General features: G+C 38.7%; 5 protein-coding genes across 8 annotated transcripts; 1 reads left to right on the top strand and 4 right to left on the bottom strand.

The window, feature by feature from the left end:
* Positions 1-1149: 1149 nt before the first annotated feature.
* Positions 1150-22572, bottom strand: TMF1 (TATA element modulatory factor 1). The gene is made up of 17 exons (XM_032210197.1): positions 22250-22572; positions 17884-19103; positions 16711-16814; positions 15808-15934; positions 14650-14755; positions 14329-14471; positions 11890-12056; positions 10981-11137; positions 9902-9994; positions 8107-8263; positions 6730-6922; positions 6261-6330; positions 6084-6176; positions 4949-5068; positions 4166-4312; positions 3429-3554; positions 1150-3184 (listed from the first exon to the last, which is right to left on the bottom strand). Exons 1-17 carry the CDS (start codon positions 22407-22409, stop codon positions 3041-3043), a joined length of 3327 nt encoding a protein of 1108 aa, XP_032066088.1. The 5' UTR covers positions 22410-22572; the 3' UTR covers positions 1150-3040.
* A 597-nt stretch (positions 22573-23169) lies between these two features.
* Positions 23170-44449, bottom strand: UBA3 (ubiquitin like modifier activating enzyme 3). 3 transcript variants are annotated; one of them, XM_032210485.1, is made up of 18 exons: positions 44337-44449; positions 44078-44146; positions 40287-40407; positions 39011-39091; positions 36131-36213; positions 35189-35269; positions 33291-33334; positions 33067-33131; positions 32014-32169; positions 31826-31928; positions 30683-30796; positions 29630-29683; positions 27924-27960; positions 27754-27835; positions 25809-25909; positions 25617-25680; positions 25450-25504; positions 23170-23876 (listed from the first exon to the last, which is right to left on the bottom strand). In XM_032210485.1, exons 1-18 carry the CDS (start codon positions 44354-44356, stop codon positions 23788-23790), a joined length of 1419 nt encoding a protein of 472 aa, XP_032066376.1. In that variant the 5' UTR covers positions 44357-44449; the 3' UTR covers positions 23170-23787. The 3 variants fall into 3 exon arrangements, with proteins under 3 accessions (XP_032066376.1, XP_032066377.1, XP_032066378.1); XM_032210486.1 differs by lacking the exon at positions 44078-44146; XM_032210487.1 differs by lacking the exon at positions 44078-44146 and having other exon boundaries at positions 40287-40430; positions 44337-44366.
* Positions 44405-64282, top strand: ARL6IP5 (ADP ribosylation factor like GTPase 6 interacting protein 5). Of its 2 annotated transcripts, none has more exons than XM_032210489.1 (4): positions 44405-44471; positions 48166-48395; positions 60639-60856; positions 62859-64282. In XM_032210489.1, the coding sequence occupies exons 2-4, from the start codon at positions 48220-48222 to the stop codon at positions 63029-63031; spliced, it is 567 nt and encodes a 188-aa protein (XP_032066380.1). In that variant the 5' UTR covers positions 44405-44471; positions 48166-48219; the 3' UTR covers positions 63032-64282. The 2 variants fall into 2 exon arrangements, with proteins under 2 accessions (XP_032066380.1, XP_032066379.1); XM_032210488.1 differs by having other exon boundaries at positions 44423-44508.
* A 2791-nt stretch (positions 64283-67073) lies between these two features.
* Positions 67074-75009, bottom strand: LMOD3 (leiomodin 3). The gene is made up of 5 exons (XM_032212297.1): positions 74716-75009; positions 73854-73890; positions 71660-71687; positions 69892-71209; positions 67074-67100 (listed from the first exon to the last, which is right to left on the bottom strand). Exons 1-5 carry the CDS (start codon positions 75007-75009, stop codon positions 67074-67076), a joined length of 1704 nt encoding a protein of 567 aa, XP_032068188.1.
* Positions 75010-99326: 24317 nt separating this feature from the next.
* FRMD4B (FERM domain containing 4B) lies at positions 99327-260373 on the bottom strand. Its single transcript, XM_032212079.1, has 23 exons — positions 260212-260373; positions 228344-228409; positions 225678-225772; positions 221925-222017; positions 218771-218855; positions 195033-195089; positions 194216-194238; positions 169176-169259; positions 163654-163719; positions 162132-162189; positions 158969-159055; positions 131044-131120; positions 129418-129556; positions 127923-128064; positions 124776-124909; positions 124566-124685; positions 120631-120859; positions 115910-115966; positions 112164-112302; positions 110589-110708; positions 108184-108965; positions 104818-104950; positions 99327-101482 (listed from the first exon to the last, which is right to left on the bottom strand). Exons 1-23 carry the CDS (start codon positions 260371-260373, stop codon positions 101362-101364), a joined length of 3069 nt encoding a protein of 1022 aa, XP_032067970.1. The 3' UTR covers positions 99327-101361.
* Positions 260374-283234: the final 22861 nt, after the last annotated feature.

Below are 283234 nucleotides of genomic sequence, written 5' to 3'. Positions count from 1 at the left end.
TATTAACAGCCACCAGAATCTTTTTTTTAATTTAAGAAAACATAAAACATTTCAAATATTTTACTCAGACCAACCAAAACTTAAACATACTATTTACACAATGTTAACAGTGTTTTATAGTACTGTACCATATTAATGTATACACATTATTTAAAACTAATTTACTTTATAAAATGTTAATTTTCCTTGACAATTAAAAAGATAAAACATGTTAATACAGACACAATGAAGATTTAAACAACTAAAATATTCTGCTGCAATTAATTATATATGTTTTATTAAAAGCCAAACTAATATTCCCACTGGATATTAAGAAGGGCCTGGCCTGATTATTTGCCCAAAGTACCTATTGGCAGAAGTATTTTACTATATATTCTAAGCTATATATTTCTTAGTAATTTGTTTCTCAAATCTTATTCTCTGTCCCTCGCAATCAAATGTGTAACTTTATTTCTATAGTAGAAAAATAATAAAAGTAACAGTATGAACGCTTGCTTTTTGCACTCACTTTTTATGTCAACATTATGAAGATAACCATTTTTCAGAATATAAAACGAATATATTCATGTCCTTGTACATAACAAAACAAACCTATCTACAGATATGCAAAAACTGGAACAGATTTATAGGGGAAGAACACATTAAAAGTGATCAAACTATTTTCAGAATAAAGGATAAACAGTCTGAAACATATTTTTTGATTTTTAATTATTTTAAAATGTAAAAGTAGATTAAATTTCATAGACATGACATTTGATGAGTGAAATTAGTAAATTGAAGAAATGTAAAGGAAATAGGATGTCGAACTGCTAAAATTACATTGCAATGCGCCTGTATTTTAGATCTAAGTTTAACCAATGGTTATAAATAGGCCACATGTGATAATAATTATCTAAAAGGACAAATTATTGTCAAGGATTGGGTTAAAAACCTTTTAAGGATTTTGTTCTTAAGGCAAACAGAGATTTCCCAATAACAGATTGTATTCTTCTCAAAAGTGAAGAATATTTATTCTAAATTAATGTAATTCAAATAAAATATAGAAGTAATTTAAAATTAAATAATATGCATATCTTTTTTATAAAAAGTCATAAATTGAATTTTAGATCCAATAATGTTATTTTGTATTTATTAATGTACTATTTTGAGGATTAGTCACATATAAAGGGAAACCATCAGCAACCATTGCTCATTTTTATTTCAGAATTACTGAATTGCTAACAAAAGTTATTTTTGAGTCAATAGATTTTCTCATTAGAGTGTACTGCAGTTCAATATCAGAATCAGGAAAATGTATGCATACTATAAAATATAAATTTAATTTACTTCCTGAAAATGAAATATTTCAAAATATAGATGGGCAATTCCTTAACTAAATTATTCCTAAATTTAAAAACCTTAAATAGAGCAACTAAAAAATGGGGAATCCTCAATATCTGTGCTACAACTTTTTGCATATAGTATAAAAAATTATTTTTCTCAGTGTAGCAGGAGTCCATAATACAACACTTTCTACAACTATTCAGAAACAATTCAGTTGCAGGAGATTATTATTATATGTTTCTTCCAAGTATGATTCATATAAGTTAGTTACCAAGTTTCTACTTTAAGCTAAGTAAAACCTTTGTGGAGAATTATTAACCCAGGGAAAGTAAATCTTACTAACATAAGATAATTCTCTGTTAACCAGCTAAGAAGTATGGCAAGTTACTTCTCCATATTTTCAGAGAGTGGTCTTTATCTGTTTGTCAACAGGTAAATTTTTGGTAAATATATCAAATAATTTTTCATTTTTTTAGGAATATATTTTAAAAACCTTAAAAGATGAATCAAGTCAAATATCTCAGTAGAATAAAATTAATTTTCTAAAAATGTTTCTTATAACCATGTAAAAATAATGACCCACAATAAGGTGACAACAGTAATATTCCAAAAACCGTATGAATATTAAGAGTCTGATATTGTTGATTCTTCTGCTTCACTTAAAGAACTAGAAAACAATTTCAAGTACAATACCATTACTCATTTATATTCTGACAAATATTTTCTTAAAGAGTAGTTTTCAAACCATTGCATGTCATTTGAAACATTTGGAATAGGTTTACTGGCTTTTGAAATATTAGAGCATTGACACACATTGAATTAGGAACTATTTGAGTGTGAACTTTCTTACAAACATATGCCTGCATTGCCTTTTAGAATTCTTTAAACTAATAAATGTTGTTATCTTTCTCTATATTATGCTGAAAGACAGAAAAACATTTTAAAATATAGCACATTGTATCAAGTAGAGGGTATCTGGTTGCTTTTAAAATGTAAGTTGCTCTGTGTTGCTTGTTTTAAAGAGGCAGTATAGTAAATTACATGAGCAGGATACCAAGGGTATAAAGACATCCCACCTTTTTTATTGCCTATAGCAAATCAAGTCATTGCTATTAATATAGTTAAAAGTACCCACAATATCTCCTTTAAATATCCATTTAGATAGGAATAGATAAGTATGAAGAAGTAAATTTGTATCAGTGCAAATTTTCATATATATATATTTGAATAGCAATGCCATATTAATATATTTTGCACAATAGAACTTTTCCTTGCTTTCTTCTTTTCAAATTTTTGTATTTTTTCCCCAGAGATTCCCAACCTCTCAGGAGCAGACCTGGAATCAATGCAAGCACTGCAGAGCTAAGAGAATCCCAATTGCCAGCAGTATCCCTTTTACTGGCATAAGGACACAGTACAACACCATCAATGTGAGAGTTTCAATCATATGTTTTCACAATTAAAGTTATTACTGTACAAGTAAATATGCATACTATGATAGACAAGAGAGTAAGCTGGAGATAAAAGATTTTAAATATTAACAAATAATTTAATGGCTGATAGCCAGTCATCATAAAAGCACAATGATTCCTGCCATCACATCAACTCAACATTATAATCACTTTATAGTACATTTTTTTTACAAATTAACTACATTTACAGAAACAGCTCTACAATTTAATGCAACATTGTTTTTAGATCAAAACCTGAACAATAATTAGCTATGCCTTTGCTTCAGAAGTTCATCAATCTGAGTCTTGTACATATTTTTTACATCCTCAAGGTCCAATCTCAATTCTTCTGCTGCTTCTGCTTTCTCTCCATACATCTGCAGAATGGTATTGTATCTTTGATCCAAATCCTGGAACAATATTGTCCAGTAATTATAAAATTGTTCCCACAAAGATTCTTACTTTTTTTGTCATTAATTTTTTGTTTAATATAAGATCTAAACCTTTTTATGCAGTCAAAACAGCCCTTGTTACTATCACTTATTATTTTATTGTAAAAATAATAGTAGTTGCCCAAAAGTCTGTTGCTATTGTTCACAACATGGTTTATAGTCTCCTTTAAGTTTATTCTGAAATAAATTGACAGAAACCTACCCTTAATTGTGCACGTAACTTGGGGATCTCCTTAATTTTTTCTTCTAAGTCATCATTTTGATTTGTTAATTTCACCAGTTCTTCAGCCATAACTGATCGAGTTCTTTCAAGATTTCCAATTTCCAACTAAAATAATATTTGACAATGAGTTCAAAACCCATTCATTAAATATTTAATTTAATTTGCTTTTCATTAGTTAAGTGTTTCTAGTGCAAACGTAAGTTTTATATTAATAGTAGTATATGCAAAATAAAAGCCTAATATAAATAAAGTACACATCTTAAAACCAATTCATCCATTTATAATATAAGTTTGAATAGTCATTGTGAACTTGGGAAAGACTTTAGACTTCTATATTTTCTAATTTGACGTACACAGGATAAAGTAAAATGAATAGATGAAAATACATTACTAGCACCACAAAACCTTAGATTTGATTTAAGGAGATGCAAGCTCATGAGATCAACATTTAGAAAAGTCTTCTAAGCAATCATTCTTTCTCCCTAAAGGTCTCTCTCAGCTATATTACTTTGCAAAATAATTATTAGGAGTAATTATTATTTGAATTACTTTTTTTCTTATTTTTGGCTTGTAACAACAGAAACAATCTAAGATATGGTCGTCCTACTATATTAATCCAACTTCAGTTGAACCTACATTAGCTAAATTACTCTGACTGGCATGTTATTAATCTTGATCACACACTATCTAACGAATTGATCCATGATTCTATTTACCTGGAGATGAGAAATCTCTCCATCCCGTAACTTTAATTGTGACTGAAGATTTTCTATAATACTTGAACCTGCTCCCATTCTCATTACGTCATACAGATTGGTCCCACTTGCAGACACTGAACCAAAGGAATGGTCATACTGGTCATCCTGCAATGTGATATAACCATGAAATTAAATACAAGTTAGACTGGAGCCGAATTATTTATGATTTGTACCATAATAATGTTTTTTTTAAAAACTCTGAAAAGAAAGCTAATAAAATGTCACAGCATGGCAACGTGGATAGACCAAGCAGACAGAAATTCCTGAATAGTCATGATAAGCATTAAATGACCTCCAGCTAGTCACTATTTTTACAGCCTAATGTATTTTTCATTTCTCGTAAAGGTGCAATTGTTTACAAAGGGATTACATATGACAGATGAATGTAACTTTTAAGAGATTAAAAGATGCCTTGGAAATAATAGCAACAAAATGATTACTGTTATTAATTAATGTTCTAGAAAGTTTACTGCAAAACAGTTTTATTATCTGATCTTATACATGATATATAAACTTTAATCTGAATTCACCAAAAGTAGATTAAGATAAAGATCTAATTTTATTTATGCCCCATATTCTGTTCTGCGGCCTTTACCATTCCTATTTCATATTTAGTGATAAAACTATTTGAAGCTTTTAGTGGATTCAACGAAAATGCTAATAAAATGTTTAAATATAATGTTGCGAAAAGAGGCATAAACAGCAAAAAAAAAATGGGTTGAAAAGTAAAAAGAGCAATACCTGACATATGAAGGAGGTTTGGAGTCCTGCCATATCAACTCCACTTATGGAGCTTGATCGTGAGAGAGTTGGGGTGCTGGACAAAGTTTCCATTGTTGATGAAATGTATAATTTACGCTCCTGGAAGGAAAAAGAAACAAGAAAACCATGAAAAATAGCATTTCGGAGAGATAATAAATTCCAATAGCACAGACATAGAAAATGCAATCTTCTCTTATAGGTAGAATTGTCCTATTTTCAAACAGTTTAATAGCAATAGCACTTAGCCTTGAATACTGCTTCATAATCTTTTAAAACACTGGTTCCCAATGCCCCACAGGGGGGCAATTTGATTTTTAATCAGGGCAATTTGAACCTTGTTTAAACCAAGTTAACGGCCTTTTAGGCTTCGTCTCTATGAATAGATTTCACTTTTTGAGCAAAGCAAGAATTATATGTCATAAGGGGGGAATCAGGATTTTAGAGATGCTTAGGTGGGGCATGGCTTAAAAAAGATTGGGAACCACTGCTTTAGACCATTGTCTGGGCAGTTTACAGTGTCAGCATATTGCCCACAAGAATCTTGGTCCTTATTTTACTGATGCTGGAAGGATGGAAGGCTGAGTCAAGGATTGAACTCCAGGCTATACGCAGAGTTTAGCCTGCAATAGTGCATTCTAACCAATTTGCAACCAGGGCTCTATATTTATTTCATTTTAAGTTATATGTAGAACCTGCTATTCACTGGAAAATGCTCAGGCAATAGAATGAGTATTCAATTTTATATTAGCACTTGATTCTTCACTGAAATCATTACTGTTGTGTCAGCTGTAATTTATTTAATACAATGAAATAAACATCTCAAATTATGTCTGAGTTAATATTCCAACAGAATAAGAGACGATTTCTTAATACAACCAAGAGGAAAAACAAAATCAGTAGGGGAAACCCAATGAAACAGGAAATAGTAGGTCATGCATTAGAAAGATCTAATACCGGGTTACCCAAAGCATATAATATATAATGCAAAACCTAAATTGATGCTGACTAGAAAAGATGATACTTTCTAAAGTACTAAAATTCAAAATATCTCCCATCTTCCAACATTTGTTTAAGATTTTCACATCCGAATTATTGGACAAACAAGATCAAGTACCTTTTCTCTTGCAGATTCTTGGACAAATATTGTTTTCTTTTTTTCTTGTTCAACTTTCATTTTTTCCATTTCTAGCTGAGTAGATAACAACATCTGAGGAAAGCAAAATAATATTTATTAACTGATTCTTTTTCCTGGTGAAGCAACATTATACAAAAAATTGTTAGTTAAACAAACCTTTTCTTTCTTTGCCCCTTCAACAACTTTTACATATTCTTCTTTAAGATTTTCTAGCTCAACTTCATACCTTTGTGAAAAGGAAATTATAGAAAAAAGGCATTACATATATTCTGAACTGGTATTAAATGTGCCACTGTTTACTAAATTATTACACTTATAATTTACACAAATATAAAATGACTACAAAATCTACACTCGGTCAGTTTGGCTATGTGATATGATCACTATCTGTGTTTATGAAAACTACAGATGGATTTGCTTGCCACGGAGTGGTCCAGGTTGTGATAATAGCACCTATTCCCAAATGTATCAATGGGTAAGATCCCAATTCATCATATGCATTAGCATTACAGCAGTTGCTTTCAAAAAAAAATTTTTTTTTAATTACACTTCCATCACATCCCAACTTCATTCACTGAACCATGTGCATGCAGTTTTTGCAGAAATTGAGAGTATAAAATTTTACCTATTGTTTTCATTTTCTAGTTTCTTTAGCCTGGATTTTTCTGCTTCGAGTTGAGCTTGAAGGCGACTGTTTTCTTGCCTCAGGAGACTATTTTGTGATTCAGTGGAAGAAAGTTGGATCTTGTTGGAAAGAAGTTCTTCTGTAGCAGCACGTTCTCTTTCAGTCTGTGCTGCTAAGGCAGCTTGAGATTCCCCTAATGGCAAGAATAAAGATTATGGTACACTATGAATTCTTACAATCTTAATTCTTACAATTCTTACAAAAGCACGACTATGGATGAAAAATGTTGTCAGGGAAGCCCAAGTAGTCATCAGTCAAACTAGCCAATCCATTACATTAAATCTGATATAGTTATTTGAAAATCATTGCCAGGCATGGGCTTACCCTGCACTTTGAGAAGAGCTTAATTCTTCTCTATGTGTCATTTCTAATGACCCCCTTTTCCCCAATCCTCAAAGCTCTACATTTGTGGGAGAAAATCTGTCATTAGGATAATGGCAGGTATGCAGAGAAATTTCTTCAGGATGTAAGCATAAGATGACAAAGATGAGCTTTTCCTTCATTTGCCTTCTACACTCAATAACTACATCACCATACATTTATTATTTTTAAGAGAAAAAACAAGATACATTAAATTTCTACGCTCATCTAGTTTATCTTTCGGATGTGCTATGCAGGCAAGAAAAGGGAAATGACATTTTGAGTGTGGTCTCCATATGGCTGCTTTCCCACTGTAAAGAGTGGGAATGGGGAATGAAACAACCTGGTGTACAAAAGATAAGAAAATTTGCCTCCCATAACTCCCCATTCCATCTCCATTCTCTCTCACAACAACTCTTTTCTAATTTTACTGACTTGTTTTTAAACACAGGACAAATAAGAGCCTTTCTGCTACTAAAAACTAATGTGGATTGAAAGGAATAAAAATATATATCTGATGAGATGAAAAACGGAATAAAAGACTATAGCTGCCTGGAGGGCAGCCTACCAGGTAGGGTGGGGAATGGAAGAAGTGTTTCCACACTAGACCGACAACAGATACAAATTCAGCACTGGCTTGCAAACAAAGCCAAGCATTTTTTAATCTTGGAAAAACAGATCGAGATTTAAGGCCAAAATGAAACATGAGGTTCATTAATTCTACTAACCTGACTACAGTCAAAGAGCTAATTTTAGGTAGATCTAGAACATTCATTTTCTGGACATGAATTAGTTCATGATATCACAGCCAGTCTAATGCTCCTAACAGAAATTCCAGAGTCAGATACATATTTAATTCTTCCAGGAATATGTGCATATCCACAATCAACTAAAGTGCTCTGCATAAAAGATTTCTGACACATTCAGTCTAAGAGAGTGACAATTCTTTTTCCTTACCAAGTCTCTCAGAAAGATTTTTCTCTAGTTTTTCCCATGACAAGGTCTGTGCTCCCAGAGTAGCTTGCAGGTTTTCTATCTGCCGGAGCAAAGGCCTAGTTGCAGATGTAACACTTTGACTGAGTTCTTGATTGCGAGTCTCAGCTTCTTGAAGTCTCTGAAATTTTAAGCGGGATAAGTATCACTTGTGTTCAAGAAATCCATGAGTAACATGAAATTTTGCCAGAGCCATTATATACGGTTAAATTCCTTACAGGAAACACAACCCAAAGAATGTTAATTAGTGTTTACATGCAGTGCACTGTTCTAACAGAGTTAACGAGAATAAATTCTGTACCTAACAGAAACGTGCATAGCGTTTTGAATTGGAACCACCTGCTCTGAGCTTGGAGTAACTGTTTTAATTGGGAAACTGGTAATGCTGATCTTGTCTGGATTGTTCTGATCTTATTAAAAGTGGTTTGAGCTCCAAATAAGGGCACTCCAGGTTAAGAACACATCCAATAAAATTGAGGCAGTTATTTCGTGTTTGAAATATTTTTTAAAAAAAGTTTTAAAATGTTTGGAATACACAGTGTTGTTTTCATCATTTTAGCCATTGTTTATCCACTGCAGGATGAAGGCCTCTTCCATATGTTTCTGACCGATATGGTCCTGAGCTTTCTTTTGCCAATTAGGCTTGCAATACTTGCTGATGTCGTTGATCCATCTTGTTTTAGGTCTCTTTTGTGGACGCTTTTGATCCAGTGGGACCCAGTCTATGAGTGCCTTGGTCCACCTGCCATCAATGCTTCTTGCTATGCAACTAGCCCATTCCCATTTCAATTCTTTTACTGTTGTGATGATATCGTATACTTGCTGTTCCGGCAGGCCTGGGACTGTTGACCTTATTATGTAGGGTCCAGCCCCAATTTGAATGTATGCGTGTTGGAGAATTTTAATCTTTATTTTTATTTATTTTGTTTGTTTTTTTCTTTTCTTGTTCTGTGTCAGACGCCCAGAGTCCTCCGGGATTGGGCGGCCTATAAATCTAATAAATTAAATTAAAATTAAATTAAATTTTGTTTGTTCTCTAATCCATGTGCAGGTCTATCTTGTCTTGTAATGCTGAGCATGTATCTTTAATGGCTCTTTACACCATCCCTAGCTTTTGTATCAATTGTGAGGTTAGTATCCATTTTTCACAGGCATATATATGTTAGAGCAGGTAGCACACACTGATCAAAAACATCTCTTCAGACATAGAGGAAGGCTGTTCTTGAAAATTATGCTTAGCTTGCCGAATGCCTGCCAATCATATTTAACACGCCTTTCAATTTCCTTTATTGAATCACCTGCCATTGAAATCCATTGGACAAGGTATGTATAGTGGTGTATGTCTAGTTCTTCTCCAGATATTAAAAAAATGTTCATTCTTTGGTCAATTTATTAAATGTATAATAAATGGCTCTTTTTCAGATTTATTTTTAAAACAAACGGTTCTCCTCCTTTGTGCAGCTCTTGTATGTGCCTTTATACCTCTTCTCGGTCTTATGAGAAGAGAACAATATCCGCAAATCTTAAGTGATTTAAATAGGCGTCATATTCCATCTTTTGTCCAGTTTAGCTGTTGTATGTAGAACAAAATAACAAGTACATTATTCTAGTACTATCAAAGAATCTATTATTTTCTCCCTTTCTGTCTTCTATTTCTACTTCTGCTCACTGAAAGAAAATCAGCAACATCAATGAAGCTTTATAACATTACGGAAGAAGTAAAGACACAACTTCAATTCAAAAGAAACTGCTATGGTACCTGCTGAAGGTCACTAATTTCCTGGCGTAAATAATCCTCCTTTCTAGCTGCTTGTTGTTCTGCACGTTGCAATGCAATTCTCAAGTCTGTTACCTATACAACAGATATAAAGATACAATAGACCACACATTAACCGCAAATCCAGCACATTTTAGTCTATTCGTATCATACAATATATTCAGGTTGCTAGATTTAGGAAATTCATGTTTGGAACAATTCTGTTTAACAAATCAACTTTTTTAGCCATAAAATGGATCTCCAGCAAACAATTTGAGGTTCAAGAACAATGCTTTAATTGAATGGCACAACAGACAAATGTTGCTACAGAATTGATGCAATAGTGAGATGGGCAGCATGGAAATGTAATAAACAAACAAACAAATCCTTCAACATTCAAAGGTAGTAATCCATTAGAAATATATAAACTTTCCCGTATATTTTATTTAAAATGTTTCATCAGCTTAGTGGTTTCTGACATAACAGTCTTAATAATTCATCTATTCATAATTATAAATACGTTTAGAAAAACTTAAAAACAAGACCATTAAAGATAACACCAATTTAAGAACAACGAATATCAGAGTAGTAAAAGCAATAATACTGTAGTATGATTGCAAAAGCCAGATTCAGAGAAAGAGCAAGTAAAATATTTGAAGTATTAATTTGGAAATAGCAATCAAAATACAATGGATGGTAAGACGGATCATCTAATCACTTCTGAATTAAAACAAAGATTACTGCTTCCTTGAGGAAGTGATCAGAAAGCAGAAATTTACAAACTTTGGACATATAATGAGTAGAAACAATATTATGCCTGGCAAAGTTGAGAGAAGTAATACTGAAGAAAACAATGGATAAAGAAATGTATTAAATTTAATACTGTTTTGGGAACACAGGTTATTGATGGTGAGCATTTGTATGTGTATACCCAAGACTTAAAAATGGCCTGATGACATCTAACTAGCTATCTGACACACAATATTTCAAGATGCATTCTTCGATGTTAAAGTTAAGAACTGCAAAATACAGTATTATAATACTACATGGAAGACTTATTCAATGTTTAATTGAACACTTACCTGAATTGCTAAAGCTTCTTGTTGTTGATAAGCCTCCTCCTGGGCCTTTTCCAGAATTAAACCTAGTTCCTCCTTAACTTTAATTTCATGACTTAATGCTGCTTCTTGTGCTTCACAGTCTTTTGCAGCATTAGTTTTATGCAGATCTGCAAGTTCTCTGGAAAAAAAAATGTTCCCATGGATAGTTATCTGAATATGTGTATCTTGGTATCCTCCAAATGTGGTCAGGGATTAGAAGTAATATCTGAGACAGGTTCATTTTAGTTTAGACAGATTTATAAAGTTACCCAACTCAGTGGCTTCGTGGCTTTGGGCACCGTAATATACAAAAACATAACAATAAAGCAGAAAAAGAAATCCAAAAAAACCAAACAGATTATATAAACACAAAATATAAAACAGCAACCAAGACAAATAATCAAACAATCAAAATGGGTTTGGGGGATACAGGAAGAAGAAACGAGGAAAATTGTGCCAATCATGTAAAAGCTCATAACAATTGATAAAATCCGGTATTTCCTTAATGTATTATTTATTATTTCAATTTATATGGCTATCCCCATGCCATTATAATTAATAGAGTAGTAAAACATCGGAATACCACAAAATTTGAGTATATTGGCTGCAGACAGAAACTACAGCCAAAAATGGGCACATATATCATCCTGACCCAGTGACAGGGGAGAGATAGGGGGAGGAGACAGCTTTCTGAGGTCCTATTTGGAGGCTGGCAGGTCAGAATCAATACATCATGTTGGATATATCCTCTATGACAGCAACTTTCTCTGATTCCTACCATATTGATTTTTGATTTTAAAATGAAACAGCACACATATTGCACAACACATTTAAGTGCTATAAAGAGAAAGCATTACTGGTCCTGATTCATTATTCTGATAACAGACTTACTTGTATGCATTATCAAGAGCTGCCTGTGCACTTCTGTTTTTTTCTTCAAGATCTTCAAGATCTACTTGAAGTCGTCTAAGATCCTTCACTTGGCATTCAACAATGCTATTTAGCTGCTTGATGTTCTCTCTATGTTGCTTTTCAATTTCTTCTTTGCCATCCAATATCTGCAATAAAGAAAAGCTAAAACCATCTAATTTATAGTTTTTAATCTATGAAACATTTTAAATTATGCATGACATGACTTTCAGAATATCTTTTTTGTCAGAATGCAAAAAACATAGTTAGAAAAGTAAGCAGTGAAAACAAAACAGTCAGGTATTTAATTGTTGTATAAAATATTGTAAGTATGACAAAAGCAGAAGATAGTTTTGCTACAAGTGGTGGGCTTCCATCCCTTCATGTTTAATTTTTTTAAAGCTGATTAAAAAGTGCATATATTTTCAAAAAGTGAATGTATTTATTTTATATGTCAGAAAAAAAGGAAAACCAAATCAGACTGTTTCTAATCAGATAAGCATGTATTGATTTATTAATTTATTTAGTCCCATTTTAGTTTAGACATTTTCATGGAAAAGAAAAATTGTTTTGTTTTGATTTTAGAAAATAAACTTTCATTGTGACTTCCTGAGTACCGTGCATTCAGACAGAGCAGAAGCACTCAAATTATTTCAAATGTTCTGTAAAAGAGAACAACAGAAGCCTGAAATAAACCTACTATTGGAATTTTTTTGTTCTAGAGTCATAGTAAGAGACACCATAGCTCATGCTGAATGTGTCTGCACCCAACCTATTGCCTTCAAAATTATTTAAAATAAAACATTGAAAAGGTAAAAAATAAATCTGCCATTGAAAAATATGGAAGACAGAAAAAATTACTTTTTGCAGGGAACTGTCACACAAAACCCAACAAGAAGCAAACAATGTTAGCTGGATTTATGTCAACAGCCCAAGAACAACAGCAATAAAATATATAGTTCTCTTTCCCTGTACATTTAAGAGAAGTGTCTATATAATGCATATAAGTGCACACATTTAGTATTATGAACCTGGCGTTTTTTGCAACAGCTATAAAAATACAACAGTTTGGCAATGTCCCCAAAGTAAATCTCTGAATAGCAGTATCATTTTTGTATTTCCAATGCTATTCCACCAAAGCTCAGTAAATATAATAATACCTGCAATCTCAGTCAACAGTATTAACAGGTCTTGCTAAAGAGCATACTGTATGCTTCTACATTTCTCTCTCCAAAAAACAGAAATTACCTCAATAGAGAACAAGTGGGACAAAATATTACATTTTCCTCATAGCCTGAACAAGTTGTTTTATAATTCTGTTTCTCAATTCCCTATTTCCTGACTTATCCTATCATATGTAGTCAATAATATCAGGGTAGGCAGATGACTGATGTTTCTTGGACAGCTGAAAATTAAAATAATGTGCTAATCATAATTTGGGAAGTCACAAGTTGGTGATATAAGTCAAAAGAATAAATGTTTCCCATTGCAAAATCTAAAGATCTGGAACAATATGGATTTGCGTATATCCCCATTCTCTGCTCAATCTGAAGGCCTTTTCAAATGTATGAAAGTGTATGTGAAGGCATTACTTCAATGTCTAATTCAAAATACCTCATATGGTTAGCTCTTCTCATGACTAGAATCCATATGCCTCAAAATCTACTTTCTCCTGATGAACAAACTGGGTAATTTCAAACTAGGAGGATTGTGAACAATTTTATGAGTAGGGTAGAATAGAATAGAATAGTTCTTTATTGGCCAAGTGTGATTGGACACACAAGTAATTTGTCTCCGGTACAGAAGCTCTTAGTGTTGTAGAAAAGATAAGAAGAATAAATAGTAATACAGCCATACTACATGTGTAAATATCCTGATATAAGGCAGTCCTATGTTAATTAGGTGTCAGCAGAGCGATGGGAAATGGAAATATATCTATTCCTTTGACAATGGAAAAGGTCTTGTTGGATAGTAATAAAAACAATCCACTGGCAATAATGTTACTAAAAATAATTAAATCAAGAAAGTAAGATGAAAGTTAGTCTTTTATTAATTTTGTCTATAAATTTCCTGGCAAAACTTAACTTCAATAAAATCACAAGTATTATTCAAGAGGAGAGTTGCACAAATTCAATTATCATTTTACACAACCACAGTATCAGAGAGTCTGGAAACTGTTATATTAAACTATTATCTTCTGTAGAAAAATCCCTGATTTGTCTGCCCACACTGCTTGAGATATAAACATTTGTATAAAGAAGGTGAAGCTGTACCATAATAGCTATGAAATGAATAACATTGCATTTCAGTATATTTACTTCCTCGGAAGCAGTCTTCAGCCTTAGGAGATAGATTTACAAAAATAAAATAATCAGCCCAAGAAGAATGGGTGCAGTCTAAAAGTCTAAAAATTAATCCAACCTGTTTCAGATGTTGCAACTCGTCTTCTAATTCCTTAATTTTCTTATTCTGCTTTGTATTGGTATTTTCTCTTTCTTTCTCCTTGGCTCTTAATTTCTTAATAATGTTAGAATTTTGTAACTGCTGCTTTGAAAGTTTTTCTCCTGAAAAGAAATATTGGATCTAATTAATTAATGCTATTCATATCTAATAGAAGAGTATAACTATTTACATTCTGGGGCACCACTCAAATTATCCAAGCAGTTGAAACATTTATTACAAGTAATAATATTACAATTTGTTTTAACTAAGTTCCATTTTAAAATAATACTTCATACTCACCTTCTTCTAGTAATCCTTTAATTTGTTCATCTTTCTCCTTTAGTAATTCTGCTGTTTCATTGCTGTTCAATCTAGTTGCTAGATCTTCTTTGAGAACCTTTATTTCCTACAATAAATATAGTTCATTCATATTATTTGTATATATTGCACATGACTTGAAAAAAGAAAGTGTCATCTGAGGGCTCATGAAGTAGGGCCTCCCCAGTAGATGTCCTCCCTTACTGGAACAGTCATTCCTGAGCTTTCAAAAATCTATTAAGAGCTGGGTTTTCTGGTGTGTCTTTGGAATCTCAGATGTTGCCTTTGATCCCATCTGCAGGGAGCAGGATTGTTGTATGAGTTGTTAATGCTATCTGGTATAGTTTGACATATTTCTTATATTGTTCATAATACAACTGTATAGTTTTTATATCCAATTATTGTATTATATTGAGTGGCGTGGTAGCCTAGTGGTGAAGACCTTGCCTGCGGCATCAATTAGGGCATCTGGCCAATAAACATTCAGCTCCATCCAGTATCCTGAATTAAAGGATTACAGGATCATAAAAAAATGAGTTTTATTGTACTGGGTATGTATAAGCTCAGAACAAAGTTATGATTGGAGCAGCATATAACCCAAGTAAAAATATAAAGTAAAAAATAAAAATTCAGACAAACTAGAACAAATTCATAGAAGAGAACCAAAAATGAAATTCTAGGAAGAGAGATGGGAGGAACTAAATATACTGAGCCTTGAGTAGAAAAGAGAATAGATATAATACCACTCTTTAAGTACCTGAAAGAATAAAAAAAATTAAGCCCTATTCTGCATCACCATAGAAGGCAGGACAGGAAGTATTTATAGGAAGAAATTCTGACTATGTCTATTTCTGAACTTAGCTAAATGTTAGATTTGATGACTTAAATGACCTCTTCCAGATCTATGATTTTCTCTTGAGGTGAATAAAATATTTAAAATTGTACTGAAAATACAATTGAAGTATTTCCATAATTATATCAGAATACTTCCAGTGAGGTCTGATCAACCAATACATCTTTTTTTCCACCCAACATCACATTTCTCCAGCCTTATAATTATTTCATATCGTGTATGGTGGCTTCCAAAATAACTTTTACGATATTGGTCAGACATCTCACTCATAAACAAAGGGCAATTACCTTTTTAGCTGTATCTCTTTCTTTGCATGCTAGCTGAACTTTTTTTTCTGCGTCTGCTATTCGTTGAGCAAATTCCTCCTTAAGAGATGAAATGCTACTATTTTCTTCTTTCATTTTGACGATTTCACTAAACATAAAATAATTAAATAATTATGTGTGTACTGATATACATTTGAAATCTTTCTAAAAATACATATATAAAACAATAGCTACAAAATGTACTTTTAGTTCTCAAGTTGAAGGTACTAAAACAAGTAACAAAATCAATTGAGTATCATCCACTGAACAGAACAAACTCAATGGCTCACACATTCATTTCTTCTTTAATGATTGAGCCAAGCTCTTATTAAATTCCTTGACACAGTTCATATAAATTTGTGATGGCGAACCTATGGCATGCGGGGCTAAAGTGCCATATCGCCTGGCACGCGCAGCCTTGTTTGTTTGTCTTCTGGGTTTCTGGCGTGCAGTGTCGAAAACCGGCCTGCACATGTATGCCAGCCAGCTGATCATCAGGTGTGCATACATGCTAGAACCTGGAAGTTCGGCTTTTCCAGAGCGCGGCCCTGACAAGCATGCGTGCACACACACTATGTTTCCACGTTACCTTTGCGGCACATGGTGCCAAAAAGCTTTCCCATCACTGATATAGATAGTATCAGAGACCAACTGTGGCTATGTTGGTGTTGCATTATATATCTATTTATCCTTATTAAGACAGATTCCAATCAATTCTGTATTACTCATTTATGTTAATTCATTTAAACTGTGATCAAGGTATTAAATGAGCAGTTATAATAAATTAAATTTCAATCACAAAGTCATTCATGCAAAATGCATCAAAATCCATTTACCAAACCAAGGGATCACAATGTTTTAACATGCTCTGAATAGGCAACTTACTCTTTAAGGTTATCACAGCTTTCTTCTAAGTGTGCCTTTTCTTTACTAACGCTTAGTAGACGTGTTTCCCTCACCTCTAGTTTTTCTGTCAGTGAATCAATAATCTGTAGATTGTAGACAAAAGTAGTATAGTTGTTAAAAATAAAGTCTTTTGGGGCTTTAATGTAAAAGCAAAACCTAGAAATCTTCTCAAAAGCTTCCTTTAATGCCACAAAGAAATTTAAGAGTTAACCTATGACAATTTGGGAACTTTCCAAATGATATTATTTTTTTATTCAGGACAAACAACTGATCAATATACATAGAACTCTACAATTATCTACTTTTGCTAAAGTACTCAAATTCAAGCCTCACTCAGCTCTAAAGTCCTCTGGAAACTTGAAGCCTATCACTTTTTTTTTGATACAAAAACTTATTCCATAGTTATTCAATATAAAATGCAGGTTCTTGAATAAAAAATGTGACATAAAATACTTTATTGAAGAAGATATTCTCTCCACTGTAAAGTTATAACTATTTTAATGGAACAATTTTCTAGGATATAAAATTTGGCTTGGATTTTATCAAATATATCTCAACAAATCCAAAGCAAATATACATTTTACACCTATGATTTCGTGCACAGAATTGAATGCATGTATGAACAGGAGACACAGAAGTCAATATTCATTCTGCACATAATCCTCATCAACCATTCACTCAGCAGCCATTTGTACTTACAATGGTGCTGAACAAGTGGTACTTACAACTAAGCACAATACTTACAACAATCACAGTGTCACATGATTGTAATCAGGGCACTTAGTGATTGAATTCCAAATAAAATGTTGCAGAGTTCTGGGGTGACATGTTTGCCACCTTCACTCCTGGCTTCCAACAAGCAAAGTTAATGAGAAAAGTAACAGGATATCATGAATGGTTAACATCATGCTTAACAATGGTACAAGCTTCACAGCTTGCTTCCGACAAGCAATCAAGAGGGAACCTGGTAGGAAGCTGCAAATCATGTGATATCACTTAATAAGGATAGAGGATCCGATTAACAATGGCAACCAGTTGTGATAAAAAAGCAAATAAAACAGAAATCACAGGTATGAGCAGAAGAATGCCACACCACTTTCCATTAGGATGACATGATGTAACCCATCTTAAGAGGACAAAAATAAGTATTACCTTGCAAAGCTCTTGCTTTTCACCTTGCACAGTAGACAATTTTTCATTTGAGAGCTGAAGTACCACTTTCCCTTCTATCTGACTTTGCTCTTCATCAGGCTGCACTGAAATAACCAAGTCATCAGGCTGTTCAGAATTAACAGGGGTTGCACTTCGCCCACTCTCTTCCATTTCCATTTCTTCCATAGGAACAACAAGATTTTCAGTTAGGATTTCATCAGACATATTTTTCATAGGTTCAGGCTCATCACTCTTTGGAGTCGGAGAGTTGACAGCGATGGAAGTTGAAACACCCCGACCTGATAATTCATCATCCGAGTTTATTTCACTTATGCTTCGACTGTCTAAAGACTGTACACTAAAGGAGTCTATTCTTTCAAAAGCATCAGAGGAACAGCAACTCTCTGTCAATTTATTAAAGTCTTCTAGGCGATTGTATTCTGTGCAAGCAGATGCCGTCAAAAGCTGAAAGGAGGTTTGCATCAGATGGAGACTGGCTTTTGAATCAGCTCCTTCTTGCCTTGAACTAGCCGAGCTCTCACTTATAACACTTTCATGGTCCAAAACCTCAATATCACTAGTTGTAGATGTCCCTGAGGAGAAAGTGCTAATTGGAGGTGAAGGGGTATTGCTTTGCCTGTCTTCGCTTTTTCGCTCTTTAGTGTCCAAACTTGAATTTTTTGTGTCTGCTGACAGAACTTGTGGAGAGAGATCAGTCTCATGCCCAGAACTATCACTCCTTGAATCTGACTTCACAACACAAATGGATTCTGCTACTGTGACAATCTTAGAAGATGCTTCTTGACCAGTGCTTATACTATTGTTTCCATCATGGCTGATGGTGAGATTGAATTGTTCTGAATTGTTTTCCTGTAAGTTTTCCTGATCATCGTTAAAGCTCTTCAATTCTACAGAAAAGTCTTTTGTTTCTGTTCCTGGAAGGTCAATATGCAGGGGTTCCTGCAGTGTGCTTTTAATTTCTTCTTTGGGATGCTGCAATTTGGCAGGTGGCTTAGATACCACTGGGCTTTGCTGTATGCTCTGGACACCGGTTGGTGGGAGAAAGGCACTAAAGAAAGATTCTGATTCATCTACCACAGTTCTCTGAACTGGTTTGGTAATGGCTGCAGGAGATGATATTGGCTGACTTTGGGTTTCTACATTTGTATTGGTCCCCCAAGTAGAAGTATCCCATCTTCCACTTGTTAGAGAACCTTTTCCTATTACAAATGAAAAAAAAGAAAAGAAATCAAAGGTAAGCAGTTAATATTAATAATTACATAATAAAATGGATGTTATATTTCATATATAGTATATACTATTACAGAAATGATCACATGCCCACAAGGTTTCTACCTTTCTGTACTTCTAAAGGGCACTAGTCATGATTCCTCAAAAATATTTTTATTTATCATAGATCAATACAAAGGTGGGGGGAAATCTGGTTGCAGGTATTAGCTACAGTAGGTCTAGGAATAATAATAAATTATGTTTTCTTTTCTAAAGTTCTCTTCATTTAAAAATTAGAATCTTCTACTTCTATTTTTAACTTACTGCATTTCAAGGATTATGTTAGAATCTAAATAATGTAGAATTAAATACAGTTCACTGAAATTAAAAGTTCTAGATGAAAAATAATCTTTTAAATCAAAACAAATTAAAATCAGCCGAAGTTTGTATCTTAGACACAGTAAACATAATCGAATAAAAACTGAAGTTGAAAATGGCAATCTCCTTCTCTTAATCATAGTAGAAACTGTATTCAAAGTTTGTTTCCTTAATAGTAAACCCTAATTCTTAGGTCCATATAATATAAAATGTAGTTAACATATATTCATTGCTATTCTCAGACTTTTTGAACTCCCGGACAAATCAGACAGTGTTCATGCTCGCTCTCATATTTCTGCTTAATCATTTATATAAGCATTGTTTTAGTGTACAAGTTTTCAATACCAAGAGTTATACTATTTATATTTTATGTATATTATTCCAATATGACTCTGCATTTTCTGTAGTGCTTTTAATATTTATTTATATCTTTAATTAATTAACATAAAAACAAATTAAACACTTCTGAATATTATTTTTTCTTGCAATGTGGTAATATAAATGCTGTACAAAAATGTTATCTCAGTAAGTCTATTGTCCACTGAACCATTGCTACAGAAACAGTTATCCTCACTATCATAATGCTATTCTAGCAATGCTAAGGAAGTTTTTGCACTGATCATATAAGGGCTTCAAAAAAACTATGTCTCAGGAAGCATAGCCAGAGAATAGAAGTCTCACATATATATTCGGCAGTTATTGATAATTTTAAGAATTACAAGAACTATGTATCTAAAAGACTGATACAGTCTATTTATAAAGAAAATTGCAGAAAATTTATATTGGACAAAGTTATATTTTGAGAGGCTCAAAATGTTCATTTAACCAAAGAATCAGATGCAACATATTTATGCAAGAAACAAAATTCATGTTAGATAAGGAATTTTTAATGATGCATCAGTTGAAGAAATACATTATTTGGGATATTGTTTAATAAATTCTTACAATTTCTTACACTGTTTATAAATTATATTTGTATACTTTGCATACTTTTCAAACTCTTCACAAATACAGTCAAGTAGTAAAAGATCATTGGGCAACTACATTATAGTTTACCTTCTTCCTAAATATATTACTTATTTTAAATTAATTTTTAGGTAGAATATATATCTGATAATTCAAAGCTCCAAAATCATTATATCATACAAAATCTGGATCAAAGGCTTTTCCTCAGGAGGATGTTATATTATATTCCTTACATCGTCTAGAAATGGGAATGGGAATATTATAAGTCTACACAATTATTTGTTATGCAATTTAATAAAGCAGAATATATCAATTTGGGAGAAATCAAAGTATTTATATGTAAAATTACTATGACAGCATAATTCAAATAAACTAATGTTCTTAGAAACGTTATCAAAAATAATTCATGTTTTGGTTTTCTTTTGTGAAAAACTGATCTTTCACCTATTTAATGTGTCTACTCATATAGTCAATTACATTATAGTTGAACAAATAAAGGAGGAAAAATTATAACAACAAACTATTTTTCTGGGTAGTTCATTGTGCTATAAATAGAATAGTTGCCACATTGGTTTACTTTTTCCTCCCATTTCAATACAACAATATTCTGCAACTTATTAACTTTGCCATGGCAAACTACAGTTGAGAAAAACAAATTCAAAGTTCCTCTGGGATAGTGTAATTATACTATTACAGATAGTATAGTTACAAGACCATAGCGTAATTTTTATACAGAAGCTGCTCAGAACATCCATGTGATCTTCTATAGACCAGGAAAGCCATAAATAGAACTGAATAACAATGCTCATATTATGTAACTAAAGGAAACAGAGAAAATATGGAATCACCAATAGAACAGGAAATATGAAACACACAATTGTTGTCAGTTAACAAGCACAAAATGTAATATTTTTTAAGGGTCTGAACTGTTATCCCCTCTATCCCTCTAATTCCAGCATGGCAGGATTTCTTTCTGTAAATAAAGATTAAGTGTCTAAATGGTACAGAAGTGGCCGACTTAGAAATATGAGGACACATTTAAGGAAAATTGGAATGTAACTTTATTCCCAACTTCCTGGAAATGAAAGCCATTCATTTTAATGGGTACATTTTGGTACATATTTACAGGATTGTGGTATCAATGAAGACACCAGCAGGTGTGTCTGTGTGTGTGTGCGTGCGCACTGTATTTTCCCCAATCCCTATCTAACATCTATTCTAGTCCAAGAAAACACATAGAAATGTGCAGTTGTATGTTTGTGCAGAATCCGATCACAGAACCGATGTTATTGTAACCGGTTACTTTCTGCACAAACTGGTATTTGTGATGCAGTTTTGAATGTTCAGTTGACTGAGTTTCATGTTTAATGAATAAAGTATGATGATGATGATAATACTTTTTATATTTTAAGAAGATACTTGATTGATACCTAGGACGCTGGCAGCAACCCGTATCAACCATTAGCATCAGTCAATGGGATTTGTGATGCATTTTTGAATGCTCAATTGACTGAGTTTCATGTTTATTGTTGTTGTTGTCATTATTATTATTCAAATACCTTTTTCAAGAAGCAGGCCTGGGCGAGAGGGATGACCTCATCATGTTGACACCACTGAAGAAACAAACCAAATACAGGGTTGCCACCAAAGGAGAAGCGTGCAAAGAGGTATATGGGAGGCGCATGAAGCGAAGATTTTGCCGATGTTTACGTGGTGTGCGCTCCCTCGAGGTAGGGACGGGAGGGGTAAAACCTATCCTTCTCCTCCTCCCCCTCCCCCGCGGTCACCTTACCTGCCTCTCCTACACGGGACGGGGCAGCTCCACCAGGACCTCCCTCGCCCTCTTCTTCCTCCTCGCCTTGGATATCCAGCACTCGGTCGATGGACTTCTGCGCCTGCGACAGAGCCTGCTTGGCGAAGGTCGAGAGCTGCGAAGCGTTGAACCAACTCATTTTTTCCTCTGCTGGAAGCCCCACCGGGCCCCTCCGCCTCGACCTTCCACGCTTCTCTCTTTCTCTCAGCGGTATCCAGAGCTGTGATGCTCGACCCACCGCCCGTCGTCGGCCATGACAGAACTACCAACCCGGATATGGCACGCGCCAGGCGGACCGTCGCGTTTACTTGCGCAGGCGCGGCCGTCCAGTTTCCACGTAGCAAAACAAGCCAGCGGCCTCGCGTAGCATACGCCCACGTGACGCCGATTCTCGTTGCCATGGTCACGCAAAGCCCGGTCACCCCGGCGTAGGGATTTCATCGTGGGAAGTTTTCCCTGCCCCCCCCACCTCGCTTTCGTGACGTCACTAGGGAGAAATTTTTCATTGCCGCAACAGGGTATAGTTTTCGACTTTTGCTCATTATACCGGGTTCTCCCATCTCTTATTTAAATCGATATAATTTACTTTTAAATAAGCGGTATTTTTTTAACTGCCAACAGTCCAACGAGGTTCAGAGGAGCCGTTTGGAACACGCAAAGGCTCTTTTTGCAAAGAACTTCAATTGACCTCTTTGGTAGAAGACAGGAAGAAAACTACAATATCCCACATTGTCAGCAGAATTTAATGGGTATCAGATCCAGCTCAATGTAAATATCCACTACTAGTTGCTTCTTGACTGGTATCTGTTTAGAGATGGCTTTTGTTTTTAAACAATTAAAATGTACATTCATTCTGCAGTTCTCAACCTCATAATACCCACATAAATTAACAAAAAAGGTTAATTTTAGATAGTGTTTATTAATAAACAGTTTAATAGTGAAACACCAATCCTGAATATCAGTGGGCAACACCATGCATAATAGTCATTAATATTTGCCAATATACAAATTTAATTATCCATTGATGGTATCACTCAGTTTGTGGGGGGGGATCTAGATTTGGCAGTACACATAGCTGACAATGCAATAAAAGCATTAACTAAAGTGAGAAATAGGCTGTTTTATTAAACTGGTTGTCTGAACTAAATTATGTATGCATATTAAAATGCAACTTAAAATCTGTGTCCACTGTACTCTGTGTGTATCCAGAGTTCATAGGTGCTTTAAGAATGAATCCATTGGCCTTCAGGAGTTTCATGTAGCAGAGTGTTGGCATCATGAGATTACAAATTGAATAAAATTACTATACAACAGCTTTCTGTACATTATGAGCTTTTACACAAGTAACATCAACCAAATATTGGTTTGCAAGAACAGTTCTAAAATAAGAGCAATTTATTTAAACTTTCATCAATGCTTATATAAATAGAGATTATGTCAGGATAACTCAAGTTTTTTCCCCTGTAAAGTAGTTTGGAGATGTTCTTCGGTGTCTGTTTATATCACCTGCATTCATTTCAAGTAGTAAAATGAAGTCTGAAAAGTACAGTTTGCGGTGTTGTGACATCTGCAACTGCAAGCTCCTGACCATCAATGAGGCCCAGCTCTGCAATGTAAAAAGCATAATATTTAAAAGTCATTTCTATATAGAGATATATTTCCAGAACTGAAACAAAAGAAATCTGGATTTTTTTATGGAACAAAAACACACTTGGAGATAACTGAAATAGAGGAGACATAAAGCTTCTCTGTAATATATGTATAATTAGGTTCATTCAAAATTATTATTGGTCTACATGTAACCCTCGAATTACAACCACAATTGAGCCCAAAATTTCCATTGTCAAGTAAGGTAATTATTAAGTGAGTTTTGCCACATTTTATGAGCCTTTTGCTACAGTTAAGTGAATCAGTGCAGTTGTTAAATGAATCATGCAGTCATTTAGCAGATTGGCTACCCCCATTGTCTTTGCATGTTGGAAGCCAGCTGGGAAGATTACAGATGGTGATAACATGAGCCTGGGACAGTGCAACTGTCATAAATAACATGCCGTTTTCCAAGCACTCAATTTCAATCACATGGCCATGGGGATGGTACAACCATCATAAGTGTGAAAACTGGTCCTAAGTCACTTTTTTTCAGTGCTGTAGTAACATTGAAAGATCACTAAACAAAAGAAAATATACCATCAGAGCTAGATATAATCAGAAAAGTGTTGGCCTGTGCGGAAGCAGATAGGCTCACTCTTGAACTTAAAAATAAAGGGGAATCAGAATATTTTGAAGTCTGGAACAGATTTTATGATTGGTATAAGACAAAGTGACAAGACTGGAACAAACTGTATATATTGTGATTGGACAGAAGGATAGACAATGTATTAAGTAGGCTAATAGTTAATGGTTAAGATTAGCTGTATATAATGTGAATGTATGGTCACTTCAACTTCACAGTACTGCATTGTTTTAAATGTAAAAATAATAAAAATATATTCAAAAAAAGGTCACTAAACAAATGGTGGTAAGTCAAGGACTGCCTGTATAACATATATCAAAACATCATTATAAAATTATCAGTTTTATTTTAAAATTCTTTTCATTTTTGTTAGTTAGCACAAACTGTTGATTCTAAATAGACCAACTTGTTTCTGCTTTTTTAATAAGTGGTAGGTAGACTCGTCACTGAAAATAAGAAAGACTTAAGAGTTGCATAAGCAACTCAAAAGCCGTTAATTTTATATTTATTTTAATGTTCATGTCTTTACTCCATGACTTCACTTTTCTTTCCAATATGCAGTTATATAATGGGAATCTCACTAAGAGGCCCACAGAACTTCTACAGGTCTAGAAAAAAAGTCTGAAAACTAAATCAAACCCCTTTGACAGGTTTTATCACTTTGTGTATATACACTCTAATAGTGTGATATATCTCCCTTATATTGCTGTTTCAACACCTACAAGCTTCGAAGAAAATTATTTTAATGTGTAAGAAGATGCCACTGTATTTTATTATATGGCAATGCCATATCCCATATTTGCCTAAAGCAAATTTTAAAAGCATTTTAACACTTATTGCATACCAGATAAATACAAACAGGCATCATGAGTACACATACATTTTTAAAAAAATTTAGCGGCATGCCCCAACATGCTTTAATTGTTAACTATTAAAGATTGATTACCTTTTAAAGTCTTTGAAAGGTTTGGCCTTGTTCGTTCTTCAATTGAAGCTACTGACTGCAAGAGGAGAGAAAATATACAACATGGATTCTACTGTTTTACCTGGATCCGAACATGCATTTTGGATGTTTGTGAGTGCTAAATTGTATCACAAATATATATTAGTTACCTGTAAATAAAGTGTTTTATTTCTTCCATATATTGTAGCAGTTATTGCAGGAGATTTCATTTGTCTGTGCAAAGAAAAAAAATCAAAACAACTAGTTAAAATTTTAAAACAGGTATCCATGATCTACCGAACCTACATTTTTAGACTCTAATATTATTTACAAATCTATAAATAATTGTATCCAATACTTACAGTGAAGCACTATTTGTTAAATAATCCAAGACTTCCTGTAGTTTAGCTGATGGAGAAAATTCTAAATTTTGAGGAAGTTGACTACAAGCCAGACAATTTTCCTAGAAAGCAACAAATGAAACATCTAATATCATTAAAAAAAAGTAGTAATGAAATCAAAAAGGCTATAATTCTATGGTGAGGATCCTTTCCTGAGGTGAGTGAAATAAAGTCTCCAAAGGCAAGAAATGGATCAGGAGCACTTTTAAATCTGAATGATCCAGTACTAACTCTCCCCTCTGCAAATAACAGAAGTCTCTGATCAATTAGTGCCTTCTATTGAAGCAAAGCCTTGTATCTGTCAGAACTCCTTGATTTTGATATAGGATTGCTCTGTCAAATTGACCCAAATCCTGTCCAAAACATACAAGGAATTTTCTTCAAGTGAAAAAAAAATCAGTCTAGTTTTTTTCTGGACTCAATACACAGTGGTATCTTTGTTGTTATTCTTTCTTTCTAAACTCGCATATAAAGTCTCATTGTGTTCAGGTTCACACAACAGCTTACTAACTAATCCTAAATTCTCTGTCATCAGTGATGTTTAATATATGTGATTATGAAATTCTTAAACTAGCATTTCAGGAAGTGAGTGGAATTCAGGGATAGACAGCTGATTTTCATCAACATTCCAAATTTCAGCTCCCACAAGTAAATATCCAGAATTACAAAAGCTGTGTACTTGCAAACCTATTTTTAGTCATAGCTTAGCCTCCTTCTGTGCTATTGTGATTATACTTGCATAGAGCTGTATCAGGTTTTTTTTAACAGAAAAGGAATCACAATCAATGCTATACACTTCAACATATAAAAGTACATAAGAACTGCTAATTTCTGTAATAGGTATTGCCGAGTATTTTTGCTCTTTCCAAAGGTTTGTTATTGCTCCGTAGCCTATAACTGAAATATTGCTATTGAACAGATGTATGTTAACTTTAGCAATGCTAACTGTGAGTCAAAAAGAAAGGTGGCAGAGATCTTTTTCTTTATTCTAAATGCATGTATGTATTCAAATCTAAAGAGGACCGATCTGTTCTACAAGAAATCTGTGTATGCCTGGTCACGCACCCAAGCTATGGTTGGACAACAGACAATGAAGAACTACAATATTTGGTCAAGAATCCAGAAAAAGTACAAGGATATCAATCAGAAGAGATTTGAAGCACATGTAGGGGATAATTTCCTTCCTTTTACTAATGGAAACCACTTTTAGTCACTTGTCAAAGGATTTTTTATTCCAATATAATTGCTTTGCTTAATAACGCAGGGAGCATAAAAGTTATATAACCAACTTCTTGTATAGATGTAAAATGAACATTTTACAAAGTATGCTGATTCTGTGATTATAATGGCTTACAGTACTTGCAGCTTCAATTGAAGTATCTATTAAAATATGCTCATTTTCTCCAGCGTTGGAATCAGTATGATATATGCATTACCAATGACAACTCTAGGTCAGGAACGCATCATATTTTCTTTAGTAACCTTAGCAGATGAATTAGCAATAGCAATAGCAGTTAGACTTATATACCGCTTCATAGGACTTTCAGCCCTCTCTAAGCGGTTTACAGAGTCAGCATATCGCCCCCAACAATCCGGGTCCTCATTTTACCCCCCTCGGAAGGATGGAAGGCTGAGTCAACCTTGAGCCGGTGAGATTTGAACAGCCGAACTGCAGATAGCAGTCAGCTGAAGTGGCCTGCAGTGCTGCATTTAACCACTGCGCCACCTGGGCTCTCAAATAGGATGCTTCAGATTCTTACCAACAGCCAACAAGACAGATCAATACAGAAGTTTGAATTAGGATAGTTAAATAAACTTTTGAGTTTTTAGGTACAGCACTTGAGAATAAAGTAAGTGAAGATCAAAACCAAACAAAGGTAAGAAAACTGTATGCAGCAATACTAACCTTCTTTTCAGCTTCAAACGTGTATGTATAAAGACCATCTACATCATTGAACACCAAATAGTTATTCAGAGGCATGTATGCACTGCAAGGAAACAATTATTAATATATAAGCAGGAAGCTTACTAAGTATTTATAAGCAGCTAGTTCACAAAAAATATTAAGTAAGTTACCTTGTGGCTATTTTAAAGACTTCAGTGGCGCATATAGCTAGAAGTAGAAAAATAACCAAATTATTTAATATTTAAAAGGGGAAAGTATAGATAAAACATACTGTTTATAACAACTTAGAAATATAAGAATTTTAGTTGCGTTTAAACATTCCTGAAAGTTTTGATATGTTTACATTTAACAAAGTCAGATTTTATTTAAATAAAGTTACATACTAAGCATGGGCAGGGAAAGTTTCTGGAACGTGACTCACAAGGAAGCCAAGTAAAAAAGCTAATCTTATAGCCCTTCTCTCCCCACCCCACTCCAATGCTCACCCCAGCATTGGCATAATTAGCAAGAAGGAAACTAATGCTTCTATTTATACACTTTAGTGAGGAAGGGATTACTAGTGAGTAAGCAATTGCACGATGGAGAATATACAGCAAGGGCAAAAGCAATGAGTTTATAACCCTGACTGTCTAGTGCATGGTTCGGACCGGTTTGGCCAAGTAGGTAGTAACTCAGCCGACCACAGCCCAAACTGGTTCTATTGGTGCCTCCAAACTGGTTCTACCTACTCTGCATACGCACATAGCGCACATCAAGTGCGTCCCTGAGTGAACCGGCAGTAAACGAAGCTGGAACCCACCCCTGGTTTAGTGTACTTTCAGCAAGCCCGCAGCCACTTAGGAGGCAAACAAAAGCCTTTAGTGTGAAGTGTACTGATTATAGTCTTGTCAGTGGCAGGCAGCAGGAGCAGCAAGTGGGAAGATTCTAATTAACCAATTAAAGTCACAGAGCTGTGCTTATTAACTTGCATTTAGCACTTTTTAGGGAAAAACTCTGCTGCAAAGAAAGCAGCTCAGGAAGAGATGTTGAAGCAAGCTCTCCATCCTGCAAAGGGGGTGAGGAGAGAAAGAGCCAGGCATAGGACAATGCATACTGACTGCAATGGGGAACATGTGAAACAGAAAGATGCTGCCAACGTTGTAAAAGTGCACATCAGTCACAAAGTTACTTTTTCATCATTGTCATAACTGTGAACCATCACTGTTCAAGCCAGTTGCTAAACTACATGCCAATAACAGTTAACCCTCAATGGGTCAATTTTAACTACTTCAAAGATTTCTGGAAGAGTACCGTTTTCACAAATATCTAGAAAGTGAGTAATGACAGGGAAAGCCAAACCTACTGGGTTAAATTTTTCTATAAAACAAGCCTCCCCAAAAGCAACCCTTCCTAGCTTCCCCTCTCCCATTCTTTTAGTAGTGATGGATTAGCAGAATTTTTTCCCATACAGTTCATGATTTTATTTGAAAAAGTAGTTGTTGGCATTGTTATATATTAAACTAAACATAGCCAGAACCTTTAACCCTATGCTCCCCAAATCTAGTTTGTCCATAGAATTGCTGAAATATAACATTCTAAAGATTTAACCTTCTACTTAACTGTTTTCAGCCAACTGTAACCAAATGTATTTATTTTGAAATAAATTAATTTCACTATAGTTTATTGGCAATAAGCCCCTTTCAACTCAGGATGAACTTCCTTTTTTGGATACATTTACATTATTCTGTTAAGTGTGTGCCATAAAATTATTTTTTCTGATCTATTTAGGCTAGTCTTGTATAGAAAGAAAACCATCAGGTACTACCCTGTTTTTATCTGGAATCACCAGCATTATTGTTAAACACAAACTAATAGTTGATTTCTGATAGTACTATACCTGCAATGACAGCATTTGTTGATGCTACTGCTGGAATGATCCGCTTTACAACTCCTACATTTGGAGAAGCATCGTACAGCATGTTATTTGTTTTATAGAAAACAGCAATAAAACATGTTGCATACCTGCATGACTTGCATGACTTGGCAACTAACAAAAATTCCAAGCAGAGTATCTTTAGCATTAACAGCAGTAGTTTAACTTGGAATGGGAAACCATTTTGCCTTGGTACGAGACATTCTGACTCTGCCCTACCTGGGATCATAATGTGGATAGGTGGGGATGTTCACCAAGGGCAGCGAACTAACTTACTAAGTAAATAACTAACTAAGTAACTAACTACTGTATTTTTTGGAGTATAAGATGCACCTTTTTCCTTCAAAAAAGAGGCTGAAAATCTGGGTGCATCTTATAGACTGAATACAGCATTTTTTGCCTCCTGAAACCCCGCCCCTTGACCAAAATGGCCGTGCATAGCTTGTAGGAGGCTTTCAGAGAGCTCCTGGGGAGGGCAGAAATTTTGCCCCCCTCCAGCCCCCAGGAGCACTCTATAAGCTTCCTAATATCCTTTGACAAAAAAGGGCTCATTTTTGCAAAAAACGGACAGTTTTTTTGCTTCCCCCCCCCTCCGCAGGAACACTCTACAAGCCTCCTAAGGGCTATTCATTCCCTTTTTTTGGGGGGGGGGAAATGGGCCATTTGGTGGGGGGGTGTTGCAGAGTGCAAAAACCTTTTTAAAAAAATTGCCTCTTCAAAACCTTGGTGAGTCTTATACTCCGAAAAATATGATAATTAACTAAATAAATAAATAAACAAACAAACAAACTGACCAGACTTTACACTTTCAGACTTTTTTCAACTTTGGAAAAGGGCATATTTTACTGTGAAAACATGGGTTCTAAAATGTCAGCCCTGTCCATTCTGTGGGTCACAATAGAGTACTCGAGCAACATGTGGGTATACCCAACCAATTCTAAGTCATCACTGAATATAAAACGTTAATCATCAGAACAAAAGTACAAAGTTGACCAAAGAGTTCTTGCGGAATCTTACCCTGTGTAAGCCTATAGGTTAGACCTTTAATATTAAATTGTGATGCCCTCTCTATAGATTTTTCAAAAATCCATTGTATGTGTTCTGGGTCATCTCCATCTAGGGAAACACCTTCTGCAACAGAAAAGATAAAGCACTTTATTTAAACATGCAAACTTCATTACTTGTATTTTATCTTATATCAAAACTATATACTTCGAACAATGTGCAATCTTTCAAAGTTATAACAAACGTGGCCCCAAATGCCCTTCCTGAAGTAACATGACATTTCAGGTGCTCAGCAACCAATCTGCATTTAGAAATGTTTGTATAGTGTCCTGCATTCATCTTTCGTATTTTTCAGAGTATAAGACACACTTTTTTCCCTCAAAAAAGAGAGTGAAAATCTGGGTGCATCTTATATACTGAATACAGCATTTTTCGCCTCCCAAAACCCCGCTCCCTTTGCACAAATGGCCATGCATAACCTTTAGGAGGCTTCCAGAGTGCTCCTGGGGAGGGTAAAAATGAGCAAAAAACAGGCTGTTTTTTGTTCGTTTACGGGGGGCCCAGCCCCCAGGAGCACTCTATAAGCCTCCTAAAAGCTATGCATGCCCTTTTTTTTTTTTGACAAAAAACAGGCCCGTGTTTGTGAAAAATAGGCTGTTTTTGGGAGGTCTGCAGAGTGCAAAAACATTTTTTAAAAATTTGCCTCTTCAAAATCTTGGTGTGTCTTATACTCCAAAAAATACAGTAATTACAACATTTACATTTCTGCCAACCCCCTCCCTCGTCCTTTATTTCTACTTTTCAGTAAAAAAAATATATCTCTAAAGTGAACAATAGGTTTGCTTAATGATCTTGGCATTCACTTAACAACCATTACAAAAAATAAAAGGTCATAAAATCAGGTCAGTCATGTGGGTGACCTGTTTTACAACTATCAAGATTTACAACCTTAATGGGCAGGCTACATTACAGCCTACCAATAATTAGCATACATTTTACAAGTATTGATTTTTTTCAAAAGAATCAGAAAAATCACAATAGAATAAAACAGGTTTCCCATGATCTTAACTGTATCATACAAGGAGAGAGACATTCTGTACATTATTCTTTCATTTCTTACACTAATTCAGCTTTAAAAAGAGTTTACTGATTTACCTCCAAAAGGTTGTTCTTTGGGCCATTGCAATATTCTAACATACTCAATACAGTGTTCTGGTAGACGAGGCATTGAAGCAATTGTACACATGGGAAAATTTACCTGGAGAAAAATAAATGAATAACGTGATTTTTTCAAGAGGCTTAAAAGGATGACTATTTTTAAAAGATAATTATTTTTCAGCTACCTGTGGTGGATAAAGTTCAAGTGTACATTCAATACAAGCTGTCATGCCTGGAATAATCACACGTGCGTTTCCTTTAAAACCTTCTGTTCCTCCATCAATCAAAGGTATAATAGAACTTGGATCTATCACCCCATCTTCATAGTTTAAAAGGGAAATCTAGGTAACAAAATAGAATGTGTTATATTAGGTTCTTTCCTTCCTTCTCTCAGCAATATATATATATAATTCAGCAAGATAAGCAGAAGTGGTAGTATCTGCAATAATTGTAGCATTAACAGCAATGGCCATTTCTGGTCCAGAGTGCGACAGAATTATAACAATCCATCTTTCAAAACTAAGGAAATTATTATGTCTCATTTATGTAAGTACATTTACTGTATACTGTGCTCTTCAAGTAATTTCAACCCTATAGTGGCTCAAATTATTGGTGCAAATTAAGTATATATTGACAGTTTATATATGCAATATAATCCTTGACTGCAAGAGAATGCTCTTCTAATTTTAATATTGCAAATGGAAAGCATGGGTTGTCAGCAGCAGCAACCCTCTAAAAAGACCCAGCTCATTAGAACTTATCAACTGTCATAATAGATTGGTGCTGGTGGAAAATATAACTCAGGCAATTATGTGTTAAAGCCATTCTTCAAAATTTAATTTGATATATGTTTTCTTAATTAGAAAAAAATGTTCTTGAAATTATACTGCAATCATATTAAATTATATACATTTTATAAAATACATAAAAGTTTATGAATGGGGAAAACATTCAGAATAATGGAAAACAAAGTAATTTATTAAAGTTCTATCAAAATCAATGTGAAATTCATTGTGGTAATTCTAAGACATAATTTTGTGAAGCACCAATGTGGATTTTGAACATTAACCCAAGACTAAAAGCAACTTATAAAAACAATGTGCATGACCATGTACCTAAAAGAATGTTGTCATATATTTTATATCAAAATTAAAAATGAAACTTTTTTGAATTACTAAATTGTAGTGTCAGTAATTTGTAAAAAAAAAAAGCCCACAAATTTTAATAAAAATACTTACCAACATGCCATTTATCCATCTTCTTGCAATAATTGAATCCAAACCACATACAATTATATGAAATTCTAAAAGAAAACAAATATAATCACTCCTTTGTTCTAAATAATTAGCTATAATAATTATAGTGTATTAGTTGAGGATTCTCCTCTTTCTTAAAGAAAGGATTATCATCTTACTTGGAAAAACAGGAATTGCTATTTTCATAATAGGGCATGACAACTTACGTCTATAGAAACTTTCATCCAGGTCCTGAATCTTTTTATAATGTCTAAAAGCACACAGTAAAGGAAATATTTTAAGCAATTATCGGGTCACTGTAGAATGGTTATTAATAATATCACAGTCTACAAAGAGAACAAATATTTAACACCAGCACTAATGGCTTTAAAAGACTCTGCAGTTGATTTAACAGTTATATGAAGCATTTGAAACGTTGTTTAAAATTAAATTGATGATGTTCAGCAGCTTTTATGGAATAAACCAACCATTTTCAGCAACTGGAGAAAAACAGATAGCCGTGAATGTTTCATCTACGGGTTTCTGAAAGTATGTAATCCAATACTGTGGCAAACTGTTTCTGGAATATTCTCTCGGTTTTGCCTTCAAGTCAGAACTGATTCCTGGCAACCACAATGGACAAGCACATGCACATTTTAGGGCCACATTTTTGGAAGGATTTTGCCATTGTTTCTTCTTATTGAGAAACAGTCTCTGGCCTAAAGGCTTCTATACATAAAGTAGAATTAGAACTTGGGTTTACTCCAGTCCTATTCCAGTGGCTTGTCCAATAGACCATTCAAGCTCACATACAGCAGTAGTACAAATTCTACTGTTCTGGAGAACATTGCAATGTTCTATTTTTCTTCTACACTACACCAATCTGGCCATTTCCAAAGAATTCTGGTAGTCCTTGCTTAATGACTGTTTGAAGTTATGATGGACTTTTAAAAAACTACTTACAGCCTGTCATCAAAGTTACAACTGATACAAACGCACACACACACCCGCCATGACATAATTGCATTTTGGGTTCTTAGCAACCGGTTTGCATTTATGACCTGTTATAGTGTCCCATGGTCATGTGATCACAATTTGCAACATTTTTACCATTTTCCAACAGAAAATGGCCAAGACACCCATTGTATAGTCTAGATTTGCTGAACGACTGTGGTAACTCAACAACCATAAAAAAAACAGTTGTAAAATTGAGTCAGGACATATGTGGACCCAATTATTGATTGCAACAACTTACGACCAAAATTCTGGGATGAATGGTGATTATAAGTCAAAAGCTACCTGTAGTTTTCTAAGAGAGTGACTTGAATATCTCTACTGAAATAGGTATGTTTGGGTTTATACAGTGTGGTTTTTTCTTATATTTTTCAATGCCTGAAAGGCTCTGAACTACTTAAAAAAATGCTAATGAGAGTACACAAGCCTATTCAGGCAAAAATTAATATTAGCTATTGTATATTTCATCAACAATGTATAATATTGCCTTAGAAAAATCAATCCATTTTCATGCTGCATTATTCTAATAAATGTAATGATTGAGAGTTAAAATACACAGAATAAGTGTTTAATTAAGAAGATTCCAAGGTGCAATTATCTACAGGTAGTCCTCGAATTACAACAGTTCATTTAGTGACTGTTCAAAGCTACAACAGGGTTGAAAAAAGTGACTTGTGGCTGTTTTTTCACACTTATGACTGTTGCAGTGTCCTCAGGTCATCAAATGATCATCTTCTGTGATCTTTTGACAAGCAAAGTCAATGGGGAAGCCAGAGTCACTTAACAACCATATTGCTAACTTAGCAATTTCAGTGATTCACTTAACAACCCTTGCAAGAAAATTCATTTAACAGAATGTCTCAACAATGGAAATGTTGAACTCAATTGGGTTTTTTAAGTGGAGAATTACCTGTATTATAGTATTACAAATAAGTAGAACGAGTATTCCTTGTAGGTTTAAAAAACAACCACTGCTTTTAATGCCACAGAATGAATCTAACAATAAAGAAAAGATGGGACTGCAGCTATCCATCTCTGAAAGTATTATGTGCTTTTTAATTTTTTTAAAAAGAAACCAAGCAACATACAGTATTTCTTCAAGGAAGGATACGGTACAACAGCACAATTGGGAATGCGACTATTGAGAAACTCAGCAGCGACTTCTGCCTTAGGACGCCCAACATCTTTAGGTCTGCAAAGTACAGTATATGTTAGAGCATTACATTTTCACACTCATACAATGTATTCTGTTTCGACATGATGACGTCAGCTCTTCAAAGCAGGCAAAATTAAAGATGAGGCAGAAAGTTCACACTTTCTCAGCAATCAATTTTTAAATGAATTATTTCAATTTCCCCTTGAATTACAATTATTGGGCCAAATCAGTTTTGGAGAATATGGTGCTGGTTTACAAACTCTGTTTATTTCCTTTCTTTACAATACTGGTATAATCAATACAGGTATTGTAACATTGTAATATAACTGTGTTACAATAATAATACTGTAATCAATACAATACTGGTACAATCAAGAAAAGAAGGATTATGATTTGAATAAAACCAACAAAGTAAGAATTGAGAATAGTTTAATTGCAACAAACTATATGGTAGAGAAATCTGTTTTTCCAAAGCCAGTAGTCAGGAATCTGGAAAGTCTAAGCAAAAAAAAACAACTAAGGAGCTAGAGACATTTCCCCAAAATAAAAAAGGATTGGTCCTAGGGACATTATGGTTAAATGATCACAGGTTTAAATAATAAACTACTAATTATATAACTATTAATTTAAGTCTCTACAAGGAGACTGTCTGGAGGGTTGATGCTGCCTCTGAAAAGCAGCACCATCTTCTTCAGCAGCATTTATTTGCTAAAGGTGGAGGCACTAGGCATACTTTTCCCCTAGATGATCTAAAAATCCCAATAGATTTAGGTTGGAGTGGTACTGATCTTTGTACAAAAAGTGTAATTCACTGAATTCTGCATTTCATACAGAAATTAACAGATTGTCTGAGTGCATAGTTCATGCTCAAAGAGAAGCATCAAGGTTAAAGCTTACCGAAACAAGAACTGCCTGTTTAAGTTAGATACATCAATAGTGTCCATATCGATTACATGAATCTGTCTAAAACCAGTTAGTGCCTGCAAAGACAAAGAAAAAAAGGTTATAAAAATAATATATATTTTATGAACTTGTTGCTTCTGAAAATTATCAATATTTGACAGTATTGTAGTTAATAATAAAGGAACTTAGTCAAAGTGCCCAACTTTTATTTGAGGCCATACAGCTTACAAAGTCTGCCCAACTAAAAATTTGATTAAAATCTATGGAACATATTTCTGCTTTATGGGATGGGAACACAACTTCAAGGAGAGATTGTGCAGCAGAAAACCATGGCCCCATGCCATGTGGACTTCAAAGGTGATAACCAGCACCTTGAAATTGTACCTGGAATTAACTGGGATGTTACAGTAGCTCAAGCAACAACAGTGTAATATACCATATTTTTCGGAGTATAAGATGCACCGGAATATAAGACACACCAAGGTTTTGAAGAGGCAATTTTTAAAAAAAAATTAGGTAGGTAGGTGGAGGGATAGAGAGAGAGAAAGAGAGAAAAATACAGTAGTTAGGTAGGAGAGAGAGTAGTTAGGTAGGTAGATAAAGGGATATATATATAGAGAAATACAGAAGATAGGTAGGGAGAGAGAGTGTGTGTGCGTAGGTAGGTAGGTTGGTAGGTAGGTAGGTAGGTAGGTAGGTAGAAGGATACAGAGAGAAATAGAAAGAGAGAGAGAGAGAGAGAGAGAAATACAGTAGAGAGAGTGAGAGAGAGTAGGTAGATACATAGATAGAGGGGGGAGAGATACAGTAGATAATGTAGGGAGAGGGAGAGTGTAGGTAGGTAAATAGGTAGAGGGAGAGAGAAATACAGTAGGTAGGTAGGGGGAGAGAGTAGGTAGGTAGGCAGATGTTTCCAGGTGTATTTATCCATGTGCTAGAGAAGGAAATCGCTGACAATCTGCAGCACCTAAGACTTTGTTTCTGCTGGCACAGTACTTAATCAATGTAATTCTAATCAATGTAATTCTCATCAATCAGTTAAAGAGCTTTCCAAAAGGAAAAAAAAGTTTCTGCACTCTGCAAACCTCGCAAAACCGGCCAGTTTTTCACAAAAACGCACCCTTTTTCTTAAAGGCATGAATAGCCTTGGGGAAGTCTTACAGAGTGCTCCTGGGGGAGGGGGAAAAAAAGAGCAAAAAACAGCCCATCTTTCACAAAAACAGCCCCTTTTTTGTCAAAAGAAATTGCATGCATAGTTTTAGGGAGGCTTATAGAATGCTGCTGGGGGCTGGGGGGGAGCAAAAACAGCTCGTTTTTTGCTCATTTCTGCCCTCCCCAGCCGCCAGGAGCTCTCTGAAAGCCTCCATAAGGGTATGCATGGCCATTTTGTTGAAGAAGGTGAGGCTTCGGGAGGCAAAAAATGCTGTATTCAGTGTATGTCACACCCAGATTTTCAGCCTCTTTTTTTTTTAGGAAAAAAGGTTTGTCTTAAACTCTGAACAATACTGTAGTTGAACATAGGGTGCTCAACATCATATACTCCTGTGTTCTGGATCTGCATAGGTAGTCTTTGGTTAATGATCACTCATTCAGCAACAATTTGAAATTATGGCTCAACTGCAATCCTGCAGACATGTAATAGCAATTTGGATGTTTGGCAACCAGCTCACACCCTCAGCCTGCACTCTCTAGCATAGCATATAGCAGCCTCCAGCTCATCCTCCCACACCTGAGAGAAATCACCTCTGTCTGCTGAGCTATGCTTGCACCACAGCAGCTACGTATCTACTTATTAGCCTGTTTGTGAGACACCCAGAACTTGCAACTTCCTGCTAGCTCCCCCATTGACCCTGCTTGTGATGGGAATGGGAATGGTTGGGATTGATGTTGCCCTTTATGGCCACATCAGTTGGGGATGGAAATTCTGATTTCAATTACCATCATTAAGTGACAACTAATAACCTCCGGGTGGTTTTTAAGGACTGCCCCACAGAGAGTACACTGCAGTAATCCAGACAAGAGTGACTATGAGCAACGATTCCCATCAAGGAAATGAAGAAATTAGCATAGAAGATGGATTTGTGCAAAGGCCCCCTAACCATTCTTGTCACTTGGTCATCAAACAGAAGCTGTGAATCTAGAAGAGGTGCCATCCCATTCAAAATCAAAGATGACAAATCACCAGGCCTTTTGTGGGAGGGGAGTGGCAAAAACCCAAAGCTAATCCATCTTGCCAGGGTTGACTCAAACTAAATTCCTTCCCATTCTGATACTGGCACCTTCCAACACTTGGTCAGCACGACAATAGCATCACCTGTCCAGCCAGGATGGAGATATATAACTGGGTAACTTTCATGACAACTTATTTTTCAGTTGTGTCCTCTTACCTGAATTAACTAATATGAAAGTCTGTCAGTTAATAACACAAACAAATGTCCTTCTTTTGTCCATACAAAATTGCATTTCATTTTATTCCCAACCAATATGACCAACTTGACCTGTAAGTCTACAGGTAGTTTTTAAATTTTTCATCTAGCCTTCATCGCAGCTAAGGTAATCTAGTTCTTCCTTGTAAGTTCTTTCTTACAAATGAATGCTTGTTACTATTTTGTAAAAGTTGCCAATATTTTAAATATACTGGGTGAACCTCTGAAAAAAAACATGCTTATATTTTTGTTTTATAGGGTTACATAAATTTCTGCACGCTATTCGCAGTAACCTTATTGCCTGAACACTCTTATATTTTATGTATATACACATCAAACCACATGGTGTGATCCACTCAGCGTTAAGTCAAGGGGAAACCAGGCAAAATGAATTATCATAATAAATAAGTGAATAGGGTAAAAAGTAAAAAGATTTTTTAAAAATTACCAGATTTTTCAGGAGTTCACATCCTAATCCTCCAGCTCCAATTACTAGAACTTTACATGTATTTAAGAGAAAATCAAGAGGCTGTAAAGAACCAAAACAAGCAATTTATTAAAAGTAAAACATAATACTTTCACCAAAATGATTGCATTAAACAATACCAAAAAAGCCAAAACTTGTACAATACAATCAGAATTTGCATTCTGGAAGTATAGAATTACTACAGAAAATCATGCACTGATGCTTCTATATGCAATAAATATTTAAGCAGAATGCAAAGAATCTAATGACAATACAACTGTCAATGGATTTAACATCAAACTGCATATCTCTGAATTAATTGGTATAATGTATACAATGACACTCTCATTATGATTTCTTTAAATGCAGCCCTTGGTGGGCAAAGCAGCATCTTTTAATGTATGTGCACAAATGCATGTGTCAAATTTTTCAACTTTCAAATATTAGGGGTGCTCAAAAATTGTGATATGCCTTGGGTATGGTAAAGATATTTTAGTTACTTTAATATAATTTAGATATGCTTGATAACTACATAAATATCACAACTTTTTAATATTTTGTTTGTTTCATAGGCACAGACATGCTTTTATATATTCAGCAGTGAATCCCACTGACATAAGCATGAATTCTTCTCAGACTATATTCTTTAAATTGTATGTGCATTCATTAATCAGGGTTTGGAACAGCATTAACAAATATTCTCAGATTTATTTTAATCAATATCAAAATGATCAGATACAGAGAAAAGTCTCAAGGACCAGAAACATTCAAAAAGTGAGCATACACGGCATGAGGTGGTTGGGAGAACGAAACACACAATCCCACAGCAATCTATTTTTCCTTAAACCAGAAGGGCAAAGGCTCAAGGTTAAATCCATTCAATTTATCCATCTTCCTATAGTTAAATATGTGCTTAAATATCTTGAGTGTATAAAAATTCAAGATTTTTAAGAACTACACTTATAAACTGGTAATATATATGACAAAACTGAAATAAGCAATTCAATTACTCTTTTCAACACAACTTCTGTATTCATAGTTTTTTCTTCCCCACCCAGTGTCCCAAGAATTTATTCTTAAAGATTTTCGGTACTAAACATGATTTTTTACATATTACATTTTGCAAAACTATTAGAAAAGTAATAGGTTCATTTTTAGAAGTTAGCAGATTTGCTTATCTTTCATTAATGAGTAACAAACAGAAGCATTCACAATAGTTTGCAACACAATACTTGTATTTAAAAGAACCGTTTCTCACTTGAGTGCCTGGCTCGAAATCAGGGTGTGTGAATGGTCCAGATCGCTCGAGGAACTTCTTGACATGGTTCCAGCGACCTTCCCAGTCTCCATTGTCCCCACACCCACCATCAACAGCCATTCTGCACAGAACATAGAAATTCAGCTGCAAAAAAAGGTATGAAAACAAGCACAAATAGACAAAAAACACAATCCCTCCAAGCTTAGTGTTTCCCTTTGCCCTGCTGAAATATGTTTATCACTGTACAAGTCATAATGACCTAGGTATTATCAGTTTCATTGGATAATATTAAGAAAATAAAGTACATAGCTATAGAAAAAATGATTGTGTTGATTATGGCCAATTAACATATACCTGTTTATTGTAGATTTACTAAAAAAAATCCTGTTAAAATTAAATTAAGTATTAAGTTATGTACTCTTAAAAACTGAATTTCTGGTTGGCTTTCTAGAGTACATATGAAAAAGAATTTTAAAAAGCAAAAATCTACTTACTCAGATTTTGTTTACAAAAAAAATCAATTAAGCTTGGGGCATTTGACATAGATGCATATAGGCCATCTAATCCAAAAGATTGATTGTTTGAATAATTCATTTTCAAATCTGATAAATAATCCAAATACTTTTTAAATACCTAATTTAAATAAATTAAAATTTAGACATGTATTCTAAAAAAAATCAATTACATTGCTATTATGTGTTTACTTTTTAATTATGCTTCACTGCAGAGTAATTTGTGAAAGTTTTCATTTGGATCAATTAAAAGGTGGGATATAAATCAAACAAATAGTGGTCTTTGATAATGTTAAAAATTAACTTGAAAGTGTAGTTGCTGGGAACTAATGTTCTTAATACAGGTTGGCAGAAGGTATGGAAACATTCCAAATTTAACATGTTCTAAGTTCATAAAAATCTATTTCCAACTTACTATCAATCAAAAAAATATAGATTCTATGATGAGTTATTCTGATTATTCTGAAACATTCCAAGCTCAAAAGGGTTCCATATAAGCATTCCAAAATAATTTTGCTTTAAGTTCCATATTAGAGATATTGGTTGGAAATGTTTCTCCTTCACTTAAATTTAATAGCTTTGAAATCATGTTGTTCTTCCCAATTTGAACTTGGGTAATCAAGAGATAGAGTTACATGAGAAACTATTTTCCTGCTTTTTGATTTTCCACATTTTTGACATTTAATGTTAACAGAATTTCATATTTCTTAATAAACAAATTAAAGTAAAATTAGATGCTTGCTTCATTTATTTCTTAATATTATCCAGTATGGATATGTGCTGATGTAAAAAAAGGAATAACCTCTTAGATTCAATAATCTGCTGTACAATTAAGAAATGGAAACCAAATGGTTCCTGTAATTCAGTATTTCTCAACCATGGCGACTTTAAGTCCTGTGGACTTCAACTCCCAGAATTCTGGGAGTTGAAGTCCAGAATTCTGGGAGTTGAAGACTTAAAGTTGCCAAGGTTGAGAAACACTGCTGTAATTGGTTACCAGTGTCTTACATTGTCAACTTAGGAATTTTATGAGGATTGTCATTTCAGGTCCTGCTACATAACTTTAGTACAAATAGCCCTCATTTAGGAATCACAATTGGGACAGGCAGTGTTGTCATTACGCAAAATGGTCACTAAATGGGAAATCACCTGATCCTGACTGTGGTTTCCTTCTACCCACTCCCCCGCCCTTTGGAATCATCATCCTGATTATCCTGCAGTGATTGTCATTAAAAAAGGGAAATAACATTAGTATTTACATGGTGATAGTGGTAGATTACAACACAGTAAGCAGTTACAGAATGAGATACACACATCAAAAAGAATGTGCTAGTTCCAGCTGTTTGCCTAGTACAGGTGCAGCTGCCAGCCCCCCCCCCCCGCCCCCCCCGCAAATAAAGACCTTTAGTATGAAACAGATTAGGATCTTGTCCATGTCAATCAGCAGAGAGGAGGGTTCTAATCGGTTAAGATCACAGAGCTAAGCTTGTTAACTTGCAGTTAGCACTTATTAAGGAAGTGCTGCAAGAAAAGCAGCTCAGGCAGATTGTTTTTTAGAAAACCTTTCTAGGGGAAAGCAAAGAATAGGACAGGCACAGTACAACATATACTGCCTAATGGTGAACAGTCATCAAAAGACACTACAAAAGTCATGAATACAGGCATTGGTAGCCAAGTTATTATTTCATCACTCTTGTAACTGCAAACAGTCACTCTCCAGGGTAGTCACTAAATAAGGTATACCTGTAGATGACATTTTTGGTAACAGTCACTGACTAAGAAATAAAACATTTCAGAAAATCCAAAAGGGGGTAAACACTTTCTCACAGAACTGTAATCTCCTAAAGAAGAACCAAAGGGGATCCACATTTGTGATTAACAGATACCAGTTCTTTTCATGATAAATATAGTTTAATTCAGCCCTTGCCACAATCTTATTACAATTTTAATTTCTTCAATTTGACAGTAATGTGTCTTGGACGTGACATTACTCCTGCATTGAAACAATTGCACTTGTTTACAAAGCCTAATGCAGCAATAACCCAAATTTTCTACTCCTTATGAGAATAGGCAGAAATACATCAGGCATCATTTCCAAGTTCTTATGCAGAAATATTTGACAATAATTCTACAAAGTGGCCTATACTGATGGAACAAACCTCTGCCCACATTAAAGATGAATGAATTCTGCCCTTTTTCACAAACATTCATTGGAGATGTATTTGTCTTCAGTTGCTGATTTGTTTTAATAACAATTGTTATTCTATTTTTTACCTGTGTAACTTCTCCCTAATTGTTGGGATTGGATAACACACACGTTTCTTTTTTTTTTTAGAAAACCTAATTATATTAGTGAATACAGGTAGTCCTTGACTTAATATAGTTCACTTAGAGACCGTTCAAAGTTACAACGGCACTGAAGTGACATGACCATTTTTTCACACATATGACAGTTGCAGCATCCCCATGTCATGTGATTTACATTTGGATGCTTGACAATTAACTCACACATATGAAGGCTGCAATGTCCCGGGGTCAGATGATCCACCTTTTGCAACCCTTCCAACAAGCAAAGTTCATGGGGAAACCAGATTCACTTAACCACCGTATTACAGGGATTCGCTTTAACAAACATGGCAAGAAAAGTTGCAAAATGGGGTGGGGGCAGGGGCAAAATCTCATTTAACAAAGGTCTCGCTCAGAAACATCAATTCTTGGCTTCAATTGTAATTGTAAGCCGAGGACTACCTTTCTAAGATCACCCCATAATTCTCTCCCTCTCCTTTTCTACTCTGCTTACCTTGAAACACAAAAACTAGCTGCACACAAACATTCAGAGAGAGACATTAGAGAGAGACATCGAGAGAGATTAGATAGGATAGAGAGAGAGAGAGAGCTAGATATAGATGAGAGAGGGAGAGAGGGAGGGAGGGAGAGACAGACAGACAGACAGTCAGAGAGAGAGAGAGAGAGAGACAGACAGACAGACAGACAGAGACAGTATTTCTATAGGTTTAGGATCCTCCACCACCAAACCCCCCACCTTCTCATTCCTCCTGCCATGAACAGCATTGCTGTTGCTATTGCCCCGGCCTTTTCAGTGCAGTAGGCGCTAGTCCCACGTGCTCTGCGAAACAGCCCGGGCGGTGGTGATGGTGGTAAGGCAAACCGGGCTCCTGCATCCCTTCCGAATAATCCCCCCACCCCGCGTCCCCACCCCCGCCCTCCTCCTCGCCTCTTCCTTCCTCCTCCTCCTCCTCAGCCCTCCCCCGCACTGACCCCATCTCTCTCTGCCTCTCTCCCGCTAGCCGCCGCTGCCGCTCCTCTAGCCTCCTTCTTTTCTTCTCCCTATAACGAGAGAGAATAAAAGAAGGGTCAGTCACCGACCGGGTCAGGCTCATAGTCTCGCTCCCCCCCGCGGGGTGGGGGGCAGAGGCGAAAAGGGGGGGCTCCCCGCCACCATCCCGGAGCCTGTTCCAGGCAGCGACGGCGGGGAGGGATTAAGGAAGGGAAAACAAGCAGGCGCGGTGGTACTTACGGCTCTTCACCATCCGCCATAGCAGCCCCCCACCTTTTTTTTCTTTTCTCTCTTCCCACAATGCACCACGACAGGAAGTGCCTTGCCGGACACGTGCTGAAGCCATAGAGTACTTGTTTTGCCGGCGGGGTCTTGGTAAGAGCTTTGTTGTTGCTGGGGTCTCCGAGCGGACGTAAGTAAAAGAGTTAAAAGGGGAAGGTTACTGACGCCACCTCCGGTTGTCAGGTGGCAGGTCTTGAGAAGCAAGCAATTACATCAATCGTGCTGTACTGCGGGCCTGGCTTCTGAATGAGAATTTATATTAAAGAAGTGTATCAAGAAATGCTAGGCGTTGTCTTTCTGTGCGATTAAGGCTGGGTTCTCCTCGCCTGCAAATCGGAACCGGACGTGTTGAGTTGGTGTCTTAAAGACCAGAATGACAATTGTTAAGTGTTAAGTTCCTAAAGGGACGAAATACCAATTCAGGGCGCCGGCAGAGCGCGCCACCTAAGGGATATCTCTGGGAGTGACAGCCAGGAAAAAAAATGACCTAATACTGCAACAAAACCAGTAGGGATGGAATTACGATTCTCAAGTAAGGCATTACACATCAAAAGACGAAGTTGCTCTTTTTTGTTTTTAAAGACAACAAGCTGAAGATGAGCGTCTTTGAAAAGGGCTTCTAGATCGAAGCTTAAGTTTTGTCTGTTCAGTAAAAGTGATTCCTACCCTTTAACCTTACTAGCAGTGGTGTATAATGGGTTGGCTGACAATCAGCCAACAGATTACATCCAGTCTAGGCAGGGATGCTTTATATATATATAAAAGTGAAATGCCACTCATGCATCATCACAAAATCTCCAGAACCATAAAGCCTACAAAATTGAAATTTGGCATGTAAGTTCCTCTTGGCTTCAAGGTGCTCGCTAAGAAAGGATTCAACCATGATATCATTAGTATTTCTTATATTATTATTAACACGCTCTGATGCTAAGGAGTTAGACATTCTGCTTCCCCACTCCACCTGAAAGGGAGAGGCGGTAACACAGGAGAGGCTTCTGTGGGGCAAGCCTGAGGGAGAGGAGAGGCAACTACTCATTAATGTTCAAGCTTTAACTGTCAATTTATCAAGCCCATTCACATAGTTCTGTAGTGAAGCACAGGTAACTAACCGACTAGTTACTGAATAAAAAGTTTTATTCCTAGTTCAGTCTGTTTCAGAAGGGTTATTTTCTGCGGATTCAAAACACAGGACCCAAAGCAAATAAGGCTCACTGCAGTATTTATTAATGGTGCACACTGGAGGAATTCCTTCCAGAGAATAGTGGAAGGCCTGCAAATGAAAGAATGCACTTGTATTTATACATTTCAGAAAAGAGCGGAAAGTGATAGTCATACATATTTATAATAAAAGGTCATGACAGCATAAATATTCAAACCTCAAGTTACTTCCCCACCCTTCTACTGTCATTATCTTCAAGAAAGAACTGTCTAAATGAGAAAGAAACAAATTATGTTGCTACAGAAATTTTGATAAGATTTACTGAGAATCCAGGCACTTCAAGGTTGCCTTTTTAGATGCCAATTAGTACACATTACTTGTATGTTTTTAGTTTACTAACGTGCTCCAAGCTCCTCTAAGAATTTGTTTTCTGACAATTCACCCTGAAATATCAATTCCATAGATTGGTCCCTGGATTTTCACAGATTATTAGTAACAAGAGGTGTTTTTATATATTTACATTCAGTGCATTAGTTGGAATTGCTGCTGAGTCATTCTTTACTAGCAATTATATTGGGATTAGCCATTGTGTCCTGAGGCAAGCTACCCTTGAAGAGGGTTTGTTGGGGCAAAATGTTGCAATATTAATTGGCGTATGCTACTGGAGTAAAACTAATCAGTTTGTAATTGAAAAGATTCTTCGTCAACAAGGCCCCTCCTGTACTGAAAAGTCTTCACATGTGGTCAATTGATTTTTAGACCCCAAACTCACCCTTCTCCTACAAACCGACTCAGATCTGCAGGAGAAACTATTCCATTTTTCTCACTTATTAGTGAGAAATTACTATTATGGATTATAGATTCTGCCCCTTTGGAACAGTTGATTGATATGTAATTTCTGTAATTGCATCTTTAAAACTGACATAACCATTTCAAAGGAATAGTTGTTTCTCCGACGTTGCACTTTTCCAAAACTTCTAGTAAAACGTTTACTAGATTGTTAAAGGCTTGAGAGGAACTGTGAAATCAGTATTCAGAGCAAGAAAATTATGCTATATGCCTCTGCAATCTTATTTGAGAGAAAGATATATTGAATACCACAGTCTACAGGTAGTCCTCAACTTAAGACCACAATTGAGCACCAAATTTCTATTGCTAAGCAAGACAGTTATTAAATGAGTTTTGCTCCATTTTCCTTTCTTACCACATTGTTAAGTAAATCACTGCAGTTGTTACTAACTTTAGTAGTATGGTTAAGTGAATCTGGCTTCCTCATTGACTATTATCAGAAGATTGCAAAAGAGCATGACGCTGCAGCCATCATAAATACATGCCAGTTGCCAAGTGTGCAAATTTTGATCATGTGACAATGCTGCTAAAAGAAGTCATTAAATGAATTGTTGTAAATCAAGGACAAGATAAGCTAGTCAAGATACAACATGATCAAAGAAGGTATTAGATACTGTTATAATCAGGTCAAGAACAATGTCGAAATAGTTTCCAGGTGGATTTCAGCCTAACTTTTTAAAAAGAATTATAAGGCTAACATTGACTTTATCCACTCCATTATCATCCAGCTGGTGGGTGGTTATGTCATTAATAGGGCAAACATTTCATTGGCTCAGAGGTGGACAAATGAGAGTTTATTCCAGTTGAGCTGGGGGCCAAGGGAAAAATTGTACAACAGATCCAAGCATTCATTACATATAAATTACACCTGCTGCGTATAAATCTTTGCCTTGAAAAGGAAGGACAATATGCAAGGATGAAAGAGTAAATGAGAGCTCTAGGGTGCACTGTTGGTATAAACTAGATATTTTTTATTGTGCCTTTATTATTTATAAATAACTCAAGGGAGCAAAGATACCTAATACTCCTCCCTCCTATTTTCCCTCAACAGGGACATTAGGCTGAGAGAGATTGATCCAAAGTCACCCAGCTGGTTTTTTTTATGCCTGAAGTAGAATTAGAACTCATCTCCTCATTCTGAGGTTTAACCTTAACCACTAATTTAAATTTTCTTCTAAACCTTACTTCAGTCACTTTTGCTAATTATCACTTTTTTTGACACGTTATAACTTTTGTTTATCCTAAAAGAAAATAGCACGGTGGATATGTATGAAATACACTTCCTGTATATTATAATTATGTTTAACTCACAAGTATAATGCACCTTGGACTTTTTTTAAAAAAAGTATGTTTAAATTCATTTCAGACCTTACATACATTTCATCTAGATGTTCCTCCATGCTTGCAAGGTCTTCTTGAGCTGAATTCTGACCCTACTCTTCTTCACTCAAGTGCTTATGGGATCACATCTTGAAACACTAAAGCCAAGTCAATTATTCTGCCTTACGGTAAAATGTTTTCAAGGAGAGGGGAAAAAATATTGGGAGTCGCTTTAGGAAAAGAAACAGAACGTTCCTAGGTATCTTCGAAAAGCACATCAGGAAGGAAGAGGAGGAGTTTTATTTTAAAAAAAAACCCTTCCACCAATTGTGTGTGTGTGTGTGAGAGAGAGAGATATAATTTTGCAGGCAAGGCAACCATAAATGCAAGGCTGGTGAATTTGGCCAGCCCATCGCTCTTAACCCAGTATTGCTGACGTCTCGCTGCCGCCTCTTGTAGCGCTGCTGCTGCCGCCGCCGCTCCTGCCGCAGAAAGCCGAATGGGAGAGTCACTATGGACGTGCAAGTCGCGCCGCTGAGATCGTGGGACGATTTCATCCCGGGCCACGACCGCTTCGCCGTGCCGGATTTCAAAGACATCTCCAAATGGAACAACCGGGTGGTCAGCAACCTCCTCTATTACCAGACCAATTACCTCGTGGTGGCTGCCGCGGTGTTTTCCATCGTGGGGTAAGCGCGTCTCGGAGGATGAGTGGCGTGGACCCCCCCGGGAATTGCTTTGTCCCCCTAAGGCTAAGCAGGGCGACAGCGAAGTTTAAGCTCCAGAAATCTCTCTCTCGCCCCCCCCCTTGCAGAAAGATCGCCGTGGGGATGGGGAAAAACGAGGGTATCTCTTGCAATGGGATTGCGTTTAGGCTGCCATTCTGATGTGGGAAGCAGCCCTATGGAATAATAAGGCTTCCTGTTAAGGAGAGCCTCGAACCATCTTCCCCACCTGGAGCTCCGCGGCCCCGTTGCAGTGACAAGGCCTACCTTCCCCGTTTTAAGATGGAGGGAATGTAATGTATACGCAGCTGTTTGTCCTCAACGTGCGTTTCCTCAAGTTAACGAGGCTTGATGGTAAAGCAGCGAGTGGGATGCCTTTAACAACAGACAGTTGGGCATATTTGAGAATCTTGGATGTAAATCTCAGGATAAATATTTAGATATACAGTAAAGGCAGTCCGGTTTGCTTTCATTTTATGTAAAAAAGAAGCTATTTCTGCTTTATGTAATAAACTGCAAGAGATGCAGCTCCAGGGGAAAAATAGATTTAAAATTCCATTTTAAGGGTTGCCACATAAGGTTTTTGGATTGCAGGCTTTCTAAGGTGTGGTTTGAGGTGGAGCAAGTAAACATTGTTTCTCTTTGGAGGCCATTGATGACGTATGTTGTGACTAATAGTATATATTTTGGGCATCAATGGCTTTTAAAGGGATTATCAAAAATCCTTTTGTTTAAAATGGGTGTCTCTCTTTTTAAATGCAGCTGTATCTTTAAAACAGTGTTTTGTCTCTGCAGTGCTCATGGGAGCAATAAAAATAAAATCACTACCGTTCTACTTTGTGTCTAGAGTATGTTTAGTCTTTCAAGTAGCCTTATTGATCAGTGCTACTTGAAAAAGTAAATGATGTGTCACTGTTTAAATAATTCAGCATTTCAAAAGCATTTCTCAGTTAATAACTATGGCGGCCTGACCTTTTGAAAAGATACAACTCTCCTTTATACATGAACACAATTTCTTCTGGATATGAAAAAAATATGAAACATGAAAATGCATTTAGTGCTACCATTCCATAAATAAAATGCAGCTAGATAATACGTATTTGGTATACCCAATGAAGTTTGTCGGGTAATATTTTTGTCTTCATGGAACATGCATTTGCAGGTAATCCTTGACTTACGACCAATTGAGCCCAAAAGCAAGAGAGTTAAGTGAATTTTTTGCCCTTTATGATTTTTCTTGTTATAGTTAAGTGATTCACTGCAATTGTTAAGTGAATCTGGCTTCCCCATTGACTTTGTCAGAAGGTTACAAAAGTTGAGCACATGACCCCCTGGACACCGCAACCATCATAAATTCAAGCCACTTGCCAAGAATCCAAATTATGACCATAGTCATAGTTGTAAGTGTGAAAAATATATTTATAAAATTTATTGGCTGCCCATCTTACCATTTGGTAACTCTGGGAAGTTTACAGTTACATGTAAACTAACACATAAAAAGTAAAAAAAAAAATTAAAAATGGTTGCAAGTCACTTTTTTTAGTGTCGCTGTGATTCCGAACTGTTGCTAAACAAATAGTTGTAAGTCAAGCACTATCTGTACTTCAAAGTATTGCTTAAAACTATTGTATGCTAATATATAAAATATATTCTATGTGACATAATATTTTATATATCAACATACAATAGTCTATAATTAACATGTTATATAATGGAAGGTGCACCTGTGGGAGTGGGGGGAGGGGTTAGCAACACAGGGCTTTCCCAGAGAGATGCCCACGTTGAGAGACTCCACTGTCCCAAGCTGGATGAGGGAGGGGAAAGAGGCTTAAGATAGCAGCACCCTAGAATCTCTTGGTATATTTAGTAGGTTAGAAGATTATAGCTTTAGTTTGGCAAGATTCTGTCCATTAGGTGTAATTAAAGGATTGGATTCAATTGGATTTCCCTGTCTTGTCTCAGGCTTGGGCCTGGCAAGTTAACAGTAAAATATTGTATAGATATTGTAATAGATCATGATTTTGATTTCAAACTCTTTTTTTTCAACCTTAAATAATATAAAAGTAGCATATTCATAAGATCGCCAATATTTTCTTCATGCTCTGTGCTGTTTTGGGGGCAATTAGATATATTCTAAGTCCCTTCATTCATTTGGATAGGGTACAATGGGTGTATACCAGAAAATGAGAATCCATTACTTTTAATATGAGGCAAACTAATGGTTATATTGCTGTTCATTTAAAGTGACTGGAGTCTAATGTTGCGACTTGTGTGTGTTCTTTTTAATCTCCTATGTCACTTTATATCTTCTTTTCTAAAATTGAATTGATGTTCTCTACAGCATATATGATCCACAGTGCTGCTTTATAATGCCCCCATCTCAGACAATGTTGGTTTGTTTTTTTTAAGCAATTATATCACAACTATCTGCTCTCACGTTTTTAACAATTCACAGAAACAAAGAGTGCCTTTGAATATTTCAGTTGATGGGCAAGAGGCTATATGAGAATTTTTCATGCATCATGTTTCTAACCACCCATAATTTTACAAGTCACCACCTTCAGGATCGTCTTCTCCAAATAGAATTTGATTTGAAGAGGGTGCTAGGAGTTCCTACCCGTTGAGAAATTAGAGGGGTTGGGTACCCAGAAAATGACATTCACAATGGCAGCCCCCTCTAGGGTTAGTCTCCCCCCCCCCCATTTATCCTTTCATTTGAAGACTTTCTTTTCTGCAGGGCTTCCTCAGAGTGGTTTTGGATTCTTAAGATATTGCAGATATCCATATTTGAAAGAACCCTTCCGGCAGTTGTTGATAACTTATATTATTATGAGGGTTTCTACAGCCAAAATACTGTGTTTATCATTTTTTATTTTCTAAATATAAATATGGGGTCTAGCAGGAACCTAGAGGCATTCTGATCCACAAAAGCGATACTAGATTTAAGTTTGTAGCTTGACACTTTCGCTGTGGGTGAGCAGGAAGCCAGTGGGCTCCAGAGGAAGGTGCCTGCATTGCATTTTTGTGGTTCACATAACCACATTCTGCTTGCTGCTTGCTATATGTAGGTTGGAGTGTCAAAATGCATTGAAGAATGTTTTCTATTTCCTGTACAACAGATGTTAGAAAATAATCTGGTATCAGCTGGTTCATTTGCTTGTTAATTCAGATATTCGTTGCATATTTGTTGCTGATTTCGTGGTGCCATCAGCTTACTTTTGATGCAACATTTTCCACCTAGGAAAAATATTATTTCTGAGCAGGAGCACAGAGCATCCGTTCAGTTGACTATTTATACTGGATGCTTTCCTCTCCTGGCTACTCCTGCCATCACTATATATAACAAAGGCAGGGAATAAATAAACAAACAAACCTGTTCCTTAGTAGAGAGAACTAACGTTCTTCTCAACTCTCTGGTTGGAACATCGTCTGAATAACATCAACCTCAGATTACCAGAGTACTACTAAGTTACTCCATATCCGCAAAGAAATTTGTACTGGCTGATAACTTTCAATAAATATCTCTTAACAAGAACTATATTTAGGAGGGGATCATATGACTAACCTTGCTTCTGATAACATCTATGTATGTAATGACTATAGCTTGGAGGACTTCAGATGATATCAAGCCTGATGGATTACTTATCTTCAGTAAGATGGTATCAATACTGAATGCCTGCTGTTAGAGAAGAAACTATTCTGTAGTGGCTTAACAATCTTTAAAAATAACAATGCATACAGACTCACTGATTCAACTGTTGCTCTTGCAAGACCAGATAATTGTAGGAAGCATACAGGGGGAGGTCTGATAAGTGCTACACTGCTTCTTTTCTCAGTTTCAGAATGTACTAGCAATTTAAGTTTGAGGCAGAAAGTTTCCAGCCAGTCCCACGGTTTACAATATTTATTCATTTATTTGGTTATTTATTCTATGAGATTTATCGTCATCCATTTAGTTGCGTCCAACCCTCGGCCACTCCATGGATCAGCACTCTCCATGCCCCTCTGTCTTGCTTCAGATCTGCCATGGTCATCTCAGTGTCATCTGTCCTAGCAGGGGTGTCAAATTCGATTTCATTGAGGGCCACATAAGGGTTGTGTTTGACCTCGGGGCGGCTGGGGTGGGCATGGCCAGCTCGAAGTTGTGGCCTTCCCTAGCTCCGTTTTCACTGGCAGAGGGCTGCAGGAGGACGTCGCAGCTGAAAATGGAGTTCAGGAGGGCCTCCTACAACCCTCTTCCAAGCTCCATTTTCACTGGCAGAGGCACTGCAGGCCATTCCTTTGTTGTTTCCAGTGCAGCCCCATGGGCCAGATCTAAGCACCCCGCTGGCTGAATCTGGCCATGGGCCTTGAGTTTGACACCCATGTTTTATAGTGTCCATCCAGCTGGTACTAGGATGGCTCCCTTCTCTTTTTTTCTGCTGATCATTCCCAGCATGATTGACTCTGCAAATGAGTCTATGTTTAGCGATCTTGGCTTCAAGTGATATTTTTGTTGAGGTTCGGTCTAGGACTTCTTTGTTTTTGTGGTTTTTGCAGTCCATGCATAATAGTCACCTCCAAAGCACCACAGTTCAAAGGCATCTACCCTTCTCCTATCTACCTTTTTCAGGCCTTGGTTTCGCAACACAAGTAGCAATTGGAAAAATTATTGTGTTAACTAATCTGAGTTTGGTTCTGAGATTGATGTCTTCACTCTTCCAGACGTTATTCACGAAAGATATTGCAGTTCTTCCAAGTGTTTTACATCTTCTGATCTCAGGGCTGCCGTCATCACTTTGGTCAATTTTAGAGCCCAGCAAAATGATTGCAGTTTACTTTGTTTCCTAGTTATTCAGTAAATGTTGAAAGTAATATGCCATTCAAATATTCATCCATTTTTGCTAAGTGCAATATAATTTTAATTTATGACTTGTTTGTAATGTTTTCACATCATTTGGTAAGGTACCTTTATGCTTTTAAACAACTTTCCATTTGAGGCAAGAAAGATGAACAACCTTCTCATAAATGCTTTATTAGCGCCCCCCCCCCCCAATATTGTGATTTAGAAGTTTCAAAAATTAAATTCCTGATGACATTTCAATTTCTGTTGACACATATCTTTAATGCTGTCTCGGAAACTTAATAAATGGTTTTTATTCCATTTATTAAATCTGGAGATTTCCATGTTCAGTTTTACAATATTGGATTATGATCTGCATATATAGATGGTGCCACTTCTACATCAATATTAGTCAACCATGAATCTGAATTCCAACTCATATACCGTATTTATCGGCGTATAACACGCACCGGCGTATAACACGCACCCCCCATTTTAACACAAAAATTTGAGTAAAAATTTTTTTCATTAAAAATAAATGACTTGGAAGCTCGGAACTTAATGTTGGATTAAAATTTATAACATTAGAACATGAATTATAACATTAACTCCTCTTAAAAGGCAAATATGAAATGAAAAAACACCTCTTTGAGCAAAAAAACTTAATCAGAATCACTGCTTTTTGGAAAACCAAAAACCTCTTCCTCATCTTCACTCTCTCCCTCTTTTTTCCCTTCCTTCCCCCTTCCTCTTGCCTATCAACTTCATCCTCTTTGTCTTTCTGCTCTTTCCCTCTCTTCCCCTTTTCTTCCTACCTCCTTCCTTCTCCCTCCCTTCTTCTTTTTCTTCCTTTCTTCTTCCATCTTCCTCCTTCTCCTTCCATTCTTTCTCCTTCCATCCATCTTTTCTCCTTCCATCTTCTCCCCCCCTCCCTTCTTCTTTTCCTCCCCCCTCCCTCCTTCCTTCCTCTCCTTCCCTTTCTCACACACAGGAAGGGGAGGGGGGCTATCTAGTCGCTTTCACAGCATAATTTCTTTATCTAACTTTTAATATATTGGATTCAGGAATAAAATTTGTGAGTAGTAAATATACTCTTTGTTTATTATTATTTTTTGGATATGTGGAGATATAATGTCATATAGCTTGGGACAATGCGAAGAAAGTTTTAAATAATTCTATTTGGTAAAACTGATTTACTCAGAAGACTGTGTAGGAAAAAATATCCACCTGGTTCAGTTCCAAGCTGAGAGAAAGGCACTGGAGACAAATGCAGGGTGGAGGCTGATTGGAAAGAGTGTCCATTTATGGTGCAGCTGACAAAATGAAGTTGAGAGTGAGAGTTTTTATACCTCCTTTGGGCTGTGCACTTGAACATCCTGTTCCTGTGCAAAAACATGTATATTCTATTGACTGTTGTCAGACTCCCATGGAGCCATGTAAGGGTTATGTAGGGGTCATAGCTGGCTCTATAGGCAAAGTACAAATCCTAAATGTTTGTCTGAACTAAGTTTGGTTGATGTTTCTGAGGGTGATGCTGTGGAGGCAATTCCTATTGTGGCTAATCCTACCTATGTTCAGACCTTGCTGCAGGGTATTTCAAAATGTCCTGTCTTGAATGGATTTCTGCCTGCAGTATTTGCTTTGCCTATGAATAGAGCTACCTAGATACTTGGCGTCTTTCAATAAGCTCTTTATCTCTTAAGTGCTGACATCTGCTGACGGCTAAAGAAAGGTGGGGGCTACTTTCTATCTCCAAGAGCATGTATCTCCATTTCTCCCTTTAGGGAAATTTAATATTCCACCTTTTTAATATTCCTCAAAATATTTCTGGGGTGTGTGTGTGGCTTCCCATAACAGAATAAAATACATTTGCATCCCAATTTTTAAAATATCATATTTAGGAGTTGGAAATGGTTTATAACCCTTATTGGCCTTCTTAATCACTTCTTAATAAAAATTAGAATTTCTAAATTACGATTCAAATCTGTGATTACAATGAAATTGTACATCCACATTGTAATACGTGCTGCCAACTCAGCTATTGAGCACCAGAAGCTGACCGCGCAAAGGAAAAGTCTACTCTGTTAGTGAAATGACTAATAGCAATTTTGAATCATTGAGTCATATTGTGATGATTTGAAATTACAGGAATTAAAACCTACACATCTCTCCTCTGTAGTTGTGCTGGTTTGGGATAGTGAGAATTGGGAGTTATTGTCTGGCACATCTAGAGGGATCTGATTGCGGAAAAACTGATTTAATCACTATTTTTAAAGATTTTAAACTAGCTCTATAGCAGTGGTCTCCAACCTTGGCAACTTTAAGACTTAAGTCCACAGGTCTTAAAGTTGCCAAGGTTGGAGACCACTGCTCTATAGGATCCTTGAAAATCTGAGTTGTTTGTATGACCTTGGTGCTCCTCCTTAATTGGTTCTGGGAAGCTCAGTGCCAAAATGTATGAGAACCAAACAATTTTTCTCATAGGGAATAATGTAGTGAGTCACAAGGCAGCTGATACTAACAAATTGTAGCTTGTGTGTTGAGTACCAAACGGACTATGAGTAACAGGACAATGCATCAAAATGTGTTACGTACTAAATCCAATGAGCTTCAAAGCAGTTGAGTACCAAGGTACCACTATATACCATTTAAAGTACATCTATTAACAATTTGGATTGTACTCAGAAAGTTCTATGACTTTTCTCCGAAACAGAGAAGAGAGGGCAGTCATGCAGTCTTGAAACAAGTTGCAGTTGTTTTAAAAACAAATTCACACACATACATGCTCCAAACCACCTTCTCAGAAAGGAATTCAAAAGGCTGCATAGCCATAATAGATGGGGAAATAAAATGATGAAATAAATTTCTGTGGCGATAGTTCTGAGAACAACTCCTGGAATTGTTTACTTCGAACCATTTCAAAAACAAGATTCCATATGGTCACACACTAGATCAGTCTACAAACATAGATGCAGTTAAATATTCTGAATGGCTAATCTTGGGACATGCCAATCAGTTATCATTAAGAGGGTATTTGTTGTTACAATTTTTTTTTTAAAAAAATCTAATCTTGGTTATGTTGTTTTATTCAGATGACATCACTAACTCTAATGTTGGAATCGATAACAGATCCCATATAAGAGACCTAAATAGCACTTTGAATTGCCCGTGTGTACAATTCTATCTTATTGTGGTTTCTATTTCCATTCACTGTCTCTGAAAAACTAGAACGTTGAATGTTAACTCACTGCAGGGAAACATATGGCAACCTAGTAAACCTTTCCTGATCTCTTTCTGCCAAATCTTCTAAGGTTGCCAGCTGTCTGCGGTTGTTATGATTACTGCTTTAAATGTGCTTGTTAGATAAGCTCCCTGTTGGGAGAGCAAGTACATTCAGAGAAGTGTTGTTAGAGTTGTGTTGGAGAACACACAAACCAGCATACAGAGACACTGCAGTTTAAATAGGCTTTTACTTTCGTGGAAATAGAGGTATCAGAGTCCATCAAACAGTCCAAGTCATACACAGATAAGACAGTCAGTCATCAATGTCTTTCAGTTAAGGGATAATCCAAATAACATAATCCATAAACATACAAACAGTCCGTCACTCAAAGTTTGCTAGCAGTTGCAAAACTTACAATAGGTCACAGCATTTTCTAACAGCCAGCTTCCAAAATACTCAGATCAGATCAGCCCAGCATCTAACAAACAGAGAGCTAACAGTCATTCTGGCTCCCTCTTATGGCCGATTGAGGAAAACAGCAACCAATCACATTTTATAGTATGATTTAAAATAGCATTGTTACATGATTTATATATTGCCAACCCAACCGTTAGATTATATTCCTAACAGTGCTGAATCTTTCTAGGCAGGAAGTAATCCTTGCCTAAGAGAATGCATTATTTTAAATGAAGCAGCCGGAGAGAAGAAATCATGGTGCTTTTATTTTATTTATTCAATTCACATACTAATCACACTATCAAGCATCTCTAGGCAGTTTACAATGTCACGAAATAATGAGAATATTTTTTTTTTTAAAGCATTAAAAGTGAAAGCTTTTCCTGCCTTATAGTTGTTTACTCGCGCTCCGATCAGGGATCGGTCAGAGTCACACCTGGTCTTCCTCTTCTGGTACTCCAGGCATTGTTTCTGCTGCTTCCTCTTCCGAGGATTTGCAGTAGAGTAATGTATACCCTGAGACTGTCACATTGAAAGACAATCCGCAACCTGTCAGAATATTGAAAAACATCCTAAGCAACATTTGGAGGTGTTTCGGATCCATCAGGTGCCTCATGGGGGCTGCTCTATGTGGTGTCCTAAGTAGCAGTTAATTTTGCTTAGGCCAGAAGTGACCTAACCATGCGTGACAATATGATGCTCTCTGTGACAAATGTGAGTTTTAATATACAACCACCTTCATGTGTCAGACCAGAGTTTCTAGCAGCTGTAAAATGATTGGTCAGTGCTCGGTCAATGCTTCCATGAAATAATCCTCTAAAGTTGATTCATCTGAGAGATGGTGACTCCTCTGGCATAGCAAGGTCAAAATTTACTGTTTCCAAAATGTTGTAGCTCAGGTGTAATGTGGAAGCGAAATACCACAATGTAATTTAATATTAATTGAGTTAAATTCCTTGCTCTGCATCCTGCTAGAAATGTGATGCTTGTACTGCATTAGTTTGTGACTCAACAAACTAACAGCAGCTCATCAATCAAGGCTTCTAGGTGGAGGTATTTATTTAGCATATGCCGTGCAGTGTCAGGGAAATCTACACATGCTAGACACTGTGCAACTGGAAAGCCTAAATTGCTAATTCATTCTGTTCTGCGCTTCCGTGCCTATCCTTGGTGCACAATAGGGGCGAGTTCGCTTACACCAGCGAACTAGCAGCATTCGCGTTGCTGGCTCTTCTAGGTTCCTCCACCTGTCTCTCCTTGCTTCAGCTTGTGTCACGATGGCTCATGTCCAGCCAGCTCAAGTGCTGGATTCTGCTCTCTACTCACACAAACGCAGCTGGGTTTTTCACACTGAAGTAGTACCCATTTATCTACTTGCAATATTGCATGCTTTTGAATTGCTGGGTGGGTAGGAGCCATGGAAAGTGCAGTGGGAGCTTGGCGCACCTCGAAGAGCTGGTCTCGAATGGCTGGAGTGCAGACCATTTCTGGCGGGCAGTTTCAGCATCATTAAGCTGCTGTGCCACCACATCCCCTAGGTCAGGAGTGTCAAACTCGATTTCATGGAGGGCCGCATCAGGGTTGTGTTTGATCTTGGGGGCCTGGGGTGGGTATGACCATGGTGGGAGTGGCCAGCTCGATGTCACTCGTGTCGGTGGTGCCCTTGGGGGGCTCAGTGCTCTGCCAGCGAAAACAGGCTCCCAAGCTCCATTTTCAGCTGCGACTGCCTCCCGCAACCCTCTGCCAGCCAAAATGGAGTTCAGGAGGGCCGCGTGCAGCCCTCGCAAACTCTGTTTTCACTGGCAGAGATACCACGGGCCAGGACTTCACGTTCCCAGGGCTGCCCTGCGGGCCAGATCGAAGCACCCCGCAGGCCAAATCTGTCTCCTAGGCCTTGAGTTTGACACCCCTGCTTGAACACGTGGATTAGGCTCTGGACAGCATCAGAAAGATAGCTTTGCATTGTGTTCAACTAATCCTCGACTGAGTCTTGGCCTAATATTTCTGAGCTAACTTTTAAACTAAGTTGTTGCAGTATTTTTGGGGGTACTATATGCAGCATACAAGGCTTACTTTTTCAGAGTGACATTCCTTATGAAATAAATACACAGCAGTGATTTCTGCCTGGAGTTAACTGTTCAGTTTTTCCAGGCAGAATGTCCAAAAGCGTTTTTCCCTTCTTCTCTAAATATAGCTGTGGCTGACCAGAAGTGACTCAGAGATTGACGAGAGACTGCTAATAGTACAACCCTCTGGATTTCAAATGAGCGACAACAACAGGTGGTCAACAACTGTTGTGAAGGAAAGGTGCCTGACACTTGCTAACTCCAGCCGTATCTTTGGCAATCCAATATTTTGACAATGAATCTTAAACGAACTGAATCCTATTGGATGTTTATGAGAGTGGACGCTAGTGGACGTGTCATAGGCAGGCAGTGTTTCAGAATTAGCTTTGGACAGGACAGCAATAATGGTTCATTCACAAGCTAGGCAGTTTAGGACAGGACTTGTTTCTTTGCCCAGAACATAGCTGGAAACCCAAATATACTTCATAGTACAACATTATTATGGATGCTTCGTCATGACCCTAGTCAAAAGTCCAGTGGTCTGTTCTTCCATGTCGTCTTGTAAGAGTTACCTTTGGTTTATTATCTTCTTTGACTAAACAAATATAGATCATGATGTTATTTTCCAAAACGTTTCCAATAGTTTAGCTGCAACCAGTGGTCCAACTGTAGTTTCCTTTGATGCAGATAAGGAAGGTGAAATTTGTGGATCTAACGCAGTCTTTAAATGTCTGCCATACTGGCTAGAGATGATGGGATGTCATCTGGCATTTCTGGAGCATGTTTTAGAGAAAATTGAATAAATACTTGAATTAGATACACGCGCGCACACACACACAGTGTCATATAAATGAAGACAACAGTTCAAGAGAATTGGTGTATATATATTTCATTGTTAATCATTCACTAACTGTACTTCTCTGCCATTTGGAGTTTAAATACCAGTAGTTACTTCCTGAGCTATTTTAGTTGTTTGGGATGGAAATAACTTTAAAACCATCTTACTTATTTGAATCCTATTGCGGTGTTTGTATTCTGCGGTTCAACTTAATTTTAATTATTTTTCAAACTTGTATTCCATCTGACTCCCAGTGACTGAGCAGCTTTCAACAATCTGCATTAACAGAGGGATTAGGTTGCATTAAGAGAGCGATAGAATCAAAATCACGTGAAGTTTTAATACCACTTTATAAAGCCTTGGTAAGACCATACTTGGAATACTGCATCCAGTTTTGGTCACCATGATGTAAAAAAGATGTGGAGACTCTAGAAAGGGTGCAGAGAAGAACAACAAAGATGATTAGAGGGTTTGAGGATAAAACATATAAAGAACAGTTGCAGGAACTGGGTATGTCTGGTTTAATGAAAAGAAAGACTAGGGGTGACATGATACCAGTGTTCCAATATCTCAGGGGCTGCCACAAAGAAGAAGGAGTCAAGCTATTCTCCAGAGCACTTGAGGGCAAAACAAGAAGCAATGGATGGAAACTAATCAACTTGCAGGCGGTTATACAGCTCAGAGACAGAGAGCTTGAAGCCAAGAGGCTCAGTGGCTCTGATTGGGTGCAAAGAAACTGGCTTGTCCTGTTGTGCCATTCTCACCTCCTCGTCCCTGTTCACCATTGTCCGTATCTTTGCAGATTCCTGAATCCCCTGAAAATGCTGCTTGGCATCCTCGTGGTGATCCTGGTCTTCACAGCATTCGTCTTTGCATCCCACAAAAAAGACTTCATTTGCAAGTTTAAGAAGCACTACCCTGCGGCCTTTGTCATAGCAATTATGTTACTGAGCTACATCCTGATATCCTTTTTCGGAGGCGTCATGGTGTTTCTGTTTGGAATCACGTTTCCTTTGTTCTGTGAGTTTTTCTTACATTGTCCATAGCCAATCATAAAGCTGAATGTCAGTTCCTTCTGCAACTGCTTTCATTTCTCTCCGTAAAACATTAGGTGTCAAGAAACATTTCTCATTAACTGCAAATAGACAGAGACATCAATAGATGCTTTTACTGGTGATATCCAGGTGCAGGGATTTTTAATTACAGTCCAGATGGCAGGGTATCAGTTTTAACTGTGAAGCCTGCTGCCACATTTAGCAATATTTCCTTTTGTTAGCCACCAAGAGTTTGGGGGCTAGATTGGTGGCTGTATGAATTGGATTAATAAAGCCATAAATATCTGACTGGCTGTTCATTTAGATTCAAGATCACGTGAAGTGTTAATACCATGCTTTGGAATACTGCATCTAGTTTTGGTCACTGTGATGTAACAAAGGAGTGAGACTCTCGAAAGAGCACAGACAAGATCAACAAAGATGATTAGGGGACTAGAAGCTAAAACATATGAAGAACGGTTGTCTAGTTTAATGAAAAGAAGGACTAGTGGTGACATGATAGCTGTGTTCCAATATCTCAGGAGTTGCCATAAAGAAGAGGGAGTTAGGCTATTCTCCAAAGAACTGAGGGTAGAAGCAATGGGTGGAAACTAATCAAGGAGAGAAGCAACTTAGAACAAAGGAGAAATTTCCTGACAGAACAATTAATCAGAGGAACAACTTGCCTCCAGAGGTTGTGAATGCTCCAACACTGGATGTTTTAAAGAAGATGTTGGATAACCATTTGTCTGAAGTAGTATAGGGTTTCCTGCCTAAGCAAGGGGTTGGACTAGAAGACCTCCAAAGTCCCTTCCAACTGTTATTCTATTCTATTCTAACTAATATTACATTAATTGGACTAGGCAAATTTGCAGAACTCCATCAACAGCAGAACAAAAAATTAATACTCTCTTCAATTCAGAATCAAGGATCTGAAAAATATAAACGTTACGTTGAGTGTATGCATGATCAGATTTTGCTCCCAAATGGATTTTGTTTTTCTCAGTGGCTAGCCAAAAATGTTGCTAATGGGAAAAGATTTACTTATAATTCATAATTTTCAACTTGAACAAGAGGCTTTTGATTCTGTTACTGTTGACCCAGGATGAGGGTTCTCTCACAAGCATATAATTATTCCTTATGAATTCATTGAATGATGTGGTTTACATATCCTGTTAAGCTATGATATTGAAACCATTAATATGCAATAAATCACAGTTTGGTTCAGTCAATGCACTAAGCCAGTGTTTCTCAACCTTGGCGGCTTGAAGATATGCGGACTTCAACTCCAAGTTCAGAAATTAAAGTCCAGTGTCTTCAAGCCATCAAGGCTGAGAAACACTGCAGCAAAACATAAACTTTAGTTCACAAGTTTCAGTGGCTGGGTTCATACCGTGTTTCCCCGAAAATAAGACCGGGTCTTATTTTCTTTTGACCCCCGAAATAAGCACTTAGCCTTATTTTCAGGGAGGTCTTATTATTTTTGAGGTGCAGGAGGCAGCGAGGGTAGTCTCCTCATAGCTGCTGCTGTATTGCAATATTTTCAGGGAGGGCTTATTTTGGGGGGAGGGCTTATTTTAGCACATGCGCTCAAAAGCCCGATTGGGTTTATTATCTGGGGCGGTCTTATTTTCAGGGAAACAGGGTGCAATCTGTTAAGAATGCCAAACCAAATCAAGCATTTTAGGACAATTCTGAAATTCAATTTTAAAAAAGTTACTAGTTTCACAGATCATACACCAAATGCAGCTAATGGTATTTATTTTTTTGACTTGAATGCATCTTTATGGCTTATAAATCAGGGTTTATAGCTTAGACTATTGCGGTTTAGTTGACCAATTATGTTTTTTTTTTTAAATGACAACAGCTTTAACACAGAATGCCAATAGAACAGTTTGGTTGGTTGCCACTGTAGCAGTCTCAACTCTTTTTTGCCAGTTATCTAAGTGAAGAATACCCGTGGCTTACTGTTGCTTTTCTTTCCCTAGTGATGTTTCTTCATGCATCCTTCAGGCTTCGAAATTTAAAGAACAAGATGGAGAACAAGATAGAAAGCATTGGCCTGAAGAAGACTCCCATGGGCATTATCCTGGATCTCCTTGAACAACAGGAGGAGACCATTTCCAAACTAGCCGATTACCTGGCTAAGGCAAAGGATTAATTAAACATGCAGCGTGCATTGGGGAGTTTGTTCATTTTGTCCAAGATCATTTCGCAGTCTGTAAGCCGAAGTCGATACAGACTGCAAGAGTAAAGTATGGCAAAATAAAACACCCCAACCCGTCCGGGTTTCCTCTGCACAGGGTGGTAGTATCCCATTTATAACCTGTCAAAGTGTCTGAGATACAAATACATTAGGTAATTTACGACAGGGGTCTCCAACCTTGGCAACTTTAAGCCTGGTGGACTTCAACTCCCAGAATTCCCCAGCCAGCTTCTGGGAGTTGAAGTCCGCCAGGCTTAAAGTTGCCAAAGCTGGAGACCCCTGATTTACGGCACTCACTAGTGTTGAATGGTAGACTTAACTTCTTTCAGATTCTTTTATCTCTTATGTTAAGTATTTTGCAAACTGCATATTTGGTGCCCATTCTAAATGCACAGTATTCTTTGTTACCTTCAAGCAACATAGCCGTGTGCTACTGCACATATCTGAACGACTGTTTTTGAGTGCAAAAATAAATCTTAATTTATGTACATCCTTATGCACCTTTTGAGTGGGATGTGGTTTCCCTATGGAGAAATAGAGACCTGCAAATAGAAGTATGACATGCCCATTTTGTTGTGGGATATTTGAATCTGTCTCCCATCTAGCAGCTGAATCCTTTTCCTCCCCTGCATGAGTTGCAAGCTTGCACAGATAACATCTAGTCAATAACATTCCTTCTTTGTATTTTCTGTATGCATATGAAGAACTTGTTAGGGGCAGATTTTGTAACAGGGGGAACATGATTTTCTGTGCATGCCCACAAACAGGTATTATACATGCTTTAGTTACAATATTTAGTAATCAGATCAGGCTTGAGATCTGCCATTACATAGAATTATGAATCTTATTGAGTGTATGACTGGAAAACCAATTCTTAGTGTTTGTTAATATCTCACAATGACACTTTTGTGCAAGAACAATAAATATGTAAAATACCACAAATGTCTTCCTTTTCTTTTTCTGTTCCACTTACATGCAGAATTATTTATGCTACAAATAGCAAGTTAGAAGAGAAACTCATCCAATTACCTGTTTGTGAGACTGATATTAGCTAATGTTAGCTCTGTAACTCCCTATCCCTAGCTCTTCCTTCTGGAACTGGAACTAAAATTGTAACATTTTATTTATTACATGCGGACTGTAAAGTTACTTGTAAAATACAGCAAATTATTTGGTGGAGAATATGTACGTGTGTTCCAGCATTAAAAGACTAGCAACCTAAATTTGATTGGCTTGTTGACTTTCAATGCATTGGTTCTTCCAGTGTTTGGTTTAGTTTACAACTTTGTTATTTTAATTAAATTACTAAAGAATAAAATTGTATTTAGTACGTAGAAATGTCACTATAATTTTGAACAATGTTCTCTTAATGTCCTTATTTAAATAGACGGTGACACTGAAATACATCGTTCCAATAAATAATTAACAAGCACCACATTTATTTGACATTTGCCATTGGTACAATTACTTTACCAGTGTTAGCCTCTGCTTCGCCACTTGCTTTCGACTGTCATTGAAACGGAGAGGGGGAGGCATGATATTTGGGAAGGGGAGTTTTAAGTACAGGAGAGATTGTAAAAGGGAGTTTTGTTCTCACCACCTACTGCGCATGCTGGAGATAATGGATGGGCCCGCCAAGGCCAACTGTCCTGCATACCAACCTGATGATGCTTTTTGAAGATGGAACTCACATGACACCTAAGGGATTTGCAGATTGGACTAGGGATGGGGTTACCAGGGGGAGGGGGTTGGGTTACATATTGGTATCTATGATTACGCGCGCTTTTGCCTCAGATCTTGCTTTGCTTAGCTGCTATCTTCTCATAACCAGTAAAAGTACTCTTAATTCTGCAAAATGGAGTTAAGTGATTTCTTTCTTGGTTGCTGAGGGAGGCTGGCCTGACAACCAGTTTAAGATAGAGGAGGTCCTTTCAGGCTTTTGTATTACTATTCTATATAAAGTTAACGCTACCAAACCATTATTATGTAATTGTTATCATAGCAAAATTCCAAAGAAGAGAACCTCCATATTTGGTCTTGGAATAAATTGTCCATGTGCTAAAACCAAGTGAAAAGGAGAAGAATACCTAATAAGTTATGTTAAACCTGTTGGAAGAGTTGTTATTGTAGACTTCACTTTTGGATTCTTTGCTAGCATTTCTTAGAGTCTGAATAAAGTTCATAATCTCAGATTGTTTTTGTAGAAAATTAAATGGTTCTTTCACCACAGCTTTATCTGCCTTTGGAGAGAAGCTAATATTGTGTTGGGCTACCAGAACTAGACAACGAAAATTTGGACAATCAGTTGATGGCATCAAGAATGTCAGAAAACACTGCCATCTAGTGATCACATGTATTTTCACAGCATAGATCTGGTAGCCCAATTATTGTACATAAAATACATATTTAAAAACAAAAAATAATAAAATAGTGCATGGCAACAAGGACTATAACAATACATAGTAACTGTGATTGCTTGATAGTGCTGGCAATCAGAAACAGAAGGTGATGGCTAACATCTTTTGATTAGTCAAAATCTGAATCATGCAAACCAGGGTATTCCCTCTGACACGCTATGGAAATGAAAGTTGAACAGGAAGATACTTTGGAGGTCTTCTAGTCCAACCACCTAGACCTAAGACATGAGACTTTATTCCATCCCAGACAAATGGCTGTCCAATCTTTTTAAAATCTCCATGGATGGAGCACCCACAACTCTGGGCTGCAAGCTGTTCCATTGGTTAATTGTTCTCAATTTAGGAATTTTTTTCTTAGATATCCAGGTTGGGTGTCTAATAAGTTTCCTCTCATTGCTGTTTGTCCTGCCCTCAGATGCTTTGGAGAATAGGTTAACCTCATCTCTAGGGCCGCCCTCAAGTATTGGAGGACAGCTATCATATCACCCCAATCCTTCTCTTTGTTAGGCTAAATCAGTGGTTCCTAATGTGGGGCCCACGCCCCACAGTGGGGACAATTTGATTTTTAATGGGGGCAATTTGAAGCTTTTTTAACCAAGTTAATGGCCTTTTAGCTTTCTCCACGTGAATAGAGTTCACTTTTTGAGTAAAGTAAGAATTATATATTGAGGGGGGTGGGAATCAGGATTTTAGACATGCTTAGGTGAGGCATGGCCAAAAAAAGGTTGGAAACCACTGGGCTAGATATATCTTATTCCCTTAACTATTTATCATATGGTTTAGCTTCCAGACTTCTTACCATCTTGCTCTTCTTTGCATTCTTTCTAGGGTCTCAAGTAGTGCAAGTAGAAAAAATAGGAACCACCTTTGGTGGGAAGGTAACAGCATTCTGGGTGCCTTCGGTGTTTAGTCATGCCGGCCACATGACCATGAAGATGTCTTCAGACAGCACTAGCTCTTCAGCTTTGAAACGGAGATGAGCACCGCCCCCTAGAGTCAGGAACGACTAGCACATATGTGCGAGGGGAGCCTTTACCTTTATGCACTATTTATACAATCTCCATAGTTACTTCAAGCTAAAGACATTTATATTCATCTGAAAGTTGCTATTTATTTCTCTTGTAACATCCTTCATCTAATAAAAATAAAATTAGTTGTGATTAACAAAAAGATAAGGTTTTAAAACTGGCAGGTATGCCCCACAACTACAGGTGAGTGGAAGAATAAAACAATAATACCCCAACTGGATGCCCAATGTGCTTCTGTAAAATGCAGGAGAGAAGGTCATATGGAGACAGTACATTTTCCTGAAGAACTGATGACAGGGGTGGCACAGTGATTAAAAGAGACAGGTGAAGTAGCCCTTTCCACTTCTGCCTGTCCCAAAAATAAAAATACATCTGGTTGCTTGAGATCGTAAGTCAGCAATCATCACTTCAACAGACCACATGATTTAAACATTGTTCTAGTGTCTTCATGACACCCAGCTGAAGGAATCAATTCCTGAAACCCTCTGAAGCAACACTTGGATAATCTGGTCGTTTTTTTTCTAGCTGTTTCCTTCAGCAGAACAGGGTGCTTTATTCCAGCTCTTTGGGAACAGGTACCTGTGTGGGAATTGTAATAAAATGTATGAATTGGAGAAGGGAATAGCCAGAGAGAAGGCTTTTAATTTATATAAACAGCATATATGTTGTAAAAGACACAGTAAAATTGAAAACAATTTCTTGACATACTTTCTGGCAAAACATCAAAGCAGCTCTTATGCAACAAAACATACACTGAAGATAAAATATTTTTCTTCAAAGTAACTTGGTTGCAGAGAAATACTGTTCAGCAACCCAGGATTTTGCTGTTCCAAAAGTAAAACATTTACTGTAGTATCCCACACCAAACGGTATTTCCACCGTACTACAAAGTGCCTACTGAATGCAAGTAATATAATAAATCAGGGACACAAGAGTTTGGGAACAGTTTTATCACATTTTATGTATCAGGTAAAAATCCTTAACCTCCTAATAATTGTCATCATTTTTTGTGTGTGTCAGATTGAGTTCAATGCAATTTTAGGTAATGATTAAGGTTTTCCCCCCCAAAAAAATCTGACAAACAAAAAATTGTGAATCCTGTCTTAAGTTTTTCCCACTTGAAAGTAGAAATGTATTGTTTCTATGTGTATTTAAATAAATTGTAAATTTTGAGATTTTTTTTTTAAATTATCCCCAGATAATGAACTGATCCCTCCATTTAACACAAAATTCAGAACTTAAACTCAGTTATACCCAAATCTGTGTTGAGCTTTTATCTTAATGCATTTTTTATCTTATAATCATTACTAATAACTTGTATTTTCTATGGTTGATTTGCAATTCCTGTTCTGGTTTTCCCCCTCACTATTTCTAGCCTCAAGAAGGACTGGTGAAGAACTGTTAGTTCCACTTTAGGCATGAAAGCTGACTGAGTGACCTTGGGCCAGTCATTCTCTCCCCCACCACACCCACCACACACAGGGTTATTGATGTGTGGAAAGTAGGAGGGGGAAAGAATATTAGGTATGCTCATTTAATGTTCATTAAGTTATTTATACAAATAATAAAGAAAGGAGATAAATCAACTGATCGATCAATCATATTTGAAACTGACTAGCATTTTCTCTTTTGGAAAGACAATTTACCCATGATGCCAAGTGCAAGGAACCACCACTGGCTGTAGTATATAGTGCTTGACTTTGACCTTGGAAACTTATATCTGCATCTCTGAGGGTGGCATAATTTACTACTGGGGAATGACTTCAATCATTAACAGGTGCAAACTACTGGCCTTGCCCCATGTGAGAGCTTCTGAGGCATCCCAATCAATCTAAAGAGAGACATTGAATCCAGAGCTGGTTCGGTATGAAACCCAGCCTGCTGTGTAACTGAGAAGGGGGATTGTGGCAGAAAATGCAGTTCATCTCCTACAGTGCTTTCAGTACTGATGTTATCTGAGAAGCCTCGTCCCAACTTCGAAGGATTTGTAAACATTATCAAAGTGCAGTGGCTAGAGAAGGAAAGATCAAACTAGTGAAGCAGCAAATTGTTAGCTTTCTTTTATCTACTTCCTTGAGGGTATGCAGGTGCATGCTTGAAACACAGGGGCATGTGCTTTAAGTTGAAGCCCATATAACGCTTAGAAAGTGTTGCAGTTTCATTTTTTGGTTATCAGATTACGCAGCAAAAGAATACTTTACAGTAGGAGTCAACATTGATGGGCATGTTCCAAGCATCTGCAACTTAGAAATGTACTAATTTGCCTCCTTGTTTCTATTGATCATTCACCCCTTGACAAGAATGCTCCTAAATTCACAGCCCAACATATAGAAAACCATTTAAGCATCATAGAATGCTTGTCTACATAGACTCACTCTGATTTTAGTCAAAAAAAGTCTTATTCTACGAAAAAATATTATGAGCAGGAGGATATGAATTTTTTTTGTTTTCTAAAGGTACTGTAAAATGGCTTGTATGGCTGAGCAAAACACAGATCTGGAGCTGATAATACATTTCTAAATCATCTACAGGAGATCAGAAGGATTTCTGTTTTCATTTACTAATAATAATTTAGTAATAATGGCAGAAAAAGCTTTCCCCCTCTTTACTTAGACTTCTAAACATTTACTCATGATTACAGTTAGAATATAATCTAGGAGTAGACATTTTGCTGGTGTCTCCCAGATTTTTTGAATTATGGTATCCATAATTTGTTGCCTGTAGCCATATTGGTGGGAACCAAAGTCCAAAATATCCAAAGAGCATGAAACTACCTATCTACCTGCTGAAGAAAAGAAATCATGTGATAACTAAAATTGAATTGTTGTATGAAAGAGAACAGCTTTTAGAGGTAGTCCTTGATTTACGAATGGTCATGTAACGTCTGTTCAAGTTACCACAGACACCTACCCCAAAAGGTACTTACAATCCAGTTCTGAAGTTCTGATGGCCAGTCCCACTCCTGTGATCACATGGCTACATTCCTGGTGCTTGGCAAATTGGCATTTACAAACATTTACACATGATCATATGACTGTGATTTATGGTGTTTTTACCAAAACCTGACTTTTACTTCCAGTTTTTGGTGGGAAAAAACCCACAATGAGTTTGCTTAATGACCACAACATTCACTTAACAATCACTGCAAAAAAGGTAGTAAAATCGATGACCTCCTTTACAAGTATTATGACTTATGACCATAATGAGCTCACTCCATTATGGTGGTAAGCTGAGGACTACTTATAATGCTAATCATATTTTATCAATCATTAGTTCTGCCTTTTCTAAGAGCAGCAATCACATCAACAGCTAAGAGGAACTTACTCATATTGCAACACATTGGTTCTTCCTTGACTCACCCAATACTTACCGGTTTCAAATAAGCTACATTACTCTGGCGAATATCCTTAAGTAGCTTTTCTCTTGGAGTGGTCTCAACCAAAGGAGGAGGACGCCTTCTCGGAATAGGTTTTAGGGTCTTAATCACATCTTTGAGGTTGGTTTTTTCAGCTGGCTCAACATATTCCTGGATAGAAGGTTTGCGCTTTGTCCTCTTGAGCTTCACTATCTTGAAAGCGGGAAGGTCACTGCTGCTATCCTTTTCAGGTTCTTCTCTTATAGCAGGTTCATGTCTTCGGCCAACAGGTGGGGTTTTGGGAACTGGTGCCATTGGAGGTTGCATTGAAAGAGGCATCATTGAAGCCGGTATCGGTCCTCCTAACAATTCCCACATCCCAGGAGGCAACCCAAGTCCATTCTCCAACATGGCAATGAATTCTTTCTGCTGCTTTAACTGTTGCAATTTTTGCTCCTCCATCCTTTTCTGCCTCTGCTTATCGAGGTTTCTGCTGAGGAGGTTAGTGACCACCATTCTGGGTCCTGGAAGTTCAAAATGGTAGCCTATCTTAAGAAGCGTAGGATTGGCTTTCAGAAGTCTAGCAATCTCCATTTCCGACTGATGACCCAACATACCTCTCTGATTGTGGAAACGTAGCTCCGTAAGCTTCTCGTTGTACTGTAGGCATCTCATGATGGCCACAATCCCTTTACCTGAGATGAAATTGGAATCGATATTCAGGGTGGTGATGCACCTATTTTCACGCAACATGTTGGCCAAAGCAAAAGCTACATTGTCATCTGCCCCAACATTGGCTAAACTGAATGTTTTGATGTGCTTGTTCTTCTTCATGGCATTGACAAAGTCCACTAGCATCTCCTTGGGGATGTTCTCAATGTTGTTTAAGTTGAGTTCTGCCATTTCTGGGTCATTTCTTCGGACTCTTTCTAGACTCCCTTCTAAATTAGTTTGATTTCCCGAAGGCCGTGCACTTAATTTAATAAAGCTAGTGTCTAGAGCTAATTTTTTGGGAATATTTAATTTTGAAACTTTCTTTTCATTTTCTCCTTTTTCACCCGATTCTGTGTATGATCCTTTAGTTTCCTGGGTGCTCTTGCCATTCTCCTGAAGTTTTTTTGTTTCCAGATCTTTCTTCTCTGGTTCTTCTATTTTTTCTTCTTCTTCTTCATCTTGTTCCTCCTCTTCCTCCTCCTCTTCCTCCTCCTCCTCTTCTTCCTCCTCTTCTTCCTCTTCCTCCTCTTCCTCTTCCTCTTCCTCATCTATTTGCTTGTTCTTTTTGTAATCATTTATATCTTCATTTGCAGTATCGTTGGCCATTGGCTTTTCACTGCTACTATTGGGAACATTTTCCTCAGGATATTTTCTGATAGGTCTCTATAAAAACAAAATGCTAAGAGCTGAAATAATTTTAAATCATTTCCCCGCATCATTTGAACAAGACTAAGGAGGTTGATGTATTTGTTTTTGTGTTATGAAGATTTACAAGTTTAAAAGGAAAGGCATCATAATATACTTATATAATCAGCATTATTTATTTATTTTTCAGATTTTTGGGCTGCCCATCACAGAATAGCAGAATAACACAGTTGTAAAGGACCCTGGAGATCTGCTAGCCCAGGGGTGTCAAACTCGCCTGACCTGAAACAGTAAAGGAATGGCCCATGGTGTCTCTACCAGTGAAAACAGACCTCAGAAGGGCCATGCATAGCCAGCCCTCAGGGCTTACAATACTTTATGGTAAGCTATTGGACCAAATAACACTTAGCAATAGCATTTAGACATATACTGCTTCATAGTCCTTTGAAGCCCTCTCTAAGAGTTTACAGAGTTAGCATATTGCCCTCAACAATCTGGGCCTCATTTTATGGACCTCGGAATGCTAGAAGGCTGAGTGAACCTTGAGCCACTCAGAATCGAACTCCTGGAATGAGCAGTGAGTTGGCCAGCAGTACTGCATTCTAACCACTGCACCACCATGACTCAAATATGTATAGTTGGAAGGGATACATGTTTATACTATGTGGAATAAAAACCTGAGCCTGGTTATAATCCTGCTTATGTGCCTTTTTCGGACTTCCCCCTTTTGAAATATGCATATCACTTGGAAACATCCCTGATGTAATTTTTTAGTCTTGTTCCCAGCTCTTCCACCAATCTCTTTTCCTTCTCCATCTGCTGGATCGAGGGATCATCACTGAGAACTTCTGCACCCGCTAGCATCATTTGCTAAGTCTGGTTTAGAAGAGAAAAATAATGTAAAACATGACTCCCTTATTATAGAATTCGTACAGTTCATTATGCTTTAATTTGAAAATTACCTCATAAGAAAAGGGAGCATGAAGTGAACTTATTCCCATCACAAAGTCAAGTCTGGTCCAATATGAGAGAATGGTACAATTTATTCTTAATTCAAGTGTTTTTCTCAGTGGTTCCATAAATTCAATTTTATTTTTTAGACACTGTACATAGACAGTAAAGTTACAGACAAATTGCCATATGCAATACTATGGGGCTATATATTATTGCAGGACACACTTACTGAATACCTCTGGAATGTTTTTCTGTACACCATCATATCGGTTAATGTCTTCCAGAGAATGGCATGAGGTTGGCCTCTTTGCAGTCTAGTTATTGAGTACCTCAAGAGCCTCACAGAGATTATTTTATCTTCTGATGCTGTTCAAGAGAGGTATGAAACTGCTTGGTATAGTTTCTAGGAGTTATGAAGTGGGTTATAAACTAACAACAATAGGTGACAACACCCAGCTTTATTCTTCTCTAACATCAGCATCATTACACAAATTGCCTAATCTTTGTTCTGGATTGTATGAGGACCAATAAACTGACGTTGCCTTATGAGAATTTGGATTAGTGCATTCAGAAATTGAGTGGGTTCAGGAATTTCAGGAATGGCCTGCTTTATATTACATGAGGATATTTTTCCTACAAAGAAAAGAATTTTCAGTTTGGGGTGTTGGCTTATGATGATCTTTGTGCTAACAGCACCTACAACCACTCTATCAGCCAGACTCCTTATCAGTCTGGGATTACCTGTAAATTCAAGATTGGATAATGGTATTGAATTCTATGTGGGATTATCCTGAAGTACAAAAATTGTAACTATGTCAGAATTTATTATGTGCATATTACATGTTGATAATAATTGTATTAAAATTTGCCAATCTCAAGGAAAAAACAAAATCCAATTGCCTTTTGAAAAAAACACATTTGAGACAATACTTATCAAAGTAGATTTCATCAGGACCAGATGGAAGATTCTAATTCTATGTATCTGTTTGGTAATTCTAGTATCAGCCTTTGCCTGGCAATCTGTGTAATCTTTCCATATTGTACATACTATGGGTAAGCATCATTTTTCTGGCTGTGAGTCACTTACTAACCCTTTGCTATCTGCACCGATTGCCTACCTCCCCAAATTGATCAAGTCAAAATCAAGTTAAATTAAAATAATTACATACTCTCAATAAAATTTCTGTTAAATCTGCTAAACTAATTATAATGAAAGTATGATGATCCTATTAACAGGATTATCCAATTTTAATATGATTGAATTACATGAATTATCAGACTTCACTTTAGCACCCAACTGCTTCTGTACTGATATCTGGTGTTCCATTGATACTAAATCATAAGACAATAGTTGAAACACATCTAACAAATTCAAAACAACCTAGGAAGTGCAAAACCTTGTATATAATTTTCTCTAAGGACTTAAGTCAATGTTTCCAAACCATGGCAACTTGTAGATACGTGGGCTTCAATTCCTAGCATTCCTAATTCAGTTTGATCATTGCTAAGAATTCTGGGAGTTGTAGCCCTTAGAAAAGTCATGGGAGATGAAGTCAGACATATCAGAAGACACCTAAAGACAGTCCAGATAGTATGACTTAGGAAGGTTCACTTGGCTCTTTGTGGAGGATGGGCTTTATTAGGTGAAGATGGTCCTTATGGACTTTTTTCCAGTTCTATGTGATTTTGTCTGATAAAAATCTTGTAAAATATTCTTCCCCATATGGGAAACATTTTAGTTTGCATAATTTAATTAGTCTAATAACTATTCATTATGGTGGTGCGATGATTAGAATGCAGTATTGCAAGCAAACTCTGCCCATAGCCTAAAGCTCGATCCTGATTGGCTCAAGGTTGACTCAGCATTTTCATCCTTCCAATGTTTGTTAAAGGAGGACCCAGATTGTTGGGGGCAATATGCTGACTCTGTAAACTGCCCAGAGAGTATTACTAAAGCACTATAAAGCGGTATATAAATCTAAGTGCTATTGCTATTGTTATTCCTCTTTTTTATTAAACAAATCTATTCAGCTGCCCAGAAGGAACCCTGGCAGGTAAATAGGAAAATAAACACAATAAAATCAGTAAAAAAAAAGCATATTGGAATGTTCATTATTAATATAATAAATTGGATTGGAATTTCAAGATCATTTGATAGAAATAGCTTTTTATATTTGGAATATCATGTATTTTAGACTATTTTTACTCAACCAGAGTGGAGGTGTGAATTTTATCCTAGGGATCCATAAAGTTATTTAAACCATAAAATCACAAAACCTGGAAAAGCTTGCAGGTTCAACCCGCTGTTTACTGCTGAAAAAAATAAGTTATATTATTGGTATTATTGATTTACTACATGCAAAAAATATTCTAAAGCCTATTTTAAAGTGCATACAACTGCTTAAATTCAAGACCTATTTATTGGAGATGGGCATAAGAGCAGCATGTTAGCAGATGCTCATCAAACCCCGCGATAAAATATGAATAGCACCTGCATGCAGAATATTTACATTTCCTGCTCCTTACCTCCGAGGGTAATAGCGTCACTGGTACCCTTTCATCTTCATGCATTCGTCTGGAGGCCTTCTCCCAATACAGGTAATCAACAAGAGATCTGTGATCAAAGTTTCCTGTCGGGGGTTTCTCCGTCTGATCCTTCTGTATCATTCCGACTGGCACTCTGGGATCTGGAGCCATGACTTCCATTTCACACTGTAGTTCCCTCAGTTCTTCAGGAGATAGGTTGGCTAAGATTTCATCTTCATCGATCTCTCCCGAACAGACGTCCTCTTGGTCAGAGTTTTGACTGAGCTCAGACATGTTCTTTATTGATTAAAAAAAAAATAACCACAGGGCAGGTACTTGGATAAAAAAACCAAACGTCCAAAATAGAAGAAAGAAGGGTAATTCCTTTGGCAGCCTTATGAAAAATCTTCAGTGTTCCTAGTGTTTGTCTGTGTGTGTATTTCCCCCCCACCCTCCGTCAGAGAGAACACACCGCTCTGTCTTAGATGATGCTTCAGGAAGAGTGAGGGAGGGTTGAAACATATGGTACATCTAAATTAAGCAGGGCTTAGCCGGAGCAAGAAAATTTATGGAGGTGCTGCCATATTCTGTTTTGAGTAGCTTATGTCAGCTGTGTAAGCCCTTGTGACATTTTGGTACAGCTGCTTGGGGCATTGCCACAATCATATTCTAGAGGATTCCTGTAGTTATATCATTTTAAATGTCTCACGATATACACTCAGTTTTAGAGTATGAGGAAATGAAGGCTTGTGCATAAATTGTATTTAAATCTGTAGGAAACTGTAAGACTTGCCCAGGTGACATTATGAACCAATTATTTACAAACTTGATCCACAGCTTTACAACTGTTTCAAAACGATTGATTAAATGACATTGACAAATATCTTCTTGTTATTGACACCAAAACTAAGGGATGCCCTTGGAAATATGCAGAGTCACTAACAAATCAAATGGCCAAGGCGGCAGCAGCTATTAATTACAAAAGAAAATGAAAATAGTATTAGAATGTTAGAGTGTACATTGTTCAATGTTTTTGAACAATTGGTTGGATCTCATAAAAAATTATAAAGGTATCAGATCTGGTGTGAAAGGATCTGTACAATCATTAGTTGGCAGCAAAGAGATACAGACAATTATTTCTGCTATCATTTGGTGATGACCTGGATTGCCATATCCGGTGACTTTACAAATTATCTGTGAAGTTCCCAAGAGATGACCTAATTAATTTACGAGCCTCGAGACAAAGTTCAAACAAAAACCATTCATTTATTAGGATCAACATCTTGACATTTCTCCTGTGGAGCCAAAACTGGCTCCTGCTTAATGGCGTTTGAACTCTACCCCTCTATCTCTTCCCTTCTCTCATACATCATAATTCATGTTCACCAACTAAGTTGTAGAAATATGAGATCCGATTCTGGCTGAAGGTATGCATGGAATCCTCCCTCCCATGCCAACCTGATAATAGTCATGGCAACGCTTTACAAGTTGACATCCGGGTCCCCTCACTTCACGAAAGCTACCTGGTGACACAAAGACAATTTGAGTACAGGTATATAATTTAAGGATGCATTCCTCCCCCAGACTCGCCTGGATTTTCTGCATGGAATTTTGCTATAAGGCGATCAGCCTGGATATTCCTACTTTTTACCCAAGATGCCTCTGATAAGGGGTAGCCCTTCCACTTGATTAAGTATTGGAGTTGTCTCCTGTACCACCTCGAATCAAGGACTCATTGAACTTCATAATGGGTTTGGCCCCCTATGACCATAGGGCCCAGGGGCTCCCGGGGTAGTGATCTCAGAGTGGATCCAACCATGGGTTTTAATAGGCTACTATGAAACTCCGGGTGTATATTCCCCAGCAATCGAGGCAGTTTCAATTGCACTGTGACTGGGTTGATGATCTTTACTATGGGGAATGGTCCCATAAATGTTGGCCCCATTTTCTTGCTAGGTAGTTTTAATTTCAAATATTTTGTGGCGAGGTAAACCTTCTCTCCCACCCGGAATGGCTGTTGCAGAGCCCGGTGTTTTTCCGCATATCTCTTATAGGTCTGTGCCGCTTTAGCCAGTACTTTTTTGACATTTTCCCAGCTGACTGAGGAGTGGGTATCATAGTTGTTAAGTGAATCACTGGAGTTGTTAAGTTAGTAACAGTTTCCCCATTGACTTTGCTTGTTAGAAGATCGCAAAAGGTGATCACATGACCCCAGGACACTGTGGCCGTCATAAATATGAGTTGGTTGCTAAGCATCTGAATTTTGATCACATGACCATGGGAATGCTACTATGGCTGTGTGAAAAATGGTTAGGTCACTTTTGTCAGTGCCGTCATAACTTTGAACAGTCACTAAATGAACTGCTGTAAGTCGAGGGCTACCTGTAATAATAACATATCAAGGCAGGTTCTCAATGTTCCTGGTTTCTCTTCATCACACTACTTTAAACAATTCATAAAGAACCCTACGGTTTATTATCTAGCAGAGAATAGTTATAAAGCAAGTACTTATTCTTGTTTAGACTGAAAGCACGGAGTAACGTGAATTTAATGACTCTGTCACCGACATGGGCGACCTAAGAAATAACATGGATTGAACGTCTACATTTAGTGATGGACAATCTCTTCATCTAGGACAGGGCTGTCAAACTCCTGGCCCATGGGCCGATTGTGTCACATGCTGGCCACGCCCACACCTGGTTTAGCAAAGGGGGGGGAGTCATGATACCTCACATGACGCCGGCAAGATGATGTGAATTTGACACCCCTGATCTAGGAGGTAGACATCAACTCTCAACAACCCCAGCTTGAATAATAGTAATAATAAAGAATATTATTCCACAGGGCAAAATGGGGCGGGCAACAGGCTTCCTTGCTGCAAACCTTGTGAGGTAATCCAGAGAAGGATAGAAGCTGAACTACTTTATTACAAGGTTACATTAAGAGAATCTTCCAAGACTCTGTATTTCACCCTTCCCCTCCTTAGAAGGGACCTCCCTCTAGTTTTCCAGTAATCTCTGTGGATGCTCTAACACTGGAGGTTTTTAAGAAGATGTCGGACAATTTGTCTGAAATGGTATAGGGTTGCCTGCCTGAGCAGAGGGTTGGACTAGAAGACCTCCAAGGTTCTTTCCAGCTCTCTGTTAGTCTATATTTCTTCTGAAATATTTCTCATGCTTTCCCCTCATCTGCAGACTGAGTTGTCTCTTATCAGACTATTGCCTTGCCCATAGGGCTTCCTCCTGTCATTCTGTTGTGGTCCGCCGGTGGCCTACATCCCGTCCCATATGCCAAGCTGATCAGTAAGTTAAGCCTTTAGGAATCCACAGAAGCTATTGATGGAGCCAATTGCAATGGTCATTCAGGAAAAATCAAACCACAGTAATCTACTTATATAAAAATGTCTGTGTTTGTGTATGTCCCAGCATAACTGTGGAACACCTTGAGCAATTTCAACCAAACTTGGTATACAAATGACTTACCCTCTGGAAATAAATACTGTGGGGGGTAAGACACCCCTAGCATCCCTCAGGGTGTGTGTTCTGCTAAGATACAGCTTGTTTGCCTTACAGTGCTTCTACTGTACTGCCATAAAATGGCTTCTACTGTGCAGCACAGTGGAGTCACCATGGTAATGGCTTCACAGTACTCCACAAGGAGTCGCCTTCTGGTAAGGGGGAAAATCCAACATTAGAAATTAAGGTGGTATCACTTTTCTTGACTCTTCCTGGGGCACAGGGAAAACATTTGTAACTAATTTAATTGTCACCAAAATCAGGGCTTTTCCTGTCTAATACAGGATCAGGATAAATAATTACCCAGGCAATGCCGGGTTATCATCTAGTTGTTAATAAACTCAGTGAGCAACGTTGTTCCCATCCTAACTTATCTACACATTTAACAGGCATCGACAGAGCTCCTACCAGTCAATGTGTTACATCTGATCTCATGGCCACATACCAGTTCAACATACTTCTCTTCACAACAAATAAGAGCTACCTTAGCAACCAATTGGACTTGCTTGGTCACTTGATTCTCTCTAGAAAGAAAACCGAGCCATTTGTTCTACTTTGTATTGTATTTCACTGAAATAGTTCTTGATTCAACTGAAAAACTAAGCTGAAAGAAAGCAAATAGGCGATTTATATCAATTGCACAGTACCCACAGTTATAAATTATACTCACATATTTTATTTTCTTCAACATAAAAAAAATAGTCTGGGGGTGAGAACTTGCAGAAACAGATTTGATACTTAACAGGGACAACCTTCAACATAGATACAGTGCTCAGTTATGTAGCAACTAATATTTTTCCATTAAAATCGTACCGTACAGAACAGTTGTTTTTTAGCCCTGCATACATACACACACAAACACACACATAAATGCACATGAATATGATTAAGGTTCAGTTATATGAATGTCCTAAGGAATGTCCTAGGGACGCGGTGGCCCAGTGGTAAGACGCTGAGCTTGTCGAATAGAAAGGTCGGCAGTTTGGTGGTTAGAATCCCTAGCGCCGCATAACAGAGGGAGCTCCCGTTACTTGTTCCAGCTTCTGCCAACCTAGCAGTTCGAAAGCATGTAAAAATGCAAGTAGGAAAAATAGGGACCAAATAGGGATGGTAACAGCCTTCCATGTACCTTCGGTGTTTAGTCATGCTGCCCACATGACTAATGAGACGTCGTCGGACAGTGCTAGCTCTTTGGCTTTAAAACGGAGATGAGCATCGCCCCCTAAAGTTGGGAATGATTAGTACATATGTCAAGGGGAACCTTTTCCTTTACCTTATATGAATGTCCAGATGATGTGTAATTTGGTTGTTTTATAATGCTTTCCAAACAGAAATGAAGAATTGGACGTATGAGACCATCTTCAATTACACTGGAATTGTTTAAAGACCAGCAGAATATATTGTGATGGGGAGAGAATGTAGATAGTCCTTGACTTACAACAGTTCATTTAGTGACTGTTCAAAGTTACAACACTGAAAAAAGTGACTTATGATCATTTTTCACACTTATGACCATTGCAGTACCCCCATTGTCATGTGATCAAAATGCGGAAGCTTGGAAACTGGTTCATACTTATGACTGTTGCAGTGTCCCAAAGTCTTTTGTAACCTTCTGACAGGCAGAGTCAATGGAGAAGCCAGCTTCACTTAACAACCATGTGACTAACATAACTGCAGTGATTCACTTAACAACTGGCATGAAATGTCATAAAATGGGGCAAAAGTCATTTGACAACTGTCTATGGCTTAGAAATAGAAAGTTTTGGGCTCAATTTGTCTGAAATGGTATAACCTAAGCAGGGGGTCGGACTAGTAGACCTCTAAGGTCCCTTCCAACTCTGGTTATTCTATTCCATTCCTTCCGTTCCATTTTGTTTTGTTCCATTCCATTCCATTCCATTCTATTCTATTCTATTCTATTCTATTCATAGTTATAAGTTGTGGACTACTTCTAATGAAAACTTGCCTTAGATGTCAAAATGGGCTTAGTTACTGTTTGAACAGGGATCTTTCCTGCCAGTCCTGGGAAAGCTAACAGTGGCACGTAGGAATCATTTGAGCTATGGATTTTTTTTTCTGATTTGCACAGTTTGGTTCTTATCAGAAAATCCAGGTGTTTAACTGCAGTCATCGTTCAAGCTCTACTCCTTTCAGATATGATTTCATAAAAATAGCTGCTTTCATCTTTGCTTTTCCTTGCCAAGTTCTAATAGCCACTAAGCTTTTAAAGCCATGTTTCTCAACTTGGCAACTTTAAGACATAATCACTTCAACTCCCAGAATTCCCTAGCCAGCATGCTTTGAGAAACCCCAGCTTTAAAAGTTAACATGCAGGGGTCCTTGATACTCTCTGACCTTGGTTATTTTTCTTGCGGGCATTTCATTATGCAAACTAGTTAACGTCATCAGCGCTAGTCACTGCAAGTTAACATGCATATCTTAAATTAAGCCAAAAAAGCAGCTGTAAGCAGTTTAGATCTTTTCTTATAATGCTGCCCTATTTTTTTTAAAGAAAAAAAATCTATGTTCTACTACGCATTACACAAGCTTCTAAACTCTCTTTATGGGCAGCCCTACATAAAAATTGCAACAATTTAAATGAAATATAAGAAGGGAACAGATACTAGATGCCAAATTGAAAACCTATGCACAACTGTTCAAACACATTTCTGCCCATTAGCTTTACTTGAAAATTCAGGGGCCCAAGTAAGATCAACTTTTTGAAGTTGGAAACCTGATCTTTAGGAAAAAATAGCTCCCTTTCAAAACAAGCTGAATCTGAGTGGCCAAGTTGGACTGTCAACTGATCAGTTTTTAATCTTCATTTAATCCAGAGTTATTATCTAATTTAGATACCATCCAGTGGTGTGGGCTTCTTCTTTAACATTAAATGAGACTCCATTGCTGGTGGGTTTATTTGTTTTTTTAAATTCCCCTTATTTTATATTATGTATTTTATGGTTTTTATAAGATTTACTACTATTTCATATCTGTATTTTCTGTTTTTTTGTAGTTTTTGTGGTTCTATTTATTCTCATGCACTGCCCAGAGTCGCCTCTGGTAAGACGGGCAGCTATATAAACTTAATAAATAAATAAAATAAATACAGAAAAGAGCAACAATGCTGGGTATTATCTGCACAATGATGCCTCTTAAACTCCAAAGCTGTGCACAATCTCTTCCAGCAGTTTCATATTGGTTTCAAATCATACAGAAGACAAAATAGAACCCGAAGGGACACACATAAGCACAATCCACACACACCCATTATACCTTATCCCCCCCCCCCTCTATTTACTTTTGGAGGAGGGAGAATTAAACTTGCATTTAAAAATGAAATTTGGATCTGTGGTGTGTAAAGCAAATAATCAAGGCTTCCTGCAGTGTTTATTAAACATTGCTTACTGGTGCCCGTCCTCCAAAGAATATTGAGAGAGGCCCTCACTCACCTCAGCATTCATATTTATACTCTGAAAATACACCTGAGAAAAGGCAGGAGAGACAATGCAAAAGCCACAGATGATGTAAGCATACATGGTCATAGGTAAAGTTCTCAATTTATTATAGATAATGAAGCTCAGGTTACTTCCTGTACTCTTTTTTTCCTTCAGAAACCAAAAGGGAGGAATAAGGCAATAAAACAATAAAATAGGGAGGAAAAACATATCCCATTAATCAAGAGGAGGGCCGAAGTTCAGGAGTGCCAGACGCTAAAAGAAAAACATTTTTCATAGCAAATCTATGGGATTGTTCTAATGAGATAACAGGCTGTGACCTTATATGTCAGGCCTGCAATTATATTCCTTATAGAATTTTGGCCTGCCACACTTTCTCTTGTTTCATTAGTATAGTTGATGGGAGGGGGGAATAGGCAGGAGTAGGATTGTGGAATGTGTTATTGTCATTCTTTTCTAGAAGACCAAGATCATCTTTTGTCTCCACACTTTTACACCTGACCAGAAGCAGCTGGTGTGGATGCCAGTGTGGAAGAAGAAGATTGGACCATGGGATGGATTGTGGTGTGGGGACAAGATCATGAACTTTTAACTGGGTGGGATTCTGATGTAATTTCCAGAATTGGGATTTACACAGAAGTGCTAAGATGTCTGCTATATTAAATTGGAACTCTAAGGATCGTTTTGCCTTGGAGTCTGATTTAATTCTACATGATACTTGGAACGTTGACATTATATCTCTATATATCAACTTGATTTAACTGATTCCACACATCTAAGACCAATTCTCCCCCCCCCCACACACACACACATACAGTGGCCATTCACTATATTAGTTACTGTCATGCCCCAGCATATAAACTTTTATATGCTGCTGTTGCTCTCTAGCCCCACCAAGTGGCTGGAGGGACAAATGTGCCCCAACATACGATCTTTATGTAGAGTTATTGCTCTTTAGCACCATCTAGTGACCAGATGATCAAACACCAAGTATTTTGTTTGAAGATGACCCCACCCCATAACCCATCAGCCCGCATTCTCAAAACAAGTGCACTTTGGGAAGCCAGACTCCATTTCCTCTAGATTTGGAGAAGGCAGAAGCACAAAGAAAAAACTTAATCTGTGGCACATGGTCATCCAAGGACACATCCCACACACTGAGCATCTCTGGTGAGATTTAAATTGCTTGCATTTATTAATTGTTATGTTCAGCAGTAACTCAATATTATCTATCTTGTATTTGGTTCCCATTGTATGTATCCCTATTTTCCCCAGTTTCACCATATCCTGTTCTTTCAACAAAGCATTCAGATCTATGCACATGGTCTGCTTTATTGGAGGATGTGGCTTTAGATGCACATCGAGCTGCACACAGACTAACATGTAGTAAGGATAGAACAGTTACTAAAAGAAAATAGCCCTGAACCATTGTCACAAAAACTAGCATTGTGATTTTGTAGCATATCATTTTGCCAGTTTTGGGGGGGGAAATATTATTTTTTTAAAACAAACGAACAAGGAGAGCAAGAAAACTGGCAGATGCCAAAAAAGTGTCTGCACCCACGTTAATCCTTGTAGTATTCACGCATAAATCACTTGCAGGATTGGACAGCAGCACTTCCAAGCTGGCGGGCATGAACATGCTGTAGCTGCCAGTTGATCCTAAAGCCCAGCATCTCTTTATTTAGCTACTAACCTTGGTGGATTTAAAAAGATTGAGCCAAGAGAGGTTTTAGTACATCTTTTAAGGCAGTTTGGTTAAGAGGAATATTGCACGCAAGGTTCTTGTTTGGAGGATCAAGGAACAACTAAAATAACAGCACCACCAGTGAAAGATGGGGTTATGTTAGACTTCTTTTTAAAATGAGAGCTCTGTTTATTGTCAACCACACATTGGTGGTTAATCTTTGTTCCTGAGTTCTTAAAGCTGGGCAGCAGTTTGCAAATTCCACTCTAGAACATCTCATTCAGGGGTGAAATCCAGCAGGTTCTGACAGGTTCTGGAGAACCGGTAGCGGAAATTTTGAGTAGTTTGGAGAACTGGCAAGTGCCACCTCTGGCTGACCCCAGAGTGGGATGGGAATGGAGATTTTGCAGTATCCTTCCCCTGCCACGCCCACCAAGCCACACCCACGTAACTGCTAGTAAAAAAAAATGAATTTCACCACTAATCTCATTCAATCAATGGGATAAATGTCTTAGCAAATTTTGTTCTAGTAGAAGAGAATATATTAATAAGCCCACTTTTTTACTGCTACATGTGCATGTGAGTGAGTGGGACAGCACACTACATCTACAATAGGTGAGTAGCCCTGTTGTAGAATTTCCACACTATCACCATATTCCTTTCCATCCCTTTCCATCCCTTAGATCCAGTTCCCAGTGATCCACGGCCATTGCAAGCAGTCACTAGTTGTGGCTGATGATCTCTCCCACTGGCCAATGATAAAGTGCCAAAACTGACATCTTGGCCCTGCTTCCTCATCCCCATGACGTGCTGTGCTTGTTTTTACAACATGGCCCAAAATAGCAAACCCTGTCCCTGGGCCCAGCCTGAGGGCACCCAGAGGTAACATGGGATCAGGGAGACCAAAGGAGTTCATTTCAGTCTCTTTGAAACTGGAGCATCTCCAACCCTAAAGAACCCGGCTCTCAAATTTTGAAATGTGGGGCAATTAAGTTGGAAACAAAGAATCTGAATGCAAGGGTAGCTATGATGCCACTTTGGAAGTGACACCAAAGGTTATGTGGAAGGTGCCTGACATTTCCTGGTGCTTTTGTTATTGTAGACATTTTGGGGCAAAAATGGTAGGGACGTAATCAAAATCTGAGTCACATATATGGGATTGACTAAAGGTGAACTTTCTCAATCCTCAACTGTCTCCCTCCTGCACCCAATATTTACTGCTGTGGAAGTAAATTCTCTTTTGATAGCTGCTCCTGTCTTCAATCTCGAAATCAAAAGGATGGAAGGGGACATTACTAAGAGGTTTTCATATCAGCCTAAGATCATCCAAAGTGACAAACCATGGATGAAAATTATAGAAAGGGCTTTTGTATCTTAAATCACAATTTATCCATGGTTTAGTTTGTACATTACACTTAGAATGTCATTTAAACCAACTACTCATACGATGGTGTCTTATAATCTAAATTCATATATGGAGTCCTAGTTAATATTTGCTAATTCATAATTCTGTTATTGATACATGATTGTAATATCCAGTTCAAATCCTCCAGTAGGTAATGGTAATAACAATACTAATCCACCTTCTCCTCCCTTACTACTGTCCTCCAAAAGCCAGTTTATAGCCAGGCATTTTATGTTATTTATATACATAACAAGTACACACAACCTTACATTTCCAGGAGAATTTTGCAACTGAGGAACACACAACGGGTCTAGAGGTGGGTTCCTACCGATTAAGACCAACCGGTAGTGGTTTGGGGACCTGGGTGGCTGGAACTGGCAGTGACCCAGACCTGCCATGCCTCTGAACCAGTTCTCCTGATGGTGCCATAAGCACCGTCATCTTGTTTTTTGCTTCTGAGCATGCATAGAGCAATTTTTATTGTACAGTGCATGCACGCACAGGGTGCATCAAGCGTGTGTGGCGTGGCCATGAGCAAACCAGCAGTAGTAACTGCCGGAACCCACACCTGAACGGGTCCTGTCAGACCAATTATTCCAGCTGGTAGGGTCCAGAAGGAGAGCCTTCTCAGCTGTTTCTCCTACCCTTTGGAACACCTTGTCCCCCAATGTGAGATTGGGCTCCAACCTTCCTATCTTTTTGTAAGGTCCTAAAAACATGGCTATGCCAGTCAGCTTGGGCCCCAGTGGGGGGAAACAGCACAATGGAAGTGATTGGTTGAGCAATAACAGATCCCACCACCACCCATTCCACTCTCACCTTCTTCATGTATCCTTGGTTTTAATGTCATTTTATATTTGAATTGTATATATAACTGTATGATGGGCAGCCAATAAATTTTATAAATAAACAAGCAAGTTAAACTCAGCCTATAAATTGGAATAGACAACTAATAATGCTTTTTAAATGGTACAATTAAGAACCTATTTAGGAATCTTAATTTCTGCTTCAACGTCCCAGAACACTCTTTTTTTTTTAATTGTGCAGTCATAAGTACACCACCAGTCTACCTTATCTTTTAAACCTCAGTATAGTCATCTTTGATGTCATCCGTAAATGGATTCCTGATCTTATAAAATAAATCAACTGCGGTCTCTAGTTGGCATCTTATTTCTCAAACCACACCGTTGAAAACCTTCTGCTGATTTCTTTCCTGTAAATAACGCACTTAGCTGTCTTCTTATATTTTCCTGATCTGCAAACATACCATCTTTAGGGCATGAGCTTTTTCTGATCGGTTGTATTAAGGTCATTATTGTGTACTCGAGTTACGACCGCCTGGTGTCAATCAAGCCAGGAGATCGTTACCATTGATCCAGGCGGGAGGGCGTCCCGGTGGCAGAATGGCAGGATTCTAATTGGTTGACGGGTTGACAGCTACTATATAAATAGCTGTCAACCCAGTATTGCTTGTTCTGTTACTTGATGTTCTGGTTGAAAAACGTTGTAAACACAGAATCGTCCCAGTAGTTTCTAGCCTCCGTTGAGTACATAATAGTCATGGCCTTTGTTGTAATCAAGAAATAGGCAATAGCATACAGCACTGTTCTGACCTAGGCTTCCTGAGACAGTAAAACTCACATGCTTAGTCCCAAAAACCCTCTTTTTATTTCAATGGCTGGGAATTATGTTCATTCACAGCCAGTAATGAGTCACAAATAGCTTGTAAAGAGTCTGACAGAAGTCTGTCACAGTCCTTCGGGATCAGGCTGATAAGAACCCACCTTTATCTCCCTTGAAATGCTGCCAAAGATCTAATTGGCAATTAGCTTTGCAAGGCCACATGGAGCTCAGAGTCAAAATGGAGCTTCAGAATGTAAACCAACCAGAACGAACAAAGTTGCTTCCTGCAAAGGCTCACATGCCTTTGCTCCTCCTTTATGTCTTATGGGAGGGGCCACTCATCTCCAAGCCTTACTTGTGAGTTGTCCCTTTTGTCTTAACTGTTCTTGCCTTCTGGCAGCTCTGCACATGCATGCACTGGGAACAGGCTTCTCCTGTTCCTCTGCCTTGCTGATGTCCGATTCTGCTGCCAGCTCCGCAGGCTGTCGGCAAACCACAACAAGCACCATCTTTAAGGGGCAGCCCTTTAATTTGGCATTTTCACTTTTTTTACTGGTGGTTGAGCTATATTCAGTGAAGATCTTTGTGTAAGATGAGACTTAACACTGACACTGATGTCAGAAACTTTTTTTGTTTAAAATAGCAGGTGATACAAACTAGAATCTGAACAGTTATATTGCCTTGTGTAACTGAAAATCCTGTGAATTATCAAAATAGTTTAGTGTGGTTTGTACCTTTACTAAAAGGTGTCATGAAACTGAAATGAGTTAAATGACACCTTTTTGTGTAGTCTGCCTAAACCTGCTATGTAACTCTTTTGATTTTTCCCAGGGCTCTCTGCAACACCTATATCTATATACCCACCCATTACATTATTTCCTTTTAGTATAAAATTATGAAAGTATAGGAGATAATTAAGAAATAGTAAGGCAAATAAATAGGAAACAAGAGATAACACACACCCTCCCAAAAGAAATAAAGCTAAACCTAATTTTCTATTCTTCTTCTTGTGCCATATCCATCATCAGATGCTGGTGATCATGTTGGCGATCCTATTTTTATCAACAGCCACATAAAACAGTGCTGCTGAGTTTTGTCCAAACCAGTCTGTTGGATTTTGAAGCCATAATGTTCTTCTTCTGCCTGGACCTCATTTGCCTTCAGTCTTTCCCTGGAGGATTAAATGAAGTATGGCATATTTTTCCAAGTGTCTTTTTAATTTTCTATATGTAGTTGTTTTCACAACAATTGTTCTCTTTTATGCATCTTTTCTCATCCATAGTCCCTTTCATTTCATCACCAAGGAGCTTGTTTTTAAGTGTATTTAGCTTAATCTGTGTTAAAGATTCTGTAACTTATTTTTATCTACTCTGTTCCAAGTAACTTTTGCATCCTCTTTCATTATATTCATTGCATTAATTGTGTTGGGAGAGTAAGCTGTTTTTTCATCTGGGACTCATATTTTCTCTTCCTGCAGTCAACATTCTGCTTTCTCTTTTTTCTTTCTTTTCCACATTCATTTTTCCAAACTTGGAAAAATTAGTCTCTCATACACTCAGAATTTCTAATCAGTCTCTTATACTACATTAATTCTCTCAATCTTTCATCACAATGAAATCATATTTTTAATTCATTCATGCATTAATTATAGTTAAACCACATATTCAAAAGAAATTAACCTTTTTCTAAGCACATTTACCAGTTTTCTGCTTTATACTTTGAATGGCCCAATCACTTTTTTCTCTAATTTAGCTTATTGACTGCAGTTCAGGGGAAAATATATACAGTATATATAATCTAAATATTTTATATCACATGCTTTTAATAGTTTAGATGGAGCAGAAAGCAGATAAAGGGGGATTAATTTTATCCAAGAAAACAGAATGCCTATCCTTTAATTGTTGGCTCTTTAATGAGGAAACTATGTTTTGTTTTGTTTTTGTTTTTATATTTTTAATTGTGGCTCATTGAAATTTCACCTGATTTTTTAAACTTTCATTTTGTTATACTCTTCTAACTGAAGAAGCAAAGCAAGAAAATATTTATTTTAACTGGATCTTTATTGCACCATTTTCAGTTTCTTGGACCAGGACTATCAATTATAAACATATATGCTTATAATTTACATAAACCTTATTATATACGAAGCAAAGATATCTGCAGAGTTTCTCCAAAAGTTTGATGACTTACAATCTTTCTTTTTTTAAAAAAAGCATTAATTTTAATGGGATGGAGAAAAGATACCCAGTTTAGAATTCTAAGATACAACTAGAATCTTAACAGTGCAACCAAACCAACCAAACAACCAGAAAATGTGAAAAGACTTTCAAACCATACAAATAATTCCAGGGCTGTCATGCCTTCTGAAGCAGTTATACTCTTATCAGTTTGAGTGTCAGACCTGGAAGCCATCTTTTACATTTGGGCCTTCATGCCTGCCACATTTTCTGCTGTGGGAAAATGGGAGGGGGGGTTATATGGAGTATGGGAGATATATAATCTAAATAATATTCCTTTCTCAGAGAGTCCAGGTGGCGTAACTGGGAGGCATCTCCAGTTGGGACGGTGCCTGATTGGGCCACGTGATGGACATGTGGATGATGGGCAGGGACTTTTGCGTGGGGAAAACCTGGAAGCTTTCAGATTCAGGTTTTCCCAGATGTGCCAATACGACATCTCTAATAAATTGGAACTTTGAAGAACTTCAAGCCTCGGAATCTTCTTTCGTTGGGGGTGTTACTTGGAATCCTGACGTTGAGTAGGATTGGCACATTTTCAAGTTTACAAAAGTATAGATTTGAATATATCACAGATCAAGGACATGAAAGCCACACACTTTCCAAAAAGATCTGATGTAAGAAGCAAGGAGGAAGTTAACATACACCCGTTTCTGATGCAAATGCTTATCTGGGCAGAGAATACAAAACCCAGGAGGTGGCTCAGAAGACATTGTCTTCCAAAGTTCTAGTCTTTCATTCCATATCTGAAGTAAAATCAGATAAAAGGGAAGAAGCAACTCTCATTGCCACTGGGGGCCTCCTCTTGGGTCACCACTTAGATCCTAAATAGCAGGGTCATCAAACATGCCTCAAGTGCCTTAAATGAGGAGCGGATTCTATTTTTAAGATAACTGATGGGACAAGTGCTGACTTCAAATACTTATCAGAGCAAACTGCCCCACCGGTCTCACATTTTATCTGATAACCCCTTTGGAAGAATTCATCTCCTTCCCTGCTCTTTTTACATGGGCCCTGTAGTAATGCCAGGGACATTTTGAACCAAATGAACCCATGAAATGTAAACCTTTCCATATTCTTTATAGAGAGGCCTGATGGAATCTAGTGCTGAAGAACAGGCAAAGTATTATAGTATTTATTGTGTAGGGGGGTTTCAGTAGGCAAGGAATAAACCCGCATAGCTACAACAGCGTTTATTGAATGAAAAGTTTTAACTGAGGAACAGCAAGCAAATGCCTGCAATTTATAACCCAGGCCCACAAGGCCTTAACCAATCATAATACATGAAAAACCCTGCCCAAATATGAATGTTCCACATTTCCCTCCAAAACAGTTGGAGTTAACAGTTAAGGTCATCTAAAGGTTAGTTTCACTTTAGCAGGGCTTAACACAACTACATATATTCATAACAGTAGTATATCCCCTTGTTACCCTGTAACAGGTATTATAGTATTATATTACCTTGTTTCCAGCAGTGGGATTCACTTCCCTTCCCTACTGGTTCGCAAATATCAGCGCATTTGCCGCATCTGCATATGCGCACCACCTTCTGTGCATGTGCAGTGCTCATGCATTATGTCAGGGTGGGCGGGCAGAGCCTCCCACAGCTGCCGCTACGGGTTCACCTGAACTGGAGACAACCGTCTGAATACCACCTCTGCTTGTTATCCTATAATGTAATATCAGGATTATTAAATAGTTCTATGTTAACAGCACAAGCTTGACTTGAGTCTTAAGATGCTTTGAGAGGATCATAGAGACAGCCCCCAAGATAACATAAACTTCTCCAACAAAGGGCAATAGCAACTTCCAAAATAAAATTCCAGGCCAACATCTGGGATATTTATTTATTTTGATACAAGAAGTCATACAACTCAACACTGGTTCTCAGTGACATAGAGATTAAAAACAATTATAATACCAGGGGTGAGATTCTACCGGTTCAGACCAGTTCGGGTGAACCGGTAGCTCTAACGATCAGTTGTGAGCAAATTGGTTCATCTCAATGATCAGATGGGCCAACCCACCCGCCCGCACTATTTTTCTACCTTTATCTTCTCAGACGATTCATGCGGCAGAGCAGATTGCCGCGCGAATCAGCTGTGTTACTCCTCTGAAGAAACCCGGAAGTGAAGATTTCTTCAAACTGTGCACATGTGTGCAGTGCGTGTCAGGTGCGGGCACGTGCGAAGCGCAAGCGCAAATTATGCAATCACCAAACCGGTTGTTAAATCGGGAGGATCCCACCATTGTATAATTCTAAATGAAGGTAAAAAGGAATAAACACAATGGGAGGGTATAGATATACGCCATAACCAAATCAGATAATATATAGTAGAGAGACACATCCTGAGGTAACCCAGATGTTGGGGTGGGGAACAAGCTTTCAAAGCTCATTTAAAAGATATCAGAGTTGAGCTAATTTGAACCTCAAGGGACGGGGGGCAGATGCTATGACAGAGAAGGTGCGTTTCCTGGCTGCCACCCAATGACACATGGGGTGTGAAACATTGCAAATTATGATAAGATACGCAGAAATAATGGGAGAGGTGGTCCATCAGATTTCCAGGTCTAACACTATAAAGCTCTTTAGAAATAATTGCTAGTACCTTGAATTGCACCTAAGAATCTCACTAGCCTGTAGTCTTGTTCATATAGCAGAAGTACTACATGGGCTTCCTGATGTATGACCCTTGACTGCTTGTTCTGTGAAATTCTGGAGTAAATCAGCTTCTGAGTAGTCTCATGAAGAATGTCATGCTGCACTCTGCATGAAAAGTGGCAACACATAAGTGACCATGAGAAAGGACTCCCTGTCCAAGAAAGGGCACAATTAGTTTACAGATGAATTTGTACAAAAGACTTCCTGACCACAACTGCCACTTAATGTTCCAGCTGTGAGTCCAAGAAGGTTTCCTAAATTAAGTACCAGGTCTGTTTGGGGAGATGCAACTCTATTGAGGACAGGAAATGCATCTTCACTCAAAGATGGAGAATTTCTAGCAACTGGAAAATTCACGAATTTATAGCTGTTTGGTTTAAGCTTAAACCTGTTCCTCTATATATAGATCAGTGGTGGTGTTCTGTGGGCGTGGCTTGGTGGGCGTGGCAAAATCCCTATTCCCTCCCAATCAGCTGGGACTCGGGAGGAGAGAATAGAGGGCCAGTCAGAGGTGGTATTTACTGATTCTCCGAACTACTCAAAATTTCTGCTACTGGCTCTCCAGAAACTGCTGAATACCACCTCTGATATAGACCCCCCCAACAGCCTCCAAGAATAAGACCAGAACTGCATCACTTCATTGGCCAAGTAATGGAGATGCAGCTGATCCTCTTTTGGCCAATAAACCTCATCTAGAGCCCTTATGTAGATGTTAAACCTACATAAGAGTGTTGACCATCATCTGTATATTTTTATTTAATTTCACCTGTGCAGTGTAAGCGTCTTTGGTCTCATCTAGCACTCATGTTATCTACAGAATGTTACGTTAGATGTCCTTAGAAGAATCACAAACAGAACAGGATGGTCAACACTAGTTATTTGCCCTCAACAGCATCTAATTAACAGAGGCACATTGTTTCTTCACAGTGTTTCTGTTCTTTGCAATTATAGCTCATTGCTGATGCCCGTGAATTTGCTAACCTTTTAAAAAAGCTGATGTCTAGCGCGTATCTAGAGGCAAAAAAAAAAAAAAAAACCCTGTTCTTTCCCTCCTGCCTTTATCTGGCTTGACTGTTCATTTTTATTTATTTATGACATATTTATTCATCTCACACAAGTGAGGGTGGCCTGAAAGATTAAACACCCCCCACCCCAATATAATCGAAGGCCCTGTATTTTTGGCCACAGGCTAATAATAATAATAATAATAATAATTGTGAGTCACTTCTCCTATTTACACAAATTCCTATGTCTTTGTGCAAAGGAACAGTGTGAAGAAAATTTCATTGACACATCAGTTGAAATTTGTGTTTTGTTAATATGAAGACTGAAACAGGATAGTCTTCTGTTAGAGAACCTGGGAAGAAGTGAAACTGGGTTTATACTTTGCACTAAGCCATAATCTGATCTGTTTGAGTCTGGTCTAACATGGTCTTATGAAACATGTGCAAAAATCCAACCAAGTTCAGAGAGCACTAAAGACCCCGCAGGTGTTCTCTTTGTCTGATCTTAGAACAAATTTAAGTTTCAACTTCGAAGAGTCGCTCCCGCTATGACAATAGCAACCAGTGGCACAAAAGCCAGAGGTTTAACAATGGTCTTGCTTAAGAAACTTTGCAGACCCTACACCAAGATACTTCTATTCTTCAGCATTGTTCAATAGTTAGGCAGTGCAGAGGCTTTAGATGAAGAAAAAGTAGAGAGCAGTTTAGATCAAAAATGAAGAATGACCCTCAAGTGAATGAAACCCCAATTAATTTGTGCATTTAACAGAAATTAATAAATAGCAACCCAGAGGACATGGAGAAAATACACTGAGTACCAGTACATGCAATTAGGATCTAGGTCTCATAATGATTTAGAAGCTGAACATCAGCCAACAATGTGTTGCAGCTGCAAAAGTTGTACACGTAATAGCAATAGCACTTAGACTTATACTCCACTTCACAGTGCTTTTACAGCCCTCTCTAAGAGGTTTACAGAATCAGCATATTGCCCCCAACAATCTGGGTCCTCATTTTACCCACCTCGGAAGGATGAAAGGCTGAGTCAACCTTGAGCCGGCGAGATTTGAACTGCCAAATTGCAGGCAGCTGGCAGTCAGCAGAAGTAGCGTGCAGTATTGGTCTAACCACTGTGCCACTGCGACTCATAATCCTTAATTTATGACCCACAAGTTGGAATCAGAATTCCCACTGCTAAGCAAAATGGTTGTTAAGTGAATCACCTTTTTGCCACAGTTATTTAATCAACCACACCAGTTGTTAAGTGAATCCGTCTCCCCCCCCCCCCTTTGATTTTGCTTGTCAGAAGCCACTTGGGAAGGGCACAGATTGTGACTGCAGAACCCTGGGACAGTGCAACCATCATACATACAGGCCAGTTGCCAAGCACCCAAATTTTGATCATTTAGGCATGGGGATGCTGTGGCTAGTTGCAACTCACTTTTTTCAGTGCCTTTATAACGTTGAGCATTTGCTAAATGAATGGCTGTAAGTCAAGGATTATCTGTAAACGCAGCCCTAGCCTGTAGCAATAGACGCATGCAGTGGTGTCAGTATGAGGAGAACTCATTGTTCCTCTCTGTTTTGTGCAGTCCAAATTACATCTAAATTATTGTGCCCTGTTTGAGAAAGAATACTGAGAAATTGGACAGCAGCCAACATGAAAGGCAAGTCCAAGGTTGAAAAGCAAAGAGGAAGAGTGTCTGGAGGCATTGGATAATACAATAATATAATACAATAGCAGAGTTGGCAGGGACCTTGGAGGTCTTCCAGTCCAACCCCCTGCCTAGGCAGGAAACCCTACACCACTTCAGACAAATGGTTATCCAACATCTTCTTAAAAACTTCCAGTATGGGAACATTCACAACTTCTGGAAGCAAGTTGTTCCGTTGATTAATTGTTCTAACTGTCAGGAAGTTCCTCCTTAGTTCTAGGTTGTTTCTCTCCTTGATTAGTTTCCACCCATTGCTTCTTGTTCTGCCCTCAGGTGCCTTGGAGAATAGTTTGACTCCCTCTTCTTTGTGGCAAAGAAGATAGTGGAACACTGCTTTCATGTCTCCCCTAGTCCTTCTTTTCATTAAACTAGACATACCCAGTTCCTGCAACTGATCCTCATATGTTTTAGCTTCCAGTTCCCTAATCATCTTTGTTGCTCTTCTCTGCACTCTTTCTAGAGTCTCCACATGTTTTTTACATTGGGGAGACCAAAACTCAATGCAGTATTCCAAGTGTGGCCTTACCAAGGCATTATAAAGTGGTATTAACACTTCATGTGATCTTGATTCTATCCTTCTGTTTATGCAGCCTAGAACTGTGTTGGCTTTTTTGGCAGCTGCTGCACACTGCTGGCTCATATTTAAATGGCTGTCCACTAGGACCCCAAGATCCCTCTTACAGTTACTACTATTGAGCCAGGTACCACATATCTGCACCTGTGCATTTTGTTTTTCTTGCGTAAATATAGAACCTGTTTAGCCTGGAGAAGAGAAAAGGATAGGGATCTATTATGTTTCTGAAACTTTCACATATGAATTCTTCCTGAAGATGGGACAAAAATAAATCAATTTAAAATAGGGGTCCCCATCCCCTGTTTGCAGCATGCCAGCAAATGGGCCATGCAAACAAGCAAACCATCTGTGAGATGCAGGCAGTACACGAAACCACACCCCCTTTGGTGCATGGAACCGGTCCCTGGTGACCAAAGGTTGGGGGTTTGCTGATTTTAAAGTAGAGAGGTAGATTGGAGGACAAAAATGCCTAAAAATAAAAGTTGTCCAGTAAATACATCAGACTGTCTTTAAAGATAGTGGACATTTTTTTTGCTGGAGGTGTTGAAACAGAGGTTAGATAGCAGTGGATTACAAGGGGTTGGGCTAGGTGATCTCCAAACTGTGTTTCAGCCTTTAAACTGTACGATTTGAACATTGTAAGAAGTCAATTTTTAAGCCTCTGCAGAACCTTTCCTTGATTTTCACGGAAAGACCATTTAGCTTGTAGTGAAGCTAATTGGACACCAGAGGTCCTCATAGCCCCAGGTGAAAAAAAGTGCTAAACAGATTCTTTGGTTTAGGGCAGATATTATTATCTAGTTTTTCTACAGCTGATCAAGATTCCACTTGTCATAGATTCCACTTTTGAACAAGGAATCTCATTGTAGTGGCCCTTGATTACGTTGACTGTTTTGTCCATGGGTAGTTTTGACAATAGTAAAAAAGAAAGAATCTTTGGCTCAGCTGGGGGGATTCAATTATATTCTTCTTCCCCAAGGCCTGGGTGAGCAGGTAAGTATTCAGTGACATTCTGAATGGTGAGATCCATATAAATCAGATGCTACAGCAGAGACATTTTGCTTTCTAGGTCCTGAGATGACACCTAAAAGAGACACCTAAAGGCAGGCATTCTACCTGATCTCAACTGATGGGCTGAAGCCATCAGAGACAGGTCTTCCTTCAAATAGCTAGGTCCTACCTTTGTATGATACTGTTGGCATAGTAGAAATGAAGACATTAAACATTATACCTTAGAGGCATTTATGACCCTAATTCAACTTTGTGGCAAGCACTAAACCTTAGCTTATTGCAAAAAGTGGGTTTTGATCTTCTTAGACCTTGGAAACAGAAAAGATCAGAAAATATCAAGGCTACATGCAAAAAACATCCTGGAAAAAGGCATTTCTTACCGTCATCAAGGTCAAGAATAGAGTTCATAGAGGCATAAAAACATGCTGGATTGGATTTCTGACCCATCTAGTCCATCGGTCTGTTCTTACAATGGCCAAGCAACTGCAAAAAGAATCTCATTGGCCTCCCAGCAGAGGCAGTCCCACTGCCATTAAGACTAATAGCCATTGATCCTCAAGACATCTATGACTTGGTCCAACCTTTGTTTTTTTTGAAGCCAGCCAAATGTTTAGCCAGCATTACATTTCATGGTCAAAGGCCCATGGCACTTCCTAAAGTTGAAGTCAACTTGAAGAGCCCATGACCTTTTAGCAATAGCAGTTAGACTTATATACTGCTTCATAGGGCTTTTAGCCCTCTCTAAGCGGTTTACAGAGTCAGCATATTGCCCCCACAGTCTCGGTCCTCATTTCACCCACCTCGGAAGGATGGAAGGCTGAGTCAACCTTGAGCCGGTGAGATTAGAACCGCTGAACTGCTGAACTAGCAGTCAGCTGAAGTGGCCTGCAGTACTGCACTCTACCCACTATATGTGACTGTATGAAAATGAAAAATGGAAAATAAAAACACATTTTACAGAGAGAGAAAAAAAGAACCGCTGAACTGCAGATAACAGTCAGCTGAAGTGGCCTGCAGTACTGCACCCTAACCACTCATGGGCTCAAGGTTGACTCAGACTTCCATTCTTCCAAGGTGGGTAAAATGAGGACCCAGATTGTTGGGGGCAATATGCTGATTCTGTAAACCACTTAAGAGAGGGCTGCAAAGATATAAGTGTTATATAAGTCTAAGTGCTATTGCTTAGGTGGCTCAGTGACTAAGACACTTAGCTTGTTGACCAGGTCGGCAGTTCAGCGGTTTCGAATCCCTAGCATCACGTAATGGAGTGAGCTCCCATTACTTGTCCCAGCTTCTGCCAACTTAGCAGTTCAAAAGCATGTAAAAGTTCAAGTAGAAAAAAATAGGGACCATCCTTGGAGGGACGGTAATAGCGTTCTGTGTGTCTTTGGCGTTCAGTCATGCTAGCCACATGACAGTGGAGACATTTTCAGGCAGCACTGGCTCTTCAGCTTTGAAACAGAGATGAGCACTGCCCCCTAGAGTCATGAATGACTAGCACATACTGTGCGAGGGGAATCTTTACCTTTATATCCATTGTGTAAATGTAGAACGAGCCTTGTTGAATCAAGGCAATACCTTACTAAGACCAAGACCCTGCATTATACATCCAACCAGATGTAGCCTTTCATTTCTTTCATGTCTCCACTATAGCAGATATTTAACTTATTCTAGCCATGACTCAGAAAGTGGTATCCAGCCATCAACACTGATGGCTATTGTATGACTCGTCCTCTCTCTCAATCTGTATTCTAGCCCGCTTTTAAAACCATCTAAATTGTCAGTTATCATCACATCTGATAGCAGCAAATGTCATGTCTTTGTATACAGACCTTGAATTTCCCAATTCTTGCTCAGCTCATTTCATACTCCCTGTCACTTTGGGGAAAAAAAATCTCCCATCTGTCAACATGTACATTGTGTCTCTTGCTTTTGATCTCCCCTCTCAATATCCATCTTTTCTGCAATCTTGTTCTCGAATCTTTGCAACGTTACTCAAATTTAATGGTGTATGTTTAGCTTTTTGTTCACTTGCTTTTTCTCTCCTGGGTTTCAAATACGGCAAAGCTGGGGGGGTGGGGGGAGGAAAGTTCACACTCCCACTTTGCTTTGAAAAAGTTCTGGTAGGAATTGCCACAAAGCAAGATTCACACCTAAGAAGCCTTCTTGCACAGCATGTGGCCACGTCAGGTGGAGATACTATTTTGGGGAACATTTTCTCAAATGCACCTGCTTGGATCTAGCCTGCTTGGCCTGAACTATAGGCAGCTGCTAATAAGGGGGCAGCCCTGCCATATATAGAAGTGTACAGAAGGTGGGGTTCCCCCCTATCTTTCTTCTCCTAAAAACAGGAATCAAGCAGCTTATCCGGGCTTCCTCACTTCACTCTTTGCAATGGAAGGTGTTTGCAATGGAAGGTTATTTAGGTCAGCCACTGACAGGTTTAGCTTTGCTTCTTAGGTCAAAGTGAGGTGAGGAAACCTAAGACTCTATTGTATGCTTAGGTAGGTTCCATTCCTACTAGCAGAGGAAAAATGGATACAGAGACTGGACTATTCTTCAAATTCAAGCAGTTTTTAATGGAATTAAACGTTCTTCTAGGCCTGATCTAGAACCATTCTGGAAAGTAATTTTACTCCTTGCCTTTCTAGGAACTTGATGTTTTATTTATGGCTCTGCTATTATGGCAGAAATCTGTGAGTGCCCACAATTTCAAAAGTGTGTATTCACTGGTATCCCCAAAACTGAGAGTTATGGTATGTGCAATGTTGTGTGTTCAGGCCAGGGGTGGGTTCCTGCCAGTTCTAACAAATCTACAGTGCCGTTTAGAACCGGTTTCAACTCCCTCCCCCCCGCCCGTCCACACATCATCAAGATGAACAGCGAAAGGAGGAATTCTGGGAGTTGAAGTCCACAAGTCTTAAAGCTGTCATGTTTGCACACCCCTGGGTTTCCCCCCCCCCCAAAGGGTTAGGGGTGCAAGGGTCTTGTAACTTGACAGCTTTAAGATTTGCATGCTTCAAATGCCAGAGTTTCTGAGCCAACATTTTGGTTGCTAACAAGAGCATTGTTAAGTGAGTTTTACCACATTTTACAAGTTGGCCATGTCCACCCGGTCACATGGCTGGCAAGCCACTCCCACCCGGTCACATGGCTGGCAAGCCACTCCCACAAAGCAGGCCACGCCCACAGAAGAGGTTCTAAATAATTTTGAAACCCACCACTGGTTCAGACAGTTTATATGGGGCCTGTGCAATTGTTTCTATGTTCCTGCATGTGGCTTGTTTTCCTCTCCATGGCAAACTTTGATGCAGCTGTTCCACCCATTGGTTCAAAAGAATATATGAGACAGAGCAAAGAAGAGATTATAGAGAGTAAGACTTTTCCTGTGGAGTTTTTGAAAGCTTACCTTGTTAAGACAATTTTTTATACTAGCTGCTTTGTTTAGACAATGGTAGCTACATCAAAAATGACATTACAGAAACGATAGCCCAAATTCCACAACTTTTGCTGCAATTTTTCCTCTGAGAATTTTCTATGGCAAGAGTATTAAACATTTGTAAGAAGCAGTAATCTTGCAAGTTTGCCTCAGTTTTGTTATTTATGTTTATTTATGCTAATGCCCTTAGTGAGAAGGAAAGCCTTAAACAAACAAAAAGAAAGTAAGAAAATATTTAGTAGCATAAAGTTTATTTACCTATACAAAATCATAGGTCTCTGAAAAGTCTGTAACAGTAAAAGAATAAGCAAAAAAGATTTTCTTGTTTTTAAAAGGCTATATAAATATGCACAAAGAAATAAATTATTTGTGTTTTACATTTTCAATGTTTATTCCAAACTTAAAACTTTAATAATACAAATGACTAAGGACCAGCTTAACAAATTCAGCTTCTCTCTGCAAGTGTATGCCTGTGTTTGTACATAAATACACACAGACTCACATATATAGTCATGTGAGCATATATAGAATTCTTTGTACATGCTTTGGAGTATCGGTAAAAAGATTATTCTTATTATTTTTGCGAGAAACTATTGTATTCACAATATGAATAAGGAGTGATGCACCCTATTTTTAAAAATCCTAAACAGCACCATTTTAGAGAATCCTGAAGCACAGTGTAACAGAGAAAGAAATATAATTGTTTATAGGCTGCAAAAGTCTGATAGACGATGCTTAGTTTAGTCCGACAGATAGACATGAGGTAGGCGGATCCTTCCTGGCAAAAACCTGTAACTGATTTTCTTCTCTCTCTTTTGCACCAAAACCAAAAATTATTGATTTTATTGCAAATTGTCACTTATCACTTCTGTGGTCCCAATGATAGAAGTCAACGTATAATGTATGCACACATTTGTACTCATACATCAGATTAAGTTGATTTCACAGAAGGGTGGAAACAAAACATTTATCCAGCTCCTAATTTACCAAACGGGAATTTTAGATTGTCTGCTCTTAATTCAACTCAATTTCCAACCTGAACTACTTCCTGGTTCGCCCTGTTCCCAGTCACTGCCAATCCACGCCAATGGATTCTCCTCATCGATCAGACTCCTTTGTGCGTTTGTTCTGCGCCTCTTGTACTTTTCCATTTGAATGCCTATCGATTTCAAGGCACCTACATGGTGTATTTAATATATTTGCATCCGCTATTAAACAAAGAGTAATACTGGCCCAGATAGCCCTAACTGGTCAACTGCAAAGTTTCTGTTTCCAAAGTTATTGAATATTACAAGATCTGGACAGAGGAGCCCTTGGTGCTTGTGTTCAAAGATTATTGTGCTGCTCTTCTGCCTTTTTGTTTTTAATGTAAGGATTTTGTTTGTTTGTTTCTCTGGAAAGAAGAAACATAGAAGAGAAGGGAGTGGGTGGGGGAAATCTGGGAGTGTTGCAAATGGAAGACAGTGTAGTTCTTGTAAACAATTCTGCGAAAGCACCTCAAATGTATCCCAGTGCATTCCATCTTAAACCTTGACAATTACAAAGGAATATTGGAAAGGAGAACATATGAAGAGAACATACAAAATTGCATTTTAAAAAAAGTCAGGAAAACAACAATGCTTTATGTGCAACTGCTTCTCTGCCCCACCCACACCCCATGTTTAAACTTACGGAAATATATCAAAGATGGCATACCTTTAAGAGACTTTTATCCTTATTCGGAATACTGTGTTTTTGTTTTTTTTTAAAAAAACCCACACACATACACACACACACAACCAAGCATCCTTCAAGTAGCATTGCATTACATAGCCCGTCCTCCACTCGGTTCATTATGCTCTTGGCATCCTTCAACAGAATCTTCTTGATCGGCAGACGTGACCCTCTTGCGTTGCCTGCTTCTCTCCAAACATTGTGCTGCTAAAAAACCAAACAAACATTTATCCCAACAAAGAATCTTCTTTTCACATTTTGGGATGTTCTGCAACGTCCACGACAACTCCCAATTTTCATTTTTTTCCCCCTTTTTTTAAAAAGTGCTTTCAAAAATACTTTCACCCAAAGTAGCCTCTGGAGGTTAGGAGCTTTTAAAAGCAGACAACTGGAGTCCTCTCCTTTTTTATGTGGAGGATATTCGGAGTCATACTGTTGTGCTAGCGCAGGTGAGATTCTTCCGGTTTCTCACACCTGAAAATGCTTCTTGTCCTCCCAGCACAAATCTCCTCTTACGGAGCTGCTGCACCAGGAGCCTTGTTTTCGTAGGGAAAATACGTCTAAGGTGCAAGGCACGTGGGGCGTTTGAAGGAGGAGAGGGCGGGTTCATACTAAAGTCCCAGGCTTTGAATCCTCGTGCCAGAAGAGTCTCTGCTCGCTTTCTTGCAGGTCGTCTTGCAAAGGGTTCCTACTGCTGTTGCCCAACTGGTTAGTTTCAGGATAAATCCTGGAAAAGAAGCACAACCATCAGTGGTTAGCCAGGTGCTCCTCTAGAGTTCACCTAGAAGGCCTGGTTTTTCTAAGCAGACCTCCCAATCCTTTCAAGGGATGTTTCTGAAGCCAATTTTAAGACAAAGCAGCCTGCATTATGTTATTTCCTGACATAGATTTATGGGCACTTCAAAACCCCAGGAAGTCAAGTGTCTATGGAGATTCTCAAGCATCCAGGTTGTGGCTGTCCCAAAGGTGCTTTTCCAAAAGGTAATTGGGCTCCCTTGGTTCTTTTCTTTTTCTTTGAAAACGTTTCGCTTCTCATCCAAGAAGTTTCTTCAGTTCCGGAACCGAAGAAGCTTCTTGGATGAGAAGTGAAATGTTTTCAAAGGAAAAAACAGTTGACTTTTGCAAAAGCATCTTTGGGCCAGGAAGGTAAGTTCATTCCAGAATTATGAAGGCAGGGTGTTGGAAAGACATAGATGGATACAGTCCAACAGCCACCCAGTCAACAGCAGTTTAGATAACAATCAATCTGTTATACAGGCAGATCTCGATTTATGACCATTCGGTTGGCTGACCCTTTGAAGTTGCAATGAAAAAATAATGACTTATTAACCGATAAACCTCACACTTACAACCATTGCAGCATCCCACACAGCCACAAGATTGTGACCCAGGCACTTGGAAACTGTGGTCACATTACCGTCAAATGTTTGTGAATTTGCCAGCTGGTTTCTGACAAAACGAAGTCAGTGGGAAGCCGGTAGGAAAAGTCACAAACTGCAATCACGCGATGACAACCACAGCAAAAATAATAAGTAATGAAATTGGATGCCTCATTTAACAACTGCACCCCTTAACAATGAATTATCCAGTCCCTATTGGGATCATAAGTTGAGGACTACTTGGTTATATATTTGTTTTGTTTTAAGTCACTGCCATGAACATGTAGCAATTGTAAACAATATCCTTTTAACTAAACACCCATTAAAAATAAACAGAAATGTATTTCTATCTCATCCCACCCTGAACATTTAGGAGTGGTTTATACACAGAATATGTGCATATGTGTGTATTATCTATTCCTTCTGGCAGGAGGAAACATTCATTATGAAGCACGCCTGAGTTTACAAAATGGTCTTGTTGCAATGAAATAGAGAAGATTGTCCTCATTTAGCAACCATAACCAGGACTGTCAACTCAGCAGAGAAGTATTGAACTGTGTTTATGATCTTATTTTGCCTTTCCTTTTCTTTACAGACCTGTGAAGGCTGTAAATGCAAGGACTGGTTGCAAGGTACTTCTTTTTTACTATCATAACTGCGGAAAGGTTGCTAGATGAGGCAGTCGCTAAATGAGAACCCCCTGTAACAATACTTTAGAGCAAGGGTTGGTTATTCATGGTATCTCACTTCCTACTTTGCAGCTCCCCCCACCCCCCAAAAAAATTTGGCAGCAAAGTCATCTCTTGTTTTATATTTGTTCTGTGGCAAAAATATGCTAAACAGCTGTGGCAATTCTCCTAAATGATAACATTGAATTAAATAATGAAAAGAATTCCCAATTTTTGTTTGGTTATGTATTTTTTTCACCTTTAAGGTTTTTTTTTTAAGAAAATCACCCTGGAACAGGTCAGTTTTAAAAGCCTTTAAAAACCTTTAAAATGAAGCAAATGCCACTAGATCATAAGTTCACTTCACGTTAAGTCTGCTCAGCTATAAGCAAGGGTATCATCAGCAATCCTCTAGTTCAAACCACCCACCCACTGGTCACAAGTGCTTGGATCCTCTTACTTCAAGGTATTTAAGCATCAAGTCATTGCTACAGATGTTAAGACAGAGAAAGGCTTTGTTCTAAGAGAGGGAAGAATTTAAGACAACAGAAACAGAAAAGAGAAGGGAAGAGGGAGCAGGAACAGATACAAAACGGGGATTAGGGAAACAAACAGTAACCTCAGGATTGGGAGGGAAAAAGCAATTGGCAGCATTGGAGGGAAACTTTAAGCTACTTGCTGTTGGCAGAAGTGCCATGAAAGCCAAGGAGAAAACACAAGGGGAAAAAACAGTAATTAGAAACAAGGCATGAGGGTTATGGGTGGCTCAAAGTGGTGTCTTCGGAGAAGTCAGCTGGAGAACACAAAATGCATTTTGTTTCAGGTGCATAAACTTGCATTTTGCAGCTTGGTGTCCCTCCAGCTATTGAGCCACAACTCTCATCCTCACCAAACTCAAGTAAACAGGCTGAAGGAGGCTCCCCTACCTAACCTTTATGTGTATTTTCAGAAACCAGATTGGAAAAGGAGCAGACAAACAGAATACACAAGGGAGGCCCGAATGTGACGGTGCCTTTGTCTTTATTTGTTTATTTGTCGAATTTGAATAGCTAGCTGCCCATCTCACAAAAAGCGACTCTGTGTACAACAATCAAATATTTTTATACTTTCATTTATTTATTTGACAGGACTTAGAACTCTCCCCAATCCCACAGGATTATGCCATATAACACAGGATTATGGCATGTAACATCAAACAAAAGGAAAACAAAAGAACATAGGGTAAACAGTGAAATCCAGAGCAGTACAACATCCTCCCCCCTCAACCCTGAAGAAAGGTAAAACCCCAAATAGGAGATCCAAAGCAGTCACCTGGCACCAAAAGGGTAATGAAATAAAGCCGTTTCAATCTGTGTATGGAACGGTAGAAAGGTGTGGGCTGCACACATTTCTAGGAGGAAGTTATTCCATACTTCGGGAATTATGACAGGGAAAGTCTGATGTTTTACCCATCTCCTGCAAACTTCAGGAAGAGAGAGAACTTTCAGCAGGTCCTCTCTTCGCGACTGGACTAGATGGGCATATTTTGTCCTGGCAAGGAGTTGTCAGATGCATCCTGGTATTATGACAAGTTGAGCTTTAAAAGTAATTACCAGCTCTTTGAATTGGGCCTGGATTGTACTACCATCAAGCATACATGACACATAGGTATCTATGTACTCTCTATTAGTACATTTTACTAACATAAAGTAAAGGGCAGTCTTCATGAAATCAGTTCCTGGAATGGGACAATTACATTATATACAGTCTTATGTTTATGCTACTTTATCTCCATGCTGGGTCACTGTTGGCTTCATCTGGTGTGAGATGCAGCACCCAATTATTCCTATACAGATGTGGTCTTTGATCCTCTCTCACCCAAAGTCCCCCATTCCCATCTATGGTTTTGGAACCATAGTTTGCCACAATTTATAAAGCAAACTTTTCAGCAACACGGAGCATACTGTAGGTGTCGCTGTCCAACACGTAGGTCTTTCTACGTTCCCGAAAGCTGCAGAGATAAATCCACGGCTCACCTGCTCTGCAGTGGGTGTTTCCCATACACATTCCCGTAACAGCTGGCAAAAGAGGACTGAGATAGCGTATCATAATCAGGAAGTCCCAACAAAACCTGATTCCGCCAGTTCACAGAGGAATTTGTTGAGGATGCTAAAATTGAAGAGATAAGAAGAAAAGAATGTCAGCAAAGAATCTTTCCTTGATTTGGGTAAGAACTGCTTAGATAAAAAAAATTGGCTGGGTTCAAAGAAACACTGTATGAAACATCCCAGATGAAAGGAAAATGCCAATTTGATTAGGAGAACACTCCTTTTAATCCAGACACTTCCACCCTAATCTAACACATGGGACTTGGATACCGATACATTTACAGGAACTTCGTTAGGAAAGATTAAAGTATTTATACATTTTATTCCAGCTTTGCTGATATAAGATGAACTTTTAGTAAATTAATGCTGAGCTCACTGGCTTTCTGCAAAAGAAAGATCTAAGATGAAAAGTTGAAATTAAAAATGATCATGTCCCTAGTGTTGTCCTGATTAGGATGTTGGATTTGGACTGAAAAGACTGCTTTAAATCCTCATTTAGCATTAAATGCGCTAAATGTGCTCTGGGGCCATCGCTCTTTATCTAACATTTGGAACTTAATCACTAGCAATGGTGCAGACACATTTGCTAGACTTACAACCTGTCCTTCCTATAGGAGCTCATTATATTCCCATTCTCAATGTTATCCTCTTCTACCATGCGGGTTGGTTTGGGAGATAGAATGAATGTGAATTTTTACCGGACTTTTCTTAATTCTAATGCAACACATTATATACCAGTGATGGCTAGCCTTTTTGTCGTTGCATGCCGAAAGCATTCACACGTGCACCCATAATGCAATGCGCGTGACCCCCTTATGTTCCCCACCCTTCGAGCATGTATGTGTGACCCCACTGCGTGCACCTCACCCCCTGTAACCCCCCTTGCTCCCCCCCAAGCATGCACGCATGCCCCTCTGCACTCCTCCCCCACCCTCTACATACCCTCCCCCACCCTACGTGCATGTGTGGCGTAGCAGAGACCCGAAAACCTGCTGGCCAACAGGAGGCGCGCATGCATTTGTGGTGGAGCTGAGCTGGGATAACAGCTCGCGTGCCCGCAGAGAGGGCTCTGCATGCCACCTGTGGCATGTATGCTATAGGTTTGCCATCATTGTTATATACCATCTAGCCTCTACCACATTTTAAGATTTTCTGAAGTTTGTGCTGTATTATTATTATTATTATTTACTTTCAAAAGTCCAGAATGGTGTGATAAACACCTGTACAGACCCCATTATTTGGGATAATGTTTTAACAATGAGATGCTACCAATATTTCACCTCTTTTTCAATAGCAATCAATTACATTGAAAAAGTTGCGGAATAAGAAGAAGTTGCAGAATAATAAGTTCCACAACTATTATAAACTATCTTATGGACTTTTCCACTCCATAAACATTGGATGCCATTTCAAGGTATCCCCTGTGATTAAAGCATTTGGTTCCTTCCAGGCCCTCATCACTATGGGAGACAGGATGTGGGACTGGATGAGCCATTTGTATGAACCATAAGGCTTGTCTCAAATTTCTCAACCTCCTACAGACGCTGTTGACACCCAGTCATATTACAAACCAGTATGACCATTCTTTTAAAACCTGTATAACAGGACTCTCATCGATTACTTGGCTAAAATCCACAACCCTTGGTTGAGAGTTTTCCCGATTTCTTTTGTAAAGGATACAGTGCCATGACGAAGCTGACTTAATGAAGAGGTACACTTAAATAGTAAGTGGCACATTAAAAGTTGCGTGTAAATAATGAATAAAATAATGGGTAAGTGCTGACATCTAAATTTACACATAATTCTCCCACTCAAGCTATAATCTATAACAGATACAGCCAAGATCTACATTCTCTGACATTGGACTATTGCTATGAGCACTGGTCATGCAATGGTAGCTGTTTCTGAAAATTTCAGTCTAAGACATCTGAAGGATATTAGGTTGCCTGTCCTGGATAGGCATTTACTATTTAATACTATTCAGTGCATCTAACCAGATGCTTTTGGGATGTTTTAGGACTGCAGTCCCCAAATTATCAGCCAGACAATGGCTATCATTGCTGGGAATCCAAAGTGTTGTATTCCCAATGCAGGAGGAGACGACTAGGATGATAAAACCGGCCTTTCTTTTTTACTCTATTTACCATTTATTTTAAAATACGAATATCCCTTTTTAAAACATCGGTAAAACAACATAAAAAGCAGTTGAAAACTTGTTCAGCTTCTAGACAAGTTTTAGAACTGCGCAACCTAGACTCCCTTGTGCAAATTCAGCTGTGACACTGCATACAATATACAAGTGAATACACTATTCTACGTCACTGGGTAAAATAACTTTTTAAATGTTTACCTGACTATTCCGTAATTAACAGTTAAGCTTTTTGTATGGCATTCAGCCCATTCTATAGCTACTCATATTCTAAATTCCCAAATCACTCACATTTTTAAACTCCAACAATTGGAGAATTCTCTTTCCTATATCCCACTTGCTCTTTGCAATGATTAACCAGATAAGAGCACTAACACCCCTCCAGTGATTGTTAGAGACACTTGCAATCTAATGAAAACATTTCCCTCTATCAGTTGATAATGAGCCTCTACGGGAGGAGGATTTTCCACTTATGAAAAGAAGAGCTTTGCTCTTAATGGATGACATTTCATAGTGAGTAGAAAAACCTCCTGCAGGCAGAGTATTGCTGTCTGTTGGCCGCTGGCCCCTCCAGTGTGGGCGGCATGGGAGTCAGGGCCAGCATCAAGTCAACCTGAGACCTGGGGGGGGGGGGAGTGGGAGTGGAGCTGTCAGAGAGAGAGAGAGAGACAGAGGCAGAGTCTGGGCCATCCCTCAGATGGAGAGTCAACAGGCCCCAGGTGGATGAAAAGGAAGAGGACGAACAGCTGGGTCCAGTGCCTGATGCCCGGATGTGCAGAAGGCAGAGGAGAGCAGTGCACTCCGTGGGCTGATCCTTGGGAAGGAAGAGCTATCGCTGCTAGCGAAGCTCCACCCTAGCTCTGGGGATAAAAGTCAGGGGGCATAGATGAATAGATGTAGCAGACAACTATTCATCTCCCTGCCGGACAGACTTGTTAGCGTGCAGTGAGAAACTTTTTTCCAGGACTGCTGATGCTCCTAATAAAGGAATCATTGAGTTAACCTCATAGGGTTTGTTGTGTTTGGGGAGCTGGGTCAGAACACAGAGGCCATTGTTCATGCATTGGACTGAAGCATGGAAGATCTCTGAGGAACATCAACACAAAACAGAGCAGTTACAAAAAAACAACAAGCGGTATAGTTACCTATAGAGAAAGAAGATGAATGACTGCTTTGAGAGCTTAGCATCTGTAGTCCTAGGCCTCTCTGGGACTCTCGATCAGCATCAAGGCCCGCCTGCAAGCCAAGAACCTGCTCTTTTTGTCCAGAGGCACGCTGGTACCAGCCACGGAGATGCTCCGCAACCAAGGCCTTGTGAATGTTTTTGGTGATATGCTCTGTTTTCATTGACGGCTTCCGTGGCAAGCGCAGCGTGGCGTATGGATTGTGGGGCACTCTTTCCATTTCATCTTCATGGAAAGATCTGAATTCCCGATACCGGCGTTCGTACCCATAGGGCGCTGAGGAACGATAGGAAGGGTTCACCGTGTATTGGCCCTCCGTGCCGTTCTCATAGACATAGCCACCATTGTAATATACGTCGCCCTCTTTAGAAGGGGCATAGCCAGAAATGTAGCAACTGGTTGGCATCTGTCCTTGCTTTTTTGCGTAAACCCCATTGCAGTTGTCCTTCTGGGCTAGGTTAGGCATACTTCCTGAGCTGGAAGCAGAAATGTTCTGTTTCTTGGACCGCCTCCTGTTTCTAGTGCGGTTGTCAAGGGTTTGGGTGCTATAACAGGGCTTTGAATTTGGGGTCATGCAGTAATACTCTGCACTAGATTGGCTGGTGTAGGAGGATCCGTCATCAAGGATTTCTGTGCTGCTACTTCTTTGGGATTTTGAAAGGGTGAACATTGGCTTTTCACTGGCGGTTTCCGATAAGAAGGTAGTTTGGGTCTCCAAACAGTGCTGAGGGGATGTATCGGGTCTGAAAAAAACAACAGGTTTTTGTTACAAGGAAAGCGGACTGTCAGTTCCAATAACATCATAGAGCAGGGGTGTCAAACTCAAGGCCCGGGGGCCAGATCCGGCCCACGGGGTGCTTACATCTCGCTTGCCGGGCCACCCTGGAAACAGCGAGGGATCAGCCTGCAGTGCCTCTGCCAGCAAAAACGGAGCTCCATTTTCGCTGGCAGAGGGTTGCAAGAGCCCATTGCAGCTGGAAACGGAACTCGGGAGCTTGTTTTTGCTGGCAGAGCATTCGGCCCACCACAGGTTCCCCCAACATGAGTGACATTGAGCTGACCATGCCCACCCCGGACCCCCGAGGTCAAACACAACCCTGAGGTGGCCCTCAATGAAATTGAGTTTTACACCCCTGTCTTAGAGCAATAGATTCAAAGAAAGTATGGTAAATTTCAAACAAAGTAGGCAAAATAAAAGTTAAGTAAATACATGAGCAATTCAACAACCTACAGGTAGTGGCATCACCTTTTTGAGATTTTTCTCAAGGCAAATCCTAACAGGGCAGATTTTAACGGGGAGGATTTTAGATATGTGAAATTGAAAAGGGGAACAAATTTACTTCAAGCAGAACCTTATGCTATAGTTCAATAAACTCCATTTTTAACGTTCCTGTAATTCAGGGTGGGGTTAGAATGACTGCATGGAGCTGAGTGTTTGCTGGCTGGTGTCCTTCTTGACCCAATGAGGAGTTCGCAGCAAATATTTTCTTTGCACACTAGGAGAGAAACAACTGTTGCTACATAGGATTAAACTCTGAACCTTCCAAGTGGGAGGCGAGTGTCCACGTCATTCCTTAGTCTATATTTTAATAAAATTGTAGAATTACAAGCAAGTTGGTATTTCATTGCTGATGAATAAATCCTACCTACCTGAAATAATTTGTAAGTGAACAGTTAATCATCTGTACAATCAGCACAATAACATTCAACTAAATAGGTAAAATATTAACTTGCATGAATATTAAAAATGAATGCATTTAGGGTGGCAATAGTAAACCTTTCAAATTTAGGTAATAGTATGACACTATTACTTCTCCTAAAGCAACATAATTCAAAAGTGGGCATTCTCTGTTAAACCTTAAATGCCCATTCTATAGTCCTTAAAACATGAGACAAACTTATTTGTGTATGTGTGATTTCCAAAGTAAAATGACATTACTCAAGAGTAAACCAAAATGATGCTGAAGTTCATATATAAAATACTAAATCCCTCAACTCATTAAAACCCAAAAGTTCTTCCTCCCAAACCTGCCACATCCATTTGTGTAAAACCATAATAGCCTTGTCCTTTGTACTTCCTGGCCCACCCCTTTTTTTTGGGCTGACTCAATTTCTAGGTTTGAAGACTATAAGCCCATTTAGTTCTACTGTACCTAAAAATAATTAGAAATAAAACTTCCTGTTCGAGAATTCTGATTCAAAGATATTTATGCATCAAATTCACCTCAACTGTAGCAATTCAACTGAGAACTATAGTGGACACACCTAGAGGTTTTGGCCATGATATACCTTTTGCACATAAATGGGGTGTGTGCAATACTTTAACTCAAGTGGAGGAGGAAAAAAATAGCATGGGAATGACTTACTGCAAGTGACTGCTACTGTAGGCGTTGCGTGTGAGGACTGGTGTTGTGGGCATACTTCTTCCTCCATGGTGTTGCCTCTCGGCTGCCCGGTATGGACTGCTGTGAGTTGACAGAGAATCTCTATGATTAGAAACAAAGGGACCTAGTGAACACCATCATCCCAGTATCTTCAAACCAATGCAAAGAGTGCCAGCATGGATACTGTTTTGCTACAGGCTGACAATGCAAGAACAGCGCATAGAATAGCGAGTGCTAGCAGATTTCATGCAGAAGAGCATCATACTGAAAACTGCTTTGCAAAAGAGATGTTACTATATAGGGAGAGGCTTAAAAAGGTAGCATAGGCAAAGGGAGAACAGGGCAAAGGGAGAAATGATCAAAATTAATATAGTGTTCATGGCACACATTCATTATGAGCTATTAATATATTATTCTTATATGTTATAGTTGAAAACAAGGAAAAATAGAAAGCGTCACCTAATGAGACTCCATAGCAGTGAGAGCAATCGCAGTTAGACTTATATACCGCTTCATAGGGCTTTCAGCCCTCTCTAAGCGGTTTACAGAGTCAGCATATCGCCCCCAACAACAATCTGAGAGGGGAGGCATATAAATTTATTTAAATTGTGTGTGTGTGTGTATGTGTGTATGCATGGATGGATGGATGGATGGATGGATGGATGGATGGATGGTTGGATGGATGGATGGATGGATGGATGGATGGATGGATAGATAGATAGATAGATAGATAGATAGATAGATAGATAGATAGATAGATTTATATATAGATATAGATATATGAAGATTCAGATAAGGCCCTGGCTCTATTCATATGGCATCATGCATGTATAAGGAGTTCCGAATTTTCTAGTTTTGGCACTTTAGCAAGGAAGTTGGGAAGAGAAGTCTCTTTGAGTCTGAGTGGTTTAGGTTTAGTCCATTTTTTTCTGTAAAGCTAGCTCTGGTGCCAAGCAGGCCACTGTAAAATCTGATTAATTATGAGATATCAAATCACTGTTAATTCTCAAATCGATACTTCTTCTTTGGGACAATCTGTTCCAGAAGTATCTACACATTTACATTCAGTTTGTAGGTGAGAGCTCAGACCATAGAAGAGCTGAGGTGGTGCAGTGTTAGAGTGCAATACTGCAGGCTACTTCAGCTGATTGCTAGCTGCAGTTCAGCAGTTCAAATCTCACCAGCTCAAGTTTGACTCAATCTTCCATGGTGGGTAAAATGAGGGCCCATATTGTTGGGGGCAACATGCTGACTCTGTAAACCGCTTAGAGAGGGCTGTAAAAGCACTACAAAGAGGTATATAATTCCAAGTGCTATTGCCAAGTGCTGTATAAGTCTAAGTGCTATTGCTACAGAAATCACAATGAAAACAGAATGCAAGCTCTTTTGTTACAAGGCAAGCTCTTTTTCAGTAGAAAAGGTGACCAGTCAATGAATCATAACAATAGTTTCAAAAAAGCCCTCGTCACTTTAAAGTAGCAGGCAATGCATGATTTTTTTTTTAAAGAACAAAGCAATAAAGTTGTTTTAGTTTCAATATCATCAATGGTCCCATACCTGGAGTGCCTCTGTTCTAAGAGTTGTTCATTCATGGAAGACTTCCGGAGATGGATCCTCTCCACTCCAAGAGTTTTGGGTGGTGGAGAGGCTGGCAGAGAGATTATTCTTTGAACTGCCACAGTAAGGGAAGTATTGCCTGTTTAAAAAGAATTGATTGGAAGAAACAACATGATTTTATGTTACCTAATCCTTACATAACCCTTTATATTTCTACTGAAAATAAATATTCCATATCTTCCTTTATGAAACTGAGTTACTTTCACAAAACCATGGAATCGGGGATGAAGAAGCAAATTAGACTATTGAGACCTTACTACTGTTCAGTGATGAATCCAAATTTGATCATTTCACACAGGTGGATGCATGCTGTCTGGATTAAATTACATCCAACCAAGAAAAGCCAACTCAGGACTCAGTCATCTTTTAATTAAACACCCTTATTCCATGCAGAAAACTGTGGGATGACAACTGGTTTTTGCCTAGTCCTAAAGAACTTTGAGGTTGCATCATGCTAAGGCTGTGTTTTGATTGGACAATTTTGAAAGGAATTTGATACAAATAAAACTGGAATGATTTTGACCTGAAAGTTCTATCTTTAATTCAGCTAGGATTTCAAAGAAGTCCAAATGGATAGATTCCATTCAAAATCTGGAGCAGGATTAAACTTTTAAGCCACCATAGTTTTTTTATTAGCCGTTTCTTACTTGCTTTACTGTTAACTATTGTTTGAAACTTTTAATTGATCACATCACTCATTTTTTTTCTTTTCCCAGTTAGGCATTTCAGAGTGCACTATTTACCTGATTAAAAATAGTAAAATACCTTTAAATGCTAATAAACTGGCTAATAAACCGGTCAGTGGTTGACCACTTGTGGAAAGCTCAAGCCATTTTTATCATTTCCAAGTAAAAAATTATGCACAGAAATTGAGAATTCAATTTTTTTCTCTGCTTCAAAACATGACCATATATGATTCCATCCAATGCTGGTAGGCTCACAGCTTTGTTCTGGAGACTGACCAATTGGAAAATGCTGCCTCATCAAAAGGCAAGAATTTGTTACACATTTTTTACGTGGTCTTAAGTAGGACAATGGGGTTGGGTTTTTTTAGGACTAATGACTAGTCAAGGGAGTGTAGCTAACCCAGCCCAATATTAGCTGGCAGGAAGTAAGAAACCCAGGTATCATTATGGCACCACTGAAAGATTAAAAAGGATTGCTTGTTTATATGAATTAAATGTTTGTGAAGATTAGGGGATTATATCACCGTACTGTCTTTCTTCTTTAACCCATTAGCACTTGAGTTTCTTTTTTAATATAAAAACCAATGGCTCAGGACTATAATCTTCTTTAACTATCTGGGATCAGTTTGGCTGAGAATTCACTGGTGTGGGGAATAATCACATTGAAGGTGTTTGATAGACCAACAACAGATCCCCCCCCCCCGGTACCTTCTGTTCCCTATCTCCCCCCATCTTTTAGTTATAACCTGTATTTTCATTTTGTTTTTTTTAGTATGTATGTATGTATGTATGTATGTGTGTGTGTGTGTGTGTGTATATATATATATGTGTGTGTGTGTGGTTTTTTTTTTTTTTTATTTGTGCTGATAAATAAATAAAGGGAGACTAGTATAGATCTATTTCAAGCTATTTAGCTCTCATCAGCTAGCCATACCCTTACTGGGATTTGAACCTGGTAGTAAGTAACCTCCCAGTAAGGGTATGGCTAGCTGATGAGAGCTAAATAGCTTGAAATAGATCTATACTAGTCTCCCTTTATTTATTTATCAGCACAAATAAAAAAACACAAATATAACAAAGGCAACAGCAAAAATATTGGGTTTCTGCCGTGATGGACTCTTGTGACGAGCCGAAGGACAGATGATGGAAGCAGTTAGCTTCCTCCCATAATTGGGGCTTACCAGGGGTTGTAAAAAATCATATATATATATATATATATATATATATATATATATGTATGTATGTATGTATGTATGTATGTATGTATGTTTGTGTGTGTGTGTGTGTGTATATATATATATATATATATATATATATATATATATATATATATATATATATATACACACACATGTACACACACACACACACACACATACACAATATATAGCTTTATTTTAATGTTATTAACCGCCCAAAGTCGCCTTGCAGTGAGATTAGTGGCAAACAAACAGAATAAAAATAAATAAAGCAGGTGGTAAAGAAACAAATTCTTTGTTGTATGTATTGTAAGGATTCTATTGGACTCTATATTTATAAAAGAGACAAACGTACTCGCAATAAAGGTTGCTTGTACTTTGTCGTTACACAAGTTCTACTTCCTCATGAAATATCACAGTTAGCCATTAACACCTCCCCCTCATGTGCTCGTAAAAACAGGACTTTTCAAAAACAAAACCAGATCAATTTTTATTTCTAAATAATGTTCAACTGGGTGTCCTATCACCTAAGCTAACTTCACCACTAGAAATCCAAGAAAACCCAGAGACCACAACTCCAAACACTCTTTATTTGATAATAATCCTGAAATCCTGCAAGAAGGAAGACAGAGTCATAGTAGTTTCCTTATCATGCCTTGAATCAAGTTTATTCATTTATTTGTTCAATTTCTAAGGCGCCTATTTCAGTCACTGACACATTATTAATGGAAATCTGAATATCTATATTCTTCTCATTGCTTCTGGGGTTCTTAGGGATTCTTTAAGTGATGTGCTCTAGAATCCCTAATCTCCCCCACCCACACAGACAGGCAAGACACCAGACTATAAACATGACAGCAAACATCACTGTTTACTAGCCCTGATGAGGTTACCTGGTTAGGGTAATGAAACCTCTGCAAGAAAACAAACAAGCTCAGAGAGCACCAAGGACCCCTCATTTCAACCCTGAGCTACAAATAGTCTCCTTTATTGCCCTTTCAATCTGTTTCCTACAGTTAAACAATAAACCTTAAAGTTTCTTTATTCACCGGGCATGTTCATTTTTCCTGATTCCAAAAGAAATGATCACCTAGGAAACTGATCACTGATCCCTTAAAGGAAAAGGTTCCCCTCGCACATATGTGGTAGTCATTCCTGACTCTAGGGGACAGTGTTCATCTCCGTTTCAAAGCTGAAGAGCCAGCGCTGACCAAAGACGTCTCCGTGGTCATGTGGCCGGCATGACTAAATGCCAAAGGCGCACGGAATGCTGTTACCTTCCCATCAAAGGTGGTCTCTATTTTTCTACTTGCATTTTTACTTGCTTTTGAACTGCTAGGTTGGCAGAAGCTGGGACAAGTAACGGGAGCTCACTCAATTATGCGACGCTAGGGATTCAAACCTTCAAACCGCCGACCTTTCTGATCGACAAACTCAATGTCTTAGCCACTGAGCCACTGCACCACTTAGATTTTGGTAAAGCACCTTCCCTCACTGTTGAAAATATGCTTCCACGTGTCTGCTCTTCCAAACACATGGACACAGATATGACTGCAAAACACCCAGACATGGAAAGCATTCCTTCTGGGGACATCCTTAAAGCCCAACTGCTTGACAGGCTCATTTGCTGATAGGAATGTGTATTAAGTAGCCTGGCCTTTTTAAAGATGCCAGCTGTTACAGAAACCAGGTTTTCTCTCTTTACCTCCACCCACCCAGAGAAGACAAGCAATACAGAATATAAACATTTCCCAGGTGAATTTTGTTTTCAAATGTTAAACAGTATTATGGGAATACGCACCGTCTTCAAAAGATGTTGTGTCAGACAAAGAGCTGCTCTCCGATGGGATAATTTCCTCTGTGGAGAAGCAAGAAAAGGATACTCATGAGTGACAAAAGCTGCAGTTTGGAATGGTAGATACATTATACAGTAAAGCACACAATCATTAAGACTGCATGTAATCACTCAGGAATCACATACTTCCAGGATAGGTTGCTATGACCGAGTAAAACGAATAATTGAGAATAAATATCAGTAAAGAGGGGTCTGCTTTTTATTAGCTGGAATGTTCGCTCCAAGCAAATCATCGCTAAGATGCTCAGAGAACAGGCTAAGCGAAACAAGTCAGCTGCTATTAATTTTTAAAATTCTTTTTATGGATTACAATAGTGGCTATTGAAGAGAGAAGAAGGGCTACACAGCCCCACAACATTTGCTGCACTCTGCACAAATGTTAAAACAGTGAATCCCTAACATCATAAGCACTTATTGAGGGCAACTGACACTGACAAAAGGGATATATTTAATTTATTCCCAGAATATACTGAAATCAAACCTGCAAAACTCTCTCTGCAATTGTGTTTTTAATGAACTGATTTTTTAAAAAAATCCTCAGATTTTTCAGTTCAGAGCTGAAAAGAGATAACCACAACAAGAGAAAAGGAAGAGAGGAGAGGAGAGGGGAGAGGAGAGGAGGAAGAAAGAGGAAAGGAAAGGAAGGAGGGAAGGAATAGAAAGAGAAGGAGAGAGGGTAGGAGGGGAAAGACGAAGAGAGGAGTAGGGGAGAGGTAAGGGAAGTGGGAAAAGGAAAGGAGAAGAGGAAGGAAAAAAGTATGGAAGGGAGGGAGGGTGAAAAGAAAGAAAAAATAGGGTGGTGACAATACAAAGTAGGTGCATGGGATGGTTAAGAAAAACAACCCGGGATGTAATTTTAACTTTTTAAATGGAAAAACAAACATGTAAAAGTGATAATGATAAATAAGAACAATAACTATGTGAATGTATACTTGTAACAATACATAAGAGAACAAAAACAACAAACTTTTAAAAAAATCCTCCTGACCAAAAGAAGGGAATCATACTGGATCATTGGAGAGCATCTGGCTGCCTCTCACTGATCTTCACAGTTTTGTTTTTGTTGTTCAGTCACTTAAATTGTGTCCAAGTCTTGCAATCCCATGGACCATAACACGCCAGGCTCTCCTGTCCTCCCGTCTCCTGGAATTTGCTAAAATTCATATTCATTTTCTCAATGACACTATTTCACCTTCTCATCCTCTCCCGTCCCCTTCTCTCTTTTCCCTATAACCTTTCCAAGCTAAGTGTTTACAGTTTTGCTTTTATGATTCTCTTTGACTGGAAAAAGGCCAGGGAAGATTATTTCCTTTTGTCCTTGTGTGTCAATGTATGTCAAGAAAGAGAAATGCTAGAACTACGGAGCGTAGTTAATCAATGCATGACTTTTTTCTAAGGTCATAAATTGGTAAGGTGGTGCCAACTCTACTCTAAACTGAAGCTCTTAATGCTAGAACAAAAGGTGAGGTATAAACTGCAGTTTGAAAATTAAAGTAAATGCCAGGCCGTTATCAGAAATAATGCTGATGACAAGAGAACAAATGCATCAAGAGTTGTCCAATTCCCGGGTTCACTTGCACATCACTCCCGGAAATGTCCAGTAAGCTTTCTACCCAAGGAATGGACTCCTTGTGGAATACGTTTGTTGAATTATTAATTGTTGCTGCCAGTTGTCAAAGCTCTAATCAGTTTCTCAGCTTTCATTGTAAGCCACTGGCAACATTCATAGTTTTTTCCAGCTTCTTCAAAGAATCCATTTTTGGTATTCAAATCGTTTCCCCCTATGAAAATGCTTATGTATAATTCTAATCTGCCTAGCTTTCTGTTTGATAAGGTAAGTGAAACAGAACTTCAGTTGCTTATCCCTGTATCAGTTGGTTTCCCAACAATCAAGGCATTTAGGGAGCTCTCCTACACACATTTCATTTTTTTTTCAAAATGCAGGCATCAGCACTGGGCCAAATCATTCATACCTATCTTATACCTTCCCTCCTACTTGTCTGCCCAGCAGGGAGCTGTTTACAACTAGATGAAGTGAATGCCTTATCTGAACTCCCCAAAGTAAAACACCTGAATGCCTGGGGCTTTCAAAATTAAATCACTGCAAACACACTGGCTTCTCAAACAATAATAATTTCCACATAACACCACTATTGTTGGTAAGAAAGAAAATGTCTGGATAGACCATTGTTTTTTCTACCCTGGTAATAAAAATATATAAAATCTAATAAAGTGTAAGAAAGATTGTCTATGGTGATTCTCAGTCATCCAGGTTATAGTTGTCCCAAAGGTGCTTTTTCAAGAGACAACTGGACTTTCTAGTTTTTCCTTAAAGACATTTTGCTTGTCATTCAAGAAGGTTCTTCAGCTCTGACTGTATGGTGGGAAATGGAAGGGTTTAAAGCAGGGGTGTCAAACTGGCAGCCTGCGGGCGTTACACCAAGCCATGCCCACCCCAGCTCTGCAAATGGGAAAAACGTGACATGGTGAGTTTGACACCTGTGAGTTAAAGGATTTAAATCTTTCCATTCCCCACCATCCAGTCAGAGCTGAAGAAGCTTCTTGGGTGAGAAGCGAAACGTCTTCAAAGAAAAACAAGAAAGTCCAGTTGCCTCTTAAAAATGTAAGTAAGATTGTTTAGGATTTGACTGGTGAATTAATCTTTTGCTTATTAAAAGCTCTCTTCAGCTGAAGGTATGCGGATAGCTTACCAAAGCTAACTATGTAAAAAATAAGGGGCAAGTTGCTACCCACTGACAGAGAGTCCTCTATGCAGCGGTGAAGGCTCATGTATGTAAAAAAATCAAGAAAGTGATGAAAAGTGAAAAGGAGTAGTTATAAGAACAAGTGGGTAAAAAGATACAAGTTTTGGACTTTAACAATATGTCAAAGTTTCCCCAAAGGCCAAGTTTGGGACATAAACAAAGACCAAAGGCAGCTGATCCAAAGTTTGCAATTCTTGGATTGCAAAATATAGGGCCAGTTCATTAAATTCCTTGTGCAATCTGTTCAAGCCCATCTTCCCTTACGCTATCTGTTCACTGATTATAACTGGACCCACACAAGGTGGAGTCTCCTTCAAGTGACTTGCCCTCTGCTGTGATGTACTCTCACCACAGTCATTCTATGGAACAGGTGAAAAGGAAGAATGTGGTTTAATACTTGTGAGGCTCTGATCCTTTCTCATTTTAAAGACTTTTGCAAGTGCCTGCTTTGTGGAATGTTGAAATTCTGAAAGCCAAGACTTTTGGCTGCTTTTTTTGGGGACTGCCTTGTGAATCAGCAAAAGTGATATAACTGGCTGGGTGTGAACTTACTCTCTCCTCATATAATCTTAGTTTGGAGAATGAATTCTAAGCTTCTGGATCTGTTTATTCCTCTTCCTCCCTGGTTGAAAATTCCAAGAGAATTCCAAACACCTGGAGAATTCCAGTTTGGAGCACATTGCTCTGATATAGGTAGCCCTCTCATTTACCGACTGCCCCTTTGAGCAACCTAAATGCTAATAGCTAGGGATGGTATCCACTTACTTCCCCTACCGGTTCGCAAATGTGAGCACACACGTCCACGCCTGTACTCAGCCTTCTGCGGATGTGCTTTGATTGCACGGGGGGCTTGCACACATTCACCCGGCTTGAAAACGTGCATAAATAGGACAACATAAAGCCGGGGCAGGAGGGCGGGCCCACTGGCAATTTCCACTACCGGTTTGGGAGAACCAGTCCGAATCATCTGAATACCATCTCTGATAATAGCACTGAAAAGATAGGTTCTGACCATTCCTTGAATTTCTGGCCATCACAGTATTCTGTACTCATGTGATTGCCATTTGTGACCCTTTGCCAAGCAAAGTCAATGGGAGAGCCAGCAGGAAGTCACAAGTCCCAATCATGTGACAGCTTGCTTAACGACCACAGTGATTCACATAATGACTGCCGCAGAACTGACACTGTAAGTCCATTAGGACACATGATGCTCCACTTCATGACTGCATCACTTAGCAATAAATTTGCCAGTCCCAATTGCTGTTGATAAATTGAGGCATCATGATCTGTTGTTTCATTTTTATGCTATGCAAGCTTGTCTTGCTGAGCACAAAATCTGACTTACCAACTCAGCTGCCTTTTTATCTCCTTCCCTCTTGTCCCCAGCCAACACTTGTTAGGGGGAGGACAGGTGGAGGAAGACCCTGTTCTAATGATCGGCTTGATTTGTTATGGATTGCACGAAGCCAACAAAAACGCCAGCCACATTCTGCTCAAATCAGCATCTGATTCTTGACAGAACACAGTACCACACTAGTTTTGCCTGGAAGAATGCCACCAGCCCTTCCAGCCAAATTAAAATGCTTTAATTTGCTTTTCCCCTCCAACATGTCGGCACTTGTCAGAATAAAATGCTTCATCTGTGTTCTGTCTCAACCACATCTTACATGAAAACATGACAATCAGATTACAGGTAAGCTCCTACGTTTGCTGAAGTCAGGCTTATAGTCCAACTGTTTTCCCCCCCTGAGGAGCCTAGATCTTTCATTTGTTACATAAATATGCTAGAAAAAAATAACATTGAAAAAACACAGAGGTGAATACCGACAGAAAAAGAGCCCTGGCAGCACAAATTAAAGATGGGGTTGTTGTTGTTGGGTTTTTTTTTTTTTTTTTTGATACCTGCTAAAATCAGGCTTGACTTCTGCGCAGGTTTCTTCCCACATTTAATTCTATATTCATTGATGGAATTTTCAATCTCCTGGAGCCTTTTTACAGCCTCGGCATACTCTTGTTTTCTTTTCTTTTTCACGTTTTTGCACAGGTCCGGCTCACCAGCAAGCTTCTTTGCCGCTTCCACCAACTTTTGTTGGATGAGAAAGTTGCTTTCCAGATTTTGCAGAGCTGGGTCCTACAGAGATTTAAATCAATCCATCAATCAGGATTTGCCACAGAAGAAATGACATCATTTTAAGCTCTACCTTTAAGAACCAAACAACAACAACAAAAAATCATAGATTTCGCTCTCTCTCCCCTCTGTAACAAAGAATACCCAGTCTTTTCATCGGCTTTAAAGTCTTCTTAATTTTACCATAGCCCATCATTAAGAAGCCAATCTTTTTATACCACATTTATTCTCAATATCTTTCCAGGAGCAGCTATGGATTTGCACAACTGCCATTCTGTGAACAAAACGCTGCGCAGCTTTCCTGCAGTATACTGCATTTAGTAAAGTGATAGCACTGAGATAATGCCCATACATCTTATTTATCCATGTTGCTAAAAAATCAGACTTCTGCCAATCATATTGCCAGTGTTTTGACAAATGCTTTACCAAATTTCAGTGGCGCAACCAAGAATATCTGCAGAATATCAAGATGGTATATATAACTTCCATAATCTAAGCTCTGCCTCTTTTTAAAATCTGTGATGCATATTCACAATGTGTAAAACAAGTGAGGGAGATTCAATTGCACACACAGGGTCATCATTTTAAATTTTTGGAAACTCCTCTTCCCTAAATTAGAGGCGGCTTTGGGGAGGGAAAAAAGGAAGGGGTTATGTGGCTTAAAAAAAAGCAGGAAAAGAAAAGTTAGAAAGTGTTTTTAGGCCACAGCTGCAGAATAGCATTGGCAGTACTAGCACTTAGAATTATATACCGCTTCATAGTACTTTACAGCCCTCTCTAAGCGGTTTACAGAGTCAGTCTATTGCCACCCAGCAATCTGGATTCTCATTTTACCAACATTGGAAGAATGGAAGGCTGAGTCAACCTTGAGCTGGTGAGATTTGAACTGCCAAACTGCAGGCAGCTGGCAGTTAGTAGATATAGTCTGCAGTACTGCACTCTAACCACTGCACCACTACGACTCTGGAGAAGAATGTCATCTAAGGCAACATAACTTACAAAAACTAAAAGACGTTTAGAGAACACATGAAGAAATACACTACAGGTAGTCCTCGACTTAACAACAGTTCATTTAGTGACTGTCTGAAGTTACAATAGCACTGAGAAAGATGACTTATGACAATTTTTCACACTTACGATGCCTCCAGATGCTTGGCAACTGACTCATATTTATGAAGTTTGTAGTGTTGAGATCATGTGATCACCTTTTGCTACCTTCTGATATGCAAAATCAATAAGGAAACCAGATTCACTGTGCTACTAACTTAACAACTGCAAGTGATTCATTTAACAACTGTGGCAAGAAAGGTTGTAAAATGGCGGCCCAACTCATTTAACAATTGTCTTGCTTAGCAACAGAAAGTTTGGGCTCAATTGTGGTTGTGTAAGTCGAGGATTAAGACCACAATTAAGTAAGCATATGCATAACATCTTTCTCCATTTAATTCTGGCTTTCTATTGATCCCTTCCCAGTAGAGATACATATCTTTAGATATAGTAAATCTGTATTTAAAAGATTAGCACCATTAATCTGAAGTGAGAGTAAGAAAGTATGCCAAATGCCCTTTCAGCTGAAAAGCATGGACTTTATTTCCATTCCTATACTGGGCAGAAAAACATGTGAACAAAACAAGCTCATTTGGTGGGGCGAAACTCATGCTTCCTTCCTGGGAGCCTGCTTTTCAAGTGACAAAGAACCACATAACCTGCTCTACTTCCACCCTTACTTTGCCCTGCCTAGGTTTTGAACCCATTTTTCTTCCTGTTCAACTGACAGTTTAATGCAATCTTTCTTAAGTCTCCAATCAATAGGGCAAAGGCTCTGAAGCTCTGAGAATCTTAAACATTGCATTGATGATTAGTGGCTTTATCCCAGTGCTTTATCCCTCTACAGTTACCAAGAGGTGAATAAAGCTTCAGGTTATAACCATTTTATACTCTCCGAATACCTATGTGCTTGAAGCACTGTTATAGCAATAACAACAGCACTTAAGACTTATATACCGCCTCATAGTGCTTTCACAGCCTTCTCTAAGCGGTTTTCAGAGTCAGCATATGCCCCCCAACAGTCTGGGTCCTCATTTTACCCACCTTGGAAGGATGGAAGGCTGACTCCTATGCTTGAAACTAGAGCTCTATTTTACAGCATATTTTCCATTCTTATTTATTTATTTATTTATTTTACATCTAAAGAACCTTTAAAAAATGGGAAGGGGGCAACCTGCATTATGTTGGCAGACACCCCGTGGCTTCCAGATACCAGGTTGAGGGTCCAGAAAATAGAAGAACTAAGATATCTATCTCTCTGCATTTTCCTCATCTCTAAATTTTGCAATACAGGTAGTCCTCAACATATGACCACAAATGAGCCCAAAATTTCAATTGCTAGGCAAGACAGTTGTTAAGTGAGTTTTGACCCATTATACAACCTTTCCTGCCACAGTTGTTAAGTGAATCATGGCAATTGTTAAGTGTCCAACTTCTGATCACATGACCATGGGGATGCTGCAATGGTTGAAACTGTGAAGAACGATCATAAATCACTTTGTTCAGTTCTGCTGAAACTTTGAATGGTCACTAAATGAACAGTTTTAAGTCGAGGACTATCCATACATTCTGTGACACAAAATATAAAATAGGTTTTTATTGTATCAAAAAAGTGCTTCCTGAAACAGAGTTGCATGTCAGATTTTATAAAAAAAAAATTGCACATAGATTTGAAGTTTAGAACATGAAAAATTCCAAATATCAAGTTACAAGAATTGTTGCATAATAGCATTTTGCTGTATTTTGCTTCCTACGTCAACTTTTATTTGATACCAGGAAAAACCTGGCTTCCAACAGAACAGCCTGCATAAATTCAGAAGAAAACAAGAAGAATCAAAATCTCCTAAAACATGTTCAGCTCTAAGTCGGAAGCAAATAGTCCACCTCCTATGTGGAATCTATGTCCACTTTATGGAGTAACATCCCCTTCAAAGAGATAAAAGGAAGATATCCTTTCCAATAATATGCAATTCAGAAAATCTCCTAAAAGGGACTTCTCTGCATTCTATGTTTCACTGAATCCCAACAATCCATATTCCAGGCAACCCAAATTAATAGAGTTAAATTTTTGATTAAGACCAGCTTTTAAAACAATTGTTCAAAGAATCACCTATTGACAATTAATCTCTATTTCAAGCAGTCCTTACAAAGCGAATTCGGGGCCATTATCCAATAGAAAAAAATTGAGTTATAACAAGCAAGGTATTTAAAAGAGTTTCCACTTAAAAAGTTTTTGGGTGACCTGATTTTTCCAGTGAATCCTCCAAAGTCAAGTCTTTACTCAGGAGCTGGATAGAATGAGGCATTCATCCAAGATGGCGGACGCACCGGATTTTTGTTTTACATTTTCATTGTTTTCTGGTTTTTACTGTTGTTTTCCAGGTTCATACAACTGCTTTGGAAACTGCTGCTTCCTGGCAGTGCATTCCCACGTTACAGAGCACCCTTTTGTTAGAATTTGCACAATCCTAACACTTAATTCGATCCATGATAGTCAATATGGGTGAATTATCAATAGCAATAGCACTTAGACTTAACGCTTCACAGTGCTTTGCCGCCCTTTGCTTTCTGGTTTTTACTGCCACCCAGATTTATGTTAAGATGGGTGGCCACATAAGTCTTATAAAATCATAAACAAACAAACAAACAAAGATATGCCTACCTCCTCATTGGGTAGCAGATTGTCATCCAATCTGAATGTCGTACCTACACGCCTTCTGACTTGAGGTGGCTTCTCTCCAGTGTTCAGAGGATATTCCTTTGGCATTTTTCCAGTGAGCTCCTACAGAATATGAGAAGAGCACCCTTAGCAACCCGAGAAAGAGTAAATGAATATTCTATGCTTGACTGGAGCGAAAACAAGAAGTTTTACCGCTTCCCGCAGACAGATCTTCTTCAACTCTTCAACTTTCTGCAAGAGTTTCTCCTGCAAGAGCTTTTCTTTCTTTTTCAGTTCTAAGATTTTCTCTTTCTTCTGCTCTTCGCTGACTTCTGAATCTTGAGATCCTATAAAAGCAATATGGACATGTAGACTCAAAAAAGTTTGAGGCGAGATTCAATATTTGTGGATGTAAGAAAAATGAACAAAACAAAACAAAAATTAAGGGGAGGAAAAGTACAAATGAATCCCCGTGAGGAGTAGACACGCTCAATAGCCATAGAATGCTAACTGACTGTTTGCAGACTGGTGGGAAAACAGTGTTTGGGAGAATATAAATGCTTAGAATACAACTTGTATTGCAACTCAACTTGTAAATTTGTTAGCTTAGCTTTAAACAGAATGTGTCTTCACATCTTTCCTTAAATTAACTATGACTTTTCAGCAGCACTACATTGAAATTCAGTAAATGTCCCCTACTTTCAACTCAGACAAACATGCATTCATGGGCTTTCTTTAAATGTATGCAAATTGATTAAACTTATTAGATTATGGGGTAAATTCAAGAATGCTGTAAGAAGTAAACATCAGTTACTGCTTGACTTTTATCTGCAGTACTTTATAATTATATTAAGACTTCCTTTTCAAACATCTTTTTTACATATGCTGAGCAGATCCAGAAAAACTAGGTGGTTGTAGGTTCCTCAATGGATTAAAGGTTGGGAACGGGTGTATTTACCTGAAGATTAAAGTTGTCCTTCTTATAAAGGTACAGAACCCAAAAAGGCTTACTAGGAGGAAGTATGATTAAAGTGCTAAGGTGGAGATCTTGGAAAAGCTCATTCAAATTCTCACTTGACCAGGGAGTTCAGTGGGAGACTAAATCAACAGTTTTCTCTTACTTTGTCACAAACCATAAGGCTAAAATAAGGAGCAAGTCTAAAGTACATTATCTTAAGCAATCTAGAGGGAAGTTGGGTTATAAAGGTAAAAAAAAATCAGCTAGTTTTGCTTTCTTAAATTAGCCTTTCCGAAGACGATGACTCCAGATATGTTAATAATTGCCTCTGGCCATAATAGCTAGGTATTCTGGGAAATGTAGTTTCAATGAATTCAATATATTAAAATACAATATAAGATAGGGGATCTTTATACTACTGTCCTGGAAGGCTAGATTTTCAGTTCAATACACTAAACCACAGATCTCTGAATGTGGGAAAGGTACATTGGCTGCTATATCAACATACAGAGCAAAACTATAGGAGACTTCCGATTCCAGAGAGTTTAAGGCTATCTGGGTGGAGCAGACAAAATATATGACATATGAATGTCGTAATGCCACCTCGAAAGTTGTCCTGAATAAACCTGCATAGCAAGAGTAGGGTTGAATGTAAACCAGATCAAACACACTGTAAAACTATTTTTCTTCCTTGAAACTAGTAACTTCTTGCATGAGTACACAAGAATGGGGTGGCTAGAACTAGCTATTCATATATTATAATTGATCCTGTCCGCCTTTCTGAAACCATCACATTTGCACAAAACATGTCCTGTGACTGCTACTTCAAAAGTAAAAAATGCAGGATAAGCAGGAGAGATTGACAACCCCGAAGAGACTATCCATCTTCACTTTATTTCCTAGCAGTTTTATTTGCTCAGGAGTCCCTCTCCAGATCTATGCACTTATCTCTGTCTCTCCATCCAACTACTACAAAGGAATAACGTATGGAAGAAAAAAACCCCACAATAGCTAGTAAAATCCCACATAAGAAGCCTGTCATTCACATTAGCCTAAGGCCTGGGGAGGAAAACCCAGAGGACAGAAAAAAGTTTACTTCTGTCAATGTATTTCCATTCATGTTTCTTAAGAGTGCCAATCTTTGATTAGTGAGTTATTTTTTTCCCTATTATAGGTAGCAATAGCAATAGCAATAGCAGTTAGACTTATATACCGCTTCATAGGGCTTTCAGCCCTCTCTAAGCGGTTTACAGAGTCAGCATATCGCCCCCAACAACAATCCGGGTCCTCATTTTACCCACCTCGGAAGGATGGAAGGCTGAGTCAACCTTGAGCCGGTGAGATTAGAACCGCTGAACTGCAGATAACAGTCAGCTGAAGTAGCCTGCAGTGCTGCACTCTAACCACTGCGCCACCTCGGTCCTTGACTTACAAGCATTTATTTAATGCCTGTTCAAAATTACAGTGGCGCTGAAAAAAGTGACATGACTTATTTTTCACGCAACCACAGCAGCATCCCCTCATCAAAATTTGAGTGCTTGGAAAGTGGCATGTATTTACGACTGTTGTGCTTTCATGTGATGACCACTGACAATCTTCCCAATAGGCTTCTGACAAGCAAAGTTAATTTGCTTAATAACTATATGTTTCGCTTAACAACTGTGGCAAAAAGATTGTAAGATGGAGCGAAACTCACTTAACAACTAACTTGCCTAGCAACAGAAATTTGGGGGCTCAGTGTGATCGTAAATCGAGGACGTGTATGTGTTGGATAATTATCTACCTTTCTGTGCTGGAAGAGAATGAAGGTAATTTTGCCTGAAAGTGTCTCCCTGATATTTTTGAAATCTGAACTACCACCAACCACCACTAGAGCAAGCAGGATATATGGTAAGTTGAGGGAAAGATTTTGTTTTCACTTTACCATCATATCCTTTATGAAAACCCATTACAATACTCAAAACTGATTTGGAGCTTAAAGCTTGTCAAGGACTAGCAAGGGTTTTTGTTGAATTTGTCATGTTCAATAATACATTTATCTGGGGTATCTTATTAATAGGTTTTCTTTTATGTGGGGAACTATGGCCCTTTTATGACTTGTGGACTTCAACTCCCAGAATTCCTGAGCCAGCAAAGCTCAGAATGGAGTTGAAATCCACATAGCAAGAAGGATTGACCCATCTGTCCACGATGAGACTGAGTCGAAAGCTGGGTAGCCCTGCCAACAAGACTCAGTCCAATCACCGTGCAGATGAGGTCAACCCATTCCTGGATGCTATCTCCACTAAGATGGAGAAGGGCCATAGTTCCCCACCTCTGATTTAGAGTGTATCCACGAGCACACTCTACGGTGCAAGCAAGACTCAAGGATGCAGACGTTTCAAAGGGGCAAGACTTCCTACCTGAAGAGATTAAACTACCATTGCTGGCCATAATAAGTTGATTCTTTACTTCCAAAGCTGTTAGCTTTGAAACTTTTGGCACTCCCGTATCTGTCAGGTCCATTGCAATATCATCCAAACTTCTGGCTGAGGGAATTTTTGCCTGAAATAATTTCAAAACAAACAAACTAAAACAATGCACTACCATGTATAACCATGTTAACTGTAATAAAACAAAAGGTACTAGAACATATTTCATACTGTCCCCAAAGCTAAATTTATATTGCTTTGAGACTTAACTTGTTTTCTGGGTATTAATGATTAAAAACACAAGCTAGTACTTAATTAGCCATTAGAAATGTTCAAAATGAATATAGGAAAAAGAAAAGAAAACTTAAATTCATAAATTAAACATTGAATGTTTTTGGAACATTTCTCTAGCTGTGGCTGGAAGTAGCATGAAATATATTAAATAATCACACTACTGCTCATATATAATACTAAAAATTGGACTGCATTAACTCTAGCCTTTCAACTCAGGCTTCCATACTCCCAATGAATTTTAAAATATTTACAAATGATAAAAGAGTCAATTCTGCTCGTTGTTCAAAATCATTAAAAGGGATATTTTTACAAGGTAGGCTACAAAATACTGTGAGATAATTTGCAAGAATAGAAACCTTCAGCTAATAACCACTCATTTAGCAACCATTTAAAGTTGTGATAGTGCTGAATAAGTGGCATTTATAGCAATAGCACTTGGACTTATATACAGCTTCATAGTGCTTTTACAGCCCTTTCTAAGCAGTTTACAGTGTCAGCATATTGCCCCCAACAATCTGAGTCCTCCTTTTACCCACCTTGGAAGGATGGAAGACTAAGTCAACTTTGAGCCGGTGAGATTTGAACTGCCGAACTGCAGCTAGCAGTCAGCTGAAGTAGCCTGCAGTAATGCACTCTAACCACTGCGCCACCTCGGCTCTTGTATAGTGATTTGTCACCAATACTCAATATTATGGCTATTGCAGCATCCCCATGGTCACATGATCGCAATTTAAGAGCTTGGTAATCAACTTGCACTTATGTGTGCCTTTGTAAAATAAGAAAGATGGGATACAACATACAGACAAGTAACACTTGTAGAGTCCCATGGTCACATGAGTGACATTTGCAACTTTTCAGCTTCCCACAAGCAAAGTCAATGGGGAAGCCATTGCAAATTGCTCCTGCTGCTTCTTCTCTTGAGGAGCCCACTAAGAAGTATGAGATCCCTACAATCTTATACGTCCATCTGCAACACCCTCTGGCCACACTCTATAGTCCCTGCCCACTTCCAGTCATACCTCCCTGGAATCAGAGGTGGGTTGCTAGTGATTCGCACTGATTCAGGTGAACCGGCAATGTTATTTTGGCCACTGCACACGCAGTGCAAAGTGAACCAGCAGCAACGCCGGCAGCAACCCACCCCCGACTGGAATACATCCTCCCCCCCTAAACAGCACTCAAGTTCACTTACTTTACTTTGTTTCCTATCCAAGTAAAACTGATGTTGACTGATTGCCATCATCCAGATGGATTTGATTAGAGAAGTGTTCGCATACCAGGTTTGTACTACGAGGCCGCTCTGTCCAAAGGTCCTTCTTGATACTGAAATTCTAAGCATTTTTTATAAAGTGAATATTACTTTTTGAGAGAGAGAGAGAGAGAAAGAGAAACAGCTATTCGTCATATGAAGTTAACCCTCAGATTAATCTTTGCAGTCTGTCCAGTAGAGGTTAAATAAACAAAAGAGCAATTAACCAACCAACTAGACGCCCAAATAGTTAACACTTCAATTTTTAAATGTTTATGTTGTACCTAGCTTAGTTCTCCCTAAGATAGCAAACCCGTGCCTGCCTGTACCACTTAGATTATATAAGAGGCAGCAGCAACTGCTAGAAAGACTGAACATTCATTCCCAAGAAGGAGGGGGGGACTATAAGGGAAAAACCTTTTCTCAGAAAAGATTTTAGAGAAAGTAGAATTTACTCAGGACCATCCCCAAAGCCCCACCTTTCTCACAGAAAAGAGGTTCCATTAGACCCAGACTTTTCTTTCACTAGAAAACTGAGTCACAAACCCAAAGTCATTTCTTTTGGAATTATACAAATTGGTTTACTAAAAAGTTTTGTTGCAGATGTTAGTGGAAAACAATAGATGGAAATATACATGTTTCTGAAGGAAGAGCTGAGGTGGAGCACAATTTCCATGGCTGTTTTCAGAAGCCGGCATTGGAAAAAGTCTCAGCCAATATTGATATGAGGAACTAACTTGCTGGGGCTCTTCTTGAGGGCTTTTCAGCTCTCCTCCCCATCTTAGTTCAGTGCACAGAGGATAGATGCAATATAAACCAGTCCTCTTTTGGGTGAAGTGTGTAGTGATTATGTTGTATTCTAGCTTATTGTTATATCAACAGAATTAGTTTCTTACAGTTTATTCAGCGACTTCTGAATATAGGCTAACTTGAAGCAATCTTGTGCTTTCAAAAGGTTTACAAAATATGTACTACACTTGGTCTGGGATTCATTTTAAATGTTTCCTGAATATTTGATCTGCTTGAACTGCTTCTGCCCACTAAGAATTATGCATTTGCTTATATAAGCCTTCTGCAAAGCGATAGATCAGGATCACAACTCCCCAACATCTCCAAGCAGAATGAATGCTCTAGGAATTCTAGAAGCTGAATGTTATAGTCCTAAACATTTTAGAGGGCATTATAATTTATTTATGTGGATAATTTGTACCACTTTTTCCCAACACTTCAATCTATACCATTCTCTCAATGGTTTTTTAAAAAAATAGTTTCCAACAACTGATTGGACTATGAAAAAGGGCTACAATGCTAATCCTCTGGTTATATTAGAAATAAATGCTGCATGGAGCTATTTCATGTAACTTAGATACACATGGGAAGCAATGATGTTGAGTTCATTTCTTTCAGGTTAGCATAATATTATAAAACATTTTCCTCCCTTGGGATGGATGAGCTAAAAATGAACCACATTACAGTTTAGCATCATGTGTGAGTATGAAATACGCATAGACTTCACAGAAGTAGCAACTCGTCCAGCAGGACAGTGTTAATAAGTGCCTGGTTGCTTACCTGTGGGGATCATGAACTTCTACTGCAAACTTCTTTTCACGAAAATAGAGATTCTCCAGCTGCTTCCACTGAAATAACTAGAAGAAATAAAAAAATAAAAAAATATATAAATATCTCAGAACTCACAATTTATTTTCTCTCTACATTGCTAATAATTCCATAGAATGGTAAACTAACAGAATTCCAAGCTACAGCTTAGAATGATGCAAAAACAAATCCTCTTTGAAGTATTTCTAAAATTAAAATGCCTACAGTCACATACTTTCTCTAGTTCTACTTTTACACAGCACCACAATCATAAGGATATTATAGAGCATTTTGCTTTTGCAAATAAAATTAACATGCATAATGAAACATGAGATGTTCTTCTTGCTGTGATGTTTGAAATGACCTAATTGAGGCCATCACTGATGGAGACTTTGGGTCATTTTTGTCTTGGAAAAGGAATAGTCATTAGGCAGGACAACTAAACTGAACCTTGATATAACTTCTCTATATAGTGTATGAAAACATACAATTCCATACAAAATAAATGTAACTAATAGATTGCCTAAAGCTGCAGTTTTAATAATTTCAAAGCATTTCCAGGCTTGTGGACTGCTTCTGGAGCACATGGATCAATCATCTGTTTATACACAAACACACCAGGGGTGAAATTCACTAGGTTCTGACAGGTTCTGGAGAACCGGTAGTGGAAATTTTGAGTAGTTCAGAGAACTGGCAAATACCACCTCCGGCTGGTCCCAGAGTGGGATGGGAATGCAGATTTTGCAATATCCTTCCCCAGGAATGAGGAGGGAATGGAGATTTTACAGTATCCTTCCCCTGCCATGTTCACCAAGCCACACCCACAGAACCGTTGTAAAAAAAATTGAATTTCACCACTGACACAAACATTCATCATTGTGTTTTTAGGACTGGGAGTATACAACAAGTTGCAGGAAAACAGACCAACAGAATAGAGGGAGAAGTGGTCAGATCCTGTAGGAAGTCTGAAGACCGATATTATGCAGTGAACTTTGTAGCTGTTAGGTGGAAGATTGTCTACATTTGTAATAAATGCTTAACTGGATATAATTCCCACTAAACTGGGAACTAAACTAGTGTTTAGTTTGGAGTAGACAATTACAGGATTGCCCTGTACTTTTTAAAAAATTTTTGTTATGGCCTCCTGGGTAAACGGTGATTCAGCTCCAACTCTGACACATTCCCTGGTATAAAAAGCAAAGATTTGTGGAGAAGGAGGGCATCTCAACAATCATGAAAAGAACGACAAATCCTGCCCCCCTGTTCCTGCAAACCATGTCTCACATATGCATGTAACAACAATTCTCTTTCCATGAACCCTCATAACTTTCTTTGTCTTGAATGGCAACAAGGAGTCATCATTTAACAACTGTTCTTCTTTACACTGGATGACAAGTGTTATTTCTCTGTCTGAGATGATGATAATGAATGCAATGAAAACTCTACACAAGTTTGCTAAAGTGAAAGATCAAAGTGTGATGGGGGCATGGAGGACAAAGAAAAATTATTATGCATTTCCTGTGTTAATAAATAACAAAATGATAGTGTTTCCGATAATAGTTTAATATCACTCATGCACCATTGATTGATGAAAGAGGGGGGCGGGAAGGAAGCCCAAAGCCAACCAATCACCTTCCATGGTTGAGGTTGGACTTCAACCTAGGTCTCCTAGTTCCAATCCAACTGATTCACAACTATACACACTGGCTGTCATTGGGAAGATTAAATATCTCCTCTTGGGAAGGGTGGCTTGACACAGCCTATTGGGATGCCTGCTCAATTTTTTGATAGTCTTAGAGCCCTGAGATTTTATGATGGCTTCTCATCCAAGTCCTCGTCAAGCCAGGTTCTGTTTAGCATCAGAGCTTAGTCAAGATTACTTTAAAAACTCTTCGATTAGTGTTTAATGTGTGATATGGAAGAACATATGAGTACACGAAAAAATATACTATCTAGATTAGTGTTTCTCAACCATAACAAACAGAAGATGGACTTCAGAAGATGGACTTTAGCTGTTGGAATTCTCCAGACAGCCCTTCACCCAGCAATATCATTGTTTCTCAACCTTAGGAACTTGAAGATGTACAGCCTTCAACTCCCAGAATTTCCCAGCCAATCATTCACCAGTCCACACATCTTCAAGCTGCTAAGGAAGAGAAACACTGATCTAGAACCTGAGAAGAGACAGGCCACCACGTGGAATACATACTTCAGTTCCTTATACAGCTTTTTAAGGGATATATTCTCTACATAAACGTCCATTTGATTCAGAAACCCTGGGAGACACATATTATTATGTGTAAATGCTAAAACATTATTTTCTTCCTGAATAGTCCATTGCTATACCCAAGAATGGAATATATTTTGTTTGGAGGTGGATATTTCTCAGTACATAGGGAATAATAAGAGGGAGTGGTGGCTCAGTGTCTAAGATGCTGAGCTTGTTGATCAGAAAGGTTGGCAGTTTGGCAGTTTGAATCCCTAGCGCTGCATAACGGAGTGAGCTTCTGTTACTTGTCCCAGCTTCTGCCAACCTAGCAGTTCAAAAACACGTAAAAAATGCAAGTAGAAAAATAGGAACCAGTTTGGTGGGAAGGTAACAGCGCTCCATGCACCTTCAGCATTTAGGCATGCTGGCCACATGATCACAGAGACGTCTTTGGACAGAGCTGACTCTTTGGGTTTGAAACAGAGATGAGCACCGCCCCCTAGAATTGGGAATGACTAGTATATATGTACAAGGCGAACCTTTATCTTTATCTTTAGGGAGTAATTGTGAATGCATTATGAAGAAAACACTTCCAACCTGCTTTTCTATATGAACATTTCACAGAAAGGCACAAGAAGAATCAATAAAGTTGGGAAAAAATACACAAGTAGAACCTTATCCATTTTACTCTTGACTACAAAGCTAATAATGCTGCCCTTTTACAATGGTTGGCACTTGGTACTGGCAGCAGCAATGATGCCTCAAGGGTTACCCCGAAGTGTTGAAAGTAGCTGGGAACAGGAAGTAAGAACTATGCAACAAGGAAAGGACATAGTTTAGAAGGGATGGTGCAAGAGTGTAGAAGGAAATTAAATTAGCATAGAAGAGGGGAAATGGGATGAGAAATGTCTATGGAGTAATCCATGTCATGGCTGTCCCAAAGGTGCTTGATAAAAGCATCTTTGGGACAATGGGATGAGAAGGTTGCACATGCAACCTTCATATCCATAAAACTAGTGGACGTTATACAACTAGTGAAACATTAAGAAAACCTAGGTGACTATCTTAAACTGAGTAAGAACATCTGGATCAATGTCACTGGCAGTCCTCTACATGCGCAGAGTGTCCGTGATTATATCTGGGCGGGTGGGCGAAGCCTCCTGCCGCCACCACTACCGGTTCACCCAAACCACAGCAAACCAATAGAATACCACCTATGGACTACCTGTATCTAGGACAATGTTGGTGAATCTACAAACCCTGCTGAACTGCAACTCCCAACAATCTCATTGCTAACTATGCCGTTTACAGCTTGTGGGACAGGAAGTTTAGCATCTTCCTTAATCTAGACTTTGTGACAATATCCAGGGTTGATGCCAGACATCTTGCCTGGAGCATTTTGCAAGCCAAATTTATACTCTACCAGTGAAATATGCTCTTTCATTATTTTTGAAATCTTCCTAGAAAGGTGCCTTTTGTTGTTATGTCACCAAGTCAGAACTCTAATATACAATCTATCTACAGCTGTCCCCTTACTGTATTTCTTGGAACTTGCAACAGGAAAGAAGTCTGGTCTCTAAAGTTTTCCTTAATTAGTACCTGTGTAAAACAAAGCTAACTTCACACACGTCTCTGAAGTGTATGAAAGATAATGAAGTAGGGCACTTTAGTTCCAAAACCTTTTGTTGCTATTGTTGATGTAGGAGATGAAAAGATACCTATACAGCTGGTTTGGCAAGTATGCTTTTTTAAACTTCAGCCCAAGGTAAATCAAAGTAAGAATGATTTATCTGGAACTGCACAGTTCCAGGTTTCACAAAATCTGCAACGCTCTTAAAAATGATTATGTTTAAGTCAGTCTCTCAACAGCCAAATCTTGTGGTTAGATATAGGGACATTAATTTCCTCTCCACTGAGCTTCCAAAAAAACCTGTGCTTGGGGATGTTACTTTACAGTTTGTGTGTGCCTTTTCATTAATAAATGGCTGTTATTTGAAAGCAATTCTCATAACGTTCAATCTAACTTGCTCGCATGTATATATGCAAAAGAGTGCTGCACTCAAAGTACAGCACTAGTTGTATCTCGTGTTGATCAGAGTTGAAATGGCTTCTGAGTAAACGGTCAAATTATTCATTTCAGTTGATAATGAACTGAACTGGATTCATAGCCAGGAAATTGGCTTACAGAAATCTCATCAAGATATTTCAGCTTTTATGCATTTAACACCCGAATGTAGTATGTTAAACAGCCATATCTCAGCAAGACTGCTAAAAGTAAACTGCAGCCAACAGTATAAAGCAATCGTACATTTCATAAACACAAAATATTAAATTTCAGAGCCAAATGCACTTGTGTCAGAAATAACAACTAATCCTTTCTCTGGGTTCATGGACGAGCCAAGCATCATTATTTTTACCAGCCTTTCATCTTCAAAAATATTTCCAGCTCCAAGTTGTACTTTGCAATTGTTTTATTAGATGTTCTGTTTTAAAGAAAGCTGTGAACAACACTTGATTTTGCTTGACAAAACACTCAGCTTTAGTTTGCTGGAATGTTTCGACAGTCCTTGTTTACATACCTAATTTTTTTTATTCCATAACAAGAATATAAACATCCTCAAACTAGGATAAATAAGTCACAGGACTTTTGAGAGATCTTATTTCATTGAAAAATGATTGCAAAGCAGAAATTAGAATTTTCTCTATCCAACAAACATATAAATAAGAAAATTTGATCTTGATCTTAAACATACTACATAGACACAAACTGTCTGATTTCACTAAATCTACATCCACTTGGGAGCACCAACCCTTTTCACCTCCTTTCTCCCTAAAACAGAAAATCGGTGAATTTTAACATTGCACACAATACTTCACACTCGCAGTGGGAAATGAAAGCAGCTCGAGAAGGAAGTTCCTTTGTGCTTACCTGGATCTTTGCAGAGGCTGAAGGAATCGTTTATGCTATAGGTTCCAAAAAGTGCAATAAGAGGTTTTTATTTTAAAAATGCGTGCTTAGATAATCCTCCTTCCCTCCAAGCCTTTCTTCTCAGGGAACAAGGTAACTTCTTGCCTCAAAGCCTCAGACACTTAAGTGTAACTCTAGTTTCACCGACGGACTCTCTCTGCTGACACATTGCTAACATCATCAGTTTTTATTGCTGGGGCTAACCTCCTTATTCCACCCTCCTTTTCTCCTCCTCCACAGAGAGCACAAGAGAGAAAGAAAAGCAAGCAAACCTGATGGGTGTCTCACAGGAGGAGGGGGGGGGTATGCCAGAAACCCAGGAGCAGAGAGAGTGAAAATGTTTTTAAGGCAACCCAGGCAAGGACTTCCCACTTCACAAGGCGAGGAGAAAGACCATGCCTCTAACACTCCCCTTAGTCTTTACTCACCCTCTCCAAAGGCAACAGGTTTGACAAGAAAAGCTACTGACATTCCCGGGGCCCTTCCCTTCGGCTCAGTTGAACACTGAGAGCAAAGAGTGCATGAAACAGGACTCCCTGAAAGTGTAGCCTCTTTCCTTTGTCGTCTTATCTTTCTGACTAATGATGACTCCTAGCGCACTCTCCCTTTTCATCACTTCCTTAGGAATAATTTATGAGCCAGCAGGACATGCGTATGATCTCTTAACAGATCTAAAGTTTGTGGGAAGGCCAGCAGGGCAATAAGAGTTTACGAAAATGAACAATGTCTGTCTGCTAGAAGACTGCAAAGCCTTCAGGAGCCCCACCCATAAAGTGGACGTTACAGTTTCTTACGCTTTCCCGATGGAAACAGTTTCACAACTTGCTTAAGCAGGTACCCTATTTCCATGAAAATAAGCCCTCCCCGGATAATAAGCCCAATCGGGCTTTGAGCGCATGCGTTAAAATAAACCCTTCCCTGAAAATAAGCCCTCCCCAAAAATATTGCAACACAGCAGCAGCCATGAGGTGACCACACTCGCCGCCTCCTGAACCTCAAAAATAATAAGACGTTCCCGAAAATAAGGGCAAGTGTCTTATTTTGGGGAAAACACAGTAGATCCCCATATACCAAACAGGCAGTCCTCAACTTACATCCCATTCTGTTAGTGACCATTCAAAGTTGCAACGACACTGAAAAAAAATGTCTTATGAATGTTTTTCACTCTTGCAACAGTTGCAGCGTGCCCTGGCCAGGTGATCAAAATTCAGTCACTTTGCAACTGGCATGTATTTATGACAGTTCCAGTGTTCTGGTGCCATGTGACCACCTTTGGAGAAGCAAAGTTAATGGAGAAGCCAGATTCACTTAACAACCTTGTGGTGATGCAGTGGTTAGAATGCAGTACTGCAGGCTACTTCTGCCGACTGCCAGTTGCCTGCAGTTTGGTAGTTCGATTCTGACCGGCTCAAGGTTAACTCAGCCTTCCATCTTTTCAGGGTCGGTAAAATGAGGACCCAGATTGTTCAGGACAATATGCTGTCTCTATAAACTGCTTAGAGAGGGCTGTAAAAGCACTGTTAAGAGGTATATAAGTTACTAACTTAACAATTGCAGGGATTCACTAAACAACTATGGTAAGAAAAGTCGTAAAATGGGGCAAAACTCGCTTAGCAATGGAAATTATGGTCGTAAGATGAGGACTACTTGTATTGAAAATTCAAAGCACTGATTTATCCAAGAACTTCTAGTGATTGAGTAAGCACTGCAGATGGCTTTGCCCTCAAGTATCTTGGAATCCTATCTTGAATCATTATCTAGGCAAATAGGAATAGTTGGTGTGATTAATAGCACTCCCCTGTTGGTTTTCCAAATAACAGTCCCACGGGATTCTGACAAGCTTACTAGAGGCTATATGGGTTTAAATGTAAGATTTTAAAAAATAGATCCATATAATTCATGAAAAGAGGATCTTGCACTTCCCTCAAACGTACTACTAAATAACATTCTAAGTACTAATCTGGAAAGTAAATGTATATGCCAGAGATGGTATTCAGCAGGTTCTGACCAGTTCAGAAGAACCAGTAGTGGAAATTTTGAGTAGTTTGAAGTACAGAGTAGTTTTTATTGGAAGCACACTAAGTCAAATTGCCACAGTAATTCACAAAACTGTCTGTCCATAGAAGAGATTGCAACAAAGCTTCCTAAAAAATAAAATGCCAGCACCTAATGAACTTTTTTTTATGCAAAAGAGCAAATTACTTATACAATACAATAGCAGAATTGGAAGGGACCTTGGAGGTCTTCTAGTCCAACCCCCTGCCTAGACAGGAAACCCTACACCGTTTCAGACAAATGACTATCTAACATCTTCTTAAAGACTTCCAGTGTTGGGGCATTCACAACCTCTAGAGGCAAGCTGTTCCACTGATTAATTTTCTAACTGTCAGGAAATTTCTCCTCAGTTCTAAGTTGCTTCTCTCCTTGATTAGTTTCCACTCATTGCTTCTTGTTCTACCCTCAAGTGCCTTGGAGCATAGTTTGACTCCCTCTTCTTTGTGGCAACCCCTGAGGTATTGGAACACTGCTATCATATCTCCCCTAGTCCTTCTTTTCATTAAACTTGCCTGCAATTAATTGCAAGGACAATATACATATGATTTTTTTGATTATGTGCCATCATTTGTTTAAATTCCTAGTGACCATACTGATAGATTTTCTCCATGAAACATGCATTTAGAGCACTTAATTAGTTTTCTACCCCCAGAACGACTGTGCTTACATAGTATAAGATTTCACTATTCCAACGTACACTGTTTCACTACTCTAGAAATACTATCTTGCAGAATTAAGTCTAGGTATGGAGTGAGGGAGCAAGATAAAATCAATTCAATATCTTTTGATGGTTTTGAACATTTCACTACAAGACTACCACTAATAGGGCATAGAAATAGTACTAGGTTAAATCTTCTATTTTTCCCAGGTGTATTACATTTCTCTTCCAGGTAAAGTTTACGAGAACTGTTTTTAAAATGGGATCTCCTTTATACCTTTTGAAATGTTGAACACTATTATTGGCCTTAATAGCTAGAATGAGAAACAAACATGAAACTAAATACCTATTAATTAACCCAAAGGTCTCAAAATATTGGTTTGAAGCAACATTTTTAATTATTTTAAAAGAAGAGAATAAGGCAGCCTTATCTTACCATTGGAAAGTGGGTACGTTTATCCCATAAAAGACTTCATATTACATCTAATCTGAATTAGAAATACTGGTATCATCTTGGAACTTTCCAAGTATTGACATTATTAAACCTTTGCGTTTTTAAAATTTGTCTAATTTCTTTTTCTGTTATTTGCTGGATGTCAAGATAGAAAATGTGCACTATTGATTAAATGAAAACTAATTTAAAAATATTTTAAGCATAACAAAAATCTACATCCCCATTACAATAGCATGATATAAGTTTTGCTTTTCTTCAGGCATGGGAAAGAAGAAAAAACTATCCTAAACGTTTTCAGTTAAAAAGGCAAATGGGTGAAAATGTTCCCTTTAAATGAAACTCCTAATTCCTGTAACCTCTATATTAATTAGGTAGCCATCAAAATGTTGAATGAGCAGCTGCAGAATAATTTCAATCCATATATACACATTGCAATCCATATGTACACAATCTATATGTATACATGAAAATAACATCCTCTTCCTCTTCTCATACATAACAATTTTCTCTTTTGCCCCGGGGAGCCTTAGATCTGGACACTGCTAAGGGAAGCCTTAGCTCTGACACTGCCATCAGCAAGAAACTGCAATAGTATTATTTACTACCCAGCAAGTTCATGGTGATACATAATAGACAACCCCAGATTGCCATTATTGTGCAGGATCATGAAGAACGATACTCAAAAACCAACAAATTGGCAGAGATACTTTATCTTAAAGCTATAACAAGATGTGCATGCAGCTGAACATACATTTGCTGTGTACCTAAGCAATGGCTTTAGTCAAGCTATTTATCATTCTTTGTAACAGAGAGAGAGAAAGAGGGAGGGGAAGGCATGTTGGACCACCAGTTATTATTTGGGTAACTGTCAGACATGAAAGACCAGAGCCACACCTGAAATTCCAATTAAATTGATTTATTGCTCATGCCTATGTATAGGAATCTACTCAACTAACTGTTAGCACTATTTTGGTCTTCGATAAGAGTTAATGGGATTCAAGAGATGTTGGATTTAATTTGTTTGTGGGAACCTAGGGACTCTAGGCTGATTCCTCTTTTGACTCTGCCCCACTCCTTCTTTTACATTAACAACTATTCAAGGCCCAAATGCTAAAATTACTACAGTTCTGTCTGTATTGCAAGAAGTATAGCAACCCTGGATCATGCGCCTCCATTATTCTCAATTTGATACTGCATATACTGGTAATCCTCATTTAGTGACAGGCTTATACAGTGACCATTCACTGTTACAACCTTGACGAAAACGTAACTGTATGACCAATCTTGGCATTTATGACCTATGCAGAGCTGTAAAGCTGAAGAAAGATTATAACCACAGTTTCAGGTTCACTGAGTAATGGCTTTATTTAACAATTAAGTGCTGCTCTCAATTGTGGTCATTAAGCAAGGACTACCTGATTGATTTCAATGAGGAGCTGTAGTTGTTTTTTGCAACTAAGAATCCAATATCAAGACAGACAAGCCAGCCCGTACCACTTGCTTCCCTTTTGGCCTGAGAAGCAAATCATCTTGTTAAACAAATCTCTTTTAGGCTGCTCAAATGGCTCCTAAATATGAAACCATCACTGTCTTAGGAGCATTTATGCCAGGAAATTGATCTGATTGGGTACAGGTTCTGCAGTGCCCACCCTTTCAGAGCCAGCCAGCACTCTAACTGGAGCAAGACATACCGTGTTTCCCAAAAATAACCCCTGAAATAAGTGCTTGGCCTTATTTTTGGGGAGGTCTTATTATTTTTGAGGTTCAGGAGGCGACGAGCGTGGTCACCTCATGGCTGCTGTGTTTCAATATTTTGGGGGAGGGCTTATTTTCAGGGAAGGGCTTATTTCAGCACATGCGCTCAAATGCCCGATTGGGCTTATTATCCGAGGAAGTCTTATTTTCAGGGAAACAGGGTAGGTACCATTCGTTGTATTTTTGAGCGAGTCACAGAGCCATTTTGGTTGAGTACTTAGGCACCTTGCAAAAAACCTTGTGGTGAGTTCTGACCCTGCCTTATTCATGAAAGCCAGCCAGGTGGCTTTAGGACAGTCACTCTCTCTCAGCCCAACCCAACTCATCAGATTTTTGTTGTGGAGGAAATAGGAGGAGGAAAGAGTATATTAATACTTCCTTGTTAGAAGCACTGAAGTGCTTTTGTAGTGAAAGGATTTGCCGATAACATCAGAGTTGCCCGGGGGATGCCCAATTAGGTGCTCCTTTCTGTGAAGGTGTCCACTGAAGTGGTACCTATTTATCTACTCATGGTTGCCCACTTTTGAATGGCTGGGTTGGCAGGAGCTGGAGTGTGTGATGGGAACTCTTCCTGTCCCGCAGTAGCAACGGGTCTCAAATATGAGCCTGCTGAACTTCATCTCAGTGTTCCTAGCCTCGTAGCTCACCCACACTTTAGAGGAGAGTACTGTGTGCGTTTTTGCTGGCTTATCTATAAAAAAAAATAAAGGCAGGAAATAAATAAATCCTCACCTCTACCCCAGACATCTAGTAGTAATAACAACAAAATTAAGTAGGAGTCTCTGTTGGCTTCAAGTAAAAGCCAAGAATCTAGAGCAGAGAAAGCTAACCTCTGCCTCTTGGCGTAAAATAGGCATTGATGTTGGTCACTTATTACCTTGTCATCTCTTGTTCAGATTACTGTAATTCGCTTGACAGAAGGATGCCCTTGAAAGACCACCATGCAATTTCCACTGTTGCAAAATGTAGCAACCTGTTTGCTCGCAGGACGGTCTTATTATTGCCACATAATACATTTGCAATGTGCTCTGCACTGGTTGTAAGTGCACTTCCAAAGGCAATTCAAACTGTTGGTTATGATATATAAAGCTTCACATGGCTCAGATTCTGGGTATCTATAAGGCCATCTTTCCCTGATAAATTCTGCCCACTCAAGTTTGAGGAACAGAGTGTGTTCTTCTGTATGCTGAGGTTCCCGCCAATCATGAGATGTAACAGGATGGGGCATGAAAAGGTCTTCTCCAGAAGGTTTACCCACAACTTCCCCTCCCCAGGTGGCACCTACCCTCATGGACATTTGAAAGCTTGTTAAAATTTGGCTGTGTTAAATACAATGAGAAATTGGATTTTAAATCATTAAGCAGCTTGGCCTGATATCTGTGGAGCCTGATCTACTTATTACTCAGATCACCAGCAGAAGCCCTTCTGAAGAGGTCCTTACAGCCAAAAGCTCAACAACAAAGGTTCTCAGATGAGATACAGTGCTTGTGGATTTGTATTTAATTCTCACTTTCTCAAGCTTTTAATTTTAAATTATTTCATTATTTACTTTTAATCCAAGATGGATTTTAACTGTATTAACTTTACTGTCTTCTACTTTTCGTCTTACTATTGATGTAAGCCATTTGATAACAGTTAAAATTAAAAGTAAAATGATCAATAGGTTAAGACTTGACACTGACCAAAGCCTAGGACTGGGGTGGCGAACCTATGGCACGCGTGCCACAGGTGGTACGCGGAGCCATTTGTCAGGGCACGTAAGGCGTTGCCCTGGCAGCTGGCCAGCGTTCATGCGTGCACTGGCCAGCTGAGTTCAGCCTTTTTTAAAGACATTTTTCACCCTTTCCAGGCTCCAGAGTCTTTATAGGAGCCTGGGGAGGGCGAAAAGAGCCCCACCGCCCCCTGGAGGCCCTCCGGAGGCTTCAGGAGAAGCCTCATGAGCGCAAAAAAATGACCCTATGGGCAAATCGAAAGTTCGGGAACAGACTTCCAGTTTGCTTGTAGGGTCGGTTTAAGCCCTCCGGAGGCTTCAGGAGCTTCCCTGAAGCCTCTGAGCGCAAAAAAACCCAGCCCTATGGGCAAATCAGAAGTTCGGGAACGGGCTTACAGTTTGCTTGTAGGGTCGGTTTAAGCCCTCCGGAGGCTTCAGGAGCTTCCCTGAAGCCTCTGAGCGCAAAAAAATTCAGCCCTATGGGCAAATCAGAAGTTCGGGAACGGGCTTACAGTTTGCTTGTAGGGTCGGTTTAAGCCCTCCGGAGGCTTCAGGAGCTTCCCTGAAGCCTCTGAGTGCAAAAAAACCCAGCCCTATGGGCAAATCAGAAGTTCGGGAACGGGCTTACAGTTTGCTCGGAGGGTCGTTTTGTTGCCCTTTGGAGGCTTCAGGGAAGGCTCCTGAAGGTCCCTGAAGCCTCCGGAGGGCCTCATGGGGGGAGGCTCTTTTCGCCCTCCCCAGGCTTCTATAAAGCCTCTGGAGTCCAGGGAGGTCGAAAAGGCATGGAAAAATGGGGGGGGGGAGCAGCACACATGCGCACTGGGTGAGTGGGTCACGCAGTGAGCTCCCCCTGCGCTCCCCCCCTTATGGCACGCGAGCCAGAAAAGGTTCGCCATCGCTGGGGTAGGACTTGGGAGGTCCTTTGTTGTAGGGAAATCTGTAAAATGTACACTTCAGGACTACAGAACCAGGTAATAGTTCAAAGCTTAAAGACTTAGTAATGATTGTTTGGCTTCAAACTGTTCCATTGGAAAATAAATTTTTAAACCAGGAGCCACCCTTGGGCAAAAGTAGATTCAAATAATCAAGAAAAGAAATGTATATTTACATCAATTTTAGGATCATAATCACTAATAAACTTCAACTCTATAGAACTCAGGGTTCTTGTCTTTGGCTTAATTTTCCCCTTCCTATAACGAAATATAATATGCACATATCCACAAACCCAAAAAAGGAGGGAAAGTTTTTACAATAAGAGTGCTTTGACTACTTTTCCAACAAAGTCCATTTATGCAAAAATGTTGACATGCAACAGTTTTCAGAAATCAAAAAAGGACACTACCTATTATAAAAAGCAAAACACTTGTTTAACGCATGAATTGCATTTTCGGAAAGCTGAGGCCATGATGAAGCAAATACAACAGCAGAGAGAAAGTTAATAATTTAACAGCCTCTACATTTCTAAGCCCAAGCCATCAGAAAATATATCTGTGAAAGTTTATCTGAAATGAATAAACGTAAGAGTTTGAACAAAAATGACACCCAGGAAATAATATGTACTAATTAATGTGATGTTTAGGAAAAAAGGAGAATAATATAGTTAAACAAACCATATCTTTCTCAGACTCTATACTTCTAAAGCTTTCACAAATTGTTCTTCAAAGTAAAAATGATAGCGACTATCGCTCTGAAAACAGACAGTTCTACAAAGAGGCCCAGACAATTGGCACAACCTGACTAATTATTTCCAACAGACTCTTCAGATCAGATCATCTGTCAGGTGGAGATCTGTTTATGACCGTGAAGCAAATGGATGGTTTTATTTATTTAAATACTGTTTATGGCTGCCTAGTGTCTGTAGGCAGTGTAAAATAATCCATTCCAATCATCCACTACCTGTCATTTTCTATCTCTGTTGAAACTGAAGGACCTGAAATGTTCAGCTAGCAACAGCCATGCCAGCTGGAAATTCTAGACGTTGCAATCTCAATATATAAGGGGAACATCAAATTGGCATATCCTGTTCTCACCTGCTCCTTCAACCTCCAGGATCAATGACCAGGCTGTCTAGGAATTATGAGAATTGTCCAATATTTATGGAGGCTACCAAGTTGCAGAAGGATGGGCTAATGTCCAATACCTGAGTGTTGGCAAACATTTAAACTTGATCTTATGCGATGACTGCTTCTAGTTTGTTGATTGCCCAAAGCATGCATGCATTCATGCTTTCATTCATTCAATTTCTATAACCACCCATCTCAGTCAATGATTCTGGATAGCTTACAATTATATTACAGTTAAACATATTAAAATATTTTAAAATAATAAAAGCACTAAAAACAGCCGCATTAAATATACATAGGAGCAAGATACTAACTAGGCCAGTTAGTAATACAGCCGAGAAATGGGGCCCTTGACACATTCCCAGGCTTGGGAACATAGTCAGTTTTTAGGGCCTTACGAAAGGCTAAGACAGATTCTGTGACTTTTCACGCCTTAATATACTGTAAATGTGGCAAGCTGGATTGTAACCACATTTTTCCTATTAAAAATAATTTATTCTTAAGAAATGTGTCTGTGTTTAAAATGGGTTATATCCAATTGCACAGGCTGCCACATTCCCCAGAGATAAGATAAAAACGCAGCACCTCTCAAACAATTTGAAAAAGCTTTAAAAAGGCAGGCATCTATAGTACGCTATCAAGAGAAACGGCAATCTATGTTGACAAAGCTCTTGTACCAGATTGATAAACGGAATTAGCAACTCCACTTTACAGCTCATAGAAAATCATAGGAAAATGGTCCCTCCCTCTATTATCTCCTCTGCTGGAAGGGAAGTACCACAGAACTGGAGGAAAAGGATAGTTTCTGACTTTAGAGCAAACAAAACTGGTCGTTCACCTGAAAACGTAAAGTGCAGATTGAGTGGCAGAAACTGGAAATGATGGGTGATGCCAGAGTCCAGTTCAGATATACACGTCAGAGGATGACTCAGAATGTTCTTGAGGTAAAAATAAAACTGGCTTCCTCAAAGGAAAGAACGAACAAACTTTTTTCTTTCCTACTGTCAAACCCTTCCCTAGACAAGAAAGAACCAATATTTCTAAATATGCTAAATATTTTCCAAAGACGCACTGTGCTATACTATAGGATTCGATGGGGCCTAAATCACCCCTAGAGGATAGTTTTTCTTGCCTTTTGCATCAATTGTTACAGCATTCCTTTACCTTGCCCAGAAGTACTTGATAGTGCCATATTTTTCGGCGTATAAGATATACCTTTTTCCCTGGTGCGTCTTATATACTGAATACAGCATCTTTTTGCCTCCTGAAATCCTGCTCCTTCACCAAAATGGCTGTGCATAGCTTGTAGGAGACTTTCAGAGAGCTCCTGGGGGCTGGGGAGGGCAGAAATGAGCAAAAAACGGGCTGTTTTTTTGCTTAGATTCCCCCCCCCCGGAGCATACTATAAGCTTCCTAATGTCTTTTTGAGGAAAAATGGACTTTTTTGCTCATTTTTAGGCTGCCACACGCCCCCCCTCCGAACATTCTACAAGCCTCCTAAAACCTGAAGGCTTTTTTGGAAAAAAAAAACAGGCTCGTTTTTGCGAAAAACGAGCCGTTTTTGCGAAAAACGGGCCGTTTTTGCGAAAAACGGGCCATTTTTGGGAGGTTTGCAGTTTCTAATTGCCTCTTCAAAACCTTGGTGCATCTTATACTCCGGTGCATCTTATGCTCCGAAAAATACGGTATATATAAGTATGACAAACACAAATAAATATAAGAGTAAGGTTCTACATTTAGGCAAGAAAAACAAAATGCACAGGTACAGCGTAGGTGGTACTTTGCTCAACAGTAGTAACTATGAAAGGGATCTTGGAGCCCTAGTGGACAACCATTTAAATATGAGCCAGCAGCGTGCAACAGCTGCCAAAAAAGCCAACACAGTTCTAGGCTGCATAAAGAGAGGGATAGAATCAAGATCACGTGAAGTGTTAATACCACTTTAAAATGCCTTGGTAAGGCCACACTTGGAATACTGCATTCAGTTTTGGTCACCACGGTCTAGAAAAGATGTGGAGACTCTAGAAAGAGTGCAGAGAAGAGCAACAAAGATGATATGGAGACTAAAACATATGAAGTGCGGCTGCAGGAACTGGGTATGTCTAGTTTAATGGAAAGAAGGACTAGGGGAGACATGATAGCAGTGTTCCAATATCTCAGGGGTTGCCACAAAGAAGAGGGAGTCAAACTATTCTCCAAAGCACCTGAGTGTAGAACAAGAAGCAATGGGTGGAAACTAATCAAGGAGAGAAGCAACTTAGAACTGAGAGAAATTTCCTGACAGTTAGAAAAAATAATCAGTGGAACAGCTTCCCTCTAGAGGTTGTGAATGCCCCAACACTGGAAGTCTTTAAGAAGATGTTAGATAGCCATTTGTCTGAAATAGTATAGGGTTTCCTGCCTAGGCAGCGGGTTGGACTAGAAGACTTCCAAGGTCCCTTCCAACTGTGCTGTTTTATTGTATTGTATTGTATTGTATTGTACTGTACTGTATTGTATAAATAATTGTTTATGAAAGTGGCTGGATCTAGGTGACTTTCAGATGTACGTAAGAAAAAGAAAAGACAAAATCAAGATGATTAAATTAGTATTAAGAATGCAAGTGAACGTTTATACAATTTTGAAAAGTGGTACCACTCTAGAGTTAAAACTCAGAGGCCCCTCAGTCAATAGCACAATTCCCAAGAGACAGCCTCTGAGAATTGGTGCTCAATCCAAAGTAACCTTAGTAAGATTTATAGACTGAGGAGTTCAACAGGGAATATATGGTGGATCTTCCATTCTTATTTTCCTATCAAAACTTTGAGGCAAACTAGGTTAAAGAGTTTCCTTATGGTATTTGGGGAATTTCAAGGTACCCAGAAGATGCTTCTTCTGGTACCTTGTTGACCACTGGAATACAGAAACAGCTATTCCACAACAGCCTCTCTCTGCCTTTCTCAGCAAACCACGACATTGCTCAGGGAGTGTTGTGGCTACTCAGTTGACTCAATAGGGCAAGTGTAGATTGAAGGTGGCCCGTTGAGTCATTCTTGTATCTGTCACCTGCCACACCTTACAGTGAAGTTTGCTTGTCAAGTGGCAGATTCAGAAAGCTGCTAGTGGACATGGCAATAATATTTAGTTACTTCACTAGGAGGGATAGCATAGTGTTTTTGCTGCCAATAACAAAGGGAACAGAAAACTATTGAGCAATGTAGACAGGGGAGTGAGAACAATGTGTGAATATGTGTATATCTGCATGGGGAGAGTTTGTGTGCCATACACGGCTATGCATACATATCTATTGGCCTCTAAAGCCTACCTCAGGACATATGTTGCCTTCAGAGCCTCTGACAAATTATCCAGCTTTTGCCTAGAATAGCAGATGCTAAGAATAACATTCCTCCCATCTATCCAAATTCCTGCAACTTAAGTGATTCTGGACAGTGAATGAAAATCTGAAGCTATTTTAGTTTCAGTAATGCGCTCTGGTGATAATTTGAAAAGGTTTCTGTGTTAAAAAAAAAAAAGTAAACTATATTCTTGGATTAAGTGGCAAATCTTCTTTTCAAGAGAAAGCAAACATCAAAAACTTTAAATAGTTACAGAGAAGTATGATAATAAGTGTGCGTCAAGACTTTCCAAGGCTTTCTACTATTTCTGATTTACAGCACAGACATATATATTATTACTTATAATTAAGTGTTAGCAAATGGATACAGGATTCCTGAGTCAGTGATCATTTGGGAAAGATTTAGGACTTTTATATGCAGTAAATAACTCAACTACCTGAAATAAAACATCACATGGATATATTTATTGAAGACAGAAACTTCTGGTTTAAAGGGATTTTAATGTGGTACTGGGGGGGCACGTTGGAGAAGACAACGTTTAGCTCATTTCCCTTTCTTGCCACAAACATTGCTATTTACAGTAGCAAAGCAGCAATAATATTGTCATCACATTTTGAAAATCAAAGTTGGTAGCATAAAATACTAATCTTTTAGAAATGCCCATATTGTGTTCACTCCAAAATGTTTTCAGATTTTTCAATAAGCGTTTAATTTGCTTTATTGTCTAACATCACACAAGAATCTTTTACTTTCAATATTTATATATAGTGACTGTATTTAAAATACCCACTAATTTACAACCTTTGTTATAATCAACTATATTTAAGAATCTTATCTCTCTCTTTTTTCAAAATATTTCCTCTGTAATGGATAGAGTAGCTACTGAAAAAGTTTAGATATCACCATAATATATGTCGCCATAACAGACACAGAGCCTTGGGCTGTCTTCTCTTCTTTCAGCGCTTCAATTGAAAAAGGGGAAATAGAAATGTATAGTTTAATTAACCACAGCTTGGTGTTACATCATGCCGAAGGTGAATGCAGTCATAACTCAATTTTTCTTGGTCAGTTTCCTTATAAGCAGGATTTGGAAACCACTTGTACTAACTTGCCTTGATTGATTACATGCTATGAAATCAGTGTCAACTCTGAATAACTAATAGATTTTCTCCACATAGATAAGATTTGCCCCAATCTAGTCCCACAGGTCTTCTAATGTGCATATGTTTTTGTAACCAAATCTATCCATCTTGCTTATGGTCATTCTCTGTAGAAAGCTATGGAGATGGTCTTAAGGAAATATTCAGAAGCTGTTACAGAAACAAGGGCAGAAACATTCCTTAACAAAAAAAGATAGTGTTAGGAAGACAGGCTGGCTCCCCCTGACTAATGAGCTATAAGAGGGAGGGAAGATAAAATGAAAGCAGACTTGCAAAATTCTGTTACTATAGCCCAGGGGTATCAAACCCATGCCCACAGATGCATCACATACTGCCCCCCCACCCCAATTTAGCAAAGGAGAAAACAGTTGCAATACGTAACATGATGTGACACCCCGAGTTTGACACCCCTGCTATTTATTTCTCAATAAATTTTTCGGACTATAAGATGCACCGGAGTATAAGATGCATAAGATTTTGAAGAGGTAAATTTAAAAATATGCAGTATTTTTTGCACTTTGCAGGCCTCCCTTTTTTATGAAAAACAGGGCATGCAGAGAGTTTGAGGCCTGCAAAGTGCTCCGGGGGGAGGGGGCGCGAAAATGGGCCAATATTTTGCAAAAAACAGGGCATGCATAGGCTTTGGGAGGCTTGTAGAGTGGGGGCTGGTGGGACAAAAACGAGCAAAAAATGACCAATTTTCGCTCATTTTTGCCCTCCTCAGCCCCTAGGAACCCTTTGCAGGCTTCCCAAACCCTCTGCACATCCATTTTTGTTAAGGGGGCGGGGTTTCGTGAGGCCAAAAATGATGCATTAAGTGTATAAGACGCACCCAGATTTTCACCCTCTTTTTGGGGGGTGGGGGGGAAGGAAGAAAGGTGAGTCTTATACTCCTAAAAAAAAGTAATTTGTCTTCATATGTAGTCAGTTTATTGATGTGATCTACCTTATAGGGCTCACATTCTCTTCTCTTTCCTTCTAAACTTTCCCAATATAAGGATCTTTTCAATACAGCTAGAACTTTGTGGAATGTTTCACAGGACAGTATGATAATTTGAGTCTGGGCTCAAATGAGAATTCTAGATTCATTTGTTCAATGATCTATTGGTTTGTCTGACTGACTATCCATGGTATTCCCAAGGGTCTTCTCTAACACTGAGTTTCAAAAGTGACACTACTCTTTCAATCCTGCACCTTCAAAGTCCAACTTTTCCTTCAACAGAGTGTCACAGGGAAAATATTATCTGCAAGATTCTATAGTAAATACAGACATTTTTTCCCCAAGTATTATTCTACTAAGTCTAATATCCAACTATGCTTTGCTACTAAGCATATTTCCTGACTTCTGGTTCCTCTACTCTTGATGCTTGATCCTAAAAGGCAGGATCTATCACTTCAATGTCTTCATTGTCCATTCTAAGGCTGGTTGCTCGATGTATTTTTATTGATTTGATCTTTATATTTAATCACAGTGTTTATTTGTTGAATGCCTCCTTGACTTCCATTACTAGCACTGCAGATCATTTGCATTTTCAAATAGTAAAATAATATCAGGGTTGTGCAGCATTACTGAATTACTTCCTCCAATTTTAAAATAACGCTCATCTCCTTGCAGTCCAACCTCTCTCAATATATTTTCAAGATATATTGTAGTTGAATAAAGTCGTTTCACTCTGTCAATCTGTTTTGCCATATCTCATCTGCACTGTGGTTTTTTGGCTTCATGTCCCATGGATAGATTTTCATGAGGACAATGAGAAATTCTGAGATTCCTATTTACCCAAGGATTTGCCTTATCAGATTTTAACTGTTCTGGCATAAATAACTATGGCATGATAGTTCAGCACATTGGTACTATTCATGTAACAGAATAACGGAGTTGGAAGGAACCCTGCAGATCTTCTAGTCAAACTCCCTGACAAGCAGGATATTCTATATCATTCCAGGCAAGTGGCTGTCCAATCTTTTCTTAAAAGTCTCTAGTGATGGAGCACCCATAGCTACTGGAGGCAAGCCGTTCCACTGGTTAATTGTTCCCACTATTAGGAAATTTCTTCTTAGTTCTAGGTTGCTTCTCTCCTTGTTTATTTTCCATCCTTTGGTTCTTTGGGGCAGCCACTCAAATATTGGAACTCTGCTATCATGTCACTCCTAGTCCTTCTTTCCCTAGACAAAATCAATACTTGCTTATTATCATTTCAGTTGCCAAAAATTTAGCTATGTGATTATCTTTATTTAAGGTAACTAATTAGAATGTTCTTATTTAGGATAACTACTAGAATGCTATCCATATTTGCTCAGACATCCCACTAATCTTAATAAGATTTACTGGTGGATAAATATACATTTATTTTTGTTTTTTTCTAAGTTTGATAAAGTCAATAAGTATAGTTACAAATGTTCTATGTTATACTTCCCTGGAACTAGCAGAAGATAAAGTATGGCCTACATCAGAATTTAATTGACAGCAATGCTGGTTGATGTGTGTGTGTGTGAGAGAGAGAGAGAGAGAGTGAGTGAGAGTGAGAGAGACAGACAGACAGACAGGCAGACTGACTGACGCTGGTTGGGGTGTGTGTGTGAGAGAGAGAGAATGAGAGAGAGAGAAAGAGAGACAGACTGACTGACATACAGACAGACACAGAGACTGACCAACCTGGGTCTCCTAGTCCCAATCCAACTGATTCACTGGGAGATCGATGGATTATTTAATGTGGAGTTTTATTTTTGTGAGCTACTCAGATTGTGTGTGAATGGGCTGACCATATAATTTGTTTAGCAAATATATAAAATGTTAGCCTTTCATTGTCCTTTCTGTAGAAAAAGAGAACTGATAGTAGGCCACTATCATAGAAGGAAGAAGCAGAATATGGTGGAAGATACAGCAGCCAATTAAATTTGCTTTTTAAAAAAGTTTCTGAAATAAAAGCAGTCGAGTTGTATCCCTTTTCCCTACCTTGGTCTAGAAGAGGGTTATTCTCAGGTTGTACATAGAAACTAATAATTGTTTAATCTCTTCTCTGACAGCATCTTAAAAGAATGCAGAATTGATTAAGGGGCAGTGATAAAGAGAACACACTGAGTTACCCAGCTGGAATATAGCCAGAGAAAGAAGTACCCAACACTTTTTAAGCTAACTGGAGAAACTGTCTGAAATACCTCAAGGAAAACTGCTGTAACATCAGCACTGCCTTCCAAATGAACAAAGGGAAAGTGAGTTTGGACATATTGCAGCTCTAAATCCTGCAAAATATCTCAATACAGGCAGCCCTCAACTTATAATCATAACTGAGCCCAAAATTTTATTGCTAATTAAATTGTTAATTTTGCCCCAGATTACAACCTTTCGTGTCACAGTTGTTAAGTGAATCACTGCAGTTAAGCTAGTAACAATCGTTAAGGGAAACCGGCTTCCCCATTGACTTTATTAAACCGTCGTGAAAGGTGATCATATGACCCAGGACTCTGCAACCGTCATAAATACAAGTCAGTTGCCAAGTGCTTAAATTTTAGTCACGTGATTATGGGTATCCTGCAAAGGTAGGAAACGGTCATTTTTTTCAGTGCCATTGTATCTTCAAACAGTTACTAAATGAATGGTTGTAAATAGAGGATTACCTGTATATACAATGACAGGGGTGTCAAACTCGATTTCATTGAGGGCCACATCAGGGTTTTGTTTGACCTCGGGGGAGGGCGCGGGGAGGACATGGCCAGCCAACATCACTTTTGTCAGGGCGCCTGTGGTGGCCCAAGTGCTCTGCCAGTGAAAACGGGCTCCCGAGTTCAGTTTTCAGCTGCAACAGCCTCCTGCAACCCCCTGCCAGTGAAACCAGAGCTCCATTTTTGCTGGCAGAGGTACTGCAGGATAGTCCTTCGCTGTTTCCAGGGTGGCCCGGTGGGCCAGATCTAAGCATCCCGCTGGCCAGATCCAGCCCCCAGGCCTTGAGTTTGACACCCCCGTACTATGGTTTGTTATAGAGCCAGTTACTAAGTTTTGTAAGAACAACTGACTAGAGATGTGAAGATGTATGGAGTTAGAATGTTCTCTTTCAGATTGAAAGAGAACAAACATCATTCAATCTTTTGCCTTTAGCACGTATATACAATATCTTTATCCGTGGAGACCAGTTTTACAGGGATGGTGTGTGTACCCGAGTACCCTAGCAAATAGAGCAGCTTCAGATATTTTTTTCATAGATTACAACTGACCTGAGATTGCAGAGAACACTTTCCCTTTATGTCCCAAGGAGAGCTGCTAAATCCCACTTGCTCTACACATTTGACCAGAGTATATACAACTCACCCTTGCCAAACATACATACCCATTTCTCCCAGCAACCAGAATTAGCATAACCACTTACTTTTTAAGAGTGAAACAGAGCAAACATAGAACCACCCTTTGTGTCAAGAAACCGTATATACTCTCATCACTTCCATTACCTCCTACTTTAAAAGGAGCCATTGTTTCTTAGAATTAAAGCCAATAACATTGGCTTCTCTCACTTCCTTCCACATTGAATACTATTTAGGAGCTGTGCAAATGCATATTGTGTTGTCAAAAGAACTGCAGTGTGTTTGTTTTGCGGTGAAATGCAACCCCTGTCACTCACAGCACCAAGACCCATCCACTTGTTCCACCAGATGACCCTTATCTGTTCCAATATTCCCTACCCACAATAACCAGCCAGAAGCCTCTAGGAAGCAAGATAAATACATTTATGTTGCTATTCTTCCACAGGGACTGGTAAATGGGAAACATAATGTCTATGATGCTGCAAATAAGATATGACTTTTGTAACCAGCATCCTTTTTATGGCTGTATCATGTACGAGTTGCCTAATTGTCCTGTAAAATGGTGAATTTATTGAAAACAAAATGAAGATGAGAAAATGGTAATATAGCTTTAAAATATGGCAGGACATATTTTAAAATGTATTTTTCCTCCTTTCAATGTTATATTTAACTGTGTTAAATAATAACGTAACACTGAGCGTGCAACACTCAAACACTAGGATCCTTTGGATAAATCAGCCCATTTCAAGATCTTACAGAAGAAACTAGGAAGAAGAAAGAAATGAAGAAATTCATTTGGGTCAAAATGGAAAAACTTTCCCTCAATAGGAGTGGAGGCCTCAAACACAACCGGTACTCCAATTTTTATGTTGCTCTTTCATCAGTCCCCAGAAAGACTAAGACCACTTCAAAGGTTCACCAGGGAGGTCACTCTTATCAACCTAGCTAGGGGTAAGGATTTAGCAGTTGGAACATTTACATACCAATGACTTTTTGCTTACTCACCTAAGGAGCCTGTCCAGATTAGATGAGAAATGAAACTTCCCTGTGTCCCCCTAACAAACTTGCTCAGATAGAAGAAGCTACTTGGATAAGTAGCAGAATCTTTCGAACCAATAAGAAAAGAAGTCCAGTTGCTATGCTTCAGCTTCCAGACAACTCTACCTGGATGGCTGAGTATCTTCACCGACAAAGGTACTTCAATTGCATAGGTTAAGATGTTAGTTTCTTGGACAAGTTCCAGGCCAAGAAATAATAACACATTATCCATTCATTAAAAACCACAATGACATTTAATCCTGCAAAAACATTACATGCAGCACTGGTAGTTATGGTCAAGACTGTCTGACAGCTGCCTGATGTATTCAAACAATGATCCAAATTTTTTTACTGGGCATATTATTTAATTCTTTTGCTTGCATGTATACTCCAGACTCCAGAGCCTTGCAGACTGTTTTGTTCAATGTTGTCTTTCTGATAACCAACCATGATTCTTAAAGAATGATGTAAGCCCGTGATGGCAAACCTATGACACACGTGCCACAGATGGCACACAGAGCCCTCTCTGCGGGCACACCAGCCATTGCCCCAGCCTAGTTCCATTGTGCATGTGTGTACACCTCCCGCCGTCCAGCTGGTCTTTGAATCCGCTTGTGCACTTTTTGACCTGTAATTGCTTCACTTCTAGCTCTTAATTCCCCATCACTGCATATAATACACACCAGACAATGAGTAGAAACTGCACCACCATAATTGTTAGATTTATTTATACAAACTTAGATACAATTTATATGGCTGCCCATCTTTCTTCACGACACAGGACAGCTAAGAATAGATTAAAACCATAGCAATAAAACCCAGCAAAAATAGATCCCATGAGATCTTTAATGCAGTGGAGCCCCCCAGCGACATTCATCCTACAGATATAAGCCATGCAACTAGGCAAACTTTAGATGCCAGTTCCAGGCCTGTGAGAATAACTGTTTTAAAATACTGATAAGGTTGGAGCCATCTGAATCTCACAAAGAATGGTATTCTATCTAAAGGATAGGCACTGCAACAGACAAAGCATTTTTGAGCAGCATGATGGAGATCAATGTGGGAATAGAAGCAGTGTGTCTCCTCCTGCCCCGATTCACATTAATTCTCCCCAAACAAAGCCAAATATGTCTGCTCTTTTCCCTTCTTGAGAAATTAATACGGTATCCTGCTGCTATCTGGGAAGTCGGAAGGTTGAATTGTGTTTCCTGCTCCTTTCAAACTTTCAGATTTAGAACTTTCTGATTAAAACTATACAAGTCATTGTAAATGGGGTATACTTCATCCACAGTGAAGATGAAATCAATGGATTCTAAGAAAAAATTTAAGAAAATTCTTCTCTTCAGAGGTTCTAAGCAGAGATATCAAATGCACTTCATCAAAGTGCAAAGATTGGTATGTTGATAATAATGATGCTTTTAGATTCATTAACGTTATTTCTGAAATTAAGCAGAGACTGGGTAAATTTGGGCTAATGTCCACATTAAAAACTAATAATCCAATTTAGACTAGCTATGAACCACTAGATATTTTGATGATGAAAATGAATCTGACATGCCCCTGCTTCCTAAATTTAAGTTTTCTTTTTCAAATTTTATTTATTATTTTGCCCTGAAGATCACATCAGTTTGTCATGGCATTCTCAGTACATTTATTCACAAAAGGTGGGTTTTTTTTTTTTTTACAGAATATACAAATGCAGTGTGAATAAAGATATAAATGAGAGATTGGACAATACCACCAAGCTTATGTTTGTTGATATATTACAAAGCCAATCAGTTGAGACACTAATATTATTTCTGGAGATGATCAAAATAAACTGGATGGGCAACAGTAGTTTCTCTGTCACCATATGGGTTTAAGAAAGGACACTCTATTAATGATCATTGGATCTCCCCAGTTGCCCTCATAAGTATTCTCAGTACATGAAACTGAAGCTACATGGATGCACCCTTTGAGACAAATAGGGCTTACAAAAGCTCAGCAGAGAGTAAACTCAAAACTGTTTGCAAAGTCACACCAAACTCAAAATAATAAATTTCCTAGTTCCAGAATTTTATATTCAAACTAGAGGTTAAGGAATAATGTTTGACTATTATTACAATACAATAAGAAATCACGAGGGTGATACAGAATATATGAGAAATGAAGAAATTCACGGGAAGAGCTTACATCAGTGATGGGTAACCTTTTTGTTGTTGCATGCTGAAAGCGCACACGTGCTCACACAACAGCACACACCCGTAGCCATAATGCAATGCATGCCCCCCCCACCCGCTACGCATGTGCTCCTCCCAGGTGCCCTACACATAAGCGTGTGACCCCCCATGCCCCACGCATGTGCTCCACCCGTCTCACCCATTTTTGGCTTCCAGGTTGCATGCTGGAAGCCAAAACGGGGCATGGGGGGGGCGACGTATGCGCTACCATGCCTCGTTTTGGGCCTGGAAGGCCTCCTGCACCAACCTGGAAGCAAAACCGGGCACAGGGTGCTGCACGAGGCCCCAAAATGCAATGTGAGTGGGGGGACCACCCATGAGCAGCAAAGATTCTCATATATCATGTTACTCTGTTAAAAGAGGCTGCACACAAATCTGCTAGGAAACTTGAACATCAGGATGACATTTTAACAGGATTGAAATCACTTTTCTCATTCACTCATCTATCTGGGGGGAAAAGGAGCTGATAACTCCCAACCCCCATATTTTACAGAAACTTTTCTGTCTGTTTTATGTAAATGTTAACAAGGACAGGAGACAAAACAGATTTAGAAGATCTGATCTATCTACTTCCCCACACATTGGGGTTCCTGAAGATGCAACTATTTTCTAGAAAGCTAACTAGATGTATCACTCCATTATATGCGTCACTTATGTTCCAAGGAGAGCAAATTGTGCAATCAAAAGAAAACATGTACAAGCTGTTAAACCCAAAATATTCTGAGGACAAGAGGAACATCAAAATAAGCAGCTTCCAGCTTGGATTTCAACATAAAGCAAAAAGGCTGGGAAGAAAAAAAAACACATAAGGTGTGTTTCCCCTATGGCACACTACCATAGTTTGAGTTTTCTCCATATAGCTAGCATAGAGTTTACTCCCAAGGTCTTCAGAACTCATTCCAGATATTTATTCTTTGTTCAAGAAATAATGATGAGGCAATTTCTATGTATAGATATCCCATCTCAGTTGTCCTACAAGCTTTGTATGGAACAGAACAAGTACCTCTTTTCCCCTGCACTCTCACATGTAGAAAATACATCAATTGAGATTGTGTTTCATATGCAGGCACAAAATGTTGTTTTGAAAAACTGCTTAGCATTTCAGAGAAGAGCAGAAATTTGTGGGGAGGATAGAAGTATAAATAAGACACCGCAGTTGAGATTTCCTGACTTGGCAGGAACAATCACAATAGTTACCTTGTAACCTAATCTTCTGTCCAAGCAAAAGTTAGAAGAGTTGGAACAATTTAACTTGGAAAACATGTTCCTAATCTATTTCATAGAATTTAATATAAAATGATGCGTGTTGTAAAGGAAGTACATTGAAAACATTTTTCCTCCCTGCCATATAATACTTGAACCAAGAGTCAATCAGTGAAGTGTTCTGGCAGTAGAAGGATGTACGTCTTCACACAACACTTCATTAAACTATGGAACCCATTGCTATGATTTCATGATGAATTAGCCAAATTAATGAACTCATGATGGCTATATGGAATCTTCCTGTTGCTTTACAGAATATCTTTTAATATCAGTTGCAAGGATAGGATGGGGAGAAAAGTTAGTAGGTTACTATTTTAAATCCTGCTGGGAGGCATCTCAGGCATCTGACCAGTAATCTGGGAAGTTCATGGAACATACACACAATTAAAATATAATGCAAAACAAAGAAAATATGTGCTTCATTCACTCTAAAACCATTTTTACTGGCTCCAATTATTTCAATAGACCAGAACAGTCTCTCTATTCTGATGTTCTCCAGATGTTTACTGGACTACAATTCTCATATTCCCAGTTTGGCCACCTTGGTGGAAACTGTAGTCCATTACACCTCGAGAAAGTCAGACTGTGGGAAACTGCTCTAGAATTAAGAAATACTTTTCTTTTGCTGAATAACAAGGGGAAAAAAGGCGCAACATAGTTCCTTTCCATTTATATATTACGAAGACAAATGCATATATACGCAGATGGACTTACTTTTCTAGGTTTGACTTTATCTTGTAAGTCGTACTGGCCAATTCCTTTATAACTGATCCCAAGCCACCACGGGATGCCTTGTTTATCCTATGACAGAGAAGAATAGAAGTTCTAAGGCTTTAGCAAGAGTCAAAAAACTTCAGAGTTGATATAAGGTTTCTTTATTTCATCCTGGAACAAGTATAAGCAGGTTAGGGAGATTGAAGGCAGCCCTTTGTTAGCACACCTGCAGCTGACAGAGGAGGTTTATTGTTTGAAGGGGTCTGCTATTCCTTTCCCAGCTGGAAGATGCTATGCAAACAGCCACAGAGCAGTAGGGAAGAGAAGCTGCTGTATTCTTTGAAACCATGGCTAGAGGTGGGGCAGACATGGAAGAAAATCTGTGGGAGGTGAGCAGCAACTGTAAAAGAAGACTCGATGAGGGACAAGTCCAAAATAAGGCTGAACTGTTGAGAGAAAGGAATGGGCTGTGTATACACTTTGCACAGTTCCATATGTATTTACTCAAACGTACACTTTATTCAGCTTGAAGTCCATAAATTACCTTAAATGCACATGTGAAAAAGCACAAGGTTAGCACAAATAGTTATTGTTTATTTTAAGAGCAAATATCGGGCTGACATATTTTCTTGGTGAGCGCACTAGACTTCATCTTCCATAGCGCTCTATCCAATAAGGGAGAATATTTGTAGTTCAAGCTTGAAATGAGGGGTCCTTGGTGTTCTCTGAGCTGGGTTGTTTTCTTGCAGACATTTCATTACAAACTAGGTAACATAATCAGTGCTAGTAAGCACTGAGGTTTGCTCTGTTTATATTGTAGTGGCTTGCCCTGTCAGTGTCGGTGGGAATGGTTTTGGATGAGCTCTTTTTCAAGCAACAAAACAGTAAACCATAGTACTGTACAATAAAGCAGGGGTTCCCAATCTGTGGGCTGTGGCTCATTGGCCACTGGGCCCCATGAGTGGCTAGCCAGTGCGTGTGCTTGGGTCACCGTGAGACCGCTACCATCGCCACGAGCGTCACGGACCATTCGCACACCTCCCCCTCGAACCGCTAACCTAGAAAGTTTGGGGAACCCTGAAATAAGGCATCACTTCCATAACTTTTTAAAGTAACTTTGTAAAGTACGTTAAAAGAGCTAGTGAGATATTTGTTAAAGTGCTGGACCAGGAATAAGGAGATGCTGGTTCTGATGCTTCCTTAAGCATGGAGGAGGTTGGGTGACTTTGGGCCAGTTACTTTCTTTCATCCCTAGATTAAAAAATTGAAAAACATCCTGGCAGCCAGCCAGTGAGAATACCACTACTGCAGGTTGCCAAGAAAAATGCACAGACCTGTCCATGAAGTCATCAAAAGCACAACAAAAAGAAGGGGAGGAGGTTGGCTAAATTACTGTATTATTAAATTGTTTGTGGCTAAAATTAACCAAATACCTCTAGCTCAAAACCAGCAAAAATAAATTAAAGGAGAACTAAGCAAACCAGAGAATCCAAACACAATTTATGTATGAAGTTGACTCCACTTTTTCCCCCTAAAAAAACCCCAAAGTGATTTTTGCTCATTTTATTTTAGAGGGAAGTTTTGGAAAGCCATTCTAAGCTGCTAAAATAAGATGCTGTTATTGTAATCCTCCCGGGGAACAGAGTGGCTTTAGATCTAATAGCTTAAATGCCATCTCCAGGCCATATCCCAGTTTAAGGCCCCATTTTAAAGGACTGACAGTTGTGCTGCAAGGAAATTGCCAACAGCACTTTCAATAATGGAAGGCTTTTGCTCCGCCATGTCACAATTTATTCAATACCGGTAGATGCCAACAAATGAGCACATCCATCAGGCCCAAATAGCAATAGCACTTAGACTTATATACCACTTAACAGTGCTTTGCAATCCTATCTAAGCAGTTTACAGAGTCAGCCTATTGCCCCCAACAATCTGGGTCCTCATTTTACCCACCTCAGAAGGATGGAAGGCTGAATCAACCTTGAGCTTGGTGAGATTGGAATTGCCAAATTGCAGGCAGCCGGCAGGCAGCAGAAGTAGCCTGCTGACTGCTGGCTGTTTTTGACCACTGTGCCACCACAGCTCTTAACCCACTCTATTCTGCAACATTTTTTACCCACGGTGTAAATATGAGCGTTCCAGGAAAATGAAAAAGTTCTACAATATACTGAGGCTATAAAATGTGGAAAACATGGGGAAAAAACTATTTCATTTAGGGATGTCTAAATTCCCTTTCAAAATGGGGATTTGTGAAACAGAAGACGTTTTTGAAAAGTTTGAAAAAGTGCTCATTCGCTACGCAGGGTCAATCTACATATAGAGAAAAGCCTAAGTATGCCCAGATGATATCTATGCCTCTGGAGGGATGTCTGAATAGGAGTGTTGCTGTTCATATACATATTCAGCAAACTCATTACAGTTTGAGTGGAGTTTTAGATGGCATGGATTTATTTGCTTTGTTATTAATATAACTGTATGTCTCTTTGAATGCTAGCCACATTAATGTAACGTAAGTACTAGCTTCTGAAGGTTTTATTCAGAGATGCACAATGCTATTTGCATTATTCTAATCAACTAACACTGTAGCTCTGAATGAGTAAAAAAAAACGCTCTTGAATAAATTATAGGAAGTTAAATACTGTATGCTAGGCATTCTAAATAAAAAATTAACATGCTAAATCTTGCAATATGTTAACAATGCCCTTCCTGCCCTATTTTTGTTATTTCTTAAAAACAAAGAAAGACACTCCATGTTCATGTAGTCTTTTCATTATTTCCTATGACTAGCAATTCTCCAGGACCTTAAGCCAAAGTCCTTGCCATCTCCTGATCATCTGATGAATGATTATTGAAAACCATAACCTAAGTATAAGATCTGCATTCACGCAGACTCCACTCAAAGTGCTCAAGGTGGATCCAGGGAAGCCAAATCACAAACAGCTGTATGAGTAAAGAACTTGTTTCTGAAGAGAATGAAAGATGACGAGAAATCAAAACGTTCTCATGATAAAAATTGCTGAGCTGAAAATGTTAAAAGTCTTTAAATGGGGCACTAGAACATGAGAGCATCTCATTTTGTTCAAATGAGTTGCTTTTATTAGAAGAAAAAAAAAATACATACAACAGACAGTTTACTCAGTTTTGTTTTCCAGTACTCACTAACCTTCACTCCATAATAATGGATTCCATAAGTAGGCAGAGCTTCAACCAACTTCATGTACCTGCATGGATATATATACAGCTTCTTCAGTAATATCTTCCATTAATACACATTACCTAAGTGATGTCTTTGGATTCATTGATTCTAGATACCTAATTTTGAAACTGCCCAACTGCTTCACAAAAGGACTGGGAAGAATTTTAGGTTTCACATCAAAATGTTTTAGATGCTTTAATTATATAAAGCATCAATCAACATTAATAGTCTGTGTACAAACAAGTTCAAGCACAGCAACAAACTAGTTAACATTTCAAAGGAGACTATTAAACTAGAACCAGGCTTTTTTTTTTATAACCCCCTTCTGCCCTCAATCCCTCTGAAGCTCTTGGGGTTGCCAGGTACTTCCCTGAAAGTATTCCCTTGTTATAACAACTGAACTCCATCAAGAACTTGGCTTCAATTCTAGCAATTGAACTCTCTTCAATACTAGTCTAGATTCTTATCCAAGTTTAGCTCTTGGGAGTGTTCAGTTCTTCTAAATCAGCTTCATTGTAAATGTAACTTGGCCACTTTGAGTGCATGTCAGCCTCCCCAAGTACACCAGACGGGAAAATAAGACCAAATGAGTTAAATGTACTTTTATTGTAAGGCTACATAAATCTTGCAAGTATGACAGTACAAAACTTCTCACCTCCAGTTTTAAATGTTTGATCGACTGGGCAGTTTCTTCTTCTAACTGTTAATCTATGGGGGGCTGCTGCCTCTGTTATCTGATTATTTCCTAGGTACCATATCTTTCCTCGCCTTTTCCCAAGTTCATTCCCTTATTCCAATACTGTGCATGACATAAATCTGAACAATAAAATGTTTGAATCCCATAGGCCTGATCCATTAAGCATCCACTCATAGGATACATTTGCTTATACAACTTTTGCTGATGGATTGGTTTCTGGTTTATCTCTAGGTTGGAAGGCATTGTTAAGTGGATAAATATGCTATCAACCTTAAGTGAGAGGATAGCATGGACATGGAGGAAGAAGAGCAATATGCTGGAAGATAATGAGGCAGTCTAAAACATTCCCTCAGTTCCTCAGGGTTGCAGAGATAGGACAAAAACAAGCTTTGGAACTACATGGATTACTGTACTCAGAAAGTGTCAGCCTCAATCACAATAGTTGTCAATAGTTCAAACAGGGCTAAAATCTGTTCTGTGCTGTAACTTCTCCCATTAATAGAAGTTTGCCTTATGAGATAAACCAGATAGGAAACACAACCAGAAGAGGCAATTCTACTTTTTTTTGGTAAGGTTACATTAACAGAATCTTGCAAGTCTGACAGGTCTTCTCCTTCCTCTCTTTAGAGTCTAAAAATTAGAGAGGGTTTCTTCTGCACCTTTTGCCCACCCCACATTCCTGCTGAGGGGGGCTAAGCAGCCTTTTATCAGTTAACCCTTGGTTGTGTCTCATTGACTTGTCTTCCAAGGTCATTCCCACATACCATTAAAAGAGCTGAATAAAACACTTACTGAACAATCGCTTGTCCTCTAGTCAGCCCCTTATTCTTAATGTAATGTTCGATGACTCTGTCCTCACTGAGGGGAAAAAAAGCAAGAAGAGTTTATTAACAGAGGAAGAAGGGTTTTAGATCTGATGTTGCTCCAAATGCATCTAGGCCAGGCAAAACATTTCACAGAATCTCTCTCTAAAGTATAACACCACCACCACCACCACCCCCGTTCTGTCCATCCACAAAACAAATGCTCTGAGTTTAGGATGGCACAGAATGGAATTACAGGTTAAGTCTCTTCTAGAGAAAATACTCTATAGCCTGGATGTGCGCCACTTCGTAAACTGTAACTATGGAGAAAGGGAGCTGCAGTGGCTATAAAGATAGCAGAGCTATATCAGGTTGTAAAAAACAAACAAACCCGAGCCTCTGCCCAATGCCGTTCAGATATGTTGGCCTACAATTTTGATTATTCCTATCCAACAAGATTAATGACTGGGTTTTTCTGACACATGCACACACTGAGACAGGGCAAAAGCAAAACCTTTTATTTTCTTGTATGATTTGAAGCATACTGCAGTAATCTCATAATGACAGCAAAGTTATTTACCACAAAATTATCATGTGATAAAGAGGTTAATGTGGTGGTACGGGACTAAGGCAATCCCAGATTCAAGTCTGCAATCTTCATTGAATTTGCTGTCTCTCTGTCTGTTCCATCTAAAAGGACTGTGGAGTGGAAATCTCCTATCCTGAATGTGAATTGGGCTGCTTCAACCATTTTGGAAGATTTCACTCTTGTGTCCTTAAAACTGAGCTATTTGAAGCTTAAAGCACTTCCAAAATAATTGAGATAATGTGTTGAAGATATGAACATGGTCATTAGTTTTGAAACATTTTCCATATTGCTCTGTGAAGGAATATAGTTCAACAATTATGATTAATATGTCTCTATTTTTCTCTTTTTCCTCTCATCCCACGGTGAAAAAAAAGGTATATGTTATTTTATTTGATTACATTTATTTCTTGAGCATCAAAAATGAGATCAGCCTGCATACTTCTTGAATGAGTAGAAGCTAGACAAACACATGTACTCATGAATAAACTGAGAATTTTAGATACCAAAATATACTCCAGAAATTGGGTTCAGATTATCCACAGATGGATTTATCCATAAGAATATGCAGTAATGCTTCTTAACGTATATAGAAATAAATTCACTGTAAGCCCATCCCTGAATAAATTGATTCTTTAATTTTCAAACAAAACACCATGAAAAATGGCTAAGCTGGGGATTATTCCTGGATAAGTCAATTATAAAAATTAAAACACACAAAAATTTCAAGGATCGACTTATCTGTAGGCGGTGCAATTTTCGTGGTATTTTAAAAGTTAGAAATGTGAGGGTTGGCTCATCCACAAATTAGTTTATTCACAAACATATACAATTGTCAGATCTGGAAGCCATCTTTTACATTTGGGCCTTCAGACCTGCCACATTTTCCCACATTGAGAAAATGGGAGGGGGGAATTATATAGAGAGTGAGTGATATACAATCAAAATAACATTCTTTCTCAGAAAGTCAAGGCCATGTTGCCCTGTAGCTGCGATGAGGTGACTGAGTGGTATCTCCAGTTTTGGATGGTGTCTGATTAGATCATGTGATGGACATGTGGGTGCTGGGATGGGACATGAACTTTCATTTGGGTGGGGAAAATCTGGAAGCTTTCAGTGCCAATATGATATCTCTAATAAAATGGAATTTTGAGGAAACTCAGGCCTCGGAGTCTTCTTTCGTTGGGGGTGTTACTTGGAACCCTGACATACAATATTCAGTATAATCAGATTTTACACCAAAGACGTATACATATAGAAACGGATGTAAAGAACATCCACAAGGCAACTAGAATTCAATTAATTTGCTCATCTTCCAGAATTATTAATGATTTGCTATCGGTGTACTTGTGCATTCTACATGGACCAAATGGGCAAATGTCTATAAAATTTAACTTAAACTTAAAACAGAATTCACAATATTCTAAAAACAAAGGGAATAATTCTCCAAAGATGTATTTTACAGACTAAATTGGCCATCCTTAAAAAAAGAAACTTCCAAGACAAGTTTACAACATAAAACAGCTGAGCTTCAAGAGAATCAGTTCTCTTTTAATCCAAGCAAAGTCAGAATGAATGAATACACGTAAGTACACATTCATATAATACTATAGACCAGACTTTTTGAACTTTCTGATGTGTGAACTTCAACTCCCAGAATTCCCCAGCCAAGCAAGGGGAATAACACTGCTATAAACTGTTAATCATTCTGGAAAATTTATTTACCTTCAAATGAGATACATTTATAAAGAAAGAGTAGCAATTCTCCCTTCCCACGTTCTCCATATTCTTGAAGTTAGGATTTTGAGTGACTATGAACCCTCAAGTCAGTGCTGATTCCTAAATATGTCTTTTAAAAGGGAATAATCCCTATAGCTGTGATTGCTTTATAGAGGCATTATACTAGGAGGCAACAATTGAGAGGACTTACTTCTAGTTTTATAACTTGGTTGTTGCTTTCCCAGCAGTAATTGGTTGGCTGTTGTGAAACAAAGTATGTTGGGCCCAATGGATTTACAGTTTTTTGCATCAAGAACTTTTACACTATTTTCCCAAGATGACTATAGGAACTCTTTGTTCGTATTAGTAATCACAAGTTATAATTTAAGTAGGACCTAGGGCTGCCTGATATTTTTAAAGAAAAATTCGGTAATTTGAGTAACTATTGCAGACAGTAATGTCATATGGATATTAAATGAACCTCTTCCAAGGAAAAATGGTAAATATTAGAACTCCTTTATTATGCCACCATGAAAAATGGTTAGGTCTGATCATACGGAGAGGAATTGAAACAAGGAAGATTTTGTTTCTTTGTCAACAAGATAATCTCTAAATATTTGTATGATATCCCTGGGCTCTAAGTAAGTGGTTCTGATTTTGGGTTTCCCAAAATTCCTTGTGAATTTTCCTATGACATAGCATTTTTACAGAAAAAGCTAGTGACTTACCAGAACATACAAAGGCTGTTCCACTGTATGATTAGGCTTCTAAATCCTTGCATAACCATGCCCAGGATTACAATCCAAAGGGATAAGCCATCATAAACTATAATAGCCACAGACTATTCTTTGCATTATTCTTCATTAAATTCATGTAGAAGCTTGATTATGTAAAGAAAATTTTACAATAACAACTTGACAATGATGGACTTTTAATGATAAGACAGCAGCATATTTTCATTACAAAACTTTGCTACAAGGAAGCCTGGAAACAGCTCTATAATTAATAACTAGCTTTTCCTGACATTGTGCTCTCCAGGTGGATCCACCATGCTGACCTGAAATTCTGGAAGTTGCAGACTCAACTCTCTGTAGGACATTGGTTACGGAAGCTCAGGGAAACCACTAGAAACCAAAGTGCCACTTGCAAGTGTTCTTACAGTATTACAGAAAATGGTCTCAGTGGCTCAAAACACCTTAGTTTTACTCACAATCCTAATCATGCTTTTCAGATGTTTAGTTTTATTCAGTATTCAATATGTTACTCCTGATTAGCTATATCAAAGCAAACTGAAACTCTTAAAAAGGGTGGCAAGTAGACATGCATTTCTTTCTTATTTAAGTACAGGTAGTCCTCCACTTGCAACCATTTGATAACTAGTGAGTTATCATAGTTTTTCATGCTTATAACCCAGAGGTGGGTTCCTACTGGTTTGGCTGAGTAGGTAGTAACTCGGCCGCCCATGCACCTGAACTGGTTCTATCGGTGGCGCTGTAGGCAGCGCCATCTTGTTTTTTTTCTTCTGCGCATGTGCAGAAGCAATTTTTTCAGTACTATGCATGTTTGTGTAGCACACTTCAAGCATGCACACACACACCCAAAATTCGGATGTTTGGCAAACTGGCTTGTGTTTATGATGGTTGCAGTATCCCGGGGTCATGTGATCACCTTTTGCAACCTTCTAATAAGCAAAGTCAATGGAGAAGCCAAATTCACTTAACAACCATGTTGCTAACTTAACAACTAAAGTAATTCACTTAACAACTGTGGCCAAAAAGGTTATTAAAATGGGACAAAACTCACTTTCCATAGCAATCTCTTGCTTAACAATGGAAATTTTGGGCGCAATTGTAGTCATAAGTTGGGGACTACCCCGAGTGGGATATTATGCTTTATTTTATTAATAAAAATTTCTGGATATTGTTCTCTTAAGCAAGTAAACTTATTTTTAAATCCCACGGTTGGACTCTCATATACTTATAGTCTCCTACGCTTTGGTAGCATTGTTTTCCAGAGTTTGGATGAAATACAATCTTATTTTTCTGATAGATTTTTCAAGCAATCAGAACAGGAAGAAAAGTTCAACAGTGCCATAATAATACCAGGTTATTAAAATCTGTTCAGGAGGCAGTGTGTTTTATTTTATAAAGCAGAAGGATAGAAGGCAGCAGCCATGGACACCAAAATGCTTCTGAAATGTTTCCTGGAGAAACCATGGCCTCACTTACCACATGGCTTCTATGATTTTAATATTCTTTCAATTAAAATATAATAATTAAATAGGGAGATGTTATGTCACAAAGTGCAGTATTATCTGTATTTAGAAAAATGCCTTTGGGTTCCAAGTAAGCTTTGTAAGCATTAAAAATGATGCTTGGTTTGGAAATTTGCCCACTTGCCCAGAAAAAAGACAAAGGTAAGCTGGAATAAAACTGAAAATCTTGGGAGGAGAGTTAATTAAGGAATTAGAGGGGTTGGTAGGAGCAACCACACCAGTTTTTCTCCTGAAAAACTGTTGTTCTTTGGTGACTTGTAACACAAGCTTTAGAATAGCCATTTTGCATTCAAAGCTTTTCCCTTTAGGTGACCTTAGATATTACTGTCAATTGTTCACACATTTTTAAATTAATAAGGAAGGAGGATACAAAAAAAAAAAGACCAGGATCCTAATATGATGCCACTGCAAATTTAATAATTACCGTATTTTTTGGAATATAAGATGCACCTTTTTCCCTCAGAAAAGAGGCTGAAAATCTGGGTGCGACTTATACACTGAATACAGCATTTTTTGCCTCCCGAAACTCCACCCCTTCACCAAAATGGCCATGCATAGCTTTTAGAAGGCTTTCAGAGAGCACTGGGGAGGGCAGAAATGAGCTACAAACGCCCTGTTTTTTTTGCCCCCTCCCAGCCCCCAGCAGCACTCTATAAGCTTCCTAAAGGCTACCCTTGTCCTTTTTTGGGGACAAAAAACGGGCCCATTTTTGTGAAAAACGGGCTGTTTTTTGTTAGTTTTTGCCCCACCCCCCTAGGAGCACTCTACAAGCCTTCTAAGGGCTATTCATTCCCTTTGGGGGGGGGGACAGGCTGTTTTTGGGAGGTTTGCAGAGTGCAAAAACTTTTTAAAAATTATTTTCCTCTTCAAAACCTTGCTGCATCTTATACTGTGGTGCGTCTTATACTCTGAAAAGTACGGTAGGTCTTACCAATAGGCAAGTGAAGGATGCTCCTGCAAAGTCTTGGTAGGAAATGTAGGCAAGTTCTTCAGAGCTTTTCTTGCATTTTCATCACTTTAAAAAGACAAGAAGAATGGCAAAATGTTATTATCCTGGAATCAAAACGATGATCATTTCCATTAACCCAAAATCCCCAATTTTAATCATGGCATATTTCATCTACCACAGCAGTCTAATCCTGTAGAATTTCTTGCATTACTGTTCTACACAAAATATGTTCATTTACATTACCATTTTGATTAAGAACACAGTGCTGCTAAGGAGATCCAGTTGTTGAGAAATGGATAAAGTAACTTTCACTGGCTGTGATTACTTCCAGGATGTTTTTTGGTTATAGGATACATGTTGGTTTTATAAAAGAACCTGCAAATTTTTTAACATGGAAAAAATGGATGCTAAAATTGTAAAAGCAATCCCGATTCTAAAAAGTTGAGAAGAAATACAGCATGAGGAAAAACAGCTTTAACCTGTGACTTGCTTCAAGATGCAGGAATTGGGCAAAAGTCCATCTAATTATTTTATGAAGGCAAAAACACGTGTGGTTGCTGGCACAAAACAAAACAACACAAAAGCAGGCAACATTTTGGGTTTGCATGCAGGCTTAAATAGCCCAGTCGGGTTCTGCAGGATTTTGGAATGCTTTAATAGGGATCTGCAAGAACCAACATGAATTGTTGGTATCTAGGATTCACTGGGATGACTGAGTCATTACCAGATGTTTGATTTCCTGATGGTGCAGGTTGATAGATAGGTGACTTCTTAAACAAGTTGCCTTATTCTTCAAAACTAGGCCACATCCTTAAATAATTTAGCACTGGAGGGATTATACATCATTGATAAAACCTACATTTAATTTTTCTGTAATTTCTGCCCTGGAATTAGGAATACTGAAGTAGAAGCTATTGAGATGCACATCTCCATTTAAGTTGCTTTACAAGATGACTGATGCGAGGCTGAAACTCAGGGAGTCAAGATATGAAATAATAACTACAATAAATAAAACTATTTCTTAGATGAACAGTAGAATAGCAGCATGCACTGGTTTTCTCCTTTATGAATTAAGAGTCTTATATCAAAAGACACTTCTCACTGAGGTAGCACAAGCATCTTTATAATAAGTGGGCAAAATATTTTTTCAATTTGGAGGAGTAAAATGATTTTAAGGGAAGAAGATTGGTTGCTTGGGCCTTATAGAATTTAAAAATCGGGAAACATGTTCTAATGAATTTGCCTATTGACTCACATATGCATTTATTGTGGATATAACTATTAGAAGGAAAATTATGTTTTCATTACAACTCCCGTAATCCTCTAAACTAGAGGGAGAAAAAAGCATTTTGTTTATTTTGGGTTTCAGACTAAGGGGTATACCCAGGGGGATGAGACAGTAGGCTAAGTATCTGCAAACGTTTAACCCCTTAATTTCCTGCAAAAAAAAATACTGTCCTGTTTCTATTTTTGTTTTGAAAGGTTGTTTTTTTTTAAAAAAGGTATCTTAAACTTTGCATTCAAAAGTGCATTTTACCACCAGGAAAAAATTAATTCCCAAACATAATTCTGTTAGTCCAAGGAAGACAACTGTTATGATCTTCAGATAAACTGGATTACACCTTCTATTTTCCTCAACTAGTATGATCTCTGGAAGTGGATTACGGGAGTTATAATGAAAACATAATTTTCCCTCTGCTAGTTATATCCACAATAAATGAATATGTGAGTCAATAGGCAAATTCATTTGTATAACATGTTTCCTTCGGCTGTTCATCTGTATTCCAGGAAGCAATGAAAGGATTTAATTTCAATTATGAGTTCCTCAATAAAACAACATTTCTCAATGCCCAACTGCATGTTATTTTAAAGATGCCGACAGCATGGGGTGGAGAAAAGAAGGCTCCTTACTATAATTCTTAGATGAAGCTTTTATCTATTTGCAAAAAATGTTACCCATTAAGATATGGGAACTATAAGAGGTCTCAGAAACTATCATGACTGCAGTAGCAGACAGAGGATTAAAACTGCCATATTCAATATAGGGATCTTACCCAAATTGGATCTCCTGCCCCTGCTCTATAGTAAAAAAGGCAGAAAATGCACAGTTTTCAACTACAGTTTTAAATAGCATGTAATTTGCCCCATGTGTCAAACTAAACATTAATTACACAGCATTCAGTTCATCGCCCCCCTTAATGGTAATTCATTTACCCTACAATACTTATGCAGAAGCTGATCCAGACTCAATTTAAACCATGCAAGTTGGAGAAACTTACACTTTCCCCCAACTTGTTATTTCTAAAATCTATCTCACTTTCCCCACCTCACTTGTAAAAAAAAAAAAGGAGGAATAATGGTGACTCAAAAAGAAGAAAACTAAATAGACTTAAAGAATCAAATCCACCCAGAGGGTTATAACATGGCCACAATCTTTACTGGATGTTGTTGTATCCAGTAACAATTCTGTAAATGGACCAACATTAAAGATCAAGCCTGTTTCCTTGTAATTTTCAATGAATTCTTTGATTTCAGTCAGCTACTAATATTTAAACATCCACCTTACATTTAATGTCTTACCTTCATAGTGAAGGAAAGAAGAAATTGGCAGTATTGTGAATGAGTATGAGTAGAGCTAGCTGTAAATTACGGGAAGGGAAGACTAACACAACTGAAAGTTGAGAAGAATGTGAAGTTTCCTAACTGAGGATGCGTAAAGACACGCAAAGAACGTCAGATGTCTATCTTGTCTTCAATGGTTTAATTAGCCCTGTATAATGCAATGTTCATGAAGTTCCTTAGTCAACCCTAACCTTTTTTTCTCACGACTCATCACGGAAATTGTAGTTTAACATTCACAAAGCCCTCACGTGCCTCATTTTACCCTGTGAATTTCTCTGGAAAGAAAGGCAGGGAAGATGAACTGCCTGTAAGACAGTGACTATAAAAATAAACGGCCATTATGGAAATTTCTTCTATGAAAGAAATTCAGGGCTGGAGATTATGGATTTAGTAAACTGGAAAAAAAGAATCTGAAGCTCAACAAAGCTTCAATCCCTTGTCTTTAAGGCTGAGCAGTTTTAACCTTCGGTGAACCCGGCATGACCCAGATGAGAGAGCGCTCACTGTTGTTATGCCCATCTGACCACCAGGCAAAGAACAATTTAACAAAACAAGATAACTAAAAGCTTCAGCAAAAAAACCTGAATGATTTTACGATGGGTAAAGATTTTTTAAAATCCAGTCAATGTGACTTGAGGGATGACTTACTGATACAATGTAAAAATGGAATTCTGGACTTTATTTGAATGATTTTCAGCATTGGAGATTCCACTCTCAGTTCTTATCCATTACTGCTTTTATTTCAGCAGTCACTGCATTTGGCCCATTTGAATTCGGATGAACATCTGCAGTACATAATGTATGGCCAATTAAGACCCAGTTCGTGGAAACTGGAGACAGATGGAGAGCCATGTTTGACCCCATGACAGGATACTGAACAGAAAAGGTAAACAAAAGATTTTTTAAAAAAATCTTGTTTTTTTATTTTGAACAACTTTGCTCAGAACAGCAATTTAATCAGATCCTAAAAACATAGAGTGAACAGGATAACATTCAAATAACTATTTTTAGAAGTCGCCCATAAATGGATTTCCCCCAGGGGTATTTTGAATTTAAAAATCTTTGTCTTTGGGTTAGCATTTAATGGTCAGGGCTAGAACAATCAGTTCTGCACTTGGTCCCTTATTTGGTGAATGCCAAGGGTGGCATCGTGAAACATGTAAAATGAACCCTAATGAGAACATAATCTTAACAGAAAGTTGGGAAGAACTAAAATAGTTGTGCATATTGTATTTTAGCCAATAAAGTTGTTTTATGTGCATTATTTTTTTATAAACTTTCATGTTGGCTTAACATAGATAAAAATATTATTTTTTGAGTATGATTTCATAATTTGACATAAGTGTTCTAATTAGAAACACTTGACGGTGGTTGGCCTGTAGTTTATTTAGCTGTCCAGTATGTCAAATAAAAGCTTGGGTTTGTTTAGATAATAAAAGGCGAATAATCAGAATGTCCTTGTCAAGAAGAAAGAAGATGATAGAGTAGAAACTAAAGCCAGAGACATCAATGGTTATTAATCAGCAAATTATGTTGAAGATGATATTAAAGTTCAGAGGAAATTATACAATCAATCACATTCATCCAAAGGCTCATAATTATAATTAGAATCTATTAATTCTAACATGTATATTAAGCTCTTGGCTCAGTTCGTTTCTACATGAAAGAGTCAATTCACTTTGGAATATTACAAGAACAGCCAAAAGGTTATTCTGAGCAAGATCCAGGAAAAAAAAGGAAGGGTATAATTAATTATAACAATTTTGCTCATAAAACCTGTGATATAATCCCCTGAAATGTTTTAGATGCCTGATAAACAGAGGCCCATTAACTAAAGAAACACTAAACAAACCACAAAATATTCCACTGAGATTTCAGATTAACAATTCACCTAAACTGATCTCATAAGCTTAATTAAATATTTTTTTCCAACTTTGGATGTCTACCTTGTTGAACTCAACCACTCATTTCTTATGATTATTGAGGAAATGTAATTTAATTGCTTTAATTTTGTTTTACTAAGCTTTAAAAACTTTACAATTAGATTTTTTTTTAAAGTATCATTATATTTCAGTTGCTGCACATAATAAAGTCTGTTATGAAATATGGCTGGGGAAAATAAATGTTGAACCAAGTGACTTGTTTGTTTGCTTTCAGATCTGATGGCTTGAACAAAACAATAAAATCTGAGCTGCCTATCACATCCTGAAAATCCATAGGAAAGCTTTGCAACAAGCATACATTGTATAATACCATATGCAGTTAGGGCTCATATAACGCTGTGAAGTGTAATTTATAGTTGTAATAATATTGTGGTATCCCAATCACTTGTGGTATGTTCAATAACCGGTGTTGTGTGAACAAATTTATTATCCTCAACAAAACACTTAAGATCGCTTGCAATTTTCATTCATGTAGCAAACCCAGCTGAAGCTTCCTTACATGAACCTAATAATCAAAGCCAGCAATCTCAGGAAAAAAAACTTCCCACAATTATTGGGACTTGGACAGCATATATATTTAATAACAACAAACAAGCTATCAGCCTCTTATCTTTCCCTGTCAAAAACCAGTTGAGCAAGGAGAACGAGGGAATAAACAGCTCAGAGAACCTGATAGCGTTTTTGATGGATTTCTCATCCTGCAATATATAATTGTATCATACTTTATGAATGTCAGCAATAATTCTCATTAGATCATAAAGACACTGAACCTATGTGATTCTGTATCCAAAATAGTTAAGATTTTTTTAGGGGCCATGGTGGCTCACATGACAAGACACTGGGCCTGTGCAACACTGAGGTCGGCGGCTCAATTCCCGTGAGCAAATAAACCACGTAGGGGCAAGAAAGGAGTCTCCCCCGATTGCCTACTGGCATTCAGGCGTCCTGCGGGTAAAAGATAACCACCCGAAAAAATTCCTTTCATACAGGCAGGCAACTACCTTGGTGATCCCTGGCTAACACCTGCCATACACTAAAAAAAAGGTGTTTTAGATGTTTATTTCCACAATAGGAATAAAGAAGGTGCCATATATTATAGTGATGAATGAACTTTGAGTTGAATACAACTTGCTTCCAAATAAAGGCTTTATGCTGCTACACTCTTATGAACTTTTCCGAATCAGCAATTCACAAATTCACCTCTGGCAGACAGGATGGATGATAAAACACCTATATAACCTTTATGGGTAGGCTGGAGGAATGCACAATATTTGAAACTGAAGAGCATTTCAGTTTTGTTGCTTTTAAGAGAATTATGCTAGGTCAGTACCAGATCACATATAACAGAATAGCAGAATTAGAAGGGACCCTTGGCGGTCTTCCAGTCCAACCCCCTACTCAAGCAGGAGCCCTTATATCATTTCAGACAAGTGGCTGTCCAGTCTCTTCTTAAAAGCCTCCAGTGATGGAGCACTCAAAACTTATGAAGGCAAGCCGTTCTACTGGTTAATTGTTCTCTCTGTTAGGAAATTTCTCCTTAGTTCTAGGCTGCTTCTCTCCTCAGTTAGTTTCCATTCATTTTTCTTGTCTTGCTTTCTGGTGCTTTGGAAAATAGGCTGATCCCCTGTGGCAGCCCCACAAATATTGGAACACTGCTCTCATGTCACCCTACTCCTTGAAGAGAACTATGTCTATGAATCTAATCCTATCAAGAGAACCATGTAAGATGAGGATGATGATTTTATTCTGCCTTTTTATATGTAAATCAAGGTGGTGAATGTACCTAGTTGCATTTACCATTATTATTTATTCTAACCTACAAACTATGAAAACTCTCATGTCTGCCTGTTTGTAACTTTCAATAAAGGAAAAACAGTGCTTTATACAGCAGCAATTGATGTTACCTGGTTTGTAATTTGATACCCCAAATGGGCTAACTTACAAAATGTGTCCAAAATCCAGGACCCATGACTCCCATGGGACTGAAATTTGCCAAAGTTGTGGCTGCTTCAGTACTGCCATGCTATTGTCATTTCCAAAGTTTGTTGTCAGCTTCGTACAAGGAAATTCAGTGGGAGAAAGCTGGGAAGAAATTGGAAGCTATTTCAGTTCCCACTGCTTTTCATGCCCACCTGTGATTATTCTATTGATCTGTTTATATAATGAAATATCTTGGAAATAATGACCCAACAGGTCACACGTTGTCAAATACCATTATAGTTTTATTTATCATAGTAAATGGTTTGTGCGCACAGTCAGACAAATATTCAGACTGGAAATGTCATTTTTATCCACCTATTGCAGTGTTGGCAAACCTTTTTTGGCTGCCGTGCAAAAAGTGGGGGGAGCACAGGGGGGTAATGAGCCGGCGTGCCATCCAGCGCGTGCATACGTGCGATAAACAAACTCCCCACTTTTGCCATTTTTTTTTTGCCTTCCCCAAGCTCCAGAGGCTTTCTGGGAGCCTGGGGAGGGCGAAAACAGGCTCCCCCACACACCGGATGCCTTCAGGAGGCTTCCCTGAAGGCTCCAGAGGGCAAAAAATGCCCCTACGGGGAACCCAAAAGTCACTTCAGGTTTGCTCATAGGGGTGTTTTTTGCCCTCTGGAGCCTTCAGGGAAGCTCCCTAAAGGCTCCAGAGGTCAAAAATCGGCTCTATGGACAAATCAAAAGTCACCATTCCCGAACTTCCGGGTTCCTCGTAGGACCGATTTTCGATCAGAGGGCAAAAACCAGCCGTATGATGCAAATTGAAAGTCCGTTCCTGAACTTCCGGTTTGCTCATAGGGTTGGTTTTTTGCGGAAAGGCCTCAAAGGCTGAAGTTAGTTGGCCAGTGCGCATGCACCCTGGCCAGCTGACAGGGCATCACCTTGTGTACTCTAACAAATGGCTCCGTGTGCCACCTGTGGCATGCGCGCCATAGGTTCGCCATCATGGACCTATTGAGTTCTTTCCAAGGACCTGAGATAGGCAGATATTGATGTTTCTGGTGTTGGAAGTATCATCGCAGAATGTTAAGTTTTGCATCCTTTTACAATTCACTGATGGTGAATTTATCAATGCTGATAGAATAGTAAATACTATTATAGCATTATTATTTATTGGGGTTTTTCAGCTTCTTAATGTAGATGACAATGTTGGCTTGTAGTCTCCATCCAAGAACAAACTCAGCCCAACTCTCCTTGGCTTTCAAACATAAGGAAGTCTTGTCTGAATGTTGCTATCAGGTACTGCTGATAATTTTTATTTGTTCAATCATTGTAGGATGAAGATGGAAAGTGCAATGAGTAAAGAACAAATAAAATACTTTTAGTAATATATGCTATCCTTCTCTGCCGTTTGTATTTCCAAGCACTAGACACAATTTAAATAGTTGAACTTTGTAGCCCACATTATATTGTTAATTTCTATTTAAGTCCTAAATCTGTATTTTAGATGAATAAATCTACTTTGCTTGATGATAAATTGTATATTTCCGAGGTCGGTAAAATGAGGAACCAGACTGTTGGGGGCAATATGCTGACTCTGTAAACTGCTTAGAGAGGGCTGTAAGGCACTGTGAAGTGGTATAGAAATCTAAATGCTATTGCTATTATGGAGCCATTCTTGCTTGAATTTGGTTAAACATTTTTGGGGGGATATTTGCCATTGCAGCATATTTTTCAAGTCTGATAGCAATGTTGTGCTCTCCTTATTCTTGCTATCAACATATATCTCAGTAAATTGTGATGATTTCCACAAGTGAACTGCTGAAGTGGATAGTTGAGGACTATCCATACAATCTTAGATTGGTGAATATGTCTATCTTCTTCCTTTGAATCTTGTAGAATTATAAACTTTACTCAGTTTTTTTATATGAATCTCTCCATTATTGTTTGGTAATCCTGCAGGTTTGTCTCAAATTACAATTCATGCCATTTGGAACAGAAAGTACATTAGAGGTAATAACTCCAAAATATTGCCCAAACCTAATCCAATGTGTATGCCTTCTCATCTTGTAGACTATTGAGATTTCAAAAGAACTTGATATTATTATCTTATTATTGGCTTCACACTTCAGGTTAAACCATTAACTTTTAAAAACACAATTGATTGATAAGCAACAATAGTTGGGATAAGCGCAAAGTACTTTGTTGATGTCAATTAGAGAATATCTCTTTCCTGTAATCAATGCAAGTTTTTCACTTTCCTTTGATTTTCCTCAACTGTTTACTCACTTCACAATGCACTATTTGTTTAGCTAAGTAAACTTAGCTAAAGACTGCAACAATTGTTTCGTATTTGAGCTCATGAAAAAGTATTTCTCCCAACCAAACCTCTATGCATATGAGATGTGGTTTTGCAGACATTTGCATAATGTTGAACTGCCACTTTTACAATAAGAAATGTCATTTTCTGTACTAAACTTTTTAAATAAATTGTTAACAAATATTAAACAGAATACAAATAAGAGAAAATCTGCTTTTTAAAATGGGTGAAGTTTCCTGTGTAGTAGCACTCAAAAGATTGAGATGATGGAGTTGAATGACAGTGACACAGTCAAATGACTATGATTTGCATTGCACCAAGCCAGAATGTGTTCTGTTAATGTTGAGCATAAGGGTGCGATAGTTTCTTCAAATGAATCACCCTTTAAATAGTAGCTCAGAGCTAAGTGTGAACCCACCAAATGAGTTCCTGGGACGGATATATATATATATAGTTATATAGTTATAGTTATATATATAGTTATATATATAGTTATATGTATATAGTTATATATATATAGTTATATATATAGTTATATATATATATATAGTTATATATATATAGTTATATATAGTTATATATATATAGTTATATATATAGTTATATATATATAGTTATATATATAGTTATATATATATATAGTTATATATATAGTTATATATATAGTTATATATATATAGTTATATATATATATATATATAGTTATATATATATATATATATATAGTTATATATATATATATATATATATATATATAGTGTTATATATATATATATATATATATATATATATATATATATATATATATATATATATATATATAACTAAAACTCTCATTGCCATGACCTTTATGGGAAATAGTACATCACAGGGCAACTATTTTTCAATCAAGATACCTCACATAGGCTAAATTATAGAATGGTTCCAAAATCCAGGAGCAAGAGAGTGAAATTTGGGGATGTTGCGGCTGCTTCAGTGTTACTGGCTGCTCGTGCCACATGATTTTCATTTTCAAAGTTCCATAACAGTTTCCAAGCCACTCTTGCAATCCTTTGCTCCTTCTCCAACCCTCCCCCAACAGCAGCCACTTAGCTGCCTGCTAGAAAGAGAAAGGGAAGAAAGACCCTTATGCACCCACACCATGCAACCCCCTTGCTTATTCCCCTGACTTGTGGTGCCCCCAGTGTTCCCTCTCACCTGTGCCACCCCATGTGTCCTTCCCAATCCACCCAGTACCACTTGAGCACTCCACGGCCTGCACCAATCTTGCTTGTTCCTTGACCCATGAGATACTTCTTGCAACACACATGCATGTTTCTTAACCCATACTACCCACCCGACCTCCATGCCACCTCTTACACATCCCAGAACCTCCATGCACCCTTCTTGATCCATAATGCCCCCCTTGGCCTTTCCAATCCACACAGGACTTCCCCCACAGGCACCCTTCCCTACCTACACTACCACCTCTGCACACCATCCCCAACTCACATGACTTCTCTTGTGCACACTCCTGTACCATTCTTAACCTGCAGCCCTGCACTCTCTTGCTCCTTCCCCTGCCTAGCAGAAGCTTACTTCCTTGCCTGCTGGCATTTGAACTTGCAACTTCTTGCTGGTTTCCCCAGTGACTTTCTCACTGCATGCTTCCCACAAGCAAATTAAATGGGGAAGCCAGCAAAAAGTTGGAAGTTGTTGCCGCTCCCATTGCTTTCTGACCATCAGTGGTCATTCTGTTTTCCTGTTTAGATTTAAAAAAAAACCTGAAATGACCCAGCAGGGCATGGGTTGTCTAGTTCTTAGATAATTCTCTGATCAGCCAAGCTGAATATATAGATTAAGAGCAGGTAGCCAAAGAGGCCTTTATGCAGGTCCTACAAGAGCACAAATTGTGCCCTTTCTTGAATTGGGAAGGCCTTCAGACAACGATGTCCTTGTCACTTTGAGGCTGGATACTCTACATGGGGCAGCCCTTGAAGATCACCAGGCAGCTTTAATTGTTCAGAATGTGGAGGAATCAGCAGTGGGCAGCTTGTTTTGGCATGCCCACATGATATCTTGCTTCATGAACTGTACTGGTTACCAGTGTGCGTCTGCAAACTATTCAAGGTGCTATACATGGCACGAAACTTGATTATCCGAGGAATTGCCTATGTCCCATGGTTTCTGCTTGACCGGTTTGAGCCAAGAGAATGTGGTCTAGTTGCCTTCAACTAAACAATGACAATTGTTTAAAGTGCTCTAGTTGCCTTCAATTAAACAATGACACTTCAAGCCACTTTCTTTGTCATAGCACTTGTACTCTGGAATGCAGTTCCCCCTGATATCTGGGGGCTCACACCTTGTGGCATTCTGGAAGGTCATAAAGATCTTCAAAGTCATCCATTCAAAGATTCACGCAGCCCTTCTAATATATGATGGAGGAAATAAAACATACATCTGCTAACTTACACCCATAGTTTCTGTGAATTCATTGATTTGATTTTGATGACACCTGACTCCAATTAATTTTGGCAGATCATAATATAAAAAAACAAAATGTATTTATTTATTTAAAATATTTGAACAGTCATCCATGATATGCACTACAATCCTGGGCAACTCAGAAGTAATCACAAAACACTAAAAACAACAAAATATTAAAGTCAGAAAGAATATCCCAGTGCCTCCAAATAAAACACATCTCCATACTTCCAAAAAAAAAAAAGACCTTCACACTAAATTAGGCAAATAAGTACAATAAAGGAAATAAGATGCTAATCCAGACAGCTGACATGAGAACATATGCCATATACAGTAGGTCAAACACATCCAAAAAGGGTGAATGGATGTCCTGAGATGCGTAAGACTTTCACAATTTTATGCACTTCTACCAATAAAACCTATTCCTATCCCTCTAAGTGATTCATTGCAGTGTGCTAAGCCACAGTATGGTCTCTTTGTTTATCCTAATTTATTATGTAAACTCAGATGCAATGGTGTGCAAAGCATGTTTTACAAATTAGCAGTATGTGTGAACTGAGTCACTGTGGCTTATTTGACAGTTGTCAAAATAAAACCTTTGTTTAGATTTTAGTATAATGAGTGCACCGGTATGCTGAGTAGAACTACTCTATAATATTCCTGTTATCACTGAAGCATGAACAAGGCTCCTTTTTTGCGTACATATTTGTGCTCATGTTACAGGTATGCATATTCAAGCAGTACAGAATGTTTAATACATATATTACTGGATCTACCTTTAAAAAGTATATACTCTGACTAACTTAAACCAAAATGCAATTTCTATTTTGGATGATTCATCTGGAACACAATTAAATGTCTCTACAAATTACTATCTTTTTCCTCTATGTAGTGGCAAATCCTAAAGGGTAGCTTCCCCACTGACTAGCTTGTGGGAAGCTGTCAGGGAGCATTGGAAAGTATGAACCTGTGACTGCCGTTGATTGCGGTAAAGTAGTGGTTGTGCAGTGATGCTGAAATGGCCAAATTTTGCCAGATTTCAATCCCACTGGGTTAATGGGTCCTGGATTTTGGATGCATGCTGTAAATTAGTCCATTTGAGGGGTCATCATTCAAAAAAAATTCTGTTCTATGATGCACTATCTTGCCTAATTGAAGATTACAAAGAGACACAATAGTTTTAGTAGTATATTGGCTTAGTAGTGACCTATTGGCTTATAATCTCAGAGATATTTCCTTACCTAAGTGGTTACTGCTGGGTGGGGAGGGACGAAGGGAAGGATTGCTTGAGTGGTCAGAAAGCTATCAGAGTACATTAAAATGAGGATAAAATTAACATAGCCTATGATGCAGCACTTTGTCCAATTAAAGTTACAAAGAATAAAACAGACACAAAATAATATATAGGTAGATTCCAGTCAACTACCCATTGCTTCTCAAACATCCAGATTTGACTGCACAAAATTTCTGCTGGATGATTGCATTGTTAAAGTATCCAGTAGGTACTATGTTTTCCCAAAATAAGACAGGGTCTTATTTTCTTTTGACCCCCGAAATAAGTGCTTGGACTTATTTTCGGGGAGGACTTATTATTTTTGAGGTGCAGGAGGCGGCAAGCGTGGTCACCTCATGGCTGCTGCTCTGTTGCAATATTTTCGGGGGAAGGCTTATTTTAGCGCATGCGCTCAAAAACCTGATTGGGCTTATTATCTGGGAGGTCTTATTTTCGGGGAAGAGAGTACTTTAGAACACACTGCACGTATGTAGGAATATATTGTATATTCTTTCATATAATTAGCTGGTTTCTATATTTAACTAGCTGACTTACTCTATGACCAAATAAAGATTTGATGATGATGGCTACTTTTTATTAAGAGCCATTACCCATTTTTTTAACATTTCTTAGACATTAGATATTTTTACATTTCTTAGACATTACTAACATGGTTTATGTATGCCTCTGAATCATTATAATTTTGCTAAGTCATTCAAGGTAATAGCACAAATGAAGATCAAAATGATGCCACTTCCAAAAGGAAACATTTCTTTTTGAAGATAGCAAGATAGTTCTTGCAAATGCTAATTAAGTTATCAACAATGTGACAAAAGGAATCAGCGCAACCTGCAGCCCTATTTCAAAAACCTGCAGTAAATACTCTGGCAAGAGTGATATGTCAGGCTGTTGGAGTGGCAGACAGACCAAAATAAGGAGAGCCCAGTGTCTAAATTCTCCCTATTGTCCTTTGTCTGCTTATCACTCGTCTGCAGTTCCCCAATTACTCCAGAAGGAAAGACAGCAAGTCACTTCCCTCCTAAGTAGGTTGCCAGTTATGCCAGAGATTGCCTTAGTAGTTGTTGCTGTTATTGTTTTAAAATCCAGATCAGCATAAGGTGAAACAAGTTCAGACAAGGATTTCATCACAATATGGATCTGATTCTTTTTAGATTAGCGCAGCTGCTTTCTTTGAACAGCTTCCCATTTTTTTTTCTCAACTAAAATGAATAAATGAATGTCGCTACTGAGTTTATGGCCACCTGTATATTTAGCGTTTATACAACACATCTGATAGCATGCTTTGCAAGATGAAGAACTTAGAAAACACACATTGTTTCAATTTGATGGGGAAGTTCCTGGCTTTTAATTAAGCTGCAACAAGAGTCTACAGGATATAGTTTTACACAAACGTTTTCCTCTTACAGACTGTGTTTATCACCCAAATAATGATACCCCTCTCACACTTCTTCCTACTTGTCACCCATCAGGAATTCATTACGTTGTCTGTGTTATGGTACACCAGACAGCAGTTATCTCTGTAGTCCAAGGACTACAATACAAACTCAGTGTGTCAGCTATTTAAAGAAAATACAGCCTCTCCTGGGAGCAATTTAATGAACTTTCAGGAAGGGAGAAAAAAAAAGGCAAGGCTTGAATACTGGAAACAAAACAAAAAATATTAAGTAAGTACAGTATAGTTGGCTTCATCTGAATTCCACCAATGAGATACACGTTCTCAAACAAAGATGGAAAGATTTTCATTCAGTCTTTTCCTCTCCAAGAATGGAAAGACTGTTCAAGCTACAAATTTGGGGTACAAGTTAAGAAGAACTGCAAAAGGAAACAGACGGAGATGCATCTTCATGGATTTGCTCCCTAGGGCTATGTTACCATGCCCCTTAGAACAGCGGTTCTCAACCTGTGGGTCGCAACCCCTTTGGGGGTCAAACGACACAGGGGTGACTAAGACCATTGGAACTCTAAACTTTAGACTCCCCTTCGCGTTCCTCAAAATCCCCTGCTGATGGGCTCTGGAGTCATTGCCAGCCGCGCAGAGTGTCGCCACGGCTCATGCCATGGAAAACATAGGTGCACACGCACACCCCATACAATTACAGCCTTGGAGACTTTGTAATGAGGGGAACCTGTTCTCACTCACGGGCTTCTGCAGAAGCTGCCCCCTGAAGCTCTCCAAAGTCCTCCAAGGGTACTTCCAGGTACTTTTAAGAGTGAGTGATTAAGTGAATGAGACAGACAGACCAGGGGTGGGTCTTCTCTGGTTTGAATGCAAGCGGGCGAGCACGCGGTTTAGTGGCCCGCCTTCTTTGCTAGTTTGGGCGGGTAGAGAAAGGAGGCATGCAATAGTCGAGGGCGAAGGTACTCCCCTTCGCTCTTGGTGGCAGGGGTGCTTTATCACAAGCCTCCTTTCTTTCTCTGCCTGCCCGAATGAGCGAAGGGGGTGCTGGCCCCAAACTGCTCGCTCGTCCTCATTCAAACCAGCCCATCCTCTCCCTCCAGCATGGGCTCTCTGGAGGGGGAGAGAGGTTCTTTCCAAAAACTGGCTTCTTTCCTTCCCTCCTGCGGCTGGAAAACAGACATTTTCACAGCGGCGGCAGAAACACAATCCCAGGCAGTCAGTTCCGACTCTCCCTTCCCCAAGCATGTCCTGTTGCTGGTGGAGCCGCTTTTGCTGAATCCAGCAAGGCGGTGATGACAAGAAGCTGCTGCCAGCGAAACTCTCAGTGATGGCAAGAATCCCGCCACTGCACTGGATTCAGCAAAAGCGGCTCCAGCAACAATGGGACTAATAGGGGGTGGGAAATCCACGCAGAGGGAGGAAAACGCATGCATTCACTGTCAAGAGAGAAGACGGCAGTGCACACCACGTGGGCTTGTGCAGCAGCCGAAGAACAGGAGGCGAAGTGATCACAGTGTGTGTGTGTGTATGAGAGAGAGAGAGAGAGACAGACAGACAGACAGACAGACAGAGGCACAAAGAGAGAGGAAGGGGAGATACAGAGACACAGAGAGAGACAGATAGGGGAGGGAGGAGAGAGATACAGAGAGAGAATTACAGAGGGAGGGAGAGAGGAGAGAGACAAAGAGCCACAGAGAGAGAGAGAGAGAGACAGATAGACATATACACAAAGAGATGGAAAAAGAGAAAAAAAGGAAGAATTGGTGGCTGTTTTGTTTTTTCTTTCCTTTTTTTCTTTTTAAAAGAAAGGCACTCTTTCCACTTAGAGCCGGGAGCCTGCTCTTAAACTTCCCAGACAAAATTTCATTTATTTATAATTAGAAATAAATATTTCACAATATATAATTACATATTGTTTTGTGATTAATCACTATGTTTAATTATGTTCAATTTATAACAATAAAAATACATCCTGCATATCAGATATTTACATTACAATTCATAACAGTAGCAAAATTACAGTTATAGAGTAGCAATGAAAATAATTTTATGGTTGGGGTCACCACAACATGAGGAACTTTATTAAAGGGTCGCAGCATTAGGAAGGTTGAGAACCACGCCTTAGAATGATTTTCAGCAGGGATTCAATTTTTTTTACTACCAGTTCTGTGAGCATGGCTTGGTGGGCGTGGCATGGCTTGGTGGGTGTGGCAGGGGAAGAATACTGTAAAATCTCCATTCCCTCCCCACTTCAGGGAAAGGTTACTGCACAATCCCTGCACAATCCCCATTTCCTCCCGATCAGCTGGGACTCAGAGAATAATGGGGGCGGAGCCAGCCAGGAGTACCAGTTCTCCAAAGTACTCAAAATCTCTGCTACCAGTTCTCCAGAACTGGTCAGAACCCGCAGAAACCTCTGGTTTCCAGCTTCAGCAAGCAGCCCTGTAAACAACATAGTGATGAAAACTCACACTACGGGGATTGGGGTAGAACCTTCGGTCCACAGACTTCTGAGTAGGCTTCCCTTACAAGATGTGGGCATGTCATTTCTGACAATAGATTTTGTTTAAAAAATAACAGGGATAAGCAAAAGGAATTTTGTGTTGCTCGACATTAATCCAATCCAGAGAAGAATATGCATTTCAGCAAAATTAAGCTTCAGCCAGAGTCTGAAACTTCAGCATATTTGTAAGGTAACCTTGATTTATTATCTGTGAACTCCTCCCTCAATAGTAGAAGTACAGATTTATTTTTAAGCACACCTTGAGATTTACAATCTGAACTCCAAGGAATCTGAATTGCTAGCAAAAGTAGGAAGTATTAACAGAAAATAAATCTGCGGCTCCAAAGCCAGCACTGAAGTGCTGGTTTTGCTATTACTGTTCCAAATGGGAGTGGACTTTCTCTTCATCTCCAAAGCTAGTTGGACTCCACCTTCATGCAGAGAAGGTTTCCTCCATTGTCTTTGCTTGTTTAAATCTGCCCCTTTCAGATTTGTACTGACCTGTTTCGCTTCTCCCTTGAGAAGCTAACTTTTCCCTGCTTCCCTGCCTCAGCCCCCTTCATCCTGCTGAGGAAGCACAACGTCTGGCATCTATTGACAGGCATGTCATGCCAATTTCCCTTCACAAGTGCAACAGGGAAATGAAAAAGAGAAGCCAGAGAGAGCTCCAGCTGTTTGGCTCTTCTGTTTGTTTATATACAGACAAGTGCTTGAGAGAAAAGGGACTCCACTTGTACGAACTTTCGTGAAAGTATTCAAACAACATTGGATAAATGAGTAAGAGTTTTATCTGTTTTGGCAACAGGACAGACATGAGCCACATCACTGATGTCCTCTTTTTACTGTAAGACGAAGTACAAGTCACGCTTTGGGTGCAAAAGTCCAGCCCTCAAGTTGTTTGCTAAAAAGATCTCTCACCAGCCGTAGGGACAGGACCTAAATGAAGCTGGGCACATTCACCTCTGAGTGCCATATTTTCATGTTCCTGGCTTCTTTAAATGCAATAGTTTGCATGGCACAAGTTAACATCCTACGCAGAATTAAGATAAATTTAATACTGATACGGAACATTTCTCCATACCACCTATAACAACACAAAACATCCTGCTGGATCAGGCCAAAGGTTTATAAATCAAGCATTCAGGCCCCATGATGGCTTCAAATACAATGCAATGCAATAATACTTCCTGCTCACGTTCCCTTGTACCTGACACTGAAAAGTGCTCTGATGCTGGAGTAAGTATAAAGTCAGACTGAGTAGAAACGACTGATATTCTCCAACCATGATTTATTTTTATTTTGGAAAGTGGGCAGGCAAGATCATGCTTACCAGCTGCATGCTTCCAAGCTACCAAGAAAGTCAGACAAGGTAATCTACAAATAACACCTCCAAGTTTTTACTCTCAGATTGTACAATGTAGGGACCTGGCAGACTTACAGGGTTCAGCACGCTACAATCTATTATGACCCCTCCTCCTTAAGGAACACAAGAACCTGTTTCCAAATCAGTTTAATAATTAACCCATGCCAAATCTGTGTAATAAACAGCTCGTTCAAAACACTCCAAACAAAACACACTTTCTCTTACATTCACAGCACAATTTATTATATAAAAGCATTACAGTAGATCAATAAAAGGGCCCTACAGTCCAACACTATGGGAGGATCACTTTCTGCCTTTCCTTCCCAGAGCCAAGGTGGCGCAGTGGTTAAATGCAGCACTGCAGGCTACTGCTAGATCAGCAGGTCAGCGGTTCAAATCTCACCGGCTCAGGGTTGACTCAGCCTTCCATCCTTCCGAGGTGGGTAAAATGAGGACCCGGATTGTTGGGGGCAATATGCTGACTCTCTGTAAACCGCTTAGAGAGGCCTGAAAGGCCTATGAAGCGGTATATAAGTCTACTGCTATTGCTATTGCTATTATTCCCTAAATATTGTATTAATATTTAATTACACCATGGCTGGCTGAGGAATTCTGGGAGTTGAAGTCCACAAGTCTGCCAAGTTGCCAAGTTTGGAGACGCCTGATATATTAGAATACTTTTCTCCCATCTTCTCCAGGGAACTCCTTATGATCTAGCAAATCCTGGTTCCACTTCTTTTTGGGTACTGCTATTTGGATTATAGCAAGCTCTACGATGAGACAGTGAGGCTTGCTACTTCTATATATGGCATTAGGTGCCTACTAAACTTGTTTTAGTTCTTTTCTGTTTAGAAGGTGCTGGTTAATGAGAATTCAATTATTCCATTTTATGCTGCAACAGGGCACATAAAACGAGGCCTGCTTTACTTTGTGTAAAGTTATTTCGTGAGGGTCAGAGGAAGGTCTTAGTGCTATGAGGTAGACTTTTTTTCCCAAATGTAGTAGTGTTTTAAAAGTTTGGTTTACTACTGAAGTTCAATCTACAATGCCCATCCCCTTTCCCTTTCTTCTATGACTGTATATCCTCTTTTTTATTGTTTTTATTGGCTGTTAAAAGACTGCTTAAGCACATGGCTGTCGTGCTGACACTAGCCATAAATGATCTGTAAAAAGACCTCATCTTTTCCACCCCATTCAAAGCTCCTCTGGAGAATGTCACTTGGCACACTTTAAGAGAGTCTGAATAGTATTCTTCTAAAACTACTGCTCTGCTGCCAGATTTTTTTTCCAGCTTGAATCTACTACGAAGTATTCAAGGACGGAAACATGTCCTTAGCCTTTAAAACAAGATTTGCTTTCTCTTCTAAAACACTGGCAGTATGTTCCCTCAGGCATGACTGTTTCCTTAACAGCATGTAATATCCTTGTGGCTGCAACAACACTAGCTGATATCTCGCTATAAACTATCACTCTGCCCTCACCACAAACATGGAAATAGATTTATAACTTGGATACTAATTTAAAAACATCAGATCCATTTAAAAATTCCCCTTAATGTCAATACAGGACTCTGCTTGTGGTAATAACTGTATTTAGAAGTGTTTGCCCACAATATTTCCCCCTCAGTCACACTTCCACTCTCTGTCTTCGGCTCGTCATAAGAGACCATCCAGACAGAAACCCAATATTTTTTACTGTTGCCTTTTTTGTTACATTTGTTATATTTATGCTGTTAAATAAATAAAGGGAGACTAGTATAGATCTATTTCAAGCTATTTAGCTCTCATCATGGGTATGGCTAGCTGATGAGAGCTAAATAGCTTGAAATAGATCTATACTAGTCTCCCTTTATTTATTTATCAGCATAAATATAACATACATACATACATACGTATGTATGTATGTATATATATATATATATGTATATATATATGTATATATATATATATATGTATGTATGTGTGTGTGTGTGTGTGTATATATATATATATATATATATATATATATATATATATATATATATATATATATATATATATATATATATATATATAGTCTTAAGTAGTTTTGTAGTTCTATTACTTATTAAATTTATATGCCACCCATCTCAACTGTTGGGTGAATCTGGACTACTTAATATTAATAATCAAATAATAACTATCATTTTTCCATATTTAGTATTTATTTATGTAAACTTGGGTAGGATGAAAGATAAGTGAGGATATTTTTCATAACAATTAAATAAATAAGAATGAACACGCCTAGCAAATGCCTGATCACTGTTATCAGTGATCAGTTCAAACAGTTCAAGCTATAATGTATGAACTTTATTTAAAAATGCACTATATGCTTTTCTACCAATATTGTACTCAAGAGTTAAAAACAGTTTTGCTTATGTGAGGACATAACTTCATCAAAATGGATTGGAAAGAAAATACATAGAATGGTATCAATGTTCAATTCAAGCTGGTTTTTATTTATTATTACATGTTAACATGTAATAAAAATTTTTATTTCTGAGTTGTCATTTATAGGACTGCATTATTTGAGATTTCTCCAGTGAGTACTATCCTAATCACATGGATAAAGCCCCATGATCCACAGATAGCACAAACTGAAAGATTAAGCAAGCCTTGGGGCAAAGATTATCTAATTCTCAGGAGATAACTCCGATATACTATTGTAAAATACATTCCAAAACAGAGTTACTTCTCCCTAAACAAAACCTGCCTGCTAAAATATGTGAAGGTTTCGAATTTTTTTCTTTGACAGCACCTGTTTCAAGCTGGCCATTCCATTTTCCTCAGGCTTGACACCAACAGAGTTGGATGATTAGCACATCAGACATGTGCTTCTCCCAGCTGCTTCTTGGCCAACTGTTTCAATATTTTTATCAACCACAATCAATGCTGATATTGTTTTGCCAGAACTCAGCTATCTCTTGAAAGTTTGCTGTATCCCTGAGGATGATAAAGGGGAATTACCAGCTTGGAAAGAGGGGGAAGGGAAATAAGGCCCACGTTTATTTTATTTATTAAATTTATATGCCTCCCCATCTCTTCTACAAGGTTTACAATGTTTAGCTTGATTAAATAGTTACATTAACAGATTACGCCTACAATATTACCTAAAGTAATTAAAGTACTTTGGATGTTGAACAGTACATAAAACCGGAAGTAGTTTTTCTTCTTCTTTCAAAAAGCCTTCAAGTTCTCATGGTACAATTCCATCTATTTCTGTATAGAAATATACAGAATATTTGTTACTTCTGCAATAAAGGAGAAATCCATAGTGGACTAGTAAAAAAAAATATTTCAGAAATCTACTCTTTAGTAGTTAACAAGCAAATAATAAAAGGATCTCTGTTTCATCGGTCCATTGTAGAGGAAAATCTGCCCTTTTCTATCTCACCAGGGATCACATCCTGGGGCAGTATTAGGTTGTCTGTGAAACCCAGCAAATAGTGGCCGACAAGTAAATATAAGGGGATGTGGGGATCACAATATAAACTGAACAACTGAAATAATGGCATTTGCCTACAAACAAGTGAAACTCAGTAGGCAAACAACAGCAGACAACACAGCCATGTTTGCACCAGTAATAGTTGGAAAACATTATTTGAATATGGAGTAAGAAAAGGACAAAGTCTGCCTTCCTGGTAAAGCCAGCAGATGATGTCACATATTTCTCGCTTCCAGAATGGTAGGCTGACCATCCGTGCATTAGGACATTGAGGACATGCAAATGAGCCTTAACTATATTGACATTTAACTGAATGCATCCTTGTATCAAGTTCCATATCATTTTTTTCCTAAAAAAAAAAATACCATGCCAGAAAAATGAATGCAGTACATCTACTGCATCTAATAAAGGAATTTGATTCTTAGCACAAGTGCCCTACACCTGCTGTTTCATACATATGCTAGCAACTTCTTTGGGACAGCTTGACACATGGCAGTGACCTTGCTTTAACTCTAGTAAAGGATGCAGGAGTTTCCTGAATGTTTATGAATGTCCTAAGTTGACGTCAAACAGCTGCCTGAACTTGACATTACCAATTCCATAGTTTAAGAGGAAACTAAAGCAAAGATGTATTTTCCCTCACCAGAGCAACAAACTGAACATGTTGCAGCAACTGCTACTGATCTCAGAGAATAATCACCTTTAAATAATGCAGTACTCTCATCTTCATTTTCTGGAGTTCTCATCCTGCACATTTGCCTATAAAGCTTCTCAGATGTAATTAATACATACGTTATAATTGAGTCAATTCTGTGTGAAAGTACTTAAGGTCTAGACTATCAATAAAATAATTACTGGTCTCAAAAATGTCTCAGTATAGTTTAGACTTCATATCTAATTAAGACAGCTGCTCTTTTAAACTTAGCAAATTAAATGTCTTGCCAACTCAGAATATGCATGTAATATTCTGCATGATGGCGCCTTCAACACACTTCAGATGCTTTCATGGATTAAATCAGATTAACAATTAAGAATTCTAATCTTGTGATTAATTAATCTTTATCAGTTTGAAACCTTCATGTTTCCATCCCTATTTGTAAGAATCACCACCCTTAATCATTTCTTGCATTCTGTTATAAAAGAGCAGCAACTGCTTAATTAAAACACTTAAAAGTAGATATTTTGGCGCCAGACATACTGATATAATACACCTGATAGCTGTAAGCTATGACGGATGTGTGCTGATCCAGATGATGATCCAAGCTAACCTAATAACAGAATGGCAGTGTTCACACGACATACTAAATCACACACTAGCCAGCAGCCATAGGCAGTATTTAATTTATGGTTCAGTGAATCATGCAAAAAACCCAAGCAACTGGCCCAGATAATTCTGAAGACCATGTGCGAAAATGATGAAGTGATCAGCAGTGTTAACCAAGTTATTGATAAACTGATTAAAAGGAAGCTATGAAACACCAGTACAACTTGCTAATTGCAAAGTACAGGTAGCTCTCAACTTACAACCACAGTTGAGCCCAACATTCCTGTTGTTAAGTGACTTATGCCCCATTTGTTGACCTTTTGTGTCATAAGCTGTTAAGTGAATTACTGCAGTTCATAAGCTGGTAACACGGCTAAGTGGATCTGGCTTCCCCATTGATTCCGCTCATCGAAAGGCTACAAAAGGTGATCACATGACCTTGAGAAACAGCAATGATCATAAGTATGAACCAGTTGCAAGCATCTGAATTTTAATCACATGATCATGGGGATGCTACAAAGGTTGTGTGAAAGTCACTTTTTTCAGTGGTGTTGTAACTTTGAACTGTCACTAAATGAATGGTTGTAAGTCAAGGACTATCTGTAGATTGCAATTCCTCCTAACATTTATTTTTTGAAAAAATAAATTCAATAGTAAAGGATCAAGTGATCAAGAAATATACAGCAGACTAGCACGTTATAATAGCCATGAGCTCTCTAAAAATACATTCAGATGCTGTGTATACACCTATGAAATTCCAAGCAGTGCAGACAATTGTACACCTGGAATAATTATAAAAGTGAAAGTTGGACTCTGAAGAAGTAGGATAAGAACAGTATTGACACTTTTGAACTTGGTGCCGAGAAGACTCTTGAGAATGTCACGGGCAGCCATGGAAGCAAAGTGATAGCTCATCAAACACATTTACACAGAATTCTCACTTGAGGAATGAATAACTTTTGACCTATTGTGCAAAGACCTAACTCTTTGGAGAAGGCTTTAATAGCTGGAAAAGGTGGAAGCAAAGAAAAAAAGAGAAAGAAGAGCAGGAACGTGGATAGGCTTAGTAGAGTGGAGAAAAATCTTTTTATGTGGTCACTAAGAATCAGCAATGATTAGATGGCACATAATTAGTCAGTCAATCAATCAAAGCATCAAGTTTGCTGTCCTGAGATTTTTTGGTAGTCTCTCATCCAAGTCCAATCCTCCCGAACCTTTTTGAGATTTGCTCAAGTCAGACTGATTGGTGCTGCCAACTGCTATTTTGTTATAGAACACGAGTTCTTGATTTTATTTCTATCAAGGACTTCATTTCTGCAGGAATAATCATAAAGTAGTATCCCAGGCTAAAACAAGCAGTGAGCAAACCGATTTATTCCTTCCCTTTATGGCATGGTTCTTTTTAGCATCGTTCTTTTCTGAAAACTTTCTGACTTGCAAAACATTTTTTGATATTGACTGAGCTTTTCGACTGAGAAAGTTTCTGCCTCTTCCACCCAATCATGCACAATAGAAAACAATGCATTTTGCACAATGGCAAAACATGATCTTATATCAGCTCATTTCAGAATATAATCATACATAATCATCCTTGCAGGAAATCAAGCCATTGATGAAACATTAATCTGACTAAAAGCCAACCTTCTAGGTATTTGTAACCTCCATCTGAGTAAACTACTCTTGCCTTCCTCTCCTCCCCCCCTCCTGATTTAAATCTGACATCACTTTAGCCACTCTATGGCACCTGATCAAAGCTTTTGCCTACATACTACTCCTGATTTTGGAATACCATAGACAAACAGTGTTCTCCTCCTACAAAGTCTCTTAAGTGAGCTGCTGCTAATTAAGCTTCCCAGCACCACTTTCAACTCAGACACAATGTCCTTTTTATTTAATTGCTCCTGCAAGAACTGCACAGTGAAGGCACTTGGATTTTGCTGATAAGAAGAAAACGGACTGAAGCTGCATCTGATTTGCACATGGTAGGTAAGAGCTGAAGCCACCAAGCTCAAAATCTTTCAGCAGTCACAATACATCTGTCAGAACAGGCGCTGCAAAAGGAAACACTGCACATTGATCTACAAGGCTGACAAACTCTCTGCTAAGAATACATTAAGGGTATTCACAGATAGGGTCATTAGGAGATTTACAGGGAAATTGGAGGGGGGGAGAATGTTGTTGTGAAAGGAACGTCTCTGGATGGAGGCGGTTACTAGTTAGCCACAAAATATTGAGAACTTTTTACTTTATCATAGATTAGCTGATATAAGCATCCAGAGTATGGCACTTTGGAAAAGAATATCTCAATTTTCACTTGCCCACAAAAGCAATACACCCCTTTGCTAATGCATACTCTGAATTTATGCTGGTTGTTGCACTTGTTCTGCTTTGTGATTAGCAAATGCAGGAAAAGCTAAACCTCACCCACACTGTTAATAGTGAAAAAGGAAATGTAATTACCTAGAGTAGTCTCCTTTTGCTTCCTATAAGGGAAGAAAAATCATGTTAGAAATCGTTTTTTGTTTTGTTTTGAACAAATGCTGACCCTATGTGCAAATTATAAGTACATCTGGGGTTTGAATTTTTTTTTAAAATATAGGTTTTATTATTTAAAACCACCTCCGTGCCCCCACCTCATGTGTGTAAGGCAAAAAGTAAAATTACACAGCTCAGTTTCTGCTAACCTGGATCCATTTCAAACACATTTTTTTAAAAAATCAAAATTTTATTATTTTATTAGTGTAGTAATACAAACAGAAGCCTCCTCTTAAGAAAAATAACACATATATATATATATATGAGAGAGAGAGAGAGAGACAGAGAGAGAGAGAGATGCCCACGCAAATCAACTACATGATAAACTGAAGCAGAATTGATGGGACATTTAAGTTTTGGTAGTGATTTTAAATTATAGTCCCTTTTTTCTCTACTTCAAATCTTTCCTTGTGCCCAACATATAATTTTATTATTACGGAAAATATATTCAATTATCCCAGACAGATGACAAAAGTATAGCTTATTCAAGGCACGCTGCCCCCACTCCAAATAAGTTTTCTTCGTGCATTTCTTCTCCGGCTATATTCTTAAATGTCCGACAGATTTGTAAAACGTGAAGAACCAACAGGTACTCCGTTTATAACTGGGTCAGCTGTGTGAAGGAATATACTTTCACATTTTATAACAAAAATATAAACAATACTGCAGAAACTCCAGTCTGGGAACTGAACGCAAGACACATTAAAAGAAAACCACAAAATTGAGTTCAGGAAAATCTTACCTGTAAAATCAAAGCAGCTAATCTAAAGACTGTCTCGCTTTCCACTTCAATATGCCCCTGTTTAAATAAAGAGGGAAGTATCAAGTTAACACGAGTGAACTCCGGAGGGGAGGGAAATCTCCCCTCGCCTCAAGCTACACGGAATCTCTTAGTAGTCTGACACTACTCAGCAACGCCGGCTTTCCTTCCATTTCCAGGTCGTACCATTACAGCAGAAAGGGGTGGGTGTAATTTGAGCCATAAAGTTTGGATAACTGCTTATAGTTTAATGTGGAAAACAGGAGAAATCATCCAGTAAGAAAAGAAGAATTTGGAGGCAGAAGGAAAACTGTCAACCAGATCTCTTGCAATCTTTGATGAATCATGACTTGCAAATGTTGCATATTTTGACCCTCCGGGTTTCCCAGGGTTGAATGCTTGCAATGACTGGAGGCTTTGCTAATACGCTTCAGTTTGTGGAGGGTGCCCGGAGTTATGCAAAGCACATACTCACAATAATCCTAAGCATATACACTAGGAAATATGTCCCATTGGGCTGATGAAATACAGTAAGAAAGAAGCACCATTCGTCTTTGGTGGGGAGATTGCTAATTTGAGCTTCTTGTTTAAATAAGAGTGTATATTTAATTTCTAAATGAAAACATAGCTGATTAAATTTATACATGTCCATCATCTTTATCCTTTGGGTTAAACAACGTTATGCAAAAAGCAGAAAAGGAGTATGAAATAAAACAAAGCAATAAGAAAAAGAATTGGTCCCGTTTTTGCCAACAACAGTTACCCTACCCTAATCTTTCTGTTTTGAAACTGCAGGTCATCCTCCCATTATCAAATGCCAATTTAGTGACTGTTGGAAATTAGTGGTGGACATTTGTTTGTTTTGTTTTGAAACCAGCAGGCTTTTATGAGTTGTGGTAATGCGATTGCCATTCACGCACTTCACAATCAGCTCCAAGCAAACAGAACCAATGGAGAAGTTGGCATTGTAAATCATAATTTATGTATGATTTGTATGATAGTCTGTAACATGGATCACTCTGTTCTCAGCATCTCCCATACCCACCTTCTACTCATTTTTTTCTGTTGGGATAGATTTGTCTTCTAATAGTTTTCATACATGATTTTCTCTTCAATACTTTTCACTCTGTTTTTCCCAAGTTTTCTCAAATCTGATCCCTGTTATTGCCACAAAAATGGTCTTTCGTCATTCAGAATTTCTCATTGCCCTTATATCTTTCACTAATTCTCTTGGACTTTCATCATCAATTGATTGGTATGATCAGTACAGAGCAGTGGAGAAATTCATTTTTTTTTACTACCGGTTCTGTGGTGGCAGGGGAAGGATACTGCAAAATCCCCATTCCCTCCCCACTCCTGGGGGAAGGATATTGCAAAATCTCCATTCCCACCCCACTCTGGGGCCAGCCAGAGGTGGTATTTGCTGGTTCTCCAAACTACTCAAAATTTCCGCTACCGGTTCTCCAGAACATGTCAGAACCTGCTAAATTTCACCTGGTACAGAGCTTTTTAATTTCCATTTCTGGAAATCAGGGCCATGGAAAGTGGCCTGCAAAATACCGTATTTTCACGACCAAAAGCCGCACCGGATTATAAGCCGCAGTATCAATTTAACGTTAATTTTTCAAACTTTTTCCACATATAAAGCGCACCGGGTTATAAGCCGCACGTTTCCCGACGCTTCTGGACATCTGTTGCAGTCGCGAGGAGGAGCGGAGAAGAGCGCGAAGGTTCTTGGCGCTCCAGGAAGCCGCGAAAGCAGTTGGGAGAGGCGCACGGCTTGGTTTCTCCTCCCTGGACGTCGCAGCAGCAGCCCCAAACTCACCAATCTCAGTGTTTTTTGCATCGGGGTGTGCTGCAAGAGCATGCCCCGATGCGAAAAACACAGAGTGTTTTTGGGGCTGCTGCTGCGACGTCCAGGGAGGAGAAACCAAGCCGTGCGCCTCCCCCAGCTGCTTTCGTGGCTTCCTGGAGCGCCAAGAACCTTTGCGCTCTTCTCCGCTCCTCACGACTGCAATAGATGTCCAGAAGCGGCTTTTGGGGCTAATGGGGATTGGATTTCCAGGTCGATAGCCCCTGCCGCTTCTGGACGTCTATTGCAGTTGTGAGGAGCCGAGGAGAGTGCGGAGAACAGCACGAAGGTTCTTGGCGCTCCAGGAAGCCGCGAAAGCGTCTGGACGTCGCAGCAGCAGCCCCAAGCGCACCGAACTCTGTGTTTTTCGCATCGGGGTGTGCTGCAAGAGCATCGAGCTGGAAATCCAATCCCCATTAGCCCCAAAAGCCGCTTCTGGACATCTATTGCACTCGCGAGGAGCGGAGAAGAGCGTGAAGGTTCTTGGTGCTCCAGGAAGCTGCGAAAGCAGCTGGGAGATCTTTTTCCACATATAAAGCGCACCGGGTTATAAGCCGCACTGCCGGTTTTGGATCAAATTTTAGGATTTTCAGTGCGGCTTATAGTCGTGAAAATACGGTATTGCTGAAGTATAAGCACCTGCAGTACTACCTACTGATAACTAGGTACGTTCATATGTATAATTTCTGGAAATAAATGGCATCTGGAAAAATAAGAGTATTTTTAGGTTGCATTATTTTGTGTAAGGATGAAGAATTCATGCATCATACTAAGCAGTTTCTGTTTTTATACATAATAGATTAAGTAAGTGCACTAGACTAAAATCAAACCAACCACATAATGACTTAGCTAATATGTGACCCTATGCATTGAGTTTTAGATTTTTCCACTGAAATATGATTAAATTTTAAAAAATTAGAAGGCTTGATCTTTGGCAACATATTTTAATTTGACTACACTAATTTAATATTTTGCTAATAGTAATTTAATTATCAAGTAATTCCAAAAACTTCCATTTAGAATCACACTCTTTTATTAAAATGCAAATTATAATTGGAAGTTTGATAGTTTGGCACTATAGTAGACTTACAAAAAAATCAGTAAGTCACATACAAGAAATCCTGGTCCATTATCGAAAACAAGATTTCATTTCATGGGGAATAAATACATAAAAGTTCTCCCTTTAATTTTAATACAATGAAACAACAGAAAATCCTTTGAGGTCTAGGCAAAAGAATGAAAAGGTTCTAACATTTTAAAAAAAACTATCCTCAGCTCCAAATTAGGTAAATTTTCAGTAAGTTTCTATTATGAATCTGTTCTTTCTCTTATTTTTTTCAAAGCATCTAACAATATGAAAGTAAAATGGACCAAGAACTGTTATGCTCAATTTCTGCACTGGCTTTATGATTATTTTCTACCACTTGATCCAATTCTTTTTCTTCTTAATAAAGGGTCTGCTTTTGCTTTTCAGATCAATCAGGAATTGTTTTGTTGGTTGAGATAGGAATCGATCAACCAATTGGTTGTCTGAGCCTGACATCATGGGCTTGGAGATAGTGACTAGCCCAAGGTCATCTGCCTAGCTTTCATGCAAGAGTGGTACTAGAACTCATAGTGCCCTAGTTTCTGGTACCTTAACCACTTGAACCAACTAGCTCTCTACCAATTAAGCCAATGCTGTTTGGTAACTGGAAACATATACATATTTACAACACATGCCAATACAAACTGTTACCATGATTGATGGTTCATAGGATGTCATTTTGATGTGGTAAACCAGATTCACTATTAGACAAATTAGGAAATGACTTGCAAATATGAAAATATAATTAATCTGTAATTCTAGAACTGAAATAATTGACAAAATCAAATCTAAAATAAAACCCTAAATTTGATATTGCTTTAATTGCATTGATGTTTCAAAGAGATAATTAAGCAAGCTGGATGGGGTAACCTGCAGTATACAATTCCAGAATTAGTCAGAATTGCAAGGAAGTATAAAGTGCATAAATGGATATAATCTAGTTGTTCGTATGGTAGAAAATATACTTAACTACATAAAATAAAATACAAAGGGGTAAACTGCATTGCAAAGGGAACCAATTATTCTTACGTGCAGTGGTTAAAACACTAAAAGTAACTAACACATAAAACAGTAATGTGCTTCTTTATTAACCCATAAATCAATAACAAAAGAAATTAAATTTTGTCAGAAGGATGAGTGAAAATAAAGTTGTATTTAATTAGCTAATTTATATGCCACCCATATCACTGTCAGGTGACACTGGATGACTTACAACATCAAAAAAATAAAATAGAAAACATAAACACTTAAAAAAATAAGTATTAAAATTAACAAAAAAATTAGTTAATTTAGAAACCAGAATGCAATGGGACTTGGCTGGGGTCTCCGTCCAAATCCACAAATCAGAGAGGGATGCTCCCATCAGGGGTCCCATATCAGTTGGCGCAGTCAAGATTTCAGGGTCTTTGGGAAGGCGAAGAGGATGGGGTTGGATCTCATCTCAAGCGGCACCATGTTCCAAAGCATGGAGTACATTTCCTCCCTCCCCACTTAAGCTTCTAAAAACCACTTAAAAGCTGAGCTTTCCCCCAAGTGTTAGGAGTGGGTGAGGCCAAAGCGTAAGGCCAATGTCATGGGCAATATTGAGGAAGTTCAGTTGTGGGACATTCTTTTCTCATCTTGTTTTTAATCTTCTTTGTTTTTATTGTTTGCTTGTGAGCCGCCCATGATTGGGTTTTAAAATGGGCTACTATGCAAATGTTTTAAATAATAAATAAATATCTGGCCATTTTTACAGTTTGATGATGTGACTATGGCAATCCATTTCTGCTGTCTTAGGATAGATAGAAGAAGCCACTCCTATTTCGGAAAGCCAAAGCCTCAGTGATTTTAAGTATGTAGGGTGAGATTTCTTATTTTCTTTCAAAACTTTTACTCTAGCCCAAACTTTTACATAATTCATAGAAATTAATAGCACTACTTAGCTTTCTTCTAACAGTCTTGAAACCGATGTGGCAGGTGCTTCTATTTCACGTAGATAAGCACTAAATCTCATTTTACAGGTGCTATCAATTACCAACAAATGCAATGTATTTTTAACACATTACAATTGATACGGTATTTATAATCTGTCTCTCACTGTAACCTGTATCAGCATAACTGGTCTGTCTTCCCCTTCTTGCCTTCCCCCTCCCACCTTCTCCCAATTTAAATTGTATACAGGCTGAGCCACTCCAAGCATCTGATGAAGTGAGCAACAACTCATGAAAGCTTATGCCTTTTAATAAAATGTGTTAGTTAGAAAAGATGCTTCCAAACTCTTGATTTGCAGTAAAGACACAATTCTTTTCCGTGAATAGAAACTTCTGTCCTGGAAAACTATCTGGTACAGGTAGTCCTTGACTTATAACAGTTCATTCAGTGACCATTCAAAGTTACAACAGCACTGAAAAAAATGACTTATGACTGTTTTTCATGCTTGGTAACTGTCTTGTATTTATGACAGTTGCAGTGTCTTGGGGACATGTAATCACCTTTTGTGATCTTCCGACAACCAAAGTCAATGGGGAAGCCAGAATCATTTCACAACTGTGTTACTAACTTAATAACTGCAGGGACCCACTTAACAACGGTGGCAAGAAAAGTTGTAAAGTGAGGCAAAATTCATGTAGCAGTAGAACAGAAATGTTGAGCTCAATTGTGATTGTATGTTGTAAGTTGGGGACTAACTTTTATTGGAACGAACCCTTCTGTAGAAATTTGATAGAATAAATCATTTTCCTGTAATTTAGGAAAATCTAGTTCAGATTTTGTCCAGGCTTATCGTATTTTTCAGAGTATAAGATGCTCCGGAGTATAAGACGCACCTAGATTTTTTTTGGGGGGGGGGGGAACGGGGGGACAAGGGAAAAATATCTGCCTCTGCCTCCCAGCAATTTGCTTCCTTGCAACAAACAGTACAGACAATATACATTGTTTGTAGTGTTATATTTCAGACTATACTTGTACAGATGCTGTTAAAATGTGCTTTCTGGAAGTATAGTTATTGTCTGCTATTTAAAAGAATAGATTTTTTTTAAACAATAGCATTGGGCCTCTTCAGATCAAGCATTTGTTTTAAAAAGCTTCTTCATTTTGTTACGTTGTCTAAAACAATAATAAAGTAGTCTTTAAAAAAATAAGTCTAATAATTTGAACATTCTATAGGCATTTATAGTTGTTGACTGACTTCCTTGCAGCAAACAGGCCGATTAGCACCTGCCTCCCAGCAATTTGCCATGTGGAGCAAACTGCTAGTTTCACTTTCAATTTCTCCCAATCATCAGCTGTTAGAGGCTGCAGGGATTGCTATAGCTTATTTAAGCCTGGGCAAGCCCCCCCCCCCTTTGCTGCAAAGAGGTAAATTGCTGGGAGCAGAGGCCAAAGGGTGGGAGTTGGTGGGTGGTGGAGCTACATTCAGTATATAAGACACACCCAAATTTTATCCCTCTTTTAGAGGGGGCAAGGTGCGTCTTATACTCTGAAAAATATGGTAAATGCTATCCTTGCCAACAAAAATAACTTTTAATACTGAATAACCACAAGCAAGTGCAGCTTCATCCAGCTTTCACAAATTCAATGCCCTGCAAATCTATGAGCATTACAAGGACTACTTTCCCAAGTAAATAACATGGCTGAAGGCCAAAAGTCATACCAGATTTCTGGGAGCAGAGATTAGGAAAGGTTCCCACAAGTAAATAAAATTCTAGGGCAGTCCTAGGGCAGAGATTTCCAAACTGGTAAAGCTTGAGCACTGTCTCATGAGAGTAAAATTATAACTAGTGTACAATCAATTTGTTCTTAAAGGCTACTATCATCAGAATAAATATTGGTCATATGGAAAACCCCTCTAAATGTATCTTGCTGGAAGATACCTGTGGTGGACTGCTGGGAAGAAGAATTTGGAAACAGGCTGTAAAGTCTGCACTAGAGTTCAGTGGTCAATACATTTAAATAAATAAATACATTTTTGTCTTTGACAATACCACAGTCCAATCATCTGATGAACGAAACAAGGCTATGTTTATTAAATCATTCATAGGGTTCTTGGCAACCTGGCAGTGGCTTTTTTGTGTACTTAACTTCTTCACACTTGTCTCTGCCTCCCTCTGGAATTGAAAACTGGCATCAGCAAAATGAAAAAAAATATTGCCAGGAAGGCAATTATTTGAGAATGGCCTGCTAATATGCTAGTTAAATAGAAGATGGAAGTACAGGAGATGTCCATGCCACAGTAAAAAGGAAGAATCAGATGCTTAAAGAATACAGTGGTATTTATCATTGATAGCAAAGTGAAGCAGTTGAAATCACTGGCTGGGTTTGAATATGTTGTGAACTCATAGTTTAATGTTATGCCTTCCTGTCTTCCATCCGCTATTCTAGTCCAGTACAGTCATGGCCAGCTGAAAATAGTCCAAAAGGAGTGTTTTCACTCATTGATGATATGAACTTAATCACCCTGTGGATTTGTACTGAGTTAGGAGAAAGGGAAGAGTATGGAGGCATGAGATTTCTTGACATCATGTTAGTTTTAGTGTTGTATACAAATATAACAAACGTATATTCAATGTATAAAGTAGCAGAAGGTTTTGTGGAAGAGAAAAACCCACTTTATCAGATATACAAATGTTATCCAAAGTTATTCAATATAATTTTATAAGCTTATAATTACAATATAAAAGAAAAAACTATGTCTGTCTAGCTATCTAGCTATCTCTGTGTGTGTATGAATGTATATGTATGTATATATACAGTATATGTACACACACAAATATATACATGTACACGTACATATAAAATGATATATAACTTTGAGGCATACACACAAGTTAATACAGGAATTTTGTTTATTCTTCTGTTCTTTTTTACCCTCTGCATGTATTTGGTTAATTTTTCCAAATTCTTTTTAGTTCCTTTTATTAGGGTTCCAATGAAAGACAAATACAGCTAAGATACATAAACATTACAAAACTGTTTTAATGCACAATGTAGATCTGTTTAGGTTAACTTTCTCAAAGTTAAACTGCACGTTTCAGGAAAGTACTGTGAAAAATGAAAGTCCAGGTTTTTTTAAAACTTGTAATAAGATATTTGAAAACTAATTAATCAGGAGATGTAGAGTAACATCTCCTGTAAGTAGGATTTTGCCCAAACAGAATAAACAGAAAGGATCAAGTTGGATTTCAAAAAAAATGCACTGGATTTACTTAATAATATTTTTTTTTACAGAAGATTTTGTAGAAAATGTTTTGTACAGAAGGTTTTGTAGAAAATGTTAGTGGGAGCAATCTCTCTCAGGGGAATCAGAAACGTTTCAAGGCATAAACTTCATTCTCAAATTATCTACCATAAAAGAAGACTTTTACATATAACAGACATAAAAATATGTTGGCAAGATAATTAAATGAAGATGTGTAAGAAAAAGAAGCTACTTCTATGTGGTGGTTTTGTTTATTGGGGATAACAATTTTTGCAATATATTATGGATTGCAAACTGTTTTAGATTAGGATCAATGAGTAGCAAGGACATGGGAAATAGAGCAGATCAGTTTGTGGCTTAAAAGTTCTAGAAACAATAATTTAACATGTGGGACATTCAAAATTTTCCATTGCAAAGCCATTGCCATGTAGAAACAATGGGGAGTATCTTGGATTGAGGATCAGGGACATCCATCAGGAAGGGATGAGTAAAAACCAGGGGACCACAACCATGTAATTCACACCCTTTTTGGCACATGGCATGCATTTGATGTAAAACAGGCCTTCAATCATGCAATCATGGCTGCCTTCCTGATTTTTCTTTAATCCTTTCCCCTACTACTGGGTAACCTGTAGTAGTTCTTTCAGGGGAATTGTTCCAGGACCTCATTCAGAAGAATAAATAGGCTTCAAACGATGCACGCCAGTGTTACTTCAGTTTGAATTAAGTAAAGTAAGTACTTCATGGAAACATATCTTCTTAGTTGCCGTGTCCTTCCTCTTGAACCCCTAGATATTTGAGTGAACCCCTCCCACCCGAGTTTCAGAAGGTCAGTGTTCTGAATTGCAGGCAGGGTGGTTATGATTATCCTTTCAGATGAGGAATTAATCCAGTGGTGAAATTCATTTTTTTAACTACAGGTTCTATGGGTGTGGCTTGGTGGGTGTGGCAGGGGAAGGATACTGCAAAATCTCCATTCCCTCCCCACTCTGGGGCCAGCAAGAAGTGGTATTTGCCAGTTCCCCGAACTACTCCAAATTTCCGCTACCAGTTCTCCAGAACCTGTCAGAACCTGCTGAATTTCACCCCTGAATTAATCCCTTTGTACTCTGAATACTGATTCCTTGTTTTTTTTTCTTTTGGTTATTTACATTATATGGTTTTAGTTTTAAAAACGGAGTGCTTATCCATGTTTTTCAATCCCAGGTTCCAGATTTGGGGAGTTCTATGCCACTCAGAGTTGGTTGATTAGAATGGCCTGTAAGCCCTGCAAATAAACCCCACCATTTAACTCATAACCCAGGAAATAATACAATTAATTGTTCAACCTAAAGTAATTGGAATCACCTGCTGCAAGCTAGGAGAGAACTTGTAGCTATATCAATTTTCTGTCCAAGTTGGACAGCAGCTAAAACCCACACATCTGGAGGATATCCAGTTGGGAAAGTTTATAGAATGAGGGGATAGGCCTCTGATTTGCTTTGTACTGGACAGTATTAGAAGAGTATTGCAGTTTTAAAAATGTTTCCTTATGTGTTCCCTGCCCCACCTGAATTAAGCTTTGAACTGCTGTTTTAAAAAAAATATTGGCAAGTCCACTCTATGCATTCCTGGCTATTTCTATGCTTCAAGAAGAAATCTGTCCAAATTTATCTATTGGCACACAGGGACTCTGTGAGCACTGGAGCAGGCCTTGCATTTTTGTCTCTATTTCTTTGACTTATCCATTCCTTTCCTTCTGCCTTGAAGAGGTTACATCATTGAGCCCTTATTATTTAGCTCACCATTCCCTATTAGGACCCCATTGATTGATTTCTGCCCCTGTGCTTACAGAGTCTCTGTGTGCCCATAGATTAATTTGGGCAGATTATGCCATGGTCTACTGAAATTGTCCTTTCCCAACCTTGACTGCTTCAGCCTTTCTACAGTAGTTACACAACAGCAAGCTAAGTCTTACTGAGATGTACTCAAGGACTGGTAGCTTCAAAAGGCCCTTCCAGTAGGCTGGAGGAGTGGAGAGCTAATGGAACAAGAACCATAATAAGTCCAAAGAGAGAAAGAAATTTCGTTCTTAGGAAAATAGATTTGTTTATTAAATATCAATAGTTTTATAGTAGAATCAACTTAAAATCAAATTCACCAAAATGAGGAAGCGAAATGCTAAGCAAGGGATTATGTTCTGAACCAGATGGACTGACATTCTGTTTGGTTAAACAATTGCAAGGAATAAGGGTAAATGCACTTAGTTGTAGAATGGTAGCTATGCTACTTTTCAGAGACAGTAAGTATGTAATTTTCACACCAGTGAATGACATTATGCATGATTGTACCGTGTTTTCCCGAAAATACAACATGTCCTGATATTAAGACCTTGCCACATTTTTCGGGTGGGCAAAAATGTAAGCCCTCCCCCAAAATAAGTCCCCTGGACAACCCCCCCTCCAGTCAGGCAGAGCACCACTCACCGACCTAGCGGTATCCTGAAGACGCCAAGCCGCAGGAATGGGGGGGACAAAGGCTTGTATTGCTTGGCGCCTTCGGGATACTGCTAGGTCAGTGAGCGGTGCTGTGCCCAACTGGAGAGGGGTGTTGCTGGGCGGTTGCTCTCTTGCGAGCGAGCTCCCGAAGAGCCAGACATAGCCTCAAGGTCGAACGGCTGTGTTGCGCTATCGCAGCAGCACTACACAGCAGCCATTCACTGACCTTGGGGTATTGCCAAGCCGTGTGAGCACCTATTCGCTGCCCTCCGAATCCCGCAGCTTGGCGTCTTCGGAATGCCCCTAGGTCAGTGAATGGGGCTCTGCATGGCTGGAGACAGAGGTGGCATGAGCGGCTTTTCCGCTCACCACTCACGCACCTCCCAGCCTCACAATGCCCTTGCCTAATTCTCCCTGCGGCTTCCAAAGCATGGAAGTAGGATGCTAAGTCGTCTGCAAGTTGCCACTCTGGGAATACGCTCTATAGTTGTACGCTCTAGGAATATGCTCTGCCTCAGCCAGCCCACAACCATAAAGCTTACTGCCAGAGTGACCGCTGCCGAAAGACTCGGCTGTGGATCTCCGGAGTTTGGAAGCCGGAGAATAGGTTATGATTGGAGCACTGCCACGGTGGCAGCACACTGGTCCTGCAGGGAGAGCTGGGCCAGGACATGGTAAGGTTGGGAGGCACACCAGCTGGGGACAGAACAGGCGCTCGCAAAACCTCCCTTTCTAGCCGGGCAGAGCGCCATGCACTGACCTAAGGGTATCCCGAATGCATCAAGCCGCGGTAGCTGGGGGGAAAAGCAAAGCACCACGCGGCGTAGCACCTTTGGGATATCGCTAGGTCCATCAGTGGCGCTCTGCCCGGCTGGAAAGGGGGGTTGCCGGATGGCTGCTCATGAGCATGGTCACCTCATGGCTGATATGTTGCGCTGCTGTGACAGCGCAACACAGCCATTTGCCCCTGAGGCTGTGCTTGGCTCTTCGGGCGTCCACTCGCAAGAGAGCAGCCATCCAGCAACCCCAAAACAATAAGCCCCCCCTATAATAAGACCCAATCAATATTTTGGGGGTCAAAAAAAATAAGACCCTGTCTTATTTTCGGGGGAACACGGTACTTACATATCACAAGATGCCATAATGCTGTAATGTGTTTACATACGGATAGAAAAGACGCACTGTGAGCCATGGCACAATTTTAGAAATGCAGAAAAATTAATGTAAGTTTTCCCAAAGAAAGGTTTATTTCATCGGGTGGGATTATGGTTTGTACAAGGGATTAGAACTGTATTACAAATTTGGAAATTATGATTAGACCCTGGTTTGCAGATTCTGCAGCTGATCACAAAATAATCATAAGGAATTAATTCTAGAATTTGGGATACTGCCATTATTTTAAAAGATTGTTCTAACCCTGGATTTACATATTCTCATCTCGTTTTAGCTTCCTTCCTCTCCTTTTGGGACTTTTATGAGTTCTATTTTTAGAAACCAGAATGATACATCTAATATGCACTATATATATTTAACTAGTCCAAGAAAGAGAAACAGAAAACCTTTGGTGCAAGGGAGTACTCCTTTCTCCCAGACAAAGTGACAAGGGAATTGTGAAATGTTTGTTGTAAAACTTTAAAAGCTTTTGATGTATTGTAAAACTGGCATGTAGCCAGACTTCATAAATACTACTAAAGCAGGTTTGGGGTGTGTGTTGTGTATGTGTCTTCTATTCCAACTATGTTAACTGCATAATCAACAACAACAAAAATATCTTCACTGTCTTCTCCCTTACTAGCAATCCTTTGAATAAAGACAATAAGCATAGTAATTAACAGCCTGCTTCTATGCAGAACTACTAGAAAAGGAAACCAATAGGTTGAGTTGAACTACTTTCTGTAATACTGCTTAGAACTGCAGGCTCTGTTACGGGAACTGTCAATTTTAAGTGATATGCATTAAATTTTGGCAACATACACAAGATGAGAAACATAGTTTCAGAAGTTTATTAAATGACTTCCTTTAATACTATATAGGTATCAAAAGAATAATTTTAAACAGTGCTTTTAAAGAGGCAGTGATTTTCTATTAAAGATGTGAGTTGAGTTGCGTCTAATAGATGTCTCCTAAACACTATTTTGAGGAACGACTTCAATTAAATTATAATGTATGGCTCCAAAATACATGCTGTATTCATTCTGTATACATTTATCTAAACCTCTGACTGAAATCACTTGTACGGAGTAACTAGGAGTTTTCATTCAAACAGAAACATGCAAATCAATTTTCCAATTTCTAAACTTGGACAGTGAAATATGTGTTATAGAAGGGAGGGGGAGGGAGACAGAGAGAGACAGACAGACAGACAGAGGCAGACAGAGAAGCAGGCACACACAGAGTGATCTGTATTCATTAACCGTGTTGTACAATAACTAAAGTCATGCCTATGTTTAAGTAAACATTGTACAACTTGCAAAATGCCCACACCACTTTCTTTCTACTTGCCAGCCTTCATTCTGATATTGGTGTCACGTGACCTGTTATTCATAATAATAGGATCCAGCAGTAGCATTTCCTTAAGTAGAAATGCCGTTATCATTTCCAGTTGTTTTAAGTGACAAGCATATTCTTGGTCTTAATTATTCGTAGTCTGCACCCACAAAAAAATCCTAATTAGTTTGATCATCTGAATTTCTGAATAACAGGCAGTAGCAAGGCTGATCTAGAATAATCAGGGTTAGCCACTAGTCTAGTTGGAGCCTGGATGAGAAAATCTGGGAAGTTATACTGGGAAATCAAACCAAACCAAGACAGTCTGGAAGAAGATCACGGCAAAACATTTTGGAACCATGCCCAAAACTGTAAGGATATATCATATATGTCATCAAATAAGAATCAAGCTTGACTCAAGACATTTTTGAAACTGATTATCTGACAGCATCTCCTAATGCTTGCTCACTTTCTGATCTATTAACTATTTTGCTGGAACTAGCAGAAGGGAGATTTTTATGATATTGGATTCTTCTTACAGCCATCCTTTTCATTAATTCAGAAGAAAAGTCCATCCTTACTTCTTTCACTCATTCCAGATTGTGAGTGACCACCCAACAAATGCTTTAATAGAAACTTGTGATATCAAAACTGTTTCTGAGTGGTTAGATAGCTAAAAATGTTCATGTGTACCCCAAGGCTCTGTTTTAGGCCCAGTACTTTTCAACATCTTCATCAATGATTTGGATGAGGGAATAAATGGGGAACTCATCAAATTTGCAGATGACACCAAGCAGGAGTGTTGGCAGGAATAGCCAACACTCCAGAAGACAGCTTAACATACAGAAGGATCTTGACAAACGTGAACATTGGGCACTATCTAATAAAATGAAATTCAATGGTGAAAAGAGTAAGATACTACATTTAGGCAAGAAAAACTAAATGCACAGGTACAGTATAGGTGGTACCTTGCTCAATAGTAGTAACTGTGAGAGGGATGTTGGAGTCCTAGTGGACAACCATTTAAATATGAGCCAGCAGTGTGCAGCAGCTGCCAAAAAAGCCAACACAGTTCTAGGCTACATAAACACAGGGATAGAATCAAGATCACGTGAAGTGTTAATACCACTTTAAAATGCCTTAGTAAAGCCACACTTGGAATACTACATTCAGTTTTGGTCGCCACGATGGAGAAAAGATGTGGAGACTCTAGAAAGAGTGCAGAGAAGACCAACAAAGATGATTAGGGGACTGGAGACTAAAACATATGAAGAACGGTTGCAGGAACTGGGTATGTCTAGTTTAATGAAAAGAAAGACTAGGGGAGACATGATAGCAGTGTTCCAATATCTCAGGGGTTGCCACAAAGAAGAGGGAGTCAAACTATTCTCCAAGGCACCTGAGGGTAGAATAAGAAGCAATGAGTGGAATCTAATCAAGGAGAGAAGCAACTTAGAACTGAGGAGAAATTTCCTGACAGTTAGAACAATTAATCAGTGGAACAACTTGCCTCCAGAAGTTGTGAATGCCCCAACACTGGAAGTCTTTAAGAAAATGGATAGCCATTTGTCTGGAACGATATAGGCAGGGGGTTGGACTAGAAGACCGCCAAGGTCCCTTCCAACTCTGCTATTGTATTGTACTGTGTTCTGTTTAAAAAAATACATTTTATATTTTAATTTAGTTGGCTGCTGCCTAGGATTTTCTAGTGGACAGTTGGGATAGAAGCGTTCAAATAATTTGTCCCCTTGTAATTTTGTGATTTTTCTTAGCCTTCAGAGATGTAATCCTCAGATCAGTGGAAAGATGCATGTTGAACATGATCTGTCTAAACACAGCTGACATACAATTTCAAATATGCCCTCCTTTGGATGTATGCAGGAAAATCTTTAAAACTGTTATAGTCAGATGCATTAAATGAAAGTGATTTCTAATATGACAGCTAGAGTATTACAAGAATGTATAAGAATATTCTCATTTCATTCATGAAATGCTGACATGTATGCACATGAGGTCGATGTTTTATTAATTTCAGTCATCTATGCCCTTAACCATCTGAGCCAGTATCTGATTTCTCACAGTGGTTATGCCCTTACCTTCCACCTTAGTCTGCCCAAATGCCAATAAAAACAGCATAGAAATAGGTTAGTAAAATGAGTAGGTGTTAAGAAAAAGGCAAGCTAATAGGCTAGAGAGGACTGAAGGCAGGGGAGGGTTGCTGCCAGTTTTACTACCGGTTCACAACCCCCGCACGTCTGATGCACATGTGCGCTGTTCAATGTAAATTGTTCTTCACGCATGCGCAGAACAATTTAGAGTGAACTGTGCATGCATAGTCACTAAAATCCAAAATGGTGGCGGCCTAGCAGCGTCGAGGGAAGCAGCTTGGGGGCATGGCAGGCCTGGGTCGCTGCTGGTTCTGTGACCCAGGCCTGAATTCCACTAACCGGTTTGGCCGAAGTGGGCCGAACCAGGAACAACTCACCTCTGGCTCAAGGTGATGACATCAGCTTTGAGACAAGCAATACTAAGAAGAAAAACTACACAAATACATAAGGATAGGATTAAAATAGCTAAGGAAATGATGTAGCAGCTGATAAAAGAGTGCTTTCATGCCAGGAATACTGCCCCAAAGGGATTGGTTCTATTGGTCCCTCATTGAATCATAGCGCTGTAAGAAACATTGGAAATCTTATAATACAACCCTAGGCAGGAGTTCTTATGCCATCTAGGGCAAATGGTTGTCCAATCTTTTCTTGAAAACCTCCAGCAATGAAGTTTGCCTCCTGGAGTTCTGTTCCATTGATCAATGGTTCTTACTATCAATAAGTTCCACACATTGTTTCTTGTCCTGCCCTCAGGTGCTTTGAGGAATAAATTGACCCCCCTCTTCCCAATGACAGCCCTTCAAGTATTGGAAGATGTCTATCATGTCACTCCTAAGCCTTCTATTGGTTACGCGAAATATACATAGATCCCTAGCCCAGTGATGGCGAACCTTTTTCTTACAATATGCCAAAATTGCATGCGTGCACTATCGCATGCATGTTCCCACTCAAGCTCCCTGCGCATGTGTACATGACCATCCCCACCCCCGCACCCCCAGGCTCTGAGGGCTTTCCTGAATCCTGGGGAGGGCAAACTCACTACAACACCCATAAACCTCTACAGAGAATCTGGCTAAAACTGTGTCTAAAGCAAAGGAATCAAACACAACATGTTTAACAGGGTTGGCAAGCTGATAGCTCAATCCAGATGTCAAGTTGAAGCTAAAGTGGACAATAAAGAGCGGTCAAGGTCGCCAGTAAGCTCACTTGACCAACACTTCTTTCCAATGAATGGTTTAATTAAAAAAAAAACCGCCCTGAGTAAAGATGGGTGTTGGGAATACTTAACTATGATGACAACCTCTTAAGTAAAGAAGATTAGCAACCATTCGAAGTACTCCATTTGCTTTTATGGAGCCTGTTTGCAGAGTGCATGTTCTCTTTTTGCTCTCAGCAAACAATAAAACAAGTTACTTGGAAAACCAGGTGGGGCCTGAAACAAATACAGACTGAACTGTGCAGGCTGGTTTATCCTAAAGGTGTGTGAAATCTTGGTTTCAGTTGGAAAGGCCCTGGGCAATGCACCTTGTTAAGAACTAGGCTAGTGTCAAAAGAGTTGCCATTGTATTCACGACAACCTCACCTCATAAATATCTGAGTGAATTTGAGGCATTTTTTTTCCTGTCCAGCCTGTCCATCTTAAAATAAAAAAGAATAGAAGCATCCAAAAGAATGTTATAAAGCCCATGGCTTTTATATAGAGGCTCGGTGGTATTTACTTGTGAATCATGCCTGGAGCAAGGGAGTATCTGGATAGTTCTAAGACAGATGGGTCAGCTAGCCCAGTAATTGATATCCTTGCTTGGAGCAGAAGCATGTTTTTCAAAGGCCTGTTTTAACTAACATGAAGCAATTCACAGAGCAAAGTTTCAACACTCCCAAGGAAAAAGGTCTTATGTTGGTGATGTGTGAAAAAAGCCAATCCAACTTTTGGTATTGAACGCAGTTCTAATATTGTACAGCTCTTCCTCTGGCATACCTACCACATTAATTAGCCAGACTGGCTCTCTCAGTATCGTTACAATGCCATATTTTTTGTGGTACGATGGTTAATATAAGTAGCTTTAAGGGAACTGATCTGCTACCTGTATCATATACCATAAGTACAGTATATCCACCTTATACAATGGCTACGTTCACATGCCTTACTAAGCCATATTTTGACTTTGTTTTGTTTAGAAGTGAAACAGCCATTTACTGTTTCCCATAGTCCTAACAACGTGACGTTCACTGCATCAGGGATAAAATTACATTTGGGTTACATATTAATGTGAACCAGTCTCATTTATCTTTAAATGTTTACTTAAGGGCAAGCTTTAATTCACATGTCCTGAATTAAAATAAAACTAAGCATACAATTATATATCCGTTCTCACACTCCTCTTATTCATACTACGTGATTTAAAAACATGCAGAATATCAAATTGACAGTGACATACAGACATTAAGGGGAAATGTATCCAAAATGTTCTGACATGAATGCCTATAATAGTTTGAAATAAGTTGAAATAGGCATGTTTTTATATCAGTTATTTACGTCTTGTTCTTCCTCACTACTGTCAGTTTGTTCCACAAGCAGAAGAGTCATCAGTGGAACCACATTTGTGTATTTGTGAACTAAGGCCTATGTAATCCAGCAGTCAACAGGAAGCAACACAATATCGTTTGTCCTACAAAATGAAAAATGCTGTGGACTTGCCTTAAATGCTAGTATAAGCAGGTTAAAGTCATGATATAAAATTATAGAACAAAATGATAGGATTTGATCTCCAGATGATTTCCATTTCCCGTACTACCTTATAGTCACAGTTTAAATTTACCTTTAAAGTTCTAATGCAAAAAGTGATTCTTGACATTGCAACCCTAACCCTAACCCAATCTTATAAGGACTTATAATGAATAATATCCAGCACAGTCCTTGTCATTTTTTACCAGGATATTTAGATTTAAATTTTTTTTTGTTGTAGCAATAGCAATAGATAGCACTTAGACTTATATACCGCTTCATAGTGCTTTACAGCTCTCTCTAAGCAGTTTACAGAGTCAGCATATTTCCCTCAACAATCTGGGTCCTCATTTTACCGACCTCAGAAGGATCAACCTTGAGCCCATCAGGATCGAACTGCTGGTAGTCGGCAGAATTAGCCTGCAATACTGCATTCTAACCACTGTACCACCACCTGAATGCGCCTGTCTAAAAACCTTCTAGTTTTTGCCATTGAATATGTTTTTCAATTCTGTTGTAGAGTGAATTCACCCCAGTTTCAGTGGTGATATTCAGCTAGTTCAGACCAGTAATGGCCACCTGCCTCGCTATGGTGTCCTATTTAGCCACATTTTCTAAGCCGCGTGCATTTGCAAGCAAAGCACATGCATGGAAGGCCATGTGCATGCATGGAAGGCGCGGGCGTGCTCACATTTTCGGTGCACGGCGAACCGATGGTAAGATTATGTGAAACCCACCTCTGCCCAGTTTATTATCTTTCCTGCCACAATTGTCAAGTGAATGAGCGCAGTTGTCAAGTTAGTAAGTGAATTTGGCTTTCCCCATGACTTTGCTTGTCAGAAGATTGCAAAAAGTGATCACATGACCTCAGGTCACTGCAACCGTCACATACCGGTTGTCAAGTGTCCAAATTTTCATCATGTGACCACAAGGATGCTATTATGGTCGTACATAGGAAAACCAGTCAGTGCTATTGTAACTTCAAATGGGCATCAAACGAATGATTATAAGTTGAGGACTACCTCTATTTATAATTCCTAGTGTGTAAGCAATAGCCAACACTCAGAAGTGACAGAAACTGTGACTCAGTAAGATCTAGCCAGTGACATAAAATTAAGCCTTGTGGAACAGACTTAGCAACAGAAATTTTGGACTTAATTGTAGTCACAAGTTGAGGACTATCTGTATCGGGGACCACAGATTCCTTACCTCTGAAGTACAGGCTTTTATTTCAAGTATAATCCTCACACATGCAGGGGTGAAATTCAGCAGGTTTTGACAGGTTCTGGACAACTGGTAGTTGAAATTTTGAGTAGTTTGGAGAACCGGCAAATACCACCTCTGGCTGGCTCCAGGAGTGGGGAAGGAATGGGGATTTTGCAGTATCCTTCCCCTGCCATGCCTACCAAGCCACGCCCACAGAACTGGCAGTAAATAAATTTGAATTTCGCCACTGGAGCTATGCCACATATTTGTCTAAAATTGTGTAATTTAGGATACTTTTAACAGGAAAAGGAGGGGTTTTTTTCTGACAACATAGTTCAGTTATCATTATAAGTCCAATCAGCACTTTTAAGAAGGGCATAATAAGCAGCTGATAAATGTATATTCTGTAAGAACAAAAATAAACTGTGTTCAAACGCACTCTATTATCTAGGAATGTAGAAAGATGTCTGATACTGAGTCAGATCCCTGATCCACCTATTTTAGTATTATCAGTACTGATTGATAGTGGCTTTCTAGGGCTCATGACTGGGACCTCATGAAAATAATATGCTGGTATAGGCAAGAGGGTGGAGCTGTGGACAAATGGTACAAGATGAAGAAAAGTAGTCATCCCTTGAAATCAAATTACAGAATATTTTTATATTCTGTAATTCTATTTTCCGGCCCCATGAAATACCCTTCTTGGCTCCAATTCTGAAGGACACATGTTCATTTGACACTTCAGTCAATTATTACTTTACTGAAATAGTTCCACGGTTAATAAATGTTCAGTAACTCATAGAATTATTGATCTAGCCAAGTTTCTGTACCACACCCCACTCTCTAAGCTTCTCCACTCTAAGCTACAACATTTGTAGGAGCTTTATGAAGTTTCTGATTGGGACAGCCCTTTCACTTTAATTCTTTAGCTAAGCTGTACATGTGAGAATATATTATTGATTACTTTCACTTATTATTAAGCTTAGAAGTATTACAAATTTCTGCTACATAAAAGAAGTGGTAGAATTGAAGTAATCCTCAAAATTGAAATTGATAGGAATGACTGAGATTACTGCAATATAGATATATTTTCTGTTTTCTGTGTCATTTGCATCTCGTCTAATGCAGATAGGTTGGACAATAAATACATAAATATGAATTCTTGAGTAAACTTCAGCAGTCATGGGAAAAGAAGAGAAGTCCTCTTGGGAAGATGCCATTGACTAAATGCAAAATATGTGTTCATGGGGGAGGAGAATAAGCAGAAAATTTTCACAACAGAGCAGGATAAACAGCTGAATCCATTAAATGTTCTATATTGGTACTGGTTATTCCTTTTTTTTTTTTACTATATATGCCATTAGCACTTAGATATGAACTATGAACAACTAATATATAACATTTCATTCAGACTAGTGAAAGTAGGCCGAATAAAAATTTCTTTCTATCTAAATGTTCAGTGTCATTAAATGTCAAATGAAATGCATTAGGGCATGGGTGTCAAACTTGCAACATCATGTTGTCATCACATGACATATCATGACTTCCTCCCACTTCACTAAACCAGAGGTGGGCATGGCTAACTCATGATGCATCCGGCCCACAGGCCGCCAGTTTGACACCCATGCATTAGGGTATGAAGTCCCATCTCCCAATCATATTTTACAAAGGGATTTCACTAATGGGAGCTATTTACTAAGATTAGCTTAAGATCAATAATATCCTCCATTTAATGTCTAGAAATATAATCAGGTCTGGAACCACAACCCTGAGTCCTTGGGAGAAGGGCGGCATATAAATCCAATAAACCAAACCAAACCAAACCAAACCAAACCAAACCAAACCAAACCAAACCAAACCAAACCAAACCAAACCAAACACCTTTGATGATGATTGGGAATAGAAAAAATAAAACTGCCACAGTCATAAATTTATATAATTTTAAGGCACAAACATACAGTACTTAGGTTATTGAATTCTTTGTGGTCAACCACAAAGGTATCACACCTTCTCTGTAATAAGCAGAAAGGAGCAATCAAAATGATCAAAAGATTTATGTAGGTAATTAATTTATGAAAAATAAGATGTCCTTATGGCTAGTAGCTCAGAGGATGAACTAAATTAACAGAGGAGTTGATTATAATTCTTACAATAACAGACTTGCTAATTCTATTTGTGGCTTTTCAACAGTGTTTTATTTGATCTAACAATTCCCTGATTCGCCAGTCTGAATATAATAAAGGCTCTTGGATGTTCCTAATCTCTAACATTAGAATCTGCTACCATTGGCTTTGCTAGACGATCTACAGAAACTTACAGATCAGCAAGGTTCTTCTCTTGAAAATCAATCAACGTCTTAGTGGATAAAATACTACATACACTGCAGAGAAGTGAGTCAGGAATGCTAATTCATTCCTTAGGGAGCAAGACTAGATTACTTTCAATCTCACTATTTATCAACTCACTCCCTGTCTCTGTGTTTGAATGACATGGGAATGAACAAAAAGAAGTTTCGTGTTACAGTGCAAATACTTTTTAAAAATACATTTACTGCATTTTTGGAGTTGCCACCTGCTTTCAAAGGTACCTAGAAAAACTGGGTTTGGGGACAGAATTCTTCCCTTGGGCTGACTAGCTGGTTCCACAAGAAACCACAACTGGCATCATTTATTCCGATACTAATTAGTACATACCTAATATGCTGTTCTCAATTCAAACTACTCACAAAGCAGCTAAAACTTTCACAGTGGTTCTCTACAATATTTGTAGTATTAAAGATCACTGTGGTTATAACCTGCTCCTCTCAATCCCAAACTATAAAACAACATGGGAGCAATATAATGTTTATATTCTGAATATACAAGGAGTCCTGGATTTACAAGTGTAAAGATGCCTGCCCATCATGGTCATATGTTGTGACAGTTGTAAAGTGGGTAGCCCATATGACGGACCTGATTTAAAAAAATATTTTTGTGATGGTTGTTAAGCAAATGCAGTAGTCGTAAAGTGAACACCATTGTCATTAAGCCAACATTACAATTGCTAAGGGAACCCATGGTTTTCTCTGAGGCATATTAACTAAAAATCAGAAGCAAATGCCTGTTTGTGGCAAAGAATAATAAATCACAGAATATGGCCCAGGATGCTGAAATGATGGTGCAGTTAAGAGCTGTGGTGGCGCAGAATGCAGTATTGTAAGCTAATTGTGCTTACTCCCGACTGCCAACAGTTTGGCAGTCAGTTCGATTCTAATCGGTTCAAGGTTGACTCAGCCTTCCATCCTACTGAGGTCTGTAAAATGAGGATCCAGACTGTTGGGGGTAACATGCTGATTCTTTAAACCATTTAGAGAGGGCTGTAAAGCACTGTGAAGCAATATATGTCTAAATGCTATTGCTATTGGTAAATGGCCATAAATGCGGGCCAGTTTCTCAGCTCCTGAAAAGCAGTCAGGTGGCAGCAGCCCAGAATCAGGACGTAAGTGCCTTCTGGACATGGGAGAGGCACTAAACAAATGATCGTAAGTCCAGGACTACTTGCATAAAGATGTAAATATTCTTTGCCCACCCTCACAAATAAATACACCTGTTTTCACAAGTCATTTGTACTTTCTACCTTGTTCTGGATATGCCAACAACTAAAGAAGAAAAATAAGTTTACAATTCATTTGCCTCAAGTAAAACTATTCTGTACTACCATTTTTGGAAATATGACTTCACAATGTTGAAGACATTTATTTGACATGAAAAAAAACCCTTCTCTTGTCATGCTGGTGAACAGAGCGATAGATGTTGTGATTTTGATGTATGCTTATAAAGTTTCTTAAGAGAGCTTTATTTATACATTCTTTTCCAATGAGGGAATTATTATTCAAGCCAAATCTTCCACAGTTTTCTTTTATGTACACATTTAAAGCAATCCCTCTCCACCCCAAATATTCCTTTACTTAACTTTTCCTCAGCCTTATTTCTTCATTATGGATGACACCTGCTCTATTTTGGAGCCTGTTGCTCATTCTTTGTATTTGAGAATTGACGTGTGCTTGCACATACATACACATGTGAGAAAGAAAAAAATTACCATATTTTTCAGAGTAAAAGAAGTATCTTTTTCCCCCAAAAAAGAGGGTGAAAATCTGGGTGCATTTTATACACTGAATACAGCATTTTTGGCCTCGTTTGGCAAAAAACAAGGCATGCAGAGGGTTTGGGAGGCTGTAGAGTGTACCTGGAGGTTGGGGAGGGCAAAAACAAGTGAAAACGGGCCCATTTTTTACAAAAATGGAGGTGGTTTTGCCCTCCCAAGTTCCCAGGAGCACTCTGCAGGCCTTCCAAACTCTCTGCACACCCCGTTTTTTGCAAAAAAAATATATGCCCATTTTCACTGTTTTTCGCCTCCCAGAATTTTTTTAAAATTTACCTCTTCAAAATCTTGGTGCATCTTATACTCTGGTGCGTCTTATAGTCCGAAAAATACGGTACATTTCCTTTGGTTGATGGGGACTTAAATCTAGAAGTGCATCCATATAATTCAACTACTTGTATGTTTACAGCAATTGAAGTATAATCTGCAGTTATATGGAAAACTGAGCCAAATTACCTGTTGCACACAGGACTTTGCATTGAGGAAAAAGAGTTCAACTGTGGTCTTGTCCTTCAGAAACGAAATGCTTTCTATGTAAAATCTAAAAGAAAGGGAAAAAGGAATCGTTTTACTGCCTTGTAATCATGCAGTTGTAAATCAAAGGTTAAAAACCAATGTTGTTAAAAATCATTGCAAATGAGTTCAATTAGTCCAACAGCACTCCGGAAAACATTTGTGCAATAGGTAAAACAAAGGGGAAGGTTTATCAAACCTACATATTGTAAAAATCAGATTCTTGTTTGAGTCAGCAAAGAAATTAACTCCCCAAGAGTATTTTTCAACGAACCCATAAAAGTTGCAAGCTGAAAGAACCTATTGCACACATTTTTTTTAAAAGAGAAAGAAATGAAGTTGCCTGCAAAATACATTTTTTCTGATATGGTTAAGTATTTGATTTTTGAAATGTTTAACAGAGATATAATTGATAAGTATAAATAGAAGAAAGAAGGGACAAGCTACATTTAGAAAGATCCCATACCTATTAGGCTATTTCATTTGGTAAATTCTGAGTACTAATTGTAAACATTTTGGCAATATATCATGCTGACATCAAGTGTTTTTCCAGTAAGTTATCTTATTTAAGACACTGTTCTTATCAAGCTGAAAATCCAGATGTTGAGTTTATATCTGCTTATCTAGTCGCTTTACTTTCAAACAATAATTACACAGAGATTTATACCACAAGACCTACAGTGACTTTAGGAGACAGCTAATTTGAAATTGGGGACAGAAAACAGTACCCAAAGGGGAGGGCAATTTTGGTAATTCTGCAAATAAAAAAAAAGGAACTCTAGGCTATAAAATTCAAAATATACATCCAAATTTGTATGTAGCAATTCCCATTCACTGCACTGTTATTACTTGCACCTGCTGAGAAGTCATTTTCAAAAGTGAAAATTATAAAAAAGTTATCTATTCTCTTTCATAGCTGAAGGTGCTGGATAAGAAATGATCTCAACTGAAAATAACATTGGAAAGGCATTGGATGAAACTGATCTCGTGGAAGAGTTTTCATCTAAAACAGGAATGTCAAACTCACAGCCTGCAGACCAGATGTATTACATGCTGGCCACACCCACCCCCATTTTAGCAAAGGTGGAAAACTCGTGATACGTCATGTGACAACAATGGGATGACATGTGTTTGACACCCCTAATCTAAAAGATCTCAAAAAGTTTCATGTCTATAAGTATTGTCATGTTATTAATTTGTCAGTTTGTATTCTCTTCAGTAGCAGACGAAGATGTAAAAATACAATGAGGTCCTAATCATGAAGATAAATACTGAAGAACATAATTTATTGCTTTCCTCTTTTCTTTCATTTATGAAATTTGATAACCATTCTTTCAGGACTATGCCACAGATTGAGAATTCTTAGAATAAAATCAGATATACCACGGACAGTGCTGATAGGTTATAAAAAGAATTGCATAATTGTCCAGGGCCACAAAAACTCTAAGGCCACCAATGGATATAACCAAGTGCTTTCCTAATTATGATATCACAATTATGAAATATTCTCCTCCAAGACTTCCAAGTATTCCACATTTGCAAGACTGGACTGCATCCAGTTTTGGTCACCACAAAACAAAAAAGACACTGATGCCTAAAAAAAAGTACAAGCTAAATGAGTCTAGTTGACTTGGCTGTTCGGTTTAGCTTAGCAAAGAGAAGGCTTAGAACAGGGGTGTCAAACTCAAGGCCTGCAGGCTGAATCCGGCCTGCAGAGTGCTTAGGCCCACAGGCCTGCCCTGGAAACAGTGAAGGATCGGCCTGCAGTGCCTCTGCCAGCGAAAACAGAGCTCAGGAGGGCTGCATGCATCCTTCCCTAGCTCCATTTTTGATGGCAGGAAGCTGTTGCGGTCGAAAACAGAGTTTCTATGAGTGACGTTGAGCTGGCCATGCCCACCCTGGTCATGCCCCCATGGTCCAACACAACCCTGATGCAGCCCTCAATGAAATCGAGTTTGACACCTCTGGCTTAGGGGATGACACGCTAGCCATTTTCTAACACTTGAAGGACTGTGATGGGAAAAGGGAATTGACTTGTTCTCCAAAGCATCTGAGAACAGGACAAGAAGCAATGGACGAAAGCTTGTCAGATAGAAATCCAAGCTGGAAATAGGGAAGAATTTCCTGACAGTGAGAATGATTAATCAATGCAATAGCTTGCCTTTCAAAGTTGTAGATGCTCCATTACTGGAGTATAGATTAGACAACCATTTATCTACGATGGAATAAGGACTCTTGCCTTGGGCAGAGATTTGGACTGAAAGACCTCCAAGTCCTTTCCAGCCTTATGATTCTATGACTCTAAGAGATTAACTTAACATCAACATTGATTTCATTTCAGTATGTGAATTCTGGTGTTCTAAGCTTGCTTCTCTTTCTGCAGATGTTTCCGCCAAGCTAAGTAATATCATCAGTGGACAGGGATGATGCATATATGTAGTAGCTTGCCTTACCAGTATTTGCTGAAGTAACTTTTCTTCCCTTATTGCTTTTTTGGTGGCTTATATTCTGAAGATTTGATATCTCATTTTCTATCATATTAATATTTTATTGCCTGTGCAGGAACCTTGAAAATATGGAGTTTGGGGGGAGATATTTTAGAATACCTCCAGCCCTCTAAACATGTGCAGTCTCAACACATATGGAAGTTCCTTCAAAGGTTTTCTTTAAACAGCACTTCAAATGTAAAAACAGTAGCATACTGAGTCATCTTCTTAAGGCTTAAATATAAAAATTACAACATGGGATGACATAGAGTACTAGTTTGGAAGTCATGGGGAAATGTGATAAACACATGTTCATGCAAATGTCATCCCGTTAACTTTTTTTAGGGGACAACAGAAAATGAGTGGCTAGATGGAGTCATTGAAGCAGTTGGTATGAGATTAAATGGACTCCGGGGGATGGTAGAGGACAGGAAGGCCTGGAGGAATGTTGTCCATGGGGTCTCGATGGGTCGGACATGTGCGACTAACAAGAACAACTTATTTGTCATTGATAATAACAAAAACCCATTAATTATTTTTAAAAAACATTTTGATTACAAGTGGAAATTTCAGAGGTGCAAATTTATTTTGTATTGCCTAACCATACTTACCTGACTGCAAAAAACAAAGTTACCGGACCTGTTTTTTTAGGAAAATCATGATCCAGAACCCTGTGATCTAACTGTAGCCAGACATTGTGTCCCCTGAAAAATATCAAAACAGAACAGGAAACATAAGAAATCAATGCTTTTAATTCACACAGCTGAGACTATTTCTCTAGAAATGAAGTTGGCTAACTCTTCTATTTTCCTCATTTCATTTATTTCCTACTTTCATTGCAAGCATAGATAATGTAGCAGTTATAAAGATGCAAGAAAGTGCAATCTTATCTTTCCTCTTGATTAAGAACCAGTTAATGGGCTGAAATACAGGTAGACCTCTACCTACAGCCATTCATTTAGTGACTGTTTGAAGTTAAAACAGTATTGAAAAAGTGACTTAGGACCAGTCCCCACGCTTATTACCGTCATAGCATCCTAATGGTCATGCAGTCAAAATTCAGATGCTTGGCAACTGAAATTGGTGTAATTTGTGACGATTGCAGCATCCCTAGGTCACGTGATTACCATTTGTGATCTTTCCAGCCATCTTCTGACAGGAAAAGTCAAAGGGAGAAGCTGAATTTGTTTAACAACCACATGATTTGAAGTAACAACTATAGTGATTCGCTTAACAACCACAGCAAAAAATGTTATAAAATCAGACATGACTCATTAATGACCACTTTGATTACCAATGGAAAAGCTAGTTCCAACTATGATTGTAATCAAGGACTACCTGTAGGATTGTCAACAGGGGCCAGAATGATATATAGGAGTAGTAATTGCCACACATGTAATTGGTGTAGCTTTCTCAGAAAGTCAAAAGTGGTAGCCGACTGTCCATTCAAATGCAAGATGCACCAATTCTATATACTAGTTCCAAATGTGATCAGAATCTCGAGATGTAATAAATCAGTTACTGCTTACTTTATCAAATGTTTAAAAACTGGTTTCCAAATTGTAAGTACCACCTAATCCCCTCTTAATAACTGATTGACAATATTGCTGTCTTCATGAAAATAAGGAAATTAGGATTTACGTTCTTGAGCAAAGGAATTACCAGCCTTCAAAGTGCTATTATAGCATATTATTAAATCAAAACCAACAGGAAAGCAAAATCCATGCCTTTTTTTATAGCCTCACATACTTTAGAGGGCAGTACAGTGTCTCAGTGGTTAAAATATTGGGCTTGTCAGCTGGAAAGCCAACACCCCAGGTTTGAGATTCAAGCATCATGCAATGGGGTGAGCACCCATCCTTTCCCCAGCTCCTACCAACCTAACAGTTTGAAAGTATGTAAAAGTGAGTATATAAATAAGTACCACTTCAGTCAGAGGGTAATAATGCTACATGACATCATGCTGGCTACATGACTGCGGAAATTTCTTTGGACATCACTGGCTCAATGAATCAGAGATGTAAGCAACAACCAGTGGAGTAAAATCTGCAGGGACTCTTTTATTTTTTACCTTTTTTACACCAGAAGAATTCAGCATTCTCATTATCACTAACTGGATATGAAAAAAGTTGAAATCCAATCTATCTGGATATCACTAGGTATGTAATGGTGATTCAATCTTCATTTGTTCTTTTCACACCTACATTTTGCAATGGCCTACAGTGAATTTATAGATGATTTTTTTTTTTGAGAAGAAAAATAAGCACAAGGGAAAGAAAGCCTTCACCATTAAAGTGTATTGTTATTATCCATCGGTGCTTTGACTGAAGAATATCTGTGTCACTGAGTCACACACTTTGCCTGATAGAAAAAGTTTAAGTGGCATTTTCTGCTACAATATAGAATTTTTTAAAAATAGGATTTGACTGCCCTCTGGAGGTTGCAAGTTCATAATCAAAATAACATAAAAAGGAATGTAACATCAATAGACATTAAACTAGAATGTTGTTAAGATGAAGAGAGACTTCCTCTTGCGTTCAGACTTACGCTTTTTAGGAACTTTTTCTCAAATAGAAGCAAATGCACCAAAATCTACAAAATCTATTGACAGAATTTACTTCAGTGATGGGTTGCTGTGGGTAAACCCCGGTACGGGCATACCAGTACCTGCTGGAAGCACCAGGTACCGTTCCAGTACGGTGCTCCAAAGGTCTTACCCGCCCACCCGCTCTCCTTGCCTGTATTTGACCCAACCAGGCCGGAGCCTACACTGCCTGCACGATGCTCTGCCAAGCAGCTGGAGCGTTGCAGGCGGTGGCTATGCATGTGTGTGCTGCGCGCGTGCATGTGGTAGACTCCCAGACCAGTTACAGCATACTGGTTGCAACGGGGTCCAGAACCCACCACTGATTTATCTATAGAAAAGTTGAGAATATCCAGCAACAGGAAATCAATCATTCACATAGCAGAAAATATATGCAAATATGCATACAATTTATTTTGCTTACATACATATACATGTCTGTATGTATAACAAGTAAAACCAAGAAACTTTGGAACAGAAACTTGAGGAAGAGTCTCAAATTTGATAATTGATTGGGGGGATGTGATAACTGTCTCAGCTGAGGGGATATCACAGAGAAGAATCATCAACTTATTCTCCAAAGCATCTGAGGGGAGGACAAGAAATAATGTAGGGAGTTGTTAAAGAGAGATTCAACCAGTAAGGAGAAATTTTATGACAGGGAGAACAATTAATAAATGAAACAGCTTGCCTCCCAGGATTGTGGGTGCTCCATTATTGGAGGTTATCGAAAGCTGACTGAACAACCATTCGACTGGGATGATATAAGATTTCCTGCCTAGAAGACTTCTGAGGCCTTTTCCATCCCTTTCATTCTATGTTCTATAGTGCTTCATTGTTTTGTGGCTGCATCTTCTCTGCTCTAAATCTTCCCCCAATCCAGAGGTGGGATTCTACCGGTTCAGAGCAGTTAGGGCAAACCGGTAGCTCCGACTATCAGCTGGGAGTGAACCGGTTCACTCCGACTATCAGCTGGGAGCGAACCGGTTCACTCCGACTTTCAGCTGGGCCTGTCCACCCGCCCCTGCTCTATACTCACCTATATTCCCTTTTCTGAAGCCCAGCTGATAGGCGCAGCACAATGGATTGCTGCTCCTCAGCTGTTTTCCTGTAAACTGCGCACATACACGCAGCATGCATCAGGCGCATTCACATGAAGCTAACTGGTTGTTAATCCCCCTGCCCCAATCTCTGCATATGAGGAGGGAAACATCGACTAGTAATCCTATGTGTATAAATAATATGGAAATTAAGTTGGAGTGGAAAAATAATAATTGGAGGAGAACTATCTAACCAGCCTCTTGTCCCTTCCAATTCTTGAATGCATTTAGCTTAGTTTTCCCCAATCTGAATGTCCTCCAGATGTATAGACTTCAACTCAAAAATCTTTTAACGGCGAGCCAGCTGGCTGAGCTCTGACAGTTGTAATCCAAATATCAGGCTGGGAAAAGCTATGTAATCCCTAAGAAATGCTGTTTAGTAGGTGTCTGAAATATATAAATAATGTTAGCAGCATACTGACCTAGACTGACCTGGAAAAAGTTGAGCTGGATAACATAACAATAAAGCAAAATAAAAGGCATAGCAGATAACACTATGCATATCCAGAAGCAATATTTTTGCTACAATCATAAAAGAAGCAAACAGGAAGCAAATTCTATAGTTTGAGAACTTCAGAAAATACTGAAGGCTATGATATTATCTAAAAATAAATCTGGAAATGCCAGTTATACATTTTGACTATTCAAGTGGTTAAAAAATGACTGCATGACGTACTTACATATCATCTATGAATGTTATCCCAAAATATTCCTTTTCTTTGAGATTGAAATGTGAAGCCACCAAATCCAATAATTCCCGTGACAAAAGTTTAGGCTATAGGTAAAAACAAAACAAAACAGTATGTTATCCTTGCAATCTCTCTGTTCAAAACAATAATATCAAATTATCCCCCCCCCCAATCTATATTAATAAGACTTTTGGAAAAGTTTTCATTCTTTCTTCATGTGGCTATTTCTCATAATAGAATAGAACAGAACAGAATAGAATAGAATTCTTTATTGGCCAAGTGTGATTGGACACACAAGGAATTTGTCTTTGGCGCATATGCTCTCATTGTACATAAAAGAAAAGATACATTTGTCATGAATCATAAGGTACAACACTTAATGATAGTCATAGGGTACAAATAAGCAATCAAATCATACTAGGAAACAATCAATATAAATCATAAGCATAGAAGCAACAAAGTTACAGTCATGCAGTCATAAGTGGGAGGAAATGGATGACAGGAACGATGAGAAGATACCTTCTCAATCACCCATCTCCTCCCATTTATGATTGTATGACTGTTTTAAGGGTTTTAGTTTAGGGTAGAAAAGCAACTTTTATTTTCATTGTAATGGGGTTGGAAGAGGCAGCTCTTCCTGATTTACATGTCTTTACAAGTAATTAAAATTGTCTATTTAAAATTATTTCAACAGACCTCCATAGCAATATTCAAACCAAATTCTCCTTGTAATATTATCAAAAGAATTATCATTATCAAACATTAGCCAAAGTAAAACTGACACACAACACAATGTAGACCATGCTTGCTGATAACCCGAACAATGGTAGCTTGATTCTCATCAGTAATTTGCTCCAGAAGATGTGCTGAATATTAAAACCGACAGGTACAGAGAAAACCACATGACTTACTACATGACCTACTATTTTGGCTGGAAGAAATAAGTCACAAGGCAAGCCAACATCAGCAAATTCTTCCTTGCATGTCAACTACAGGGAGAAAGATTAGCGCTAGGACAAGATTTTTTCTTCAAAACATGTGGAATACCAAATTTAACCAGTTTTGAAGCAGTCGAGCGCTGAGGTATGATGTTTAAGAATCTAGAGATAGGGAGGCCCTTGGTGACCTTCTAATACTGTCAGTTCACAGTAGGAATTTTGAAACAATTCTGACATGTCACTGTCCATCATCAACCAAAGTTGAGTCCTGAGAATGTTGACTGATTCATTGCTGAAGAGCAATCTCCTCTCAGAAATCTCTCCTAATGTTTAGATGAAATTTATTGATTGATTGATTGATTTGTTTGTTTGTTTTGTTTGTCAAACATGTACAAGGTAACAGGTCTAAGTATGGACATAAACATGAACAAAGGAAGTAGATGTAGATAAATGGGAACAGTAAGACACGCTGGTGCACTTATGCAGGCCCCATTAGAATGGAGTGAGGTCCACAGTAGACAGTTTAAGGTTGAAGCTGTGAGGGTTTGAGAATGTAACAACAGAGTCAGGTAGAGCATTCCAAGGTGTTGAACCCACTAGCTACAGGCTACAGGTGTCAAACTCACAGCATCAAATTGCCGTCACATGATGTTTCACAATTTTTTCCCTTACTGGGGTGGGCGGCTTGCGGGCTGCTAGTTTGACACCCCTGCATAGACCTTCTTCAAGCACACTAGAGAATAAATCTTCTCCATCTACTACTCTGATGATTACAAAGATATCAGTCAGGTTTCATTTTGCCTTCTGTACAGATTACAATGTTCCCTAACTCTTTCAGCTTATTTTCAGCAGGTTAAATTTTTATATTACTGAACTTCATCATCGACTTGCAACTATTCATTTAGCGACCATTTGAAGTCAAAACGGCACTGGGAAAAATGAACATGACCGATTCTCACACTTATGACGGTTGCAGCACCCCATTGTTATATAATAAAAAATTGGGTGCTTGGCAACTGGCATGTTGCAGCACTCCAGAGTCATGTGATTGTCATGTACAATGTTCCAAGCCAGCTTCCAACGAGCAAAATAAATGATACAGCTGGATTCACTGAACGATCATATGATTCGCTTAACAACTGGAATGATTTGCTTTACAACCATGTCAAAAACGATTGTAAAATTGGGTAGCACTCACTTAATCACCACCTTGCTTAGCAACAGAAAGTCTGGACTGAACTGTGGTAGTAAGTTGAGAACTACTGTAGGCTAATTTATTAATTTCTTCATAAATATAGTGCCCAAAGCACTCCAGAAATAGTCAGGCCTGTTAAATTATTCTCATCCTCTGAACTAGCTACGATGCCTCCCCTCTTTCTTGGAGCTACTGTCGTATTGGGGAATGAACTGGGGAGCAGGGCTGTTCACCTTTTTTTGAACGCTTTGAACCTCAAGCAAGCATGAACACAACAGATCTCTGTTATTTATTAAAATGTTTTCTGCATGAGCCTGAAAATGTGTTGCTGCATGATGTCTCCAAGCTTGTGCCTGACCTTAAAAAAAACTTCCATTGCTTTAATTAATAACAGAGAGAGGTGTTGCACTGGCCCAAAGTTTAAAACATCTTTCCAATAATTTTTGAAGCATGATCATTCGCCCTGCTGAAGAGGTCAGTTGACGAATCGGTGCTACAGAAACAATAAAACTACAATGTCTCACCTGAACTAGTAGCTCCAGCTTCCTATCATCCAGAAGCTGTACTTGGCAGTGTCTCCCTTCGGTCATCTGTAAAACAAATGGAAGACCATTAACTGTAGAACAGTAATGGATTCTCGCTCCAAAGGTATACCATATGTCCGTTTGTATATTTATCTGTTTGAGGATGCCCATTTACCAAGGTAATGCTCAACTTACAATCACAATTGGGACTGGAAAATTAGGAGATGAATTTGAGGGCAGCTCAAATGAGTATAAAGATTTATTGCAAGCTTAAGTTCCCTGTAAGAATGTGGCCAATTAACCGTTAAGGGAAATGAGCAGGAGTTAACAATAGAAACGAATTCAAGGTGGGCTGGACTTAGATCTCTTGCAAGCACAAAGGGACTTGTGACTTATGACGCATTTGACCCCTCCTTTGGGTTCAGCCTGATCATCTCCTACACAGAATTTCCATTGTTAAGCAAGGTGGGTTTTAAATAAGTCACACCTGGTTCTATGACTTTTTTTTTGATGTGGTTGTTAAGCAAATTATATATTTATAAATTATGATTTCTAGCTTGGTGAAATAAGTTATAAAATCAGCGTATTGATACTTTTCATTTATTTAAAGTGGGCCACGTTATGCACTAGGACTTTGATGGCGAACCTTTGACATGTGTGCCAGAGATGGCATGCAGCGGTCTCTCTGATGGCATGAGAGCTGTTGCCCCAGTTCACCTCTGCCACACATGCATGTGCACCCCCCAGCAGCCAGCTGGTCTTCGGGTCTCAGCTGTGCATGCATGCGGGGGCAGGGCACAAGTGGGGGATGTGCAGGGATGTGCGCATGCATGCATTGGGGCATGTGCAGGGCATGTGTACACATGCAGGGGGTGGGGCGCATGCATGGGGGACGTACACACATTGCATTTTGGGGATTCGGGTGCTTTGGGCACTGGCTCTGGAAAAGGTTAGCCATCACTGCACTGCACTAGGACAACTTTCCTCAGTCTTTCACCTGCAAAGATTGTAGGACTAGATCAGTGGTAGTCAACCTGGTCCCTACTGGCCACTAGTGGGTGTTCCAGCTTTAATGGTGGGCAGTAGGGGTTTGTTGTAACTTTGCTTTATAAATTTTATAAAGTAAAGTTACTTTCCTACTTTATAAATCACCATCACTTTGGAACCGGTGGGTGGTTAGAAAAATTTACTACTAACAGAGATACAAAAGTGGGTGGTAGGTATAAAAAGGTTGACTATCCCTGGACTAGATAATACTTCAGAATTGTAAGGCCAGGCAAAGGTGTAAGGAATACAATCCTGTGGAAACTGGAAGATGTCAGGTGAGGAATGAGTGGCTTAGATAGAGCAGTGGCCCCCAACCTTTTAGGCACCAGGAACCGGTTCTGTGGATAACAATTTTTCCACAGACCGGGGGTCATGGTTTTGTGCTCTACCTAAATCCCACACATGCACAGATGAAGTTTTGCTCACTTGCGCCTCATTCCTAACGGTCTATGGACCGGCATATGTCTGCAGCCTGGGGTTGGGGGACTCCTGAATGACTCAATGTGGTGAATTCACTCCACTGAAGAAAACCAAAAGGAGTATAATTGTTTTTTGTCTTAAAAACTCTTTTACAAGTTTAAAATAGTGCACCATATAAAATGATGGAATTCAATTCACTGTTAACGATCTGAACAAAGAAATTCCATATGGCAAATATTTCAACAATAAAGATGTAATATGAAGATATGAATAAAGGCACAACATTAGCAGTGAAAATCTGACTTCATGCTTGCAACTTCAGATATGTGATATAAACCCTTCAGGATATTTTTGCTGTTCTAGCCAGGAGCAGCGGGATGCTCTGATCTACCAAAGTTGCTGTTTTAGGCAGTATTTTTAGACCCCACAATGTCAAGTTACACTCTAGATGTATTTAGATGCTGTAAACAGGAAGCTTGGGGGGGGGGCACCCAATTTAGGAAGTAAAAAAAGCAAGAATAAACCTGTATATCTAAATACAGAATAGCATCATAGCAAGGAAGCTTTAGAGAATTTTCTTTTTTAAAAATAATAATATAGAATTCTGATTTATTCTTTGCTTGGTTTTATTTTCTCGAGGCAGAAACTTGTTTGAATTGGCACATTCTGTCACCCTCTCTTCTTTTATCATAAGACTGTATTTTCATGTTCCCAAAGATGTTGTATTTTTAAATAAGCAAAAATGCCAAGACATATTTGGAAACAAATTACAGTAGCACTCTCTCTCTCTCTGTACATTTATTTCAAGGATATATAATTGTCCACTGCTTAGTTATAATCAAATTACTCTTTTCACTCACTTTGATCACCTGTGCACAAACAAATTCTTTCCCTCCTCCTCTGGCAGCCAAAACGGGCCACGCATTAGGACGCCACACATGGGGCACCTGGGGACCGCACACAATTCCCCCCCCCGCCCCATGCCCCATTTTGGGCCTGGACATCCTCCTGCAGCAACCTACTGGCCAAAATGGGGCCGTTTTGGCTGGCAGGCTGCTGCAGGAAGTGTCCGTCCCATCTATCCCCCTCCCCCGGCTGACCGGCCCATAGAGGAGAACTACAATGCTAATCCAATCCTTGAAGAAATCCAGTTTGACACCCCTGCAGTAGAGGAAACAGGCATTCAGTATTACTGAAAATATTTTATATGATAAAGCAAAAAAAAAAAAAAAAGAAATGTACTACTGAAACTGGCAAATGAGATGTTTCATATTCAAATAGAAATCCAAAAGTAGGTAAGTCTTTCAGCTTATATACTTTGGGACAAGTGGAGTGACTGGTTATCCACATAGCCCCAGGGGCATTTTGATGACTCTTGTCCTCCCCCAGGTATGATGGTTGAAAAAAAACCCTGCTATTTGAGGTGAGGCATTTCAAAGTTAAAAAGGCATATTAATGTTAAAAAGTAAAGGAACTCCCAATATACCAACTGCACTTCTGTGACTGATGCAGTTATGCAAATTTTGGACACTGAAAAACCACTGAGTACTGGTCTCAGGCACCAAAAAAGGTGTTGTGGCCAGTGGAGCTGGTGGCAGATTCAGACAGTGAGGAGGTTGGGGAGGAACATGGGTCACTCCTGGAGTCTGGGGAAGGCTCTGATGAGGGCTCTGCATTGGAGGCAGAGAAGGGTCTAGGGCCGTATACCAGTTATAAGCTGCCTTCAGAGTCAGACATCAGTGAGGCAGAAGAACAACTGAAGCCTGTTCCTGATGTGCGCATGCTCAGAGCTGTCAGGAGAAGGCAACAGTTACGGAACAAGGGCCGACTCGGGAGTAAAGTCACAGGTGGATGGTGAATGGCCCCTTCCATAGGGAATAGATAGACCGATTAGATCCCACAGATTAGGCCTCCTCCGTATTCCATCCGCTGGCCAATGCCGTCTGGCAACCACCCGGAGGAGGGCCTACTCTGTGGCTGCTCCGGCCCTTTGAAACGAGCTCCCCGTGGAGATTCGAACCCTCACCACCCTCCTGGCCTTCCGCAAAGCCCTTAAGACCTGGCTATTCCGACAGGCCTGGGGCTAATGAGTCTTCCCCCCCCCCCCCGAATGGTATGGTTGTTGTGTGCTTTTAAACTATGGTATTGTTTTGTCTGTCTTTTTATTTCTTATTTGTACCCTTCCCCCTTGACTTGTGTTGTGAGCCGCCCTGAGTCCCCTTCGGGGAAAAGGGCAGCATAGAAATTTAATAAATCCAATCCAATCCAATCCAATAAAAAGCAGCGAAAGGGGAGTGGAGTTTGCAGGAGACAATTTGTTCGTTTAATTAGTGTGAAGATTTGTTTGTGACTCTCAGAGACTCCTTGCCAAGTATTTTCTGGTACAGCATTGCATTTGGAAGATATCAGCCTGGCAGCTCTCCAAGCTTGATATCAAAGGTTGTAAATTCACCCTTGAAAGACTGTTTGCCGGAACTTTGCTGGATATGAATGAGAGGAATTCACATTAGCTTAATAAAAAGGGGTTTTGTCGGGACAAGGGTTAGGGTCAACCCTTTGTGATTTTGTGAAGCCTAGGTCAGAACAAAAGATGCCTGGACGAAGGTACATGATTTCTGTAGCTGTAGTGGAGAATTCATTGCCCTCCATAATTGATTCACTAAGCCTCCCACCTCTGGACATGTCCACGGACAAAATTTCAGGGTGCTCAGAATTGCAATTCTACAACATCTGGAGGCTACAGGTTTTACATTTGTGGTTCACACGAAGCCTGTTCTGAAATCTGTTATCTTCCGAGACAAAGCCAACTAGAAATATGAACTTGATTTTCTTTCTGGCTCCAAGCAAAAATGATTTCAGTTTTTTTTCCAGAATTTACAGCATCTTATTAATTTCATACTTGCTGTTTCTCTGTTTTAATGTCTGTTTCATGCGTGGTAGAGACATTTTGCATTTTAAAATATGCTATATCATTTTAATATAAATTTAATTTTAAAAACTAAGGGTTTTATTGCAGGTTTCCTTGGAAACTTATGTTTGAAAGGCCATAAACTATAAATAATTAGTGAAAAAATTTACTGTCTTGAATGGGAGTTTTCTCAATTTTTTTAAAAAAATCAGAATGCTGGAAAAGTTTGGTTCAGTTCTATTTTATGAGTGTGCATTTAATTATTTCAACAACTGTTTCAAGACGGTTATGTGACAAAAAGCAGACAGCAATCTGCATGAGCTAATTCTATTGGCATTATTTCTGATTTAGCTCAAAGAGATCGTGGGCTAAAGGGCAGATGCAATACATGCCAATTTTAAATTTTCAACATCTCATATGGAACTTAAAAAAAAATAATCTCATGTCCATTTTTAAAGATCCCAAAGGAATCTACCCAACCTCCAGCTATTTAGCTAAAGCAGTTAAGCTTCTTCTGGAATGAATGGCTGTCCGATTTAAGAATGGTTTATTTCATATTAACCTAATCCTGTTGGCAGACAAAAAAGAGCATAAACCAGGTTAATTCACTCTTAATTGAAAAGGAAGAGCATCTCTGCAGAAAAGCTTTATCTTGATTAAATTTAAAAATTCATTACATCAAACTCATATAACCTAATTTTGGTTGATGGCTACCAGCAGATAAAAATCTTCATCCTCCATTTGGAGTGAATTTATTCTCTCTAACTACCTAATTTACACAAAGCTTAGCAAATTTGCCAGGATCTTCTTAACCCTGTTAATCTCTCACATCTTTCCTTATGACTAGCACATGACATGTGGGTAGCTTTGAACTTTCCTCACTTTCATCTAACCATGATAGAAATATGCAAAACATTTTATTCTGCTGTGTCCCCATGAAATTGTCTCAATTTCTTCCCAGCCCTCCTGTGAGGCAGGCTCAAAAGTCAACTATTGTACTGGAGTTAAAGCAATGTTTTCTATCTTAAGCTAACAACACCATCTGCAAAGTTTGTAAAATCTGTATCATTTTGCTACCCATTCTACTAAAGGTATAAGTGACCAAGCTGATTTCCCGGCCTCCATTGCCATTGCTGGCATCTTGTTTATTAGCTTTTAATGGTCTTCGTACATGCGCACAACCATTAACAGCAAACTGTGCATGTGCAACCAATGACAGGCCCCAAAACATGTGAGAGAGCGAACCGGTTCACGTAGAAACCCGCCCCTGCCCAGGAGGTCTTTCCACACATCCATCATGTGATCATCGTACACTGCAACAGTAAGCAGCCTAGACATATTATAGCATTTTGCACCTGTTTCCATTTCCAAATATTTTTCAAGGGTTGCTCCACATAAAGATTTAGATTTTTTAGATTTTATTAAGAATTTATATGCCGCCCTTTTCCCTGGAGGGACTCAGGGCGGCTTACAATAGTGAGGGGAAGGGGGTGCAAGACAAGACTTAAAGGAAAAAAAATCGTGAATAAAAGAAAATTATCCATAAAAACACAACATTCATTCAACATTCGGGCGGGGTGAGAGTAATCCTATCCCCAGGCCTGACGGGATAGCCAGGTCTTCAGGGCTGTGCGGAAGGCCTGGACTGTGGTGAGGGTACGGATCTCCACGGGGAGGGTGTTCCATAATGTCGGAGCTGCAACTGAGAAGGCTCTCCTCCGCGTAGTCGCCAGTCGGCACTGACTGGCGGATGGAATTCGGAGGAGGCCTACTCTGTGCGATCTGATGGGACGCAGGGAGCTAATTGGCAGGAGGCGGTCTCTCAAATAGTCAGATCCACTACCATGGAGCGCTTTATAGGTGGTAAGTAGGACCTTGAAGTGCACCCGACGATCAACAGGTAGCCAGCGCAGCTCACGGAGGATTGGTGTTATATGGGCGAACCGTGGTGCGCCCATAATCACTCGCGCGGCCGCGTTCTGAACTAGCTGAAGTCGTCGGATGCTCTTCAAGGGCAGCCCCATGTAGAGCACATTGCAGTATTCCAGCCTAGAGGTCACAAGGGCTCGAGTGACTGTTGTGAGAGCCTCCCGGTTCAGGTAGGGCCGCAACTGGCGTACCAGGCGAACCTGGGCAAATGGAGTCAGGATTAGAGGTAACCAATTTATGAATAAATGTTGCTAAATCCAACGAACTCGGGAGAGGGATACAGCTGACCCATTAATGTAACTTCACAAATTCTTTATCGTGGTTACCTCCTGTGAACTGGCACTGGCAGGGTAAGATAAATGGCTTCCAGATTGCATACTTGCTTTTTTTGAAAGAACAGTCCTATCTAAAACAGAATTCACGCTTTCCCCCAAGTCCACTTTTCTCTTTACAAACAACTCTTTTGCCTTATTCCCGACATCCAAACTATGATCAAAAGTAGGCAATATACAAGCATGTTGCTTACTCAAAAGAATGCCATCATTGACAGCTGTTGAGAGTTACAGGAAAACCAGCAGTGGCTAAACTCCTGTCACTTAGTTTCCAAGGTAGGATATCCACCAAGGTGACCAAAACAGACTGAGTTCCAGATCTTGGCTGAAGCCCTGACTGAACTGAATCAGCGTAAGTTTGACCCAAATATACCTAGAGTTGCAAAGCAATTACTCTCAATTACTTTAGAGAGGAAGTGAATATCTGGAACTGGCCTATACCTACAGATATGGGAAAATGTCTTATTCTAAAGAAAATTCCAATCACCACCTTTAACATTGAATTCAGTCCAATTCTGGTCAATTTAATCACTCAAAAGCCAAATCAAGCAAGCAGCTTGTAGCTCTACATACATATCCTCTATCTCGAGACCCACATGCTGAAAAGACTCCCAATGAATTAAGAGAATAGTTGTCAAGGCTACCACTCTACAACTTGCCCCTTTAGTAGAACCCAAGCAATGGAGGAGAAGCCACTCAGTGCAGGTGCTCCTCACTTCTACAACCATAATTGGGATCAAAATCTTAGTTGTTGCACAAAGGACTCATTAAAGGAGATATCATGTGGCTGCCCACATTACTGTTTTGTTTGACAATTGCAATCCTGGTACTTCTGGTTGTAGTTGTTAAGTGATCCTGCAGTTCATTCAGTGGATGGAGTCCCAGGTGAAAAGTATGGGGTGCCTCTAGGGGAAGGGAGATACACCCTAGGAGGCTCTGTCAGATTTTCAACTCCTGAGGGAGACACACTCATACATGGCCTACGCTGGACCTCTTACCTAGATTATCTCCCCACTCCCCTATGAAGCATTCCATACTCCATACCACTTTGCTCCTCTCTTCTTTGCTTGGATTTCAGTTCTTCTCTCATCTAGGAACTTGCTGATAGAGCTGCCTGCCTTTGTTGCATGGAATGGTTGGCCCAGCAGGGTGAAGAAACTGGCAGACCAGATGCATCACACACAGATCATGCCCATCCTGGCTCCGTAAAGGCAAAAAAAAAATTGTGATACATCACAATACACCTGTGAACTAGACAAAGTACTACAGAATGAAGAAGATGAATTTAGAATTCAATAGACCAGCACCTACCACATCACATTCCAGATTTAACAATTGTTGATAAGAAAGGAAAAAAGTCTGAATAGTGGACATGGCCATATCTGGAGATAGTAGATTAGAAGAGAAAGGACGGGAGAAAATGACAAAATACAACAATCTGGAAATAGAATGACTATGGCCAAAGGAAGCAAATAATAATAATATTTTGTGTGCAATCCAATGGTGGGTTCCTACCAGTTCGGACTGGTTCGGCTGAACCAGTTGTGGTTTGGCAGAATGGGTCACTGGAACCGGCAGTGACCCAGACCTGCACGCCCCCAAACCGATTCCCTGGGTGGCGGCGGTGCCATCTTGTTTTTCAGTTCTGCGCATGCGCAGAACAATTTTATTTGCACTGTGCATTCATGCAGGGTGCTCATCAAGCGTGCACAATGCACATCAAGCAAACCAGCAATAGTGCCTGCCGGAATCCACCCCTGGTGCAATTCCAAAACATCTGGTCACCAACTGAACATCATTGGCATTGGCAAAATCACCATCAGTCAATTAGTTAGAACAATTAATCGGTGGAACAGCTTGCTTCCAGAAGTTGTGAGCATTCCAACACTGGAAGCTTTTAAGATGATGTTGGATAACCATTTGTCTAAAGTGGTGTAGGGTTTAATGCCAAAAGCAGGGGGTTGGACTGGAAGAACTCCAAGGTCCCTTCCAACTCTGTTTTTCTATGAAATTACAAAAGGCAGCTTACATCCTGCAACAATAGCTTTAACACTGTCAAACATCCACATTTGCCTCTCCCAGGTCCTTGGGAAAGACTCAATGCAAGAACAAAAATTCCAATACCAGTCTAAATATCAGGGTGACCATGCAACCAAGGAGAAGGAGAAAGAGAGGAGGAGGAGGAGGAGGAGGAAGAGGAAGAGGAGGAATTATTTATTGATATTAGTGTGCCAGGAGAATAAGAACTGGAAAAAATCACCAAATATCGCAACCTGGCCATTGAAACTACACGGTTATGGAAGAAACTTGTAATAGTGATACTCATTGCCAATGGGGCACTTGGTACCATGTTTTACAAAACACATCAATAAACTGAAGCTTACTGCAATAATACCAGTGGAACTGCAGAAAACTGCGCCACTAGGAACATCATATATCTTAAGAAAAAAGTTGTGCAACTTCAATGAACCTCTGGAAAGCAAAGCTTATGGCTAATGGAGAAGAACTGGGTGAAGTTGAAATTAAATGGGGCATTTTCCACAGTGATTCCCTTTCACCCCTACTTTTTATACTCTCAATGCTACCACTGACAACCATTTTGAAGAGGGTGAACTGTGGATACGAACTTGCAAAGAAATGACTGAAATTTTCGCACTTGGTGTACATGGATGATTTGAAGCTGTTTGGTAAAACAAAAGCTGAACTGAATTTATTATTATTAACTGAAAGCACAAAAGAATTTAGCCAAGACATTGGTATGCAGTTTGGAATTGACAAATGTGCAACAATGGCAACCAAAGCAGGCAAGGTCATAGAAGATGATGGAATAGAACTTGAGAATGAAGAAATGATAATGGCAGTAAAACCAGAAGAAGGCTACAAGTACTTGGGGATTTTAGAGGCCTCTGACTTAATGCATAATAAAGTCAAGGAATTAATTTCAACCAAGTACATTCATGAATTCGCAAGATGTTAAAGTTCAAATTGAGTGGAGAAAACATCATAAAAGCCATAAATACCTGGGCTACACCTGTGATTCGATACTCTGCAAGAATAATTGACAATTTGGACAGAAAAACAAGGAAGCTTATGACAATGAATCATGCTTTGCACCCTAAAAGTGATATTTACCGATTATATCTACCAAGAGCAAAGGGTGGTTGAGGACTCCTATAAGTAAAGCAGACTGTGGAAGAAGAAAGAATCAGCTTGAATGATTACATCCAGAAAAGTGAAGAACCAATGATTAAGGAAGTAAATAAAGGAGGCCTTTTAAAGACAACTAAGTCAAAAGCTGAATATAAGAAACCTTAATAGTTCCTAGGTCCTTGGTTAGGACTCGAGCTGTTGAGCTACCAGCCAGCCCCAAAGGCTGTGAATCTCACCAAAGATTAACCAAATAGTAATAATACAGCCACTCAGCTTGGTGCCCAAGATAAAAGCCCCACTCATCTATGGCAAAAGCCATCTTTGGCAAGGGTTCAAGTTCCCACGAGCAACATTAAACAACATTTTCTCAGATCGAGGTGGATTGAGTCCCAAAAGGAAATAATACCAGGAAAGGAGTTGGCATGTAATCTTGCAATTTTCTTCCAACAGACCCCCCACCCTTCGGTTCTGGGAGTCGATAGGTTCGTTTTGGTAGACTCTGATAGTCAGGATTCATTTCTCTTCCAGTAATTCATTGCCTAGCCATTGCGTAATATCCTATAATGAAACCACACCGCTTTAATCACAGGTACTGTTAGGGGCCTATTGCTGGGCACATTTTAGATTTTGAATGCTTGACCATAAATGGTCATGAGTGCAATGTGGCCAGATACAAGTACCAGAAGGCGAATGACGGTTTGCTCCTTGCCACCTTTTCTAGCCTTTTTTCCAAGCTGCCCCAGCTCACCGAAGAGGTCAAAGCAAGATCAGCCACAGGTTTATTTAATTGTGGGCAAGCCAGACCTCTTTGCAACCAAATGTGAAAATATCTTGGGTGGGATGGTTGGTGAATCATAGTTAAAATGAGCTACAAGTAGGAAACTTGGGTGAACTTTGTCTTCTGCTGGACCACTAGTATCTCTCTCCAATACTAGCAGTGTTCTGTGAAGAGCAACTGTAACTTAATTCCTTTGGGATGAGGTTTTCCACAGTTATTTTGGCCGAGAAGTATTCACTGTGGCCTGATCTGTGAGTTATTTTGGGATGGTTTCAAAACTATCCAATGAAATTGTAGTTTGATTCAGTATTTTTCAGTTTATATATACTATATATATATAGAAGAATTTCGGAGCTTTTGAACAGGCCAAGGGGAGAAAAAAACAAGCTGGTTTCTGTAGCTGAGGTGGCAAAACAAATAAAATAAAATAAAATGTCTTCGCAAATACTGAAGATTCCTGGAACAATTTCTGCACCAAGATGAATCAAAGAGTGCTACAAAAAATGCATAAATGTATATACTGCTTCTGCATAATTTTATTTTACTTCTAATAGCTATGCTACATATATTTTTAAAAAACCTGTAATATGTTTCACGATTTGGAGAAATCAGATAGATCGGTTTCTTTGAATGGGGATAGCAGCTAGTCACAGACAGATCACAAATCATGCCCAGCACTAAAGAGCATCTCTAATCTCCCAATAGATACTGTAGGACCATCATATCTCTTTCTTTCTTTTGTCATTAAAGTTGTAACCCACACAAGAAATACAAAGATATATTTTGTGTATATCAGTTTGTATTGCAGTATGTTAGCAAAATATGGAAATAGACAAAGAAAAAATATTACAAGTATCATCAACTCTCTTTTTATTTGAACAATAATATTCCTGTATTTCTTATTTTGGCCTTGTGTAACAAAATGGTTTTCTGAAACAAAAGAAAACCAGTGGCCTGTTGCGTACAATCTAAAATATACATACTGAAATCAACTTGCCTTCCATTGCATCTTCCCTTTCATTCATATATATTTGAATGAAATATATAGGAATCTATAGGAATAAGGAGCACAGTAATGCCATTGTTCAGAAGCACAGAAATAAAAAGAGAGTTGATGAGTCTTGCAATATTTTTTCTATTTTATATATACTGTATGTAAATAGCATATTTGTTTGTGTGTTTGTTTGCATAAGAGATGCAAGTGTCCCAATGGTGCTTTTTCAAGAGGCAACGGAACTTTCTGGTTTTTCTTTGAAGACGTTTCACTTATATCCAAGAGCTGAAGAAGCTTCTTGGGCGAGAAGCGAAATGTCTTCAAATAAAAACCAGAAAGTCCAGTATGTCTTTGGGACATTCATGACCTGGATGACTGAGAATCTCCATAGACAAGAGATGCAAATCCAGCCCCTTGTGAATACCATTGACCCTTACTTATAGCCACTTTAACACTGACCGTTAGTTGACTAGATTCTTATGTTTAGGTAGCAACAATAAAGTCTTCTATACTTTGAACTTAATGAATGCTCCTGGTCATTTGCACAAGAGCCAGTAAAATACTTGGTGTGCATCTGATTATCATGGCATTAATTCTGGAATTATCTAGAGCTGGTCCACAGCCCATCCAGTGATATCTGCACTACAAACCATAGTTACAAGGAAAAATGCTCCCAAGCATGTTTTGTTCCAAAGAGTTATATTTGTATCTGCTGGGTAATCTCAAGAGATTGGATAATTCCTATAGTAACAGAATAGAAATATTGCCTCTGCTTGGTTATAAAACAGCCTAAATATTCAGGGAAACTATTCTCAGCTTTGCAATTAAATTTTTCACCCATCTCCACGTAAATTGAACAAGAAAAACAGGATTAGTAGAAAGTATTAATTTGTTAACTTTATTTCTAGGCATCTTCCAATGAAAGTCTCAGAAAGTTTGTACATCTTCTAGCTAGAGGGTTCTAATTATATTAATAGTTCATGGTAATTATAGCCCCTATTATTTGGACAAATCTGTTGGGATATTTGAAATTGAGATCATTCCAGTGTCCTAGGTGCAAGGTAATTTTCTCTTTTTACAAATAACCAATATGTTTTATTTGGTTTATGAATAGTTTGCTAAGAAATATTAGATTTCCCACAGAAATTATCTTTGGAAATTATAGTCGAGAAAGTCAAACAAATTTTGGACTAAAATACATTAAGAAATTATTACTATTATTAAATACATGCATTTATGATTCTATAACAGGACTTTTATATTGTTCTTTTCCTAAGAAAATTGCTTTTTATGAACATGAGAGAAATCTTCAACTGGACAGGATTTGATTGCTTTTGGCTTTCTCTTTCACACACTCTCATCCACCCACATATGCACACAAATAATAGATTTGACAGGGTTGAAATTTTGTAATCCCTTAAATGTCCCTTCTGAAAGCTTTCTAATGAGCTCCACACTTGCCCTTGTTGTATCTTCTAAAACCAAGAACTGCATGGGAGGAGACAGAAATAAGGAAAAGCAGTTTTCATGAGACTCTTAATGGTTGCAAACTGAAAAGGGCTACTTGCTCCGATGATTTGTTGTTTATCCTTCTTTGGGAGATCACTATATAATTACTTTCAATAAAATGATTCCTGAAAAGGAATCCAACAATCCAATTCCAACATTGTAAGGTACATAGCCAAACCTATCTGTGAAATCAAAACTAACTGTGACTTATTATCAGCTTCCAAAGTATAATATTTTGACAGGAAAATCAGTATTTGTAGAAAAGGAAATGAATAGTAGGTTCAAAATAAATAACATTCCCAATATCAATGAATGAATGCAGCTAGAGTAAACAAATGCCTTATCATGCAACTGATTAATTGTATCCCCCTCCCTCCCTCAGCAATTCTTTCAATATAAGGAAAATCAAGAATGTTTACTTTCAGTTTGCTGTCTTTTGACGTATGATTTTATTCTCTGTAATTATTAATTCTGAAATGATATTTCTTATTTAATTAAAGCCTCCCTAAAATAATAAACTAATGGAACTTAACAAAACAATTGTATATAAACGTTCTTACCTCCAGATCATATCCTTTGGTAGTTTTGAAAAGAACAGCAAAAGATACAATTCTCTCTCCTAAGCCTTTGCGTAGATTTTTCCTTGAAACAAGGGAGTTTTGTAGCAAGGACTTTTCAAACTTATTCCGGTACCATTTAATAACTAGGAAATGACCTTAGTGTTGATGGCTTTGATAACAGAATGAGAACAAAAGTCCCTCAAAATAAGCTAGGGAACACAAGATATTAAAAGATTGGCATAGAAAAATAACAATCAAACAAAAAACAAAAAAAGCCATATATTGTTCTTATGTTTCACTGAGATAAATGTATTTGCGTCTTGCCATTTCTAGGCCCAAAAGTCACAAACGAACTACAGTTCCTGAGCAAATTGCTTTGTAAGGTAGTCCTTGATTGGCAACTATAAATTGAGCCTGGAATTGTGGTCGTTAAATCATTGTAGCAATTAAGCAGGTAACTATGTGACTGTGCCCAATTTTACACCTTTTTGGAAAGGGGAAATTAAGGGGTCAATGTGAATGTGGTAGTCCTTAAGTTACCGCAGCAGTCATTAAGCAAATCCATTTATCTAAAGGGCTTTTTTTTTTTTGCCAGAAACCAGATCAAAATACCAGAAACTGGCATAAAGTGTAGCAAATCATGGTCATATGATAGTGTTATGGTTGGCTGCCCTTAGATGCCATAACAAATTTTTATTCAATGTTAGCCAGAATTGCGACAGCAAGGGGGTGGCTGTATAAATCTTTTTTTTTTTTTTACGAAATACACATATGATATGCCTGGAACAAATTTGACAGATATAAACACAGAAAGGCACCATTGAATTCAAAAGTCCAGAAAATAGGCACATCTTCTTCGCTGAACAAAAGACAAGCACTCTGGCAGGAAACTATTTCTCAATTTAAATGCTATGATTGCTGATTTCTTCTGAGAATTCACAGTTGCCTGTGAAGCACCTGCACCTTTACTGCCATAAAAGAAAATAGAGATCCAGTGTCAGCCAAGCATACAAAGAAGGCTCAGGTGGACATTTTGTTGCCAATATCTGGCTTCTATTTTTTTCTCTGCGGCAATTTTCTAGTGATTAGATGACTTCAACAGCTCATCTGCAATTTAGCTTTCGTGTTTTAAAAACAAAGGTTGCTGTTGTCATTAGTTGCGAAGTTGTGTCCGACCCATCGCAACCCCATGGACAACGTTCCTCCAAGCCTTCCTGTGGAGGAATCCTGGAGTCCATTTAAGCTCACGCCTCCTGCTTCAGTGACTCCATCCAGCCACCTCATTCTCTGTCGTCCCCTTCTTTTGCCCTCAATCTTTCCCAGCATTAGGCTCTTCTCCAGTGAGTCCTTCCTTCTCATTAGGTGGCCAGAGTATTTGACTTTCATCTTCAGGATCTGGCCTTCTAAAGAGCAGTCAGGGTTGATCTCCTCTAGGACTGACCGGTTTGATCGCTTTGTAGTTCAAGGGACTCACAGGAGTCTTCTCTAACACTATTGTTCAAAGGCCTCAATTCTTTGGCGCTAAGGCTTTCTTATGGTCCAACTTTCACAGCCATACATTGCAACTGGGAAAACCATAGCCTTGACCATACGCACTTTTGTTGGTAGGGTGATGGCTCTGCTTTTTAGTATGCTGTCTAGATTTGCCATAGCTTTCCTTGCCAGGAGCAAGTGTCTACTGATATATTAATATAAATACTAATATACTTATTGCAATGGTTTTAAGTTAGTGCAACTACTTAAAAGTTATAGCACAACAAACATTCAAAGATGCAACAGGAGCCTCGCTAGCTGAAATTTAGAGGCCAAATACTCTACACTGAAATCAAATTGATGTCCTTGTTCTCTCTAAGGAGTTACTGCTTGAACTATGGCAAAACACATTGATTTGAGGTTGCACCCATATTCTGATTCCAGTGGCTGAGTAATTGTGACTTGTCAATACTGAAAATATATAAAGGAACTACAAAATAATAACTATTTCACTCTTTCCAATCAAGTCACAATTGCATATCTAGCTTAGCAGCAGCATAATCAACTCTGCATTTCACATCATTTGTCACCTTTATCTATAGGTGCCAGGAGCTGAATGTGTGACCTTCTATCTACACACTAGGTGCTTTATCACTGAAGTGGGATCCAGTTCGAGAGACAGTCTGAATATATATGCCTTATGGGAACACCAAGATAGTGAGGCAGAATTTCTTACAGGAAATTAATGAAGGTGATGCAACTAGGAAGGACCTCAATTAAATAAAAAAACTCCCTTTTTACCTCAGTATCTCTCACAAATACATCTTAGGACTACGAGAATGTTCTGACAAGCACCAGAAGATAAAGCGGAAAGTGGAAGTTATTTGTTGAAATCATATCCTATTTATTAATCCCCCAAATAAATGTTTTTTATGTTTTTATGCTACTGCCTTCCCTTTCCTTAATCCTTTCCATTTCAGAAGTTAATAACGATAGCATTCTACTTGTCACAATCATTATGAGCATGGTGGGTCAGTGGGTGGGTGAGTGTATGGAGATATGCAAAAGAAGTTGGAAAATTGGTGTATAGGACTGCTCGAAAAGAAGATATTGACTTAAGAGTTTGCATTTCTTCCATTCTGCCTTATCTTCAACTTTCATTTAGTTTATTAGCATTAAATCTGCATAACTAAAGCTTTGCAATCTCTTCTCATTTTCATTCTGGCAGATAATTTTTTTCCTTTTATACACTGCAATTGCCCTGGTAAGCTATATACAAGTGAAACTCAAAAAATTAGAATATCGTGCAAAAGTGATGCAACTTAAAAGGTGAAACTAATATATGAGACTTATTACATGCAAAGCAAGATAGTTCAAGCCGTGATTTGTCATAATTGTGAAGATTATGTTTTACAGCTCATGAAAATCCCAAATCCACAATCTCAGAAAATTAGAATATTGTGAAAAGGTGCAATAATCTAGGCTCAAAGTGTCCCACTCTAAGCAGCTAATTAAGCCATAATTAAGCCATAATTAAGCCATAATTAAGCCATAATTAAGCCATGAAGTGTTCCTGAACCTTTAAATGGTCTCAGTCTGGTTCAGTAGGAATCACAATCATGGGAAAGACTGCTGACCTGACAGTTGTGCAGAAAACCATCATTGACACCCTCCATAAGGAGGGAAAGCCTCAAACGGTAATTGTAAAAGAAGTTGGATGTTCCCAAAGTGTTGTATCAAAGCACCTTAATAGAAAGTTATGTGGAAGGGAAAAGTGTGGAAGAAAAAGATGCATAAGCAGCAGGGATGACAGCAGCCTGGAGAGGATTGTCAGGAAAAGGCCATTCAAAAGTGTTGGGGACTTGCACAAGGAGTGGACTGAGGCTGGAGTCAGTGCATCAAGAGCCACAACACACAGACAGATCCTGAACATGGGCTTCAAATGTCGTATTCCTCTTGTCAAGCCGCTCCTGAACAACAAACATCAGAAACGTCTTACCTGGGCTAAAGAAAAAACGGACCTGGTCTGTTGCCCAGTGGTCCAAAGTCCTCTTTTCTGATGAGAGCAACTTTTGCATGTCATTTGGAAACCAAGGAACCAGAGTATGGAGGAAGAATGGAGAGGCACACACTGCAAGATGCTTGAAGTCCAGTGTGAAGTTTCCACAGTCTGTGTTGATTTGGAGAGCCAGGCTGTATCTTAACAGAACACACACCACGAGGAGTGTTAGGGGTGCCTTACCCCCACAGTATTTTTCTCCAGAGAGTAAGTCATCTGTGTACTAAGTTTGGAACGCCTTGCTCAAGGCATTCCAGAGTTATGGAATAGATAGATAGATAGATAGATAGATAGATAGATAGGTAGGTAGGTAGGTAGGTAGGTAGGTAGGTAGGTAGGTAGGTAGGTAGGTAGGTAGGTAGGTAGGCAGGCAGGCAGGCAGGCAGGCAGGCAGGCAGGCAGGCAGGCAGGCAGACAGACAGATAGACAGAGATAGACAGATAGATAGACAGACAGATTCCCCAGACTCAAATCTTATCAATTTTATCATGGAGATAATCTTTCTATTGAAAGATATATGTAACATTAGTAATCCAAGTAAGTAATAGATTAAAGGAAAAAGTGTATATATCATATATTTGCTTATGGGATACAATAAATTATTCATCCCACAACTCAGAGTATTAACCTCTCTATAGTGAATGAGATTGTGCCTGTCACCATCTGTACAGGGGATGAGTGGAATTACTAATGGCTAATTATGACATGAAATCCCTCCCTCTTAACAATTTAGAATGTAGGCTTTGCTTGAACAGGATATTAAGAAGGCACAAAATTAATTTTATTCCAGGTAAAACTTTAAAGAGGATGTTAAATTTAATGGACATAGTTATTTGGGAAACCTATCCAATGGAATTAAATCTTCACATATTCAGACTATGTGAAAAGATTGTAAAAAAGATGTTGAGATTCTAGAAAGAGCACAGAGAAGAGCAACAAAAATGATTAGGAGACTGGAGGCTGAAACATATAAAGAATGGTTGCTGGAATTGGGCATGTCCAGTTTAATGAAAAGAAGGACAAAGGGTGATATGATAGCAGTGTTCCAATATTTGAGAGGGTGCCACAAAGAAGAGGGGGGGTGTCAACCTTTTCCACAAAGCATCTGAAGGCTGAACAAGAAGCAATGGATTAAAGTTAATCAAGGAGAGGGACAACCTAGAACTAAGGAGAAATTTCCAGTCAGTTAGAACAATTAATCAGTGGAATGACTTGTCTCCAAAAGCTGTGGGTGCTTCAACACTGGAGGTTTTTAAGAAAAGATTGGATAACCACTTGCCTGAAATGGTTAAGGGATTCCTGCCTGAGCAGAGGGTTGGACTAGAAGACATTCAAGGTCCCTTCCAACTCTGTTATTCTGTTAATTCAGTTATTATCAATCTTATCATGGCAATAATACACATCCACATTTGTATCCACCATTGCATCCACATTTTAGTTACTTCAATTTGTATTCAAATATTTATAACAAGACTGATTTATTGATTTGTCTTTTCTTCAGGTGTTCAAATTGTCATAGCTAATGCTCCCTTCCCCTATTTATTTCCACAGCTGGATTGAGGAGAATAACTGGCCCACAAGTCATTCAGAGCACTAGTGGCTGAAAGTGGATTAGCAACTGGATCTTTCTTGATGTTAGTCCAATATTGGAGTCCCTGTACCTCATCCTGCATCTCATCTCTTGGGGATTTTGCTTGGAAGCATTTCAATTCTAACTATGTTCTGACTAGAGAAGTGTATAAGATGAAATACATGTTTATATGTCATGTAATCACACGTGATAGGGGCGCAGTGGCTCAGTGGCTAAGACACTGAGCTTGTGGATCAGAAGGTTGGCAGTTCAGTGGTTCGAATTCCTAGTGCTGCAAATGGGGTGAGCTCCCGCCATTTGTCCCAGCTTCTGCCAACCTAACAGTTTGAAAGCATGTAAAAATGCAAGTAGAAAAATAGGAACCACCTTTGGTGGGAAGTTAACAGCATTCTGTGCTCCTTTGCCATTTAGTGATGCCAGCATACTTGATCACAGAGACGTCTTCAGACAGCGCTGGGTCTTTGGCTTTGAAACGGAGATGAGCATTGCCCCCTGGAGTTGGGAACGACTAGCACATATGTGCGAGGGGAATCTTTACCTTAATCACAATGTGAACATATGACTTTTATCACAAGACTAAAATGATCCTTGGCAGATTTGCATTATTCCAATATTTATTTAATACATAGTGAATCTATCATCTCAAAATAGTGTATACAGTACTGTTTTTTTAATTTTTCTCAGAGTTGCAATCCTATATGGAAAAGCTGAAGTGGAGGCAGTGAGTTAGTCAAATTCACCTGTCAGCTTACATGGTTATACAGGTAATTTTCGATTTATGACCACAATTGAGCCCAACATTTCTCTTGCTAAGCAAGACAGTTCTTAAGTAAATTTTGGCCCATGTTATGATCTTTCTTGCCAATTCACTCTGCAGTGAATCACTGCAGTTGGTAAATTAGAAACATCATTGTTAAGTGAATATGGCTTCCGCATTGATTTTGCTTGTCAGAAGGATGATCACATGACCCCTGGACACTGCAACCATCATAAATAAATGCCAATTGCCAAGTGCCTGAATTCTGATCACATAAGAATGGGGATGCTGCAACAGTCATAAGTGGGACAAATGATCATAAGTTACTTTGTTCAATGCCATTGTAACTTTGAATGGTCTTTAAACAAATGACTATAAGTCAAAAACTACACACAGGTGGATTTGAATATGACTTTCCTTAGTCTTAGTCCAGGGGTTGGCAGCCTTAAACACTCAAAAAGCCACAAAGATCCTAACTGGAATCATTAGCTGTTCAATTCTGGAGCTGACTGGAAGTCCGGTTCCCCAACCATAGAGTCTCCTCCTAGCACGGTGTACTTTTTCCTCTGCCAACTGGAAGTCTGGTTCCCACACCATAGAGTCTCCTCCTAGCATAGTATCCTTTTTCCTCTGCCAACTGGAAGTCTGGATCCCCCACCATAGAGTTTCCTCCCAGTGCGGTGTCCTTTTTCCTCTACCTATCTTAACTGAAAGCCCATCAATTGTGGAGCCGATTGGAAAACCCACTCCTTGTCATAGAGTCTCCTCCTGGCTCGCTATGCTCCCCCCCCCAACAGGAAGCTCCTCTCAAAATTGTGGCACCAACCGACAACAGGGAGCTGCAACGGACGGATGAAAGAGTCATATATGGCTCATGAGGCACGGGTTACTGAACCATTATGCAGCAGAAGATTCTTAAAGTAACTAATGGGAAAGTAAGCTGATGGAAACCAGTAGAGAAACCGCCTGCTGCCAATTACCTCCAATAGACCGATTAGATCCCACAGATTAGGCCTCCTCCGAATTCCATCTACCGGCCAATGCCGACTGGCGACCACCCGGAGGAGAGCCTTCTCTGTGGCTGCTCCGACCCTTTGGAATGAGCTCCCCGTGGAGATTCGAACCCTCACCACCCTCCAGGACTTCCGCAAAGCCCTTAAAACCTGGCTATTCCGACAGGCCTGGGGCTAAAGAGCTTTTGCCCCCCCCCTCGAATGGTATGGTTGTTGTGTGCTTTTAAATTGTGTATTGTTCTGTTCGTCTTTTTTATTCTTTATTTGTACCCCTTCCCTTGACTTGGATTGTGAGCCGCCCTGAGTCCCCTTTGGGGAAAAGGGCGGCATATAAATGAAATAAATTCAATTCAATTCAATTCAATAGTGCCCAAAGGGCAAAAAAGAAATGAGTAAAATGTCTCTGCTTTTGTGTATCACCTTCTGAGGCTCCTAAAATGTTTACCTCGTTTTGAGAACCATCTTTGGGTATATGGACCTGTCAAAGTTGCTAAGATTTAAAACCTAGCAGCTGTTCATTTGCTTCTTTACTCTGTTCCAAGTACATTATCAGAGGGAAAATTCAAAACTCAATGTGTTTTCCCTCAATGCAAAAAGATAGAAATCAGAAAGCTACTAATGTTCTGCTAAACAAGAGCAGCATAGACTCCTCAGCAAATAAAAGTATAGCAGTGTTCCAATATCTCAGGGGTTGCCACAAAGAAGAGGGAGTCAAGTTATTCTCCAAAGCACCCGAAGAAGCAATGGGTGGAAACTGATCAAGGAGAGAAGCAATTTAGAACCGAGGAGAAATTTCCTGACAGAACAATTAATCAGTGCAACAATTTGCCTCCAGAAGTTGTGAATGCTCCAATACTGGGAGTTTTTAAGAAGATGTTGGATAACCATTTGTCTGAAGTGGTGTAGGGTTTCCTGTCTAAGCAGGGATTTGGACTAGAAGACCTCCAAGGTCCCTTCCATCTCTGTTATTCTAAGTACATGAATTAATTAAATAAATATTCCGAATCAGCAGCTAGTTCAGGATTCACTGTCTGACATCTTGACAGACTGAAGCACCTGTAATGGACTTTATCACAATTTCAGTATCTATACTGATCTTGAAATATAGTTTCAACTTCAGCTCAATAGACTTATGAGAATATCTCTCATCTTTGTCACACCTTTTTTTATTCAGCAAGAACATTTATTCCTGCTTTTATGGTATATTTCCTTGAATTATACTTTTTACAGTTACTGTAAACTGCACAGATAGCTTTCACTGTTGGGCAGTTTAAAATCTTTAATAAATAAATAAATCAAGCAAGACTCCACTAGGGCTGATTCTTGATCTTTCTGGGAAGAGCCACAATATTCAAAGTCAAAGAGCTGTCCAATTTCTGAGATCATTAGCTGTCAATCAAAAAGAATGTAACTTGATTGCTTAGGGTTCAGAATGGACTCTCTGGAGACTTACCATTTGGACTGAGGTTTGGGAAAGCATATTTACCAGAAAACAGCATGGTTTCCTTAAAAAGAGCCTGTGCCAGACAAATTTCATTGCTTTTTTTTTTTTTTGGCGGATGGGTGGGGGAATAAGGGAAATGCCAATGAATACACCTGGACTTCAGTAAGGTATTTGATAAAGATGACCATAGCCTCCTTATTAATAAATAGAACCATGTGGTCCAATTATCACATCGGTTTTGCAGTTGGTTGACAAGCTGTATACAACATGTGAGCCTTCATGGATCTATGACTACATGGAGAGAGCTGTGCAGTGAGGAATCTAAGAGTTATGTACCAGGTCTATTGCACATCAACATTTTTATTTAATGGCTTAGATGAAGGGATAAAATGGATCTCATCAAATTTGTAGATGACATAAAGCTGGGGTGAAGGGAATGCTCTCACCTCAGAATCTGGGAACAAGATTTGATAGGATCTTCGAGGAACTCTGTTGGAAAGTTAAATTTTGACAGAGTTTGTTGGAAAAAGCCAATGGCTCTTTCCAACAAAATGCAGTTCAATGGTGATAAATGTAGGGTACTACACTTAGGTAGGAAATGTCTGATGCACTGACAGATCTCCAGTGCAAGTGCAGTAATATTTGCAAAGTTCTGGTAAACCACAGATTAAGAAGGAGCCAGCAATGCTCTTTCTTGGTCTGCTGTATGTACACTAGTCACTCTTCAACTGGAATACAGTTTCTAGTTCTATTTGTCACAATACAAGGATAATACTTGAAATAATGCAGAAATACCTACCTAGGTACTGATAGAAAAAATTTGGAGGCTAAATCATATGAAAATCAGCTAAAGGAATTACGTAGGTATGTTTGGTCAGAAGAAGAGATGGCCAAACAGACACATGACTGCAGTGTTCCAATATGAATGGATGTCACAAGACAAAACAGAGTAGATTTATTATCTATACTGGCTGGGGATAGGACTAGATAGTGGGTGAAATCTTTAGTGAGAATTCAAATTTGAAATAAAACGTAATTTCTGACCAGAAATAGACTGCTTTCTGGGGTTGTTATGGGTTTTCAAAACAAGAATTAGACATTTTTCTATGATGGTTTGAGATTCCTGCCCTGCAGAAGATTGGACTAAATTCCTAAAAACATTTTCAACCTTATGATTCAGTGAAATTTTGATACAATGTTTGGCTTTTATCCCTCAGAAACCTAACACTAAATGATGAGAATTGATAAGATGCTTAAAATATTTTCTACAGAATTGGAATGGGTGGGTGCAGTTAATTACACTTTCTATATCATCCAATGTATTTGAGATGGGAAAAACCAATACATATAAAAGAAACAACAAAGTGCAAACTGAATTTTGTTAAGAAAACAGTCAAAGATTTTTACATGTGAAATTTAATAGCTCTTGTGAACATTAGCCCAGAAAATATGAAGCAATAAACACATGGAAAACGAATGAATAAAGGAATGCCTATTTGGAAACTGGCATAGTGGTGCCTTTAAGGATATGAGATGAAATTCAGTCAGGAAATGGAATTTATGCCGTTAAGGAAGGAGGAGCAACTACAAAAGTTTATTTCATTCAATCTTTTATGTTTGTTTTTTTAAAAATCGAGGAGCAAAACATGTTATTTCACGAGCTGAGGTAGAAATATACTTGGCTGAAATGATTGGAAGCTGAATGAGAAAAACTAATTTAATCATAAAATGGTAAGACAAGTTATTGTTGCTGTTTTTGTTTTCAATATTTTAATATTGTGTTTTTATGATTTATAGTTGCTCATCTACTAAAGGAAAAAGAACTTTGGCACAGACAAGATTGCTTTCAATAAATTTCATTTTTGGAAGAGAACGAGTTGTCTTTGGCATTTTTACAGGTCCTTTAGCCTTGCACTGCAGTTTTACAGTTTTCATTTAGGTACTCTTGAATGGCAAAGTAAAATTAATTAAAAATGCCAGGTGCAATCTTTTTTTTGTAACAGAAGTGGCAAGTGCAAGCTTGATGCCATCTTTTAGAGCTCTATAAAATTCATGGTCCAGATACCCCATAAGCCCTATTTGATGGGTGGGGGCTTATGCAGTCCTGCAGTGAATTTAATCCAAAAAGTATTCCAACCTGATAAAGATTAAAGTTGGGTTATTATTATTTTTCTGCACTTTGTTTCAATTATTTTTAACTAGATGAAGTGGGGAGGGGGGAAATCTTATTTTTTTTAAAGAAGATTTTTGGCAAAATTCTCATCAGAGATATTTATGACGTGTCCAAGTGCTGCCTTAGAATATCCTGCTATTTATTGTACAATCATGTTTCCAACAATCTACTGCATTCATGGCCTGAATCAACTTCCTTCTCTTGATCAGGAAATAGCACTGAAATGAGGGAGGTTACAGAATAATGAAGAGATGTATAACAGAAAGAAAGAAAGAAAGAAAGGAAGGAAGAAAAGGAAGGAAGGAAGGAAACAATAATAGCAGCAAGGCAGCTTGTGACAAAGAATGTTATTAGAAGAATTTAGATAATATTTTGTGAAAGAAACAGAAAACCAGAACCACTTTTTATAAAGAAAAATGGTCTGAAAATTGAAAATGAGTTTTCAGCACACCATTACTCAATTGCTCCTTTGCCTATTTCAAAATTGCTAGTAGTATTTATTTTTAAATCCTACTCCCAATTACCGTATATCTCTTTTTGGAAATACTGTAGGTTAAAATATTTTTTTATTTTCCGTAGAAATTTAAGTTGTAATGGTATCTCTACTTGCTCAATCTTTTTTATAGTTTTATTTTTCTGTTTGATTAGGGATGTTGTTTTACATTATATTTATACTAGCATAAATAATTTTAAACATATTTTATATACAATGTCTTAGTATCAATTCTGGACAAATCCCATTAGGGAAAACTAAACTTTTTTTCAGAATTATGACAAAAGAATTCTAATTTGTATATCATAATAAATTAATTAAAGATTACTTAATATATTATTAACTAATTGACTTTAAAAAGTTATAGCATAACCCAATCCAGTCATAAATAGAAATCAAGCTTTTCAAGATAGACTTGTAAGGCATCAAATCAGAGTTTTGGGTTTGAAAGAAATTGTGAGCTTTTAAACACTCATTTGTCTTTCTAGTGTGGATATTTGAAGCCTTAATAATTTTTCTGTTAATTCGGGGGGTGGGGGGGGGGTGTCATTGTAAAGACATTCTCCCTTTTTGAGCAATTTTATTTTGGCAAATATATTCAGGGTGGAGTAGTAAAGGAAACATAAAATTGCAGGTGTCCAGGCTAACTAGATTTGAATTACAGGAAACAGAAATGCTGTAGGCTATTTCCGCTTTTATTCCTCTGTTCCAAGTTAGTAATTCAGCAAAATGTGTACATTTCTGAGTTCATATTCTGAATTTGAGAATTTCCACGGTAGTTTCTCTTCCATCTGACCTGGAAGAATCAATCTTCCAGATTTTAGTATAAGTTTGTTCCAATTCATCATTATATGGACATCATTAATTTCACCCCTCTAGTCTTTAATTGGGGGCATTGCTTCAGGATAATACAACAGATGCACGTTACAATGTTCGGACTGCATTTATTTTCTTTATTGTACATGCTACCCATCTCACTATCCAAAGTGATTTCCATGCATGTACCGAATATTTTCATTAGAAAAAAAAAGCTTTAACACAAGAGTGTCAAAATCAAGGCTTGGGAGGCGGATCCAGCCCATGGGGTGCTTAGATCTGGTAAATGGGGCCACCCTAGAAACAGTGAAGGACCGGCCCATGGTGCCTCTGTCAGTGGAAACAGAACTTAGGAAAGCCATGGAAAGCCCTCCCGAGCTCCGTTTTCACTGGCAGACGGGCCACCACAGATGCCCCCCAACATGAGTGACCACGCTGGCCACATTCACCCCGGCCATGCCAACCCGCCCACCTAAGGTAACACACAATTCTGGTGAGGCTCTCAGTGAAATTGATTTTGACACCCCTGCTTTAATTTGCAGAAAAACCATAGCCAAAGAATGTCAAATAACAGTAGGGCTACATATGACTTTTAACAGACGCTATATAGACACTCACTCTCAACAAAAGAAACAAGACATTAAGGTAGTTTTAAATGTTCATAATGAAAACAAACAAATTTAGGAAAGGTCCATATTTTTTGAAGCACATTTCAGAGGTATGCTCCAAAATAAAGTTTATACCATTCCTATCAAAATAAAAGTTTTCTAGAATCAGTGTGGCAGACCATCAGTTGATAATGCACTGGAGAGGATGCTTTGTATATATAAACATGCTTACTTTCATATATCCTTACATCTATGCCAATACTTATTTAAGCTAATTCCAATTATACCTGTCCAGGTTCCCTTCTTATTCTCCTATTTCAATCTTACCATTTACACCACTCTAACTCTGTATCTGTGCAGTGATTGATCAGGACAAGTGTTTAAGCTGACACAAACTGTTTAAAGACATAGCAGATTCAGATAAGTGATAGATTTGGGCCATCCCTTCATGAATGAAACATCAGCACAAACACTTTGCAATGATCTTAAGCATTAACTGAACTGTTTCTTAGCATTAGTAAATATCTAAACATAAGAAGCATTGAATATTGAACATCTCTTTGATGCCAGGTTAAATGTATTATAGAAACCAGAGAAGCCAATATTAATGGGGAACAAAATTGTCACTGAGAAGTGTGAGAATATTTGCAAAGTATAAAAGTAATCTCTTCTAGGAAAATGTGTCATGAGGTGTATATAAATAACATTCTTAGAGATTCCTAAGCTTCAGCCTTGGATTTGGGAGTTGAGCCAAATCCTAATACTATTAGCATGAACTCTTACTGAGTTGTAAAAGACTCTGCTGGGACTGCAAAGTCTTCTCTGGGCCAAGTTTTCCATTATCATATTTCCTCCTCTTCGATGGTGTCATTGGTGCTCTCTGAGCTTGGTTGTTTTCTTGCAGGTGTTTCATTACCCAAACTAGGTAACATCCTCAGTGCTACCCTGTTTTCCCGAAAATAAGCGCTTCCCAGATAATAAACCCCAATCGGGCTTTTGAGCGCATACACTAAAATAACCCCTTCCCCAAAATATCACAACACAGCAGTAGCCATGAGGTGACCACGCTCGCCAACTCCTGCATCTCAAAAATAATAAGTCCTCCCCGAAAATAAAGCCAAGCGCTTATTTCGGGGGGGGGGGGGGGTAAAAAGAAAATAAGACCCTGTCTTATTTTCGGGGAAACATGGTACTTTAGTGCTGATATTACCTACTTTGGATAATGAAACATCTCCAAGAAAACAACTAAGCTCAAAAAGCACCAAGGACCCCTCATTTCAACTCTGAGCTACAAATATTGTTCTTTTTGGGCTTCTTTCTTTTGAATTCTGAAAAATGTTGAGTCTTACTCTTGATTTTAACCTGCTCTACATAAATCTGTTAACTGTTCTTTGCTAATCCTGATTACTTGGAAGAGAATAGTCATCTTGGGTGGTATACTCATTTTTTGTTATTGCGAATAACAACCGGGAAAGTTTTAACTTTTTCGCCTTACAATGAAACACCTGCTTTGAGAGATCCATGGGTGGGCATTCAATTCAATCATTCAAATCTCTTCAGTTCTCTATTAGGAAGATCAATTCTATGGAGCAATACCTAACAGCTGAATTCAAGAACATGGAGGCTATCTGCTTAATTTTCTCTTTAGATAAACTGTAAAACGTCTGATGCTTATAGAGATGTGTAAAATAGCAATTTTAAAATTAGTACAAATATGGTTTCTGGTTGCTTTTTTTCAACTCAAGAGAATACTGAAAAGAAAAATGTAATAAGACTTATGTCTTCCATCTGCACATCAGGATGGAAACTCTCTGATAACAGAACAAAACTGAATCAAATTTAGTGAAGAGCAAAAGCTGGTAAAAGAAAAGGGAAGTTCAAAACTGACCCAGATCTGGACAAAGATTACAGAAGGATAGCATTACCGGGGGGGGGGGGATCCCTCAGCGCACCCATATAAAAGAGGATAAAATGCACTGGGGGATTCTTTTCTTGAATGTGTTATCTTCTCTCTCTTCTGTTCTAGTGACAATGTCGCAAAACAAATATTTGTTGTTGTTGTTAGTTGCGAAGTCATTTCTGACCCATCGCAACCCCATGGAGAACGTTCCTCCAGGCCTTCCTGTCTTCTACCATCCTCTGAAGTCCATTTAAGCTCACGTCTACTGCTTCGGTGACTCCATCCAGCCATCTCATTCTCTGTCGTCCCGTTCTTCTTTTGCCCTCAATCTTTCCCAGCATTAGGCACTTCACCAGTGAGTCACTGGAGAAGGAAGCATTAGTAGTAGTTTAATTTATTCTGCACTTACAATAAGAGCAACAAAGATTATTAGGGGGCTGGAGGCTAAAACATACTATATAAAGAACAGTTGCTGAAATTGGGTATGACTAGTTTAATGAAAAGAAGGACTAGGTGTAATATGATAGCAATGTTCCAATATCTTAAGGGTGGGCACAAAGAAAAGGGAATCAAGCTATTCTCCAAAGCGCCTGAGGGCAGGACAAGAAGCAATGGGTGGACACTAATCAAGAAGAGAAGCAACCTAGAACTAAGGAGAAATTCCCTGACAGTTTAAAAAATTAATCAGTGGAACAGCTTGCCTCCAGAAGTTGTGAATGCTCCCAACACTGTAAGTTTTAAAGAAGTGATAGGATAACCTTTTGTCTGAAGTGGTGTAGGTTTCCTGCCTACGCAGGGGTTGGGCTAGAAGACCTCCAAAATCCCTTCCAGCTCTATTATTCTATTCTATTCTATTCTATTCTATTCTATTCTGGCAGTACAGACATATAACAAAATAATAACTGAAACAATAATACATTACAGGCAGTCCTTGACTTACAACCACAATTGAACCAGGAACTTTGATCATTACGTAACGATGACTGATTTTATGACAGCCACTAAGCAGGTTGCTGTGGTCATTAAATGAATCACAAGATTCTGAGTCCGAATCCAGCTTTTCCAATTGACTTTATTTTTTTTTGCTGAACTTATGACCATGAGACTGGTCATAAATACAAGCTAGTTGCCAACCACCCGAGAGGTAAACACACATCCAAAGGGTGGTGCAGCCATCGAATTTTCAAGGATGAGTCATTAATAACTTTTTTTTTAGTCCAATCAAAACCCAGCAACTACCTGTACAAAGAGAGTCACCTCTGAGTAAGCAATTTTAGAATTTTACATTTTTCTCAGGACCTGAATCCATCTATCTCTGCATATCTTATTGGTACACTATCACTTGTATATTCCAGAAATCGTGTCCTATGTGGTTTCTCAACTTTGTTTAAGCCTCTAATTCACTTACTAGTTAGCATGTGTCTGATAATGGGAAGTTAAAGGCAGAAATTTCCTTCAACTGAGCATATGTGTTAGTGACTACATAAAGACATCCATGTCCAGGCAACAATATGATTGACACTTGACTTCACCTAGAGTGTTTACACTATATAGTCTATATACAGTATGTAGGACTGCAAACTTATATTTTGTCACATCCTGAAAAAAATGATTCTGATTTTAAAAAAAATCAAAGACCATTTCCGCATCCTTATCTGATTAGCATTGACTAAATCGTCTATTTCCATAAGGATACAACATACCTGTTTTCACCAAATACTAGAAGTTCTATAATCTCAAAAAGTTCCTTTCTAAACCACCAATTATTCTGTTTTAAAGCCAAAGACACACACACATATGGAAATATACACTGTCACAGAAGTTAATGGAAATTGTATAGAACCTGAACATTTGATAAAGGAGAATATTTATAGTTGAGAGTTAAAATGAGGACTCCCTGATGCTCTCTGAGCTTGGCTGTTTTCTTGCAAACAAACTAGGTAACAGTGCACTTATGATGTTACCTAGTTTGGGTAATGAAACATCTGCAAGAAAGCAGCCAAATTCAGAGAACACCAAGGACTGCTCAAACTGACATCTGATTTATGATCTATTTTAAAAAGAGTTAATTTGAAAGGATCTTATGGACTGATATGACCCAATAATAGGAAACTGTTGCTGAATAAAAATGACAATTCTACTTCTTTCCTTTCCAAGTAATTACCTTTTGATCACCAATCTTCAGACTAGGTAAAATAACCACAAATGGGATAAGAAAAAGAGGAAGAGCATGAGATGTTTTGAAACAATTTATTACTCTGGAAACAAGAATAATTTGTAGGAGGATGGAGAAAAGGATTAGGGAGTATAAAATAAATTTCTCCCGCCACTGCATTTAGCACTCACTGCATGCTTATTTGATGAAAGCTCAACAAGTCCCATTAATTCAGGTTAAACACCTTAAGTAGCAAAAGATGGCAAACTTGATGAATGGCATTGAGACAGAAAGCAGACTCAATCCCAATTAATAATTGTAAATAAATAAGGTAGGGAATGCTCTACCCGACTCCCTTGTTACTTCCTCTAACCCCCATAGCTTGAACCTTAAACTGTCTACCATGGACCTCTAACCTCACACCACTCCTAAGAGGTCTGTAAGGGGGCGTGCATAAGCGCACCACCGTGCCTACTGTTCCCATTTATTGGTATTCATTTCCTTCATTCATGTCCATGTTCATACTTATACCTGTTACCCCGTACATGTTTGACAAACTAACTAACTAAAATACATACCGTATTTTCACGACCATAAGCCGCACCAGATTGTAAGCCGCAGTATCAATTAATGTTAATTTTTAAAACTTTTTTCACATATAAAGCGCACCGGGTTATAAGCCGCGCTCAGAGACCCGGCTCCCCTTGGTTCCTCATCGAATCACGTGCGCAGGTTGCAACTGGAACTCCGTCTGCCCGAGTTGGGGCATTTTCTGGCTTGGGACGCTCCGGCGGCTTCTTCGGGAGGCAGCCCGCCGGCTTCGGCGAAGGCTGGGACGGAGAGCGCGGCGACCGTGGAGCATGTGCAAAGTACTTCCGCCTCCACGCCGGCCCCCCTCACCGCGCGCCGGCCTTCGGGGATGAAGGGGCAGGACTTCCCGGGCGGAAGGCATGCCTGGCTCTGCGGCTCCAGCCCCGGCACCTTTCGGCCGAGCCTCTCCCGCCAGGCGGCCGCCTTCCTCCGCTGAGCGGCCCCGCGCAGCCACGCCACCCCGGGAGATGGGGTGCTCGGCGCCGGCAAATCCTGAAGGGCTGCGCCGGTCTGCCGTCCCTTCTTGCGGCGGCGGGGGTGACGGAACAGCCCAGTCTATAGGGGCTGGGAGCTGGGTGGCTCTCTGCTCCGACTCAGAAAGTAGCGAGGTTGAAGGGAGAGACCCGAGGGACGTGTGCATGCTTGCGAGCTTCAAGTTTGAGCGTCGGGAGGGAGAGATTTTCGATCTTTTTTCACACATAAAGCGCACCGGGTTATAAGCCGCACTGCCGGTTTTTGATAAAATTTTAGGATTTTCAGTGCGGCTTATAGTCGTGAAAATACGGTAAATAAAATGGGGAACCCAATAGCAATAGCAATTAGACTTATATACCGCTTCATAGGGCTTTCAGCCCTCTCTAAGCGGTTTACAGAGTCAGCATATTGCCCCCAACAACAATCCGGATCCTCAAACCTAAGACCTCCTCACAGCTTGTCTTAAGAGAACATGGAAAGTATAAATCCGAAGGCAGATTATGTGTCTTTCAAGCAGAGATCCGAGGCAGGTCTTTCATTCAAGAGGGTCCTACAGGTGAATTGGTCAATCTGTTTCAGTTTCAGGAGCCTCTGCTCTTCCTCTTTCCCTCATTCTAGCTGTGCATCAGAAAACCAACCAACCAACCAACCAACCAGCCAACCAACCAACCTGAATCGCTAAAAATGGGATTACCTGGTAAAGGTCCCTCACCCCACACCACGTGCTCAGGGTTTGGTGGCAGCCCCTCACTCTCTGCGCGTACCATCTCCGGAGCGCCGAGATGGTCAAGTTCCAGACGAAACGGCTGCCGCTAAAAAGGAAATCTTCCACTCCACACATGAAAACTGAAGCCATGGTCTCCGATCGGCTGCTTCGGAGCCTCAGTCCAACGAGCCACGCTGCTCCCTTCCTCGAGTCTCTCAGATATCTGACAAAAAAAAAAAGCTCCAAACTTCTGCGAAGGGCGCCTTTTATACCACGCAGCACGGGAAAAGGGTGGCGATGGGGTGTGTTTGTGTTTGGTGTGTGAGGTCAAGCCATCCAGACACAAACTCGCCTTTCTCCCTGTTTCCTGGGCAGACTGGCGTGGCTTCAAGTCCGGCCAACGGCTGCAGTGGCTCTCCGACCAACGGCTGCGGTGGTTCCAACTGACTTCGGAACGCACAGAGAGCAGCCTTGTGCCCCTTCGGAACAGCTTAGAAAATAAATCTCCCTTAAGCTTCTGGAGCTACCAGCGTGGGGCTCTAATTACACGTTTAACCCATTTCTGGAGTGCACGCCTCTCCCCGGTCCCTCATCTGAACGTTGAACACTCTGGGGCGTGCGGGCGGTTGAGCGCGCGTGCAAGAGAGCCACAAACAAGCCCTTTCAAGCAATTCAATACTCTTCCCTTTGGTGCCCTCCGTGGGGAAAACTCTACCCCGGCAGGATGCGGCGTTTGAGACCCCTCTTAAGCTGCATCTCAGCACCTCTTTCTTTTCTCCGTTCAGCCTTTCCCTTTATCTGTTGCATGCGAACAACTTCAAAACCGTTTGATTTATAAAAAATAAAAAAAACCGGTATCCTTTCCCTCCCCTCCCCCCGTCAACCCATTGAGCCTATCCCAATTGAAAACAAGGTAACAATTTCCGAAGGCCCTCGAGCCTGTATAAAACTCACTCGGAATGTTATATTCCTGACTAAAAGGGAATTAGCTCCGAACCCCCCACCCATCCACCCATTGAAACTAAGGATAATCCTATTAACGCAGCGCATGCAGCACGAGGAAAAACAGAAGCTGAGCCTTCCTCCGTGCAGACTGAGGTAAATAAACACTTTGGGAAATGGCAGCCCCAGGAGAATCGCAGGATTCCCTCTGTAGTTGGTATAAAATTAAGCTGCGCAGCGGAGCCCTTTGGAGAGTTCAACCCTCAGCGCCAGAAAACGTCTTTCATATAGGCGATGCCTTACAAGGATCTGATGGGGAATCGTTCGTTTGATGCTGGCAGAATTGAAGGAAAATGTTTTTTTAAACCAACTTTCACAGACTCTAGATCCCCCCCCCCCAAACTAATTCTTCATTAGGAGTCAGCTAAGGAGAGGAAATATTTTCCTTTTATTATTTATGAAGTTCGGAAACTCTTGTTGCCTTAAGAGGGAGGAGGAATAGGAGTCTTGACAGAGCAAGGCAACTTTTCAGGAGAAATCAAAAATAAAAGAATTGGCTGAAGAATACCAACTGTCATAAAGATGGTTAGCATCACAAACCTAATTAATGGATACTGCAAAGCCCCATGCCGTTTTTTCCTGGCATTCTGTCAAATTCCATGTGAATTCTAACTTTAGATGTTTATTTGCTTGCACAGCAGTGCTGCTTATTTGCTTACAACAACATGCCTCAAAAAAAACCCCAACACATTTTGATTCCAGACCAGAGAACCTTATTTAACGGTTAAAATACATCAATTAAAAAGTTAATCTATGACTCACCCATCAGGGATATTCAACTGGATCCTCACATTTTGTAAAGGAGAAACTTGTAGAATATTGTATAAACACAGTACGGCCACTTGGTTCAAATGTGGTATCTTCAACATATATCAAATTCCCTCTCCCATTGGGATAATGAGTATGGGAGCTGGGTAATTGAGTTTGGAGAACACCACATATGAAAGAATACAATAAGGCAGGATCCATGTCTAAAGAATGAAGATAAAAAATGAATTTTTAAGGGGAACTCTTAATACAAATTTATTTTAAAAAAAATAGTTTGTGAATGTAAGTAGTCCAAGACTTAGTCATGTGACTTGTGCCCAGGGTTATTTTCAACAGTGAGCAGAGAAAGCAAAAGTATATGAGGATAGATCTGAACAGTCAGATTATTAATATTTAATTAAGTAAAATGAATAATGAAAGCAAGCACTAACCAATCATATGCTTTCTTCAAGTTCAGAAGAAAGTTAGCACATTCCCACGCTTGTTTTTGTTTCTCCCCTTCAAAATGAATACATACATAATACATATTGTTGAGTTTTTGTATGTAGCTTTCTCTCTCTTTTTGTAAGTGCTCACAGATATATTCAAGCCACTTTCTCATCAAGTAGGGCAGTTCAAAGAAGAAAAAGGAAGCAACAAAAAGATAATCTTATCAATTCTGAAATTTTTCTGAAGGTTCACTTCATATAGAGTTAATACATTAGTCTTAAATATCAAGAATTCTGGTTTTTTTTAATTTACTTCCTAACCTTAGAATTTTCAAATAATTAGCAACTATTCCATAGTAGTTTATTATATGTGTTGGAAGAAATGTCCTTCTGGGTTCAGTTCCAAGTGTGGAGAAAGACACTGGAAACATTGTGGCTGTTTGGAAAGATGGTTTTAATGGTGGACAGGATCACATGCCTTGAGATGCTGGGGAAAAAGGGAAGAGATGCTGAGAGTGCCCTGGTTTTATGCCCTCTCTGGGCCCCACCTTAGAGCTTCCTGTTCCTGTGTAAGAAATGTATTCTGATTGGGCAGGCTATCTGTCTTCCAGGCTTGGTTGAGCCTTGCTGGCTGATGTAATCTTCGTAGGTGTCATGTGTGGAGATGCGTAGAGGGCTAATCCTATCATGTCCTGAGGGCCATGTCTTAATCCCTTAATCCCAACCCTGGGGCTGAAGGAGGTAGATCTTTGTTATGTAGAATACACTGGCTCAAGCCTTAATGGCCCATTGACAAAGGTGGGGATGAGTTTTTGTCTCCCTTTTATGGGAAATATTCTGCCCTTTTTATATTTCCTAAAATATCTCATTTTTCTAGGAGAGGGGTGGGTGCTAACTTCCTACATAAGCATGGAAATTGTTCTGCTGAATTTTGGCAGCAAGTTAATGGGAGTTGGGGTCTTCTAGGGTCCAAGTAGCTATTGTAATAATCATCTCACAACACTTTAGTCAAAGAATAACTCTATATATCTACTCAGAAAATATTCAGTTCAATAAAGCTTACTCCAAGATAAGTAAACATTTTCATGAACTAAAACCCCTTTTTAATTCATTTTGTCAGCTTTATATAACAGCTGGAAAGTAATGTGTCTCTGCACAAATAGATGCTAGCATGAGAAAGAATAACTTACGATTCCTCACCATCCAAGCTAGCTCACTGCAACCTAGTATGGAAAGCAACTTTATTTTGAATGTACAAATTTCCATCACTGCTATGTAATAGAAATCGATGCAAAGTCCAGAATAATTAAAGTAGAAAGCACTTCAAGATAAGAAAAACAAAACATAAATATGGTCAAGCAATGTATGAGTGTATGTTTGGGTCTACCTTGTGGCATTCACCTCTCACTGTTATTCACCTGCATAAATCTTATCCTTTGCCCTATTGGGGAAAGCAGGCAAAATAGCCATTGATGCATTTTCTAGGTTCCTCAACCCCCACACAAATTTCTCATACTTACAGGTAAATTCACTAATATTGGAAAACCTTGATGGCGAATCTATGGCATGTGTGCCACAGGTGGCAGGTGGAGCTCTCTCTGCGGGCACATGAGCCGTTGCCCAGCTCAGCTCCACTGCACATGCGCCCGTGCTTCCCACTAGTCAGCTGCTGCATATATGGGAGATGCACGCACATGTGTATGTGTGGGGGGACGGGAAGTCATTCACATATGCATGGGGGGGTGGGGAAAGGGGGCCTGCCCCCCTGACCCGTTTTGGTCCCAGGAGGCTGCAGGGAGGCCTGCTAGGCCCAAAATGGGGTGAGAGGGTTCGTGCACATGTGTGTGGGCAGTCAGGTGCATGTCCAGGAGGGTAAGAGGAGCACAGTGTGTGTGTGTGTATGTGTGCACATATGCAGGGCACATTGCATAATGGGTGTGGGCGCAATTTCGGCACACAAGGAGAAAAAGGTTAGCCATCTCTGTCCTAAAAGAAGGCAGAACTAAATCACTTCTGAATGGTCCACATGAGTCATCAAAAATCAATCACAAGTCAAAAATAACTTGACATTCTAGTTAGCAATTACTCCACTTGTAGATATTTTGGGCACACTTTAGAAGAGATTCTTAGCTTTGATGGAGGTCACTGTACTTTTTTTAATAGAAAACTCTTAAAAGGAATACTGACTCATATTATGAGATAGGCATCTTAAATGAAGCAGCAGAGAAAGAACCAGGATGCCGAAAAGATAGAAAAAGGCTTACTATATTTATGTCAGTCTTCTGTGGGGTGGGAGAAGATCAATGGGAGGTATACATCACTTTGAAAAGACCAGAAAAAAAATGGCTGCTTCATATTTTTTGAACTTCAGCCAGAAGATGAGCACTCTGTCTGACACTAATTCAACAGGCTGCATTTAAGAAAATAACTAGCTTTATTTTATTAAATCATAATTATAAACAAAATGATATAGATATAGAAGACAATGTAGGAAAGAAAATTGGAATTGGAGGGGGGAATGAAATATCTTTTTTAACTAGAGTTTGCTAATGACTTTATCCAACTAATCTGAGTGCCTCATTATGTTCTTGAATTCTTCAGCCACTGTCCCAATACAGTAAATACCAGTTGAGATAGGGCTGTTTATATGTTTTTTTAAATCACCATGCAGCATTTGGTTGATTTTCTTGCCATTAGTTTGCTTTATATATTGTACATATTCTGTATTCATTTGAACAATATTGGGAATGATACCCTATACATTTTTTGCCAATTAAATCAGCAGAGATGAAAACATATCTGAAATGTGGAAAGTAAGACTGTGCACATGTATCAAAAAGTGACTTAGAAGATATATTTCAAATCTTCTATGAGTGCAGTTCTCTTTGATGCTAATTAAAGCAGCTATGTCTTTTTTCAGGCTTCCGTCTGTGTATATGAGATCTAAAGGACCTGGTCCAAATCTTCATAAAAGTGTGCATAACTTCAGATTCAGTATGTTCTGATCTTCGTCAACTACCACTCACAACAATACTCCCAGGGTCGCTGGTTAACTCTCGGCATCCTGTAAATTGTCTAATGGGGAAAGCCACCTCGGTTTTTTTTCTTTTTCACCCTTTCCTCATGTCCCACGTTTTGCTGAAAATATTAAAATTGCAATGTTTATAAACAAAGGGACTTTTTTTTGTCAGGATAAGTTTAAGAGAACAGAAAGTTCTATTTAATTGATAAGCTAGTTTTCTATGAGCGGGGGATAAACTAGGAATCCAGTATCCTCAGTGATCCCTTGATTTATTTCCCATGAACTGTGAAGAAAATAGATGTATTTTAGTTATTTCATTTGAGTTGTTCATCCATCTATCTCACATTTGTGACTCAGAATGGCTCGTGCAATTAGACAACCAAGCAGTAAAACCCATAAACAAAATCTCATTGATAAAAATGGTTGTACACATTCTGGAGAGAAAGACGTTCCTTGAGGATGGACTCCAGCACAAACCTGAAACCTGGAACATTATAAGCCTATGGTCCCAGTGACTGACTCAGATTGGATCCTTAAAATTGTAAATTTGATTGCATAATGGCTCAATTTACAACTGCAACAACCTAAAACAAAAATCCTGGGCTCAATTGTAGCTGTGTCAAGGACTACCTGTATACCAAAGTACACACAGTTTCCCTCAAAATTGCTACAAATCAGATCCCTAGGTTTCCCGTCACATAGTCCTCAATTTCCATAAAAACCTTTGCTTTCCCGTTGTTGGTGTGGGTCCTCTTTTTTGTAACAGTCGTTGAATAAATTAGTGGATATTTCTTTTCAGTGTTATGAATTTTCCACGTCAGAACAATTTCACTAGTCTGATTATAAGGGATTAAAATATAAAATGTCACATAGTGAAACTATATAAGACAAACATTTAATGAAACCAATAGTACCAATAACCCACACAAAAATGTAATATGAAGTATTTCTACTTTAACCCTGTACTTTTACTTTCTAGTTCCCCTTAGTTCTTAAATGTAAAATCCCTGAGAAAAGAGGAGGGCCCACAAAAGGCGAAACTTTATTCCCACGTATCATGTGTAAGGTTGCCTTTCTGAGCTGGATCATCTGAAGCAATATGATCCTTTGGTTTCTGTCTTATAACAACTACAGGTAGGTAAGAGCAGTCTGTCAAGAGGATGCTTGGGAACAGTGTTACAAAAATTCAGGTTGCAAATAAAGTTCAGTCCTAATTATCTGAAAGGCCTATTGTATATGCTTGTGTTTGTGAAAACTGCCATTGATTGGTTAATTACCCATGCCTTTAAAATCTGGAACCCTGATGCAGTCTGATGACTTTTTAAGGACCTGAAATTTCAGTGAAATAAACCTTGTTTTCAAAAATTAAGATTTCTGTCTGCAGCTACAACGTGTCAATGTAAATAAAATCACCTCCATGTAGGAAGCTCAAGGGCTTCCTTCAAGGGCAATCAACAATTACTTCTAAACCTGAACAAAATTAAGTACCTCCTTGCAATATTGTGATAGCCAGCCTAGTTCTCTCTAGACTCTGAACATAACTTCCAGAATTCCAAGACAAATTTGGCTCTTCAGTCCAAACATATAGCATGTTTTGTTGACCATAGCACAATGAGTATCCAGGTGCTTAAGTTCCCACTAGGGAAAAGTGAGTGTCATTTGTCTTTCTGCAGTGAGCACAGCAAGCATCCAACAATGTTATTGTTTACTTAAGCAAAACAGAATATAATTGAAGTATCACTGGCAATGAAAGTAAAGCTGAATAATTATTTAAATGAGCTAAAATGAGCAAGATGTACAGTACTATTCTGAAAAAAAAGCTAGCTTTTTAATGAGGAATCTGCTCTGCGGCAAAGGCAGCGAGGCCAGCCGCCTCCCCTGCTGCACTCAGCTGCCCGGCTCGGCCCCCTGCCTGGCCGCTGGTGGGCTCCGCGTCAACGGGGTGGCTACTGGGAGCAGCCGCGCCTCTCGCCCGACCGCCGGTGCCGGGAATGTGGGCAGGCTCCCCAACTGCCGCGGCACTGGAACGATCTTAACCAATACATTTTTATGTTTGTTTATTAGTCATATGCGTAGAATTTCTCCTTATTTTCAGTTCAGTGTTTTAGTGTTCACTGTTTTTAGAATAGTGTAATTTTAATTTTGCTAACAATTTGAATGTAGGCCCCTCTTGATCTTGAGGTCCTAGACTGAAGCCTAGTTAGCCTATAGGAAAATCCGACACTGATTCTGAGCAGGAATAGAAGTGATCTTTAAAGTAGTAATACTGCTTCTTCCTTTAATATATTAGAAGGATTTTGAATCTGGCCAAAGATAAATCTGTTATCCTAGACTTAGAATATTTGTGTGATAATCAGTAAGAATGAAGTGTGTTCTAAGCAAACTACCTTTACATAAGCAAAGAGAAATACACACATGTTTCTGAAGGTCACTATCAAGAAGCAGTTTAGTTTCTAAACTGGTTCTTTCAAAGCTGAATGAAATTAAATTATGGACAAAAGGCCACAACATTTAAGGTCAGTAAAACCTAACTTCTAAAAAGATGTGCAATTGTCTTTTTGGAGTTGACCCAAAAGCCTATCTCAATGAAAACTTTAGTTAATGAAAACTCAAGCTTAGACAAAATTGAGTCCAGGTAACACGTGCAACAGAACATTAGTGACACACTAAAGAGCATGAAGAATAGCTTGAATTGACTTTTTCCTTCTGTCCTGGCCACTTTTTACAGAGGCACAATTGAGAGTGTTCTAACAAACTGCATTACTGTTTGATTTGGTGGCAGCAGTGCCTCAAATAGAAAGTCCCTACAGAGAATGGTAAGGACAACGAAGAAGATTATAGGAAGCTCGCTTCCTGTTATTCAGGATATTGCTTATAAGCGCTATGTGCTTAGAGCTCAAAGCATTGTTAGGGACCCCACACACTTGCTTTATGGTCTGTTTCTGTTTCTCCCCTCTGGGAAGAGGTTTCAAAGTATTTCTAGCAGGACTACCAGATACTGTAACAGCTTTGTTCCATTGGCCATCCGTCTGGTAAACTCGCAAGATTCGTTTTTCTTAGCACGTACATGTATACATCCAGACTAGACTGTGTTGTTACTCTGTGGCATATAATATATGTGGGTATATGCATAATTTTGTTTGTATTTATTTATTTATTTATTTATTTATTTATTTATTTATTTATTTTTCATTCAATCATGTATACATTCATTCATTCTGTCATGGTTATGTATTGTATATTGGAGGTGGTGACCCTTTGAGAGCTGTATGCAATGAAATTTCATTTTAATGTATGCCGATTAGTGTACATTCAAAGTGACAATAAAGTTATTCTAAGTTCTAAATTCTAGGTCTAACTTAGATTTGATTATCGCTAGAAAATTTACACAATGTGGAAGAAAATCTGGGAATCATAACTCAACATTTTCACTTTAAATACATTTAGGGCCACAAGGTTACAGTGCTGCTGAATTGAAAAATTAGATTACCAGATTTTTAAGTCCAGACAGCAAACAGCTTTTATTTCTTTCATTTATTTGATGGAGAAGATTGGACAATAACTCCCAAATACCGTCTTTGAAATCTTGAGTTTGGTCCTTATAGATGCTGTTTCTCATCCAAATGTGGCTGCAATCAGAGCCTTGCTGTGAACAATGGTACTTTTGTTTTTAGAATAGTTGATGACAAGCTCCTCTTTATCATAATAAATAGCAAAGGCTCGCAGGCATCACCCTAATTGTACTGGCAGAGCAGAAAGGATAACCGCCTTATCAGCACAAAGCAGTAAGGAGACCCATTTATTCCCTTTACTGATGGTGAAACTCATTTCTAGATAAAGCCTGAGTTATAGAGTTCATCTAGAAGGTGAAAAGAAGTGTTAAATACACAAATTTTTGTTGTATTTTTGAATGGCAATTGGGGCTCATAAAACTTCTGGCTTTGCTACTTTTTCTTTTTAGCCTGTTTTGCCCACAAAAAAATAAATCCATGAGTTGAATTGGGTTGAGAGATGCCCAAAGTCACCCAGCTGGCTTTTATGTTTTTTTTTTATATATATATTTTTAAAATTGCTTTTAATGTAAAAACAGAAAAAGAAAACAAAGGCAAAAGGAATATATGTATTATATTTAAAAAATCCACCACATAATAAGTATTTAAAAGTAAATAGATGAAAACGTAAATGAAAAAAATATAATAGAAAAAATAGATATAAAGTATAAGTTGTTAGAACAACAGTTATATTTATTTATATGTAATTATCTAATACAACATTTTATGTCTGTGTGTACTCTGTGTATCATTTATGGGCTTCAACTCCGACGGACCTTGAATGAAATGGATTATCTAGACTCCTTTCAGTCTGGTTTCAGGCCTGGGTACAGCACGGAAACCGCTTTGGTCACCCTGACCGATGATCTCTGGTGGGCCAGGGATAGAGGATATTCCTCTATCCTGGTGCTTCTTGACCTCTCAGCGGCCTTTGATACCATCAACCATGGTATCCTTCTGTGGCGCCTAGGGGAGGTGGGAGTGAGAGGCACCGTTTTACGGTGGTTCTCCTCTTACCTCTCTGACAGGTCGCAGTTGATGTTGGTCGGGGGGGCAAAGGTCGACCCTTAGGCCCCTCAAATGTGGTGTGCCACAGGGTTCGGTCTTGTCCCCCCTCCTATTTAACATCTACATGAAGCCGCTGGGTGAGATCATGCGACAGCATGGGGTAAAGTACCACCAATATGAGGATGATACTCAATTGTATCTTTCTGCCCCATGCCAGCTCAGTGTAGCGGTGACATGATGTGCCGATGCCTGGAGGATGTTAGGATTTGGATGGGGGTGAACAAACTTGTGCTCAATCCCAATAAGACTGAGTGACTTTGGATGTTGCCCCTGAAGGACTTCGCTTGGACAGTCCATCCTTAACCCTGGGGGTGTGTGTGTGAAAATTTATGCCCCTCAGAGAGGGCTCGCAATTTGGGAGTCCTCCTGGATTCGCAGCTGAAACTGGAACATCATCTGTCAGCTGTGACCAGGGGGGGCTTTGCCCAAGTTCATCTGGTGCACCAATTGTGGTCCTATTTGGATCGGGAGGCACTTCAAATGGTCACTCACGCCCTTGTTACCTCGAGGCTGGATTATTGCAATGCGCTCTACATGGGGCTACCCTTGAAAAGCGTTCGGAGACTGCAGTTAGTTCAGAATGCGGCCGCGTGAGTGATATTGGGTGTGCCGAGGTACACCCACGTTACACCTGTCCTCCGTGAGCTGCACCGGCTACCAGTTGGTCTCTGGACTCAATTTAAGGTGTTGGTTATCACCTTTAAAGCCCTACATGGCTTAGGGCCAGAGTACCTTCGAGACCGCCTGCTGCCACATACCTCCCAGCAGCCAGTAAGATCCCATAGATAGGGCTTCCTTCAGATGCCGTCAGCCAGACAGTGTCAGCTGGTGGGCCCTCGGAGGAGAGCCTTCTCTATGGCTGCTCCGACTCTCTGGAACCATCTACTCCCGGAGATCCGGACCATACCCACTCTCATGGCCTTCAGGAAAGCTGTAAAAACTTGGCTGTTCCGGCAGGCCTGGGGCTGTTGACCTCACTGTTGAGATCCAGTCCCGATTAGAATGAATGTATGTGGGTGTTGTTGTTTTTAAACTGTTTCTTTTCTCGTTATGTGTTTTTTTTTTCTTATTTTTTGTAAGCCGCCCGGAGTCCTTCGGGATTGGGCCGCATTTAAATATATTTAATAAAATAAAATAAATTTAATAAATAAATACAATGTACAGTGCGTTAAAAAAGTACAATAGTCATAAAGGGATATACATACATACATACATACATACATACATACACACACACACATACATACAAACATACATACATAATGACTATCATACTTTAACCTACTGTTCTTTATATAAATGAGACCCATATTTCCTTATATTTAACCATAGGAAGTCTAAGTCTATAGGCAATCTGCACATAAATAGCGATTATAAACAGTTGCGTAGTCCATTGAATAAATGGGGCCATATCAGGGGTGGGTTCGCTCGTGGGCATTGCTGGTTCCAGTGACCCAGGCCACCAAACAACTACTGGTTCAGCCGAACCAGTTCTAACCAGTAGGAACCCACCACTGGGCCATATATTTATCTTTAAATACTGTAATATCATTCTTTTAGCTGATTTTGATGATAAGGGCAGAGAGAATCCATTCACATTGTCCAGTTGTCAAATTCCATGTACTAGGGATGCCATTCAAGAGAATATTTTCTCTGAAAATTTTAGTTTTAGCCACACTGTCAAGTTTATACATTCCATTAATTTTTCCCAAAACTCCCAAAGTATAGAACATTGTACACATGTGTTTTAAAGAACCATTGTCCTTATTACATCTTCAACAAAATGCTGTCCTACACAGTGCTTTTCTGTACAAGTGCATTGTAATCCAATAAATTATAAATATTAGTTTTTGTTGCATAAGGAATAGCTTAAGAGCCACTGACAATCTTGCATTAGAACTTAAGACACTCTCCCATTGTCTAGACCACAGGTATCAAACTAGATCACATCATGTGATGTACTGTGATGTATTGTGATGTTTTTTGCCTTTGCGGAGATGGGGTAGGCGTACATTTTTTTAATTTTAAAACATTTAATTAGTTTTTCTAGTATCTCAGGTGTCTCAGAAGGTGAAAGTCCTACAGGTCCAAACAATGTTAACATATGTTGTGATTGTAAATATTGCCACTGAATTTACATCTGATAGATGATATTTGTCTCTCAGCACAGTGTATGTTAAAAATTCACCCTTGTCATCTATCAATCTATCCAAAGTCAATATGCTCATTTTCATCCAGCTTTCATACTTAAGACTAGAGCAGAACTCACAGTTTTCTGATTTCCAGCTCGGTGCCTTAACCACTAGACCAAACGTATTTTCACATAATATGATAATTAAAGCAAAATGTGATCTACAGTGAAGGCTGCCCATTTTATCCAAAGACCCTCTGTAGGGATGGAATGAAAAGCCGTAGCAACGTTAATCATTTGTTACATGAGTTACATTTTGTCTTTGGCAGGAGACTAAAAAATAATTTAGCTATGTACCTATGAAATTTAAAACAGGTATCAAAAAACAGCCAAACCTTGCTTTTTCTTGGCATTCTCTTGATATATCAAAATATTTTTTGAAGAATAATAAATATGACTTCCAAAAAGATATGAATAGTTGTGATACAGTGCAATGAAGCATGCTAGAGGTCATTTGGATAAGCAGCATGATTCTAAGTATGCATATCCAGTGCCCTTATCTTTAATGGAGCTTCAAGGAAATTGGTGTAAGATTGCAGCATCGATATGATTTAAAGTAACTTCTTGACTGCAGCTATCTTTTCTCTACTAACAGACCAAGTTATTTTTATGGGGAAAAATTCTTCTTTGGATTGAGATAGTAGTTGATGGTTGTTTATTGGATTTTATTGGACTGAACTTTTATTCTTTGTGTGGGTTTCACTGTTATTGTAAACAACCAGGAGTCAGCAGGCTGAACAAACAAACCCACTCAAACCATCTGTTGGACTGGGAGATTGCATACTCTTCAGGTTTAATGGTCAGGTAGTGTGTAAAGCTAAGCCCAATAAGGTTTTATCATTTCTTCCCTTCCAGCTGTCTCCATCCAATTTCTGAGAAAGAGACCTCTTGTGATACTGCTGATAATCACTGTGAAATAATTTAACAGGCATAACCATGGGTGTCCTTTGTACCAGTGGGGCACAACCGAGAGTGTGAGATGCCCTGGGTATTTTGGAGATGTACAAAATATCAAAAAGAATCTAAAGAAGGCAGAAATCTGCATGGAGTTTATTAATGGCTGAAATAAAATATTGAAACACAAAAGGAATTGGGGTCTATTAGTTTATTCTTTTATACATATAGGCATAGATATATACAGGTTTGTATTATTCTCTTTTAAGATAAGATAATGCTGTGCAAAGCTCAGAAAGGGGCAAAAATAACAAGCCAAAGAAACTAAAGGCAAGGAATAAGAAAAGGAAGCCTAGCTAAATCTGATTCCAACACTGTTCATACTTCACAATATCTTGGAAGCCATCATTGCTTCCACCACATCAAAACTGATTTTCGCTCTTTAAACTGTTCACAGTTCTTTCCCTGAGAATATTATTGACCCCACCCAACCACACCTGACTTCGTTTTCCTGTTCCTCTTGACCTCTTCACTCTTACTTCCTATATTTATCTTGCATCTTGATTCTCATTCATGCTCTCTATATGACAAAGCTCAACATGGATCTTTTATACTGGTCACTCTTATTTATTTAATCCTGATTCACTGTTGATTCTACTTCTTCTTGTTTTCTCACTGATTTCCACACTAGAAATTAGCATTCTTAAATAAGAGAAAAATCTGTCTGCTGCAATCTTTTGCTAGCTCTCATTTCCTTATTTATTGGGTAAATTTATATAGCCACTAGTTACACATATGAGCAGCATACAAAATTTAAAAAAAACCCAAATATACAACAAAATACCCCAAAGCACAACAACAACAATCATTAAAGCACTATAAGCAATGAAATTAGAATAAAATTATAATATTGGGGAGAATGTACTCTCCCTTGTAATACACAGCCATTTTCTTAGCAATATTTTGTGGCCTCAATACTATATTTCCAGATGCCCAGGCCAGATGACGAAGGGGGCTCTTTCAGAAGGCCAGCAGTGACACACACAAAATCTGACCCCAGGGGAAGTGATATTCCAGAAGAATATTTTTCTGTCGTGGCAGAAAAAAACTCCTTCTTGGTCCTGTCAGATGACATTAATTTGTGGATGGGGACTGCAACATGTTCTTCCTGCTGGACTTGATAGGGTGTGGATCATATTGGAGAGAGTTGGTCTTTCAAATAAGGTTCTGGGTAACTTTTCAGAGCCTGACTAGCTCCTGCCAAAGAGATAGTGCAGGCATGCTCTTTCTTCCTTATGAAATGTAATTTCTCCACTTGCTCACTATAGCCAGCACCATCTGTTCAGAATTGGCTACTTTTCTTGTTCTTACAGATCTGGCAAGCTGCCTCTTGGCATTTCTGCATGCTAATAGACCTTCCATAATGTATCCAGTTAATCTTTGACCATTTTGCACATCAGGGGTTTTAGGTGCCATAAACAATTTTATTTGTTTCTGAGAAGGTCATTACAGTATATCTCTAAAACTGCATGATTTGGCTAGGTAAATTAACGCCGTGTTCCTTCTGTGATCATGGAAGACCACTACAGAAGAGTTTGTTCCACAATAATATCCTCCTCATATACTCCCTAGTACCTGCATCCTTGCAAGTTCTGAGAATAGATCCTAAAATGCCTAACCAAAGGTCCACCACATGATCACTCTCAGCTCTATTAATTATATCAGTGCTCTGAATTGCTAATACTTGTCTGAGGGATATAAACTCCCATATGCATTTTTCTCTGGTATAACCAACTCTTAAATCTATCCTGATCATTCTGCTGAACTCTAGCAAGATTTATTTAAGTAAATCAGTTCTTTTAATTTATTTGTATTTTGGACCATATCTTGTGAAGCATGCAACAAAAAAAATTCTCTGTGATGTCATCTGAAGCCCTCTCTGCCCATATGAATATTGTATTATCATTTCTTCAAGAATCCCCTCCAGATATATTCAGCTTTTTGGCTTGCTAGTGTGGAAGGTGTATGGATAGATTGTCATAAGCCCCCCTCACTCAGAGCCACTGTAGCTTCCAATGGTCATTGAAAGAAAGAAAGAAAGAAGAAAGAAAGAAAGAAAGAAAGAAAGAAAGAAAGAAAGAAAGAAAGAAAGAAAGAAAGAATGCTTAATAAGGACTACTTAATGCCATGATCATCAAATCTTTGTATATGTACAAATAAAAGACATATAACTTCATCAAATGTATCATTGCACACAGGTCATGCAGTACATAGCTAATTTCAAAGAGATATACATAAATACAAATATGGGCAAGTAAATTTGTATATCCATACATCAGAGGTGGGTTGCTACCAGTTCGCACTGGTTCGGGCGAACCGGTAGTGGAAATTGATCTGTGTTGCTGAACTGATAGGGAAGGCAGGTTGCCATGCCCCCGAACTGATTTCCTGGTCTCCCATGCCATTGCCAGCATGTTTTTTTGTCATTTTACAATGTTCTGCGCATGTGCATAACAGTTTTTACGCAACTGCACATGCTCAAGCAATACATGGCGGGCGGGTGCGAAGCAAACTGGCAGTAATGCCAACAGCAACCCATCCCTGCCATACATACATACATACATACATACATACATACATATACATACATACATATATTTGTAAGCCAGATAACAACATTTCATGTACTGAGATCCTCAAAACTTACACCATAATAAAAGTGTTAATGTTGAAGTTTGCCCAAAGTTTAGTTATCTCTAATTTCGAACCAGAATTTGGGACATTCATGGGAAAGTTATATGTAACTTATTTATTAATTATTAAATAATGTCAGAAAGTTATTCTGAGTGACATACAACAATCCATTAAAATAGTAAAAATATAAAACAGTCATTATCTAAAACCATTATGTAATTGTTACTAAAAAGCTTTAAAACTAAAAGTAAAACTAAAACAAAAAAGTAGATAATAGGCAGGAATATTAACAATAACAAAGCCACCTCACCCATTCACTATCCCTGGGGTCCTGAGGGATCCTAGAAGACCCACCACCTACAGCTTGCCAAATGAAGCTCCCTAGATGATTAAACCAATTGAAGATAGGAAATGAAGCTGGCAATGTTTATTTTCAACAAGAACAGTGAAAGTCCACATTTCACATCCTGTGGTAATTACAATTGCCGACATGAATGCATCTGTGATAAGAATAATCAAGTCAAATAATGAGATTATGGCACAATGAAAATTTGGTAGAATAAACCAATTGATGTTTATTAGAGCAGATTAAAATTGGCCTAAATGCTGCATTGACGTACAACAAATCTCTAGAAGAATAATCTCTAGAATATCTGGGGCATTTCATCAGCTTGCAGACTTGAACTCTGAGCTTGAACCCTACTTACAAAGAGCAATTTTACATGGATTCCCCAATGCCTTGTTACTTTAATGCTTATTTAAAAACCAAGATACAGTCATGAGACTTTTTGAAAGAGGTTATTGAGAAAATAAGTTTCTTGGCTGGGAACAGGGAAGGAATCTCAAAATCTGTGCTGTAAGAACAGAGATTAATCAAGTGCAGTTCTTACACATATACTACAAGGAATAATGAGGCATCACAGAATCTTTGCACTATGCCATCAAGAACTATCACATATTACATGTATGCTTTCCTATAATTTGGACTACTGCATGATCAGCCATGCAGTCATGCATACATATGAGGAATAACAGAAGAGAAAAGGAGGAAGCTCCTAACTAGTAGTTCATTTCCTCTGTGTACAGTATATGAAATTACTTCACATTACTATGGAATATAGTTATTATTTCTGCTTTCCAGAAGCAGAAATACAAGCAGAAATACTTTTAACACAAAGTATCATTTACCCCACCCAGAAATGCATTTGGCTTCTAAAATGATTTCTTTTTCTTGTTCCTTCCACAGAGGAAAGGCATGCAATGAGATGTTTGGGCAGATACACAGGATGTATGTGTAAAGTATGAGAGATCCTATTCCTCTTTAGAAAAAAGGAATGGCAGAAATTCATTGTCAAAAGATTTATTTAGAGGTGATTTAGGGCTACTGATGGTTTTTCGGAGAAAACAGTACTGTGGGAAGATATTTTTGCTTGTTCTTTAAACACATAATTTGATGCTTTCATCATAGTCAATTTTGGTATTGTCCATATTTCAGAGGAGGCATTTTGGACATTTCTCCCCATCCTTGGAAGTAATTTTCTGACATATACATTAGAGAGAGAAAGATGAAGGGAGGGATGGACAGAGAGAAAATGAAACCACTATAATAAAGCATAGCATTATCATTAGTGGTTGACCATCATAAGAGGGTGGAATTTACACACAGAATAACAGAATCCAGTAACATTTAAAGACAGATTTGTCTTTGTTATCTAATAAGTAATCTAAGTAAAACAATTCAGAATACCCTGGGAACTTAGAAAAGAGATGAGAAAACAACTGCAAATGAGGTCCTTGGCAGTTCTACGTGAACTTTAGATTTATTTATTTATTTATTTTTATATCCCACCTTTATTTAAACAACGCAAAGGTGACTCTAGGTCTTTGCAGAATGGGCTGGCTATCCAGAACAATTAGTCTTCTATTTGTTTTTCTGGTGCTTGACAAGAAGCATAAATATATTCAATGCTAATGAAGGTTATCTGTAATTAATAGAGCCAAGAATAAGTATGTAAGAACATGCCTACTGTGCTATATAAGAATTTGGCTTATCAGGAGGAACATACAAGTAAATTGATTACATTGGGAACAGCAAAGTTTGAAGATAGAGGGGCAAGAATGATTGTCTGCCAAAAAAAAGTATATTAAATGCAAAGATGAGTAAATTTTATTAATTTATTATTTGATTATTTTCTTTTATTAGTTTCATTTTTTATATATGCTGGTTTTTTTATTCATGTAAGCTGCCTTGAATCACCATGTCCAAAATTGCAGCAATATATATTTTCTAAATAAATGTTCTAAATAAATAAATAAACTGGTATGAAAGAAGTCCACAGTACTAATTTGGCCATATAAAGAGAATGAAGGAGGATCACATTGCAAAAAGAAATACGTGAACAAAAAGGAAATGAATCAAAAGGAACCAGAAAGTCAAAAAGTAGTGAAATGAGAAATTTATGGAACAAATAATAAAGTATGCATTGGTTTATTAGCACAGTGGTAGCAAATGCAGTGGATGCTGTGGTTTGCAAGGATAGAAAGTTATGGAAAACTGCAGTGAACAGTGTTGATCTGAACTAATTTTTGCTATGATTCCATCTCTTTTATTATATTATACCCTTAGTTTTAAACTTTGAATAATATTACTAATATTACTAATCCCAAAAGCAGCAGTATGAGAGGTGAGCATGTGTGTATGTAGATTCTGGCCAGTATTTCCAGCAGAATCAACTAAATAAGTTTCAATACTGTTTAATACAGTCTATACTAATGGGTAGAAGTTTCAGTTCTGTTTTGAAACAGAGGAAAAAGTTTATTTCTGCAGGACAATGGATAAAAAGCAGTAGCAGTCTGGTCCTGTGGGAACTGTGACATTTAGAAAAGTCACACATACCCAACACTGAGAAAGGATGTCAAAAAAGGAAACTGTAGAGGTGGAGGGCAGCACTGCCTACATAGTACTGTAATCATTGTCTTAACAGCTGAATCAACTAAGATAATAAAAAAGGGAAGAATTAGAGACACATCAAAAATATGGGAAAAGAGGGACTAAATTGATACCAGTTGCCAAAGGATAAAAACTTATCCATTTATTAGCTGATGATAAGAGTAGAGCAGAGCAGTGCAGAGCAGAGCAGAAGAGAAGAGTTGGAAGGTATATTGGAGGTTTTCTAGTCCAACCTCCTGCTCAGGCAGAAAACCCTATACCTGTGATAGGTGGCATGCGGAGTCATTTGTCAGGACACACAGGTTGTTGCCCTGTCAGCTAGCCAGCTCGCATGTTTGTGCTGACTTCAGCTTTCTTTGAGGCCATTTTTCGCACTCCGGAGGCTTCCTTAAAGCCTCAGGAGCACAAAAACCCGGCTGTACAGGCAAACCGGAAGTTCGGGAACATACTTCTGGTTTGCTCATAGGGCCAGTTTTAGCCTTCCGGAGCCTTCAGGAGGCTTCGCTGAAGGCTCCGGAGGGCTAAAACTGCCCATACACGCAACCTGGAAGTGACTTCCGGTTTTGCTCGTAGGGTTGTTTTTTGCCCTCCGGAGACTGCAGGGAAGCCTCCAGAAGGTCCCTGAAGGCTCCGAAGGACGAAAAACATCCCTACAGACAAACTGGACTCACTTCCGGTTTGCTCGTAGAGTCATTTGTTTGCCCTATGGAGCCTTCAGGGAAGCCTCCTGAAGGACCCTGAAGGCTCACTTCCTGTTTGCTCTTAGGGTTGTTCCATCCCCAGGCTCCTATAAAGGCTCTGGAGGGCTAAAATCCTACGAGCAACCTGGAAGTGACTTCTGGTTTGCTTGTAGGGTTGTTTTTTGCCCCCCGGAGCCTGTAGGGAAGCCTCCAGAAGGCCCTGAAGGCTCTGAAGGACAAAAAATGTCCTTAAAGACAAACTGGAACTCACTTCCGATTTGCTCGTAGGGTCATTTGTTTGCCCTCCGAAGCCTCCTGAAGGACCCTGAAGGCTTCGGAGGCTAAAACTGGCCCTACGAGCAAACTGGATATCTGTTCCCAAACTTCTGGTTTGCCGGGCTGGAAAGCTCCGGAAGTCTCTGGAGGGCCTTGGGGGCGGGGAGGGGACTGTTTTCACATCCCCAGGCTCCTATAAAGCCTCGCATAGCATTATGGGTATGGCATGCCCATGCATGACCCCCGTGTGCTCCCCCGCTTTTGGCACGCAAGCCAAAAAAGGTTAGCCATCACTGCCCTATACCATTTCAGAGAAATGGTTGTCCATCTCTTCTTAAAAACTTCCAATGTTAGAACACCCAAAACTTCTGCCCTGGTTCCACTAATGGTTGTTCTGTCGGGAAATTTCTCCTCAGTTCTAAGTTGCTTTTCTCCTTCATTAGTTTTCATCTTGTCCTTCCCTCAGGTGCTTTGGAGAATAGCTTGACTCCCACTTCTTTGTGGCTACCCCTTAGATATTGGAACACTGCTATCATGTCTCCCCTAATCCTTCTTTTAATTAAACTAGATATACCCAAATTCCAGCAACCATTTGTATACGTTTTAGCCTCTAGTCCCTTAATCATTTTTGTTACAATTAAATAGTGTGTTTGATGACTTTAGGGATACTGTGGCTTAGTGGCTAAGATGCTGAGCTTGTCGATCAGAAAAGTCAGCAGTTCGGCGGTTTGAATCCCTAATGCTGCGTAATGGACTGAACTCCCATTACTTGTTCCAACTAGCAGTTCGAAAGCATGTAAAAATGCAAGTAGAAAAATAGGGACCACCTGGGTGGGAAGATAACAGCGTTCCGTGCGCTTTTGGCATTTAGTCATGCCTGCCATATGAACACAGAGATGTCTTCGGACAGCGCTGGCTCTCAAACAGAGATGAGCACCGCCCCCTAGAGTCGGGAACAGTTAGCATATACGTGCGAGAGGAATCTTTACCTTTACCTTGATGAATTTGGTTCAACAGTATTGAATGCAATATGAATCATAGAATCAGAGGTTGGAAGGGACCTTGGAGGTTTTCTATTGTTTCTTTCCACATCTCCCACAATTAGAACTGCTAGGACTAGAATTTTCCTTATCTAACATAATTAATTTTATTGCACATCTGAAATATTTTCCCCAGAAAATTAAGCAAAAATATGTGGCAACTCATGACAACTTTTACAGGAAGGGACCTGGGGTGGGGGTGGGGGTGTGCCCACCCTCTTTATCCAAATAAGATGGGCAGATGTCCTCAGGGCAAGATAGTCTCATTAATTACCTTGTGCCTCATAGAGTTTTAAAGATGTTAACCAACACCTTGAATTCTACCTGGGAAACAACTGGAAGGCATGATCTAAAGCTGGCAGAGGAATTCTGGGAGTTGAAGTCCACAAGTCTTCAAGTTGCTAAGTTTGGAGACCCCCTGATCTAAAGTACTGAAAATTAACCAAGGCATTCTTAAGGGAATGAAGATTAGTATCAAATATTTTAAATAAATAAATATAAGAATAAAATAATTAAAAAGGTAGCCACTGTCTTCTAAGTATAAGGAAAAAACTGGTCTCTTCAAGTCAGATGCCACTGCAGTACATTCTGTAGTGTGAAATAAATTGCAGTCACTTTTTCTTGACTTAGTACCTTTAGCTGGCCAAAGAAGTGGCAAAATAGCAACTGAATATATTTGGAACACTAAGAATTTTGTACAGCAGTGGTCTGTAACATAGAATATAAGCATTTTCAAAAAGACTCCAGTATGACATTTTGTACCCCCTTTCCACTAGGTAGGAACGATATTCCTTCTTATCTAAGACCACATCTCATTTGCAATCCCAAGGAATGGTTATTATGTTACTTTAAGTGTACCCCCAAGATTATTCCTATGGATTTATTTACTTCACAAATTTATATGGCTGACCAACTCAGTCATGGCGACTCCGGGTGGCCTTACAAAATCAAAAGATTCACAGTATAGAACCTCATAAAACCCCATCCCCAGTGGGTGGCTTCTGCCACCAGAGCAATATATTTGCCTCCAGCATACTAGGCATCTGGAATGCTGTCTGCTGGTGAGTGGATAACAGCTTACTTATTTGCTGGCATATGGACTATAATGTGCATAATGCCAGCTCTAATGAATAGTGCTTGATGATGGTACATGTCTGGATAATACTGCAGAATGACTTTCCAGCTGTTTGTTTTCCATGATAAAAGATAGGAATACCAGCCGGTCTATTTTTAAGCTTTCAGAATTTCATCAGATGTCACTATAAAGATTTTAGGAGTGAGGAGAAGAAATTATCATGCATGGTTTGAATTTCTTCTTTCCAAAAGAGCTTATTTTTTGTTGACCCATTAAGGAACTACTGTCCTCTGGGTACTTACATATACCCATGTCTTGCTTCCATGCAAATATTTATTTATTTTGTTTATCAAATTTCTAAACCATCCATCTTCCATGAGTTTCTAACTATCATGAATGCCAGCTCTGATGAGCGCAGTCTTCTTAATTCTACTTCTGATTTAATTGCACTGGTGTTACTGCTACATTTTGCAATTTAGATTAAACATTTCCAGCCGACTTGTGCCTTCTAATTATGTGAATAGAAAGCTGGACTATAGAGTAAGGTGACCAGATGTCCCGCTTTTGGCGGGACAGCCCCGCTTTTTAATGCATTTTCCCGCGTCCCGCACGCTTTTTAAAAAAGCACGCTTTTTTTGGCGCTCGCAGCTCCCGCCTATCAGCTGCTAGCTTGCTGGGCTGGCTCATCGTTCTGTTCTATCTGCTACCTACAAATTTAAGCCAGCCCAGCCTGCCACTCACTGATTTAATTGGCCAGGACTCCAGCCAATCAGTGAGCTGGCTGGGATGGAAAATTTTCCATCCCAACCAGCTCACTGATTGGCTGGACTCCTTAGCCTGAGGATGCCTGCGTGAGTCTCCATTTTCCTTTCGTCTTTTGGGGTTGCAGCTGCACTTGTTGGTGAGTAATCTAATCTAATTCTAATCAGAGAATTTTCCGCTCGCCGCGGCAGGAGAAGAGGGTGGGGGCAGCGGCAGCCGCCCGCAGAGAACTTCCTCTCGCTTCCGGGGCTCCCGCCGCCCGGCAGAAGCCCCTGAAGCGTGTGGAAGTTCTGTGCGGGTGGCTGCCGCTGGCCCCACCTCTCCTCCTGCCTCTTCATGAATGGGATCGCCGCCTCTGAGAGCGTGGGGGCAGCGGCAGCCGCCCGCAGAGAACTTCCTCTCGCTTCCGGGGCTCCCGCCGCCCGGCAGAAGCCCCTGAAGCGCATGGAAGTTCTGTGCGGGCGGCTGCCGCTGCCCCCACGCTCTCGTTCGTGCAGAGAATTAGCCTCGGCTGCTGAAGGGATCGGGCCGCCACTTTAACTTTCTCCTCCTCCTCCTCCCCTTCCGCCCTCAGCAAGAGAAACGGCAGCCGGGCCGGGGAACGGACACT

Source organism: Thamnophis elegans, chromosome 2 (genome assembly GCF_009769535.1).
Source record: "Thamnophis elegans isolate rThaEle1 chromosome 2, rThaEle1.pri, whole genome shotgun sequence".
Taxonomy (NCBI): domain Eukaryota; kingdom Metazoa; phylum Chordata; class Lepidosauria; order Squamata; family Colubridae; genus Thamnophis; species Thamnophis elegans.
This window is presented reverse-complemented; position numbering and strand designations above follow the sequence as displayed.

Excerpts from the sequence above, each read along its gene's own strand:
- TMF1 (XM_032210197.1), bottom strand. The coding sequence starts at position 22,409 with ATGAGTTGGTTCAACGCTTCGCAGCTCTCGACCTTCGCCAAGCAGGCT. Across the intron at positions 16,815-17,883 it reads AAAAGCAAGAGCTTTGCAAG|ATTATTGATTCACTGACAGA; the intron begins GTAATACTTATT and ends TACAATCTACAG. Across the intron at positions 9,995-10,980 it reads AAGAAGCTTTAGCAATTCAG|GTAACAGACTTGAGAATTGC; the intron begins GTAAGTGTTCAA and ends TCTGTTGTATAG.
- UBA3 (XM_032210485.1), bottom strand. The coding sequence starts at position 44,356 with ATGGCGGATGGTGAAGAGCC. Across the intron at positions 40,408-44,077 it reads GAGAGGCAGAGAGAGATGGG|AATGGCTGTTGATGGTGGGT; the intron begins GTCAGTGCGGGG and ends TGTTCTGTGCAG. Across the intron at positions 27,836-27,923 it reads GTCTTTAAAATAGCCACAAG|TGCATACATGCCTCTGAATA; the intron begins GTAACTTACTTA and ends GTTTCCTTGCAG.
- ARL6IP5 (XM_032210489.1), top strand. The coding sequence starts at position 48,220 with ATGGACGTGCAAGTCGCGCCGCTGAGATCGTGGGACGATTTCATCCCG. Across the intron at positions 48,396-60,638 it reads GCGGTGTTTTCCATCGTGGG|ATTCCTGAATCCCCTGAAAA; the intron begins GTAAGCGCGTCT and ends GTATCTTTGCAG. Across the intron at positions 60,857-62,858 it reads AATCACGTTTCCTTTGTTCT|TGATGTTTCTTCATGCATCC; the intron begins GTGAGTTTTTCT and ends TTCTTTCCCTAG.
- LMOD3 (XM_032212297.1), bottom strand. The coding sequence starts at position 75,009 with ATGTCTGAGCTCAGTCAAAACTCTGACCAAGAGGACGTCTGTTCGGGA. Across the intron at positions 73,891-74,715 it reads TGACGCTATTACCCTCGGAG|ATTTTTATCAGACAAAATCA; the intron begins GTAAGGAGCAGG and ends ATATTTTACAAG. Across the intron at positions 71,688-73,853 it reads TCACATAGAACTGGAAAAAA|GGCTTCAAAGGACTATGAAG; the intron begins GTCCATAAGGAC and ends ACTCTTAGAGAG.
- FRMD4B (XM_032212079.1), bottom strand. The coding sequence starts at position 260,373 with ATGGCTTCAGTTTTCATGTGTGGAGTGGAAGATTTCCTTTTTAGCGGC. Across the intron at positions 222,018-225,677 it reads ATAACATTCATAGATGATAT|GGGACACAATGTCTGGCTAC; the intron begins GTAAGTACGTCA and ends GATATTTTTCAG. Across the intron at positions 112,303-115,909 it reads CACAACATCTTTTGAAGACG|GCAATACTTCCCTTACTGTG; the intron begins GTGCGTATTCCC and ends CTTTTTAAACAG.